General features: G+C 34.7%; 1 protein-coding gene across 1 annotated transcript; it reads left to right on the plus strand.

The window, feature by feature from the left end:
• Positions 1-12,409: 12,409 nt before the first annotated feature.
• Positions 12,410-213,328, plus strand: LOC129494575 (chorion-specific transcription factor GCMa-like). Its single transcript, XM_055301501.1, is given in 3 exon segments — positions 12,410-12,647; positions 212,080-213,098; positions 213,101-213,328. Coding segments are annotated over 3 exon segments (1,485 nt in total).
• The last annotated feature ends 75,030 nt before the right edge of the window (positions 213,329-288,358 follow it).

The raw sequence follows: 288,358 nt of genomic DNA on the forward strand, positions 1-288,358 counted from the left end.
ATATTGAATTTTTATCCTTACATTTCATGTTGACTGACTTAAAAGTGATCTGTGTATAATAGTCTTATACTTGAATAAAAAGGCTATGATTTGGAATTTTTTTGTGTTTCCTGTGGTGGATTGTTAAGAATTATTTTTCATTTATTCAACTTGTCTAATAATCATTGACTTCAGCTTACTAATAGATGTGTTTAGATATCTATTATTTATAATATTTATAACTACTAGGAGATAGAATCATTGCACTTGTAGTGTACATGATGTTTTGGGGAGTAATACATCTGATGGGAGGTGAATGAGAGAGAAAAGTAAAAATATAAAGTGAATTAGTGAACTAATACACAATTTATTATTGATTTCCATTTATGGTTGATTTCAACATCAATGTTTATTTTGATCTCATAATCTATGATGAATAGACATAGCACCTATATGAATATCTTTTGCTAATTTAAACTATAATTAATTGTAGAGTACTGTTCCCTTGAAAAATGTAGTATGAATTTGACAACATCATATATATATATATATATGTATATATGCATATCTGTATCTATATCTTTATATACACAGTAGTGCAAGTCTGAGGCAGCTTGCTTATATATGTCTGTCTGTCTCTCTCTCTCTATATATATATATATGTGTGTGTGTGTGGAGAGAGAGAGAGAGAGAGAGAGAGGAAGGGAGAGACAGACAGAAAAGAGAGACAGAGACAAGCATAGATATATAGTGATAGACAGATTCAGATCTATGTGGATGTATATGTAAATCTCCATACTACTACATAAGCTTTAATCTTAATTATATTTTATCTTGTGATTATATAGACTCCCAAATAGACTAACTTTTAAATATATCAAACATATTTAATTTGCTCACTTCTGCATCTATATACTTAGTGTGTTGCCTCAAACTAGGCAGGCAATCAATGAACACTTGATAACTGAGCAAATAAATGAATGAATGAACATGTTTGATACTAAATGAAACAGCTTAAAAAAAACAGAGAACATTTTCAGCTACATCTTTCAGTGCCTCTAAATGAAAACTCTCATTTAAAAAACGTATTTTAGGGGTACCTGAGCGGCTCAGTTGGTTAAGCGTCTGCCTTTGGCTCAGGTCACTATCTAAGGGTCCTGGGATCAAGCCCTGGTCAGCGGAGGACATGCTTCTCCCTCTCCCTCTGCCTGCCATTCAGTCTACTTGTGCTCTCTCTCTCCCTCTGTCAAATAAATAAAATCTTTTTAGAAATAAAATTAAATTTAAATAAAATATCTATTTTAGAAAGTAGAAATCAATCTATAAAGTTTTTTTTCTATGAAACAATGTGTATAATATATGTGACTATGTGTATGCTAGTATGTATGTGTGTATGTGTGTATATGTATATCAACAGATACGTATGTGTGTATACCCATTGTGTAGCACTGAAGAAAAAAACACGTGTCTACAAACATATATATACATATAGTATTTTTACTTCTTCACTGCTATACAAGCAACAAAACTATGTCTTCTTTGTATTTTATATCAGAGCCAGGAAGTTCAAAGCAAATTTGAGATCCAAACATAGAAATACTATCAGCCCTTACATTCTAAATCTGTGTGAACCTCCCTCTCTCCACCCCAGTTTGGGCACTTATTCTACCTTTACGTTGCCTAAATGCTTACATTATATATATATTTTTTTATTGTGAGGTTATTTTAAGTGAATTCAAATGATTTTTAAGTTGATTCTGGCATATGTATATAATGATTAAATAAGCACAACAAATAAATGCTCTTTTGTTCCAGTTACTTTTTACCTATAGCAATATTAGAAATCAAGATAATTATGAAATATAGGCTGTTAGATTATCTCTTCTACTTGGAATCTGTTTAACTCTTATTGCCAAAAATGCATAACATAAAATAATTCGAAGTATTCCCATATCAATAATTTATGTATTTTTAAAATTTGAGTATAGTTGACCCAGAATGTTACATTAATTTTACAAATATATTTGTACAATATATTGTTTTAACTTTTAAATATCCTGGAATTCCTGTCTTTGATCAAAACATAAACCTACCTCTCTCCTCTTTTAATATCATTGAAGGGCATTATCTAGAAAATGTGAAAAGAAAACATTTTATAGCTAGAGTTTGCACATAAACTCTTGGTTTATACCTGTTTTTCTTGTCATTGGCTAGGAAGTACTTCCTTTCATTGTCAAACGTGTTTTGGATTATATAATAAATATATGATTACCTTATTTATAAAGGTACTAATTATTTGGTATCCTGATATATTCCCCCTTCCATTTTTCTTGCTATTACATTCAAATTTTATTTAATTCTCCATTTTTTAAGGAAAGGTGGTTATATCACCAATATACTGGTACATCTTGAATAGTCAAGATCCACAGTATTGGAAGTATATCATTTTAAAATAAAATCCCCATGTGGTTCAAACCCCCAGCACAGATATCTAGTGTGCTAAACAATAATTAGCAAAATGAGGTGAAATCGTTCTCTCAAGGTTACCTATTCTTAAAGACACATAAGAACATTCATACTTGACTATGCAGGTAAACTTTTCTCCCTGCAGTATAAGTCTATGACTACACTTCTAGGATTCTGAAGCTCGAATGTAGCCATTGTTAGCTCTGATTTCTACCAGGTCTTAGGGAATTTCCTTATCAGAAAATAATGTTATTTAATTCAAACTAAAATTATTTAAAACAAACATATGGGATTCAAACTTATATCCAACAGTATGACTGTTTTTTTTTAAGATTTCATTTATTTATTCATGAGACACACACACACACACACACACACAGAGAGAGAGAGAGAGAGAGAGAGAGAGAGAGACGTAGAGACACAGGCAGAGGGAGAAGCAGGCTCCATGCAGGGAGCCCAATGTGGGATTGAATCCCAGGACTCCAGGATCACACACTGAGCCAAAGGCAGATGCTCAACCACTGGGCCACCCAGGCATCCCAGCAGTATGACTGTTTTAACATTTATAAACTTAACAACATTTTTGGTCAGAAAGAAAGTACCACAGGTTTTTTGTTTGTTTTTGCATTAAAACTTTAAAAAATTTGAGAAGTACAGATATTTAATGGATTATAGAGTACCAATTACCCAAAATTTTATTTTTTCAAATGTTATTTAAATAAAGTAAATATTACATACAGAGTTTAAGTAACTTTGTTTACCTTCCTGAGCTCACTCCCCTTCTATCTTCAGAACGAAGTACCTATAAGTACATCTTTGTACTTTTAATATAGAAAGGTAGACACATATATAATAATGGTTACTGTTTACATTCCTTGCTACCCTTATTTAACATTTATTTGTTATTAAATAAACATTCAATATTTCCACTATTCTGTTGTGTGAATAGATTCCCCTTTCTTCTTTCATTTCTTATACTGGCTGAGAAATCATTTTAATATGCATATTTTAATCATATTGCTCTCTCTTACTATATACATACAAGGACCTTGGAATATAAATCTGATCACACTATTCCATGTCATTTTATTAGCAGGACCTTAATTTTATTTATTCTTATTTATTTTTTAAGATATTACTTATTCATTCATTAGAGACAGAGAGAAGCAGAGACATAGGCAAAGGGAGAAGCAGGCTCCCTGCAAGGAGCCCCATGTGGGACTCAATCCCAGGACTTTGGGATCATGCCCTGAGCCAAGGCAGATAGATGCTCAACCACTGAGCATCCCAGGACCTTAGTTTAAAACCCAAGATGCTAATTATCCATTTTTACAGTCAGTATTAATTTAGATTCCACAATATTTGGCATTTAATTTTTAATATTTTTTATGTTTGCCGCTTTATCATCCACCATTGGTTCTCAGATCTCACTTCTTTTTTCTCACTTGTTTCCCTCTGGAAAAATTTGTTATTAGCTCCTTTAGTAAGGATCTCTAAGTGGAAAACAGTTTTTGTTAGTCTGAAAATATTTCTATTGTTTCTTCTAGCTTGAATGACAATTTAATTAGTATATAATTCTAAGTCTATAACTATTTCCTTTCAATATTTAGAAAATATTATTCCAAGTTCTAGACACATGGAGTTTCTATGGAGTTCTACTATGTGTTTGCAATAAGAGAGAGATTATTTTAGTCAGTTCAATCTGCCATATGGCCTGAAATTGCTTATCATCTCTTTAGTTTTCAAAGTGGCACCTGGTGCACTTAATATTTTTTGACCAAATGATTAACTCAGTCATTTGAGGAGGTTGAATGAATAGATGAACACTGATAGAAGACAATCATAGGACAAATACATCTATTGTGAGGAGTGACAGAAAATAATGATTACCTACAACTAGTCAACATGAAAGTTGAATTTCTAAATAACATTAGAATAGCATTTAATAGAATAGCATTTGTTTACTATCTAAATAGCAAAAGGAGAATGATATGCAATATCAAAACAAGAACCTGACAATTTTTATTTGTCCTAGTCACTTGCATGCATGCAGAGCATGGTAAGAAACAAGAAGGCAGTGGGTAGAAGAAAAACTAGTCTTAAAGGAAGCATAGATAATCTAGCTCTTTGGTGGCCCTAAAGTACATGAAATCTACCCAATTACAACATCTACAATTATTAAAAGGACTAAAATCAGAGTTCTAAAAATCTTTGACTATAAGGAAATCAGATGGGATTAAGAAGCTTTTTTTACCCACAAGGTCACATGTTCTTTTTTATTTTTTCATCATAAGTGTACTCTTTAATCCCCATTACTTATTTTTTTAAAGATTTTATTTTTTTATTCATAAGAGACACACACATACAGAGAGGCAGAGACACAGGCAGAGGGAGAAGCAGGCTCCATGCAGGGAGCCTGATATGGGACCAATCCCCAGTCTCCAGGATCAGGCCCTGGGCTGAAGGTGGTGCTAAACCACTGAGCCACCCAGGCTTCCCATCCCATTACCTATTTCATCTATCCTCCTACCCATCCACCTTCTGGTGACCATCAGTTTGTTCTTTATAGTTAGGAGTCTATTTCTTGGTTTCTCTCTCTCTCTCTTTTGTCTTTGATAATTTATTTCTTAAATTCCACGTATGAGTGAGATCAGATAGTATTTGTCTTTCTCTGACTTATTTTGCTCAGCTTTATACTTTCTAGCTCTATCCATGTTGATGCAAATGGCAAGATTTTGTTCTTTTTTATGCCTGAATAATATTCCATTGTATATGTCTACCACCTCTTCTTTATTCATTCATCTATGGATGGACACTTGGGTGCATGTATCCATTCAAATTAGTGTTTTCATGTTTTGAGGGGTAAATATCCAGTAGTCCAATCACTGGATCATAGGATAGGTTTTAATTTTTTGAGGAACATCCATATAGTTTTTCACAATGGCTACACGAAGTTGCATTCCCACTAATACTGGATAATGTTTCCTTTTTCTCCATGTCTTTACCTACACGTGTTGTTTTTGTGTTTTTGATTTTAGCCATTCTGATTGGTATGAAATGATTTCTCATTGTAGTTTTGGTTTGCATTTCCCTAATGCCAAGTGATGTTGAGCATCTTTTCATGGGTCTGTTGGCCATCTGTATGTCCTCTTTAGAGAAATGTCTATTCATGTCTTCTGCCTGTTTTTTTAACAGATTATTTGTGTTTTTGAAGGTATTGAGTTGTGTTTGTTCTTTATTATATTTTGTATACTAAACCTTTATCGAATATATCATTTGCAAACATCCTCTCTCATTCAATAGGTTGCCTTTTAGCTTTATTGATTGTTTCTTTGGATGTGCAGAAGACTTTTATTTTCATGTAATTCCAATAGTTTATTTTTGGTTTTATTTCCTTGCTGTTTGTTGAAGAGACTTTTGCCCACTGCATATTCTTGCCTCTTCTTTCAGAAATTAATTGACATGTAGTTGTGGGTTTATTACTGGGTTTCTTAGTCTATTCCATTGATCTATATGTCTCCTTTTTGCCAATAGTATATTGTTTTAATTACTACTGCTTTGTAATATAACTTTAAATCTGGAATTGTGATACCTCCAGTTTTGTTTTTCAAAATTGCTTTGGCTATTTGAAGTCTTCTGTGGTTCCACACAAATTTTAGGATTGTTTGTTGCATTTCTGTGAAAAATGCTGTTGGTATTTTGATAGGGATATATTAAATTTGTAGACTGTTTTGGGTATTATAGAAATTTTAACAATATTTAAGTCACATGTTCTTGGTTTGTTAATCAACTATCCCAGGTCCAGTTGTCAGCCTTATGCCCATGAGCCGTGATGGTGATTGATGGAAGTTATCCAAACATTGTCTATGGTAACATTAAGGAACATAATAAAATTAGTAGTAACTGTTCACTTCACATCCAATAACAATTTCTACTCAACTTCCTAATTTATTTATTATTAAACTGTAAAATCCTATATCAAAATATAAGTTCTCTGAAGGAAAAAATGTATCCAATTAATCTTTGTATCCTCAGTATATCTACTACTGTGCCTAAGACAAGGTGCATAATTAATCTATGTCTGTTTAATTGAACCCAGCTTCCCTATCTTCCAACCACAGAACCTCAGTTGTTTTCTGTAAAGGATGGGAAACTGATTACACAAATAATACTAAATAATTAGGTACATGGTGGAAGGGTGTTTTAATGGTTATTAGGAACAAACGGATTAGTAAGTGCTGTATTACTTTTATTTAATGAATAAAAATAAAATAAACATTAGATTTAGTATCTGAAGACATGGAAAGAATTCTAGTCAAATGATTTTATTTACTTATTTGTTTGTTTGTTTGTTTATTATTTATTTATTAAGATTTTATTTACTTGTGAGAGACACACAGAGAGAGGCAGAGACATAGGCAGAGGGAACAGCAGACTTCGTGGGGAGCCCGATGTGGGACTTGATCCTGGGACCCCAGGATCACACCCTGAGCCTAAGGCAGACATGTAACCACTGAGCCACCCAGGTGTCTCTTATTTATTTATTTTTTTAATATTTATTTATTTTGAGAAAGAGAGAGGGAGGGGAAGTGACAGGAGGAGAGAATCTCAAGCAGACTCCCCAATAAGTTCAGTGCCTGACACGGGGGCTCAGTCTCCCCACCCATGAGATCATGACCTGAGATGAAATCATGAGTTGGCTACTTAATCAGCTGAATCTCCTGGGCACCGCTAGTCAAATCATTTTAAATTTCTAACTCTGATTTTCTCATTTTAAAATAAAAGTAATAATAATGCTTCCTCTGTGCAAATTTTAAAGTTATTCAGAGGAATGAGTTTGTAAATTATACTATTCTTGTTAAATGTTAAGTTGAATTTGTCTTATAGCTTGCTTAACAATGTTATTAACTCCAGGACCATTTGTATTATAAAAAGAAAACATCTGCAGCAAGCACTGCTTAACTCAAAGCAACAAATTACTAGACATTTAGTGAGACACATACATCTTGTGAGTATTTACATGTAGCCAATATTGTGGCCATAATATGACATAATTTGTCTTGCCACACTCTTGTTTAAAACCTACTTTAAAAATAACCCCACTTTTCATGAATATAAGCATTGCTATGACTTTAACGTGCTTAATGCAGTGGCTCTCAAACTGTTGGTTTACTGATCACAAGAAGGCAAGATTAAAACTCAAATTGCATGCTCTCTTCCACTCTCAGGTTTCTGGTTCCATAAGATCTGGTATAGGGATCGAGTATTCTGGAACAGTTCCAAGGGGAATGCTGTTCCTCCTGAAAATAGGAAATGCGCATTTTAAGAATCACTGCTCTCAGGGGCACCGAGTGGTTAAGGGGTGAGCATCCTGCCCTTCACCTCCTGCACGCAGGAGACTGCTTCTCCTCTGCCTGTGTCTCTGCTTTCTCTCTGGTGTCCTCGTGAATAAATACATAAAATCTTAAAAAAAAGAATCACTATCTTTCATCCATCAATAGGTCACTTTTCGTAAATTAATAGGTAGTTAACAAGTTGTACTGCCCAACAATATTTTAGATATTTTAGTATCTTAGTCTGAACTGATTCATAATCTTATATGAAATAGTTATGCAATTTTTTACATTAAAATAATTTACCTAATGTAAATTGCCAATGCTAAGATTTGAACTAGGGATTTTGACTCTGGAATCTATTCAAGGCTCCGAATCCAGGTGCTATATCATGACAGATAAACTGCTTTTAAAGCATCGAGAATTTGTAGAGGTAAAACCTCTCTCTGAACTTTTGCCATGTGCTAGTCTCTTCCCTCTGGATATTTCTCACCCACCTTTGATTGGGTTTCACATTACCTGACTGTGGATTTTTTTTTCTAAATGTGTATTGATCCTTCTTACCTGTAGGGAACAATGGGTTTGAAGTCCTATACTTAAACCTGACTGTCGGGTGGATCCCTGGGCACATCGGTTTGGTGCCTGCTTTGGCCCAGGGCGCGATCCTGGAGGACCCGGGGATCGAATCCCCACATCGGGTCCTGCTGGAGCCTGCTTCTCCCTTCTGCCTGTGTCTCTGGGCTCTTCTCTCTCCTCTCTCTCTCTCTCTCTCTGTGGACTATCATAAAAAAATAAAATAAAAAATAAACTGACTGGATAGAAAATTTATATATTATGTAATATAATATATAAATGTGGGGCTCAAAATCATAACCCCTCATCAAGAGTTGCATCCTCTTCCAAACAGCCATCAGACACCTTTGATCATAAAATTATTAATTCCAGGATTTCTCTAGTCTTCATTTTTTATCATATTGAATTTCTTAGTAATTTCAATAATATTTTGACCTCATTTTCTGTCATTCTATTCTATGTCATTTTTTGCTAGTGATTCATTGCTCTTCCAAGATACCTGCTGGACTCATGCTTTTATGCTTCTGCTTTTTCTAACTTCTGAACTACTCTTTATCTCCATACTTAAATCCTATGTCCTTCCTACTATAATTCCTGAACGTTTCTCTTCAGGCAGTTATTTGTTGCTGATTTTTAGTTACAATATAGTTCCTACAAGTTCAAGAGCTAAGGTCAATTAGTGTGGGGAGAAGTATCTAGAAAAGAGATTTGGGTACAAAGCTGCCAAATGTTTAAAATAGGCTTTCCACTTTCCCTTGCCATTAAAATTTTGACATCTTTCTTTTTTTTTCATTTCTCTCCCAAGCACTTTTTTTTTTTTTTAAGCCCACTCACTGACTTGAACAGGATAAACCATAAGATAGCTTGAAAACAAATTAAAAAAAGTTCTTCAAAGGACAGTTTTGTCAATTCTTCAGGATAGATTTGTGTCATAGCTACCAAGTAAGAAAATGATAATATACACTATCCTAACTTCCAATAAAGTTTCCAGCAGTTAAAGATGAAAACTGCTGACTGGAGCCATGTCATCAGAAACAGTTCCTCTCTCAGCTCGTCATCTTATAGGAAACTTCGACCCTTTTGACTCAGAGCACACTACTATGCAGGTTTCCTCTGAGGTTTCAGCTGAAAAGTCTTTGACAGCTTTTTGGAAGTCACTACATTTTTTGACGAAGAGAGAACTCTAGTTTAATCCCAAGATAACTCCTGTAATAGCTGACTACGTCGGGGAAAATAAATTCACACATGCAAGTTTTTGTCATTTTCTATAAAATGTAAATTAGAAAACTACATGAGACACTATGTGTAAAAAACTTGGTATTTGAGTCCCCTTACCTTTATTTCTCTAATTATTCCGTGTATTATACTTATTAAAACATAAGTTTTTTCTATTACTGGATCAGAGTTTATTAACTGAGTGATGAGGATAACATATTATCTTTTTGTTGTTGTTGTTTAATAAAAGCCTTACCTTCATGCCTGGTATTATGTATATATTTTCTGGAAATATAAATGTTTATGGGTCATTAGTCTCAGCCTCTTTTCTAAAGATTTGTTTAATTTAAATTATTCATGATAGACATAGAGAGAGAGGGCGAGAGGCAGAGGACACTGGGGGAGGGAGAAGCAGGCTCCATGCTGGGAGCCCGATGCGGGACTTGATCACGAGACTCCAGGATCGCGCTCTGGGCCAAAGGCAGGTGCCAAACCGCCGAGCCACCCAGGCATCCCCCCCTTTTTCAGATATACTCACAACACATATACACATATCCATTTAATAAAAGAAAATACTGAAACTCCTAATTAGATGTATATTCCTAAAATTGTATAAAATTTCATGGAAAGAAATAGAATGTCTTAACTTTCACCTTTTCTGTCTCTTTTTGTAGAGAAGACACCTTTCCAATAATCAGCACTGATCCTTCCATTCCTGCCCCCAAATGCACAGACTCTTCTTTATTTTCCTGTTGAGAAGTGAACTTGTGCTTATTTCTTCTAACCCCGTCACTGTGCAAACACATAGCCATGAGGCAGAGGATGGGAGTATCAAACACACCTGGGAAGGAGGCAGGATTAAAGCCAGGAGGAGGGGTCATAGGGATGCTCACCTGCGGTTCACACTTTCCCCAGACAATCTTATCTACCCCAGTGTCTTCAGTGACTGTATATATGCATGGGTCAATGATTCTCAAAATCTATTTTGCTGGTACTCACAATCATTATAGATCACAGACCTCAATTTTTGAGATCTTAATTAGACAGTGAAACCAGGGGCAATGAGTCAGCAAATATCAAACTAAGTATGTCCAAAACAGAACTCACATCTCTCCTTCAAATGTATTCTTCCTTAGAATTTATTCCTTGTTTTTCAGGGGATCCCTGGGTGGTGCAGCGGTTTGGTGCCTGCCTTTGGCACAGGGCGCCATCCTGGAGACCCGGGATCGAGTCCCACGTCGGGCTTCTGGTGCATGGAGCCTGCTTCTCCCTCTGCCTGTGTCTCTGCCTCTCTGCCTCTCTCTCTCTGTGACTATCATAAATTAAAAAAAAAAAAAGAATTTATACCTTGTTTTTTGTATGTGTTTTTTTAATATTTATTTTTATTTGAGAGAGAGAGAGAGAAAATGAGCATGAGCAGGAGGGGCAGAGGGAGAGGGAGAGAGAATCTCAAGCAGACTCCCTTGCTAAGCACAGAGTGCAATGCAGGGCTTGACCTCACAATCCTGAGATTATGATCTGATCTGAAAAAACCAAGAGTTGTTGGCTTACCCGACTGCACCACCCAGGCACCCCTGAGTTTATGCTTTGTTAAGGAAATTGTTCTAGGGATCCAGCTAAAATTTGGGGGTCATCATGACTCCCTCTTCTTTGTCCCAAGCCATCAGTGAGTCATACCATCATCATTTCTACTTTATCAATATACCTACATACTATCTTTCACACATCTCTACTACCTTGCTTCAGACCTTCACTATTTCTTACCTGGCAGTTTGTAGTAATCCCGTAACCAGTTTCTCTGCTTACATTTAAATTTAAATATAATTTTATCCTGCTTCTCATTTACTGCAATGTAATGTCCATTCCTCCTCCCCATTTCCTTTTTGGACAGAGACTATGTTCTGGTCATATTTATCTACTTAGGATTCCCTGAATGCCTTGTGCCCTTTGACAAAGTATGCCTTTTATGCACTGTTCCCACTGCTTGGCCTACTTTGCATTCACAGTCTCTGCTGGCAAGATTTCTAATTACCCTTCGGGGCTCAGCATTAATGTCACTTTTCTCTGATATCTTTCCTAATACCCATGACAAGATTAGTTTTTCCTCCCTCTGTAATCTCAGAATAATCTATACATATATCTACTATGGAACCTATCAACACACATCACTGTGACTTCTTTATGTGTCCTTCCCTCTCTCCAGTTTGACAGCACTGCTAATCTTTGAGGTTCTGCCTTGCATGGACTCTGTACCATTGTTTTTCTCCTCAGGGAAAAGCAGATAGCTTCAGATATAGTAAGCTCTAAATTAATGTTTGAAATATTTTTTGAGTGCATGAACACATACCTACTTTCCTATCTCAGACATATTCTAGTGCAACCAAACAGTGAAACTCTTGAAAATCTGTACAATTTTTAAATAAAAAAACAACTTACATACACTGTGTTATTGGCAAATATTACTTCTCTAAAGGAATATCCCTCTTTATATGCATAATAGATGGACATCTTTCAGGCAGAATTATATCCCTATCAGCTGTACCAACATTGATTTGTTGGTTGCTCAGACTTCTGTACTTATCCATTGCCTATATCAATGTGCCAGATATATTTTATAACTTTTTTATTATACTCAGAATTTCTATCTTAAGTCATATTATTGATATTACATTGTAGGAAATAAAATTTCACTGGAGGAAAAAAAAACAGTTCTTTAGAGTTTGACATATAAAATTACAATCCTTTCTATTGAGTTAGACTCCATTCCACTGACAGAGAGCCCAAAGTAGTTCAGAGCACAAACAGGAGGCAATTTATATCCCACAACAAATTAAACTCTGCAGATGCTTGGACAAGACCCACTTTGCTGGGCACCAGTTCCGGACTATGCTTGCAGCATCTGCTGTGGACCATTGCCGCTGCTCCTGAAGGCTGCTGGTTTTGACAGGCAGCACCCCCTCCTACAGTCATCAGCTCTGCAGCTCGAGAGCATTACATCCACCACTATCACTGACGTCAATCAGGAAGCGTCACCATTTTGCTGCTTCCAGGGAAGACTTCCCACTACTTTGCAGAGAACTGGTATTTATCACTAGGCACTGTGTTTTACTAGGCACCATCACAACTGCTTACTACCATTGCTGCTTCTCTCTTTAATGCACCAGACCTCCTGCTGAGGACCAAGAGGTGTGCCAGGAGTCACTGTATCTGGGCCCACCTATATGGTCTTGGGCATCCAAGCATTTGGTTGGCAGAGACACTAATGCTGTTGTATGATGGCAGCTTCTTTCATTAGGCAATTCACTGCTGTGCTGCAGTTTCCTAGGTACTGAGGAGAGCATGTGCTCTGGACCCTTCATTGTCCTGAAGTGGAGCTGCATTCCACAAGGAAGCCACTAAAAACTCAACAATATGGATCCAACTAATGTTAGTGACATTCTTCATGCTGCAATGTCACATAGCTCTACGAACAATTCATTATTTTCTGTTTTTCTTCCCTCATGGCTTCTTCTTCATGTGATTTGTACTAAGACAGAAGTTCTTACAAGACTGAGTCAAGAGACGTGTTTCATTCTTAAACTTCATGCCATAAATCAGACTTACTCCATCCTTCATTTATTACTTCAGCATTTGCTAAAAGTTGTTCTATGATATATTCTTGATCAGAAAATTAGGGGGAATGTGGCATACTAATAGCTTCATCCTGGACATTTATCACACACACACACACACACGTATAAAAACCTTTAAGAAATGTTGTAGAAAGGGAATCAGAATGTCTTTGTTTAACCCATCACATTTCATAACTTATTATAGGATGCTCTGTGTGTGTGTGTGTACACCTAAGCATGCTGATGGAATCTGTGTCTGTGGAAACACTGGAGTAGGCCTGGCCTTTTATATGGGGCCTAGTTGTCTTCTTGACACTTTGCTTTACTAAGACTAATCTCTCATAGGAGCATAATTAGTCTCTCATAAAAGAATTTTGAGTTCTGTCCCACATAATCATTCACTGGTTATTGCTCAGACATGGTGAAAACTTAAGAACTTAAATAAACTGGGTTTTTCTCTGAAATTTTGAGAACATATACTCTTTCTCTACACATGCACACATACATAAATGTATAAGTATATATGTAGGTATGTACATACATGTTTGTGTATTCAATATTATATATATCCATGCATATATTCATTTATATACCCAAACACATGTACCTGTACCAACATATACAATGTATGTAAATACTTATATATAACATTTGTTCTTTGGGAAACTACATAAAACAATTTTTTTTTCTGCAGTTCATTATTACTTTGAGTCTATAGATGAAAGAAAGGCAAAAAAAAATCACTATTCTAGTAGGATTTTTTTTTCCTGTGAAAGTTATGGGGTTGAGAGATTGCAATTTTGATCCATTTAATATCTCAGTACCTTTCCTCTGCCAACTGGATATCACATCTTTTGTTAGGTTGTACTTCCCATCATCAAGGAAGAAGAATGGTCGCTTTGATCCCATGCCAGCCTGGAAAGCCTGGAGTGCAGCCTTTCCACAGATGTCCATTTATAAGATGCATCTGTCCCCACATCCTAGCCTGCCAGCTGGCCCCATGTAAGCTAGCTGGCAATGTGCACAATCTCAGGCTTCTGGCCAGTAGGCTACAGCACCAGTGCACTGGCTTCTAAGCCTTATGGCTCATATCCCTTAGGGAACTAGAGAAACTTGGGAAAATTATAGAAATATTGGCTCCAGGGGAGTCAGTTCTCATTATAGGAATATCAAGAAATATTGCAAGTCCAACATGAATGTCAGCATATTCATCACGGACTATTTCAAAACAGTAATCCAGACTAATTGTTATAAGGTAATTGTACATCTATCACCTTAGTACAGACTGCATCCTGCCATGACTTTGAGGAAAACATCAAATGCATGTGATAAACAAGGAAGGCAGAGATATTACAAGCTTCCAGTGCCAGTCAGGCATGAACAGGTGGTGTTTCTCCAGAGAGATTTCAGGGTAAGCCTCATAGAATGGTTGCCTCAGCATTCTTAAGTTTGAACACTGCCTCATCTTCTGTTTTGCTAAAGAGCCAGAGACTACTGAACTGGAAAAAAGTCCAAGGTTACCTTGACCATTCCATCGGCAGAGGTGTTCTATAAGCTATCCCAGGCAGATGGATATTTATGTTACTCCCTAGGTTTCCAGGTGGAATATATCCTTCTTCTTTACTCTCTTATCTTCCAAGGTTGCCTAAAGAGAGTGTTCAAGAAACCTCACCTGTCTCTGTATTTCATAGTCCTATGTAGGTGATGATTCAATAAAGTCTGGTTCAATTTGATTCTCTAACTTGTTTGGGCTTTAAAAAGACTGCTGCATGCCAGCTGGTGGCAGGAGTGGCTGCATGCAGAAGCTAAATAGCATGTTTCAAGATCTAAGCCCTGTTTACACTCTAAATTTTCTGTACCATTTTCAAATACTATACTGGTCTCATCTTAGTTTAGGATTAGCAACTGGGCTTTTTGCTTTGAAGCATTAATAAGCACAATATGCAAATAACAAAACTTTTCAGCAAAACTGTAGCTTTGGCACAGCAATATCTCTTTTTGACACAGACATAGATGTCCTTTAATCCTCTATCTTCTGTCATCTGGCTCACATAGCCCTTATTTCTTGGGTTTAGTTATGGCCAAGGTGGTTTTCTGTTTGTTTGTTTTCTTTCACATTATCAGGAACTCTTAATCTCCACGGGCACAGTTCTAGTGCTGTTTATTCAGTTGCAGGTTAGTTTTTCCTTGTCACTGGATTGAGAGAAGACAGATGGACCACTATTATTAGACATTGACAATAGCTAATCATATCTTTGGCTGATCTCCAGAGATAGACCTGGGAACATCTGAAGGCTTGGATTTCAGAAAAATTGCATCAGAAAGAATTTTAAATATTGGTTTAACTTTGAATAAAAGTGTGTTTGCATTTCTTTCGGTGACAACAACTTTGACTCCAATATTCGGCCACCTCTCTGGGCTTCTCTGAGGATGACATGTAGAAAAATTTTGTAAAGCATTTTTATATGGCATAAACTACTGCATAAAACTGAAAGCTATCTTTTATTTTACATAGGAGTCTCCCATATTTAGTGTTTTCAGGGTAATGAATAAGATTATCTTTTTCAAGGCAAGGAAAACCTTTCTTTGTTCCAAAAAATGATATTCTCTTTCATTGAACGTTAGTGGAGTCCTCTCAGTCTGATTAGGGTGGTGCAGAATGGTTTCTCCCTGCTCCTTCCCATTCCTATCTGATCCCTGACATAAGAACAAAAGGCAGCTCAGATAGACTCATCCCTTCACTAGATGGAATAGGAATCCCTCTGACTTCGGTGAGCTGAGACCACCTGAAAAGAGGATCAATAGAGCTCATGAAAAGAAATGGCCGAAGGAGCACTCCTTTCCTCACCAGGCCTGAGGATTCCCTTTTGTGCTGAGAGACAGGCATAGGTGGATGCAACAGGCAAGAGGTACTCAGCCACAGAACTTGGCTTGGCCCAGAAAGCATCTTAGTTCCTGTGAGCCTGGGACTTCCCTCGCACATCCAGAAAGAGTTCGATGGGTGGGAGGTATCAGCAAGATGGAACCTCAAAAATAGGCACCCAAGCCCCGGAAGTCTCTTAGGCCCCAAGGCCTGAGATTACCCTTTACCATCAAGGGGCATATAATTACTCAGCCTATGGAAGCCGCTTTGACCCCTGTGGGCAGCACCTGCAGACATCAGTGAAAACACCAGTAGTATCAGATACCAAAGAGAAAATAACACTGCAAAGGCTCTGAAAATTAAAATGTCATTAGAACCATAGCATACAAATGTAGGTTAGGACCTGCTTGCTAAACTTAAGTAGGGTGACATCCTCTTAAAATAAAAGATTTAAATGGGACCCAGAGTCTCCCAACATCTTAGAAAATATGTCCAGTAAAAATTAAAAAAAAATCACCCATCATGTCAAGAACCAAGAAAATAGCAACTTGTGAGACAAGATGATCAGTTGATGCAAACACTGAGATGAAATTATCTGACTAGGATTTTAAAGAAGCCTGAGTAGAATTTTTTCAACAATCAATTGAAAATTGTCTTGAAAAAGGTGAAAAAAAAAAGAAAAGAACCTCTTAGCATTATAGAAAAGCTACAAAAGAAAAGCCACAAATGAAACTTATGGAACAAAAAAAATACAATAACATAGTTATTAAAAAAAATCTTACTGGACAAGGTCTATAGGAAAGTGAAGATGACAAAAGACAAAATAGTGAATTGGAGGATAGATCACTAAAAGATACCCAATCTGAAAAACAAATAAAAGATAAAGTAAAATGAGGAAAAAAAAAAAGAAAGAAAGAAGAAAAAAAAAAGATAGGGCTTCAGGGACCTGTGTATCAACAAAAGATCCAACATTCATATCATGAGTCCCAGAGGAGAGGAGAAAGAATGAAACTGAAAGAGTGTTCAAAGAAATAATGGCTGAAAACTTCCCAAATTTGGCAAAGGACAGAAATCTAAAGATTTAAGAAGCTGAGTGAACCCTTAGCAGGGAAAACCCATAGAAATCCATGACAAGACACATTGTAATTGAACTTCTGAAAAATAAAGACAAAATCCTGAAAGTAGCTAAGGAGAAACAATATATTGCCTGTAGGAGACACAGATTCAAATGACTTTGTATTTGTCATCCAAAACCAAAGAGGCCAGAGGGAAGTTACACAGTGTTTTTCAAGCTCTGCAAAAAAAAAAAAAAAAAAAAAAAGAAAAAAGAAAAGAAAAGAAAAGAAACTGTCAACTCTGACTTGTATATCCACTAAAACTATTATTCAAAAATGAAGAAGAAATAAAGACATTCTCAGGCAAGGAAAATAAAAAGAATCTGTCACTAGAACTATCTTTAAGGACTGGCTATGGAGAGTTTTTAAACAAAAATGAAATTATAAAAGAGAGCAATTGTAGTATCAGGACAGAAGAATAAACAATGGAAAGAACAGAGATATTTATATATGGTAGTCTATTATTTTTCCTCATGCATTTTATAAATTATATTCTATAATAAAAACATCATCTGATACTCAAAATGATATTGTTTTAAAGTGAGGAAGTTAAATGGACCTCATTTCCACACTTCACTTGAAGTATAAACTGTAGACATCAGTAGAGTGCAATAAGTCATGCCCTGAAATACCCAGAGAAGCTATACAAAATGTCACAGAAAAATATGTCAAAATATTTCATTATTAAATCAAGCTCAAACAGATGGGGGAGGAAGAAGTTCAAGTAACCACAGGAAGGAAAAGAGAGAGAGAGAGATAGGAGAAAGACAACCAAAGGAAACAGAAGAAAAATTTTGAAAATGGGTAGACTTAAGCACTAGCATATTAATAATAATTACCTTAAATGCAAATGGTTTAAATGTACTAATCAAAAGACAGAGATTGGGAAAGTGGATAAACCCACTTGAGTTCTAACTTAACCTTGACAAAGTTTAGGATTCAACTTTTTGTGGAAATCTGCTACTTCAATCTTTAGATGTTTCAATCTTCCTTCTAGAGGAAGATAACTGTCTCTTTACATGGTACCAAAGAAGTCTCCTGGTTTTCACACTTCACCCTCAGATGGCAATTAATCACTTTCAGGTTTTCTTTGCCAGTCTTTGATGCATTAATTCTACCCAGCTAACTTTCACTATATTTTGAATTACTACTTTAATTTTGCCCTTATAAAGCCCATTATTGCATTCTTTGCAGTGGAATCCTTTCAGTCTACTATTGTTAATTTTTTTTTGAAAATACATTGTTACAGGATGCCAGAAGTTTTTAGGGCTCCACCTTTCACTCATAATGTGCTCCTCATTATTATCCAGCCAATAAGTGATCTAACTCCCAAATTCCATTTTAGAGTTGGCTTCCCTAAACCATGTCTGACCCTACTTGTTGTAGATCTCAGTGGCCTGGTAGGAAAAGAGGTAAACTGGGGAGTGCCTCAGGGTTCAAGACTTGTGAGGAAGTGAAGGAAGAAATCATTGTTGGGCAAAGGTAGGCACTGAACTCTGGATGCAGTTTTACAAAGATCTCACCTGATCCTGTTCATAATCTGCCTTTGAGGTAAGGTGTTTATCACATTATGGCTACTCATTTGATATAGACTGCTCTGGGCGCGGTGTGGGGAGGTGTCCTTTGAGAGGAGACTTCCACATGGAAAGTTTCAAAATAATTAGAAGCAACATTTGTAACATATTGGCATTTCAATACTGAAGAGGAAATTCTAGCAATGCACTGCATCCCCCATTATATGCCATCTGAGCCTTTGTGTGTGTGTGTGTGTGTGTGTGTGTGTGTGTGTGTGTTTAAGGATGAGGAAATTGTGCAAAAGTAAACAGTAAAAGATGGATAGGAAAACGATAAATCTCCAGAGGGAAATTATCATTATCTCTGAGCAGAAATAGGAACATTGTAGAAATAATAGTATCATTTTTGTCTGATCCATTCTACAGGTAGCTGGCAGGACCTGTACATGGTAGTGCCCTTTAAGCAGGAATGATGAATCTGTAAAAACTACTCATATTTAGCACAACCAATTAAGAGGGCTAGGCTCTCCATATTGCCCACCATTTAGAGACAAAATTTCTGATCTCAATCTGTCTATATCTGAAAAATTGTGGAAGACATTGACTTTCTGTAGTGCAAGATCACTGTGGGAGGTCAAGAGAAATAAGAGTATCATATTTCCATTATTATGCATTCTTGTTGTATTGTGAATTATTACTTAATACTAAGTAGTTATCTTCTAAAATTAAGAAAGTCCCCATTATGGTCTTGTTGTTGTTATTTTTGTTTTGGGTTTTTTGTTTGTTTGTTTTATAATAATGACAGGATCTGGGAAAGTGGAATGAGTCTTTGTAGAGCCTTTCTCTTAATATACCATGAGGCAATACCTTTTCCTTTCTTTTATATTTTAAGATTTCATTTACTTATCTTAAGATAAATTATATCTTATAATCTTATAAATCTTATCTTAGAGAGAGAGAGAGAGGGAGAACGTGAGCAAGGGGTAGGAGGAGAGGGAGAGGGAGAAGCAGACTCTCAGCAAGCCTTGCATGGTGGTGGTGGTGGGGAGGTGTTGGAGGGAGGCCTCCATCCCAGAACCCTGGAATCATGACCTGAGCCCAAGGCAGATGCTTAACCGACTGAGCCACCCAGGTGCTCTCATGAGGCAATATCAAGATACTGAAATTTGATATTACATTTGTTTCTTTTCTACTTAGATCATTCAAATTATTTCACAGAGTTCACAATTTAAAATTTTCAGTTTGAAAAAGTGTTCTCAAGTAGCGTATACTTATTTGGAATTCTGTATCCAGGAGTAAAATGGATGAGTATTTTATTACAATATTATTAATACAATTCAATTTAATTGAAAGTCTAAAATGGTACATATTTATATTTAAGTGTTTATTAAATTCTTTATTCAGTCTTGTGAAATTACAAAAACACTGTTAGTAACAGAAAATGTTCTGTTGCATTAGAGAAGTTGTGCATAGCTTTTCATTAACTTTCAATTGTTTTATTACCTTACCATCACTTTTATCACTGAATGGAATAATATATTGAAAGCTCTTTTTGGAGAAAGGAAGCAAAACTACTCAAATTGGATTCTAAAATAAGATAGTTTCAATTTACTCCAGATTTCTATTGGAAAGTGCATTGAGTTTCATAAATGTGAACTTTTAAGGAAATTTTTCAAAGTGGACAATTATTGCTTTTCCTGCCAGAGGCAATACGAATTAGCAAGCTGTAGCCTTATTTCACACCACATCCAGCCAAGGACTCACTGCATCTTTAACAGCACCCTTAACAAATCCAGATATCGATTCTACAGAAAAGATTTTGTTGTAATTCTAATTCTTAGCTTTGAACATGAGGTACATTCTTATCTCCACAGCACACAAGGTTACTAATGGTTCAACGGCCAATAAAAATGAGGTAAAATTATAGCATCTGGATATAATATTTCAGTTTATCTTGTGAGGCCAGTTCATCTCAAGTGCTTTCAACCTAGATTTATTTTGTATGTAGATTATTTAAGTAAAAAAAATGAGTAATTTTCTTGAATGAGGGTGAATTCTTGTATTGTTTTATTTAGAAACATAAATAAAAAAAACAGAAAAATATTAATATTGAGCAGTAAGATCTATATTCCTATGTTTTTATGTAAGTAATCCCAAGGATACTTTATCACCCCAGTTTCTTGCCAAGTGAGGCATGTGACCATATCACATTTCCTTAAATGTTTGAAGGAAAGGTGACAATAGTAAGCTTCTAGTTAAGATTTCTTGAGATCAGCGTGAACCTTACTTTTCTACTGCAAATTTTAACTTAAGAAAATTTGACTATTTGTCAACCATAGAAAACAGAAATAAACATTTTTGGCACCGAGTTTAGTCATTCCCTCTGTTAACATTATTTATTGTGACTGAATATCATTGCTAAAACATTTAAGTTTATAGCTCACTGAAAGGCTATTTAATAATAGAAATTATTTGAAAAAAATAATTGTTTCATCTTATTTCAAGAAGTCAACAGAAGATTCATTTCTAAAGCAGCATTTTTGTGAACCCATATACTGAAAAAAGTAGTATATGGGGAGAACAACATTTTTTGTTAATGGAAGAAAGGACTGATTGGGGTACCTGGGTGGCTCGGTCAGTTAAGCTTCTGCCTTGGGCTCAGGTCATGATCCCAGGGTCCTGGGATTAAGCCCTGCGTATCTGGCTGCTGCTCAGCGGGCAGTCTGCTTCTCCCTCTGCAACTCCCCCCCCCCATGCTCTCATTCTCTCTCTCTCTCTCTCAAATAAGTAAATAAAAATCTTTAAAAAAAAGACAAAAGCAAAGAAAGGACTTGGTAAGATTCAAGAAGCAGTGGTCTATCCATGGAGATTTTGGAGTCCTTGCCACATGAAGTCCTTAACTATTTAAGCAAGTTGAGGATTCATGTGTACTACAAGGGAACTTGGACACCTGTGAAACAAATTCCTTCAAGTACTTAAATCACCATTCTTAATATTAATATTGTACCTAATCTGAAGGAACTTGTAAATCAGAGCTGGAGTAAGACAAAGATAAAACAAGTTTATTATATGCTTTGCTGGTTTTAAATGCACAATGAAATTGCTTACATTAACAGGCCTGTTGATTTGATTTCTCTAACAGAAATTCTTGTGCTCTTTATTGATTAAGTTTTATATATTGATCTGAATGTTGGGTAATAGTGTTCTTGTTCATTAAAGAAGGTTTAATTTAATTACTCCAGGAAGGTCTAAATTCTGTGTTCCAATTTTATTACTATTCTCAATTACACGCTCTGCACAGCTGCCAGAGTGACCTTTATAGAACACAAAACTAATCATGTCTCTTCCCAGCTAAAAATCCTTCAAGAGCTCCCCATAGTCTTCCAAATAAAGTTCAAACTCCCTAGCTTGGCCACAAGATCATTCATGATCTGACTCTCCATGGCTTCCCAGCAAGTAGGGACAAGTTAGGAAATCTGTTGTGCCCTTTGTACTAATAAGCATCCCTTGGTTTTTCCTAGAATGGTTTAATACCTACACCAGTTTTGTTTCTCCTCTGAAGTCTTGTCCTGACTTCAACCCGTTTCTGATTCTGCCTTTAAATCTTTAGAATTTCCACATTCTCTCCTGCACTTTGCACTATTCTCTATTTTCCTTCTATCCGCCCCACCCCCCGTTTCTGTTTTCCTCCTGACTTTTTCCATTCCTGACTCTACAGGATAGCCCCTCACTCTGGTTCTTCCCTGCAGACCCCACACCCCATATTCATTTAAAAAGGGGTATTTAGATGTTCCCTTCAGCATCATATTTCTGACTCCACTTCAAATTCCAAATTTACAATAGAGTTTGATATTTATGAATTTCAAAAACATCTTTTCACCTTTATTTTTTAGTATTTGTTCATCTCAGTGTTCTGAAGACTTTTTCTCCCTCATTTGTATAGGGCAACCTATTTAATGTCAACAATCATAACTTTTTTAAACAGTTACTTTGATCATTCTTTCAAGAAATATTTATTACATATATGCTATATGTTCTTCATTGGAGATACTGCAAAGAACAAATTAATGAAATGTCCATCTAACAAAGCTTATATTCTGACACTGCCACACTTGACATGCCTCTAAATTAATTGTATATGTTCATTGATGGCTTTAGGAAAATATATCCCGGTAACGGATTGCAGAATCTGATTGCCTTTATATTATCCCGTTAATATTCCTATAAGTAAAAATAAATCTCTAATGTAGTACGGTGATGTATGTTATATTTCTCTATATCAACATGTATTATACATTTGTGAGTGACATTTGGAATGAAGTTAAATATGGTTAGAACTCATGTGAAGCTTTTACTATGATGTAACTATAGGCATTAAAGAAACCCTGAAATTCTAGGTCATAATTTACAAGTAAAAATGACAAAATAAGTGCTATTTATTCTTGTAAAAACCTGTAAATTGGGATCATAAAAAGAAGGTTAGAGACAGGGTTTAAAAATCAGAGGTTTCACACAAAATATTGGTACTCTGAGTTCAATCCTTTAGGGTTGTCATCTTTTCTCATATTAGACATGCTAAGGGAAGGGACATTATACAAATGAAACAAAATAAGGTATGTACTTTTCCTTGTAGTATGCTTTCAGGATAATTGACTATTATTACTTTCACAAACCAGGTAGTCCGTGTGTGTCTGATATTTTCCTTCAAAATTCATTTATTTGGATTAAAAGTATTTTTTTATAATAAATTTATTTTTATTGGTGTTCAATTTGCCAACATACAGAATAACACCCAGTGCTTATCCCGTCAAGTGCCCCCCTCAGTGCCCATCACCCAGTCACCCCCACCCCCCGCCCTCCTCCCCTTCCACCACCCCTAGTTCGTTTCCCAGAGTTAGGAGTCTTTTTGTTCTGTCTCCCTTTCTGATATTACCCACACATTTCTTCTCCCTTCCCTTATATTCCCTTTCACTATTATTTATATTCCCCAAATGAATGAGAACATATAATGTTTGTCCTTCTCCGATTGATAAAAGTATTTTTCTATCAAGAAGTGTATCATTATTTATGGTCTTTATGCCACCTTAGGTTACTGACTCATGAAATGAATATATTTATAAAATTTTTCCAGCATGAAACCTAGAAAAGAGCATATTCGTTTAAAAGAATGGAAGTGTGAGAAGATGCTGAGAGAGCTTGTTCTGAGTCATCCAATATGTACAGTCTCTGTGAGATTCCGACTGTGATGGGCATTACACAGCAAAAATATGAAACCATGTTTCTTATGTCAATATATAATCCTCAAGAGAAGATGGCCTCAAAAGCAGAACAACATGCAAAGATGATTGATTCAGAGAGACCTAGTTTCAGACCTGTTGCATACCATGTAAAAACCTCAATGTATATGGTTAATTAATTGCATTCACAATCCACTGATGCATGAAACAAATAGTAATTGAACACTTAGTATTGTCAAGATCTGTCTAATTGAAGTTCATATGCTGGCAGGAAAAATAACCCATAAGATGTAAATGACTTAGTATAATTGTGATGGATATTATGACAGAGGAATATAAAATATTATGATTGAGGATAAAAGGTATGCTAGCAGGCAGTGTCCTGATGTCTAACATATGTTTAATAGATGCAGTATACCTACTTCATAGGATTGTGTGAGGATTCAATAAAGTAATATGTGTGTGTGTGTGTGTGTGTGTATTTACAGTATTTTACTACTTTTCACTTGGTAGATTTCCAAATATAGAAGAGATAAATTATCAGGGATGTGAGAATCAGGTTTGGGTAGCAAATATAAAAATGATCAGTTAGTGACTAACACTTAGAATATGAGGGGGTGAGAAATTACTTGGTAGAGATTTCTACTGTTCATTGGAGACTTATGGCACCATCATCATTAGCAGAGTTCCAACAGTCTTAACAATGTAAGTTTCCAGTTATGGCCTCTAATACTAGGCACATCTCAAAGTTATTATTCATGGATAAATGACCTAAGTGGGGAATATGAGAATGCTAGACCTATGAGGGATAATTTGAGTGGATGAACTATATAAACATGACTGTGATTCTAAGAAGCATAGGTTTTGCATAATAATTTCAAAAAATCTTCAAAATCTCAGTGACTTAAAACAAAAGTTTAATCAAACTATATATCTATTAAGATATGGACATGGCTGTGCTTCATATCTTCAACCTGGGACTGAAAGTAAAGGGAAAAAAATAAGAGCTCTTGAAAGTTATGCCCAGGGGTGACACATCATTTTCCTTTATCTTTCATATGTAAAGCAATTCATATGGCCAAATGTTTTGTCCTTCTCGATGGCATAGAAAATTGTCTCTGAGAGAGAAGAGAATAGGTATAAACCATAATACTGTCTACTATGAAATTATAAAATAGAATTTTCAGGATACAAACAAACCAAATTCAACTCTTCATAAACTATAGAATGCACTATATTTTTCTTCATAATTTTGGTAGTTAAATATTTCTTTATGATTTTAAAGAACTTCAGAGAAAAAAATAAGTAAAATATATCTTCTCAGGCTGTTCTGCACCCACAGAGTGCAAACATTCCATATGGCACCAGGATTATTTCTTAATGTTTGGTGCATTGACATTAGGCATAATGTATGCACATGACCTTGGGAAAATATTGTGAGTTTATTTGCAGAAGTCATAAGAAGATTATTTTTCCCACAGAATTCCTATTAATTTTTCAAAATAAAAAAAGATGATTATAATCATTTTTTATAAATGAACAGAGGTTTCAGCACTGAATTTAAGAACACTTCCATAATGAATTCATTTGTGACTATCCACTGTCAGGATATGGGATTAACATACCTAACTGAAATTAAAATTATTTGAGAAAAATAATTATAAAAATAAGTGTAATAAAGATAAAATAGAATAAATATTAACTAGAAAAGATGTCTTTTAAGGGATCTTGATAAAAATATCACTTCTTATTAAAATTAAAGATGTGATTTTCAATACATTTAGTAATACTGTTTTTTTTAAAGATTCAGAAAGCTAAAGTTAATTAGTAAAAGCTAAGCATAAACTATCCATAATTCTATAATTAATATAATTACCTAAGATATGAACTTGTGCATATTACTTGGTTTCTCTATTTTTTTTTCACTTCCCATGTCTACTTCAGGTGTTCAGAGTCAAGAGCTGAACATTATTCACTACTCTAGGACATAAATTTTGCCTGAACTTAATTTTGTCTAAGATATATTTAAATGTTTGAACATTTACTCAATTATGTGCACCTGAGTTCAGTGTTTCAATTCCCGTTCTTTCCTTGAATGAATCTCTAAAAATCCCTAAACCTTAATTTACTCATTTAAAAATGATTAAGATAATTAAAGCAATGGCGATTTTATAGGGGTGTTTTGAGAATTAATCTAAAATATGATCCAGTAAATAACTAAAATAAAATATGATCCAGTAAGTGTCTGATATGTAATAGATATTTGTAAAGGAAAAAAATTGGCAGCTGACCTTCAAGTCATTCTTTTCTTTTATTGGGAGAGTCTCTAGGAATAAAGGAAAAAGACATGGTCAAATGTCTTAAAAATTTGCAATAACAGGTTCCTGGCAAACTATCCTCATCTATAGAATGCCTTAGCAGGATGCACCTAATTTTTCTGGATTACTGAAGGTAAACAAATCTGAATCTATAGATTTGTGATACATGACATTCTGTAAAATGTCAAGCAAGGTGTACCAGTCTGAAGATAAAATGGAGGTTTTCTTTTACTTATTCATGAGAGACACAGAGAGAGAGAGAGAGGCAGAGACACAGGCAGAGGGAGAAGCAGGCTAGGCTCCGTGTAGGGAGCCCCATGCGGGACTCAATCCCGGGACTCCGAGATCACGCTCTGGGCCGAAGGCAGGTGCTAAACTGCTGAGCCACCCAGGGACCCCCTAAAATGGAGATCAAAATAATAATCTTTTGATAAGCAATGATGACATATGTCACTTAGAAATCTCATGAGCCAGAGCACATCCAAAGACGCAAGGCAGTATGGAGGAGATGTCCTAGCGGTCCTAGGCTACTCTCTGTTTTGTCTGTGCCTGTAAGATACTTGTCCTTAAATTTATTAGTAAGGCTTGATCTTAACTTTATATCTCATTCTCATGAGGCTAATTTCACATCCTAATCCTTTATGCTATGTCAATATTTATAAAATATTGATTATTTTACTCCAAATTACTGTAAACACGTGATAGATTTTGTGTTGTAACATATAGAAATTATGTCGTCTCCATTTATTTTTCAATTCAATTTTATACATAATTTTATAATAAAAACTGCTTAAAAAAACTATAAATGGGAACATCATCAGGGGACCATAGATCAGCCTCTATATAGCAGGAGGGTTTTTATTATCTTCAACCAACACAGACATTAATAAAGAAAATCATTGATCAGAAATGTCCAGATTGTCAGACAGAAGATATACAAGATTTTTGTCATTTTAACTGTTTCCATTTGTTAAGTATATTTATAAATTAAAGAAGGAATAAATAGGCTAAATTAAAATTAACTGCTTTATAAATGTTGGATGCTTTTGCACAACCACAGTTATATAATAATAAGCATCTTTATTCATATTTATTAACGGGCTTTTATAAATTGATAATAAAGTATGCTGTTGATATATAAAACGTTACCTGAGAAGAACAATATTTAAATATCTACATTGCCAATATGAAAAATTACTATTCACATAGTTTCAGGGGACTTGTTGCCATTATTTAAAATCACATTCCTATTAATGTTATTATTTTCAATTTACCTAAAATAACATTAGCTGAACTGTGGGACAATATTTACCCAATTACATGAAGTTACTTTTTTCTTATATCAAACCAAAATCTAATTAACCAAAAAAAGGGCAGCGCCGGTGGCTCAGCGGTTTAGCGCCGCCTTCAGTCCAGGTCGTGATCCTGGAGACCCGGGATCAAGTCCCACATCGGGCTCCCTGCATGGAGCCTGCTTCTCCCTTTGCCTGTGTCTCTGCCTCTCCCTCCCTCTCTCTCTCTCTCTCTCTCTCTGTGTGTGTGTGTGTGTGTGTGTGTGTCTCATGAATAAAGTAAAATCGAAAGAAAGAAAGAAAGAAAGAAAGAAAGAAAGAAAGAAAGAAAGAAAGAAAGAGAAAGAAAGAAAGAAGAAAGGAAGGAAGGAAAGAAGGAAAGAAAGAAAGAGAGAAAGAAAGAAAGAAAGAGAGAAAGAAATAAGAAAGAAAAAGAAAGATTAAAACTATCTACTTTGAATATATGCTAGCACAAAGAGTTAAGAATACACACACTAATACATAACAGTTATGAAGTAAGAAAGGTCTTCATGTGGGTGGTTTTAGAGTTCCCAGGTTTTGTTATCTGGCATGACATTAGCAGCTTCTGGTGTGTTCTGCTGACCATTCATTACTCATTTTATTAAAAATTTCTCAAGTGCATTTGTTTCACATCCAGAATATTCTCCTCTCTCCCTCCATATTATCCTGCTAAAGGCTCTGGTTTGCTGTACTTACCAGGATACAGGATATGTTTTCACAATGTAGATATGTGTGTGAAACTATTTAGAGTCAGGTTAGGGAAAGCTGGGGATGAGGATCCTTATAATTAGAGTGTCTGGGTGTCAGAGTTGGTTAATTCTGCATTTGGCTTAGGTCATGATCTTAGGGTCCTGACATCTCGTACTGCATTGGCCTCCCTGTTCAGCAGGGAATCTGCTTCTCTCACCCTCTGCTCCTTCCCTCCAGTTGTGCTCTCTCTCTTGATCACTCTCTCTCTCGAATAAAATAAAATAAAATAATAAAATGAAATGAAATAAAATAAATAAAATAAAATAAAACAAAATAAAATAAAAAAATCCTTATAATGTAATCGTTTTATGCTTAGGAAAAATCAAGGAAGATAATTTCCCAATCTAAGTCATACTGACTTTATCTTGCTTTTTCTAATTGATTATACTTTTTCATTTTAGTTTTTAGGAGCCTCAGAGCTGAATTGGACACTAATCATTTTAACATGACATTTGTTGTTATTGTTGTTTCTTTAACCCCTTTTTATCATTGCGATGAATTCATATTCATTTTTAGTCTTTTACAAATAGTTTCAAAACTAGTTTACATTAATTTGGAATAAAGATAAACCAAACTAATAAAATCAAAAAAGATAAAAAGATAATAAATTCAGGAGTCCTTAAATACATGGAATAAAGTAATATCTGATCTTAAAATGTGCACTATATGTGTTCCAAATGATTTATGACTTAAATATGTTAAAATCATAAACCTTTAGGGGTGCCAGGGTAGCTCAGGTGGGCAAGTGTCTGCTTCACCTCAGGTCATGATTCCAGAGTCCTGAGATCCAGCCCAGCATCAGCATCTAGGGACTCCCTGCTCAGCAGGGGAGCCTGCTTCTCTCTCACCCTCTGCTGTTCCCCTGCTCTCTCACTCACTCTGTCAAATGAATAAATAAAAATTTAAAAAAATGAAATAAAATTAAGACCTCTAAAGAATCTAACAGAAACTCTAATATATTCTCCCTAGAGAATGCATAATCAAAACTTTGCACATAATTTTGTAAAAGTCCACAAGTATATAGCCATAGTTTCAATTTTGGCTCATAGATTAGCAAATAAGATCCTCAAAAGTGAAAAGAATATATGAGCAAATATCCAATATTATGATAACAAGGAATAATAATGTTGAAAAACGTCTTTTTCAAGAATACAGTTTTCTGCATTTAACACTGTGTATTATCTATGTGCATAGTGAGATTAGAATAGTGAGAAGAATCAGCTTAATTAATTAATTAAATCATAGGCAAGCCTACCGCCACCACTATAGGCATTGCGAATTTACCAGACACAATGTTTTAGGTCATTTTTATTTTACTATTTCAGAAATTCCAGGTATTTTACTACTCATCTTAAATAGGCTCTAAATGACACTTTTTATTAAATGTCTAATATTAAGAAAAGCAAATATTGATCTATAGCATATAGTATCAATATAACCTGTGTGTTATGTTATTTGAAATTTTCTCTGTTCTCCAAGGAACAAAGCATTAATCCTAAGTGTATTCTCTATTTGACAAAACAAGGAGGAACTATTTAGTTTACCAATTTTTGAATAAGGAGATTAAATTGATTTTTAATTCTGTTCCTCTTATTATTCTTTAAATTACATGAGAAGGCAAATTTTTCTATGTACTCATTTAATTAATAAATAGAAAATAAAGCATATTACACCCAGGCCTACCACTTTATATTCAGTTTCTTTAATATATTCTACTATAGCTAGAAAATAAAAATGCATAAACATAAGCAAAATTTTTTTCAAATATCTTTTCTTCAAAGATATTTTCTTCTATTTATTTTATTGCTAAAACCCAATGATATAATATGGGCTTCATCTACCTTTGAGAATACACTTAACAAATACAGAGGCAATTTAGCATTTTCCCAATTCACATCTAGTACAATATTTAAGAAGATTTCATCTAATTGAACACATGTTGGAACAAATTTAATAGAAGTGTTCTTGTAAATGCTTCAGTGGCTAGATGGAGACAAGCTAGGCAGGCAGTGAAGTGAACATCATTCTGGTTGGGCTCTCCAGGCTAAGAAGTCATTTGCAAGATGTTTTGACTGCTGAGAATGTCAGCCATAATCAATCTTAAAGATAGAAGGAGGCTGAAAATGGGTGAGGTAATGTTCAAATTCATGGAAAGATGACTAGTCATAATAAAAAGAAATGGATATGGCTGTACTGCCCTGAAAGACTTTGAGAACATTTAGGTTCACAAATGGTAAATTTCTATCTTATTTGAGAAATGTAGGTAATAGTTATGTAATACGGTTATCACCTTCCAGATCTGTGTGTCTCTACCCGACATCCCTTAGGTTTGGGGAAGAACATATTGTATAGAAGCACACTTTAATACAAACTGTCTTGATTCCTAATATAAATCCAAAAATGATAGACATATGTAGGCGGACTCCCTGTATATCTTTTTTAAAACAATAAAGTTGTGTTTTTCCTTTAATGTTTAATTCAAGTTTCTTATTTAGCCTGATCTTTTCCTGGAAGGTACAGAATTAGTAAGTCCACCTTTTGAAGGAATATCAGAGAAAATAGAGTAGAATCTGGCTGCTTCATTTATATGGGTAGGGCAAAAGCAGTTCAGAATATACATAAGTATGTGAAACGTTTAATTTTATTAAATGCAAAGATTTTAAATCCCTACATCTGGACTTGAGTAAAGATGTGTCATAGAACAGACAGCAATGATTTTAGAATATTGCAAAGTTTTGTTTTGTGGAGAAATATTTTGTTTTACTTTGAAAATGCATTTTCTCATCCATTTTGAAGACTATCTGCAAACATTTTAACCTACCCTGCAGAGAAAAAAAATTTACCTAACATTCAACATTAATTTAATCCACACACATTGCATAAGTACTCAGAAAAGATGCTGTATTGGGAATTGGGGGTACAAAGCAACACCTAATCCTGGTCAGTAATAGATCTGAACACGACCATGGAGGAACATTTCAGCTCTCATTTGCAGAATGAGAAGTGGTGAATTATAAATTAATGATGTACTGCTACAGAAAGCTGTTCACAGTTAGTTCACTGGAATCCTCGGTAGTTTCCTTAAGGCTAGATGGGGTGGTATATGGTGGTATAGAGGAGAAATAAGGTAAGTAGTGCATTATATTTTTTTATTTCCTTTCCCTTTTAATAATCAAAGACTTAAGTCACCTATTATACCCCTGTCTAAAGTGGACAGAGAGTACTATTGTAAGGAAAAGATAACATTACACCACACATTAATAAAAGCTATTTTGATAATTAATGTAGGTCTTCATTATTCTATCTTGTCCTAAGATACATGTTAGTCAATAGTAAACATTTAAGTTTGAAAAATTAAATGTTAATGCTTACGTTTTAGAAAGACAAAACTAACTCAATAATGGCCTTTATGTTTTACAAATGAAAGTTGCTTAAAATTCTACTCTCTACAAATTAGAAGGTAATTAGTACATTATCTCTACTCCTTAACAGCCATGACAAGTCCTTAGACTTCTTTCTTAGAAGCAAATTTAAGAATTGGCTTACAGTGATTTTCTTTAATTTGATCCCATTGATTGTAGACATAAAATTTGTGGCACAGCTTGTTAAATGAATGCAATTTTTTGTCTATACATATTTTTCTCTGGTCATTTCAGGGTTTTATTTATTAGTATTGTTAATTTTATTAATTTTATTTTTTTTGTGAGAGAAATGTGGCAGAAGTAGGAATAAGAAAAGAAGGTTTCTTTGGTCTTACTTAGATTTTTTTGTTATTGTTAGGGAGACAGTGTGTCTCTAAGCACCCGTTATATAGAATTCACTAGTTGTGAAACTTGAAGCAATTCAGCTAAAATTCCAACGCAAGCAGACTCTCCGTAAAATGGGCTAGAAAATGAAAACTCACAAAGTTAATTGATAATAAGCATATGAGAGATCTTCACAAACTATGCTTGGTGACTTCATTGATGTGAAAGAGAAAGTACTATGAGTTTGAAATCTAATCAAGTATATTCCTTTGTACAACAAATACAGAAAATGGTTTCTGGTACAGCAAGGTACACCATAAAGAGCCTGAATTCTGGTATCACAAAGACTTGGTTTCAAGTTGTGCTTTCACTATTAAATGGTTGTGTAATTTTGACAATTTAATAAACTTTAAATCCCAGTTCATTGATTTGTAAAGCTATAATAAAAATAAACTCCATTAAGTTTTTAGGATTAAGTAGATAATGTAGAAATACACAGACTGTGGTATATTTTTATTTCATGAGCATAATTTACTCAACTGTTTGGGTTAATAGGATGAACATATTTTTAACAAAGTGTATAAGAACATCAGTGTGGTTATGTGGATAATTTTAATGTATCAATGGTGTAAGAACCACTTTTGTTTTTAATCTTGCCTTCAAAATTAAACAAAAAATAGCATCAGCCATATTAAATTGTAGACACATCAAAGAAAACACTCAATATTTGAATTCATATTTCCTAGAAAAAATTTTATGTATTTAATAAGAAATTATATTCCTTTAAGTTTATGCTTTAACTTTCTTTTTTCCATTTTAAGGTTTAGCAACATATCAATTAAGGTTGAATATGAATGTTGACAACTGCATTTTTACAAATAGAATATTTCTACCCAAGGAGAAAAGAGAAAAATTAGTTTTAGAATTTCATTATTGCTGTGGGACACAGAAATACATTTTTATGGCTATGGGATTTCATGATGAATCATTGCAAGAGTTGATTGAAAAATAATATGTGAATATACTAAGCAGGATGAGTGGTTTTAGGAAAGAAAATATTAAAGCGATACCCTATATGACCTGAATATTTCACTTTAGCGTTATTTTTTCATCACTTCTAAGATATTAGCATACAAAAAGTAATGAAATACACTATGAGGAAAATCAAGGCAAAGAATTCTTTTTTAACTTTAACATTTTTATGCTGTGCTTACTATGAAAAATGAACATTAATGTAAAAATTCAATCCTTAAGATCAGTTTTTTTGGTCTGAGCTTTCTGCTATTCCAATTAAACAAAAGCTTTATTTCTTTCCTCTTTCCTCAAACTATAAAGTAAGTGTACGTTTTCAACAATATTAGCATTGTTTATGGAAAAAATATGCATGAATAACTAATAAAATGGATTTTTAAATGCATCTTGTGGAAACTAATAATTTGCATTTTCCTTGAGGAATGTTTACTAATTCATTTTTTTTTTAATTTCTTGAAACCTTATTTTGTTACTGCTCACTCACTCTATACTACTTGCCAACGTAGAACATCTAGTTTTCTTGAAATTTCATTCTCCTTTCTACATATTGTGGCTCCTTTCTCATTCTTCCCCTACATCTGTGATTATGTATCACAATTTTCCTCACTAGCAGATCTTCCACTATCATGTTTCTGAAGTATACATACATCCAGCAACAGTATATCATCATTCTCTTCTCATCTGTTTTATAGTTTTGGGGTTTTTTAAACAATATTTTATTTATTTATTTGAGAGAGAGAGAGAGCATGAGCAGGGAGGGGGTAAAGGGAGAGGAAGAGGGGGAAGCAGACTCCCTGCTGAGCCAGGAGTTTGATGAGGGACTCCATTCCAGGACCCTGGGATCATGACATGAGCCAAAGGCTTAACCAACTGAGCCACCCAGGCACCCCATAGTTTGGTTTGCTATTTTAAATAAATATCAATTATATATCCATTACTTTGCCTTATATTCGGTAAACCCTTTAGTCCATAAAATCAATGCTTTGGTAATCTTGGTATTTTGGTTAATTTTCATAGTCGTGTAATTGATTTTCTAGAAAAAGAATTACACTTAAAAAGATTTAAGTTCTGTTGCTCCTTAGTCATCTGGTTTGTTTATTTATTTATTTATTTATTTATTTATTTATTTATTTATTTTCATCACAAGCTCTTTCCTACTATCTTTTTAAACTGTGGTCTGTCCTCTAATATTATAATTAGATTACTAATTGTAAGATTTCTTTTTTCATTTGAACATAATTCTATAAATGTCCTAAACTCCTCATCTCTCAAATTTTGGTATGAAATTAGTATAACATGACTCAGACATTCTATTCAGTCTCACTGACCTGCAGGCAAATCTGCATAGAAAATCTGTGTACATGGGATATTTGGCGTGCTTAAACACTCACAGGCTATTCTGACAGATGGTGAAGGTTAAGACATTATGCTAAAAACAACAGAAACTAGATAAAAGTGTAACATTGATCAATAATTAACATTTTGACCATTCCTTAAGTTATTTAACATTGTTGAAATTCAGTACTTTTATCTGCAGAATGAAGTCTTTGGGTTAGTTAATCTCAATGTCATGAACTTAAATCACGGATTTAAGTCACTGTCCCAACGTCAAAAAGAATTTTAGAAGTGTCAGTATAAGAAGTGTCAATATAATTTTTTTTTATGATAGTCACAGAGAGAGAGGCAGAGACACAGGCAGAGGGAGAAGCAGGCTCCATGCACCGGGAGCCCGATGTGGGATTCAATCCCGGGTCTCCAGGATCCCGCGCTGGGCCAAGGCAGGCGCCAAACCGCTGCGCCACCCAGGGATCCCGAGAAGTGTCAATATAATTTATAATATAAAAATTTTAGAAGTGTTAATATAACATAAGGAGTGTTTATTATTTTAAGCCATTTGTGAAGATGCAAGTTTTGGGAAATGATAAGTTGGTAGCAGTTGATCTGTTACCTCATCTGGGCTTAAAGGGGAACAAATAATCAGTCACTCTGCACTGAGCAATGGTATATGGTCACTCTAGGTGCTTTGCAGCAAGGAAGGTAAAATAATAAGAAAACCAGAGGTCATTTTCTTTGGTATAACCCAAATATGAAAACTTTGGGGATAAAAAGAAGCTGAAGAACTGAGAATGCATCTTAGGAATTCTGTGGATCTCCTGTGGATCTGATCTATATACTAATATTTTTTTTCATGTTAATATTGAACTCTGTGTCTCTAGTTATCCCTTCTAGTCTATCTTTAACTTGGCATTAAGTCCAAAATGTCTTAAAAAGATTTCTTAAAGTCTGTTATGTGGATGGCTCATTTTCAGAAGTAACATTGATTTTTGTGGCAATTGTATTTGTTGTTCCTATATAATTTCTCTCCTTTTCTGAAACACTATCTCTATGAAAATAGTAAATTAGTCAATAAAAGAGTTGGTATTAATAGATAATAACATTTACATCTAAGTAAAAGACAATTGAAATTGTGAACCTAGTTTTCTAGTGGAAACAATTCTGTATTCTAGAAACAAAATTAAAATTATTTTAGGTCAAAGTTTGTCATTATATTCACCATCAATTTTAAACCACTAAAGGTTCCAGAAGATTAAATATGCATTATGTATGCTCATCTTAGTGGTGTCAAGGTACTGAAAAGAAAATCGTTATTAGTACTTAAAATTGTCTAAAGTTATATTTTTGTGTCTAAAATTAGGAAATGGAAATCCAAGAAAAAATGATTTAAAGAGTATAATCAGTAGAGTCAAAAAGAAAAAAAAACTCTCAAGAATTAAGTTATCATTTCTTGGTTCAAACATAAAATGTTAAGTATTTTATATTTGAAATTGAAATATAGATTACTAATAAAAATGCACTTTATTTTCTGAAAACACATCTAGAATACTCTGAATCCAATAAAGAAAACATAGGGATCTAAATGTAAGAACATAATGGGCTTTTTCCAGAGAGCCATAAGTTATCAAAAGCCTGGGTCCTTTTAATAGAAAAAAAAAAAGAAAGAAAAGGAGAAAGAGAAAGAAAGAAAAAGAGAAAAGGCTAGAGAAAGGCAGGAGAGATGAAGAGAAAGACAGCATAAGATCTCTTTTGTGGGTGAAGTATTACTTTATATAAAAATTGTAAGATGTGGAACTTTTCCTCTGAATTGTTTTCTCTTCTAAAACACATTTTTCTTAAGAAAGTCACAAATCTTTTTTTTTCTTAATCTTCATAAATGAGATTTGTAGTAGAACTGAAAACCATTTGCCTTTATATGTTTGTGTAAATCAGGCAAAGCTTATTTGGTATGCAGTATTTCGAAAAATGATATTAGGTAATTTCTGATATATGTATATTTTGCTTATACTGTCCAATGATGTTATTTCAACTAAAAAATCATAATTCGGGCAGCCCCCGTGGCTCAGCGGTTTAGCACCGCCTACAGCCCGCGGTGTGATCCTGGAGACCCCAGATCCTGTCCCACGTCGGGCTCCCTGCACGGAGCCTGCTTCTCCCTCTGCCTGTGTCTTTGCCTCTCTCTCTCTGTCTCTATGAATAAATAAATAAAATCTTAAAAAAAATCATAATTCTGTGTTCCTAGGACCTATTCTTATTTGGCAAAAAAAAAAAAAAAGAAAGTGAGTGGTAATCAGAAACTAACAGGACAGTAAGTAATATTCAGCTGTTTACTCACCATAATAAAACATATCGTGGGAAATCTGAGAAATTGAAAATTAAAACTTTTCTATAATAGAATTTGAATTTGGAACTTTTAATTTACTTATTTTTAATGACCCCAAATGGTAGACAATGGTAAATATGTAGTTTAGGAAAAGGCTATGTGTCAAGTAATTTGATAATATATGATGACATTGATAGACATTTTTAGAAAATCATACAAAGACAAATAAATGAATCATATTTACAACAGAAATAAGCAATAGTGTGTTTCTTCCTCTGTACACATGTAAAATTTGCTTATAGTTTTAGAGAGTATTTACTGTATTACACTGCAGATCATTAGATAACATGTCTTCTCTGCTAGGTTGTCTATAACTCTATCATCTATGCCAGGGATTTATATTTTATTTTAATTGCATATTTTTGTTGAAAACATTTATATATTAAATGTTAATATGTGATACATACATAATTTTGGTAAACTTTTATATTTCTACTTTTTTTCTTCTTCTTCTTCTTCCTTTTTTTTTTTTTTTTTTTTTTTTTTAGGTATCCTAACCTAAGAGGACTTTCTAATATCCACTTCTGGTTACATGTTTAGACATTTAACATTTTTAATTATTATGGCAATTATTTACATTTCTGCATGCAAATAAGGCAGCTTATGAGTAAAAAATGTCAGTATTCTCTAATATTGGCTATTAAGATGCATTAGCTGAACTGAATTGTATAAAATGCACGTCATTTATTGTCATCTAAGTTTAATTATTTAACTCTTTTATTAAGTCTTTCACAAAGTTGCTTTGTCTGTTTCACACAGATTTGACAGTTGTATTTTGTTTGCGCACTGTCGAAAAGAGTGCAATACTCCTTGTACCAACTTCTATCAGGAACTACGTGTGTGTGTGCATGCACCTGCTGTGTTTACCTCCTGCTGTTAAATTGATTTGAAAGATATTGGAATTTTTATTAGAAATAAAGATGCTTCTATTAATCTTATAGTGATCTTATCTCTGCATATTTTTGTAGAATTCTTCCTTAATCCTTAAGAAAAAAGAAGAGTAAAGACTAAGTCCCTGATTCAAGGTGAGATGGTTAAGATGGTTAGAGTCAAGGCAGAGCAGTAGGTGTCTTCTGCCTCTCTCCTTTATCCCTGGCTTTTTAATACCTCCGCTACTAGGAATGAGTAGAGACCTAACTTGTATTCAGATACTGGGATATGCACATAGAAGAGCATTTTCCATTCATCCTCTGTTTGCTAGATCATAAGGACCACGGTTCTTTGGAACCTTGGGTTAAGTACTGTGTGTCCTTGGGACCAATAAGTGAGCAAAGAATTGGCAGACTAATGTCCCAAATGCGTTTTCTTCATCACTGCCCTGCCACAAAGAAAAATAGCTTAGATATGAAGATCAGGGGTGTTAAGGATGTTTTAATTTGAATGGTCACATAAATGAAAGGTTAGGAGGTATAAAAAAATGTTTACTTCTAGAACAATTATGGACGAAGCTGGAATCTGAAATGAGATACCCCCAAAGAGATCAGAGTCTCAGTCTGTATAAAAGTCAGTGATCCAAAGTGGGGCAGAAGGGAGGAGTGTTCTAGGGTCCCTAGAAGTACTTAAATTTGTATATAGAAAAAGGAAGATTTTTTTTAAGCGCATGTTATTTCCTTTTTTTTTTTTTTTTTGCGCATGTTATTTCCTATCTGTGATTTTTCTTCAGATGTCCTATGGCCTTCTGCTATTCTGCTTTATGTCACTAGTGGAAGGGAGACCACTTCACCCTTATCCTGTTTTTTGACCAAACACTAAAAACGAAACCTCATTTATTTAATGAATATGTCAAACAATCAATCTTGGGATCATTTAAGTAGATTTTATTTTTAGAAGAAAACTTTTTATGTATTTTAAGTTATATTTTCTATTATTCTCTTTTCCAAAATAATAGTCAAACATGATAGCGTTAACCCAGATAATCCTGTTAAAATGCATGTTTCGCGGGATCCCTGGGTGGCGCAGCGGTTTGGCGCCTGCCTTTGGCCCAGGGCGCGATCCTGGAGACCCGGGATCGAATCCCACGTTGGGCTCCCGGTGCATGGAGCCTGCTTCTCTCTCTGCCTGTGTCTCTGCCTCTCTCTCTCTCTCTCTCTCTCTCTATCATAAATAAATTAAAAAAAAATAGAAAAAGAAAAAAAATGCATGTTTCACTTTCAGCTGATACAGAGGCCAGTTTACTGTATCTCACGCTTGCCAGGCACTCCCTCTGACCTCAGCCTTTGCACTTCTGCTCACTCTGTCTGGAATGTTTTTTCCCAAGATATCTGCTTAGTTTATTCCCTCATATTCTTTAGATTTTTTTTACCCCAGTGTGTCTTCAGTGAAATCTTTTCTAACTACCCTATTTAAATTTGCTAACCTCTTTATTCCCTGTACCCATCACTATTTTCTTCTTCTCCAATAACAATCTACATATGTCATTTTGTTTGTTTCTATTTCCTGCTAATAGAACATACGCTTCAGGAATTCAGGGATGTTTGTCTTTTAAGTTCAAGAGTTTGTTTAGAACAAGGCTTAGCACAAAGTAGCAAATGATAAATAATAGTCAATGAACATAATTTGTGAAAGGATACTATATATGAAAACTTGATATCCCAATCTTTTTTAAAAAAAGATTTGTTTATTAATTTCAGAGAGAGAGAGAGAGAGAAAACAGGGGGAGGGGCAGAGGGAAAGAATCTTTAAGCAAACTCTCTGCTGAGCATGGAGCCAGACACAGTGCTCCCTCCCACTACCCAAAAGCCAGACACACAACGTACTGAGCCACCCAAGCCCCCATCAATCTCCCAGTCTTTGATCACTTTGTTATTCCTTTACTCTTTTCACTCTCACTGCTCTCCGATTTCTTAGTGACATCAGAAACCTAAGAACTTCAAATTTTTACTCAGATTGTGACATGTCTTGCTCTCCTTAAAACTATCTGCTTGATCATTTGATCCATTTGCTCATTACCATCCTCAATTCTTTCCGAACAGTGCCCATTTGCTCTGTCTGTCCTACAGATCACAAACCCTAGATCCAACCCCCAATGTGCCATGAATAATTTTGCAATTAGATTGTAAGCTGATGGACAAAAAAATAAAATAAAATAATCATACAAGTAGGAAAATTATGACTGAAGAACAAACAAAAGGATAAGCAGTTATTTGACAGAGACACATACATAGCCACGTGTTGTTCAGCTAAAGGGTGAGACTTGGAAGTGGAAATGGTGTCTGTTACAAAGATGATAGAATGTTTAAGTACATTAAATTACCTGTATTCCCTACCCCATCCATTTTCATGTGCTCTCAGGAGTGGATAGTGGTGATCCAGTGAGCCCCTCACTTTCCACTGCCCAGGGTTCCATTCCTGGTCTGTTGTTGAATAATTTACCAGAACAAATATTGCGATTTGAGGTTTAATAATAAGAGCATGGCAGTGGTTAAATTTTCCTGATGCAGAAGAGATTTCTGAACACAGTCTGAGGGAGGGTTGATAGAAAAATGATGCATCTTCTCTGCTGTGAATGGCTTACGCCCTTATAGTTAAAATTAATTTTAGGAAAAACATGACAGAATTTTAGCATCCCTCCACCAAAAAAATCATAAATTGTGCATTTCTATTTAAAAAGACATGGATTGTATAAATGTTAACGTGTTTCTTACTATTTTCCCTCACCACATTTCTACCCATTCTGTAGTACTAAGTCACAAATTATTGAATTATTTATGATTCTTTATGAGTGCCATTTTCATGTCATGTATTTGACTTAAATAACATAATGATGTATTTTTATTTTGCATACATTCCTAAAATGCTTACAATACATAAGGCACAATTCCAAATGTTCTACAGATATCATATCCTTAAATATATACAAAAGGAAGGTATTACTATTACTCACATTTTTAGAAAGGAACCTAATATGGAGAGATTTATGAATTTCCTGAGAATGTATGACTACTCATCATAAACACTAGAATTTGAACCCAGGAAGTAAGGTTCTGGAGTATAATTTTAAAGCTACTGTTTTTCTGAAGGATGATATCTTAAATGGCTGTTAACTAAGCCATTACTAAGTTATCTTATGCACTCTTTTTTTTTTTTAAACTCCATTCCCTTATTTCTTCCCAGGAATAACCATTATGCAGAATTTGATGTTTATTATTGAACTTCTTTTTTAAACAGATGTATATTCACATTTTAATCTCAGACCTCTGGCCTCCAGAACTATTAGGCAATATCTTTCCTTCGGTAAGCCACTTAGGTTAAGGAAATCTAGCAAACTAATATAGAGATATAGTAATAATATCTGCTGCTTTTGTCTTTGTATCTTTATCTATTTATTCCATCTATCCATCATGTATCTATTTTATTTATATATCAAATAACATCCTGCTTACTCTGTTTCTAATTTTATATATATGCTATGTTTTACTATGAATTTGACAGCCTTGTACCTTATGGCCTATTAATCTTTTTTCTAAAACAAATGATTTCTTTTGGGACTTTAAAGTTTGGGAAGTCATAATCTTCTGTTACTTTTAATATTCATTCTCTACTCTTAGATATGCTCCTTTTTATTTCTATTTTCAGAAATCAAAGCTGCTTTTACTGTTTGGAAGCGTTTTCCTTCATATGACCAATAATTTAAAAAAATCAGTTACTATAATTTGAACTGGTTGATATGTAGTAACCTGCCATCTGATGATTATAGCATTTACAAATGAAGATCTTATCATTTGGGAACACTGAAATTGTATGTAAAGGACTTAAGTTTAATGATTAGTAATACCTGAGAGAAGGAATTACAGTAATCCAGAATTACTGATGCTAACTCCTCCACCAAGCCATAGTTCTTTCTTCCTAATTCCTACCTACCATATTTTCATTCTCTTCGTTAGTCAATAAATATAGTTAGTTATACAGAAGGGGGAAAAGGAGGCTATGAACATATAGAAGCATAATTTCTGGATCAAAGGGCTAGGGTCATGTCCAAAGGAAATCCTTTGAGGCCTAGAGTAAGTAAAATAGGAGATGATGATAAAAACTACTACCTACTACCTACCTCCTATAGTAGTTATGACAAATTTACATTATAGTAAGTGTTTAGCATTTGGAAGAGTGCCTGGAATATGATAATCACTGTGTAAGTATCCTAGAGTATCAGAAATAATCTAGAATTGGGAACGTAAAATTGGTTTCTATTTTTTTTTTCTTATGATTCCACTGTTTCCCCTCCAAAACACCTTCAGGACGATGATACATTTCTGGAAGTTCAACTTCTTTGCTGCACCCTTCCTTTCTGGAACTACAGAGTTGGACTAAATCTTTGTCAAGGTGGTTTCTCTGGCATGCTTATTAAAATAATTATCTCTGTTTGATGCCTCTGTTTGATGCACTAAAACTTATTTTCCATACTCATTATTCTTCTAATATTAATCTCCCCAAACTAACAAAGTTCTCTCTTAAGTGCTTGCTATTGTTGGTCATTAACCTTTGAAACACATTCCTCTACTGGCTTCTAGAACTGTTTTATTGTGGGTTGTGTTCTACTAGCTGGAGATTAGTGTGTTGTTTTAAATATTGGTCTTTTCCAGGATTATATCTTAGTTCAATTTTAGGATTAATCCATATACTCTCTTTGGGTTATTTAATGGACTCACCTGTTATGACTTTGTATTTATTTCCTAATTCATATTTCTCCCGTGAGTACTACCCTAGAATCCAGTTGTTTAATGAATATATTTATGATCCACTTACTCCTTAAATTAAACCTGTTCAAAACTGATCTCAGAATTTTCTCATAGACTTGAATTTTTAATGCAATCATATTTCAGCAAATGGAGATACAATAATATTAATCTAGCTGTATGTGGCCGAATCTGAGAAACGAACCTTGATTCTTCACATTATATTCATCTTTGCTGCACACCTAATTGTTCATGTTGGAAGACAATAATTTTCAGTTCTGTTTACTCAATTAATCTATAAATGTTCTTTTATTTTTTCCATGCACAAATAACAGTGAAGTGGAAATCTTATGTATTTCTCTAACTGCTGAGATTTATAGCTAATTTAAAGTTTGACAAACACCAACAAAAAAAAAAAAACAAAGAAAACCCACTTGTGTCTAAATTTGTGATAGTTTAATGTAATTAATCAGCTTATTTCTGGATACTAATACATAATAATTCAGATTTTTTTTCATCATGTCTGTTATGAAATTTTTCAATTAACCAATATTTGAGGACAAAAGAAAGGAAGTGGGTACATCAAAACAAGGATTTATTGCTAAAAATATTTAATTTCTTTTTAATTTGAAAAATGATTTCAATGAAACTGTTAAACATTTTCAGAACCACATGCTATAGCACATGATCATACATATTGTGGTTGCTATTATTTAAAATGTAATGTCTCCACAGTATTAAAGATTATATTGAATATTCCTTTAATATTTAAATTTATATCATTGTGCCGTAAGGAGTTTTCAGTGACCATATCTCACTAGTTCACTCTTAAAATATCCAAACAATACACATTTCTATTATTCATGAAAATATTAGACGGATCATAAATATTTCAATAAGCAAGTTAAAGGATGTTTAATCTGTTAGGAATAAAAAACTCCATTGTTATTCTCTTTGTACGTTACAACTATAGTGCTATGCTGTGGCATTCTTTTTGAAGGAGAAATACTTAGAAATTTTCACATAAAGAATAATTAACAATTTGGTTTAAAATTGTATGTATTTTCTTTTTCTGGGGTTAGTTATGTTTATTGCTGGTCACAGAAAAACAAAGTCATAAAAAATCAGGAACCTTAAATAACAGAATAATTATTCAGAACACCAAGACTTGTGCTTTAATTCCATCTAATCAGAAGTTTGTATGATGACTGTTTTTCCCACTTTGTGCATTTTGACGAGCTCTAAATTGTTATTCAGACTTGAATACCTGATTTACAGGATACACATTTACCATTATCCTGGGGTTATGCTTTTGTCTCTTTCCTGTGTTGGATTTGGGTTTGTATGTTTCATGTATCTGTTGATCTTTATTTGCTTTCTCATTTTGATGGAGGCTAATTTGTAGTCAGTTTTCCAGAGAGGCTGTATGTGGGCAGTCACTTTTTCAGATCTTGAATATTTGACGTCTTTAATTTACCCTGACACTTGATTAAATGTTTGGCTATAGAATTCTAGGCTAGAAAAAAATAAGCTTTTGCAGAACTTTGAAGGCATTATTCTAATGACTCCAACATCCAATGCTGTTAATGAAAATTCCAGTTAAAATCATTCACACCTCCTTATACATGCTTTTCCCCTGGATGCTCTGAAATAATAATCATGAGATTCTATGTAATTAGTTTTCCGGGCATCAGGTGGGTCCTTTCTGTCTGATAACTTTTTACTTTTAATTTTGGAGAGCTGTCTTGAATTATTTTGTTGACAACTTTTTCTCTTCTTTTATCCCCTGTTTTTACTTCTGGAACTACTAAAGTTTTAGGGAATGATTTCATGTAAGTAGAATTGAATATATTTCCTCTGTGCTGCTTAGGTTTCTGCTTAATTGTTTTTGCTAAATCAGTTAAGAGTTCCATTCACTCTGCAGTTTCCAAAGAACTATTTTTGTATTATCCTCTTCTTTTGTCTTAGTGCTCTCGGTTCAATGGGCTTATGTCTTTTTTTTTTTTTTGAGACATTTTGTCATTCTCTTTTTTTTTTTAAGATTTATTTATTTGAGAGAAAAAGTACACACTAACAGGGGGATGGGCAGAGGGAGAGGGAGAGAATCTCAAGCAGGGTCCTCACTGAATGTGGAGTCCAATGTCGGAGGGGGGAACTCCATCTCACAACCCTGAAATCATGACCTGAGATGAAATCAAGAGTTGGACACTTAACTGATGAGCCACCCAGGTGCCCCTCATCAATCTACTTTCAGTCCTTTTAGTTTTGTCAATTGTTTGCTTTGCTGTGCAAAACCTTTTTATCCTGATGAAGTCCCAGTAGTTCATTTTTTGTTTTTGTTTTCCTTGCGTCTAGAGATGTGTCTCTCAAGAAGTTGCTGTGACCGAGATCAAAAAGGTTGCTGCTTGTGCTGTCCTCTGGGATTTTGATGGATTCTTGTCTCAAATTTAGGTCTTTCCATCCATTTTGACTTCCTTTTCATGTCTGGTGTAAGAAAGTGGTCCAGTTTCATTTTTTTACATGAGGCTGTCCAACATTCCCAACACCATTTGTTGAAGAGACTGCCTTTTTTCCATTGGATATTCTTTCTTGCTTTGTCAAAGATTAGTTGAGTTCCCATTTCTGGGTTCTCTTCCTCTAATATTTCTTAATGTTGCGTTACATCTCATTAGCTTAATTTTTTCCTGAAACTCACATCATCATATTTATAGCAACCATATGATATTGTTAGTTATGAAAACAAAATCTTTTATCTTTCTGGAAAAGCTATCAAACATGTGAATAAAATGAACACAAATATCTTGACAGAAAAATATCTTTCAGGAGAGAAAGGTACAGATTTAACCACATAGGAAAAAAAGATCCAGGGAGATGTGACTTGTCAAAATTCACTCTGTTAGTTGTTTGCAAAGCTCCTATAATAAAAACCTGTATAGCCCCAGAACCACATCTCCACAGTTATATTTATTTTCTTCTAGCTCTATACCCATTTCATTTAAGAAGAATTAGGTATATAGTAAATTTTGTGGTCATATTATGGACACTTTTACTTTGGCTTGATAATTCTTAGTCCATTATGGCTGACTAATCAAAACTGGAAAAGTGATTTAGGATTAATTAAATAAGTGCATCAATGTTTAATAATTCTGCATTATGGCTTAACTTAAAAGCAATAATCATAACACATCTTGAGGGAGGGGCAAGAAAAATATAATGGGTATTTTTTATTGAGACCAAGGAGTTAGTGGTAGATGGAATACATATCCAAATGCTTAAAGGTTTTCTTATTTCAGTGAAGAGACTCAATATTTCTATAGTATAATGTGGATTGTGGATCAAAGGATTATACTTCATTAAACAATTCAGACTGTTCATATTAAATATGAAAAGGATATCTTATTTTTACTGTGCTAACCATTTTTGACAACACATTTTAAAATATTTTTCTCATACTAATATAAAATAATTCTATATGTAAAGTCTATTAGTATAGCTATTCCTATATGAGAGGAGTATAAGACTTTAAGAGAGCTAGGTAATTTGACCATTTGTGTAAGTACGAATCATTAGGGCCTAGACTAAAAGTACAGTGTGATTTAAGCTCCCTACTCTTTATAAAAGTCACTTTGTGAGTTGTGTTTTTAGGAATTATAGAAAAAATTAAAATGTCATTTGTCTGATGATATAAAGACATTATCTTAACTATAAATTAAGTGAGGATACACTTCCTTCTTCATATGTTAATTTTATATGTAATTAACATGAGTAGACATTGTTCACACTTTATTTTTTTTTTTGTTCACACTTTAAAAAGCAATACCTTGTTAAAGAGGTTGCAGTTTATTTCCCTCAGTAGGCATTCCAAACATGAATATTGAATTAGTTCATTCTAATTATCCTTCTATTTTCTGCTTTACGCATATTTATGAACATTTCTCCTAAAGCTGAAGTTTCAAACTAAACCTTACTTTTGAGGCCTTGCTATCATTTATCTCTTTTGGGCCTCAAAGGACAATTTTCTAGGGTTGCAATATATTTTTAAAAAGGAAATTAGAGTATATTTTTTCATTTAAAACAATACAAAGATGCAAGTATATAAAAAGTCCTTGCTGAAAAATTTGTTTCATTGAATCAAATAGGTAAATAGGCAAACCTTTTACATTTCTGAAGTATGTTTTAGGAAGTTACCATTTAATGGTGACTTAGAAAACTGTTATTATAAACTATGTTTCCCTGTGGACCTGGATAGTTGTTTACTGGTGAGAGTCTAACCTGGCCATCCACAGTGATTTCCAATTTTATCTCGAACTGACGGAGAAGTGAATGAAAGACTTCATTTCAAAGTTGTAATTCGGCTGCCTGGATGATATCTCATACGTATTGATTTTGCCTCACAGAGTACTGTTCCTTCTTCCAAGTGTTCCTCCATATTTGTAGATCTAAGAAAACTTAGAAAATTAAAGATCTTGGTTTAAAACTGGCTTTTCCCATAACCTATCTGATCCATGAGTTGCTCTGCCTATAAATGAAATTAAAAGTATTTACTTACTATATTTTAAAATCATTGTGAGAGCCAAATGTTTTATACAAATAGACTTTATAAGCCTTAAAGTACTCTAAAACACAAATCAGTAATTGCAATAATGATGCAGTTTTAAAAATGTGCTGATGATTTTTTTAGGAATTTAATATCCTACAGGCCTAAAGAACACTAGACTTTAAAATAAGTATAATGATAGTCTTTCATATGTAACAGAGACAGAAGCCCCAGAGTTTGGCCTAAAGTAAATTGCTGCTGATTATAGAGTAAGAGGGGAAGCATCCTCATCAAATCCTATGCAATTTGCAACTTTCTCTAAATCTAGTTACCTAAAGTGCCTTCAGGGGCTTTTCATAAATATTCTCTTAAGATTATGTTGTTTGAAGTTTGGAGGTACATTTAACATTATGCCTTGTATACTGAAGGTGAAGGAAAAAATAAGAGACAACAGCAATAGAAAAGTCACAAAAATATACCAAATAGGCCATCTGACCAAGGTTGCATACTGTGTATCTCATTGTAGTTAAGAGAACTTTGCTGAGGCTCTTCCACAGTAGCCAACTTTTTGTCTGATAAGAGGTATTGCCTCCATCCTGATTTCAAAACTTTGTGTTCAAGACTCTAGAGTCAGTGTTTTTCCCTTTTTTTAATGAGGCAGTTGAGTAATAGTACTGCTGGATTAAAATAATAGTACTGCTGGATTAAAATACTAGCTTTAATTGTCTTCAAAGAACAGTCGATTTCTGGACATTGCACTAAATCTATTGTAATTAAAGATTTAAAATATGTGATATTTTAATGAGGGAGATAATTTTTTGTAACCATATATAATGTAATCAGTTAAACTGCAGATAAAGAAGTTATAGCATCTTAGATATAATTCAATACTTGATGAATATTACATTATTTTGGTAATCTTTTTGTATTGCATGTATTGGTCTAGGTTGCAGCCCAAATAATTTATGAAATCATATTTAAACATCATATGAGCCTTGATGTCTCCCCTCTGCCACCACCACTAGAGCAGAGACAAGATATGTGCTTGTATTCGGGTAGTTTGTCAAGGAAGGATCCTAAGAAACAGGCATGGGGATCTAAGAATAGAGAAATAGAAGAAAAAAAGCCACGGTTCTAGAATTCACCATTGTGGGAGAATGCAGCTTGATCATTTCAGAAACCTGAGAGGAGCAATGTTGAATGCACCTTAGAAGTTTCTCCCTAAATGATGGAACCGGAGATCTTCTCTTCAAGGGCAATAATTGGCCTATAGCAGAGCTAACTGCCTTGTACCTTCAGGATCTGCTTAAGTGCCTAATGGATTGTTTCTTGCATTGTTAAGCTTTTAAACCAGAAAAGCTCTAAGACTGTTCAGCTGTGATGATATGTGAGGTGCTATTATGCTGTACCAGGGAATTATTGCAAGAGTGACAAAAACAAAAAGGGGAAGGGGATATGGGGCAGATCACACGGCATTATGACACAAAGGATACATGGTGAAAAAAATCAGATACCCTCACGTGATAGGTTTCGAAAGGATACGAGGTCAGTCTTAATCAGCTTTGTAACCTAGTGAAGAGTGTGCCACATACATGCAGATTGTTATTTCCTAGGTTCTTCTCTCTATGCTTTTTTTAGATTAAGATTTTTTTTTTAAGATTTTATTTATTTATTCATGAGAGAAACACAGAAAGAGAGGCAGAGACACAAGCAGAGGGAGAAACAGGCTCCATGCAGGGATCCTGATGTAGGACTCCATCCTGGGACTGTAGGATCACGCCCTGGGCTGAAGGCGGCGCTAAACCGCTGAGCCACCCGGGGATCCATTCCCTGGCCAGTGTTTAGAAAGTTATAATTCCATTAGACTAGTTTGATCGCAGTTGACTGCTGATGGAACTTCCTATGATAGAGGAGGAAGAGAAAGATGAATAATAGGCCCAGGAAACATATTTTTTTTAATTTTATTTATTTTATTCATTAGAGACACACAGAGAGAGGCAGAGACACAGGCAAAGGGAGAAGCAGGCTCCCTGCAGGGAGCCCGACGTGGGACTCAATCCCAGGTTTCCAGGATCACACCCTGGGCTGCAGGCGGCGCTAAACCGCTGAGCCACCTGGGCTGCCCTAGATTAAGATTTCTGTAACAGCATTTTGATCATCTGCTAAGAGACCTTACATGCTTTAAAAAACAAAAACAAAAACAAAAAAACAAACAAAAAACAAAACAAAACAAAAAAAAAACAAAAACAAAAAACCTACACTCCTTAGCCTCCAACTTCCCTAAAAAAGTGATTCTCATATACATTCCCAACCTATTTCCAACTCCTTCGTCACTGACCTCCCTTTTCCTTTACTTTTCCTGTGCAGTCCAAAAAACTTAATTCAAATATCGCATTCTCCACCAAACTGACATAATACCTTATATGTGTTGGGAAAGTAGAAAGCATTATCATGAGTGCATCTTGAGAAAAAAATTCAATTTCAGTATTTTACTCATGGTAAGTAAATGATATTTTCTGAAATTTTAATAAATTCAGTAAAACAATAGGGAAAGTGCTATTTCTCTTCTTCTGATTCATTATTTTGTCTTTCTAATAGACGTATTATTATCACTGTCTTTGTCCAGGTACTTATAATTTAGGTAATGGTTGGGGTCTTTATTGATATTTCTCTTTCAAAAAAATTCCAAAAAATCTCTTGCCAAGCTATTTAAAAATTTAAAAATGCGCTAATATTATGTAAACTGTGCAGAACAGGGTTCAATAGTGTTCCTAATACCTTTGACTTAAAAACATAGATTTTCAATGAAATAATGAGATTTGCTTGTGTAATTTGGAGAGCTAACCGTTTTCATTGACTGTTTAAATGTCACTCATGATATGTTTCAATCTTATAAATAAATGATAAGGAAAAAATACTTTAGTCTGCACTGGTATATGAGGACTTCAGAGTGCTTGGTCCACTGACTTCATATTTCACATAACATTGCCTTGGATCAAGAGATCAGCATTCAGCCAAGTAAATGAAGAATGGATGAAGGATTAAAGGATACACTGGTCCTAGCTTATAGCATACCACCCAGAAGCCAACATCCTGGTGGAAGAGTCCTTTTAAGATGCAGTTGAGGTGTCAGTTTGTGAGATTATATCTTGTGAGAATTGGGCATCATCCTCTAGGAGACTGTATACAATCTAAAGCCATAGATTTATATTGTTCTTTGCCCCAGTGAGTAGAATGCATGGATCCAAGAACCAAGAAAAGAAAGTAACAGTAATCTTGCTTACTCTCATTCTCATTCATGCTTGGAAATTTGTCCTCCTCCCCACAAACCAAACATAAATCTAGAAACTGCTAACTATAGGTCTTGGTTCCAGAGAAGGAACACTTTCACAAAGGGGCTCTCAAGGGTTCCATTTAATTTTAATCACAGTGATTTTAGATTCCTTGCAGCAAAAGAAAAGTGGTCACAGAAAGGAGTCACCATCTCCTGGCTACATTAAATGGTAAATAAGCAGTGTGGTAACTGATCATTAGGAAGAGGTAGGGATACTGTTAGACAATAGTATCTTTAGTGACAAGGTGATTCATGGGGAGTAGATGGGTCTTCTCATTTACCTATCCACTTTGAACATTAAGTGGACAAGTGCAGCAGTTACAATCTTGCAAGGGCAAGGTAACAGTTATGAGGATCTGTGTTTGAGTCATAACATTGATAGAGTCATCTGGCCTTATGTGATCTAACACAGGTACTGACTAAGGGTGAGAGGAACTTCTAGTGAAGAAGATCTAGAATAATGGAGGAAGATGACTGGTATCAACTAAGGCACCGAGACCAGATGCAGGGGCAGAGACACTGATTTATCCTCCCATCCTTCCTTTTTTGAGTTTACTCAGAGAAATAGAGCAACATGAACTCTGGAAGAGTTGTTCCCAGGTGGTGGACTGTATTATATGCAGTAAGTGGGTCCTAAATGAGCGATAGGTAGAATCTTGTACATGCTGTATTTTTCTGTAAAGATCTCACCTAAGGACTGAGGCTCTTCCCCCAACTGTCAAAAAGGGTATGTGTTTATAGTACAAACCTGAGTCCTTTCCCTGGAATTACCCTGCACAACCTTACCCCCAGCTATATCCTCTCCCCAAGGATAACCCACATGCACTAACAGGTCCACTGGCTCATTCCCTCCTAGATGTTGTTGCCCACAGCACTTTAAGTAAACATCCTTTAGGCAAATCATTGTCTCAGTGACTGATTCCCAGGAACATAGACTAAGACAAGCTGCTTTCTAAAAAAATTATTGCAGTACGTATTCATACTTGGCGTATATTCATCTTAAGGTTAGAAATAATTTTTTCCTCTGCACACACACTTAAAATAATCTGTATCATCTTCGTGATTAGAGCCCAGTGATCTCTAAACAATCCAGGTCTCTCTTAATAGTAATAGTCTCATTCTATAATTAAAGGCTTGAGTATTGAATACTATTCCCTTTATCTACATCCTTACATATACTTTTTAAAAGATTTTATTTATTTATTTGACAGAAAGCACAAGTAGGGGGAGCAGCAGGCAGAGGGAGAAGCAGACTCCCCACTGAGCAGGGGGCTGACACAGGGAGCCCAATGGGGGTTCGATACTAGCACCCTGGGATCATGACCTGAGCCGAAGGCAGGCGCTTAACTGACTGAACCACCCAGGCGCCCCTCTAAATCCTTACATATGCTTTTATCTGTCTTCTACCTACCCTTTACTTGTTTAACTAATTTATACTTGTCTGTTAGGTATCAGCTGCAGTGTCACTGCCTTTAAATGTCTTTCCCTGACTTATTCTGGTTTAAATATATCATATGTATTGAAAAATATTGTGAATACTTCTTACAGTATTTTAAATATTCCTAACATACAGTTGTTACGCTGGTGTGATATGCACTCCTTAAGGCCAGTGACCAAATCAGAAAGAGAAAGTAATTATCTGCTTGTGGGCTCTGGAATTGAACTGCCTTTAATTTGTTGTAAGGAATAAGTGACTTAACAGTGTAATTTTAAATTCACATAAACCAAATCCGTACTTCCAGGACCTTGCTTAATGCCTCTCAAGCAAATGACTATTTGTTGAATAGATAAATAAATGAGTAAATACATACATAATTGGCTGAAGAAAGAGTAGACTAAAGACAAAACAGTGAAGGAATGTTTCCAATTATGGTTATATTTCCTTAAGACTAGTGTGTTTATAAAAATGTTTTATTTAATCTTTATATTAGCTTTTGGGGTTAGATATTATTATTGCCATTTGCTAGCTAAAAAAAATAATTTCAAGGGTTTAAATAGTTTTCTAAAAGGTACAGCATACAAAAGGCCCTAATGGGATTATCTTTAATTCTAATTATTTTATAGATTAATAGAGAAATAGATGTGTGTGCATGTGTGTCTGTGTGTGTGTTGAAGGACAGTGAGTTTAAGGAGCTATGCAGAGTGAGAGGTAAAAGTGGCATGAACATTGGTTGTGGCAAAGGGAATAGAAAGAAAGAGATGACCCCAAGTGGTATGTTGAAGGCAGACTCAGTCAGCAAGCTCCATTGGCTAGTTAGCTCTTACGAGACAAGGCTGTGGACTAATCAATGACAATATCACATTTTTAGCCTGAGAGAATTGGAGAATGGTGGTTCAATTAACAGAACTATAAGAATCAAGGTTTGGAGTTGGTAAAAAAAGAAAATAAAAAATTACTTATACGATGGTGATTTTAAGGTCATTTCAGGACCTCTCAATGGAGATTCAGGGCAAAAATTATGGGGAAATGAGAAATAACATTGATATTCAACATTAATACACCACATATTCCTGTCAAAAATTTTTAAATGTGTATTTTGGAAATTTTGACCATACAGTTTATAAGGCATTGTGTTGGCTTCAAGTCCAAGATGGTCAGTGCACTGAAAGGAAAGCAGGGATCCAGGGCTGTCACTGTGGACTTTTTTGTTTGAAATAATAATGGATAATACACATGCAGTGTATCTATACTGACTGCAAACATTGATAATGTATAAGTGAGTTTGAGTGTAAATATTTTTTAACCTAACAAAAAGTAAAATAAGTTGTTTTTTAAATAATCTATTGCCTTTTGGCATTTTCTAGAATCATGCTTCATCTGACTAGGATCAAATAATTACTATGTTGGGATTGCAACATATAAAGCATAACCAACCTCTCAAAGAAGAAAAATATACAGGCCACGAAATAAATTAGGAAAACTTGAATTTTTCTTTTTCCCTCTTGGCTTCCTCATAAATCTGTATTTTAATACTAATAAAACATAGAATCAAGATATTCTGTGCTCCTTTTTGAAAAAATGACCTTGTTAAAAGTTCACTTCAGCCTTGTGATTCACTTTAATATCATATGGAGCGATGTTATTTATATAGTTAATTTCATTCACATGACACATGCATCCTCTACACACAAACTATACATAGGAATAAAATAAGATATGCCAGTTACTCAATGTGTACAGCCACACGGCAGGTTTTTAGAGAGAAAAACAAAAATCTTTCTTTCTCCCAAAAATAACCTAACTGTCCAAAAGAAAAGACTTAAAACTCAGCGTGGGAGCTATTTTTTAGTAACATCAGTTCCCTTCTCCCACACAGTGATCTGAAATTATGTTTCTCAGTAAGGTCAGTTCTACCTAGTCCTGCAGAATTCCAAAGATGATCAATAGCGGAATCCAGTGATGACAAGGTACTGGGCATGGGCACTTACGACCTGCACAGGGCAACCTTCTCCACTCCAACCAAACTTGACCAATATTGCTAGGGTGCATAGTAAGAATTATAACTAACTCTTCTGATTACATTGTTAGTTACATTTTTAGGCAGTGCAGCACTGTTCTGTCTCCATTTTTACAGATAGATAGATTTTATTTTAAGATAGCATTGTGAATAGATGGCAAACACAGTTGGTGGTTTCAAATAGACCTGAGTCTTCTACTTACCAGCTCCAAAACCTTGGACTTCTACTAACCATTACAAGCCACAATTTCCTAAGTAATATAATAGCGATTATAAATAAAATGGTCTGCCTGATAGAAATAGTTATGATGATTATAAGTAATTGCTTTTATAAAACATCTAGTTCATGACTTGCTCATAGCAGAAGACTAGCAAATTTTCTTTTTCATGAATGCCATTATAATCATATTAGAATAAATATTTATTCCAGGAATAAAATATCTTTCTTAAAACTTAAATTTATGATAGAGTACAAATAAAAATTAAACCCTCTTATTATTTCTTGATTTTTAAATTTTATCTTTTTTTTTTAGTATTTCTTGATCTTTGAAAATTAAGCCATCCACAGATTTTTAGATAATATTGACATAATTGCCAGAAGTTGAAAGAAATTCGGTGGCTAGCAGATTACATTAAAATAATGAAACATAGGGGCCCCTGGGTGGTAGTGCAGTCAGTTAAGCAATTGACTTTTAGTTTTGACTTAGGTCATGATTTCAGGGTTCTGGTCATGCTGATCTGTGCTCAGCACAGTCTGCTTGAGATTCTCTTTCCCTCTCCCTGTGCCCCTCCTGCTTATGTGTGCTCTCTCTCTCTAAAATAAATAAATAAATCTTTAAAAAATAATAATGAAAGCATAATTTCCCAGGAATATAAATCATATTTAAACACTCAAAAATAATTTATTTCTCTAAGCTTTTAAAAACTATTTTTCAGTTACACTGCTTCATTGCTTTGTCTTATTCATTATAATAATATTACTGCACAAATGAGCATTAATTGAAAATTACTATTGAAAATATTCAACATGTCCCTAGAATAAAGACTTATTAGGGTAAATTTTATGTCTATAGCTTCATATTACTGTTACATTTACTACATTGTCAGAAAATATAATTATCTTGCCTAATGCCATTTCAGATCCAAAACTTTTATTTTTTTTAAAATCTGAATAACTGGCTCTTTTTTTTTTATGCTGTTTCTGCTAAGTAAAATAGTTTTGCCTCTTTGGGCACCTGGGTGGCTCAGTGGTTGAACATCTGCCTTCAGCTCAGGCTGTGATCCCAGGTTTCTGGGATTGTGCCCTGTATCAGGCTCCCCACAGAGAGCCTGCTTCTCCCTCTGCCTATGTCTCTGCCTCTCTCTTTGTGTCTCTCATGAATAAATAAATTAAATCTTTAAAATAATAATAATAATTTTGCATCTAAAAAATGGATGTATTTGACATAGGATTCTAAAGGGCAAAAATAATTTTGAGGGCTATTCATGACATATCAACATACAAGTATGTTCTCATTTTTAACTAACCACATTAGGAAAAATAGAGAATAATTGTAATGATGTTAAAGACATTGACCATACACAAATATCAGGTTGTACATTTAAGAAACAATAGGACATTAAGATTCTGATAATGGGCATTCCAGCATATTTTCCAGTTATTACTCAGCTCTGGACTTTGTGTGGCAGAGAATGGCTAAGAAAGCCCACAGACAAAGGCCTGAGATTAGGATCAGCTATAAACCCAAGGGAGGAGTCAACTGTGGTAGCAGAATGACTCAACAAAGATATCCATATTAATGGCTCACCAAAGATGTTCCTGGAAGCTGTGAATATGTTATGTTACATCTCAAAAGAGGTTCTGCAGATTTACTTAAGGTTACAAGCCTTAAGCTAGAGTAATCATCTCTAGTAAATTTGAAATAAAACAAATTCAGCATCTCCTTGAATTATATAATAAATGCACTTATGAAAGTCCACTCATAACTAGAAAAATATAAAAGAGTTTTTTATGTTTCACTTCCAAAAATTACAGTGTTGTTTCACCCAAATGATTTTCTGGAGGGATTCTGGAAGTTGGAGAGGACAATTCTTGATTACATATAAGTGATCCATGTATCAAATTATATCTAGCAAAATTATCTTCACCTAGTTAAAGCCACTATGTATCTCCAATGCTTGTGATAATTAAAAAGATTCCTCCCCCTTTTTCCAAAACATTTCTTGGGAATCGCAACTAAGGAAAAATAAAACATGAGTAAGTAATGAAAGAAATATATAGAGACAAGAGTGTGACCTTGGTTCTTGAGTATCTTACAGTTTAGATCATGAAATAAAGTCAACAAATAAATATCCATAATAAGGTGAAATAAATATATTTCAAATTTTTGAGAAACATTCTCAGATCAAATTAGTCTTCCCTCTTATATAATAGCCCTCACTATGATTTATAGGAATAAATTAATCGATTTAAGAATTGTTTTAATGTTGATGACAACTACCTTAGAATGTTATAAAGTGGTCCATATTGTCACCAATTTGAGGAGGAATTGAAAATTATCTGTCTAAAGGAATAAAACTGACTGAAGCTTAGATATATATTTTATTTTTCCAGAAGTGTTACAACACATGAATTTGAATGTGTCAACTTCAATTAGCTATTCACCTCAACCCCTTTATCTTCACAAACTCAGTTCTTAATGTGTGCATTTTGTGGCCTCTGAAGACATTTGAGTAGCAATCTTTGAAATCCCAGATCATGTAACACATTTATATCATTATTTTGTTCCTTATTTTTTTCTTTTGAAGTTATTGTAAAGATTCAAAGAGATAATTCATGTAAAGAACTTTCACGAGGCCTGAAGACAAAGTAAGTGAGCATTAACTCTTTGTATAGTATTAGATATTAAAATTAATGTCTCAGCATATATGCCTACTGATAGTCTTAAAGTGAACTTTTTATCGATCATCTTTGGTTACATGACTAATAGAAATTTGGTGTTATTTTTAGGGTAGTTATAAATTGCTGGGATAACCCCATTTTTATTGGATAATTTTAATTTAATGACAGAATTTTTTTAATGACATGATTTTGGATGTTTTTGAGGTAACTTTAAGACATAATTCTATTGTCATCAAATTTCTATGGTGTTCCTTTATGTGCATTAGCTTTCCTATGTCCTTTTAAATACACTGTCATGATGGTGACTTGGTTTAGTGTATTTTGCCTTGTGCTGTCATTATGTCCTTTTGATGGTATACATTATTTAGCAAGTCTAGTGAGCACTGTTTACAGAGTTTTCACTAGACAAGAAAGTCAGTTTTGGTATATTACATAGAGCCATGTTATATTATTAGTAGGATTTACCAGAATCCTTTTTGGTGACCCCATAATTGTTAATATAAAATTTACCAATTTTCAGGCATTACTATTATCTTTGGCCTTCTTGCCTTTGTTGTCTTTATTATACACTTACATACTCTCAGAAAGTGGACAATATATACATCTTTTGGAATTCAGCCATCTTATTGACCCAACCAATCTGACTCAGAAAAATCTTTTTTGTTGTTTTGTGTTTTGTTTTTAAAGATTTTATTTATATATTCATGAGAGATACAGAGAGAGAGAGAGAGAGAGAGAGAGGCAGAGACACAGGCAGAGGGAGAAGCAGGCTCCATGCAGGGAGCCCAACGTGGTACTGGATCCTGGGCCTCCAGGATCACGCCCTGGGCTGAAGGCATCGCTAAACCGCTGAGCTATCCAGGCTCCCCAACTCAGAAAAATCTTGTTGCTTTTTCTGATAATGACTTTCATCCAAATTTTCTGTTTGTTCTTCAAAACTTTATGATAATCTTTGCAGATACCCAATTCTCATAGATGTTCTTTCGTCTTCTATAAGAATACTATGTAAAGAGAAGGATTTATTTACCAGGGGTATGTGGTGATTTTCATTTTGTATTTCCCCATAAGTCATGATGCTTTGATAGACATAAGAAGCCATGCTCTGATTTCATCTGTGCTCTGATGACATCTCTCCTGGTTCTGTCCGCCCCCCCCCGCCCCTGCCAAAAGTTTTCAGTTGTTCTACTAGTTCTAGAGATTATCCACATTGTTTTTTTTTTTTTTAAAGATTTATTTATTTATGATAGACATAGAGAGAGAGAGGCAGAGACACAGGAGGAGGGAGAAGCAGGCTTCCATGCCGGGAGCCTGATGTGGGACTCGATCCTGGGACTCCAGGACTGCGCCCTGGGCCAAAGGCAGGCACTAAACCACTGAGCCACCCAGGGATCCCTCCACATTGGTTTTTAAGCATCAGTTGTTTCAGTTACATTTAGATTTAATTATAATGCCTTGTCATCAGCAAACCTTTGGATGTTTCTCTCCATTTCCTTTGCTATGATATCTAATTGCTCATAACTCTTTGCATGTTATTACTGGTTCCTCAGAAGCTCCACTAGCTTTGTCAGATATTCAAATTCCAGTAACTGTTCCTGACCAATTGTGTACATCTGCTGAGAACACGCTTCTTACACTCAATAGCAAGCTAGAAGTCTTGTTGGAGCCCTGGAGGTCATACAATGGGTTTGTCCTCCTTCATCTCAAATTTCACTGAGTTCTTGGTCACCTCATAATAAATTACTCCTAGAACTGACAGCTCAGCTGCTGCCTCAAATGAACTCAACCCCTCACTCTCCACAGTAACTGCACCTGGGCTGGAGTTGCATGATGGGCTTCCGGGCTTGCTCTGTGCCGCCCACAGTTCCTTAGTTCCTCCCGCCTGTCCCTCACAACACAGGTGAGCCCAGTGGCCCTAGCTGGCTGTTTTGTGATTAAATGAGACCACAGATAAGCTCTTTGGTTCTAAGGAGCCAACGAAAGCAGTGTTTTGGGTTTTTTGTCACTTTGGGGAGGAAACAGAATTAGCTTGAGTTGGAATAGTGGATAGGGGACTTGAACTGGGAGTCCTGAGATCTGGATTCCGGCTCACTAGCTCAGGTAAGGTGCCCTTTAAAGATTTTATCTTTTTAATGTTTGTATTCATTAATGAGAGACAGAGAGAGACAGAGACATAGGCAGAGGGAGAAACAGGCTCCTTGCAGGGTGCTGATGTGGCACTTAATCCCAGGACCCTGGGATCACCACCTGAGCCAAAGGCCAGGTTTTATTGCTCAACCACTAAGCCACCGAGGTGCCCTGGTAAGGTGCCCTTTAAAAGAGAAATGAAAACAATAAAATAAATAAAATAAAATAAATAAAATAAAATAGAAATGAATTATTGATTCATTATTATTGGATATTTTCAACATGTTTGTAAGCTTATATAACAAGAATTTCATGTTTTAAAAATTCCCGATTTAACTTGGCCAAAATCACAGGTTTCTGAAAACAGTGATATATTAGAGAGTACAGCAGACAGCAATTCTTGTGTTAAATTAAAAATTGGTTGTTTTTCATGGCTTGTGAGGGTGAGCCAGATTCCAAGTAAAAAATTCCAAAGACATCACATATCCAGAATGAAGATAATGCCAAATGACAGTTTGATTAGTCTTTCTCACACAGGAATAGAGGAAAAGGTGTATTATTTTGGGCACAGGTAATTAAATCTCACTTAGTGTTCCTGTTCAAGGTCTGTGAAAGGGTATTAGTGGTATTAGGAGGACAAATGGAAAAGGATACCAGGTAGAGACTAATGCCACCTCCAATTTTGTGATTGTTGGGGATGGAAAAGCATACAGCTTGAGCAGCCAGATCCGGAGACTATTCATGTATGTATTGAACTTACTATAATGAAGTACAGCTCTGTAACCCAAATATGGGAAGTTCATAGCATACACTTTGATGCTGGGACAGGCTTAAGGCTGGTCCACTTCAAAATGCCAGTGTTCTCATTCTGTACATTTTCAAAATCAACTCACTTTCTCTACTTACATTTCTCTAACACGCCTATAGTGCTTTAGTAACAAATGTGTTTTCTTGTTGCATAATAGGTGATACATGCTACCTGTCAGATAATAAATTTCTCTGTGGGAAGATCTGTATGATTTGTCCTTTCTGTAATCAGTATATACAGACTTTAAGATAGCTTCATGTTTTTAAAAAAGAAAGAAATGATATTCAAGTTTATCTGAAGTATTAAGTAATAAGATATGTATTATTATTCTAGGTGGCAACTTAATGAATACATTTTATCCATATCACAAAATCAGTATTTGTAACTTCTGTACATCCTACATGATTATGTAGCTTTGTCTTTTTTTGCATGGTGTTAGTTCTCCATTACAGACAATAGAGTGAACCTACAATTTATTGCTCAAACAAGGAACCAAATTTTAAGACTAAACAAGGGGGAAATTAATCTTTCAGAAACCCAGGGAAAGCATGATCTCATATATTAAAAAATACGGCACATATCTGTGATTAAGTACAGTATGACATCATTATCCTAAGGATTTTTCCATAGCCAGCCTATTTAAAATAGTATTTCTCCAAGCTTCACACCATTCACTTCTATGCTTTTTATTTCCTTTATCTATAATTATAGCTAACACATATTGCAATATAAGTAACCCATATAGCACTGTTCTGAGTGTTTTATAAATATTAATTTATTGCATACCCACAACAACCTTGGAATATTTTCTGTGACTCACAAACTAGGAAATAGGCATGCAATGCAGAGAGACTTATTAATGTGTCCATTTTCATCAACTAAGTTAGTAAGTGAAGGGAGAGGGACCAAGATTTAAAACCTGGCAATCTGTTTCCAGAATTTGTTTACTAAGTAACCACACAAAATTGTCTGTACTTTCATACAACTTATTGCCATTTTGCATATTTGTGTGTGCATGTTTATCTATTTATGTTTTCTCTCTGCCCAATAGGTTGCAATCTCCATAGGATTACAGATTTTGCTTTTTTTTTTTTTCTTCTTTTCTTTTTACTGTTGACCCTCATTGATTACAATATTGTCTGGCTCAAAACAGGCCCTCAAATACTCATAGAATCAGAGAATGAATAAAACATCATCAACTTTACATCTACATTATTGTCATACACATATGTTTTGATAATGTCATGTTTATGATTTCAGAGCCTGGAGCCCTTTCTAGTATGTCCATATAAAGCAAAACATAATCTAAAATAATTATTTAAATAACATGAAACTGAAGGTAAAGCCAAGTGGACAATCCCAAGTGACTCTAAAAAGACTACATTTAGGATAAAGCAGGAGGAAATAAGCAATATCAGAAAGGAAATGAATCAAGAGAGATTAAAATGAGCTTATGAGAAAAAGTCAGACCCTTTGAGACTTCTGGAGTGGTAGTCTTCAAAGAGTATTGTGTGTTCATTTTGACATAAAGGAGTGCATATGGATTCTGAAATAAAATATAATTTTTTATCTCATCCTTCTTAAATTCCATTTGATTGTAAGATTTGAATGAACTTAAGAGGCAACTATAGATGCAAAATTTATAAATAAATTGATAGAGATTATCAAGGGGCAGTGTGCCTAAAATCTCGTATTAGGTGACCAGATAAAATAGTTTTCAAACCACCTGGAAATGTCACCTGAAAAAGAGTCCACTTTAAGTCTTGGCTCTGTCCTGGCATTTCATTGCCTCAGTGACCTTTCATACAGTTCCTCCCACAGATCTACATCAGTGAGGTGATAGCTTTGGGCAACAATTGTTTTATATCCTGGATCTTAGAAGGCTTCAGGCAGCAGAAATTCTAGGATCTGTTTGTATGAACCCTTCTTATAACACAGCAGCCTGATCATCATCTGCCATTATCTCTAAGTTTGAAGTTTGAGGAGAGAGACAGAGGCTGCAGAGCAGAAGCAGAGATAAAGGCAGCTGTGCTCTCAGAAGTGCCATCATGTGCAGCTAAGAAACAGCCTACCTCTTATATCCTCTCTCCTAATAAATTACCCATATATTGCTGGTGGTCATACATAACTTCAAAAATAGGCCACTGTCATAAGATAATTATAGGAAAAGCACTAACACTACCCATTCTCTGAGAAATACACTGGAATGAGTGAGTTTTAATGAAAGGAAGAATGTCTCTCAAATCCCTTTATTTGATAGTGTTGGTTGGCACCTGGTATCACATGGAGACTGACAGAAAGAACATGGGATAGATGCTAATGAGGGAGTAGGAAGGGAAGGAAGGATCAGAGAATAAATGTTTCTTGGATTCCTTGTTTAGCAGCACTTTGCATAATCTCAGCTGAACTTTGTGAGAACTGATAGAGCAGGTGAAGCCTTTTACACCTGGTTATGAATCATAGGTAAATTAATCTTAATATCTCTGGGCCTCAGTTGCCCTAATTGAAAAATAGGCATAATAACAGTACCTACCTCATAAGGTTGTTTTGTACACTAAAAAAGAAAGCATATTTGGGGCAGCCCGGGTGGTTCAGCGTTTTAGCATCGCCTTCAGCCCAGGGCCTGATCCTGGAGACCTGGGATTGAGTCCCACGTTGGGCTCCCCACATGGAGCCTGCTTCTCCCTCTGCCTGTCTCTGTGCCTCTCTCTCTGTGTCTTTCAATGAATAAATAAATAAAATCTTAAAAAAAAAGAAAGCATATTTAAAATGCCTGTAATAATACCTGACAAACATTATAATATTATAATTATATATAACATGATAATTATAAATAAAAACATTATAATATTATAATTATATATATATAACATTATAATATTATAAATATTATATTCATTGTCATTTTATTGTCTCAACATGAGAGCCAGTTTAGATACTAAAGTATAGAAGCATTACTATTTTTACATTTGAATTAACACTTGATATCATAAAAAATTAGAAAATTCTTAAAATAGTTTTTAAAACCTATTTCTTTTAAGCTGTCAGTGACAGAAGCTACATCTATTAATTTGCCTGAATTTATCTAATTTCTTATTCCTGATGACTTGGTAAAGAAGACATTGTTCTGAGCAGCTGTCCTTTTAAGATTTGCTTTATGATATTTCTAAAAAATAAGTTTTATATTATTTATATTAAAAATTCAAAATATAGTGAATTAATTAATTACAACATGTTAGCTTTTCTTTTTCTTTTCTATGAGGTCAAGTTCCCAGATGTTTGAAGTTCATGAACATATGTATGTTACTAAAAAACTGCAAGTGTATATTTCCTTTTAAAAATCTCATTGTGGATATGTTTAAAAACTATGTCTGTAGTTATACAGGTTCCTAACCCTTTTTATGTCAACTTTACTTTTTGTGTCTTGAGGCACAAATAACAATAGTCCATCTACAAACTTAGTCCACAGCACAATGGATATAGTGTTAGGTATTTGTTGTCTTAACAAAGTAACACATCCTCAACTCTCCTTAAGTCTCTTATAGCAAATGTGGAAGAACATGCTGAAACATTCATATTCTCAGTCCTCTCCTTCTTGGGATACAATTGAAAAACCTCATCATTATTACAATAATTCCATCTTATTATGCTCCTCTGGGGTACATTCTGTTAACATGAAGAACTTGGGTATGTCCTAGTAGTTGACTGGCTTTTCCCTTAACAATTCCTGCAAGGGACCAACGTAATCCAGGATTCTGTATCAGTCCAGCAAGTCACAGAATATCCACAAAATGGATCTCTGGTTCAAATATTACACAGCATTGTAGAATCACAGACATATTTTTTTCTAAAATTACAATTTAAAATGTATCTTCAGGTACAAACTGGATAAGATGTAGGAACCACTGTACAACTGGTAAAAAAATATGCACCTGCTTATTGCCAAGTCAAGACTAAATCTCTAAATTCAGCTTTATTGTCTCACAAAAATATTTGCTAAATGTCAGAACCATCTTTGTACTATGTCCCCACACTATCCTCTCTACCAAGTGATCTCCCAGTCTGCCTGCTAAGGCTCTACTGATGAAAATGAATTGGAGACCACGTCTGCTAATATTTACTTTAATTGGATATTACTGTTCAACCATTAGAACAGTTTTTTCATTTGTAGATGTAATGCACTGCAGAAAGTACTTCTGTATCCAAATAATGTGTGCATTGTCAATCTTAAGTAAATATTATAATAGTTTCTCATATGTGTAAATGGGAAATGTCTTATTCATGAAATATCGTCACTCTCAAAGCATCTCCCAGAAGAGTTTTAAATGTTGTAACTAATTTTTAAAGTTTTTTAATGTAAATTTGATTTGAATCAATATGGATCACTATATTAACTACAGTAAATTAGAATAAAGAATTTTTCTAGGTAACATAAAGTAAAACAGAAGAACATAATTACATGGAATATATTAAATGCTTAAGGTGGTTTTTCTGTTTTAAAAATGGGCTTAAGGGCAGCCCTGGTGGCGCAGCGGTTTAGCGCCGCCTGCAGCCCGGGGCATGATCCTGGAGACCCTGGATCGAGTCCCATGTCGGGGTCTCTTTACGGAGACTGCTTCTCCCTCTGCCTGTGTCTCTGCCTCTCTCTTTCTCTGCATTTCTATGAATAAATAAACAAAATCTTTAAAAATAAAATAAAATAAAATAAAAATGGGCTTAAATTGTATTCTATACTGAGACTCAAGTTTATATTGTGCATTTCTACATTTAGTGATTTTCTATTGTTATGTAACAAATACTACAAGCTTAGTAGCTCAAAACAACACACACTGTTGTCTTATATTTCCTGTGTCAGCAGTCCAATCACAGCCTAGCTAAGTTGTCTGATCAATGTTGTAAAGGTTGTAGTCAACATCTGCGGTGCAGGACCTCTTCCAAGCTTACTGGTGTGATTTAAAAATAAATCCTAACCTGGGTAAAGAGAAGCTTTGTTCAAAAACAGGATTGCCATAGGGAGTATGCTTCCATGTCAGGATCTACAAAGTGTCTCAAAATCAAACAGGAAAAGACTTTTCTTTTATAGAGAAGGGAAAAGTAGGCCTTGCAGAAACTTTGTGGGGGAAAGGATAGATGGTGGAGTGAGCAGGTGGAAAAAGCAGGATACTTCCACAGGAAATGTTTTTCTTAGAAGTTGGTTGATTCTTGGAATGAGCTGTTAAGGGGAGATGTTTTATACCTTAATGCTTACTTAGTCTTGGTGGTGAGCCAAAGTTCAGGGGAGGGAAAAAGCCTGAATAAAGTTTGACCAAGTCGGGTCAATGGATAAGTTTTAGGTAATTGTGAACAGCCTTCTAACTCTTACTGTTTAAAACAAAACCTGTCCCTAAACACTGTAATGGTTAGAATCCAAGTCATTTTGAAATTAAGATTTGCAAAACAGTTCTTAGCAGTGGGCTGACCTTCACGTTCTTATTGGCCTTGAAGGACTAGTTAATTATTAAAGGTTAAATAAAGGAAAAAAACAAGTTTTGAGATTTGAAGGGAGATAGTTGAAAATATTTTGGGAGTTTGGACCTGAAATGTCTTTAGATTATAGAATGAAGACAACAGTGGAGATCCAGTAAATTTCCTGGTTTACAGCCTGGATATTTTTGGTGATGGCATAGATATCAGAGAAGTTTCAGGGAATATATGTATAGCAGTCACTTTTGACCACTACCTGTATCACCATGAGAAGCCACAACCATATCCAATGCCACACCATTTTAGAGAACTACTCACTGGAGTTCCTACAGCTCTCTAGCAATGATGTTGGTTTCAGTAAGATTGTCCATAGCCCTGGTTATTTTCCAGAGCTGCGGACACAAAAGTTGCTCATACATGAATTGCTTCAGTAGTTAACTCTTATAGGTTTACTTTCAATCTGCTAGACTCTTCTAAAATTTCTTGAGAACCTAGTAAAAACAGGAAAGCCACATCCTCCTTATGGAACTAGTATATTGCACATAAGCTTGTGGGTATAACGCATTTTTTGACCTATGGGATCATCTAGTACGTGAAAAACTTAAATGAGAGGCAACAAAGTAGTTGCCATAAGAAAAGAAGTCAGTTTTTATAAAGATTAGATAAGAACTGATTAAATTAACTTGCTAGCAGGTTCTAGGCCAGTTAGTAGACAGATACCTATAGGTATAGTTGCCACAAATAAAATATGTTTTATCAGGGTCTATGCAATGCTCATGAGTATAATTGCCCATGGATTTGTATTTTACACTTAATATGAGTTCTTTTGATAGAGACATTGTCCCATACATTTGTGAAGAGAAGAATTCTTAGGTTTTTGTTTGCAGGATGGATGATTCTAGATGTGCCGGGTAAAATTATGCTCAGGAACATCAGTATCTATTATTAGCTGCATAGAACAAGGTAAGGAATGTATACCCTTGCCTCCTATAATAACAGAGTAGGTACTGGCAGAAAATTAGTTGTAAGTACAAACTTAATATCATTAAAGGGACCATTGAAAGTTATGTTAGGTAGAATTATATATTATTCTTTTGAAAAGTATTGAAGTTGAAGAATATTCCTTTTGAAATCTACAGAGAAGAGCTAAGTCCCCTAGTGTTAACACAAAGAATGCCTTTAAATTGGAGACAGGTTTGGCAATTTCAGGAAAGCTGAGATTTCCAAAGGAAAAGCAATGTATAAGCAGCAATCAGAAATAGTATTTTAAGATTGTGAGGTAAGTGAAGTGAAAGAATGCCATAGACTTTAGGGTCCTTGGTGGGATGAGGGATGGCTATTATTAAAAGAATACTTGGGTGAGGAGGAGGAGATGAAGAAAGAGGAGGAGGAAGAGATAATAAATGTAAGGTTCATCATAAAAGATTGCAGTTACAATGAGAATAGAGAAAAAGAACGTACAAAGGACAGTAAAAATGATGACAATAGAAAATAGGAAAGGGAATGCTATGATGTCTTATTCTGACATCTTGGATGGAAAATTATGACCTCATGATTTTTTCTGCTTGGTCTAAGCTTCTGGAAAAGATTTCTACCTCATAGCACTACATGCTTCGGGGGTGGGGGGCTCTTGAGAGAGACCCTTAGTTTAATGTTACCAATTGGAGTGACCTTCTATTCATAGTAGCTTTTCTATCTTTTTTAGTTGAGAGACATGAATTCAACTTTGGAACAAAGAAAGAATTCCTTGAATCTCTTATGTGACTTTACTGGTGAAATGGGTCCCTCTATTTTTGTCTGATTAATTTACATGCTGAAAGTGTAACTAAAATTGAGGTGGGACATCCAGTGGTTTGGCTTTCCAGGATTGCAATAAATAATAAAAAATAGAAAGATAAGAACTGGGGAAGGTAGATAAAGGATAAAACAATTTGTAATCAAAGTAGTTTGTGGAGGCTAGTAATATTTATGAGCTTTTAAAAATTTCTTGTGAAATAGTGTTTCTGAGCTAAGGTAATTATTTGGGAATCTGGGGCCAAATCTAAACATGTAGGTATGAAACACATAAGCACAAGAATAAAGTGCTGTGACTGATATATTTTGCCTAAAGAATGGAAACTATAGGGATGCCTGGGTGGCTCAGTAGTTGAGCGTCTGCCTTTGACTCAGGGCATGATCCCGGGGTCTGGGATTGAATCCCACATCGGGCTCCTGCAGAGAACCTGCTTCTCCCTCTGCCTGTGTCTCTGCCTCTTTCTCTCCCTGTTTCCCATGAATAAATAAACAAAATCTTAAAAAAAAGAATGGAAACTATAGATATTAAGAAAATAAATGAAAAGCTTTGAGAGGCCAGACATTAACTAACTTTGAATTGTTGACAGCAGCATTTGAGCTTTACAACTCACTAATCATTATAATGATTCAGACTCTAAATTAATCTTCTGTAAGAGTAAAATGATCTATTTAAAAATTGTTCACTTTAAAAATTGTACAGTAATAAAAGTCACTGATAATGTAAGTCCTCCATGTTACAATCCAAGTTGCTTCATCTCTTTCCCACATACATTTGGGTATGGACTGAGCTTAGAAAAAAATTATAAAGTGGTAGATTATTTCTGGACCTTTCACGATTTGGTTATCTTTCTTCCTTTTTCAGCAAAACTTGGTAAAGGTAATTGATTTTTAAAAAGTCAAGATGGTATGTAATCTATATTCTCAATGCATATATAAAACTGGTATCATTTTCTTGTATTATTTTGCAATATGACATTGAATGAATGTGTACTGTCTATTTTTTCATGCATTTAAATTGACAACACACTCTTTTAGATAACTTCAGTGTACTGGTTTTCAAGACAGGGAAACGAAAATAATTCTCATCTTGATATCTTAAACCAATACAGAAAATTATGTTTCCAGAATTTTAGAAGCTTTTCTCAGAGCAAGGGAAAATTAGGATTTCTTTAGTATTGTTGATGAAAAGATTTCAAAAGGCAGAACTCATTGAAATTGTAGGCAACCATCTGAATCATGTATTTTCATATGCATTTGAATTGTAAAGTTTAATGCACCTCCTAACACCAGAGGTATTGTGTTGATAAGTGGTACAATCTGATAGAATGTACTTCTGAACCAAATAGTGGTAGTTTGGGAAGGAGATAATCTTATTCCAATTGGCTTCATATAGTTATTTTCCTTAGGCTACCATGTTGAATTCTGGAAAGATAAGAAACATTTCTCAGCATGCATAAACAACAAAGATATTGTACAAGTTCATTTGGAATATTATTTAAAATTGCAGGCTTTTAGAATGAAGAAAATGAATATAACTTTCTGTTGTTAAAACTAGAGACATGAGACTTGAGACACCTCACAAACAGGAAGAGTACATACTTTGTCATTACCTGATCATATTGGACTCTGATTCTGTCTAAAACTAGTGTAGCCAGGTGCCTGGGTGGTGCAGTCTGTTAAAGCAGCTGACTCTTGATTTTGGCTCAAATGGTGACCTCAGGGTCTTGAGATCAAGCCCCACATCAGACTCTCACGCTCAGCGTGGAGTTTGTTTACGACTTTCTCTGTCCCTCCCAAACGTATTCTCTCTCTCTCAAATAAAATAAATAAATGAATAAAAAAAAACAAAAACCAAACAAACAAAATAATGTAGCAATCCTCATGAAAATAGTCTTTCTCTTGACATCCCTGTGATTTAGGGGTCATTATCTGACCTACTTCTGGCCAGTGAAACATAAGGAGAAGCCTAATAGGAAAGTTCAAGGAGATAGCCTTTGCCAAATTTTAACACAGAGATGCTAGAAAATTCTTCATTAGCACCATTCTTATTCCTTTAATTCTTCCTTTTACCTGAAAAGTGTCTGAAGCTACATCAGCTACCTTGTGATCATGAGTAGAAAAATCTAATGATTAAAAAAATCAATGGCTGTGAATGGTCCACTTAGAATCTGAAAAGAGCCTTGTTTCTTGGCAATAGTATTAAGTGATAAACTCACCTTGACACAATCAACCTTCAGATCCCTTATTGCATAAATACAAAAAAAAACACCCAAATCTATATTAGTTATGCTGCTGTTCTTAGGCCTCTATTGCTTACAGCTGAATGTATCTTAGTGATGCAAAAGTACAAGGAAAAGTGGGACAAAATTTAAATACTGGTTGACAAAGAGACAAAGGGTTTCACCTATGGAAATATTAATACTTATAGCAATGAAATGTTGGGAAAGAATGTGGGAGCCTGGATCCAGAAATGAGTTAAAATGAGATTTGCATTTTGGAGACTGAGTGTGTCAGACAGATACAAGAGATCAAACTTGGAGTCAAACTTAAGTTTGTAAGAAATTATTCAATCATTTAAATAAACATGACTGTTGTTTCATAGTAGCTAAAAGAATTATAAAAACATAAATCTTATGTTTAAACATATGTAATCCTGATTTCTTATAATTGAAACTAACCTGGCTCCTGGAATAATATTCCTAATTTTGTCATCGCTAGTCTATACTCACTCTCTTTATTATTAGTCGAGTCAGTATTTTTCTCTCTACAGTTCATGTTCATCCCTTAAGGTGATATGTGGGTTTCCAGGAGGCTTACAGTGTGGCATTGGGTCAGGGATGGTTGTACTCTTTCCTCACTAGACTCCACTCAACTCTAAATCATCTTGAAGTGTGTGGGCAGGTCTTCTTTTGTCCCTGTGGCATTAGCGACTTATAATCTCTGCTCCTAGATAATATCTAGTTGTGGAGAAAACTGAATTGTTCTTTCATAAATTTTGAAAGCCTCTTTTTCCCCCCTTCCAATCCTTTCAGCTATGTACCTATTCCTTTGGGAATTTCATCATTTCCCCTAGACTTCTTAAGGAATTGCTTCTGGCAAATGACATATTATGTGGCTTTCAATATTTTTTTCTACTAACAATTTTCAGAAAGTTCAAAAAGGTTCAAAAGCAAAGAGTTCTACTTTTTTGTCATCCTTTTCTTAAAGCTACTGTTTATATACTTACTACTGCTTTCATTTTGTTGACAAGAAAATAAAAATTTGTTGACAAGAAAGGGAGGTAACATAAACTAAAGGAACACGTAGCATGATAACAGATAATTAGCTTGTTCCATGTACCATGTACGAGGCACTTCATTAAACTTATAAGTAAATAAGATACAGTACTGGACCCTAAGGTGTTTATAATTTAGGGAGACACTCAGACATATAAAGAGTATAAACCAATGAGTGGGAAGACAGAGATTTGTGATTTTGCTCTAAATACTCTTAAAGTATTTTTAATAAAGTGTATTATTAATTTGAGAAACTATTGTCTTGGCATATACCATCCACGCTGATGGTTATCGGTGATGGACATCATCATAGAAATTGAGAAAACACAGTCCACTGCCTCTGTCTCCAGACTGGGAATCAAAGTTAGAAAGAAGACATTTCTATTAAGGAGAAAAAGCAGAATCAGATTAAAGTTAAACAAATCTGAATGGAAAGTAAAGTAAAACTAAGAAAAAAAATCCACTACAGAAATAAGAATGACTAAAAAAGAAAAACTTTTGAACATTCAATTATTCAAATATTTCAAAACCATAGTCTAATAGAGAAGGTAGGTTATGGCTGAAAGATTAATTGCCAACAAGACTGAAATATGGGTCCTGACCAGTTTCAGGTTTATAGAATAGAGATGTCTTCCCCCAAATTTACTCATGTTTCAAAACCAAGCCCACACACCTGCCTCTCTGCAGTGTTCTTCCCACACCTTTTCATCCAGTTAAGTGTGCCTCCTTTAGAGTCCCATAGTATCAACATTGACTGTGGACAAGTAGGGAGGGTCCTAGTGTAGCTCCCAGAGGGCCCCCCTCTGGCTTTCCTCCACAACAAAGAAGTTTGAGGTCAGAGGAATTTGCCTTGCCTTTTATACCAGTCTCTGGGTAAGCCATTTGAAAATCTCTGCCCCCAAATCCCCCAGCCTGGTTTTATGCCCTGTGTAGCCCACTTTCCCTCATGCCATCCTATGAGAGAAATAGCTGGGGTAGAGTCAGTTAGTAAGTGTAATATCTATGCCTAAAGGATAGGTAAGGGATTTCAAGGGAAGCCCTTGAAATCAGTGGAATGAACCCCATATAGGAAAAGAAGGTACACTGGGGTCTGCTCTACATATAACTACTGTGTTCCTCTGCAAAATTGCAGTAACTCTAAATTTGAGCTTGATCTTCAAGGTCAAATTCCTTTAAAGGCGATTCACAGGATAATGCAAGCAGGAACTGAGAGGGGTCTAGAATACCTTGTAGGCAGAAATCATCTATCTTGGACTGGGTGGAGCCAGTAAGAAAGCATGGAGACCCCAGAGTGTGGTTGTGGGAGAGACACAAAGGTCACACAGAAGCCACACTTTATACTGAACATAAAGCAGTCTCTGTAGCCCCTCATCTCAGAGGCAAAGAGAGAGTGGGTATTTGTTTTGGGAGTTCTTCTGGTGATTAAGGGAGTAGTGTGGAGCAATAAGGACAGACTAGTTAGCAAGCAAGAAGAAATACTTTCCTCTCTTCTCTTCCAACTGCAACCCAACAAGTGTAACTTCTCTGAAAAGTGGATCCATTTTTGGAAGGGAAAAAAAAGAAAGATTCATTTGAAGTTGTGCTACCATTATTTTGGTAGGAACTGTTGCTTTAAACAAATTTCAAAAATAATTTACTTCCTGTCCTGCATTTTTCTTTTCTTCTATTGGAGTGGCAATTGCAAAAACTGGAGCAGTGTCTTGGATGCAAGGACAGAAGCACATGTTGAGAATGGCAAAATTAAGTTGCAAACCATGGAATCCCTTCCTAACTTTAGACTATTATGTAAGAAATAAAAGATTCTCTTTTTTTCCATTGCTTTCTATGATTTTTTTTTGTTTTTTTGTTTTTTGTTTTTTGTTTTTGGTTCCAGTAGCTTATTCTATAGGCCGACTAATTACCTTCCAGCTGTCACAACATACCTCTCCCTAGGGCATAACTAAACCTATTGAGGTCTGAGGAAAGGCCAGGCTACATGCATATTATGCAAAGTGGAGTTTTGTGATACACAGTGAATTTAGCACAAGTTTAAGGAACTACATAATCCTTATCTGGCCTACAGCAATCACTTGTCCCTTCTCAGTTCAGGAATCCTTGCATTGTGACCTAGCAATTCTGTGGAAAAATTATTATAATCTAATAGATACATGCATCATAGTTTATTTTTTATTATATATACATATATATATATTTTTTATTGGAGTTCAATTTTCCAACATATAGTATAACACCCAGTGCTCATTCTGTAAAGTGACATGCAAATAAAAAGATATATTTTATATGATTAGCTAGTAGGAAAATAGCCCCTACACCACATACTGCATTGTTGTTTGGGAGTTTTGCTCTTTTTTGATCACGAGTATCTTCAGTAGGGAGAGATTATTGATTAAATAAAAGAAAAAAACAAGATTCTTTTTTTGTCACCCCTCAGAAATCCTTATCATCTTTTTCCTCTTCTCATTTAATGATAACTCTTATTTCCTAAGATGAAAGTTTACAAAATAAAATAGATGTTACAGTGGAAAGAATTACCTGGAGAACTCAAAATATTATATAACATTCATCAACATATTAAAACAACAACAACAATAAAAGGCCATAACAGCTAAGCCACTTTAGATGAATCTTCTTTTCCCTTTGGGAAATTGCTGTGATTGTTTATTTGATTGGGAGTGATGCAATTATTCTTATAGTTGTTTTATACAAAAATTACACTACTTGGAAACTTAAATAAGGAGCTTCTTTTTGGTAGAACTGTTATGTGTTTCCTTCTACTCTACTGAGTAAAAAGAAATAACTTTTCATGCAGTCAATATTTTATCCACAGTAAATGAACATATTGTTGATAGAATCAAAATAACCAAAATTCCAATGTAATTATACTTTAAATTAGTTACATATATTTATCTTATATATGAACAGATTAAAGAAAATTCCGTCCATAATTTAGATTGCTTTCAGTGATTACTGTCATCAAATTGCTTTCTTTGCAAAGAGAATATTTTATTACATTAACACCTACATATTTTATACATTTGAGTTAGAAAAAAAAAAGATTCATTTCGTCATTTAAGAAAATTTTCAAACTGAATGCCTTATCTTTTTCCTAGAAAAATGGAACTCATTTGAACTATTTCTCATTCATTTAGGAATTACCTGTAACTAACAAGAAAATACTTACAATAAAATAATTTTTGAAGGACCAAAAACACTTAAAAATACATTAATCTTCACTTGAACTGATTTATATAATTTTAATATTTATTAATATTTGTCGACATTCAGAATATTTTTCTATTTGTGGGCTCCTTATTTCATCTTCTGTAATGAGGTTTTCCTCTGTCAATAGCAAATATGCAGCAGTGATAACAAGAGTAACTGGTTCTCAAGGAAGAAATATATCAGAGGTAGCAATGATATAATCTCTTGTTTATCTGCCCATTGGCTGCTCCTTGGATTATCCCTTAATGATTATTAGTTGTAGATAGTTGATTATTAAATTAAAGCACTTGTGCTGGTAGCTCATTCTGAACATCTCCTCTTTTTTGGAGTCTTGGTCTTAAGACTACTGTCATATGGTTTGCTTATCATTCTGTTTAAATGTTTACTAAATTGAGTGGTAAGCTTTCTAATGTTGTATGGAATGAATCTCTTGTTCTTTGCCCTCTTGGGCAATTTACCATTTCTACCTTCTTAAAGTCTTGTATTCTGATTCTCTTTACATATATCTAAACATTTCTTCTTCTCCTTATGCTGCTTCTCCTCCTTCAGCTACTCCCTTTTTCTCTATCCACTTACTTCTCTTCTTTCTTCTCACGCATTGGGCTCTCTTTATGCACTATTACATGCCCTTATATATAATTACTCTTCAGTATTTTATATTTGGCTCTGTTCTGCTCTTCTGACTTCATGTTAGAGTATCAATTACCATGTTTTTGCATTTACTTCCTTAGAATTTTATTTCCAGAACAGTATTCATAGATTTATTAAGATCTTTAGAACTATATGTTTAACTCTCAACCATACATTTGTACTTTGGGAGGCATTTTAAGCTAAACATATCTCAAATGGAAGGTGTCATCTTGATTCATCCTTTTCCAAACCAATATTTTCTTCTTTAGTGAGTCAACCTTGACCTTGTCACCCAAGCTTGAAACATCAGTGTTTCTTCTTTATCTCATCCATCCAAGCCAATTAATCATAAAGCTCAGTTGATATTACATTCTACATGTCTGAAGAAATATTTCCTCTTCTCCATCTCTCTTTTTAAAGTCATGATTGAAGTCCCCATCATTCATTGTCTGAAGTTCTGTGTCACCTAGGTATATTATTTTTGTGTTGTCAGTAATGTCTTTCTCAAATTTATCCTCCAAAAATCACTCAAGTGAATTTTTTTTTTCTGCAGATGCTACCATACATCCCTGTTTTAGAAAACTGTAGTAATTTCTATCAACCACAGTACAAAGGGAAATATCCATTCTTTATTTGGCTTCTGTTGATCTTTTTTTTTTTCTGTTGATCCTTCTAATCATTATTTCCTTATATTGTTTTGGCAACATTGAGGAGCTTGAGATTTCTCACACATACCATGTTCTCAGTTTTCTCTCTCTCTCTCTTTAGATGATTTCTCTTCCAAAAACCTCTTAAACTAAAAGTATTACTCATGGTTTAATATTAAGCTCAGGTGCCATTTCCTCTAGTGAAATATTTATGGTTGGAAGCCCTGCCCTTACCATCATAGAATGGATTAGAGTGGATTAAATAGCTATTTTTGGTACTCTTCTACAAAATCATATGATCTGGGGATAAAATCTGTGTTTATTTCTTTCCAATTCCAGTTACACTTATTTATTTTCCTTACTTGCCTTATTTTCTTTATTTTCCTAGGTCCCTCAAGACTATGCTGAATAAAAAAGATGGGAGTAGATATTCTTGCCTTTATCCTGACTTTAGGAATAAGATATTCAATCTCTCACCACTAAATATGATGTTAGCTCTAGTTTTTTTTTTTTTCAATTTCCACATATCATATCTTAATACTTCCATTCCCAGTTTATTGGGAACTTTTATTATAAATAAGTATTGGATTGTGTCAAATATTTTTTCATCCAGTAATATGATTTTGGAGTTTTTGTTCTATATTCTTTTGATGTAGAATGTAATATTAATTCATTTTTTTATGTTAACCCAACCTTACATTCCATTTGGAATTTATCCCACTTGGTCATGATTTAGGAAGTTAACAATTCTGTTCCACTTTTAGTCAAGAACCAGTAGCTTATACATTTCTGCTGTCATCATTCCTGATAGTGTGTGGCTTTGCACAGGTGCACACATTCTGCACCACTGGGGGTGTATGGTCAAAAAATGGTAGTTTTTGTTTTTGCACAATGCCTCTTTAGCAAGGGTGATTTAAATGGTTATTCTTGACAATTTTATAAAACTACACTGTTGTTTTTAGGAGAATATTTGTCAAGTTTTTTACACAGTCTTTGAAATATCTAGTTCTCATAAGATAGTTTGTGTTTTCTTATAAAATATTATCTTGAGGAGATTGAGATGTTTGTAACAAATTTGCCTATAGTATAATAGTTCCAGATACTATATTTTCTAGATTGTTTTCCTAATTAAGGTGTTGTGAATAATGTTGCAATGAATATGGGAACACAGATGGCTCTTTGAGGTATGATTTCATTTCTTTTGGTTTGAAATGCAATATCATATAGTAGTTCTGATTTTAGTTTTTTTGAGGAATCTCCATACTGTTTTCATAAGAGCTGTACCAATTTACATTCCAGTGTGATTTGTTCATTTGTATTCTTATTATTTATGGAACTGGAATCATTTTTTTAAAAGATTTATTTATTTATTTGAGAGAGAAAGAGGGTGCACAAATGAGTTGGGGGAGGGGCAGAGGAGAGAATCTTTCAAGCAACATGGCGGGGCTCAGTTGCAGGGCCCTGAAATAATGACCTGAACCAAAACCAAAAATTGGAGGCCCAACAGACTGAGCCACTCTGGCACCCCCAAACTGGAATCATCTTAATGTCTAAAAGTTATATACTTACGTGGCACAACAAATGATTATTGCTTCGGAATTTTCAAAATTTTAGGATGTGATAAACTATTATTCTGGCTATCTTTATGTAATGGTATTATTTTATATAATCTTTTTCCTGTGTCCTTTTTATTCCTCTAAGCATTCTACATACATACAGGCCATTGCTTCATATTTCCTCAATTTTCTATTATTTATTATAGCAACTGTACATAAAATAGATAGAAGATCACTCATTATGTACAGATGGTATTTAATATATCTTAACATTTTTATATGTTTCAGATTTAGAAAATCTTTTTAAATCAATGAAGTGAAATACACACAACTAAGGTCCACCTTTTGTACTCTTTGACAGCCTATTATCCTCCCTTCTCTTTGTAAATTATCCTCTAGTTTGCATTTTTTGATATACATCTATGACTTTTCACACTCACATATATGTATGTATATACACACACACATACACCTTTATTTTGTTTCCTCAAGCTCATTGTGTGCTACATTCCCTTCATGGTTATATCGTTTCTGATCAGCTCCAAATCTTTCCATATTACTACAGCATGTGATTTAATTGGGACCAATAAGATAGGAGAGTTTCCTGGGTGACCTTTCAGAAAATATTTTTTTTCTCCTAAAACAAGCATGAAGACATTCTATCTTGTCACCTAATTCTGTCAAATCTGTCATTATGTCCAGAATTTTCATATTCAATCTGTTACTAGCCTAACAGTGAAGCCATCTTTCAAAACTAACAAAGGAGAGAGTTGGAAGGAATTGGGACCCACCAATATCATTGAATTACTGGCTTATTAAAAAATTTTGAACAAGTTCTAAAGTTCTTTAAAAATTAAATGACAAATTTTATTATTATTGAGATGATTTAGTAAGTTTTTTTGCTTGGAAACAAACTGAAACAAACTGAAACTGATATGAGATTATTATGAAATTTTATTCATTCAGTATTTCCATGGTATTTATATGATAATATACATAACTTATAACTTATGTTGTTCACTCTGACTATTGTATAATAATACTTTAATTTATATGTCATAATACCTTCTGGTTTTCATTAGTGTAAACTTTATGAAATAAGTTACCTATTCCTTTTGTGTAGCACTACTTCTTGATATTTTTACTATATATAATCTATCACATGTTAATTTAGAAGATAAGAATTTAGCTCTTTTTTAGCCTACCACCACCGTTTGTATTTCTCTTCTCTTCATTCTCTCAATATATTTATATCTTTAGATTAATATCACATAATGACTACCACATTATGTTGACCATTTTGGTCTTTTATAATTTTTTCCATTTAAATGGTAGAACCACTCTTTTTTGTATATTGACCTTCCTGGACTGATTATACCTTTAAGAAATATTTTTCCTTACTTTTTTATAGATTTTTTTCTTTTCCATTTTTCTGTGAGTTTCTGGCAACACTATTTATAACATGTCTGTAAAAATTGTTGTGTCATTATATTCTTACTATGTTCTTTGTCATTATATTTGGAATTATATATAATTTCCAAGGCCTCTTTTCATTCTCTGTTCCCTTATTATTTCATTATATTCTTTCTTTTTTTTATATTCTTTCTTAATATATGAAAACAGTTTCTCTGAATTCTTAATTATTGTTTTAAAATGTATTCCGTTACTTTCCTTTTATCTAAAGTTTCTTCTATCCTTTTGTTTCTGATACATAGTCTCTGCTTTTCATGTCATACTTAAGTATTTGGCATTTTTAAACAATTGCTTAGCTTTAAGACTGAAGATAAACGCAAAGTTTGTTATGTGGGTGTGCTTTCTTTAGGGATACGCTGAATGGTACATGGTAAGCCTCACTGTGAGTGAATTAGGTTTTTTATTTAGTCAACCCCCAATGGCAGATGTTTTCATTTAGGCAGATCAGTATGCATAGAGAGGAATCTTTTAATACTATATGTTGAATGATAGTATATCTTCAGTAGGTTTGCACTGAGATTTAGGTGATAATAAGTTTCCAAACAGTATTTTCAGAGTCAAGAGTGGGAGTATGACTATTGCTCTAACGTTAAATGCAGAACCTCACGCCTAATTTCACGCTAGACCTGATGCCCATAACTGCAATTTATCCAGTTAATACTCTCAGGAGACTAAAGTTTTGTCTGCTGTTTTGAGGAATGGAAGCAGATAGGGGAAAATAAACTTTTCTCATAAAAATGTACAACTGCTATTATTTTCATCTACAATGGGCCCTCATTTTTTAGTATATACAGTGCTTCCAAATCCTAAATATTTCTCGGGTTATAGGGCATGCAAAGTCCTCGCTAATTGATGCCACTATTTGCCATTGGCTTTTTTCTTTTTCAGATTAGCACTAGAAATTTACATTTTTAAAATCTGCTTTCCAGAGTCGAAAATACTGGTGTCATCTTTTCTTTCTCTTTTTTTTCATTTACTTTATTCCTATGAATTCATGTCCTTTAATTTCTTTACTGACATTTTTTGGGTGATTTTGTGAAAACAGCAGTAGTAACTATATATATATATCCAAGGTGCCATGTTTAATTTGAAAACTGCTGCCTTAAAATGTTAAACATATCTAAGTCAAGACTTTTATAACTGTGACAGGGTATTAAATCTCAGTCTTTTTCAGGAACAATATAAATAAAATGCTTTAATTGTGATGTGAATGTTTTACTGGAGTCCATTTTCCACTTTTTAACACAAATCATCAGTTTGGGTTTTATAAATTTTACAGTCACTTGTTGATGCAGTTTGTCTATGTATTTATCAGCTTCTTTCCTTGACATTCTAACATTCCTCTAAATTTGTTCTTTTTAACTAAGAATATTCTTTATTAACTTGATTTTTCAGTGAAGATATGTGAGTGGTGACTTCTTGTAACAATTTTATATCTGAAATGTTTTCTTGACATAGAATTGTAGTTTAACAGATTTCTACTTTTGTTTTGATGTGCATTTTGAGTATCTTTTCTGGCATCTGAGTCCTCTTATGAGAATTCTGCTGTTAAAATTAGTGTTTCCTTTTAGATAATTTGTCACTTTTTACTTAGCTTTTAAGAATTTTTTTCTTTATACTGAATGATCTTCAGATTCAGCTCTACATGTCAAAGTGTGAGGTTATTTACTCAGTAATAGTAGTGAAGTTTTAACATAGAGTTTCAACACTTTATGGAATAACAATCTCTATACTCTTGATATTTTGAACCAGATAATTTTTGCTGTGAGGAATTATTTTTGCCTCTTAGATGTTTAGGGGCATCCCTGGCCTCTGCCCACCAGATGCTAGTAGCAGTTCTGTAGTCAAGACAAAATATCTCTAAGACATGGCCAAATGTCTCCTTGGTGAGAAGGGTGGGGGACAAAATTGAGAACCCTCATTGAGAATCACTGATTTTAAAGCATTAATAATGACTAAAAGAAAAAGAATTGTAAGTTTTAACATACCTATTTAGAGTGTGAAATTTCTCAGAAAACAATTGTTGATTACCCACAGTATTTCTTTAAACATGACCCTTTCCTAGAACCTGATGGCTTTAGTAAAAAAATGTGAATATTTCTCAGTTTTCTGACATAACTTTTGGAGTTATTTGGTAATTAGTGTATTAAATAATTTGCATTTAATTTGAGGAGCATCATTGAATGCCTTCTTTGACATGCTCTGAATCCATAAAGATTCTTTCTTTGTTTATTTAATTACTGCTAATGGACTTTACCTAAAGTCACATTAGAAAAATAGGTTGTAGATCTTCTGTAGTTAAACCCAAAACTCATCAAGAGGAATTGATTAGTAAATTCATTATTTAGCAGCCTGGAAACCTATAAAATTTATATAAAATCTCTTTTCCTATAAGATATTGGAAATGAAGGCCTTTGATTTAATAAGATGTTCCTATTTCAAGAAATATTTTTATATTTTATATTTTTGAGTTGTCTGCAGATCTCCTACCTTAATATTTTTATAATATATATGAAGTATAAACACAATTTATGTGTAATATAAATACATATAAGAGGTATAAACATCAATATATATGATACCAATAAGGCCACGATAGTATGGAGTATCATACTATTGTTTTTTTAAAAGATTTATTTATTTGAGGGAGGAAGTGTCGAGAGAGAGAGTCCCAAGCAGACTCCACACAGGGTACAGAACCTTATGTGGGGCTCAGCCTCGACCCTGAGATCGCAACCTGAGCCCAAACCAAGAGTTGAACACTTAATTGACTGTGTCATGCAGACGCCTCTATTATGTCCATCTTTAAAGGAGTATCATGTTTATAAAAATTGAAACATTACTATTGGTCTAGGAATTCAGAGCTGATAAATTGTATTTTTATTCTGTATTTATACTGTATTCTAGGAAAACAGATTCTCAGTCACTAGAAGTTCCAGCACATGTAGCAATTTACCTAATGAAACTAAAATTTGGGTAAAATTTTAAATGATGTAATCACATTATTGTGTTATAGCACTTCCAGAGCTTGGTATTCTTTGTTTAAAGTCCTGTTTTACCAATATGTGTGTGTGTGTGTGTGTGTGTGTGTGTGTGTGTGTGTAGGAGAGAAGGTTTATTTGAGAGGAAAAACAAATACATAGATAATTTCATTCCTTCAATCACTCAGTCACTCACTCAAAATATTTATTGCACATCTACTATGAGTGCTGGATACCCTATAGTTAAGAGAGAGGAGCCTGAGCCTTTGCAGCACCTTGCATGACCTTGTCATATTTCTAGACTGCCTTACCAGCTGTTTAGCCTCTGGTGAAGTAAGCAAACCAATATCCTAATTAATACAGGCATATGAGTAGGATCCTACATTTTATACAAGCCATTTCCTTGTATAGGATTCCATGAGGAAGAAGAATACTGACTAGGGAGTGTGTGGAACACATATCTCAATCTATAATTTATAATTTGTTTATTCATGTACTCTTATAATAAGTTCAATCTAATCATAAAAAGATGAAGTGGCAGTATAGTCCATGAAAAAGATTACAAATTATTTACTACTGTTCATCACAATGTTTCTTGCTTAGCAAAGGTTATTTAGTCATTTATATTCATTATACATGTTAATAAACACCTGAGTGTGCAGGGTGGTTGAAAAAGTATAATGTGGCCATAGATATTGATTTATCATGCCAAGGTTGGAAATTCACCTGGCACAAGGTTCTACCCGAACATTGTATTTTAAAATTTTTCAATAAAGTACATAATCTCTAACTGATCCCTGTCCGTCCATTTGTAAAATAAAATGGATGGTTTAGAAAATCATGAATATTGCATTTCACTTCAACATACTTTGACAGAAGTTTAAAAATTGAGAAAAACAATTTATCCAGCAGATACAGAGAGATTCCAGTTCTTAGGGATTATTCATTTTATGTACAAAACTACAAAATTTCTTCAAAACTGGCTCTATATTATTTCACATTGACTATTCTGTTTCCTCAATTATAAGTTCCTCAAAATAATGAAACTGACATTATACCATTTTCTTGTATTTTAAAACAATCCATTTTTGGAGGGTCTTTTTCATACATCATTGGATCCTACTAGCTTTTATTAATAACTAGTGATAAAAGTGATATAGTTATTTAAGTCTATATTCAATAGATATTAACCTTGAGAATAAATATTTTGGTTAATTATTTAAATAATACATAGTTACCAACTTTAAAGAAACAGGAAACTTTTCTTGAAACTATCATCTATATAATTTTAACCTCATAGTATATATTCCATTATGCTTGAAATCTCTAAAGTTTCTGTGCATTCAGAATTAATTGAAAGCATACTTTTATTATTCAGTTTGATGTAGGCTTTAGGCATGCTAGGGCCCCAATGAGAAGACATGGGGAGGAAAAGAAAGAGAATACTGGGTAGGATTGGTTGGGCTAAGATGTCATTTTCTCAGACCCTGGAGGAATGTAGTTAGCTACCCAATGATTCTAAAAAATTAGTCCATTCAAAGCATGGAGAAGGTCATTTAATCTGGAGAACAGGGAGAAAAATATAGCTTCTTAGAGAAAGAGTTTAGCTTGGTAGGTAACATCTTACTCACCAAGAACACTGTTCTACAGGTCTGAGATTCTGACAGGAAATTTTACATACAGAAAGACTGTATATGGGAAAAGATAGCAGAAGCCTAGTTTTTTGGTTTGGGACAATATGGTAAAGAATGGGAGCTGGCTAATGCCTGAGCAGCATGGGGACTCATAGGGGTCTACACAAATATCCCCCATTCCAAATCCGAAGTAAACCTACCATTAGGCTAAGAATTCTGACACATTTCATACCTTGGCCAGGATTTGTGCTAGAATCTTTAAGGCTTAGCATTTGTGTGGAAGTCATCAGTTATATGCAGATAATTGTGTAACAGGCCAGGGTCTGTCAGAAACAATCCTAGAAATACATTACAATTTTGTGAATGCAGTGTGAATTAAAAAATAGAAGCATATAATCACTGTCAAAAGTGAGTGGGGAAAATGTAAATTTTTCTAAAAATACATGATGTAATCCCCAAGAACACTTCGATGTTGAAAATAGTCTATTAATCAAAGAAAAATATATTTCTCTTCTCCTCCTCTACCCACTCTTCCTTTTCTCCTTCCCATCCTGCACCTCTTCCCCCTCCTTCCCTCTTTCCCTTCCCTTGCTCCTCCTCCATCCCTCCCTTTCTGTCTCTTTTTGAGAAAAGAAACCAAGAGGATTCTGGATAATAGTATGCTGTAAGAAACAGTTAAAAAAATTCTATGTTTCTAATATACATGATTTTAGAGCATAGTAATGTTTTTGCTGTATTTCATTTGGAAGGTTTACTTCATGACATCTAAGTGCAAACATAGTGCAGTGTGTTAAATTATTATTACCAGATACTACATCTAGCAGCCTAAATACTACAAGATTTAAAATTGAGAAAAATTATGTTTACTTTATGTTGTTTGTTTTCGTGCTTAATGTGAATATAAGGTTGTCATTTGTTATCTGATTTCACATTTACATTTTTTATGTAAACATCACATGGAATCAATTAAAGCATTATATATTAAAAGTCTATATCCTGAGTATTTAGTGGTATTTAGTGCTATTATCAGAACATTAATTTTACATTTTTTTCACTTTGTACTGAAGCTGACAACATTAACATTTATTATACTACCTATTTTATTGTTTGTTTATTTTATTCTTTGTAACTTATTCTGTGTGTATCAGGGTTCTCCAGAAAGGGGGAAAAATACACACGCGCACACACACATACAGTTGACACTTGAATAGTATAGAAGAGGGGTTAGGGGTCCTGAACTGTTTCCTCACACGGTCAAAAGTCACAGAACTTTTGACTGCCCAAAAACTTAACTACTAATAACCTACTTTTTTTTAATAACCTACTCTTGATCAGAAGCCTTACCAATAGCATAAAGCTTATTCACACATATTTTGTATGTATTATATCCTATATTCTTAAAATAAAATAAGCCAGAAAAAGTAAATGTTATTAAGAAAAGCAGGAAGAGAAAATGTTTGCATTACAGTGCTATATTTATTGAAAATCTTTGTGTAAGAGGACCCACCCAGTTTAAACACCTGTTGTTCAAGAGTCAACTCTGTGTGTGTGTGTGTGTGTGTGTGTGTGTATTTTTTTCAGTAAATTAGCTCATATGATTGTGGGGGCAAGTGAGTTTAAAATCTGTGGAGGGAAGGCATGCAGACTAGAACCTCATGATTTGAAAGCAAGACAGGATTTGAGCCTGTAGTGTTGAGGTAGAATTTCTTCTTTGAAAAACCTTAATTTTACTCTAAAAATCTTTCAACTGATTGGATAAAGTCCACCCACATTATGAAGGGTAGACTCCTTAAAATCAACTGATTATAGATATTAAGTACAGCTACCAAATTCTTTCACAGCAGCACCTAGATTAGCGTTTGATTAAATAGCTGGATACTGTAGCCTAGTTATGTTGACATATAAAACTAAACAATCACACTTTGCAAACTCTTTTCTGTGATAAAACCTATGAGGTGGGAAGGGTTTAGGACTTAGAGTGTTATATTAACAATTTCAGAATGTACTCACTCACCCTTGGAATCATGGAGTACTGTAATTACTTTGAAATACATCTTCTATCACAGTGCAGGAATATAGGATCCCAAACCTCCCTAGATATAACTAAATTATCCCCCTTTCTGAGCCCAATCTAGTGGCTAAAATAAATTATATAAAAAAGGCTGTTTTAAAGCTGAAAGTATCCAGGGTCACACAGAAACATTAAGTTTGCATAATAAGTGCCAAGTGTCTTCACAGAAAGAATACAAAGATAAAGACAGTAGTTTCTTCTAGCTATCAGGTAATTATAATAAAATATGACTAATTATACAACTATTCTGAGGATATGAATAAAACACAAAGGAAAAAGTGTACAACTCAGCCTAGAGCATCAATTCAAGCTGCATCTAGAAAGATACTTTCTTAGGAAGATCGCATTCTAGTTACGGAGAAATACTTATGCATGTTTTGGAGGAATGAGAAAATACAATGCCCTAGCAGAAAGGCAGGGAGTTTAGTCCTGTTGCTGGAATTGGTGATGTTCTGAAACATTGATGAGGTGACTTCCCTGAGGTTAATACTGGCCCAGCATGCCAAGCTGCATACTTTTTTTAAGAATTAGAACTTATGTTTTTATTTTATTTATTTATTTTTTGGTAGGCAGTACAACTAATTGGCTATGCAAAAAAAATTTCACATCCTTTTACATTCAAGACACTTTTTTGAAATATAGATGAATAGCAATAATAGCTATGGATGATATTTTTAAAATATATATTTCTAAAAAAAAAGGTTACCTAATATCATATGGCTTCCTATTTACTTCTATCTCTACAAAAGCATTATATCTTACTCAATTTATTGTACCTTATACCTAATTCAGGTAATTATACCTTATTCTACGTATGTCCATACCATAGGAAGGGGGCCAAATCAACTATTATGTGACATCAATGATGCTATGTTTTTTTAAGATGATGAGCTTTTCTATTTCTTTAAAAACTCTAATTTTCCTTCATTTCCATGATTTTCAGGGTTTTTTTTTCTCTCCACCAACTGTTTTTTTTTTAAAGTTGAATATATACAAAAGAATTAAGAAACTTCTGCACCCTAGGGCTGTAATAAAGAAAGCACTGCTCATTCAAATTTTCATAGCATGCCACAAACCCACCTTGTGAAGTCATGTTGCACATCTGCAGTGATAGAATTTTATGGAATACAGCGTGAGAATCCCTGAACTCCATGGTGCTGCTTTAAGTCCTGTTATACAACTGACATAAATATGCACATGTTTAGGGGCACCTGAATGGCTCAATGGTTGGGCATCTCCCTTCGGCTCAGGTTGTGATCCCGGGGTCCTGGGACTGAGTCCCACATCGGGTTCCCCTCAGGGAGCCTGCTTCTTCCTCTGCCTATGTCTCTGCCTCTCTCTGTGTGTCTCTCAGAAGTAAATAAATAAAATCTTTTTTTTTTAAAGCCATATGTATAAAAGAATCTTTGTAAGAAATAGAATTTTGTTAATGAAATATTAATTGAATATTAATTAATTGAAGATGTAAAGCTCTTTCATACACAAAATTATTACTGCCTTTTTTATTATTATTTCTTCCCCTTCCCTTCCCCACATGCTATCTTCTCTTCCCTCCTTCCTCGAAACCCATTTTCTTTACCGTCTCTTCCTTCTTCCCTTCTTCCTTGACTTCTCTTTCTTTGACCAACAACACTGACTTGGACTTGGTTATCCTGCCACCCACACTAACTGTAGACCTTAAACTATTTCTGGCCAAGCAATATATACAATTAAAACCTGTAACAGGTTTTTTCTAGTGAAGAAGGAATCCAGTGAACTTATAAGAACAGAACAGGAGCAGCGAAGTCCAAGGTGAATTTCATATCCAAACGTCTTGAGCTTTCAGAAGAGCAATCCTAGAATTAATTTCCAGCATTTATTTTATTTTATTTTATTTTATTTTATTTTATTTTATTTTATATTTTATTTTTATTTTATTATTTATTTTGCTTAGCCCCACTTGCTGGTATATTTTAACTTATTCTAACTCATTTCCAAAGACTTCATCTAAATAAAATAGTTATTATACAGGAATAATTTTGTTTGTTTATGAGATTTTTTCCCTACTTTGGAACAGAATTCATCATCATTATCATCTGTGCTATCATCCCCATCTTCAGTATGATAGCTACAACATCTAAGTTTCACACATATTGCCTCATAGATTAGCACATATTGCCACATTTACCTTCTCCATTTTTCCAATAAGAATTATGTCTTAAATATTAAACCATCTTAAATTCTGGTTAGATGATTCACCTAATATAACAACAGTCAGTAAGTATAAGAGCTGACCAGATCCAAAGGTCATGCTCAACACCATGTATAGAGAATCAAATCTGCAAAAATTTCAAAAACACCTCGAATTTGTTAATGATGTTGTCTGTGATAGTATCGTTATGAGTCTTATTATGGTTATTTTGAGTGAGTGTTAAACATTCCAGGATTTTATGAAGTTCCTAAATTGAGAATGTTTATATATATATATATATATATATATATATATATATATATATATATATACAATTAATGTAGGTGTATGTATGTGTGTATAGATATGTGTATGTATTGTGTATATATACAAAATATATATGTGTATATATATAATTAATTCAGGTGTATTGAAGGCATAATTCCCACCATATCAATATAAAAGGTAATATATTTTAAATATCTATTTCTGAGAAAATTATTACTTAAATTATTATTTAACTTAAATATTTTTCTTTTTGATTTACACAGAACTAACAATAGATCATTTATCTTTAGATTCATGTTCCATTACATATGTAACATATATGACAGTGTATAACATATTAATCTTTGTAGTCTAAAGTCACCCAGATTTGTTCTGCTTCCTTCTTTTATTGCAATGTTCTTACAAAGGAAGTAAATGAACAAAGGGAAGGCAGGAATTCACAGATAATAATTGATCAACACTTTGTATATGTATATATCTGGCAACCTGCAAGATACCATGTCAATATCTTAGAATACACAGATAAAATAATATATAAAAATATATTTATATATTTATATATAATTGGCTGATAAAATAATATATATAACATATTTATATATTTATATATAAATGGCTGAAAAATTGATTTTTAATCAGAAAGAGTCAAGCATTAAATGAATTGTTAGGGTCGTATAATACAGAAAATATAAGACCTATACTTGTTAGATATAGTGGAGCGGTGTAAGTACTAGTTCTACCTCTTTCACAGAGACTTCAGTAATTTACTGTTGTATAGTGACCAGTCAGAGCTATCAAGATATGTCCTATGGAGAACAATGGAGACACCGAGTTAAATGGTTAATTGAAGTGAAACGTAGTCTTTAGTGCCCCTGCAGATCAATTTAATGAAGACATGCATTTCACTAACAACTCACACACACACAAAAATTCCTCCCATAATATTGAAATAACAAACTAGAGAAAAATGTTGTGAAATATGAATGTGAGCAAGAATGAGATTAACTCTGACCACTAGGCCTAGGGAGATGCAATGGAGTGTTCAGCTTTTGCATAGTTTGTGAAAAATAACTAATATCCCTCTATTTAATTGCATCTTTAAAATCAGAACAGTAATAAAATCTTCCACTGAAAGAATTAATCCCTCTCTTTCAGATAAGACCAACACAATGGCCAAAAGGTCTGATGATAGATGATATATAGAAGAATAAAGGGAGGATGTGGCGGATTACAGATGTACAACACACAGCTAATTCACATCACCACTATGAATGTTATTAGACTCATAAAACTTTGCAGTTCAAAAAAGGATACACGTTATAATGCATAACTCTATTTTGATGGGTTTTGGAGAATCATTAAATACATAAAATTGAATTTCACTGATAAGCTAATAAATAAAATCATGCAGATTTATTAACCCTAGGCATATTGTTACATATTACGACTAACCAAGATGAATTGTTTTATCTATAGAATTCTAAGATCCTGACATGGGTATCTTGCAGTCTGCTGTACAAGCAACAATTGAACGCTTGAGTGCAGCTCTCAAATGAGCAGTTCCCTTTACTGCTTCATTAATATAATTGGAACTAGGACTTATTTAGCTATAGCCAAATGATTTCAAAGGGGCTGATTATTTTGTGAGCCCCTTGGAACAGCATTTCAAAGCAGAAGAGGCATGTGCATGAAGAACCCATCTACTGATGCAGTTGAAACTCCTTGCAAATGAGAAAATTAAAATTTGACACTAACAAGGTGGTTGCCATGGTCCTGCTTTTTCTGATTAGTAGTCTATTTTTTCTTCTTTTTTCCTTCTTTTAATTCAATGCCAAAAGATTCGGGAAGTAGGATCTAGTGGGTGAAGCATGCCATAATATGTAAAGTGGAAAAAGGGTATTTTGTTAAAAGTTTGTACTTCAAAATGACGTTCTATACTACAAATATATGAACTTGAAATATATTAAACTTGAGTTCTGGGTTTGTTTTGAAGAAATGTAGAATAGATTAATACTTCACATTCAATAGAAGTTCTGAAAAGTGCTTACAAAATAGCATGCTAATTTCAATCTTGCTTCTATTTAGACATTATTTTTGACTTTTAGAAACATTTATGAATGCATACTATATACCAGCATGACAGAAGCTTTGATCGCTGTTTCTTCTTCACGTTTTTCTACTTTGTGTTGCTCTACAATATATGTAATGTGTGTACGTATAATATGTATATATAAGAATATATGTTAATGAACTTTTAGAATTCACATAATTATAAGTAAGGCAGATAATAAGGAATTAGATGCAATGCATCTGCTGTTAATGGATTTTTCTTATTTCAGCAGTATTCTCTGTTAATAAGAAGATAAATATAAGTGTCCTTTTATATATATTATACACACCTTTAGTTTTCTGGCCAAAGGGACAGAAAAAAATCACTTGAAAAAACATCAAAATAAAAATACATAACCACATTTATAAGAAGAAGAAAACATTTTACTAAAGCTGCCAACCTAAGGGTGTATATCCCCAAACAATAATCCTATGCTTCTATCAGTCATGCTTTGAACTAAATTGTGTTGCCCCAAAATTCATATGTGGAAATTCTAACCCCCACTGTAATAGTATTTAAGGATGGGGCTTTGGAAGGCAATATGGTTTAGATGGGATCATGAGGGTGGGGCCCTCACTCATGGTGGAATTAGTATCCTTATAAGATGAGACACCAGAGGTCAACCCCCTTTTCTCTTCTTCTCCTTTCTTCCTTCCTTTTATTTCTCTCTCTCCCTCCCCTTCCCTCTCTCGAGTCATGTAAGAGCACAGTAAGAAGGTGACTATCTGTAAGCTAGAAAAACACGAAACAAAAAAACTCCCACCAGAAACGTACCATATGCCATCCTGTTCTCCAGCTGAAAGAATATGAGAAAATAAATTTGTTTTTTAAGCCACCTAGCTTATGATGTTTTGTTATGGCAGTACAAGCTAATAGGTTACCTCCTTCCTTGTCTAATAAATCTTATCCACTTTTGTCCATTCAGTGACTCAGTTCTTCTCCCAGAATATTTCTATTCTCTTCCTGCACCAACAATTTTCCCTCTCTACTGGGTCATTCTAACCAGATTACAAATTTGGAAAAGCATTTATCAACATCAAATCACTCTTTGGCCCTTCGGCCATTTCTCTGCTATTGTTTGCTATTACTGAAAGCTCAACTCATTGAAGACTAATCTATATTTGCTAATTCTAACTTTTCAGCTCTCATTTTCTCAATCAGGGATTTATCTTTATTACTAGACTGAAACAGCTTATGGCAAGTCAACAATAACCTTCACATTGTGAAATACCAATGGTCTGATCTTGGTCAACTCTTCAATAGTATTTAGAGACAGTTGATCACTCCCTATGTTAAAACAAAGAGACAAATAAATTTAAAAAATGAACCCCCCCCTTTTTTTTTACTTTTTAAAATCTCAGGTACCAGGGCACCTGGGTGGCTCAGTGGTTGAGCATCTGCCTTTGGCTCAGGGCGTAATCCCAGGGTCCTGGGATTGAGTCCTCCATTGGGCTCCCCAGAGGGAACCTGCTTCTCCCTCTGTCTGTGTCTCTGCCTCTCCCTGTGTATCTCTCATGAATAAATAAGTAAGCAAATAATAAATAAATAAATAAATAAATAAATAAATAAATAAATAAATAACAATCTCAGCTACCAGGATGTCATATTCTCATGTGTTTTTCTCAAATTTTGGCCACTCCTTTTCAGTCTCTTTTGTTGACTTCTATTATTTTACTTCTTTACCTTCTAGTTGTCAGAGTGTCCCAGCCTTTTGCCAATGAAATGTTTCTCCTCTCAGGCGTACATCTTCATTAGATGTTCCCATCTAGCTCTGCCACTCCCCTGAATTAACCACTCATATATGAAGCCATGTATTATATATCACCATTTGAACCTATAATAACCATGCATAAGTTACCATGCATAAGACTGAACTCTTGTTTCCCCCTAAAAGCCTACTCAGTAAGTAGAACTACAAGCTCTTCTAGAAAAGTTATGGATAATATTTTAAACTCTTCTCTTAAATTTCATAAACCATATCCAATCTATCACTGTATCAAGTCTGTAGTACATTTATAATATATTCACAATTCAACCACATTTCACCTCTTCTACTGGTAACATTCCATCCTACACCAAAATATTTGTTTACTTAGAATAATGCAATAACCTTCTAACCCATCTTCTTGCATCCATTCTGGGATTCCTTTAATAGTCTCTCCACAAGCTAGAGAGATTCACTTAAAATCACTATCTCACTCAAAATCCTCCATAAAGTATTTGTCATATCAAAAATGTAATCCTTTCCAGGTTCTATTAGTCCCAACATGGCCTAATCCACAAATAATATGTCTAATATCCCCTACACTTTTATGTCTTGATTTATGGCGTCCAACACACTAAACCTTTTGTCAATTCCTCCTTTCGATTCTTGAATAAGTTAACTTCATTCAATCCTTATTAAATTCTATTCCTATCAACCTAGAAACTAATTCCTCACTTCATTTATATCACTACTTTAAAGTCTTCTCCTCAGAAAAGACTTATTTCACCATTTGTTCTCAAGCAGCAGCCCCATTGCCCAGAATTCTTAGTCTCTTATCTTGCTTTTTAATTCTTCATGTAACTGTATATGTTATAGTTATATGAAAATATATATGAGTATTTATAATACGTATTTTATATATGCAACTTTTCTCTCTTAGCTGCATCTCCATTTTTAAGTAAGAGGTTTGAATGTGTGAATTTTAACTGTTCTTTGGGAAATGAAGAGCATATGCATTTTCTATTTCAATAAATATTGCCAACCTCCCCCACTTAGTGGTTGAGGCAGTTTTACTCATACTATAAATGCAAAAGTGAGCATCATAGTCTCTCTTAAGTGATATTACAGATCATTTGTTCTTTGCTAAACTTACGAGTAAAAAAAGGTTGAATGTATTTTTATAGGTTTAAACATTTTTCTCTTTTATTACTTTGTACAATTTTCCATTTTATTACTGGTTTTTCCTACTTTGAATAAAGTCTTTAACTTTTTAAAATGCCATAAATATTTTATCCTTGGCTTTGAAAATTCTTACATCAACTACTAAATAATATCTCAAATTAAATAAATATTTAAACTATATTGGTTGATGAATTTTGACAAATGTAAGCATCTAGGAGCACCTGGGTGGCTCAGCTGGTTAAGAGTCTGACTCTTGATTATGGCTTAGGTCATGATCTCAGGGTCATGAGATTGAGCCCGACATTGGGCTGTGTGCTGCGCCTGCTTGAGATTCTCTCTCTAGTCTCCCCTCTGTGGATGTGCAGAAGACAGCATGAATATATGGAAGGCTTATCAATTAGGGATAGGACTTTTATTTTTTTTTAATTTGGGGGGGGGATAGGACTTTTAATAAACAAGTATATCTCCTCCATTTTCTCATTTTCCTTTCCGGTGACTTGATATAGATTTAAACGGGCATTAGGTCCTACACATAAAGTGGCATAGTTCCATAAATCACAACATAGAAAAGTGCCAGTCAGTAACCAAGATTTGGCACATGACCGAGAGAAAATACGTTTGTTTACTCTCCTATGTATTTTGCTTTGTTTGTGCCATGCCCTACCCTTTCCTAATACACTTGCAACATATGATTTTAGCAATTTTTTAGTATTTCCAAACTGAAAGAAGAAGAAAGAACATTTTTCATTCTTTTAAATTTGATGTAGCATACTTAAGTATCATGTATTATGTTATATTTGGAGAGACTTCTTACATATACATTTTTAATTTTAGGGAAAAGTATAACTAGGAAAAATTAAAACTGACAATATTCTGACATACTGTGAAAAACTATAATTAAATGTAGTTCTCTACTTTGTATAAGTATATAAAATTTTGTTGGCTACAGAAGCATCTTTTACTTTATTCAAATAAATTATCTAGGGGTGAGTGATTCAGTTTAACTATTTTCAAACAATTTATGTCTCATTCATAGACATCCTTAACATTAATGTTGCAGTCAATAAAATATGTTAAGAAAAATATAGGAAATTTGAAGTAACTTTAAATCAGCATCTTTTATTTCTCTGTTAAAATATTAACCAAGTTGTGTTAAAAAATTATACATCTTCAATATTTATATACTTACTAGAGAGGAATCTTTGGAAGGTATTTAAAACTATTTTTTATGTTTTTTTTATTTAACCTAAATATAAACACAAAAAGTATGCTAAATCCATAGCTAATGACACTTTCAACTAATATTGAATATTGTATATTAGTCTTCTGTTACAAAAATGTTTTCCTTTCCAATCTTTGCTAATGCCTGTGTGTAACCACACATTTTGCATTTGTGACAACATAATATATTCTGAAATATAATTGTTATTTATATTTCAATGTGTCCTCTTGCACACATAAATAGTATCCATTGATATTACTAATTCTGATAAAAGTAAAAGGATCGTGTTGAAACATTTCAACTCTCTTTTTTTGGCATTCATTTCAATAGAATAAAAACTCACCAAGATTTCTTTAAATAGGCTATAAATTGGGGATCCCTGGGTGGTGCCATGGTTTGGAGCCTGCCTTTGCCCCAGGGTGTGATCCTGGAGACCCGGGATCGAGTCCCAAGTTGGGCTCCCGGTGCATGGAGCCTGCTTCTCCCTCTGCCTGTGTCCCTGCCTCTCTCTCTCTCTCTCTCTCTCTCTCTCTCTGACTATCATAAATAAATAAAATCAAAAAAAATAAATAAATAGGCTATAAACTGTGTTACCCTTATAATCAGTAAAATATCAGGCTCATCCCTGTGAATTTTGTAACTATAATGTGTGCCTTTATATGTCTGTCCTTTTTTCCCTAAATCACAATAGACGTGGAGGATTACATCTTGTATCCTCCTGTATTTTATCATTTTTTTTGGGGGGGAGCAGTTGCCTGATGGTCAAGTCTATAATTTCATTGAAATCAGAGATAATATTATCTGTGTTATGTATCCCACATCCAGTGAAATTAAGTAAATAGGCAGCTTTATTTTACATTTCACTTTAATGACTCATTTTCAATTAGTTGCTCATTTTCTCTCTTCTTGATCTCAAAGTATTAATTGAGAATGGGAACTGTTTAAGGTTATGATGCAAGTTTTTCCTGAATACTTACATGATCCTTATTTTTCAGGATTTTGTAGGTGCTTTATTATATTGCCAGATATACTGTTGGATGTCACTCTTTTCTTCTCCCTTTATCTTTTTAAAACTAGACACCCTAAAAGAAAAAAAAATAGAGGAATACAGCAGTTTTTATCAGATCTAGAACTCTTGTACAAATCCTCTCCAGCTTCTATCCAGTATCCAAAACCATATTTCAATGAAGAATTTTGTTTCAAGGAAAGTTTCACAGCAAATTTTTTTTTAAATTTTTTTGTATTGGAGTTCAATTTGCCAACATATAGCATAACACCCAGTGCTCATCCTGCCAAGTGCCCCCTCAGTGCCCATCACCCAGTCACCCCAACCCCCCACCCACCTCCCCTTACACTACCCCGTGTTCATTTCCCAGTTAGGTGTCTCTCATGTTTTGTCACCCTCACTGATATTTTCACTCATTTTCTCTCCTTTCTCTTTATTCCCTTTCAATAATTTTTATATTCCCCAAATGAATGAGACCATATAATGTTTGTCCTTTCCTGATTGACTTATTTCACTCAGCATAATACCCTCCAGTTCCATCCACATCGAAGCAAATGGTGGGTATTTGTCGTTTCTAAAGGCTGAGTAATATTCCATTGTATACATAGACCACATCTTCTTTATCCATTCATCTTTCGATGGACACCGAGGCTCCTTCCACAGTTTGGCTATTGTGGACATTGCTGCTAGAAACATCGGGGTGCAGGTGTCCCGACGTTTCATTGCATCTGTATCTTTGGGGTAAATCCCAACAGTGCAATTGCTGGGTCGTAGGGTAGCTCTATTTTTAACTCTTTGAGGAACCTCCACACAGTTTTCCAGAGTGGCTGCACCAGTTCACATTCCCACCAACAGTCCAGGAAGGTTCCCCTTTCTCCACATCCTCTCCAACATTTGTGGTTTCCTGCCTTGTTAATTTTCCCCATTCTCACTGGTGTGAGGTGGTATCTCATTGTGGTTTTGATTTGTATTTCCCTGATGGCCAGTGATGCGGAACATTTTCTTATGTGCTTGTTGGCCATGTCTATGTCTTCCTCTGTGAGATTTCTGTTCATGTCTTTTGCCCATTTCATGATTGGATTGTTTGTTTCTTTGCTGTTGAGTTTAATAAGTTCTTTATAGATTTTGGATACCAGCCCTTTATCTGATAGGTCATTTGCAAATATCTTCTCCCATTCTGTAGGTTGTCTTTTACGTTTTGTTGACTGATTCTTTTGCTGTGCAGAAGCTTCTAATCTTGATGAACTCCCAATAATTCATATTTGCTTTTGTTTCTCTTGCCTTCATAGATGTACCTCGCAAGAAGTTACTGTGGCCAAGTTCAAAAAGGGTGTTGCCTGTGTTCTCCTCTAGAATTTTGATAGAATCTTGTCTCACACTTAGATTTTTCATCCATTTTTTTATCTTTGTGTATAGTGTAAGAGAATGGTCTAGTTTCATTCTTCTCCATGTGGATGTCCAATTTTCCCAGGACCATTTATTGAAGAGACTGTCTTTTTTCCAGTGGATAGTCTTTCCTGTTTTGTCGAATATTAGTTGAACATAAAGTTGAGAGTGCATTCCCATTTACAATTGCACCCAAAAGCCTAAGATACCTAGGAATAAACCTTATCAAAGAGGTAAAGGATCTATACCCTAAAAACTACAGAACACTTCTGAAAGAAATAGAGGAAGACACAAAGAAATGGAAAAATATACCATGCTCATGGATTAGAAGAATTAATATTGTGAAAATGTCAATGTTACCCAGGGCAATTTACACATTTAATGCAATTCCTATCAAAATACAATGGACTTTCTTCAGGGAGTTGGAACAAATCATCTTAAGGTTTGTGTGGAGACAGAAAAGACCCCGAATAGCCAGGGGAATATTAAAAAAGAAAACCATAGCTGCGGGCATCACAATGCCAGATTTCAGGTTGTACTACAAAGCTGTGGTCATCAAGACAGTGTGGTACTGGCACAAAAACAGACACATAGATCAATGGAACAGAATATAGAATCACAACAAAAATTTTGACAGCATTAATCCAATAGAAAAATAAAGGTCCCATTTTTTAACATGGAAACTCTTCATTGATAATCTTTAAATTTTTGTAGAGAAAAATCCCAGTATTTCCTCTGAGCACATACTTTTACACTAAAGAATATTCTGCTTTTTAGATGATAACTCTCTGGTACATATCTATGTCCTTCAATGTGAGTCACCCCTAAACACAGATCTTGATGGTAATTATTCTACTATGACTGGCATGTCTTACTAGATCACAAGTTTCTGCCATTTTTTCATCTTTTGGTGTATTTTGTAGAAAAACCTGTAGTTATCCCTCATCTAAAAAAACTTTTCCTAAATGTGTTTTATAAAATCTTACTAAACCCTCTATAGCTGTACTTTTGAAGTATACATGAACTAGTAGTAGACAAGAACTTCCAGGCATTACATTTGGAAAATATTAAAAATATACTTTACTCTATGACCCAGCAATTTCAATACAAGATATTATCCAAAAGATACAAAAATACAGGTTTGAAGGGGGACATGCACTCCAATGTTTATAGCAGTATTATCAACAATAGACAAACTATGAAAAGAACCCAAGTCTCCATCAACTGATGATTGGATAAAGAAGATGTCACACACACACACACACACACACACACACACACACACACACGGAATATTACTCAGCCATCAAAAAGAATGAAATTTTGCCATCTGCAACAACATGGATAGAACTAGAGTGCATTATGCTAAGCAAAATAGGTCAGGGAAAGATTTAACTCATATGTGGAATTTAAGAAACAAAACAGGTGAACATAGGAGAAGGGAATGAAAAAGGAAAAACAGAGAGAGGCAAGCCATGAGACCCTTAAATATAGAAAACAAAAACGAAAAAAAAAAAAAGAAAATAAACTGAGGGTTGCTGGTGAGGGGTGGATGGGGAATGTTTTAAATGGGTGATAGGCATTAAGGAGGACTCTTGTTATGAGCACTGGGTGTTATATGTAAGTGATGGATCACTAAATTCTACTCTTGAAACCAGTACTACACTATGTGCTAACTTTTTAAAAAAGATTTTATTTATTTATTCATGAGAGACACAGAGAGAGGCAAAGACATAGGCAGAGGGATAAGCAGGCCCCTTACAGAAAGCTTGAAGCAGGACTCAGCCCAGGACTCTGGGATCATGACCTGAGATAAAGGCAGACACTCAGCCACTGAGCCATTCCAGGTACCCTATGCTAACTAACTTGAATTTAAATAGAAACTTGGAAGAAAAAGAATTAAAAACATTAGCTTCCAATCTACTATATTTTTATAATATATAAGTATATATTTACATATAAATATATTATGTAAATATATACATATAAATATATATGTGTTTTAATATATAATATGTATTTTTATAGTCCATGAGTTAAAGTTTAAATAAAACATGAAAGATATTAGGAAGTCTTTGGAATCAAATATGAATATAGAACATACCAAATTGTGTAGGGTACTGAAAAAACTGTATGCAAAAATAAATAAATAGATCATGACACAGACCTTACATCCTTCACATAGCTCAAAATAGATTACAAACCAAAAAATCAAGATTTTTTAAAAAATATATTACATACCTCAGGGTAAAAACATGAAACTATAATACTCATAGAAAATTGCGTAATAGAAAACCTAGATGACCTTGGGTATGATGATGACTTTTTAGGTATAACACCGAAGGCAAAATCAATGAAATAATTGATAAGATTGTCTTCATTAAAATTCAGATTTTCTGCTCTGCAAAAGACAATGTCAAAAGAATTAGAAGACAAGCACAGGCTAGGAGAAAATTTTTCTTTCCTTTTTTATAAATTTTATTTATTTATTCATGAGAGACACAGAGCGAGCGAGAGAGAGAGAGAGAGAGAAAGAGAGAGAGAGACGGAGACACAGGCAAAGGGAGAAGCAGGCTCCATGCCCGGAGCCCGACGTGGGACTCGATCCCGAGTCTCTAGGATCAGGCCCTGGGCTGAAGGCAGCGCTACACCCCTGAGCCACCTGGGCTGCCCTAGGAGAAAATATTTCTAAAAGACACATCCAGTAAAACACTGTCATTTAATATACACAAAGAATTCTTAACTCAACAATAAGAAAACAATTGGATTAAACAATGAGCCAAAGACTTGAGCAGACCTCTCACCCAAGATAATATACAAATGGCAAATAAGCATATAAAAAGTCATTCCACAACATATGTCCTCAAGAAATGCAAATTAAAACAACAAGATACCACTGTACACCTATTAGAATGGCCAAAATCTAACATGCTGATAGCACCAAGTGCTTCATAAGACCTTTCATTCATTGCTCATGGAAATGTAAAATGATGTTGCCACTTTGGAAGAGAGTTTGGCAGTTTCTTACAAAACCATATACTCTTACCATACAATCCAGCAATCATGCTTTTTGCTATTACTTAAAGGAGTTAAAAACTTATGCCTACACAAAAAATTGCACACCCATATTTATAGATGCTTTACTCATTATTGCTAGACTTGGAAGCCACCACAATGTCTACTATAAAGAGAATGGATAAATAAACTGTGGTATATCCAGAAAATGGAAATTATGTAGCACTAAAAAGCTACCAAGCCATGAAAAGTCATGGAGGAAACTTAGATAAGTATTATTAAGTAAAAGAAACCAATCTGAAAAAGTTATATACTGCATGATTCTAACTATAAGACATTCAGGAAAAGGCAAAAAATTGGAGAGAGAAAAAAAAAAGATCAGCAATTGGAAAGGAGGGGGATTAATAGGCAGAGCACAGAGGATTTTTGGAGCAGTGGGATAATCTGTATGGTATTATAATGATCATACATGTTATTATATGTTTATGCAAACCCACAGAATGTAGAGCATCAAGATTGATCCATAATGTAAACTGTGGACTTTAGTGATTATGATGTTCATCAGTTATAACAAATGTACCACAGTGGTCAGCGATGTTGGTAAGTGGGGAGTCTATGCACATGTGGAGGGCAGGGAGTATATGGAAAATATTTGTATTTTCCCCTCAGTTTTGAGGTGAACCTAAAACTGCTCTAAAAATATATCCCTAAAAAAAGTGTGGGATACAGCTAAATTAATGACTTGAGAGAAATTCATAATTTTAATTGTGTATATTAGAAAAAATATATAAATACCGTTTTTAAGCTGTTGTGTCAATAAGGTAGAATATCTATAGCTATTAAAACCAAAGGAAGCAGAAACAAATTTTAAAAATATAAGTTAAAATAAAATAGGGAACAAACACAAGATTGATAAAATCAGCAACTGGAAGTTTTTTTTAAAAAGAACAACACATTGATAAATCTTCAGTCATGTTGATTTAAAAATGTGAAAATATAAATTCCAAAACGAAGAATAAGACAGTTTCAAGCCCTTCCCACACTAAAAAAAAATGAGAGAATTAAATTAGATAAATTTATGTCAACACATACAAAAATCCAGTCAAAATAGGTATATATTTTTGAAGAAACAACTTACCGAAACTGATAGAAGAAGAAATAAAAAGTATAGGTAATTCATAATCATTAAAGTTTTAATTTAAAAAAAATTCCCTATGAAGAAAAACTTAAACATTGAAAGAAGATATACTAATCTTAAGGAGCATCTGGGTGGCTCAGTCATTTAAGTGTTCCAACTCTTGATTTCAGCTCAGGTCATGATCTGAGGGTTGTGAGCTCAAGCCCCATGTCAGGCTCTGCATTCAGCCCAGAATCTGCTTCTCTCCACTTCCCCCCTCCCCCTGCTCTGCTTCTCCTCTTTTTCATGCATACACATATTATTTCAAGAATTTTTTAAAAGGGCTGATTGTCTCCCTGAAAAAAAGTCTTGAGATTCCTTATAATTTTTAGGAATACAGAAGAAAAGAGTTTACAATATCCTGGAGGGTTAAACATAATCACATGCAATGGAACAGAATTACAACCATGTCTATTCTCTAAGTAGCAGTTTTTGATGGTTGATGATTTGGATTATGCCTTTTAAGTTCTAAGGAAAATTATCTTTACTCTAGAATTCCTACTCCAATCTCCAAACTTTATCCAATTTCAGGGTAAAATAAGGATAGTTTCTGACACATGAGTTCAAAAATGTCCTTCTACTCAACCATTTCTTAGAGATTTAATTTAGTAAAGTAAGGGGAATATAAGAAAGTAAGTAGTCATCAGGTCTGTGACAAACTAGATCCAACACAGAAAAAGGTGAAGGTAGTCCTAAATTTACTAATGTCCAGATTATAATAGTAAAGGTTTTCAAGAGAAAAATATCCAGATTAAAAATGGTATATAACACACATGCTTGTGTTTTGGGAAATACATATGTGTATCTAATATATATATTATGTACATATATAGAGAGAGTATACATATTCAATACTTACACTGAATTATACAATTCATATACTGAATAAGTATATAGGTATATATCCCACTTGACTCAGCAGTAAACTATTTAAATAGGCATAATTAGCATAACAGTGATTTAACTGGATTTAAGACTATAATATTGTGCACCCCAGATTTCTTACCAATAATTTCACCCTCTCTCATCCATTGAAAGCTTCATATCATCAGTATTTTAAAAGGATGACATTTCAACCATGTTAAAAAAGACTTTGCTTAGTCCTTCATCGGTACCCCACTGGTGCTCTTGAGTTTGTCTATCAGCTTCTTTTTCTTTTTTTTTAAATGTATTTATTTATTTACGATAGTCATACAGAGAGAGAGAGAAGCAGAGACGCAGGCAGAGGGAGAAGCAGGCTCCATGCACCGGGAGCCTGACGTGGGATTCGATCCCGGGTCTCCAGGATCGCGCCCTGGGCCAAAGGCAGGCGCCAAACCGCTGCGCCACCCAGGGATCCCCTGTCTATCAGCTTCTTTGTCTCTCCTCTCATTTTCAGGAAGATTGACTGAAATCAAAATGTCTTCCTTCACATAATTAATTGCTATCTATATGTGATATAAATTTACCCAGCTTATTTATGTGGCCTTGTTGCCACTTACATAGAAATATTTCAATCTTGTATCTTTCTGTAATATTTTAAACTCTAAATCGTTCCTTTCCTCAAATGATTCATTTCCTTGGCTTCCATAACAAAAAAAAAGGCCTGATTTCCCTAAGTGTTCAGAATACCTGGGTAGGCTATTAGGAAAATATTTGACGGAAGGCTCTGGAGCCACTTGAAGAAGGTTGGGTCCTGACTCCATCATTTCCAAGCAGGAACTGTAAGATTTTAGGAAATTTACTTGATTTCTTTGTTCTTCAATTGCCTCAGCTACATAATGAGATAATATTTGTTCTAATCTGATAGATGAAGGATCAGTTAGTATATGCAAAGCTGTTTGATCTTTTGAACTAAATACATGTTCTGGTTCCACTCTTCTATATCGATGACCTTTAGAGTTGCTGGGGAGTGCAAGCTGGCATAGATACTATTTAGGTTTACTGTTCAGTCTATGGGAGGCAGGATAAATTACCTCACAATTAGTAACTTTTGGATTTTTGTGTGTGTTTTGATACTCCAAATAGACCACGATCTGATTCCAGTTCACTAAAGAGAGACTCTCTCTATATACATATATACCTCTCTCTCTCTCTCTTAGAGACAGATTCTCTAAGAGAGAGAGAGAGAGAGGCAGATATAGAGATAGAGATCACATTCTTTCCGCATCTTTTAATTCTAAGAACTTCTTTGTGGCAGGGCTGTAAATGCCTACACATTTATAATTATATTTGCTTAATATTTATATCAATTTTCTGGGACAGAAGGAAACAAGGAAGCCACTATGCAGAGTAAGGTAACTGAAATTCATCTGGGCTTACTTTGAAAATTTCTGAGTTACCTTCTCATTTTATTCTAATATTAGAACTATGATTGATTATTGGTGTTCAGCCTCAATAATCTAATTAGTGTGACTGCAGTTTCTTGATTATGTCTCTGAGATTTTCTTTCTTGCAAATCTGCTTTTATCTTTAATATCAGTTTTCTTTCTCCCTAGAGTCTCATTTCTCTTTTTAGTTTATTTACTTTTTTTGTGAATAATCATGTTCTTTTCTGAAGGAACCTTAATTATCTGTGGCTTTCACTGTTAATTGTCTCCCAAATTTGCTGTCCCAGATAAGACTCAGTTCTTTAAACTTATTGAAATATTCTCAGGTTCTGCAATTAGTTAGGAAAACTGGATAAGCAGAGTGATAATATGTATATTTCATGTAACATTCTTAAAAGAAGGGCCATATGCTGACTGCTACCTCCTGCTCTTTGAAACTTGGTGTGATGAAGCTCTAGCTACTATCTTTCAGCTTGAGAACAATTTATTGAGCCACAAATATAGAGATGATCATGTGATTTTTATCCTTTATTCTAGTCATATAGTATATTATATGAACTAATATTTAGAGGTTAAGTTAGCCTTTTATTCCTGATAAATGCCACTCGATTGTGGTATATATTGTGTTTTTTTATATGTCATTGGGTTTGGTTTGCTGGAATCATACTGAGGATTTTTGTGAAGCATTAATATGGGAACTTTGTACTTTTCTTGAGATATATTTCTCTGGCTTATTACCTGGCTAACACTGGCCTCACAGAATGAGTTGGAAAGTGTTGTTGTTCCTCTTCTAATTTTTATGGAACAATGTATGGAAAACTATTGATTATTCTTCAAATATTTGGTAGAGTTTGCCATTGAGCTGACTGGACATGGGCTTTTCATGTGTGAATAATTTTACTACTCCTCCAGTCTCTGTACCTGATAGAGGTCTATTCACATTTTTTATTTCTTGTTGAGTTAATTTTTGTAGTTTGTGTTTTCTAGGAACTTATCCAATTCATCCAAGTTATTAACATACAGTTGTTCAAAGTAGTCTTATATAGTCATTTGTATATCTAAAATCAACAATGTCTTGATTATAGTAATTTGAATATTTTTTAAAAGATATTTATTTTTTCACAAAAGATACAGAGAAAGAGGCAGGGACACAGGCAGAGGAAGAAGCAGGCTCCATGCAGGGAGCCCAATGTGGGATTTGATTACAGGACTCCAGAATCACACCCTGGGCTGAAGGGACGTGCTCAACCGCTGAGCCACCCAGGCATCCCAAGTAATTTGAATATTGTCTCTCTTTTTCCTTGATTAATTTAGCTAAAGTTTTGTTAATTTTGTTGATATTATAAATAATTAACTTTTAGTTTTCTTGATCTTCTGTATTGTTTTCCTAATCTCCATTTCCTTAATTTCGATGTTAATATTTATGATTAACTTCATCTGCTTGTTTTAGATATAATTTACTTTTCTCTTTTTAATTTCTTAATTTGGAAACTTAAGTTATTGACCTGAGATATTTCTTTTTTTTAGCATAAACATTTATATCTATAAAGCACTGCATTCTTCCTTAGTTGCATCCTATGTTTTTATTTTTTTATTTTTTCTATGTTTTTATTTTTGTTTATCTCAACATAATTTATTTTATGATTAGAGTGTATTATTTAATTTCTAAATATTTGTGAATTCCAAAATTTCTTTGTTATTGTTTTCTAAATTTAATTAATGTTCACAGAAAATAATTGCAGATTTTAATAATTTCAAATTAATTGAAGACTATTTTATGGCCTTGCTAGGTATATATGGTATATACTGTAGAAGTTCCCTTATGCACATGAAAAAAGAATACTGTGTCAGGGCAGCCCATGTGGTGCAGCGGTTTAGCGCCGCCTGCAGTCTGGGGTGTGATCCTGGAGGCCTGGGACCGAGTCCCACCTTGGGCTCCCTGCATGGAGCCTGCTTCTCCCTCTGCCTCTCTCTCTTTCTCTCTCTGTGTGTGTCTCTATGAATAAATAAATAAAAATCTTTAAAAATAAAAGAGAATACTGTGTCAGGCAGATTGCTGTGTGATGTTTTTTAGGTCTTCTTGTCTGGCGAAGTGTTTTAAGTCCTCTGTTTCCTTTTTGATATAAAGACTAGTTGTTCTATCCATTATTTAAAGAAGATTATCGGAATCTTCAGCCATTGTGATTGAATTGCGTATTTCTCCTTTTAGTGCTTTCAGTTTGTGCCTTGTGCATTTTGAAATTCAGTTGTTGGGAAATATATGTTTATAATGTTGTATCTTTCTTATAGATTGACTATTTTACCATTTGAAAACAACTCTATATCGCTATTAGCATTTTTGGTCTTAAAGTCTGTTCTGTCTGATATCAGAACTATTTGATCTTTTCTTGTGTTTGCTGTTTGCATGTTATCTTTTGCCATTCTTTATAATTTATAATACTGCATTTAATATGTGTCTCCTACAAAGTAGAGTTGAGTCTTGTTTTTAATCCTCTCTAACAGACTTTGCATTTTGATTGGATTGTTTAAACCATGCACATTTGGGCAGCCTGGTGGCTCAGTAGTTTGGTGCCGCCTTCAGCCCAGGGTGTGATCCTGGAGACCTGGGATGGAGTCCCACGTTGGGCTCCCTGCATGGAGCCTGCTTCTCCTTCTAATTGTGTCTCTGCTTCTCTCTGTGTGTGTCTCTCATGAATAAATAAATAAAATCTTTTAAAAAAATAAAATAAAAAATAAAAATAAACCATGCACATTCAATAATCCTACAGATATTAGATTGATGTCTGCCATTTTGTTTTCCACATGTCTTTCTGTTCCTCCTTTACTTCTTCCTTTTCCATTAATGAAATATTTTCTAGTGTAACATTTAACTTTGTTAAGGATTTTTTTCAGTCTATTTGTTTTAAAGATTTATTTATTTATTTGAGAGAGAGAGAGAGAGAGAGAGAGCGCACATGCACACATGAGTAAGAGGGGCAGAAACAGAGGGAGAGAATCCCAAGCAGACTCTGTACTTAGCATGGAGCCCAATGCAGGGCTTGATCTCATGACCCTGAGATGACTACCTGAGCTGAAACTAAGAGTCAGACGCTTAACCACCTATGCTAACCATGTGCCCCTCAACCATTATTTTTGCAAATTTTTCTTTTGTATCCTACTCTCCTCCCTTTTTGGTATTTCCATTACATATTTATGTAGGTATATTTAACAGTGTCACACATTTCTCTGGGAGCACTGTTCATTTTTATTCATTCTTTTTCTGTTTTTTTTTTTTTTCTTTTCTTTACATTGGATAATCTCTATTGTTCTGGCTTCAGGTTTGCTGATTGCTCATTTGCCAGTTTAAATTTACCTTTTATCTCCTTCTAATTTCCATTTTAAAAATCATGTCTGTCTCTATATTTACTCTTTTATGAGATATTGTCATTGTATCTTTATTTACTCCTTTAAGCATGGTTTTCCATAATTTTTAACATATTTATAATAGTTGCCCTGAGTATTTTTCTATTAAATATAGCATTAGTGTCTTTTAATTTCTTTATTTATTTATGATAGTCACACAGACAGAGAGAGAGGCAGAAACATAGGCAGAGGGAGAAGCAGGCTCCATGCCCCGGGAGCCCGACGTGGGATTCGATCCCGGGTCTCCAGGATCGTGCCCTGGGTCAAAGGCAGGCGCCAAGCCGCTGCGCCACCCAGGGATCCCGCATTCGTGTCTTTTTTGCAGGCAGTTTCTGCTTCCGCTTTGTTTTGTTTCTTCCTATGTATAGATCATACTTTCCTGCTCCTTTACACATGTCATATTTTTCTTTTCTGAAAATTGAATATTTAAGTGTATATATTGTAGCAACTGTGGATACTGAAACTCACACCCCGGTGTTTTGTTGTTGTTGTTCTTTTGCTGTTGTTTATTTGCCTGGTGACTTGGCGGATATTTTTATGTTAAATCCACATCTCTGGTATTTTGAAGCTTTTGATGTCTGTCTTTAGAGGATCCAGCCTGGCCTACATATAGTCACCTGGGATTCCAGTGGTTTTATCAATTTTGATGTATGTTTTCTTTATCTTTCTGTTAAAAACTGCCTCTGTTAGCATGGTACTTAGCTATTTGATTCTGCTGATTTTCAGCTGATCACTCTATTTTTTTAACAGTCTTATCCAATTAATTCAGACGGTTTTGCAGATTTTGAGTCCAGTGTTTGATTTCAAGATGGCTCTTTTTTCTCTCTCATTTTTATGAGATATTATTAATGTAATGTATGTAAGCTTAAGGTGTACATTGTGCTGATTTTATACACATATATACTGTGACATGATTATCACAATAAGGTTAGTCACCTCACATAATTACCATTTGTGTATGTGTGTGTGTGTGTGTGTGTAGTTTTAAGATCTACTCTTAACAACTTTCAAATATATAATACAGTACTATTAATTAAAGTCACTATGCTATACATTAGATGACCAGAATCTATTCATCTTGTAGTTAGAATTTTGTACCATTTAACCAGCATCTCCTTATTTCCCTAATCCCCAGCCTCTGGCAACCATCTTCTATTCTTTATTTCTAAGAATTAAAATACTATATGTATACATATATACATATATACAAACATGCACATATGTATGTGTGTGTACTCATATATATATTTTATTTCTGTATCTCTTTTTGGCTATTTGGCCAGTTTCTCTGGTAAGCTAATAGCCTAGTTTAGCTCCTTGCTTTCACCAAGCTAACAGCATCCTAATAATTACTTAGCATCAACAAATCCATTGTTTCTGAGGCACTCTTAGGCTTCAATTTCCTGCACTCTGTTGTACTTATTCTCTCCCTGGGCCAAATCTCTTAGTCACTGCTCTGGATTGGGTATGTCAATGGTAGTTTCCTTCTCTCATACTAACATCTCTACTTGATAATCAGGATGCTGGTGAAAGTAGTAGCCTTTGATTTTCCCAGAACAAAGGATAATGAGAAATGCTGATAGCTTGTCCGTCCCAGGAAGCTACCCATAGCCATGGATTGGATGTGGGGAGACTGTAGGCCTATCTTCTTGGCAACCTTTGCTGGGAATGGAGCTTCTGTTCCACTGGCTGGTAGGGGAGGGTGAAGGGGGGCAACTCATAGCCCTAGTGCCACAGACCTCACAGTTCTTAATAAGATTTACTAGATTATCTTTAATAAATGTTATTCATTTGTTTTGTGCTTCTAAGATAATTTCCAGAGACTTCATTTTTTTCAATTAATTTTTGCCAGTTATATCTATTTCACTAGAATTTGAATACATGGATCCTCCATTACCTGATATTTTAATTGTTGGTGCTGTTATAAGATTTTTAATTCTGTGATAGGTTATGCATTCCTTGGGGAGATTGTTATTAGTATTCCTTGAAAGACAAGAAATCTCTCATATATAATCTATAAATATCTTTGGAGAGAATTAATTATAAGAATTCACTAATTTCTTTGCTAATTAATACTGTTTTGCAATTTATGCTTAATGGAATTCTTTAATGGAATTTTTATGTGAGTATCTATGTGTACAAAACAAGAGAGCCAAGTATTACTTCAGCCACTTCACAGGTCAGGTTTGCATAGATACAAGAATTGGCCACTCCATTATTACATGGATACAGTCACTTGTTCTTTCTCTCTAAGACGGAAAGAATTTTAAAAATTTTTAAAATTCATTTTTAAATGAATTTTCTTCTTATTTTAGATCACCTTATTCATGAATCAAATTTAGGATATTTAAAAAATTGAATATTCATAGAATGTTCTTCATCTCTCTTAAAAGTAATTTCAGTTTCCCCTAGGTTTTGCTATTAATTTGAGAATCTAGATTTCAGCATCATTATAAGCTGTTTTTCTAGTGAGAAGTTATGAGTTACTGACTGGGAGCTACTAGGTATATTCTATTTTGAAAATCTCCCTTTTTATAATTACCACATAGTAAAATTATCTATTAATTTACAAAAAAATGTATGAGTCTGAGAAAATAACCTTATTAATTATAGCTGGGAATACAGAGAAAACAAAAATAAGTTGGATAAAACCATTAAAACATCATACTTAAACTGAAGTTGCAAGGTATGCCAGCGAAATTATCAGCAAATCTAAATGTTCAATAATGACAAAATTAATAAATCACGATGTGTTTGTACAATGGAATACTACAAGTAAAGAGACTGGATGAAATAACAGCTACCTACAAGAACATTAAACGAATTTCATGAACATAAATTTGAGTAAAAGAGTCAAAAGTAAAAAGAATATGAATGATATGATTTGGCTCATAAAATGTTCAGAACAAAGCAAATTACACAAAGTGATGTAGAGAAACATTCACAAACCATTTAAGTAAAAAGAAAACTAAGGAGGAAATTATCAAATGACCTGCAATAGTAGTCACACCTAGGGAGTAGGGAAGTTACTTGGAGTATTAAAGGAATGTTTTTATTACTGAATTTTCACTTTTAGTATATTGTTTAAAACTCTTCATTGGCTTTATACAACCTTCATATATATAATGTATTTTTTTCCTAAAATATGTAAAATGTTTTAAAAGGAGGAGTTTTATCTAATCTTTGGAGTCATTTGCAAGAATGCAACCCCGTGAAACTTCATGTCTAATGACATTTTGATGCAATGGCAGGCATTTTTAGAAGCAAACAAGGGGAGTGCCAATTCATACTGTGCTCCTACTTAATCCCCACTGTGTTAAAACCTCATTTTATAGCCCCAAGTGTATTTACAATACAATTTTGGTTTTGCAAGTACAATATTGTCTCCATAGTTTTACGCCTTTCAGTTAGAAGGTCTGTCCTTAATTGTGTTTTCTTTCCTCAGAAAGACATCTGCTTTTATGAAATGGTACCACATAAGTAAAGCATACATACAGTGAGGGCTTAATTAGGCTGATTATTTTGTAACCATGCTCCCAACTGTTCTTGAGAGAACAGACCAGCCTCTTAAAAAGTCTGAGCTTTAAAAACAAAAGCATATTTGTGAGCTATCAGATTTTCTTTTAGTTACTAGTTTTTAAAGAGTATTTCATTGTCAGGAGACAGAAGTTTTAGTTCTTTTTAAATGTGTCTGTGTGTCTGTGTTTCATTCTGTACCTCTTTTTGCAAGATTACAAAGTTCTTCAGTGTGGGGATGTGTATTTTTTCATTTGTCTTTTTTTGCTTTTGGGTTTCTTTCCACTTTTATAACGCAATACTTTGATAACTGCAGGGGCTTAGAATGATGTTTGAATTTAAAATGAAGTTAAATATCTTTAGGGACAAAATTGAATAAAAATGCAAAGGGACATTCAGGAGCCTCTCTTGGTCTTCTGCTCACAATAATTCTTTACTTTTCAAGCACAGAGAATTGAAATTTCTTTGCGGATCACAATTGCCTAGAGCAGTATTGCCCAGTACAAAAACAAGCTACATATATAATTTTAAGTTTGCTAGTAGACATATTAAAATGTTAAAAATAACAGGTCCAGTTATTTTTAATAGTAGATTTTATTTACTCTAATATATCCAAATATTTTAATTTCAACATATAATCCATATAAAAGCAACTGAATTATTTTACATTATATTTCATACTAAATCTATGACATGTGTATTGTATACTTACAACACATTTTAATTTAAACATTAAACACTCAATAGAAATAGTGTATCTGTATTTGGATTTCATAAAATTTACATTTGAAAAAATAGTAGAGGGCCTACATGGTTCAGTTGGTTAAATATGAGACTTTTGGTTTGCCTCAAGTCTTGATATCAGGGTTGTGGGACTGAATCCCATGCATCTGACTCTGTGCTCAGTGTCTTTCCCTCTGTCCCTCTCTCCTTCTCCACTTGCTCTCTCTGTCTCTCTCAAACAAATAAATAAAATATTTTTTAAAAAATTTACATTTGAAAAACCAGTTACATTCCCAAGTTGTTTCAGAAAGATACATATTTCCTAATAACTGGATTGAGTATATAAGATTATTCTTTAATATTTGCTCCACTTTCATAAAAGTAGCCTATCATTTTTAGAAGAGTAGATTGAACTTTGAAGCAAAATCATACTACTTTCAAAACTATACCTTTGAAGCAAAATCATACCACTTTCAAAACTATACCTTTATATGTAAATTCACTAACTCTTGTTTCAATTCAAAATATTATTAACATTAAACCTAGACAACTTTCATGAATTGAAAAACTTAAGTTTATTACTATCAACAAAACATTCTTAATTATTTTTCCTTTAGGCATGTAGTCAATTTTTTAAAATTCCATTTAGTACAATGAAATTGTCTGTAGTTTGATCTTCTGAATAACCTATAAGAACTTTATTGTTGATTTATATTATAAAAAAATTAATGTCAACATAAATCTCTGTTCTTTCTTTCTTTCTTTTTTTTCTTTTTTTTCTGAATCTACCCATTGTATTTTATTTTATTTTTCTTTATTTTTTTTATTGGAGTTCAATTTGCCAACATATAGCATAACACCCAGTTCTCATCCTGCCAAGTGCCCCCCCTCAGTGCCCATCACCCAGTCATTCCAACCCCCCACCCACTTCCCCTTCCACTACCCCTTGTTCATTTCCTAGAGTTAGGTGTCTCTCATGTTTTGTCACCCTCACTAATATTTTCACTCATTTTTTCTCCTTTCCTTTTATTCCCTTTCTGTAATTTTTATATTCCAGAAATGAATGAGACCATTTAATGTTTGTCCTTTTCTGATGGACTTATTTCACTCAGCACAATACCCTCCAAGTCCCTCCACGTCGAAGCAAATAGTGGGAATTTCTAATTTTTAATGGCTGAGTTATATTCCATTGTATACATAAACCACATCTTCTTTATCCATTCATCTGATGGACACTGAGGCTCCTTCCACAGTTTGGCTATTGTGGACATTTCTGCTATCTCTGTACTTTTCTAACTTAGAATCACAAACAAGCCATTCCTTTCCTTGGAAATTCAGATTTAGCTTATTCATAAGCAGTGTGATAGTAGTGAAAAATACAAGCTACATTACCATTAACCTCTTTCATTTGATTAATATTTCGCATGCATTTTTTTATTTCAAGATAATCTTAAATTGGAGTAAACAGTGCAGTAACAGTTTTACAAAACTCACAGCTTATCAAGATATTTTAAGCTTTTCTTTATTTCTACAGTTTTATTAACTGGACATTATTTCTTGCATTTGCATGTACATATTGAACAATTTATTTATTTTTTTGTTTTACTTTTAAATATTTATTTATTTATTTATTTATTTATTTATTTATTTATTTATTTATTATGAACAATTTAAACAACTGTATCCATGTCACTTTTCACAGTCTAATTCAAAAAATAAGTACAAATATGTTTGTTTTTCAAAATATACCAAATGGTATAACATAGCAATAATGGAAGCATTAGTCTCTTGCTTAAAAATTTATTCAGATTTTCTACCTACTGTATCTAAAACACTGGCCATTGTGATAGATTTTTTTCACAAGGTTACAATTATTTTTGACAGTTGTAAAAAATTAAAACATATCTCTGACATCCATTCAATTATTTAGGTTATAAATCCATGACATTTTTTCATAAATTTGTAAGTTCCTTAAGACCATGTATATCCAAAGGATTAATGGAGCAATGTCTGTCATATCCTAACTCATTTAAATTCGAAGTGAAAAAACAATTACTCTTTTTCATATTGGGAATTTGTTGGATTTTGAAACTATTAGAAAACTCATATTCTGTGAAAAATAGTTTGGTGGCTTATTGAAGATATTCTACTTTTAAAAAGCCTGCAGAATTTTCTAACAAAATTTTTGTAACTGAAATAGCATTTTTCTTTTACCATCTCTATATTTGTAAAGATGATGGTCTTTTTATATGTGACAGGTTAGGTCAGCTAAGTCCCCAGCTATTCAAACAAACATTAATCTGGTAGCTGCTGTGGAGGTATTTTGCAGATGTCATATAATTAATGTCACTGATCAGTTGACTTTAAAGGAAGTTAACCTGGTTAATCTTGCTGAGCCTGAGTCAATCAGTTAGAAAACCTTAAAATCTGTCTGAAGTTTCCCTAAGAGAGACAGAGAAGAACAGAAAAAGAGACAAAGAAATTCTACCTGTAGACAGCAGTTTTTACCTGTACTGGTAGTTGTTAAGTTCCAGTCTGCTGATGTTTCCCTCTTGACTGGCCTACCTTTGGATTTGGATTTGTTTAGCCAGCTCTCAAAATTACATAAGGAAATTATTTTGCCTTTTTTAATCTCTCAGTCAGTCTCCTATTCCTATTCTCTTTCTCTGTAATGACATATGTATCTGTCTACACACACACACACCCACACCCACGCACACACATCGTCTAATCTTTACCTAGTTGAACAATGACTGATACACCATCGAGTAATGTTTTCATTTTTATGCAAGAATTCAAACTATGTTATAGCTGTCAAAAGTTACAGGAGTAGATCAGATTAACCATTATTTTTAAATTGTTTGTTGAGGGCAGCCCCAGTGGCGCAGCGGTTTAGCGCTGCCTTCAGCCCCCGGCATCATCCTGGAGACCTAGGATAGAGTCCCACATTGGGCTCCCTGTCATGGAGCCTGCTTCTCCCTCTCCTTGTGCCTGTGCCTATCTGTGTGTGTGTGTGTGTGTGTGTGTGTGTGTGTGTGTGTGTGTGTCAGAATAAATAAAGTCTTAAAAAAAAAGAAACAAAAAAATAAAATAAATTTTTGTTGAATATTTAATTTTGATTTTAGATAAGTTTGTCAATGCTTTTTGTTTGCTGAAAGGAATCTTTTATCATATTTGCTGTATATTTGGTAAGATCTCAATATTTTCCCTCTGTTAGGCATTTATCTCTTTCTGTGTCTCTCATGAATAAATAAATAAAATCTTAAAATTACATTTCTTCAGTTTTTAAATTTATTTTAAGTAAGCTAAAGTTAATAATTCTGTTCCTCCATCACAGTGTCTATACTTTAATTGCTCAAAAGACAAATATAGTTACTGGTTACTGTACCTGATGATTCAGTCCTACAGGATAAAATTCACTTCTTGTAACAACATGTGGTAATTTAAGAACTGATTCGTTTTGCCCTCCCAACATTGTATACAACAACCGTATTGTTAAAAGCATGGATCCAAAATCAAATCCAAAATCAAACTATTCAGCAAAATTATGAAAATTATAACCAGGGTGTATAACTGCTACTATTAAAATATGCAGGGATCCCTGGGTGGCGCAGCGGTTTGGCGCCTGCCTTTGGCCCAGGGCGCGATCCTGGAGACCCCGGATCGAATCCCACATCGGGCTCCCGGTGCATGGAGCCTGCTTCTCCCTCTGCCTGTGTCTCTGCCTCTCTCTCTCTCTGTGACTATCATAAATAAATAAAAATTAAAAAAAAGTTTTAAAATATGCACTGATGTATTCCTAGTAAGTATATTATGCCCAGTCAATACAAAGCAATATAAACTGTAATAGAATATGAAAGAGAACTCACTGCCCCTAATACAGAAAAACTAGCTATGCCTTAAACATATCCTAATGGTTTATTTTTTTAATTTATTTATTTTTAAGATTTTATTTATTTATTCATGAAAGACGCACAGAGAGAGAGGCAGAGACACAGGCAGAGGGAGAAGCAGGCTCTTCACAGGGAGCCCGGTGTAAAACACAATCCCGGATCCCAGGATCACGCCCCAAGCCAAAGGCAGACACTCAGCTGCTGAGCTACCCAGACATCCCTCCAAGTGGTTTAAATGGAAAAATCATTTGGGGCTCCTTGGTGGCTCAGTCAGTTAAGCATTCAGCTTAGGTCATGATCTCAGGGTGCTGGGATTGAGCCTCAATGGGCTCCCTGCTCAGCGGGGAGCCTGCTCCTCCCTCTCCCCCATGCTTGTGCTCTCTCTCACTGTCTCTCTCTCTCTCAAATAAATAAGTACAATCTTTAAAAAATATGAAAAATAAACTAAAATAATAAAACATTGAATTAATATCAATAATTCTCAACTAATCTGTTTTATCAGTTCAAACCTAGTTAGAATCATAAGAGGAATTTTTCCCATGTGTAAAATCGACAATCTAATTCTAAAAATAATTTAGGAAGCAAAAAAAAAAAAAAAGATTAAAAAAATGCCAAGACAATTTGAAAAAATAAAAAAGGAAGGATGATCTATAAGAAAAATATATTCAGATATAATGAACAAATTCATGTGATAATGAAATACAATGGGTTATTATGTCAATGCACTAGCTTCATATATCTTGAAACAGACACTTGCATGTGTACAAATATGGTATATGATGAGTAAGCTACTCAAATCAATGAAGAGAAGATAAAGTCTGAAAAAATATATTATGTTTCTTTTTTTAAACAAAAATTATTTATTCATGAGAGACACACAGAGAGAGAAAAAGAGAGGCAGAGACACCAGCAGAGGAAGAAGCCGGCTCCATGCAGGGAGCCCGACGTGGGACTCAATCCTGGGTCTCCAGGATAATGCCCTGAGCTGAAGTTGGCACTAAACCGCTGAGCTACCCGTGTTGCCCATATATGATACCGTGTTTCCTAGCAATTAGCTATCTATTTTATTAGGGATGGTGGAGGAATAACTGTAAATCATTGCACTTACAGAAATAAATTTCAAATCATTTCAATACCAGAACAGTAACAAAAATTAATTAACAAACTGATGAAAACATAAGAAGATTATGAAAAGCTATATTTAAAATCTTGGAGCTGTTTATAATCTATTAATTTATTAAATAAAGAAGAGTTTCCATTATCAAGAAATAAATATGACTTACAGCTATTGATCCTAGATATATTAAAAAACAAAATAATATTATGAATGGCTTTATACCAATAAATTTGATAAATGGGAAAATCCCTAGAAAGACTCTACCCCTCTCATTGAAGAAAAAAAAACTGATAACCCCTTTATTTACTACTATCTATTTACTTTAATTTAAAAACATAACTTAAGACATTCTCATAAAGAAAATCACTGCCCAGATTGTTTCAGTGTTGAATCTACCAAACATTTGAGAAAAAAAATTCTACACAGAAATTTCTAGAAAATCAAAAAGAACACCTCCTTGAATCATTGCATAAGTTTCCTTTATCTTGATACTAAAACTAGACAAAAATATAATCAAAGAAAACAGTAGACTGATATCCCTTAAGAACATTAAATATAAATATCATTAATGAAGTAATAGTAAATCAATTCGAGAAATTTATAAGAAGGATCACATATTATGATAAAGTCAGGATTACTCTAGGAATGCCAGATGCATTCAACATTCATAAATGAATTGTTTTTCATTATAGGAAGAGATTCAAATAATTTATGGACATTTCAATAGACGTAGACAAAAACATCTGACAAAATTCAAGAACAATTTAGTCAATTTGGGAATATTAACCCAGCCACATAAACTTATGTACTTTTCTGAATATTTGCCATTAGTTTTAGGAATTCAAAAATAGGGCAGCCTGGTTAGCTCAGTGGTTTAGAGCCGCTTTCAGCCCAGGGTGTGTTCCTGGGTCCCACATCAGGCTCCCTATAAAGAGCCCTCTTCTCCCTCTGCCTATGTCTCTGCCTCTCTCTCTCTCTCTCCATCTCTCATGAATAAATAATAAAAATAAAATCTTAAAAAAAAGAAATTCAAACATATATAGGAATTATGGATAAATGATACCAATGGGTGGATGTCTAATGAGATACAAGAAAATACCATATATGAGGCTTTGTTTTTATCCTTGGTTTCTCACTTGTGAAATTATGTTCACAGATGTACTACTCACTCAGAATATACGAGGAAGACCAATAAATCTTTCTTCTTTAGACAAATACTGAGTTTGTTGAGTCATATTAAACCTGAAGTATCTGTGGAGAAGTATGTAGTAAACATATTAGAGAAATAAGACTCAGAGAAGCTTGAAATGGGGATATAAATTTGGTCTGTGTGATTATATAAATGATTCGCCTAAAAAATGGATGTGGTTTAAACCGTTTAACAAAAGTGCTCAGAATAAGAGAAAGGAGGACCTTGATCTGAATTATTAAGATGGCAAAAAGTAAGAGAAATATTACTTGATAAAAACACTAAAAAGAAAGCTATTAAAATAGAAAAAAATAACCTATAAATTTTAATCTCTTGAAATCTAATAAGGATAACATTTCAAGAGAAAGGAAAAATCAAACATTTTTTAATGTTGCTAAATTGTCAGGTGAAATTATGTATATATATATATAATTATATATTATATATATAACTATGGTAATCTATATGTTATAATTATGTAGAAAACAGTCAAAATTAAGGAGATCTATTTCAGTGGGATGATGATATTGAATGTGGGGTGTTATGAAGAGTGAGAAGATGAGAAGTATCAGAAGTAGAAGTCTTAATAGAAGTCTTAATAAAAGGCTAAAAATGAGTTTGGTAAAGATAACTGATGTATGAAAAGTTATTTTTTTCCTTTTCTTTAATATTTTTCATTGTTATTAAAGAAAACTTCTTGATAAAGGTAAGTTGAAGATAATTTGATATTGATATCATTGCCTTAAGCCTCTTTTTTTGGAATTTACTTGTGGCAACAAATAAATGAAGAAATAAAGAGAGAAGGAAGGAAAGAGGGAAACAATAAAAGAGGAAGAAAGGGAAGGAGTAACAATTTTCATGTTTTAATAAACAGGAAAAGAGCTGTCATCCATAATCACAAAGTGTTACTTGTGTGTGCCATATACTGGAATAGATGGGTCAAAATGAAGGAAATATTGAGATAGAACAATACTTTCTCAGATATTAAACAGTAAAGCCAATTATTTTTTTAGTATTCATTTGAGAGAAAGAGAGAGTGTGCATGAACAAAGGGGAGGAGCAAAGGAAGAAGGAGAAGCAGGCTCTATTGAGCAGAGGGTCCAATGCAGAGCTCTCCTAGGACCCTAGGATCATGACCTGAGCCGAAGGCAGATTCTTAACTGACTGAACTACCTAAGCACCCCTAAAGCCAATCATTATACAATTAAATGTCACCAAACAGAAATATATATCAAGGAGCATTTGAATAGCTCATTTGGTTAAGCATCCAACTCTGATTTTCAGCTTAGATCATGATCTCAGGATTGTGAGATAGAGCCCCATGTTGAGTGTGCTGGACAGGAAGTCTGCTTAAGATTCTCTCTCTCTCCCTCTGCTCCTCCCCCACCCTCTAAAAAAAAAAGAAAGAAAAGAAAAAAACAGAAATATTTATCCAAAAATTATTGTTTAAAACAGTGAGATCAAGGGGCATGGACAAACCCCAATTCAGAGACCTAGATTTACATGAATATGTGATTGTGGATGGGAGATAATGCCATGTTTAATAGTCTGTGGGTCAGACTTCCAGACTTTCTCAAAGTGAAAAAAGAAGAGATGAGGTAGCAAAGGCCAGATAACATCAAGTGCTTGAGGTTATAAGAAGCTTTTCCAAAACAGCAGTGAATATAAAATGCTAAAACTGAATGAAGGTGAACTCAGAGAGCAAAGGAAATTATATTTCGTGAGATGTAGTTGGGTACAACAGTGTGAATTGAAACATTTTATCTTTCAGTCTTCATCATAATAGTTTTCAGGAAAACAAACCCCATTCAAAAGATGAGTAATAATGATAAAACAATTTCTAGAAACTTATATATTGGTATTGGACAAAAGGCAGGAACAAAACAATTGCAAATGGCAGATAAAAATATTTTTCCCAAGATTATTTTCAGTGAAACAAGAGTAGAGTTCAGGAGAAATATTTCTAAAATTTCAAAGAAATTCCAGGTTAATTTTTTTTTTGAAGAGTATATGACCTCAAAAACAGATTCTGAGAAAAGAGGGATTAAAAAAGTGGAGGTGAAAATATAAACATTTATTTAAAATTTAAATGCTAAGAAGAGTTAAATGGGAAATTAGAAATAAAAAACCAAACTGACCACAAATACAGTCAGAAAATTATAAGACTTTAAATGGGAAAGAAGAGACATAATAATTATAGTATAGATAATAGATGTGGAGAACTACAATATAAAATAAGTATAAAACTTATGTTCCTGAACTAAAAACAAAAAACAAAAAATGTAAACTAACACTTATATATTACATGTAAAGATATAAAAGATGGAGATACAGGCATTAGTGGAAATGGTAGAGCAAGTATCTCCAAACTCTTCTCAAAAAAAGCAGTTCATTGGCAAAAATTGTCATAACCAACATTTTCAGAACTTACGAAGTCAATCAAAACTTGCAGCAATCCTGGGAGCATTTAGGTTAAATCTCAGTAAGAACAGTGAGCTTTGTGGCACTGTAACTTTTTCTACTTTAATCCTTTTTTAATTCAGCTCTGGGATAGCTTTAAAAACCAACAGCCAGAAATTATTCTGTAAACCAGCAGCCTAGAAGCCTAGGCGATAATAAACAGATTTAATCTCCTCTGATGCCTCATCCAGAGAGTGATCATTAGTAGACCTGTATAGACCTTCCTTGGAAAACTTTACTTACTGGACTTGTCTTTATTTGATCTCTCTCAGAGACATTCCTGAGCTAACAAATAGCTTTTACCCTAAGTGCTGTCTCAGCAACAATCAGCAGCAATTGGTTAACATTGCAGCTGCTTCAGACAGTAATAAAAGTTGGGGAAAATGTCACTGACACTTATTTAAAAAGTAAAAAAAAAAAACAACAAAAAACAAAAAAACACAGGTAAGATGGATGTCCATAGGAGACTTTGAAAAGTTCCAACATATTCCTGGGAATCTAGAAAACTACATGCATGTGTAAGATTGTGCCTGTCCAGAGATGTGTGTATCCTAAGGAAAGCTAAGAAGGCCCTTGTGACTATAACTGACTTTGAGTCTCTGTGGAGTCAAAAATGAAATCTAACCAAAGCCATAAACTGCATTCCTAAGCAATGCAGATATGCCTTAAAGTGCTAACAGAGTCCCTTGGTAAATGCTAGAAGGCTTATTTATTTGAGGCATTTAAGGTAATCTCTATCCACTCATAATCTGACCACTAGACTAGTTGAACTACAACTTCAGTAGCTACTGCTAACAAAGGATATAGACTGTACAGAATTAGTTCGGGAAAGGAAGTAATTAAATAAACAACAACAAACCATATAGAGAAGAGAGATCTAACTTCCAGAGTTGTCACATTATATTATTTAAAATTGCAAATTTTCAATAAAAAAGATATTACATATATGAAGAAACAAATTATGGCCCATACACAGAGAATAGAAGCAGTCAACAGAAACTATTCTAAAATCAGTCCAAATATTGGACTTAATTTAAACAAAACAAAAACAAGATTAAGTTGCCTGTTTTAAATATTTTTAAGAACATGGAAACCATTTCTAAAGAGCTATTGGAAAATATGAGAATGATATCTCAACAAATAAAATGTTATAAAGATACAGAAATTATAAAAAAAGAACTAAATAGAAATTATCAACTTGGAAAGTACAGTAACTAAAATGAAAAGATTAATTGATTACTCAACAGATTTGAGCTAACAGAAGAAAGAATTGGTGACCTTGAATATATTTCAGTATATATCTTTCAGTCTCAGAAACTGAGATAGAAAAATGAGAAAAGAAAAAAGAAAAAAAAAAAAGACAACACTTCAGAGACCTAACTGGCACTAGCTAGCATACAAACAAAGGCATGAAGGAGTCTCAGAAGAATGAGAGAGAAAGTAACTGAAAAAAAATTAAAGAAATAATGGCTTAAAAAGTCCCAAATTTGATGAAAATCATTAATCTACATAACCAAGAAACTTGATAAAACCCAAGTAGAATAAATTCAAAGAATCATACCATAGAGATGCCATAATCAAACTCTCAAAACCAAAGACAGATGAACTTACCCAGGAACTGAAAGACCTGTACTCTGAAAGCTATAAAACATTGATGAAAGAATTGGAAGACAACACAAACAAATGGAAAGATATTTCATTGTCATTGATTGGAAGAACAAATATTGGTAAAATATCTATACCACCCAAAGCAATATACATATTTTATGCAACTTACATCAAAATACCAACAGAATTTTCACAGAATTAGAACAAACAATCCTAAAATTTGTATGGAACCACAAAAGACCCTGAATATACAAAGCAATCTTGAAAAAGAAAGCAAAACTGGAGACATCACAATCTCAGATTTCAAGTTATATTATAAAGAGTAATATAGTAATATAGAGTAACATAGTTATCAAAACATATGCTACTGGTACAAAAATAGACACATAGATCAAGGTAACAGAATAGACAGCCCAGAAATAAATCCACAATCATATACTCAATTAATCTTTAATAAAGGAGACAAGAATATGCAATGGAAAAAAAAACAGTCTCTCCAACAAATGGTGTTGGGAAAACTAGACAGCTACATGCAAAAGAATGAAACTGGACCACTTTCCTACACCATACACAAAAATATTCTCAAAATGGATTAAGGACTTAAATGTGAGACCTGAAAGCATAAAAATCCTAGAAGAGAGTACAGGCAGTAGCAGTAATTTCTCTGATTGGGCATTGAAACATTTTTTCTGAGATGTCTCCTGAGGAAAGGGACACAAAAGCAAAATTAAACTATTGGGACTACATCAAAATAAACACTTCTGCACAGCAAACAACAACAACAACAACAAAACTATCAACAAAGCTGAAGGCAACCTACTGAATGGGAGATTTTGCAAATGACATATCCATTAAAAGGTTAGTATGCCAAATATATATTCAACACAAATAATCCAATTTAAAAATGAGCAGAAGACATGAACAGGCATTTCTTTAAAGAAGATATACAGATAGCTTACACATGAAAGGATACTCAACATTACTCATCATAGGGAAATGAAAATCAAAACTACAGTGAGATATCACCTTACGCCTGTCAATATGGCCAAAATCAAAAACACAGGAAACAACAATCATTGGCAAGGATGTGGAGAAAAAGGAACCCTTGTGCACTGTTGGTGCAAACTGGTACAGCCACTGTGGAAAACAGTATGAAAGTTCCTCAAAAAATTAAAAATAGAACTACTCTGTGATCCAGTAATCACTAGGTAAATACTGGCTATTTACCCCAAAAATATAAAAACAGTAATTCAAAGAAATGCATGCAACCCTATGTTTATTGCAGCATTTTTTACAATAGCCAAGATATGGAAGCAGCCCAAATGTCTATAGATTGAATACATAAAGATATGAGATATGTATATACACATACACACACACACATACAATGGAATCTTATTCAGTCATAAAAAAGAATGAAATCTTGCTATTTGCAGCAACATGGATAGAGCTAGATAGTATACTGCTGAGGAAAGTGAATCAGAGAACAATAAATACCATATGATCTCACTCATATTTTTTAATTATTTATTCATGAGAGACACACAGAGAGAGAAAGAGAGAGGCAGAGACACCAGCAGAGGAAGAAGCCGGCTCCATGCAGGGTGCCTGACGTGGGACTCGATCCCAACTCCAGGATCACACCCTGGGCTGAAGGTGGCCATAAACCACTGAGCCACCCGGGCTGCCCAGAAACAAACTCTTAACTATAGAAAACAAATAGATGATTACCAGAGGGAGGAAGGTAGGAGATGGGTGAAATAAGAGAAAATGATTAAAAGTACACTTATCTTGGGATGCCTGGGTGGCTCAGCGGTTAAGTGTGGCTGCCTTTTGCTCAGGGTGATCCTCGAGTCCCGGGATCAAGTCCCACATTTGGCTCCCTGCATGGAGCCTGCTTCTCCCTCTGCCTGTGTCTCTGCCTCTCTTTTTCTGTGTCTCTCATGAATAAATATTTTTTTTAAAGTACACTTACTTGATGAGCACTGTGTAACATATAGAATTGGTATGTCACTATAGTATATACCTCAAAAAATATAACACAGCATGTTAGCTACACTGGAATCAAAATTTAAAAAAATAAAATTAAAGAAATACATAAATATGTATAACTTCAAACACTAAGAAGAAAAGGAAGAGAATATTGAAATCAGCAAGAGGGTAGCAACTCATCATGTAAATGGAATCTTTGAGATTAACAGTGAATTTCTCATCAGAAACCATAGAGACCAGAAGGCAATGGGATGGTATATTCAAAGTGCTATGATAAAAAACCATCAACCAAGAATTATATATCCACCAAAACAAACTTCCAAAATTGCAAGATAAGTTGAGACATTCCAAGAAAAACAAGAAGTGGGCAGCCCGGGTGGCTCAGCGGTTTAGCGCTGCCTTCAGCTCATGGCATGATCCTGGAGACCCAGGATCGAGTCTCACGTTGGACTCCTTGCATGGAAACCTGTTTCTCCCTCTGCCTGTGTCTCTGCCTCTCTCTCTCTCTCTCTCTCTTTCTCTCTCTGTGTGTGTCTCTCATGAATAAATAAAATCTTTTTAAAAAAAGGAAAAGACTGCAGGGCGGGAGCGCGAATCCAACAGCGCAGGCCCCGGAGCACAGGGCGCCGGGACACAGCCCAGGATCCGGCCTCCCCCGGGACAGGCAGAGGCCGGGAGGGCCCGAGACAGCGAGGACGCTCCTGCCCCGAGCTGAGCAGATCAGCGGCCCCGCCCCGGAGCCTCCAGGCCCTGCGGACGGAGAGCCGAGAGCCCCGAGCCCCATAGTTCCTGCGGAGGCTGAATCCAGGCTTCCAGAGTTGCCATAGCAACTGCTGCTGTTCCTCCTGGGGCCGGCGGGGTAAACAACCCCCGCAGAGCCCTGCAGCAGGCAGGGGCAGAGCAGCTCCCCCAAGTGCTAACACCTGAAAATCAACGCAACAGGCCCCTCCCCCAGAAGACCAGCTAGAGGGACCAGTGATACTCCCCCGTGTTCCAATACAACTTGTTTCTGGCCACTCTGCACTGAGCAAAATGACTAGAAGGAAAACCTCAACTCAAAAGAAAGAATCAGAAACAGCCCTCTCTCCCACAGAGTTACAAAATCTGGATTACACTTCAATGTCAGAAAGCCAATTCAGAAGCACTATTCTACAGCTACTGGTGGCTCTAGAAAAAAGCATTAAGGCCTCACGAGACTTCATGACTGCAGAATTTAGATCCAATCAGGCAGAAATTAAAAATCAATTGAATGAGATGCAATCCAAACTAGAAGTCCTAACGACGAGGGTTAACGAGGTGGAAGAACGAGTGAGTGACATAGAAGACAAGTTAATGGCAAAGAGGGAAACTGAGGAAAAAAGAGATAAACAATTGAAGGACCATGAAGACAGATTAAGGCAAATAAACGACAGCCTGAGGAAGAAAAACCTACGTTTAATTGGGGTTCCCGAGGGCGCCGAAAGGGACAGAGGGCCAGAATATGTATTTGAACAAATCCTAGCTGAAAACTTTCCCAATCTGGGAAGGGAAACAGGCATTCAGATCCAGGAAATAGAGAGATCCCCCCCTAAAATCAATAAAAACCGTTCAACACCTCGACATCTAATAGTGAAGCTTGCAAATTCCAAAGATAAAGAGAAGATCCTTAAAGCAGCAAGAGACAAGAAGTCCCTGACTTTCATGGGGAGGAATATTAGGGTAACAGCAGACCTCTCCACAGAGACGTGGCAGGCCAGAAAGGGCTGGCAGGATATATTCAGGGTCCTAAATGAGAAGAACATGCAACCAAGAATACTTTATCCAGCAAGGCTCTCATTCAAAATGGAAGGAGAGATAAAGAGCTTCCAAGACAGGCAGGAACTGAAAGAATATGTGACCTCCAAACCAGCTCTGCAAGAAATTTTAAGGGGGACTCTTAAAACTCCCCTTTAAGAAGAAGTTCAAGTAACTCTGAACGTGAATGGGCTTAATGACCCCATCAAAAGGCGCAGAGTTTCAGACTGGATAAAAAAACAGGACCCATCTATTTGCTGTCTACAAGAGACTCATTTTAGACAGAAGGACACCTACAACCTGAAAATAAAAGGTTGGAGAACCATTTACCATTCAAATGGTTCTCAAAATATACCCTAAAAACTACAGAACACTTCTGAAAGAAATTGAGGAAGACACAAAGAGATGGAAAAATATTCCATGCTCATGGATTGGCAGAATTAATATTGTGAAAATGTCAATGTTACCCAGGGCAATTTACACGTATAATGCAATCCCTATCAAAATACCATGGACTTTCTTCAGAGACTTAGAACAAATTATTTTAAGATTTGTGTGGAATCAGAAAAGACCCCAAACAGCCAGGGGAATTTTAAAAAAAGAAAACCATATCTGGGGGCATCGCAATGCCAGATTTCAGGTTGTACTACAAAGCTGTGTTCATCAAGGCAGTGTGGTACTGGCACAAAAACAGACATATAGATCAATGGAACAGAACAGAGAACCCAGAAGTGGACCCTGAACTTTATGCTCAACTAATATGCGATAAAGGAGGAAAGACGATCCACTAGAAGAAAGACAGTCTCTTCAATAAATGGTAAAACAAAAAGTGTAACTATTAGTAGCAAATCTATTTTACAGGAAATACTAATGGGAGTTTTTCAGACTGAAACAAACTCAAAACTGGGCCATAACTCAAAATTATGTAAAGAAATACAGGGCACAGTTAAAGGCAACTATATAGGTAAATATAAAAGACAACATAGATATATTTTTGTATATATTCCCCTGTTTTATTCCCTCCTATGTATGTGAAAGGAGAAGTGCATAAAGCAGTGATTATAAGTATGTGTTACTATACATACATAGTGTAAAGATATAATTTACTTCACTGTAACTACATAGGAGAGAATAGGGAAAGGAACTTATACATGGGCAAAATGTTTGTATATCATTGAAATTAAGCTGGTATATAACTGAATTATATTGTTATAAGTTAAAAGATTAAGTCCAAGTATATTGCTAAGACAATAACTGAAAACTATTGTAAAAAAGGAATTAAATGGGTACATTGTAGAATATATCTTTAATGATAAAGAAGACAGTGTGGAATAATGTAAAAAGAAGAGGAAATAGGAAGAAAATGAATAGCATAGTGTCATAACACTACCTTATCTGTAATCCACCTTAAATTCAAACATATTGAATGCTAGTAAAGCAGAGGTTGAAAGAATAGATTTAAGAAATGATGCAAGTATATGTTGTCTATAAGAGACAAACTTAGATTCAAGGATGAATAGTTTGAAAATTAAAGTGATAAAAGACATACCCTGCAAACAGTAATTAGGCAAAACAAAGAGCAGGAGTAATGATGCTAATATTAGGTAAATAGACTTAAAAGTTGTTACTATATACTCAGAGGATGTTTTTAAAGACTTACTTGTTTATTTTAGAAAGAGAGAGCACACAGCAGGGGGACGGGCACAGGAAGAGGGAGAGAATCTTAAGCAGATGGCCTGCTGAGTACATAGCCTGATGTGGGGCTTGATCTCACAACCCTCAGTCAAAATCAAGAAACGGCTACTTAACCAACTGAGCCATTCAGGTGCCCTGAGAGGATGTTTTAAATGAGAAAGATGTCAACCAAGAAGATATACCAACTGTAAACTATATAAATACAGTTAACACCAGCTGTCCTAAAATATATGGAGCAGAACTTCAGAATTGAAAATAGACAATATAAGAGAATTCAACACATCACATTTGAAAACTAATAGAATAAATAGATAAAAACAAAGTAGAAGACTGGAATAACACAATATTATAACACAATTAGAGAGAACAGACACATATAGAATACCCTCACAACATCTGCAGGATATATATTCTTGTCAAATGTACACAGAACTTCTTTCAGGATAGACTATATATGATGACATAAAAACATTTCAAGTCTAAAAAGTTTGAAGTCATGCAAAGTATGGTTTTAGGCATCAGTGCAAGAGAATTAAAAAATAACAGAAAGAAATTTGAGAAAATCACAGTTTTGTGGATGTTGAAGACAACAATCATAAAACAAAACAAAATCAACAGTTTAAAGAGAGAACCAGAACAGAAATTAGGAAATAACTTACTTGTGATTAATGAAAACAAAACACAGCATACTGAAACTTTATGGAATGCAGCTAAAGCAATCCTAATAGGGATACTTATCTAAACTAGCTATATTAAAGAAAAGAGAAATTTCAAATTGCTAATTGAATGGGTTCAGACACTATGGAATACATTAAGGAAATTCCTCAGAAAAATTAAAAATAGAACTACTATATAATCCAGTAATTCCATGTCTGAGTATTTACCTCAAAAAAAAAAAAAACTAAACAAAACACCAAAACGCAGAGACACCCCTATGTTCATGCAGCATTATAATACAATAGCCAAGGTATGGAAGCAATCTAATGTCTATTGATAGAGGAATAGATAAAGAAGATGTGGTATATATAAACAATGGAATGTTACTCCATTATTAAAATAATGAAATCTTGTCACTTATGACATAGATATATCTAGAAGGTATTATGGTAAGTGAAATAAATCAGAGAAAGACAAATACCATATGATTTCATTTATATGTGGAAGCTAAAACAAAACAAAACAGAAACAGAAACAGACTTAGAAAGACAGAATACAAACTTTTGGTTACCAGAGGGGGGCGGGGTTGGGAGGGTAGGCAAAATGTATGAAGGGGGTTAAGAACTATGAACTTTCAGTTATGAAATAAATAAATGATGGTGATATAATGCATGGAGGAATATAGTTAATAATATTGTAATAACTGATGACAGATGGCAACTAGAATTATCAAGGGGATCATTTCATAATGTGTAATAATATTCAATCACCATAATGTACACCTGAAACTAATAGGATATTATATGTTAATTACCTTTCAGCTTAAAAAAAAAGAAACAAAAAACCTAAAAGACCATGTTAAGAAACTCGAAAAATAAAAGCAAACAACCACAATAAATCAAAAGAAGGAAATAATAAAATGAAAACAAAACATAATGAAATAGAAAATAGGAACACAGTACATATATTAACAAGACAAAGTTACTAAGAAAAATACTAGTAAAATTTACAAACCTATATTCAACTGATGAGCATTCATGTGTTTAAACAAATAGGGTAATTTGAGTATGGATATCACTATACTTCTATGTCTGATGGTTGAGAGGATTTGCATCAAACAGCTTTCTATAGAAAGATTTCTATAGAAAGTACAATGTTAGACAATCCTGTGCCAATATGAAAGACATAGGGTGGAGATCGAGATGCATACATGGGGATTTGAAGAAAGGCAGCTAAGAGTGTAATAGTCATTGCAGTTTTTAATTCATAAGCCAAAAATAGCATAGTAGAATTTATAGGCAAGCTAGGTTAATGATCATGAATATTATGATATGCAATTTCACCCATTAGTTCAAAACTGTCCTAGTGTAAATAAGCACAGAGAGATTAGATATTTGTAATTTCTCAATTTTTGTTATTAATTTAGTTATATGTGTATGTATTTTTTTGGTCAGACAACATGAGATGAAAGGAGTGATAGAGTACTTTTATTGAAAACCAGATACTCAAGGATATTGATTAACTTACAGAAGGACAGTTAATAAGTAATGAAGCTGAAATGTGCATGAAGAGACAGTCTGACAAAAAGAAAAATGGCATAAGCACGTCACCACTATTCCTCCCATAGGAAAATTGACAGGGATTAACATGGCAGCTGCTGCTCAGATTCCATCATCATGTTTCTTTCTCTCTTTCAGAACACAGGTAGGTAATTGTTTTGATAGGATCTTTCACTCTGAGGGTAGAAAACACTTATCTTTATGATGGTGCCAGTGCAGTGATTTACCCAGGCTTGTCCAAGGCCACTTGAGAGTCATGATGCAAAACTCTAAAGTATAAAAGTAATTTTTTGAGCAGCAAAGCAAAAACATGTGAGTAAATGCACTGCTTATGAATGTCAAAATATCAGGGACAGCAGATGTGCACAATAGACTATTAAAACCATCTTTGGAGTTCTAAACTGTAATGTAGCAGATAACAGGTAAAATAATGTGTATTATTTTAATTGAATAACATGAGGGAAGTAAACCCTACACCAAAAAAAAAAAGGATTCATCTTTCAATATAGCATTAGAAATACATTTGTATTTTACATTATTTTATATAATAAAATTACAACAGTAAAGAAGTAGATGATATTAGAAGTTTTAGTTCTTCAATAGGCACTTTTAAGGCATATATAAAATACATATCAGCCTTTTCAGTGTTGTATTAAAATAACCAGTTAATAATGGAGATTCCTGGTAAACTGTCTTGACATAGTGATAGGTACAATGCGAGTATAAATCATTTCTTTAAAGCCCTGCTTAAAAAAAAAAGACTGAAGAATAAAGTTTTATAGCTTGCCTGCACAATTATTTATGAGCAGATTGTTTATGTTTCAACAGAGGAAAATAACAAATCTTTCAGCAGGAATCTGGACCTATCACTATTTTTATCCTCCCGTTTGAAACACAGCCTAGGGCATCTTTTGGTACTGACATTTTGTTACTTTTTTTTTTTTTTAAATCTGACTTGACCATTTTAAAGAGATAATTAGATGTACACATGGTCAGTTTGTGCAAAATTCCTTGTGTATACATGCCCTCTCTATGTGTTATATTTCATTCTTCCTAGAATTTGAAGTGAATATAAGATTGTGGCAAATTGGGATGGAAGAATAAGATCCCAATAACGCATTAGTTACAGAGTGCATTTCGATTACTCTAGTGCCCTCAGTGTGGTAATGTGCAAATTTTACATTAAAAATATCATAGGACCTCAATATATCATATCTGGAGGGATGTTACTCTGATTAAATTGTCTCTAGTCATCAGATGTTATTTGCATTATTAATATTTCAATGTATCATTAATGTTTTTGAGATTTATTGAGATCTAATTCACATATAATATTGTGTTAAAGTTGTATAACATTTTGATTTGATATTCTGAAATGATTACCAGAGTAATATTTGCTAATATTTCCATGACCTCATATCATTACCATTTCTTGGGGCACCTGGGTGGCTCAGTAGTTAAGCATCTGCCTCAGGTGGTGATCCCAGGGTCCTGGGATCGAGTCCTGCATCAGACCCCATGCAGAGAGCCTGCTTCTCCCTTAGCCTGTGTCTCTGCCTCTCTCTTTGTGTCTCTCATGAATGAAAAAATAAAATCTTTAAAAATAATAATAATAACAATTACCATTTCTGTTTTATGGTTATAACATTTAAGATCTCTTAGCAAGTTTCAAGAATATAATATTGTAAAGTATAATCCCCATGCTGTATATTAGCTCCCAGAACCTATTTGTCTCATAACTTGAAGTGTACACCCTTTGACCAACATTTTCCCCACTCCTAACCCCAGCAAGCCCCATTCCACTTTCTCATTCTGAGTTCTGCTTTTTAAAATTCCACATATATGTGAGATCATACCATATTAGTCCTTTGTCTGATTTATTTAGCATAATGTGCTCAAAGTCTATCCACGTTGCAAATGGTAAGATTTTCTTCTTCTTATGGGTGAGTGATATCTATATCTATCTATATCTATATCATCTATATCTATATCTATATCTATATCATCTATATCTATATATCTATATATCTATATCTCTATCTATATGATCTATATATATCACTTTTCTTTATCCTTTCATCTGTATAATACTAAAGTTGTTTCCACAGCTTGGCTATTGTGAATAATGCTGCAATAAACATGGGAATATGATATCTCTTTGAGATAGTGATTGTATTTCCTTTGGATAAATGCCCAAAAGTAGGACTGCTAGATCATATGGTAGTTCTGTTTTTATTTTGAGGAATCTCCATACTGTTTTCCATAGTTGCTACACCAATTCACATTCCCACCAACACTGCACAAGACTTCTCTTTTCTCCATGCACAGCCAAAACTTGTCCCTTATCATTTTTTTTTCTTTTTTGATGGCCATTCTACCTGGTGTAAAATGATAACTCATTGCGGTTTTGATTTGCATTTCCCTGACGATTAGCGATCTTGAATATCACTTCACATAAATGCTGGCCATTTGTATACCTTCTTTGAAAAAAAAAATCTATTTACTTCCTCTGCCCAGGTTTTAAATCATTGTCTTTACAATGAGTCTTTTGTTCCATACAAATTTTAAGACTGTATGTTCTATTTTTGTAAAAAATGCTATGGGGATTTTTTATAAGGATTGCATTGAATCTATAGATGAGTTTGGGTAGCTTGGACATTTTAAAAAGGTTAGTTCTTCCAATCCATGGAATATCTTTCCATGTATTTGTTTCTCCAGTTTCTTTAAGCCAGGTATTATAGTTTTCAGTGTACAGAACTTTTACCTCCTAGCCTAAATTTATCTCTAGGCTTTTTTTTGTGTGTGTGTGTGTGTGTGTGCTATTGTAAATGGGATTGTTTTTCTTTATTTCTTTTTCATATATTTAATTTTTATGTGTTGGAATGCAATTGATTTCTGTATGTTGATTTTGTAACCCACAACTTTCCTGAAATTGTTTATTAGTTCTAGCAGTTTGTGGAAGGTTTATTAGGATTTTATATACTTATCATATCATTTCCAAACAAAGACAGTTTTACTCCTTTTTTTTTCTTGTTTTGAATGCCTTTTATTTATTTATTTTATGTTACCTGATTGCTCTGGCTAAGACTTACATACTGTGTTGAGTGGGCACCCTTATCCTGATTTGGAGGAAAAGCTTTTAACTTTTCACCACTTTGTATGATATTAGCTGTGGGCTTATCACAAATGGTCTTTATTATGTTGAGATACATTTCTTTTATGTTCAAGTTGTTGAAAAAATGGTGACTTTTCTCAAATGTTTCTTTTTTTTTCTGAATCAGTTGAATCATATGGTTTTTATCTTTCATTCTTTTATTATGATATTTGACATTTCTCAGTTTTGTGCTGAATTATCTTTGTATCTCAGGGATAAATCCCACTTAATCATGGCGTATGATCCTTTAAATGTACTGTTGAATTTGGTTTGCTAATATTTGCATCTATATTTATCAGAAATATTGACCTATACCCTTCTTCTTTCTCATAGTGTCCTTACCTGGTTTTGATATCAGGGCAATTAGTGGCCTAAAATGAATTTGAAGTGTTCACTCCTCCTCATTTCTCTGGGAAAGTTTGAGAAGGATTGGTGTTAATTCTTTAAGTCTTTGGTTGGATTCACCAGAGAAAAAATCTAGTCCTTGATTTTACTTTGTTGGGAGATTTCGGATTATTGAGTTATTGAGTAATCTCCTTACTCATTATTGGTCTGTTCAGATCTTCTATTTCTTGAATAGCCTTAGTAGGTTGTATGCTTATAGCAATTTAATAATTTCTTCTAAGGTTATCCAGTTTGTTAACCTATTATTGTTTATAGTAATCATTTATGATTCTTTATATTTTTGTGTTGTAATATCTCCTCTTTCATTTCTAATGATACTCATTTGAGTCTTCTTTTTTTTTTCTTAGTCTAGTTAAAAGTTTGTCAATTTTATCTTTAAAAAAAACAGCTCTTAGTTTTATTGGTCTTTTCTATTGTTTCTCTGGTCTCAACTACATTCATTTATGCTTTTATTTTGTTATTCCCTTCCTTCTGTTAAATTTGGGATTAGATTGTTCTTTTTCTAGTTTGTGGAAACATAATGTTAGTTTATTTGAGATATTTCTTTTTTTCTTAAAATAGGCAATTATCACTGTAAATTTCCCTCTTAGAACTGCTTTTATTACATTTCATAGAATTTGGTATATTATGTTTCAATTTTTGTTTCAAGATATTTTTTCTTTTGATTGATTTTTAATACATTGCTGATTCAGGAGTACTTTGTTCAATTTTCACATTTGAAATTTTTCAGCTTTTCTTCTATATTATATTTAGTTTAATATCATTGTGGTGAGAAGAGATACTTGATATTATTTCAATCTTCTTAAATTTGCTAAGACTTCGTTTGTGACATATTATATAACCTGTCCTGGGGGATGTTCCATAAGCACTTGAGAAGAATGTGTTCCATTGCTGTTGGATAGAATGGTCTGTATATATCTGTTAGGTCTATTTGGTTTGACATATGGTTTGAGTCCAACATTTCCTTATTGATTTTCTGTCTAGATGATCTATCTCTTTTTGAAAGTGCACTATTGATGTCCCCAATATTATTGTATTGTTGTGTATCTCTCCATTCAGATCTCTTAGTATTGCTTAATATAATTGAGTGCTTTGATGTTACTTATATATTTAGATTGTTATATATTCTTAAATGGATTGATCTCTTTATCTTTAATAAAAAATGTCTTAGTATCTTGCTACAGTTTTTGGCTTAAAGACTATTTTTCCTGAGGAGCACCTGAGTACATTAGTCAGTTGAGCATCTGACTCTTGATTTTTGTTCAGGTCATGATTTCAGGGTGGTGAGATCAGGCCTCAGGGTAGGCTCTGTGCTCAGCACAGAATCTGCTTGAGATCCCCTCTCTCTTTCTCCTTTGGCCTTCCCTGTATGTGCTTTCTCTCAAATAAATAAATAAATGAACAAATAAATAAATAAAATATTTAAAATAAAGACTATTTTTTTCTGATATAAGTTTATCTACTCCTGCACTTTTTTTTTGTTTTCCACTTGCTTAGGATATCTTTTTCCATATCTTAGCTTTGAGCCTATGTGTGTCCTTAAAGCTGATATGAGTCTGTTTTAGGCAGTAGATAGTTGGGTATTATTTATTGTGGTGGTGGTTGTTCTGTTTTTAATACATCCAGCTACTCTATGCCATTTGAATAGAGAATTCAATCTATTTATATTTAGAGTAAATATTGATAGGTATAGACTTAACTAATGCTTCTTGATAGAATCTATGACATAGTTCATAGGTTCTGTGTCCCTTTCATACTTTTTTTTTTCCTTTCATACCTTTTGAGAATCTTATCTGACAGTCAATATTACTGCCCTTCAGTCTTGGAAGCCAGTGATTCAGTAATTTTGATGGAGTGAGAAAGAAATGAGCCCCTTTGGCAGCATTTCACATAGTTGAGTAAGTCTGATGCTCACTCACACATTCTCTTTCCTCCAAAGGGAGATTCACTGGCCAAGAAGGTCCTTAGCCCTGAGTTTTGCTACCTTTGGGTAGCGGTGATGTGAGTAAAGTCAAACTATTCCTCTTGGCCCTCTCCAGTGGAAACAAAGTCAGTTCGTGGACCACTGCACAGTCCAGTGCCGGGACTGAGATATGTATGCTTACTACCTGACACACAGCTAGGCAAGACTTCTCCTGATATTTTGGCATATGATGCTGGATCCCACAGATCTCACATGGGCACTTTTTTCCATGGATGTTTGTCACTTTTTTGTAGCTAAGATGAGGGTCATGTCCAAGGGATGCCTTATTTAGCTATGATGCTGATGTCATTACTCATCATTATTTTTTTAAGTATTAGTTATTTAATCTGTGGTTGTCTGTGTTCCCCCAAAATTTATATGCTGAAGCCTTAATTCCCAGTATGATGATATTTAGAAGTGGGGACTTAGAGATAATAAGGTTTAGAGGAGATTGTGAGGATGAGGCTTATGATGGGATTTATGTCCCTATAAGAAAACCAAGACACCAGAGCTCATTCTGTGTTCCATGTGAGAGGCAGTAAGACAGTGTCCATCTACGAATCAGAAAGAGGGCCCTCACAAGTGGTGAAATCTTTACTTTGTACTTCCCATGCTCCAGAGTTGTGAACAACAAATGCCTGTTGTTTAAGTAACACAATATAAGGTATTTTCTTAAAGTAGCAGAGCAGACTAAGACAATAGTTATTTCCATAAATAAGTTATGAAATATTATAGCCTTCCTCAGTTGCAAGTCATTTGAATGAAGATAATCTAGTTTATACAGGAACAGGAAGCTATAATTGTGTGACAATTTATACCTGATATTTTAGGCCTTTAAGGATATTAGATACAATCCCTATACAGTAGGTAAGATTCAGAATTTAAAAGGAAGAGGACTTATCAACATTTTCAGCATCATGCATCTACCTGTCTTATTCACTGAAGAGGGATAAAGAAGTTCTTCTGTATAACAGATGTATAGGAATCTCTATAGGGAAACAATAGTATGATTTTGATTTTGTATTTCATAGTCTGTGCCTCCAAATTTCACTTGCATATTTTCTGTTCTGGGTATTCAATTTTTGTATTTAATACTTTTTCCTATTATTATTTTATGTTGGAAAGGACATAGTGTGGGATTTATCCTCTTAATTTTTTAAAATGTAAAATGCATTATAGTTGACCATTGGTACAGTGTTGTACAGCCTATCTCTAGAGCTATTGATCTCACTCAACTGAAACTTTATGCTCATTGATTAATAACTTGTCATTTCTCACTCCCCCCTACTACCTAGAAATGACCATTCCACCCCCGATTACATGAATGTGACCATTTTAATACCTCACATAAGTGGAATCATGTAGTATTTTTCTTTCCTTGATGTGCTTATTTCACTTAATAATGTCCTCAAGATTCATCTATGTTGTGACATATAGCAGAATTTTCTTCTTTTCTGAGGCTGTACACTATTCCATTGTATGTACATACCACATTTTCCTTATTTATTCCTCTGCCAATGAACATTTGTTTCCACACCTTAGCTATTGTGAATGCTTCTACCATGAACATTTTTATGGTAATATTTCTTCAAGATTCTAATTTGAAATTATTTTGGATTGGAATGCCTGGGTGACTCAGTGGTTGAGCATCTGCCTTCAACTAAGGGCATGATCCTGGAGTCCCGGGATCGAGTCCCACATCGGGCTCCCTGCATGGAGCCTGCTTCTTCCTCTGCCTATGTCTCTGCCTTTCTCCCTCTCTGTTTCTCTCATGAATATAAAAATTAATAATCTTAAAAAAATATTCTTTTGTACTAATATATAGAGGTGGGATTGCTGGATCATATGGTAGTTGTATTTTTAATTTTTTGAGAGATCTCCTCATACTGTTTTCTGTAGGAGATGCACTGTTTTTTTTTTTTAATTTCTGTCAACAGTGTGCAAGGTTTCCAACTTCTTCACATCCTCACCGATGCTTACTTTTTTTTTTTTTTTTTTTTTGGATAGTAGACATTCAGTCAGATAGGAGGTGATATCTTATTGTAGTTTGATTTGCATTTCCCTGATGATTACTGGTGCTATTTTTTCATATATCTGTTGGCCATTAGTATGTCTTCTTTGAAGATATGTCCTTCAGCCCGTTTTTAATTGTGTAACTAGTTTTTGTGTGTTTTTTTTACTTTTTGTTTTGTAACCTGTTATCAGATAACATGGTTTGCAAATGTTATTTTTTCCTATGACATAGGTTGTCTTTTTCCTTTGCTGTGAGAAGGCTGTTAACTTTCGTTTTACTAAACTTGAAAAATGTTTCTATTTTAGCAACCCAATCTATTTTTAGTGCATTTGCTTTTTTCCTTTTTCTTTTCTCACTCACAAATATTTTTAGAATGAATTCTCTGCCAAATTAGTTGTGCTACTGTTGAAAGGAATAAGATCAAGAATAGATTTTTTAATTTCTTTAAAATTATTCTTCAATCCTTCATAGTATTTATTACTTGTAAGTAATAATATAGTATATTGTTATTACTTCCCATCATATTCACTAGGCTATAATTAGTGATCACTTGGGGCAAAACCTAGCTTTTAATGTGTTGGATCTAATAGCAGAAGAAAGGAACTAGACTCAAAGGGAGCATAAAAGCCTGGGCATCATAATTTGAAGAAGTAGGAGGGTGCATGTGTAGCAAAACCTAAAATTGCTTAATGAAGGAAGCCCAAATATAAAATAGGGGAGATAATTCTCTGAAGAGACAGGATTGAAAGAATATATCAGTATTTAAGAGATAATATGAACTCACTGCTTGGATAGATCCTAGAAGATGAAAAAAAGTGATGGCACATTGTCAGAAAAGTTGAAATAACAGGATCACAATGGAAGATGGTAGAGGAAGAAACTTAAAATGTCCAAGAAGTGGCCATTATAAAACAGATAAACTATAAGTCTAGAAGACACACCAGACTGCACAGAGGATTCCTTATTTACAAAGTATATAATGTGTTTGTTGGTAAAAAAAAATAATTAGTGGTGGCTCTTTTCTCTGTGGCAGGATTATAGGTAGAAGAGACTATTACAAAACAAGAGTCACTGAAAGCAATGACAATGATAAAACCCTAACATTACAGAGGCCATGTTGTTAACTTAAGAAGTCAGATGGATATAATTGTTATAAATGACATAGTTGGAGTGATAGCCAAATAATCAAGAACTGCAAAACAGGGCAGCCCGAGTGGCTCAGTGGTTTAGCGCCGCCTTCAATCCAGGCCCTTATCCTGAAGACCCAAGATCGAGTCCCATGTCAGGCTCCCTGCATGGGGCCTTCTTCTCCCTCTGCCTGTGTCTCTGCCTCTCTCTCTCTCTCTCTCTCTCTCTCAATCTCTATCTGTCTCTATGAATAAATAAATTTTTAAAAATTAAAAACAAAGAACTGCAAAGCATAAGGAGGACATGGTTAAGAGAACATAAAATCCCTAGGACCAAATATTATAGTGATCTCCAAAGAGTTATAACTCAGCTTTGTCATCAGAAGATACAAGGATGAATAACCAAGAGCCTTGGAACAGTCACCAAAATAAGAAGTGCCGCTCCATTGCCCAATTTCTAGTTCTGAGTCAGTTTTCAATTCCAAAACCCATTTGACTAAAAAGAAACTGAGTCCTAGGAAGAAGGACCTTATAGCATCATAAAAGGTATATGCTAGAATTATCTCCCAGTCTTTCCTAAAGAGATGTTAAGACATTAACTCAGGTAACTGTACAAGGGCAATATAAAGTACCCAAAGGTTTTGAGGATTATGAAATATAAGTCTGATTTGATGTTGATACTACTGATGGCCCTTCTCAAAGTTGGGACAAATTAGAGCAGGATAATATCTGGAGTTCTAGACAGGGTCTGGTTCACATATGATTACATACCCATTTCCAGAATGCACATACTTGGTAGTTGACACAATTCACCCATTGGGTTCATGGCCTTCAAAGTAAGGGTTTGAAGAGAGCATGTGAAAGCCTCTGAAACTGCTATCTCTGGTCATTATAGTAAGTAAAAATTAATAACGTACCTTCAGGAGATTCCGGAAATGAGGGTCACCTTTAAAGATCTAATGATGTATGGTGGTTATCCTCATTATATCCTCATTTTATTAACAACTCTGGTCCTTCAAAATCAGATGAATACTGGAGTATGACAGCAGCCTACAAACTCAATGAAATAAGCCCTTACTACATCTCCTCCACAGTTGAAGCCACTCTGCTAGATTTAAAATGCCTCAAGCACATAACATGTGGCCACTGATTTGAAAAATGCATTATTTTTTTTATTTAGGTCAGAAAAAGAGATGAGAAATTTTGCAATAACATTGAGTTGTTTTATCCCAGAAGTATGTTAATTATCCAGCTATATGTCATAATATAGTCTGAAGAGTTCCGAACTTTCTGAATATTCTGTAGAACATTATATTGCTCAGCCTCCTTCATGGTATTATGCTCTTAGGTTAGATGAACAAGAAGTGGAGAACTAGATAAGACATATATATTTCAGAAATGAAAGATAATCCTTATGAAGAATCAGTAGCCTGCAGCATCGATAAAATTTTTAAGGGTCCAATGATCAGATATGAACTGGAACATCCCTTTCAAAGTATGAGTTAATTTATTATACCTTGAATTTCCTACCATGAAGACAGAAGTATAGTAAATATAATACCCAATAAGGCTTTTAATATTCTGGAGGCAGCATATCCCATATATTGAAATACTATTTCAACACATATACTGGGTCACATGAAAGACTATTGCTTGGGTGGGGCTCATAAAATGAAAGGGCTTTACAACACATCCAGGCTGAGGTGCAAGCATCACTATTGCTTGGGCTAGACAACTAAGCAGACCCTACATTATATCTGAGGTATCAGTGGCTAGAAAAGATGCCATGTGAGGCTCATGGCAAGCCAGAGTCATAGAATCACAGGATTGACCCCTAAGATTCTAGAACAATACTATGCTGTTTGCAGCTAAAAACTATATTCATTTTATTTATTTAAATAATTAATCAAGTATTTATTTTTAAAACTTTTTTACTTCCTTAAAAATATTGAATACCATTTACTTTTTGATGTAATCTAATTTCAATTTTTTAATTTAATTTTTTAAGTTTTTATTTAAATTCCAGTTAGTTAACATACATTGTAATATTAGTTTCAAGGGTACAATATAGTGATTTAGCACTTCCATACAACACTGGTGCAAGAGGGTTCCTCTAGCACCACATCCTCACCACACCTGTTTCTTGTGTTGTTAATTTTAGCCATTCTGACAGGTATGAGGTGATTTCTCATTGTAGTTTTGTTTGTATTTCCCTCACAATCACTGATGTTGAGCATTTTATCATGTGTCTATTGACCAACTGTATGTCTTCTTTGGAAAAATGTCTTTTCATGTGTTCTGCCCATTTTTAAATTGTATTATTCATTTTTTCGCCAGACTCTCACTTTCAGTCTGCAGGTGTCTTCAGATCTAAGGTGAGTCTCTTTAAGGGGTGCCTGGGTGGCTCAGTCAGTTGAGCATACAACTCTTGGTTTTGGCTCAGGTCAGGATCTCAGGATTGTGGGATCAGTCCCCACATCTGGCTCCATGCCCAGTGGGGAATCCACTTGAGATTCTCTCTCTCCCTTGCTCTCTGCCCCTCCATCACTTGTTCTCTCTCTCTCCCTCCCTCTCTCTAAAATAAACAAATAAATCCTTAAAAATAAATAAATAAAATAAGTGTCTTTCAGGCAGCATATAAATGGGTGTTTTGTTTTGTTTTGTTTTAATTCATTCTGACGCTATCTTTTGACTGGAGCTTTCAGTCCATTTACATCCAAAGTAATTATTGACAGATTATGTATTTAGTTCCATTTTATTTGTTTTGTCATTTTTTCTGGAGAGTTCTCTGATTCTTTCCTGTCTGTGCCACTTTTGGTATCTCTTTTATATTAAATATAAAAGAGTCCCCTTTTATATTTCCTACAGGGCTGGTTTTGTGGTCACAAACTCCTTTAGTTTGCTTTTGTTTTTGTTTTGTTATTTATTTATATTTATTTTATGTCTAGGAAACTCTTTATATCTCCCATTTGGCACTTTGAATATATCATGTCACTCTTTTCTGACTTGCTATTGAGAAACTTTGATGGAAGTTCTCTGTGGCTTCTGAATCTGGATATCTGCTTCCTTCCCCAGATTAAGGAAGCTTTCTGTTATTATTTCTTAAAATAAATTCTCTGCCCTATTTTCTCTCTTCTCTTTTCCTAGCACTTCTATAATATAATGTTATTACAGGTGATGGAGTCACTGAATTCTCTAAGTCTGTTCTCATGTTGCATAATTCTTCTTTCTTTTGTTCAGCTTCATTATTTTCCATTATTTTGTCTTCTAGGTCACTAATTTGTTCCTCTGCTTCTTCCAGCCTATTGTTCATTGTCTAGCCTATTGTTCATTGCATCAAGCTTGTTTCCAATCTTTATCTTTCATTGATTCTTTTTTTTGTACTCTAATTTCTGTGGCAAGAGTCTCACTGATGTCTTGTATGCCTTTCCCAAGTTCAGTGAGTATTTTAATGATTGTTGCTTTAAATTCTCCATCAGGTGTGTTACTTTTGTCTGTTTCACTTAGCTCTCTGGCTGTTACCTTATCTTGTTCTTTCATCTGAGATTTCTCTTTCTTGGTGTTTTATAGAAGTCTCTGCTCTCTTCTCTGTGTTACAAAAGCCAGTTTTATCTCCTGGTCCCAAAATAAATAGCCATATGAAGAAGACATCATGTAGTACCCAGGGCCTGGTGCTTCAGGGAATGTCTCCAGTGTGTGCTGTGGGAGCTTTGTTGTTGTGTTTTGGCTGCTTTATCATTCAGACTAGTCATCTCTAGAGGCTCTCCTTGCCTACTGTGAACAGTGTTCCATCTCTTGCTTGACTGTGGCAAGTTTTAAGTAGGAGTGCTCTCATCTGTCTGTTTGTGCTCTCTTCTGAGACCAACTCCACCAGAACTGAGGCCCTGCAGAACTTTCTGCTCAGGAGACAGGGTATGGGCAAAGATTTATGCTAATCTTCTGGGGAGAAGGGGCTCCACACTGAGATTGAAGCAATATTGACTGAGTAAGGCAGTCCCACCAGAGCATGGGTTGGGGGGTGGGGGAGTTGAAAGCAAGTTAGACAGCCAGTGTTTGTGCTCAGCTGCTTCCCTCAATTGGCTCTGTGTTTACACTGAGGGGTGTGGGAGGAAAATGGCACTGGCCAGCTCCTTTGTCCCTAGAGAGGTATCTCCTGGCTTCTTTGCCTGCCTTCTCTCCAGGAGCAGTTGCAGTGCCCTCTGGACTCTATCCCAGCTAATCCCACTGACCTTTAAAACTCCAGGCTTTAAACCCTGCTGGTTGCAAGAACTCATGAAATTCAGCCCCTCTCATTTTCTAAGCCAATGACTTTAGGGAAGTGTTCTCCTTATGAGTTTCCTTGTGTGCTCCTCTCTCTTATCCTTTTCCATGATCACAGCTCCCTCCCCACCACAGCAAAAGCAATCCACTTTTCCCCTAAACTACATCTCTATACTTCCTATCTTCCTTGATGTGGCCTCTTCTCTCCCTTTAGTTGTTGAGTTTGTTCTGTCAGCCTTCAGATCAATTTCTGGGATGTTTAGGATGATTTCAAAACTATATTCATTTTTAAAAGTACCCTTGCTTGCTTTTGAGCCCGTTAGAAGACCACAGTCCACCAAATGACAGTGCAGCCAAACCGGTGTCACAAGAATATGCGTGATATTCAAGTGATCATTGCCCAGCTTTCAGTATGAATGAACAAGTGCAGCAGCCCTGGTGTTAAATAGGCATGATGACTAGGAGCACAGACTGTCTGGCTTGGAGGGTCTAGGTTGTGCCACTGATTGGGTCACAATATCAATAAAAATGTTAGCTGATAATGAAAGGGATCTAGAATGAAGGGAAAATAATATAAGTTGACACCTCAAGACTAGTGTCAGTGATGGGGTTGTGGTTTTTCTCACCAGCTTTCTTAGTTTCCCGCAGGGAGCAAGGAAACTAGAATGTTGTAGATCCTTTTCCTTGAATGTGTATGAAAAAGTGCATCTGAATAAATAGAAAGAGAAATGGTCTCTCCAGAACTCCTCGGTGGTTTGGCTTAGGACTTACTTCTCAAGCAGGCATCACATGCTGGCTACTCTATCTACCTAAACCTTATTCCCCCTTCCCTCTGCAGATATTAATTCCCAATGAATATCCAGCATGCCAAACTTCTCAGTGTCTGCTTACAGAGAACTGACTTATAACACAATAATGTAGAGATATGTCTAGCATAAGGACTATTCATATCACATCTAGAATTTTGTGATTGGTTTTAGGAAGAACCCTTTATCTAAGCTCTCCAGTGCAGGAGAAATAAGACACATATAACTATTTAAATATAGTTATTAAATTAAGTAAAATTTAGAAAATTCAGTTCTTCAGTCACATTTGCCACATCTCAAGTGCTCCACAACCACATGCCACTAGTGACTGTCATAATGGAAAGAGTATATCTTGAACATTTCCATTTTCATAGACCTGGACTGTTCCATATTGGATAGTACTCATATAGCTGATATAAAACATCTGACACAGATTGTGATAGGTACCAACTCAAATAAAAATGGCTGAAAGAATAGATTGTATTTAACCAAAACAAGATAAGCTTCAGGAGAAGCCATGTTAAGTCACCATAGGACATGAGTTTTCAGGGACTTAATTATTATCACAGATTTTCTTACTGATTTCAAGTGTCTATCATGTGTTTATTATCACTAGTGGTGAATATGCTTATCCTTCTGGACGTAGGTACAAATTAGAGGAAACATGATTTCTGTGAATTACAACTTATATTGCCTTGGATATCTCCAATATAAAAGTGGTAATCGTCTATATAGTTAATAATTTTGGTAAGTACAATATCCTATCAAAAGAAGTACCATCACAGATATCACTATCTGCAAGTTTCTGTTTTATTAAATAAGAAATGTGATTTTTGAGGGATTCATTAAACTGTTAAATGATCTATTAATCGCAAGGGCCAAAAATACAATAGAAATAAACCTATGAATTATGTAAAAGAATCTCTTAAGTAATTATTAATTTTCATAAAATATAAATTCTTACAATTTACTTAAGTGTGTATCAAAACGAATTTCCATTTAATGTGTCTGACTGGAAATTTCTTTTATAAAGAGTCTGCAAATACTGTAAGAAATATCTTTGACATTTCATTACTACAGATGTATGAATAGTCTATCTTTCATAGATGAGGAAATTAAATGGTGAAGACAAGTGTGACATACACAAGTAAGCATATTACATGTCTGTATTTGTTTATTTTTCTAAGAATCATCACTGCAGGGGCACCTGGGAGGCTCAGTAAGTTAAGCATCTGCCTTTGGCTTGGATCACGATCCCAAGGTCCTGGGATAGAACCCTTCATTGGGCTCTCTGCTCAGCAGAGGATTCTGCTTCTCCCTTTCCCTCTGCCCCTCCCCCAGCTTGTGCTCACACCCTTCCTCTCTCTCAAAAAATAAATCTTAAAAAAAAAAAAAAAAGAATCATCTTTGCAAAGGGAATTTGGGGTTTGAGTACCACATTTTTCGCTTACAGCAGAATAAAATTTACTTAAACAAGAAAAAAATCCACCAAATGAGAAGTTTAAACACATGGCATTGTTAAACATTATTGCTCTACAATTTTACAACATATTGAAGTTTATTGATATACCTGAAAATATTTACAACATGATACAGTTGTCAAAGCTCTTAGTGACACTGTATAAAAATGAGCCTTACATCATTGATAAATGTTTACTAACTGTTTTCTATTGAATTAGGGCTCAAATTGGGCCCTAAATAATCCAAGTATTTCACAATAGCATTAATATCTATGAATATCACAAGAATCGGCAAGTATATTTTTGTTTTTTAATTGTGTCTTATTTTTTATTTTTGATCTTCTATTGAAGCCTGTAAATAATTACTTAAAATTAGGATCAGGAATCTTCTAAAAATAGTTGTACTTTTGTGCAAGGCAAAACAATATTGCATTTGATATTTTAAAATGACTGTAACAGCAACAACAAAAAAGACTGCAACAGGTACTTTGAAAGTTGGTTTATCCTCTGCTATTTGATATAATTGTGGGTTAGTTAAGAAACAAGAAAGCAATATATGGACAAATTAGTTGAAGGTAAATAATAATAGTCTTGAAACTTGCAAATGACCTTTGAGTTGTACATGAAAATGTAGATTAAATAATAAAAGTTATTTATTATCCTGAATAAGTTATAAAGTGATCAGTGAATTAAAGCCTTGAAGATCATATTTACAGTTATGTTAATGTTTCCTTTGATTTCAACTTTGGTGGTTATAAAATATGCTATGATGATAAGTAATCTATGGTTGTTTGGGGGGATAAAATTATTTAAAAGATGCCCATCAGAGATTATGGGGAAAATAAGCATTTTTTTCTATCTGGTTTACCATAAGCTATGGAAACTAATGTAGGAAAAAAGTCCTTTGACGAAGGGTGATGGCATTTGAAATCTTCAAAAGATGTTTTCAACTGCCTAAAGAACATAAATATACATGGTAATCTGGGGGAGGGGGAAGAATCAAAATTTGATACATGAAATAGAAGTTTGAGAAAGGGCTTCATGTTTGTAAAGGTATAAAAATATATATCATAGGAAATCGCTCTGTGTCTTACATTGTTGGAAATGCCTTATTTATTATATTATTATTATTTGAAGTAATACTGTGTTGTTGGTATTTTATTTTCATTTGGAAGGTGATGAACTATCATATAGAAGGTATCAGAGCTAGGACTCTAACTCCAAAACTGTGCTTATTCTCTCCTATCATTTTTAATTTGTATTAAGGAACATACCTTTAGGTTAGATTTACATGTTAGTTTAATATGCTTAGCATATCACATATTTAGGATACATAAAATTAACTTAGGATAATGCTGACAATTGTACTAGAAAGTTAATAATAAAACTACAGTTGTCATGATGATGACAGTTGAGTTACAGTCATAATCTCTGTGAAGAATATGCCCTTAAAAGTCTAAGGTAGAAACAAATTTTTGCAACGGAGCATGTTAAAGGGTTAACTCTGTGACTGCACAGACTATTTAAAAATGACTTGCATTGATTTGGCTTCTCAGACAGAAAAGTAATCCTCTCCTAAAATTTTTACCATTAATATACCCTAACTCCCACCAAGAATTACAGTGCCTTAAAAAATTAAATCTACTTTAAATATAATAGATTCTATTTCATTCTAGCAGTGAATAGTCCAGTGGTTACAGGGAATTCAAGGTTTGCATGTTCTTCGCTTATCATAAACAGACATAGTACAGAGATTACCTGTGAATGGAATAGGGAGGAAAGGGGGGGGAAGCAATTGCTGTTCTCCAGTATTTGAACAGACAGTTGCAATTAGCTTTCTAATGAGTTTGGACAGAGCCTAAGAGGAGATAGGAGCTGTGTATTCTATATGTGAGTACAGGATTCTCATAGACGGTCATTCTTTGCTCGGGTTCATTGCTTCTTTCACTACTACAGAAAGTCTTTCTCTTTCCATTTGCATCAAAATGCTCACTCCACTGCAATGACCTGTCCTTGTTTAGCTTGGATTTAATTTTAATACTTATTTTCCATGACGTTAAAGAGCTGTGCAATTGGACATGGATTGCTTGCCTTGCTTCCCAATAGTTTAACATTAAAAGTAATTTTAAAACTGGAAGAAAAATGCATTTTAACTCAATTGTATTTTCACATAATGTGCTTAGTTACTCAGGACTCCATCATTCATATCTTCTGTATGTATTAAGAAATAGATGTAGTGAGCATGTAGTATAGAAAGACAAGTCTCTGAGATAAATTCTGTTCTATAATCTCTTATGAAAACTACTTAGAACAAAGTAATAATCTGTATTGTTCTTCTGTTAAAACAGCAACTGAATTATGCAATTATCAATCTGTTTATTTAATAAAAGCTGTGTAGTTCTCACCAGTCCCTGAAAAATCTTTTTCTCATTCATTTTATTATATTCCAGTTTGGGATTTAAGAAAATTAAAAAAAAAAACAACTTAATCTCTCTAACACGAAATCACAAAATGAGGGTGCTTTTCATGTCATTATGTACTGGGAGGTTTCAAATAAAGATTCTGTTTTTACAATTTCCTGCTATTAGAAACAGTTTCTAAAATCTAAGAAAAGAGGCACTAAAACTGAAATAAAAGAAAATCAAACAAGAAAACCCACTAACATTATGTGTCTCACACAGTGCCCTATTCTTGTATACTTAATGTATTTTTTGTTACTTCCTATTATGTATTTTGCTGTTAGAATGATTCATACTATTTACATTAAGCTTTCAGGAAATAAAAATGAATAGATTTTCTTATAATGAACTGCATCATATTTGAGTGATAAAAGAAGGCTGATATATTGATTCCCATACCCAGCATTTCTTATGACTTCCAAACTTTGACTCTGCAAAACATACTATTTATTTAATTTAGTCTACAATTAGAAATATATCGAACATCAGTAAAACATTTTCATTAATATTTGGACTCAGGTTTCACTGCAGAATTCTGATACATCATAACACATGCTTAGTCAAGTAATGAATTTCACTAATCTATGAGGTGAAAACATTGAATCTTATAATTGCAGAAGTAGATATCCTTAAATCTTATCCTTAAAAATGTAGATAGCTTTAAATCTGAATATCATAAAAGATTATCTTAGAAATTTCAGCATAGATGAAGGCAAAGATTATTAACAGAATAATTTATAAACAAATATAGTTTAAAAGTATGCTCTAAATCCAATTAAAGGAGTCAGTTAACTAACCTATGGTTCATGCATGTAATAAGTTATAATACAGGCATTTAAATATAATAATCACAGAATTTTAAAATACTTTAAATTTTCACATTTAGCTTTATGTTTATATTATTTTTTATTTTTACTTTTTTTAAAATTTATTTTTATTTATTTATGATAGACATAGAGAGAGAGAGAGACAGAGACAGAGAGAGGCAGAGACACAGGCAGAGGGAGAAGCAGGCTCCATGCCGGGAGCCCGATGCGGGACTCGATCCCGGGACACTAGGATCGCGCCCTGGGCCAAAGGCAGGCGCGAAACTGCTGAGCCACCCAGGGATCCCTTATTTTTACTTTTAAATAAAGACTTGATAATAAGACACAGTGAACAGACTAAAATCTTTATCTTCCATATGGTTCACATTATACCAGCACTTTTTGTGAATACACATAAACAGACATATACCTATTCACAAATGTTTGAATTGAAATACACCAATATTTTTTCTTACACTGGAATGTATATCCCTATGTTTGTAGGAGTACAGTTGATTTTTAAAATTGGTTCTTTACTCTTTTCTATATTGTGTACATTTCTTATCAGTGGGTATATATTACTTTTACTTTAAAAAAGAGTACAAAAATGAGATGGTGAATCGAGTCAGTTATTTTCATTTAAAGAAAATAAACTCTTTGCTTTCATAATACAAGCACTTAGAGGTCATTTATTTTCTATATTAATTTTTATTGGTGTTCAATTTACCAACATTACAGAATAACACCCCGTGCTCATCCGTCAAGTGGCCCTCCGTGCATCACAATCACCCACCCCCGCCCTCCTCCCCTCCCCACCCCTTGTTCATTTCCCAGAGTTAGAAGTTTATTGTTTTGTCTCCCTTTCTGATATTTCTCACACATTTCTTCTCCCTTCCCTTTTATTCCTTTCACTTTATTCATATTCCCTAATGAATGAGTACATACACTGTTTGTCCTTTCTCCGGTTACTGTGGCCAAGTTTCAAAAAGGGTGTTGCTGAGTTTCCTCTGGATTTTGTTGGAATTTGTTCAACATTAGATCTTATCTATTTTGAGTTATCTTTGTGTATGGTGCAAGAGAGTGGTGCCAGTTAATCATTCTTTTGCATGTGGATGTCAATTTTCCCAGCACATTTATTTGAAGAGACTGTCTTTCTTCAGTGTTCGTCTTTCCTCCTTTATGTATATTAGTTGACATAAAGTTCAGGGTCCACTTCTGGGTTTCTCTGTTTGTTCCATTTGATCTATGTGTCTGTTTTTGTGCCAGTACACACTGTCTTGATGAACACAGCTTTGTAGTAGTAACAACTGAAATCTGGCATTGTGATGCCCAGATATGGTTTTCTTTTTAAAATTCCCCTGGCTGTTTGGGGTCTTTTCTGATTCCACACAAATCTTAAAATAATTTGTTTCTAAGTCTCTGAAGAAAGTCATGGTTTTTTGATAGGGGTTTGAATTATACGAGTAAATTTGCCCTGGGTAACATGACATTTTCCACAATATTAATTCTGCCAATCCATGAGCATGGATATTTTTTCCATCTCTTTGAGTCTTCCTCAATTTCCTTTCAGAGTGTTCTTTAATTTTTAGTGATATATTTTGAGACCCATTTGAATGGTAAATGGTTCTCCCACCTTTTATTTTCAGGTTGTTGTGTCTTTATGTCTAAAAATGAAGTCTCTTGTAGACAGCAATCGATGGGTCCGCTTTTTTATCAGTCTGAAATTCCTGCGCTTTTGATGGGGTATTAGCCGTTAACGTTTTCAGGCGTTACTATTGACAGATATGGAGTTTAGTGTCCTCATGATATCTATTTAGTCCTTGTTTTTGTGGAATTTTTCCACATGAACTTCTTTTAAAGGGGAGTTTTAAGAGTCCCCTTAATTTTCTTGCAGAGTGGGTTTGGAGGTCCACTATTCTTCAGTTCCTGCTGTCTTGAAGCTCTTTATCGCTCCTTCCATTTTGAAGAGAGCCTTGCTGGATAAAGTATTCTTGGTTGCATGTTTTCTCATTTAGGACCCGAATATTATCCTGCAGCCCTTTTGGCTGCACGTCTCTGTGGAGTGGTCTGCTGTTACCCTTAATATTCCTCACCTTGAAAAGTCAGGGACTTTTGTCTCTTCGCTGCTTTAAGGATCTTCTCTTTATCTTTTGGCATTAGCAGCTTCACTATTAGATGTGAGGTGTTGACCGGTTTTTATTGATTTTAGGGGGGATCTCCTTATTTCCTGGATCTGAAGCTGTTTCCACTTCCAGATTGGGAAAGTTTTTCAGCTAGGATTGTTCAAATATATATTCTGGCCTCCGTCCTTTCGCGCCTCGGAAACCCAATTAAATGTAGGTTTTTCTCCTTAGGTGTCATTTATTTACCTTAATCTGTTTTCATGCGTTCTTTAATTGGTTTATCTCTTTTTCCTCAGTTTCACTCTTTGCCATTAACTTGTCTTCTATGTCACTCACTCGTTCTTCCACCTCGTTAACCTCGTCGTTAGGACTTCTAGTTTGGATTGCATTCATTCAATGATTTTTAATTTCTGCCTGATTGGATCTAAACTTCTGCAGTCATGAAGTCTCGTGAGGCCTTAATGCTATTTTCTAGAGCCACCAGTAGCATGCAGGAATAGTGCTCTGAATTGGCTTTTCTGACATTGAAGTTTAATCAGATTTTTGTTAACCCTGTGGGAGAGAGGGCGTTTCTGATTCTTTCTTTTGAGGTGAGGTCTTTCCTTTAGTCATTTTGCTCAGTGCAGAGTGGCCAAAAAAAGTTGTATTGGAACAGGGGGAGTATCACTGGTCCGTCCAGCTGGTTTCTGGGGGGGGCCTGTTGCGCTGATTTTCAGGTGTTAGCACTTGGGGAGCTGTCTGCCCTGCTGCTGGGGCTCAGCGGGGTGTTGGCTTACCCCGTCAGGGCACCAGGAGGAACAGTCGCAGTTTGCTATGGCAACTCTGGAAGCCTGGATTCAGCCTCCGCAGGAACTAAGGGGCTGGGGCTCTCGGTCTCCGTCTGCAGGGCCTGGAGGCTCGGGGCGGGGCCGCTGATCTGCTCAGCTCGGGGCAGGAAGGTACGAGCGTCTCGCTGTCCTGGGCCCTCCTGCCTCTGCCAGTCCGGGGAGGCCGGATCTGGGGACGGTGTTCCGGCGCCTGTGCTCCGGGGCCTGCGCTGTTGGGATTCGCGCTCCCGCCCCGCAAGCCCCCTCAGCGGAGCCGCCGCCGAGCCCTCCGAGCTGCTGCCGGTCGGTCCCGCGGTGCGCCGGCTGCAGCCCTTAGGGTGCCTCGGAGCACTCTCCCGGGGCGGCAGGTGTCGGTTAGTGTCCCGGGAGACCGAGGGGCATCCCGTCTCCTGGGTCGCACTAACTCCCGCGGCCCTTTTTCCCGCCCGCCCGGGAAGGTTGGTGCAGCTTCTGCTCCTCGGGACGGGGCTTCCTGTCTGGGGACCACTCGCCCCGGCCTCAGCCGGTCTCGCGGGGCCTCCCCTCGGAGGGCTTTGTTCCTTTATTCTTTTTCCCGTCTTTCCTACATTGATAGAAGCGCGGACTCTTTCTCCTGTAGAGTTCCGCTGGTCTCTCTTTTACATCTCAGGGCCGAATTCGTAAATGTTTCAGGATGGTTTGAAGGTTATATAGGTAATTTGGTGGGGACAGGCGATTTGGGGACCCTGTCTTCGCCATCTTTGCCATCCTCCTGCCATGCCATAGTGTCTTACCTTATAAATTAATTTTCAGATGAGTAAATTCTCCTGTTGTGCTATTTTGACCTTTCCCAGTACTGATAGGATCAGTGATAACAGAGTGGAAGCCCCCATTTTGCATATTTGATTAAATTTGTATATGTACTTAGGAAATGTAGCATGTGTGCCTTGGGTTTGTATTACTCTAATGTGTATGTATTTATACTATACCATAATTTTGATAAAATAAAGTGATATGAATTTGATTTTTGATAGAATTGACTTTTGAAAGTTATTTAACTATTTTATTTAGAGTGAATCTGTATTTAGTCAATAAACACATACTAAACAGGTATGCCAAGCTTTGTCCTTAGAGCTAGGAATATAAATAAGAAAGAGATTTATCACCTCCTAGTAGTGCTTCCAATATCAAGGGTGCATCTTATACATGAATTCCACTTGATATGTCATTATTGTATTTCTGCACAATCATAGAAGTGTGTGTGAGGTACAGTAGCAAAGCAGAAAATAGATGATTATTCTGAGAAAATGAGAGGTAGGAGTTACTTCTGTGAGGAAAATTTGTAGTTGTCAAAGGTCATTTGGATAAGTATGGTAAACCAATGTACAAAGAGATGTGAAAAAAATTAAGGTAGAATATTAGATATATTTTCTATTATTAAACAATTTACTTTATGCTTTTGTTTGCGTGTGTATGTGTGTGTTTGAAGTTATGTTTATGGACAATCTCTGTACCCAGAACTGTCAAAAGAAACATTTTATTCACGTATAATAGAACATTTAATGCATAAATTTATCCGTATAATTTGGATTAAATTGTTCTAAGTGATTGTAACTTCCAAAGTGAACTCATTCCTGCATTTTTACAATTTCCTTTCATTGGAAAGAAATGATGTAATTATCCTGTATATGTGTAAAACTATGACAAGTTGTAGAAAGCAATTTTCACAGGTAAAATTATACTCTCAATTATATGTTAGTAGTTATGCAAAGAAACCTGTGTTAATAACATTCATTTCACAAGTGATAGTCTCTAGGTTTGCATTATCTTTGTTTTGTGCCAGAGTGAACATTTAAAATTAGTAACACTGATGTATTTATCATTGAAATAACATAAGCAGAGGACTAGAACTAGAATTGTATTTATTTCTCATTTACTTATAAGATGATGAAATGTACAAGAAAATTGATAATTAGATTGTTTCTAAAAAGGGAGTAAACAGGAACAAATTGATTTATTCTAGTACTAATTATAAAGAGCACAAGAACAGTAAAATATGTCAAGAGTTTTAAAAACTGATAGCTTAGTAACTATCCAACTTTCCTTTCTGCCTAGCCTCTGGGAACCACCACAGCACTCTTAATTCTATGAATTTGACTATTTTAGGTACCCCTTTCTTTTTAAGTGGGCTCCCAACATGGGGCTTAAAGTCATTACCTTGAGCTCAAGATCTGAGTTGAGATCAACACTGACTGAGGCACATAGATGCCCCTTTAGATACCTCTTGTAAGTGGAATTGTGTAGTACTTGTCTTTCTTAGACTAGCATATTTCACTTAGTGTAACATCTTCAAGGTTCATCCATGTTGTGGCATAAAGTAAAATATTTGTCTTTCCTTTTTTCTAAGGCTGCAAAGTTTTCCACTGTGAGTAAATATCACATTTGCTCTATCCATTATCTGTCGATGGACATTTAGGCTCCTTTCACATCTTGGATACTACGATTAGTGCTACAATGAACATGACAGCATTTATATCTCTTTGAGATCCTGATTTCAGTTCTTTTGGATAAATAACCAGAAGTGGGATTTCTGGGTCATATGGTGCAGTTATGTTTTTAATTCTTTGAGGTACTTCAGTATTGTTTTTCACAGTGACTGCAATGTTTTGCTTAAGATGGATAAGCTCTTGAGATCTGCTGCACAACATTGTACCCATAGTCAACAATAATGTATTGTACATTTAAAAAATAGTTAAGAGGGTAGATCTTTGGTGAAAGATTATGTGTTCTTACCAATATAAAATAAAAATTTAAAACAAAAACAAAAGTTTTGGGACACCTGGGTGGCTCAGTGGTTTTAGCGCCTACCTTTGGGTCAAGGCGTGATCCTGGAGTCCGGGGATTGAGTCCCACATCAGACTCCCTGCATGGAGCCTGCTTCTCCCTTTGCCTATGTCTCTGCCTGTGTGTGTGTCTGTGTGTGTGTGTGTGTGTGTGTTTCATGAATAAATGAATAAAATCTTTAAAAAAAAGAAACCCAAAAGCTTTTGTCAATAAACTAAAATTATTTTAAAATATTGATTGTAGATTAAAAAGCAGGTAGTATAAGTGAGCATTTGAGAAATGAAATTGCATCATTTTTAAAAAGCTGTCAGCAATAAGCTGAGTAGCCATCAGTTTGAGGAAGAAAATTTTTCTGGTAGAAATTGGAATTGTAGTTATTATTCCCAATTGGTTAATTTACTAATGTTTATTCTCTGTATAACAGCATTTGCTCTATGTCTAAGCAACATTATGAGAACATTTTTTAAAAAATCAACGTCTAATGACTTGTATTTTTTAAAGACATAAGGCCACACTTTTTTGTTATAATTTTTATTAAACTATATTTACAGAAAAACCCCAAATTAATAAGTATATCCTACATGATGATTTATTTTACAAAGTGAACATTTGCGTATAACCAGCATCCAAAGTATTAGCAGCATCCCAGACCATGCCTTTATATGTCATCCAATTCATGCTACTCTTTTCCTCCAACTTCCCATAACCACTATATTGAGTGCCAATAGACTGAGTTACTTTTGTGTATATAAAAAAGAAATAGAATTTTAAGTTAAAAAAAAAACAGATGAGCAAGAATACATTTGGTAGAATTAAAAGATACAAAATCAGTGTAGCGTTCCTGGAATGCTATATATTTGGATAAATATGACATTATATCTGGTACACTTTCATATAGTGTACCAAAAAGATAATTCTTTAAATTTCCTATGACAATTTTAGTTCAATTTAATATACATAAAAATACTACGCAAACCCATAGGCAGAGGACAGATATTGATTCCCATTCATGCATTCTTTCATTCATTAATCAAAACTTAGCAGAAGACTATGCAAGATTGTGTGAGTTAAGAAAACCCAACTAACATTCATTTTCCTGCTCTCAAGAGGCTCAGAGAGAAGAAGTCCAGAATGACAGGTAAATAAATATTTGTAATTTAAAGAATTGAATGCCATTATAGTCCAGGGATATGTTGCAGATGGCAGAACAAAAGAGATAGGTTAGCAACAAAATGAAACATTAAAAACTTTTTCTTTAAAGATACCTCTAGACTAACTTTTTAGATGAAATTAAATTATAAGAGATATTAAGTATTAAAACATATAGTAGATTCTTAGCTTATATGAGTTTTAAGTATTATATTTAAATAAATGTTAATGCATATGTGTTAAGATAGAAAATACTGCATAGATAAATATGCATAATAACCTTTGTTTTTCCAATTTAAGAAGATTTATAAAGCTCCTGAACTTTTTTGTCAGCTACACCAAAACAAAATTGTATAATATAAAATATCAGAAAGATTAGTCAATACACAGAGGAATAAAATAATGGGCCATTTTTCCATAAACATTATTTTTATATTAATTGTTAAGGACAAATAAAATTTTCTGGTGAGTGGTTTTCCACTTGAGTAACTGCTGAATTATTAAATGAAGTATAGCATGTAAGATGCTCTTTATGAACTTAAAAGACATTGTGTATTTTTATTCCTTTTAAAATTTTTAATTCTTAATAATTCTATAAATATAAGATCATCTTAAAAAAAAACAGAAGGAACAGGATGGTAGGTAAAACAAAGACAAACCTAAGAAAGTATTCCATATGTTAAAGATATCTGGACCCCCATGTTTATTGCAGCATTATTTACAGTACCCAAGACACGGAAGCAACCTAAATGTTCATCACTGGAGGAATGGGTAGAGAGAGTGTGGTATATATCTACAGTGGAATATTATTCAGCCATAAAATGAAGGAAATCTTGCCAGGTGACAGCATGGATATACCTTGAAGATAAGCTAAGTGAAATAAGTCAGAGAGAGAAAGGCAAATGTTGTTTGATCTCACCTATATGTGATTTATTTTACAAAGTGAACATTTGCATATAACCAGCACATGGGAACATGTGGGTTCCCTCCTGAGAACCTTAAGACACTGAAATTTAGGTATAAGACATCGTGCCCCAAATATCATATTCTTATTTGTACTGGATGTTCACCCTTACAGTATTATCTACACCCCTAACAAAACTCTGCAATAGGTCGCTCTTGTGAACTTGGATGTTCCATATACTTTGAATGGTCATTAACAGTGTCACTAAAAATATATATTTTCTTAGTTCACCTAAACAGACAGAAACAAAAAAGGAACTCATAGATAACCTGAACAAATTGGTGGTTGCCAGAGGAGAGGATGAGTGGTAGGTGCAATGGGTGAAGGGGGTCAAAAGGTAAAAACTTCCAGTTATGAGATAAATAAGTTCCAGGATATAATGAACAACATGGTGACTATAGTTACTAATACTACATTATATGTATGAAAATTTCTAAGAGAAATCTTAAAAGTTCTTATCAGAAGGAAAAACAAAATCGAATCTGTCTGTGGTGATGAATGTTGACTAGACTTACTGTGGTGATCATTTGGAATACACACAAATATCAAATCATTCTGTTGTACACCTGAAACTAATACAATGGTAGATGTCAATTATATTTCAATTTTTAAAATCATATTCCAAAGAACTTTTGAAAAATATATGAAAGGAAAAGCTGAAAAAAAAAGAAAGAATTTTGGTGAGTCTAAAGTCATGTCTCGACTTGAAAACAGACCAAAAAGAATATTACTATGGAGTTATATTTTAAAAGATTAAAGTATTCTTCCTGAACTAGGGGTGGTGGAAGGGGAGGAGGGTGGGAGGTGGGGGTGAATGGGTGACGGGCACTGAGGGGGGCACTTGACGGGAGGAGCACTGGGTGTTATTCTGTATGTTGGCAAATTGAACACCAATAAAAAATAAATTTATTATTTAAAAAAAGTATTCCTCCCTGAAATAAATAAAACTATGGAATTTGAAATGGATGACATCAGCTGGAAAAGATATTAACATTAAATAGTTGATGAATTGTATTTTGTATTATTTGTGAACTCACATGAATTATCTCCCAGGTTAGCCTTAGTTAAATGTAGATTTTAATAGCGCATAGTGAAGGCCTCTGCACACAGTACTTCCTAAATAAACATGGTTATTTGAGGGACTTTTGCATAATATGAAAGCAGTTAGTCTTCGGAGTGTAGGCACAAAGGTACAGTAAGATTTTCAGTTGACAGTTGTGTGCACTGGTATCCACCAATATGTACTCACGGAGTGGAATAAGAAGAATCAAATCATCATACATTAAAATGCCAAAGAAGCAGAAAGTAGAAAATGTTGAAAAATGGAGAATATTAGAGAACATACACAGATACTGAGTTGCATGTAATATTTAATCCTTTTTATCCATTGGATGAATTTTCTCTTCAAAAATGTTTGTGTGTGTGTGTGTAACTTTCAATACACATATTTCAAAATAGTTCATATACTGACAGTCTCAAATTTAGGTTAAGGGGAAAAGTAATGCATGTGTTTTTACTCATAAATATTCAATATTCTACCATCCAAAATCAAGTACCACTAATTCAATAACACAGGTACAAGGTGGAAACTAGAAAGACAATAATGACTTCTTTGATATGTAGAAATTAGATTCAAGCTTTTTATTCTTAGAAAATATATGTCAGGGGCACCTGGGTGGTTCAGTCAGTTGAGCATCTGCCTTTGGCTCAGGTAATGATCCAGGGGTCCTTGAATCAAGTCCCTGTGGAGCCCTGCATCGAGCCCCTAGTTGGACTTCCTATTCAGGGAGGAATCCTGCTTGTCCCTCTCCCTCAGCCCCACCACCTGCTCATGCTCCCTCTCTCTTACTCTCTCTCTCAGATAAATAAATAAAAATCTTAAAAAAATATATATCTTCAGCAATGCACATGAATAAGTAATTACCTTAAGATTATTAATAATCTTACTTTATATTAAAGTCTTACTGATGACATAAGAATAAGTAATGGCCTTAAACTATTAATAATTTCATGTATTAATAATTACCAATTTTATTAATAGCTAATTATTAACAATTTATAATCTGTCTACTTTTTTTCTGTATTTACCTATCTACAATTCTCTCTCACTATAAATCTATTTATTTCCAGTGATTACCTTGTCCACTCTATTTTTAAATCAGTGTCAGTTTGAATTCTTTGACTACTTAAGACAGGTTGGTGAGAGGTAGAACAAGAGAATCATCCACCATGTGTTACAGAAAAATTATTTCTCTCTTTCATCAGTATTAGTTGTTTATATTTTAGTAGATGGGTCCTCTGTTGTTTATTCTATTGCAAATATACTTATCATACATATTGAGACTCATTTTCACTCTCTTCATGGTATCTTTTATTGAAAGTTTTAAATTTTAATGGAATGTTATCTTTCACTTTGTGGTTATTGTCTTGTTTCACTTGTGTAAGAAAATTAAGAGTAGGATGGTAATCTTCTAATGTTTTCTTTTAGCAAACTTATTGATTATGTTTTCATTTGGATCTAATATCAGTTCGGAATTGGTGATGCATGAAGTAAGGTTCATGGTCAAAATTCATGTTTTCGGGCAGCCTGGGTGCCTCAGCAGTTTAGCACCACCTTTGGCCCAGGGTGTGATCCTGGAGACCTGGGATGAGTCCCATGTCGGGCTCCCTGCATGGAGCCTGCTTCTCCCTCTGCCTGTGTCTCTGCCTCTCTCTCTCTCTCTCTCTCTGTCTCTCATGAATAAATAAGTCTTTAAAAAAAAAACAAAATTCATGTTTTCCATTTGAAAAAGACACTAGCACTACAGTGCTATTTTTTATCATAAATGAAGTAAAATAAAAAATAAAAATTTTCCTAATTTGGTCCATCTTGATTATCTTTATATCACATTATCTTAATTATGTTAACTTTACAATAAATCTTGATATATGGTAATCTAAAGTTTTCAGATTAGGTCTCCATTTTAAATATTGGTTTAGCTCTTTTTAGACCATTTTGTTTCCATATAAATTTTGAAATCACCTTCACAGAAAATATGCACTGGTACTTTGACAAGGATTGCATTAAAACTATACATTATTGAGGGAAGGGTATTTAACTACTAATATTTTGTTACCCACACCATTATGCAAAAGACTTTTTTTTTACATAAGATAAATAAAGAGATAGACAAATATTAGCAATAATGATTCTGGAAGAGCAAAATGTAAATCAAAAGCTATGAGTGTTAAATAGGGCATAGAAGTTTGAAATAAGGATAAATTTGATAAGGATACGTGGAGGAACAAGATACAGTTGAGGCTATGGGGTAGAAAATAAATCTGTGTGGGTATTTAGAAAAATAAGAAAAGCACAAGGCCAGGATAGTGAAAGAAACATTTTTAAGTGTCAGGCAGTAGAACAGGGTCCATAAAAAAAGTCAGAAAAAAAGTAAAATGAAACTTGTCCAGAAATACCCATAAACTTGAAATTGTCCTTAAAGAAACACTAGCATTAGGATGGAAATGAAGAATGGGGACATGTTTTACCCTGGAAATTGAATGAATAAATAAACAGAGGGGGAGTACAAACCATAAAACAAGTTGTTCTAACTTTTTTGAATTAGCATTCATTACATGGAGCACGAGGTGCTGGATGAGAAAATGCAGTTCAACAACAGACGGCAAGAGAAAGTGAAATGGACAAGTTTATTAGGCACAGGTCCTGGAGGAAGTACACAGCACCTTTTGAGGAACCATTCCAGGAGGTCAAGGCAGGTTGCAGGCAGAGAGAGAGATAGGATCTGAGGCACATACCTTTACTGAGGTCTGTGGTTGGGTGGAGTGCTTTTGGGTTCCTGGGCTAAGACTGGATTGGTCAACTCAAACCAAAGATAGCAGAGTTTTGGTAAACTCTAAAAGGTGCAAAAGAGGAAGACACTGGGAGGCAGGAGAGACTTGATCACAAGGGCTGTTGGGGAAGTCATATCATGATCTTACATTTGCTTGTGACTTTGCAGTCTCCTCTGTAGGGCATGCTCTTGAGTAAGAGGGCTGGTGTCAGTGTAAGGTCCCTGCAGGCCTTTTGGCCAAACAAAATGAATACTGAGACAGTAATACTATGGAGTTTAGCCAAACTCTCAACACAAGCCATAAGTTTGGGGCCTGGCTATGCAATTTGCAGTCCTCAGTCCAAAATAAAAATTTGGGCCCCTTATTTTAAAATCCAAGAAAAATATTGTTAACAATACTACAAAATAAAGCTTCTTTCCCTTTCTTCAGTGATCTCTATCTTTCAAATTGTTGTGCTGCTTTTTACTTGCTGTTTAAAATCATTCAAAGTAATGGAAAATTAAAATTGTAAATAATTAGCATGAATTTTACTGTTCATCCTTATATTGTGGAATTCCAATTTTAAATGCAAATATAAAAGCATTTTGCTTATAATGTGGAATAACCAAATTACACAATTTGTGTTTGGTAGCTCATGCATACAAGTATATTGGAAATGCTGCACAAAACTAACTCAACAGTTTATATTTCACTATGTGATTCATGTAAATTCTACCAACACTCTCTACCTTCAGCACACTGATGAATAAAGAAGGACAGAATAGAAAAGGAAGTAACTACAAGTTATGTTTACTGTGGCAGACACAGTTACTGTACATATCTCCTCTGCTCATGCTCTTGTTTCACTGTCCCAATAGACTTCACTGACAAACACACAGTTCAAAGATAAAGTTGTTAAGAATTTAAAGATAGTGAAAGCAGAGCAAGAAACACAGTGTGAGACATTTCTGAGCCAAGAGCCTGCGTAGGTCATGAAGCTGGCCTGGATACGGTTAGAGTAGCTCCATAAATCTGGATGATAGGAGATTGTGAAATGTAGCTGGCTGCCTGACCTACTTTTCATGTACTCAACATTTTATTTACTATACGTGGTCATAGTTCATTCTATAGCTTCAGTACATTTTTTTTTTTTATTTTTCCCAACCCGTTTGCTCTATTCATCTAGATTTCACTTGTTTGTTACTGTTTTTGTTTTTTAGTTTGGGCTAACTATAATTAGAGACAACATTTAAATACAATATAAGTGATATATCTTGCTTTCATATTACTTTGAATTTCCAATTGCTTTCAATTTGGCTGAAGCCAAAGGAACAAATGTTGACTCTAAGGTGAGTATGCAATCCCACGTATTTAAGAAGAATCCAGTTTTACCAGTAAATGAGTAAAGAGTTATGCAATTATTATTGTCAGTTACTTTCTCAACAAATGTGGCGATGAAGATTTTGTGAGGCAGGTTTTTATAATCAATTCATTGATGGTAACAGCACTTTAAAACTTAGGTGCCTATTTTACAGCTTTTTGAAAGCTGTGCACTAATTTAAGATTTATGAACTTTGCAAGATGCACTTTGCAAGAACATATTTGTCTATTTTTATACTTCTAGTAAAACTTTATTTGTGCTGAATATAGAAAATAGGTGAAAAATGAGACTGTCTATTTAAAATTGATGCATTTTACTTATCTGCCTTGTAGTTAGACAAAATTATGATCTAGAAACATTGGTTAAAACAACTCATGTATTTACAACAAAAAATAACTTTGATGGAAATTCTTTGTAATGATACACAATGTAAAAGACATTTTTCTTTATTTCTTCTTTTATCTCTTTAAAGTGTTTGGAAACCTGCATGTGAATGTTAGAGTGGAGAATTTATCCTATAATTTTCTCCTAAACTGCTCTTGGTATTCAAAATATTCATAAGATTTTTTAGAACTGGGCCTTCTTGAGAACTCAAACAGTAATCATAAGACAGAAATACTAAGTAGGCTTTCTCAAGATGAATATTTCTTTCAATTCAGCATCAGTGAAAAACAGATAGTTTTGTGACAGAAAACACTTCTAAAGATCTGTTCTTACCACTATATTTTGTTAGGCTTGTTAATTAATAGTGCTTAATAATGATAATCCTTTAATCCACAAACTTTCTGTAATTAAAATAGAATTTATGTTTTCTGGGAAAGTGTATCCCAGTTGGAGTCTCTGGTTGTATATTCATTTTTTTTTCTCTCCTCGTTTTCATTTTTAGTCAGTATATACTACACACCAACTTTAAAAATTTCTTTGTGGATAGAATGGAAGTAACAACATAGTTTATGATTTAAATAATGAGTTGCCTGTTTGGTTGAACTAATCACTATTGATTTTTTTTCACTGCTGATTATTTTGGGTCATATAAATGGAAAGCATTTGAATTTTGAAACTATTTAAGTTTTATAAAGAAGTATTACCTACCTTTTTACTTTTACTTATTATTAGATGAATTCATGAAAAAATATTTAGAAAGTCAAACGTTCATTAACATAAAATAAGTTGAATTTACCTTTACATTAATGAATAATGGTAAATACACAAAATACATGCTTAAAATATTGTGAACTTGTGATTGAGAAAAACTGACCATGTATCAAATTTATAAAGTCTTTTTTAAAATTTTTTATAAAGCCTTTTAAAATGGAAGACAGGAAAAATTAGAAATAAGAAAAAAATCATCTAAACATTTCTGAAAAATAGGTACAAATATAATGCTTAAATAGTTGAACAAATGCTTAACATATTGCTCTCAACTTTTTGATAATAAGGTAGAAGAGTGGAAAAATAGGTTATATTTTCTATTATGTTTCAGTTAAATTGTTCTTTAAAACATCTCATTTTCCTCAAATTGCTTTTCTCCATTTTTTTTACACATATTGGCTATGGACAAGAAGATAATATGCTATTAGCTACTACAATTAATGTCTTCTAACAGTCAAATGAGTTCAATAAAAATATAAATAACCAAGTTAAGTCCATTTCTATTTTAGGTTAAATTGGGCCTTGATTAGGACGATGACCACAATTATGTCAACCCCATGGTCTGAACCATCCAGTGGGTTGTAGAATAGGATTCCTTAGTATTAGCCTTGAATTCGCATTAGAATTATATCTATAACTTTGAATGAACAAAATTTGTGTGTAAACTAACATGAGTTTCTATTATAGAAGTAAAAAAAATGTAGATTCTATATGATCTGCCATTCAATTTATCTGTAATATTCAGAAAAGTACCCAATTGCAGTCAAGTTCATTATTATGATTTATCACTTTGAGTCACTGCATCATGATTTAAAATATATTTCCAAATGTCTCCACTTCCCAAGGCTTGCTTCTCTTTTTTTAGTCATCTCAAAGCTTTGACAAAAACTAAATTTTCTAAACTATCTTTTTTTTTTTTTTTTTACAAATTCTATATTAAGAGTGAAGTATATTCTCAGAATCCTTGGATCCCAATTATCCTTACTTGTGAACTGGTGGATATTTTAATACCTATGCTGAAGATATACAAGTTATTCTTATTAAAAATACAACCAAAATGAAAAGAGATGCATATTTATTGAAAGGTATAATTAGAAAACAAGTTTTCCATTGCTTTCAAACATTTAAATGATTTAGACTTCTACTTTAATTAGGAATGTATAATGTTGCAAGAGACTTTACCTCTTACCATATAAAGAATCTGGACAAGCTACAGTATTGTAGTTCTTTTTTTTTTTTTTAACTTACTAAGGCAACAAATCACAGAGCAAACCTGCACCTATCTGCTAACTCTTCCCCCATTCATTGATTTAGTATATTCTGAAAGTTTCTGCACAGAAGAGCTAAAAACAAACAAACAAACAAAAAACAAAAAACATTGGAAACTTGTAGGAACTTGCTTAAGTGCAGAACAGTGGCCTAATAATGGCTGTATGCAAAGCAGTAAAGGTCTCAGAAATCCCATCAATGCAACTTTGTCCCTAACCAAGCATAAATTAACAGTTTCTGATAGCTGGGGACAAAACAGCAAGAGATGATAAGATATTCTGTCAAAAATCTGGAATAAGATTAGTTAGTGAAGAAAATTCATCTGTGATCCAAAGAGCTGAAAACTGGGTTTTAAAAAATGCAAAAAGCAGAGACTGAAAGACACTGATTTCTAGAGTCTTGTTGATATTCAGATCCCAAACACATCTGGAAGGATAGTGATGTATAATATTGCTACATGTCTAAAGCCAATATAAAAATAAGTCCATCTGGGGATCCCCGGTGGCGCAGCAGTTTGGCGCCTGCCTTTGGCCCAGGGCGCGATCCTGGAGACCCAGGATCGAATCCCACGTCGGGCTCCCGGTGCATGGAGCCTGCTTCTCCCTCTGCCTGTGTCTCTGCCTCTCTCTCTCTGTGACTATCATAAATAAATAAAAATTTAAAAAAAAGTCCATCTGAAGATGAAGAAAAGCACAAAGTAAGAAAAATACTAATGAAAGTAATTGTTCACCCATACTAGAAGGCTGACAAAAGACAGAATGTCACTTTATGGAGATAAATATTACTTACTTTGATCTCAGCTGTTCACTTACTTACTTTATTAGCATAAATAAAAATAATGAGACATGTGAAGAAGCAAGAATATCTAGCACATGGTTAACAAAGGAAACAAACAGTAAGAACAGATACAGAGATAGCCGAGATATTAATATTAGCAGATAGGGACTTTAAAATAATTATTATAAATCTATCATAGGATTATTTGGAAAAGGAGAATATCATGCATGAATATATGGGGGGGAGGGGAATTGGCACAAATATAAAGAGAATACAAATGAAAATTCCAGAAAATGAAATCCGTAATAAAAGGAATAAACCCCATGCCAAGGAATTCAATGGGAAAGGATAGTTGTTTTTCTTTTTATTCTATTTATACAAATGGTGTTGGAACAACTGGATAAGCAGATGTAAAAGAATGAGGTTGGAACCTCCACACCATATAATAATAAATAATAATAATAAAAGACAAAAATGGAACAGTTATAAAGTTATTAAAGTTTATCATGTTTATAAAGTTATAAAACACTTAAACAAAAGCCAATGAGTACATTTTTATGACTTGAGATTAAGCAAAGCATTTCTAAATACAACACAAAAAGATAAGCAACAAAGGAAAAAAAAGATAAAGTGGACTTCATCAAAATTAAAATATTTTGTGCTGCAAAGATACTAACAGTAAAATCATAACAACTCACAGAATTGGGGAAAAAATTCATGAATCTGATATCTGATAAAAGACTTGTATCCAAAACATAAAAAGTACTCTTAAAATTCAGTTATAAAAAGAAAACATGCTAAGTGAAATAAGTCAGTCAGAGAAAGGCCATATGATTTCACTCATAGGTGGAATTTAAGAAACAAAACAGATAAACATAGGGGAAAGGAAGGAAAAATAAAATAGGATGAAAACAGAGAGGGAGTCAAACCATGTAAGACTCTTTTTTAAAAAGATTTTTTATTTATTAATTTGAGAGAGAGGAGAGAGAGAGAGAGAGAGAGAGAGAGAGAGCATGAGTGGGGGAGAGACAGAAGGAGAAGCAGACTCCCCACTGAGCAGGGAGCAGGACAAGGGGCTCAATTCCAGGATCATGACCTGAGCCAAACGTAGAAGCAGAGCCATCTGTGCCCCAAGAGACTCTTAACTATAGGAAACAAACTAAGGGTTCCTGGACAGGAGGTGAGCAGGGACATGGGGTAATTGGGTGATGGGCATTACGGAGGACACTTAATGTAATGAGCACTGACGGATTACTAAATTCTACCCCTGAAAATAATAATACACTGTATGTTAAGTAAATTGCATTTAAATAAAAAAATTAAATTAAACAAAATTAAAACATTTGCAAAATGTTAGACATTTCTTCAAAGAAGATATACAGGTTTTTAGTAACCACATAAAAAGATGCTTAATATCTTTAGCTATTGGGAAAATAAAAATCAAAACCATAATGACATGCAACTTTACAACTTCTATGATGGCTGTACTAAGAAAGACTCATAGACTTAAGAAAAAATAGAAATAGTTAAGAAAAGTTAAGACAAATAGAGTTAAGAAAAAATAGAAATCCTATACACTGCTGCTAGGAATTAAATGGTGCATCCGTTTTAGAAAAATCTTTGGCAGTTACTCAAAAGGTTAAACATTGAATTTCATGCAGCCAGCATATCAACACTTAATTATCCTCCCAAGAAAAATGAAAACATGTCCATATAAAAACTCATCTATGAAAGTTCTTAGGAGCATTATTTATAATAGAAAGTGGAACAATGCAATATAGATACAAAATAAAGAGGTATTGCTACAATGGATTATCAGAACCCGACTCAGGGCTCAGTTTTACAACCCTGAGATCATGACCCGACCCAAAATCAAGGGTCAGACACTTAACTGACTGAGGCACCCAGGCCCCCCTAGTCATGAAACGTTTTTAAAAACTTTTGAAGAATGAAGTACTAATGAATGCTACAACATGGATGAACCTTGAAAACATCAAGCTAATTGAAAGAAGCCAGCCACAAAAGACCACATATCTTATGAATCCATTTATATAAAATGTTCAGAATAAACATATATACAGAGAAAGAATAAGAGTAGTGGATGCCTATGGTTGTGAGGTAGAAGGGTAATGGGGGGTAGCTGACAGTGAGTACATTGTTTCTTAGGAGGTCGATTTAAAAATTTTGATTATTATGGTTTTACAACTCTGAATATACTAAAAAAAAACATTAAAATGTACATGTTTATCCAATCAATTCTATGGTTTGTAGATTATATCTAATCAAGCTTTTAAAAAGGAAAAGGAAGGAACGAAAGAAGGAAAAGATCAGATCTGGCCCAGAGAAGAAAGTCTTAGTAAATGCGTTATCAGTAGGAATTATACCACACTATATAATTCATGCCCCAGAGGAGAGAAAAGAGAATAGACCTAAAAATTTTTAACAGATATTTGAAAGTAATTATATTAGTTTTCTGGGTTGCTTTAACAAAGTACTACAGATGGGGTTGCTTACACAATATACATTTATTTTATCATAATTCTGGATGCTAGAAGTACAAAATCAAAGTGTTAGCAGGGTTGGTTTCTTCTGAGGCTTCTCTCTTTGTTTTTAATTTTATTTATTTATTGAAAGAGAGAGAGAGAGAGAGAGATAATGGCTGCGACACAGGCAGAGGGAGAAGCAGGCTCCATGCAGGGAACCTGACATGGGACTCGATCCCGGATCTTCAGGATCACACCCCAGGCTGTAGGCAGCACTAAACCGCTGCACCACCAGGGCTGCCCCTCTCTTTGGTTTTTATATGGCCATCTTTTCCCTGTGTCTCTGCACGCCTTTTCCTCTGCGTCTGTGTCCTGATGTCTTTTTCTTATAGGGGCACCAGTCATCTTGTATTAGGGCACACTCTAATGACTGTCTCCAAATATAGTAACCTCTGAGGTACTAGGAATTAGACCATAAAATATGCCTTTTGTGGGCATACAATTTAGCCCATGACAGTAATTTTTCAAATTTATTAAGGCTACCAACTCAAGAAGCTGGATTCTTAGTGACAGAAATCTTTTTCAAATGTACCTAAACGTATCATAGTCAAAATTCTTAAACTAATAAAGAAAATGTTATTAAAAGCAGAGTGGGGAAAATATGATATACCAAGACACCATATTGAGTATCATTATCTTCTTATTAAAAAACAAGGGAGGTCAGAAGACAATGGTATCATATTTTTCAAATGATGACAGAAAAGTAAATGTCAGTCCAGAATTCCAGATTATTGAAATAGTTAACAACGAAAGTAAGGGAAGTCAGGTTATGAATGCATTAACTTTCCTTCACATACTAGTTATAACACTGGACAAAATATACACAAAACAAAAACCAGGAAAAGAACGCCCAACTATTTGAAGTTAGTGAAGTATGAAAAAAAAAATCTTTGGTATGGGATACCTGAAACTCAAATGAAAGCTTCAGTCTACCTAGGGAGTCAGAAAACAGAGTACAAAACTGTAAGTATCTGGAAAGTAAGGGTGGGTAGGGAGGAGGTACTTTAGGGAGGGATATTACAGAGGAAATATCCCCAGAATATTTATATGAACTAAGTACAGAACTTTGGCTGACCCTTATACTGTTCATGAGGGAAGAAAACTATAAGAAGTATCACAGAAAGCTATAGTCCAAAGGTGGAAAATACTGAGCAGAAGACCCAGAATTAGGAATTTAGATCCAGCCAAGGTAACCACCCATTAAAATGGAAATAAAAGATTTACAGAGGATAATAGCAGTATCTGGACTGTCTACAGCCCACCATACGTTGGGTATATGAAAAATTACTAGACGAGTGAAGAAATAGGAACAATGTGATTCCAGGTCCAAAAAAACAAAACAAAAAACGAAAAATAGTCAATGGAAACTGTAACAGGCAAGATAAGAAGCAGAATAGTTAGGACTTCATTTCTTTTTGTTACATAGTTTATCAACCTGAGTTTCATTTTGATATATAATTTATTAGCATGATAAAATATTAAATAATGATTTTACTATTTTGCAAACTCTCAAACTTGGTACAAACTTTACACTAAATTTACGTAAACATTTTAGATGTCTAAGGTCAGAAAGTGTGCTTGTTTGTGTTCATTTCTCTATTGAATGCTTCTTTACTTCCAGGATGTTGAGGGCTCATCTTCTGAAACATATACTTTAACTGTAACTTCTAAATCTACATTATTTAGAACACACAAAGTCATTTTCACAGACTTAACCACTTACAACTTCTTATTTACTTTGAAGCAGTTGGAAATGTCCAGTCTTGGAAATGCTTTCAACAGTTAAATTTTGACCTCTTATTACAGGTATTATGAAAGATTAGCTTTTTCCTCGTGTTTTCATATTCCCCATTTACCAGCTTTAGAGGCATCATTTTGTTCTCTAAATACAAGAGCATAGTCTGCTGTAAGAACATATTCATGACAATGGATATCAAGTAAGTCCTTAGATGAATCTTTTAGTCTATTCTGAATTATACCATCAATGTAAATGATGGACATTTACTCCCAGCTAAACTGATATTAGTAAAAGAGGCAGTTTCAGAACTATAAGGCTATGTTATTACAGCATTTCTAAAATTTGATCCCAAATAAATCCATCACAAAATAATTCTGTCAAGACAATCATGGCACATAGATATTGGATAGTATACATTTGTAAATCAGAAGTTTCCAAGAATGGGAATTGCATGAGAGAAATAGAGCTGTAGTAAGATAGGCTGAAAAAACAGAAACCTAGAGTCCAACCTCACTGTTATTAATTAAATCTGCTTGTGTATGGACCTCCAGTTTTGGAATATGCTCATGAGCCTGCAACATATCTGAATACTCCTTAATCAAGTCCATTCTTTGAGTTTTAGAAAACTTTTGTTTTTCCCTGTAAATCAATGAAAGTAGACAACCATAAAATCATAAAATCACAAAGGAACAAAATGAGCTTAATCACCTAATTTTACAAAATAGGAAACCAAAGTAATGGAATAGATTTTTTAAAGATAAAATTATATGGATATATACATCCACAAAACAAGTATATTTTGAAAACTGAGTTCTTGTTTCATTCTTCTGCACGTGGCTGTCCAATTTTCCCAGCACCATTTATTGAAGGGACTGTTCACTTACACCACACACAAAGAGAAACTCAAAATGGATGGAAGATCTAAACGTGAGACAAGAATCCATCAAAGTCCTAGAGGAGACCACAGGCAACACCCTTTTTGAACTTGGCCACAGCAACTTCTTATTTTTTATTTTTTTTAAGATTTATTTATTTATTTATTTATTTATTTATTTATTTATTTATTTATGGTAGACATAAATGGAGAGAGAGAGAGAGAGGCAGAGACACAGGCAGAGGGAGAAGCAGGCTCCATGCCAGGAGCCGGATGTGGGACTCAATCCCGGGACTCCAGGATCCCACCCTGGGCCAAAGGCAGGCGCTAAACTGCTGAGCCACCCAGGGATCCCGGCCACAGGAACTTCTTCCAAGATACATCCATAAAGGCAAGGGAAACAAAAGCAAAAATGAACTATTGGGACTTAAGATAAAAAGCTTCTGCACAGCAAAAGAAACAGTCAACAAAACTCAAAGACAACCTACAGAATGGGAGAAGATATTTGCAAATGATGTATCAGATAAAGGGCTAGTATCCAAGATCTATAAATAACTTATTAAACTCAACAGCAAAGAAACAAACAATCCAATCATGAAATGGGCAAAAAACATGAACAGACATTTCACAGAGGAAGACATAGACATGGCCAACAAGCACATGAGAAAATGCTCCACATCACTGGCCATCAAGGAAATACAAATCAAAACCACAATGAGATACCACCTCACACCAGTGAGAATGGGGAAAATTAACAAGACAGGAAGCAACAAATGTTGGAGAGGATGTGGAGAAAGGGGAACCTTCTTGCACTGCTTGTAGGAATGTGAACTGGTGCAGCCACTCTAGAAAACGGTATGGAGGTTCCTCAAAGAGTTAAAAATAGAGCTACCCTACAACCCAGCAATTAGACTGCTGGGGATTTACCCCAAAGATACAGATGCAGTGAAACACTGGAACACCTGCACCCCAATGTTTATAGCAGCAATGTCCACAATAACCAAACTGTGGAAGGAGCCTCAGTGTCCATCGAAAGGTGAATGGATAAAGATGTGGTCTATGTATACAATGGAATATTACTCAGCCATTAAACAGGACAAATACCCACCATTTGCTTCAACATGGATGGAACTGGAGGGTATGATGCTGAGTGAAGTAAGTTAATTGAAGAAGGACAAACATTATATGGTCTCATACATTTGGGGAATATAAAAAATAATGAAAGGGAATAACGGGGAAAGGAGAGAAAATGAGTGGGAAATATCAGTGAGGATAGCAGAACATGAGAGACACCTAACTGAGAAATGAACAAGGGGTAGTGGAAGGGGAGATGGGAGGGGGTTTGGGGTGACTGTGTGACGGGCACTGAGGGAGCACTTGACGGGATGAGCACTGGGTGATATGCTATATGTTGGCAAATTGAACTCCAGTAAAAAAAAAATAATTAAAACTAAAAAAAAAAAAAAAAAGAAAACTGAGTTCTTGAAACTTATTTTTAGTCATACCCATACTGAGATCTGCATTAAACAAACAAACAAAACAGAATTCTTGGGGCACCTGGGTGGCTCAGTCAGTTAAGCATCTGCCTTCAGCTCAGGTCCTGACCTCAGGATCCTGGCTGGCATCAAGCCCCATATGGACCTCCCTTCTCAGTGGGGAGTCTGCTTCTCCTCCCCACCCCCCCAGCTTGTGCTCTCTCTCTCTCTCAAATAAATAAAATCTTAAAAAAAACCAGAATTCTTGCTTTCAGTAATAGAAGACATTGCAATGACCCAATTCTATATAATTTCTTTAACTTTATAACATGATATAATCATAGATGTGTGTAGATGGAGACAGTATCAATACATAAAAGCACTCCAATATGGTTTAGAGCTCTTTATAGTCATTGTGCAATGACATGGAAATCCACATTAAAAGAAAAACGTAGCTTTTCAACTTAATATAATATAATATTTAAAGTTTTTTTCACCTTAGCACAGTTCTTAACATACAATCTACAGTATGATTTTAAGTTTGATTTGCAGCATCAACTTTTATTTTATTTCTTGTTTTGATCAGATCATAGAATTGCTGGATTCTAATCAAATGGCAACCTCTATCACTATGAAATGCTCTTTAATTTTGCATAAACATAAAAAACGTTTCAGAGCTTTAATGTTATCTTTGAACTAAGCAATTTTTAACATGCCAATAAAGACCTATAAGAAGAATGATCTTGAAAATGGTGTGCTAAATCGAATAAGCATTATATATATTATTGCATTTATAAAATACTGGGTTATATGGAACAGTTTTATGTCTGTTTATTTTGACTCATATAAGATAAAACAAGTGTATAAAATACTTGCATAAAAGTATTTTAAGGTGTAAGACAACATAGCACCCATTCTAGATTACAAAGTATCATCTATGTAAAATGAAAATGAATCATATATTGGAAAAAAACAGTTTAACTGAAATCAATACAAAATGTATAAAATTAAATACATTATGAATCTCGTTCTAATTTTTTTTAATGACCAATGATTAAATTATCACTCCACTAGATTTGGAAAAGAAATACTGATTTAAAAAGCAACTTCTTAATAAACTATGATGTAATAAAAGAAATTATTGCTTAGAGTTAGATAAGCTGAAATTCCATAAAGCATTTTATATTTGAATCAAATGCTTAAGCACTTTGTGCTTTATATCCAACAAATTATCAAATTAGAAGAAGCAAAATAGATCTGTCATTTCCAAATTCAGTTTCCTGTGTGTGTGTGTGTGTGTGCGTGTGCCGTGTGCTGGCTTTGCAATTTAAAAACACGTTTTGTATGGATGTCTAATCTATTTGCTAAGAGTTAAAAGAAGTAAATGGTTTAGGGTAGGAGAGTCTGAATTCCTATGAAATGTATTTCTGTCACACCTAGAGGGAGAGAGTTTTAATAGAAACATCAAGCTTTCAAAAATAGATATTTTTTTAAGATTTTATTTATTTGAGAGAGATAAGAGAGGGGGAGAGTATAAGCATAAGCAGGGGGAGGGGCAGAGAGAGAGGGAAAAGCAGACTCCCTGCTGAGCAGGGAGCCTGATTCAGGTGGATCTCATGGCTCAGGGATCATGACCTGAGGCAAAGGCAAATGCTCAACTGGCTGAGCCACCCAGGCACCTCCAAATTAGATAGATTTTAATTAGAACATTAACATAGAACAAAAGAGTATATAATATAACAGCTTATAGGTTTAAAAGAATGGAATTAGTTACCAAGTCTTATTATTATGTTTTATTAGCTAGTTGAATTGAAGGAAGAGCATGATATTTGTAGCTAAAGGACCTGAAGTAAGAGCTTCATGCCAGCTACTATCTCATATATGAAGTGTAATTTTATAAATGAAAGAAACAATAGAAAATTTCGTGGGAATGTTGGTTATGATTTGCAATGTGAGGGCACAATGGTTAAGTAATGATACTTATGTGGTACCAAGCAGAGGAACAGATACAAAGAACAGAGGAAGTCTATTTTGTGTGATAAGATAATGCTAAGTGATAGAATGAGAGGAGATGGGATGGCTTGGATATAATATAGTTATCAAGGAGAGGAGGAACTCTGTACTTACATTTGAGTAGAATGACAGGAGAGGAGTAGCATTTTAAGTTTAGTGTGCTGCTTGTATGACTATTTTAGGGTATAGCACAAGGGCAGTATTCAATGAGGATAATTAGTATTTTTCTTTTTTCAGTGCAAACACAAAGTAATAAAACCAAGAACTGAGCTTTAAGGAGAAATGGAGTAAAAGAAGGGAAGCTTTAATGAATAAATCTAATTAGGAAATCTTTCAAAGGAAGAAATGGCTAATTTAATGGATTAGATGATAAAGAAAAGGGAGAGGTGCCTGGGTGTCTCAGTCAGTTGAGCCTCTGCCTCTTGGTTTCAGCTCAGGTCATGATTTCAGGGTTGTGAGATCAAGCCCCGTGTTGGGCTCTGCACCCGCTGGGGAGTTTGCTTGGGATTCTCTCTCTCCCTCTGTCTCCTCAACCTGTGTACTCTTTGTATTTTCGTTTATATTTAGTTCTGTGTGTCTCTTTTTCTTTTAAGATTTTATTTATTTATTTCAGTGAGAGAGAGAACACAAGCCAGGGTGGGAGGAGCAGAGGGAGAAACACACTCCCAACTAAGCAGGAAGTCTGAAGTGGAGCTTGGTCCCAGGATCCTGGGATCCTGACCTGAACAAGAAACAGATGCTTAACTGACTGAGTCACCCAGGTGTCCCTAGTTCTATATATCTTTTAAATTATCTTTGAGAATTCCTCTTAATCCATGGATTGTTTAGAGATGTGTTGTTTAATTTCCAATTGCTTAAAAAATTTCCTGTTTCTCTGATTGATTTTATTATGCTTAGGTAACATGCCTTATATGATTCCATTTTTAAAAAAATACGCATTGGAACATGTTTTGTTGCGACGCCTGGGTGGCTCAGTAGTTAAGCATCTGCCTTAGGCTCGGGGCATGATCCTGGGGTCCTGGGATCGAGTCCCACATTGGGCTCACCACAGGAAGCCTGCTTCTCCCTCTGCTTATGTCTCTGCCTCTCTCTGTGTGTCTCTCATGAATAAATAAATAAAATCTTTTTTTTAAAGGAATTTGTTTCATGAACCAGAATATAATCTCTTGTGGTGTCAGAATTGTAAATTATTTGCCTAGTAGTTCCATCAGTTACTTTGAGTGGAGTATTGAATATACTGTTTCAATTTCTTTTCTTTTAGTTGGTGTATTTAAAACATTCACATTTAAAGTAATTATTGATATGTTAGATTTAGGTCTCACGTTTTTATCTGTTTGGCTTGTTTCATTATTTCTCATGTCTTTGTTTTCCTTTTCCTGCTTTCATGTGGGTTATTTGGGAATTTTTGTAGAATTCCATCTTTTTACATTTATGGTGCTTCTAAATATAGCACTGTGTTTAGTTTCCTTAGTGGTTGCTCTAGGGATATAATACATAACTTATCACAGTCTATTCTTCTTGACATTTTCCAACTTTTAGTAAATGTTGAGATCTTATGTCCACTTAGGTTCCTTTCCTGTCCCCATTTCTTAAATGTAGTTGTCTCAATATATTTTCTTAAATACGTTGAACACCACAATATATGTCATGATTTTCTCTAACCATCAAATATGACCTAAGAAATTCATGAAGAGAATATTCTATTATATTTATCCTTCTAGTCCCTAATCTTCTGCTTGCTTTTTTTGTTGTTTTGGTTTGGTTTGACTTTAGTTTGGGGTTTTGTTTGTTTGTTGTTTTTTGTTTTTTGCCATTCCAACTCTCTGACTAGGCAGCTTCTTTTAGACATTTTTAAGGGAAGATCTGCTAGTGACAAATTATTTTAATTTCCCTTCTGAGATTGTCTCTATTTCTCTTTTACTTCTAAACGCATATTTTTGTCAAAGAAATAATTTTTGTTTGGCTGTTGTTTTTGTTCAGCAGTTGAAAAATATTGTCTCACTTCCTACTGGTCAGCTTGATTTCAGATGAGAAATCTGATGTCATTTAAGTTAGCATGTTCCCTCAGGTAATATGTTATTTCTTTCTGGTTCCTTTTAACATTTCTTTCTTTGTCTTTAGTCCACAAGTTTAATTGAGTATATAGGCATAGATATTTTTGGATTTATCCTGTTTGCAGTTCTCCCAGCTTTCTGAGCCTCTGTCTTTATGTCTTCAATTTGTCTTCATCAAGATTTTAGCCATGTTTCTTCATCCTTTTTGTCAGTCTCATGTCTCTCCTGTCCTTTGGGACACCAAAGTATAAATGTAAGTTCTTATATTCAGTAAGACCCTGAACCTTTGTTAATTTTCTTTTTAATTTACCTTCTTTCTCTCCTTAAAATTAAGTAAGTATATTGATCATTATAAATTTTCTTGAGTCTTCTGTCATTTCCATTCTAGAATTTAAACCATCCAAATTTTTTTTATTTTGGCAATTTAATTAGTATTTTTTTAATCCTGCAGTATTCATTTATTTCTCTTTTAAAAACTTCTGTTTATTTTTTTGAGAGGTTTTTTCCCCCCTTCATTTGTTTCAGAAGAACACGTAATTTGTTGTTGAAGCACTTTTTTTGATAGTCTTAGTTAGATAATTCCAGTATCAGATTCATTTTAGTATTGGCATTTGTTGATTGTAGTTTCTCATTCATGCTGTGATTTTCTTGATTCTCGGTTTGATGAGTGATTTTCAAATACTTTAGACATTTTATATATTATATTAGGAGATTCTTAGTTCAATTTTAATCTTTAATTTTAGCAGGCATTTGCCTATTTAATATGTTGGTTTTGACTTAATTTGTGGGCTATAGTTCTGATGGCAATTTAGTTTATTGGGCCCTTACAATGCTATTATCATCTGGTTTCACTGGAGCTCAGATGAGATTCTGCTGGTGCATCCTGTGGGAAAGAAGGTATTTTCCTGACCCACAGCATCCTTAGGCTATAGGAAGGTGCTGATAGATTGCAGAAATTCATGACTGAGAGTGTTTCCTCTGACCTTTCCCTGGCCATCCAGAGCTGATGGTCTTTCTACTCTATCTTTACCAGTAGTACTAGGGAAGAAAGCATGCACCTGAAAAGCCTTCTGACACCAGATGGAGGACCAGGAGCTGTGGAGTTGGGTGGTTCTCTGTTACCGGGTGGAAGTTCAGGAGATTCTGGAAGGAATTGCTTCTGCCATTGAGTGGAGTGTTGGTGGTGCTTGACCTGAATCATCATTTGCTTCTGCTAGAATGCAGAAGTTACCGTGTCTGACTACTACTCTAACATAGAGGATTGGGAGACATCAGTTTAAGGTTGCTTTTGGCAAGTGGATAGAGGTTCAGAAGGTATTGGGCCTGTTGTCATCTCCAGTTCTATAAGAAGAGCTTGTCTTCTGTCTATCAATATGAGGCATGGGTTGAATCAGCCTGCCCAATTCCACTGTTGTACTACTGTGGGAACATCTTGGGACAAATATTAGCCCTTGTTCTTCTGGCAAATTCAGAGTACTGCTGACACTAGCTATAGATCTTCCCATTAGGCACCTCCTCAATTCCTCTATCCTATTATTTTGGCTAGAGAGTAAAGGCTTTTTCTTCTCATTTTTTCCTCTCTTTCCCCTCCTTCCATCTTTCCTCCCTCCTTTCCTTTACTCTTCCTTTTTCTTTTTCTCTCTCTCCCCTTCACACTCTTTCCTGCTCCCTCTCTATCTCTCTCCCTCTTTTTTTTTTCTCCTATGCCTGCTGGCCATTCATGGTTGCAGATCTCTCTGATGCTCAGTCTGTACTATATGGAAGATTTTAAAACCCTATGGAACTCACCGCAGTATTATTCTTTAAGTGTCAGTGTTCCTAATCAGTCCACTGTCTTCTTTCCAGCTTTTAGATTACTTCTTCCTTTCTATTTTCTGTGATTGTTGGATTAGTCCTAGAGTATTAATTTGTATTTAAAGTGGAAGAACTGTGAGTCTATATCATTTTGTTCCAGAACCAAAAGCATACCCTATCATTTATATTTTAATAAGTCAATGTGTATCAAGAATAAACTTGCAAACAACCATTCTGCAACCATCCCAAATAAATGTTATCATTGTATTGTAATTGATGCAGATACTATTTATTAAAAAATAAAACATTGGGTATAAATGTTAGGTTTTTTCTTCACAGAGCTCTCTTTTTCTCCCTAGAGGCAATCACTATGATGAATTATGTATAGAGCTGGCAATTTCATACTTCTATTATAAAAATATGCATTCACATGTAATATTATTGTTTGAACTTTTAGAAAAATTAATCAGTGGATAGCTTACTATGTATACTATCAGCAGTTAACTGACCAGTCTTACATATGCTCCCACATTCTTCTAAGACACTACATGTGGAATTACAAGAACTACCAAAGAAATCCATATTTTCTGAAATAGCATTAGAGCCTAATAATGAGGCAGATTGGAACAGCCATGGACCTAGGCCATCTATGCTATGCATGATGCTTGCTTTACTGTCAGGTACTCTTCTTGGCGGTCTTTCATTTTCATAAATCTTTACACAAGAAGAAGGTGTCAGTCTCTGTGCTCATATATGTCCCCCAAATTCCAAAAGACACATGTTCTATCCCCAAAACTATTTCATCCTACTCTGATCTTTCCTCTGAGTGCAAAATGTTAGGCCTGGAGATTCCACTTAAAAAAGGGGTTCAGGGATGCCGGAGTGACTCAGAGGCTGAGTATCTGCCTTCCACTCCGGGCGTGATCTCGCAGTCCGGGGATCAAGGCCATATCGCGCTCCCTGCATTGAGCCTCCTTCTCCTGTCTCTGCCTGTCTCTCTGCCTCTTTGTGTGTCTCTCATGAATAAGTAAATAAAATCTTTAAAAAAGGGGGAGGGGTTCAATATTAATCTCTTCACCTTTGATTCTTCCACCTTTCCACAATTTTCTTTTATAAACTGTAATGGAGTGATTTTCTAAAAGCTGATGGTAATATAGTTTGTTCCATTGTAATAAAGAGAGAGAGAGAGAGAGAAATCCTGCCTTAATATTTGGATCCTATATATATAATATGAACTGCATATATTTGGGGGTAACATTTGGAGTATCCATTTTATAGCTCTAAAGATTTAAATTTAAAAAATCTATCTGTAAGTACTTTTCTGGTTAATAGGTGATAAGAAGCACAAAGTTCACATTTTGAAACTCCAAAGTTCTAATGAATAATGAAGACTTTAACTTTAAAATGACTTGCTTTAAAATTAGAGCCATCACGTCTTAGAATCCCACTGGGAGATCTTGTCGCATTTTGAATGTCGTGATGACTACAATTCCTCACCCACCTCACTGTTACCCATCCTCCATGAAGTCTTTGAAATGAAATTTCCTGTGAATTCTTCAACTATTCTGACTTGTAATGGGGGAGATATATTTAGTCATCACCTTACAATTAGAGTGAAATAGCAAATTCACTCCAACTGCAGAATACATCTTTTGTTCTTTTGGCAAAATGTCCGATATAGATGTCTACTGGCACTAAAAATGGTACCATGCTCAGAGCCATGTTTGCCCCCCAGAAAGGAAAAGGAGTTGCATTGCAAGCTATAGTCTCAATCTCTATACAGAAATCAATGCCTATTTCCTAAGGTTAGGATTTAACAATTTTCTTAGCTATCATACTCCTGTTTAAGATTATTTCTGGTATATGCTCTGAAAAGCTGTTCTTTAGGAAAAGGAGATGTTTTCAAATGTGTTGTTCTCATTTCCTTTCATTGTCTTACATCTGGAAGACTTGTGTGAATGCTTTTATTAGTTAATTTTGCAAATGTGTCAGAAAATTGTCCCCACTCTGCCACTGGGAGGAGGGTATGTAGCAGCACGTTTGTGCACAATTTATAACACTGTGCATTTCCAAGTCTGGCAAGCTCATCAAAGGAAGTACGAGTGTTAATGTGACATTTTGACTTTGTGAGTTAGAAGGTCACTTAAGTAATTAGTGCTAGATAAACCCAGAGGACATGCTGTGCTAGTGTGATCATTCTAGGAATACCCACTGTGACTAACAAGCACAAAGTTGAAGAAACTCATTTATGAATTATGAAAATATTCTTAGCAATATTTTAAATACTTTGGACTTGCTTAAACTTCATACTCTTTGAGAGAAGGGGCTTTGTCTAATTTGATAAATAGCACAAAGAGTTTCAAAGAGTGTTATGTACATCAGATACAATTTGAAGGTAGCTAAAGATTTTATTAATGTTGTGGTTGACCCTTTTGCTCTTCAAAATAGAGCTTTTAATAATAATTTCTCATAAATTCTGTTTTTTTTTTAAATTCTTAGGACTCCACAAGGAGTGTGAACAGATTTGGGGGATTACTTTATTCCAGGTAATCAGCAAATATTTACCACTCTCAATTGAGCTTAATGATATATCTGACCTGTTCTTTTGTATTAATTTTTATCTTAGATATATTTATAAGGATTGTTACATTACTTTCTAGGAACATGAAATAATGAGATAACATAAAATAATTAGAATAGAAAACTAGTAATAATAAGAAGAACACATATATACCAATATAGGACATTTACTTTAAGGAGATTCAGTTAATTTACTTTAAAAAGATTCAGTTAATTCTGAGATTCTTAAAATGGAGGGAAGTATATATATATATAGTGTATATATATATATATATATATATATATATATATATTCACCAATGTTATTTTCCCCGAATCACAGGGCCAGGTATACAATGTATTATTCTAAAGAATACGTTATAATCAAACATATATACTTGATGGTAGCAGCAAAATAGCAGAATAGGGAGCTCAATGTAGGCTAGATCTTATTCTTCAGATGGGGGAACAGAAAAGATGAGCCCATATTTTTGTAATAAAATTTCTTTATACCTCTGTTTTATCTTTGTGGTTCTAATTTTATAAAATATACTATAATTAGAGAATGAATATATGAATACACTTTTGTTTTATAAATATAATGTACATATGGCTGTGTATGCATATATGTATATTTGTTGATGTGTGTGTATATGTATGTATGCATGTGTATGTATACACATTCACATGTCATAGCTAAACCAAAAGTTCTCCTTGTCACTATATTTTATCCATGGGATAGAACATTACAAAGCAAGGAACATGGTACTGGTGAATATGAAAGCATTTAGGACAGTTTTTTTTCTCAAATTAGGATGCATATATCACCTCTCTGATTTGTGAGGTCTGTATCAATTACACATTTCATTTGGAAAAGTTATATTTAAGAATGATGAAATTGATTTCCGGGTGCTGTCAACATGAGTTTGTTTCTGTTTACAATAAATCAGTAACTCTTTCTGACATGACTCATAATAATAAGAATCCTTGCAGTAATCCACTTTCTTAGTGGCAGACAGATAGGTATACTTCGGATTCTTTGAAACTGCTGCTCAGACTAATTGTTGTTCTAGTGAGCATTATTTCCTTGGCCCAAAGGTCGGTGTTCACTTACATGATGAAGAAAAACAGTTGTTATTTTGGAAGAAACAAAAGGAAGTAGTAAGGGCAGTAGTCATGCATGCCGAGGTAAACTAGAAAAGAAACTGATGGATTCAACTGTAATTGATAGAGAAAATTCAGATGGCAGCTCAGAATATGAATAATTTTATTGACATGTGAGAGTGAGCAACTGAGAGAACATTATATACTGGTCTCTCAACCTTTTGGAAGTGGTTTATATTTTGAATACCTATTCTCGGAGGTAGATATTATGACCTTAGATAATAGATGAGGAAATTAAGTTAGTTAAGATCTCACACCCTGAAAATGGCAGAATGAGGAATTAAATTTCAGGTAAAATACTGATAAATTCCATAGTTGAGGTAAATTGCTAATACAGTACAACAAAGTAATGATTTATTCTTCCCAGTTAATAATCTGTGGTGCATGTAAAGACATTCTGCAAGGTATGACAAATGCTAAGTAAATACATGTTAGTACATGTTTGAATTTTTTTAAAGATTTTATTTATTTATTCAGGAGACACACACACAGAAAGAGAAAGAGAGAGAGAATGAGAGAGAGAGAGAGAGAGAGAGAGAGAGAGAGAGAGGCACAGACACAGGCAGAGGGAGAAGCAGGCTCCATGCAGGGAGCCCGACATGGAATTTGATCCCAGGTCTCCAGGATCACACCCTAGGCGGAAGGCGGCACTAAACCACTGAGTCACCTGGGCTGTCCACATGTTTGAATTTTAAGTTATTAATGCTTTAGCAGAAATAATTTTATTTATTTTAGTGGGGCAGTGAAGCTTTATTTGTTTTTGATTATCAAATTTCACACAAAAAGATAAATCCTTGTTAACTCTACTTTGTGTCACATTCTGTTCTGCATACTGTAAATATTTTCTAACAAATCCCATGTCCATGACTGTGCTTCATTCCCCCTCTCTCTTAGCTTCTGGCTTTTCAACTCTAATAAATCTACAATATTTATCTAGAAATTTTGCATAGTTAGAGGATAGGGTGTCTTATGGAAATACCTGAGAAGTAGTGGAAGCTTACCTGGGGACTGAGAGTCATAGAGGTGACTTTCGTTTATTCATATCTCCAGAGTTTAGTTTGTCAATAAATATCCTGAATAGGTTTTGATGGTTTTGCCTTTCAAGATGTTGTCCTAGTTTAAAGGTTGTAGCATTCAGTAGTGGCCAGATTAATTTGGAAAATCGGTTGTATTGACTTTGACCACACATATAGCATAGCTATTTGTAACAAATCAACCAAAGACAGCTAAAAGTATTAGTAGCAAACTTTTGCAGAAATTTGTGTATCGGGGATCCCTGGGTGGCGCAGCGATTTGGCGCCTGCCTTTGGCCCAGGGCGCGATCCTGGAGACCCGGGATCAAATCCCACATCGGGCTCCCGGTGCATGGAGCCTGCTTCTCCCTCTGCCTGTGTCTCTGCCTCTCTCTCTCTCTCTCTCTCTCTCTCTCTCTCTCTCTCTCTCTGTGACTATCATAAATAACTAAAAATTAAAAAAAATTATAAAAAAAAATAAAATATTAGAAATTTGTGTATCTAAGCCTTTCCAACATTAAAATCCATTCTTATTATCTTTCATCACATAGCAACCTACACTCTGTAATGACCAGATCTAGTAATTAAAATGGCTCATTGCATGACTTCACACATGCTCAGTCATTTCATATTATTTTGGAGTGAGAGATGAATTTCCGGGGGTGCTGGAGTCTGCATTTTAATTATGTATCTGTCATTATTATCCTAACTTATCATTGGGTATAATTTTCTGCGCCCTTTTGTTAATGTTAATATTAGTCTTCTGCTGGCTTTCTGAACAATCCAAATACCTTCTTATTTAGAAGTAGACATCTCTTTCATTAATTTCTTTCTTCTTATCTTGCATAATGGAAAATGCTGACCACTAAAGCCAAATATAAACAGAACAGATGTGTGGCAAAAATTATCCTGGCTCTAATATTCTGCACTCAAGCAATATCAGCTATTCCCAATATGAGTGGGACTCATGGGTCCCCAAGGAGATATTACTTATCTCTTGATGAATACAAAAGGGAGCTTAATGAGCATTATGTGCAAGTGTGTCTGTGGTACCATAGACATTCAGGGTACATATCTTTATGACACTTATTCTCAAACTTTAGTGGGCATGCAAATTACCCAGGGCTCTTATTAAAATGCAAATTCTGATTCAGTAGATCTGGGATGGAACCCAAGATTGTGCATTTCCACCAAACCTCCAGGTGATATTAATACTGTTTGTCCAAGGACCAATATTATGCTAATTTCTGTAGACATCTTATGGACCTTAAACTACTTGAATATAGTGACTTTGTCTTTATTCTTGGTGTTTTCCTATCTTGTCACAATGCCTAAGAGCTAGTCAAGAAATTTTGATTGGATAATAGGTGAAAGAAGAAACAGGTTAATGATACGTGAAAATATATTTTCTTTGTTCTGATCTTATTTAATAATTGTACCTAAAAATTAGTTCCTTTTTTTTTTCAATGCCTTTGTGAAAAATAGTAAGACAAAGTGAGGAAAATCCAGTATAGAACAAGAATACAGTATGATGCAACAGAAAGGCAGTATGGCAGGCAGTTGATTGAGAGCACAGATTCTGGAGTCAGATTATTTTGGTTTCAATCCTGACTTCTAAAATTACTGGAAGTGTGATATTATATAAGTAATATAATCTGTTAGTGTCTCAGATTTTTCATTTATAAATTGAGGGTGGAAAAGAAATTCCACTTATAGGTTAGATTTAAATAATTCATGTAAAATGCCTAAGAGAATGCCTGGCCAATAGCACACAATACATAATAGCTATTTTTACAACTGATATATTAATGCTTACTCTTCAAAAACTTCAGTTATGTTCAAAGTTAAGATAACGAGGTTCACAGGTTATGAGTTAACTTGCATACCTATCCTATAGAATCCTATTGAATCAACATTTCTGTTTATACAACTAAGGAATATTTCTAGAGGCTTTTCCATTGGCAAAATTATGCTAGCCTATTCACCAATCCAACAGAATAAATATATCTCTTTATACAACTAAAGACTATTCTTGGAGGCCTTTACCATTGGCAAAACTATGCTAGGACTTTATTGATTTACATATTTTTTTCTAGTACCTTATTATTTAAAACATGTAATATAGATAGGGTCAAACCACAAAATGAGTGTGAAGATTTTTATTTTATTTTATTTTATTTTATTTTTTTGAGTGTGAAGATTGAGAAGTTAAAGGCAGATACTTTTCAAAGCATTGCAAATTCCAATTATATCTTAAACCTTCACTTTTGCATATGCATTTAATTGATTCAATTATAATTAGTAGGTGCCTTTGAATTTACATTGATCTATGGATATGTTCTTTATTAACTAATTGGCAAGGTTCACTGTGCTGTATGTTTAAGACAGTTACCTGGTGCAGTATAAAATTTCTCTTTCTTGCTGAGTCATTATAACAGTGACATCACATTTAATAAGTTATATCTGGTTGAGTGTCTTATTTTCAGTTTAATTTTTGCAAAAATGCTCATTGTATGAGTTATGAAAGGATTATCTAACACTTGAAAACTTTTAAAGAAACTAGAGTCTAGCTTGCAGCTCATTTTAAAAGTGATGAGGAAAGGGAATGCTATATATAGATAAGCTTGAGGTGGAAATATCTTATTTTCATGCATAAATAAAAATGCTCAGAAATAATAGAGTGAAGCAAAGTATAATGATGACTGAAGGGCCTGACTATTATGAAGATCATCAAATTTTGAGCAGTGATAATGCTAACTTTGTACCTTTGGGCAATTTTTATAATCTCTCTGGGCCACTTTGTTTATTTGTTTGATTAACGTGGCAATGAATTAATTAATCTAGGAGCCCTCTCAGGTCTTTTCCCATAAAATAATGTTCATCAGTTAGCTTCCCCCTCTCCCTAATTTCCCCAGTCAGTTATGTCAGGAAGTCATTCTCCTTCTATCTCTTAAAAAGTTCTCAATGTATCTCTTTCTTTCCTTTTTCACTGCTATAGCTTTAATTCAATTCTCATCTTCATTAAGTTATTCTAATAGATTCTCAATTAGTCTTCCTTCACCTGCTCTTACCCTAGAACATTTATTATTCCACAAAGTAGCCAAAGCCACTTTTTAAAAGATGAGCCAGACTATGTCATTCCCCTGCATAAAACTTCCAGTAACTTTCCAATATATTTAGAGGAGAATCTATTTTGTATCATGACCTAGAGTAACCTATCTCTTTTTGCCCCCTTCTACATCATTAACTTATTTTTCTGATACTCTCCCACTCACTTGTTATGTATAAGGCACACTGACTTGGAACTTGCTAAGCTCTTCCTTATAGGCATTGGGTATAATGTTTGCTTTGCATAGAACACTCCTCCCCTTTATTGTCACTAGACTAGAATTGCTTTGTCATAAAGGTTTGAAATTAAATAGAAGCTACTTAGCGAGGCCTTTCCTAACATCAAAAGCAAATTAGACTTTTAATGAGCTTTAAAACATAGAGTTTGAAAGTTGTCATTCTCATCCTTAAAACAAGAAGAAGGAGGACAAACCAAAAATTTGGTAATTTGGAGGGCCTACCAAAGAACTGAGTTTGCAACGCAAAAATGTATCCCAAAATCTGGAGAAACAGGCAAATCTAGAGAGAGCAAAGATCCATTTGCCTACAGTAAATACTGCTAGAGAAATAAATTAGTGGAAAAATTAAATAAATTTGAAAAAATTGCTAGAGGCTTAGTGCGAACTAGTGAGAGAGTGGGAAACTCCTGGAGGCTGCAGTCATAGGTGGGGGAGGTCACGCTTTATCTCCTTGAATGCCACCATGTTCTTAAAGGGAAAATTTGGAAAAGACCCCTGCTATGACAGTGAGAGGGAAAAAAGTAACCCACATTTTTACTAGTGAAGTATACCCACATTTTTCTCCAATAGAAAGCCTACAACTCTAGGAGAAAGACTTGATCAGAATCTTGTCCCAGCGTGGTAGGGGAAGAGCACTCTTTTCCCTACAGTCCTCTTGCATCTTCCTGACTGAACTGAATGAAGGAGAAGAGAAAGCTCTATGGAAAAAAACACTTGTAAAGTTCACAGACCAGAGCCAGGGCCCCTCACTCTCACTTGACAACCACATCAAGGTTCTAATATATTAAAAGTGTGTTACATCTAAAATTGCTACAGGGCAGACACTGGGGCGGGGGGGGGGGCAAGAGTATTTGGTGAAACCCACACAAAGGAGAGGAGACCAAAACAAAGACACTAAAGGAATTTTAAGCCTCTATCATCTACAGCTACAGCAAATATTAAACACAGCCTAAATTCCAATGAGATCAACATAAATTTCCCCATTAGAGGCCTATTTACCTCAGTTCCTATTATCCAATATAAGTCTAGCTTTCAACAAATCATTATAAGGCATGCTGAAAACAAGCAAAACACAATCTAAAGAGATACAGCAAGCATCAAGACCAGTCTTAGTTATGACATACATGTTGGAGTCATCAAACATGGAATTTAAAATAAATATGATTAATATGTTAAGAGCTATAATTGGAAAAATATAGATGACATGCAAGAATAAATGGATATATAATCAGAGAATGAAATTCTAGGAAATAATCAAAGGAAGCACTAGAAATCAAAAACACTGAAACAGAAATGTAGACTGCCTTTGATGAGCTCATCAGAACATGAAATATGACTGAAGAAATAAGCAGTGAGCTTGAAGATAGAAACTTCCAAAAATGATGAGAACATCTAAGAATTGTAGATCAGTTTCAAAATATGTGATGTATATCACTGGAATACCCAAAGGAGGAGAAAGAAAAAATGGAACAGAAAAATATTTGAACTCTCTAGGCCGAGAACTATCAAAATTAATGACAGACACCACACCACATATCTGGGAAGCTCAGAGAACACAAAACAAAATAAATACAAAACTAACTACACCAAGTCATATCATAGTCAAAGTGCAGGAAATATAAAAATGAAACCTTGATAAAAGCTGGGATTGGTAGGTAGATGGGGAAACCTTATCTATAGGGGAACAAGAAGAGGAATTACATCAGACTTTTCATCAAAATTACATCAAAAACTTTGAGAGCAAGAGAGAATAGTGAAATACTGATAGTGATAAAAGAAGAAAAAGTATACCAGCCCAGAATATGTGTGAAATTCTCCTTAAAAATTGAAGGAGAAAATAAAACTTAGATAGTAACCAAGGTAGTTCATTGCTAGAACACTTGCCTTGTAAGGAGTGTTACAAGTTTCTTTGGATAGAAAGAAATGTGATTCTGCATAAAGAAAGAAAGAGTACTTCAGGAGGAATAAATGAAGGTGAAATAGAATACTTGAGTCTTCTTATTCTTTTTTTTTAAAGATTTTATTTATTCATGAGAGACAGAGAGAGAGAGAGAGAGAGAGAGAGAGAGAGAGAGGCAGAGATACAGGCAGAGGGAGAAGCAGGCTCCACACAGGGAGCCCAATGTGGGACTCGATCCTGGGTCTCCAGGATCACACCCCGGCTGAAGGTGGCACTAAACCACTGGGCCACCAGGGCTGCCCAAGTCTTCTTATTCTTAATTGATTTAAAACACAATTGATTTTTTAAACTAATAAGAGTAGCAATTTATTGAATGATTATAGTGTATGAATACCTGAAGTAAATGGTATCAACATCATAAAAGACAGGACAGATGAATTTGGGAATATTTTGTTATTTGGTATCTGGACTACACATGAAGCAAAATAGTGTTAATTGAAGACAGACTTAAATTAGTTAAAACTGTATACTGTAAACTCTAGGGCAGCCACTATTTTTTTTAAAGGAAGTATCACTAATTCACTTAGAGAAGAGATAAAAGTGAATCATAAAATACTCAATGAAAACAAAAGAAGGCAGAAAACCTCTGGAAATGAATAAGAAACAGGTAAAAATATGGTATATGATGTATATTAAATCTTACTTTAAATATGAGTTACTTAAATATACTAATTGAAAGAGATTATTAGAATGGATATATATTAGAATGGATATATGTGTGCATATATATATGTATATATGTAAAATATCTCCAAGTATATGCTGCCTAAGACAAAACTCACTTTAAATACTATTCTGAAAAACTAAAAATCAAAGGATGAAGGAAGACACACCATCCAAAAACTTTCTAAACAAAATAAAATAGCTATAATAATTCATACAATACAGTCTTTATAACACGGACATTTATTGAAAATAAAGAGAAGAAATATATAATGATCAAGGGGTCAATTCTCTCCAAAGACATAACTATCTTAAATGGGAACACACTAATCAACAGAACATCAAAATATGTAAGGCAACACAGTTTAATAAGAAGAAATAGATAAATCTCCAATCATGGTTGAGGACCTCAGAACTGTCCCCCATCAGTAACTGGTATATCCAGCAGACAGAAAATCAGTAAGTATACAGTTGACCTGAACAGCAATATCAATCAATGTGATCTAATTGACATTTATAGAATGTACCGTTTAACAACAAAAGAATATACGTTCTTCTTAAGCTCTCACAAAAAAACAGTCATTCACCAGGAGAGACCATTTACCAGGCCATAGAATACACCTTAATAAATTTAAAAGAATAGAAATCATACAGTATATGTTCTCAGACAGCAATGAAATTAAACTAGGAATCAATACCTGAAAGATAGCTGGAAAATTCCAAAACATTTGGAAATTATGCAACACGCTGTCACATGACACATGGAACAATGAAGTCTCAAGTGAAGTTAAAAACCATTTCAAACTAAATGAAAATAGTTGGGATGCAGCCAACAAACAAAACAATTCTTAAAAACTTAGTGCATCAAACACATATGTTGGAAAATATTTGAATTACTAAGCTGAGTTTCTAATTCCCTCTATAGTTCCAAAACCCAGAACAGTCTGTCACACGTGCTTCTTCCTGATATCATCACATTGGCGGCAAAATATTGTTTTAATTACCTGTAATAATAACCTGAACACAGACAACAGGTCTTGAAGAGGTTATATAATGATAACCTTAACAAGACAACAGATCTTGAAGAAAACAGACTTTCTGAGAAAGTACTTTTGCTTGGCCCCCAAACTTAAATGCAGTGCATTATACTTCCAGAATCTAAAATTAAAGCTATCCACTGAAGAATATAATTTTGTTTGATAACTTTTAGTATCAACTATTTTAATAATATTGAGTCGATATTGTAAGCTACATGTTTGGCCTATTTAACGATATTTTAATTATTTGACTTTTATTTGTAAATAAATTTCTTTTCTTTCACCATAATTTTATTTTATTATTATTTGTTCTCCCTTTCCAGCCTCAATTTGCATTTAGAATGCTTGTTATAGAAGTACATAGATAGAGTGAAGTTTTGCAAGAGGCCTGAAATGCTGCAGAGGCTGTAGAAATGAAGCCTTTGGGGAGCAAGCAGAAGCTTCTTCTGAAATAAAGCTCGGTTGTAATCTTATTGTGAAATCCAGCTGTTGTCTATGAAGAGTACAAAAAGTTCCTTACTACTCAATAAAGGCAGGTCCTCTTGATTATTCTTGATTTTTAATTTTGGTGCATGATCCAGTGATCTATAGGATTGATGCAATTTAAGATCACAGGCGTAGAGTACTTGGGTGACTCAGTGGTTGAGCATCTGCCTTTGGCTCAGGTGTGATCCCAGTGTCCTGGGATCAAGTCCTATATTGGGCTCCCCGCAGGGAGCCTGCTTCTGTCTTTGCTTCTGTCTTTGCTTCTGTCTCTCCCTCCCTTTTTGTGTCTCTTGAATAAACAAATAAAAACCAAAAAATAAAATAAAATAAGATCACAGGCTCTCATCCTTGGCTGACTAAGCATATAATAAACAAAGAGACAAAGTGAAAAAATGGCATGAACTGCCCTGGGTTATATTTTTTTCATCTTCCATAAGCTTCCTCAAATAAGTTCTATAGATCAAATAAAGAAGTTATCTAATTCTTTATATTTGTTGTCATAAAATATGTCATCTTATGTTTTAAACTGTCATAGCTTCTTATCCACAGCATTAGTTTGGAAGAAGCTAAAAAAATAGTTCCACAAATAGCTGCACAAGAAGAACGACATTATCTGTCTCTTTTCAGAAAATCTGTTTTTAAAAAATTTTCAAGAGCAATATGTGTTGTTTAAAAGATTCCAGCCATGTGAATTTAAAAGTTAAATTTCTCTTCACGTGGCTCTGGGCAACTTTACTGCCCTCTTCAGAGACAACCTAACACCTACCAGTTTCGTTTGTATAATTGATGACTTTTTACTATGCGTCTTTTTTTTATATTTATATATACACGTATAATATTGTACATATTTTATATTCAGTTATTTAAATAGCTGTAAGTTATTCAATGCTGTGGCAATGATATGAGTTTGACTGTTTCTGTAATAAACCACTGTGATAAATATATAAACTGCCACAGGATACACACAGACACACACACACACAAGCACACACATCACATACCACACATAAATGTTCTTTATAAGAATCTCTATAATATAGGTTCCTGGAAACATAGTAGCAGCACCAAATTATATGTGAAGTTTATACTACTATTGGCTGAGATTATATTGAATACATACAATTTGGAAGAAAAAAAAACAAAAACCTGGTGCCTTTAAAATTAAATTGTCTCATCCAGATAATCATTTGTTTCTTCAAATATTCTCCATGTCCTACAGAAATCTTTATTAGTTTTCTTATAAGTATCTTTTTGGCTTATTATAAATTACTTTAAAATTGCATTGCTGTGTTTTTTATGATATGCTGAACTCTGCTATGGGTATTTCATATGATCATAAATGCAGTTACAACTGGTATACTTTAAATATTATTGCCCATGTAATTTTAGACAGAAGGAGTTTTTTCAATTTTTAATTTATCTTTTGATGATATAAAATTGCTAAGTATATATATAGTTTAGGGGTTTTGGAGGGAAGAGAAGTGAGAATACAGTTACTTGAAATCTCAGTGTATTTTAAAAAGGGGTTTGGGAGAAAGTGCCTCAAATATTATTTGTTCAAATAATCAAATTGCTAAGGTGCCTGGAACATAATGGGTCGAAGATAATGTTTGTTAATACAATTAAATGAATGAGTGAATAATGATTAAGTTAATGACTAGATATCTGAATATTTCTACCAAACTACACTCTCAGGTTACTATGTCTTAAGATTATCTGTTAACCACAATCTTTCCTCCCTTATTTCTAAGGCAACATGATTAGGCTTTTTTTTTTTTTTTTGTATTTTTCTTGTAGTTACAAAGAGCTAAATAAGTAATTTAGCTCCAGTGGAAGTAGAATATAGGCCCCAAAGCTATTGGTATGGCATGTTCATTCTTTCTCCCGTTTCCATTGGCTACAACCTAAACATAATGGAATGCCCTTATGAACCATGCAGTGCCCTGGGTGATGACAGGGCTGCTTGCAAACTTAGGATACTCATACGCAGAGTTGGACATAAGAGCAGGAAAAAAAACCAAACAAGCAACAAGAACAACAAAACAATCTTTCATTGGGTCTTTTTGTGCTAGTCCCCTGCCTTAGTATAATACTGTAATACCACCTATTTTAGCCTCTCAATGTTATGACCCAGTTGAATATCCTCTACCTGAAATACCTCTAATTTGATTTCATGACACTATACTTTCCAATTTCCCCTTGTGTCAGGATCCATTGTTTCTTAACCTTCTTTTCTACCTCCACTTTTCTACCTAAATTTTAAGCCCAGAGCTTAGAGGTTGGCTTCCTTATACTTTCTACAAACACTCTGGCCTGACAATATCTCATTCATACTTATGGACCAAAATACCACAGTTTATGGAAGTGGTTCAAAGTATCTTTCCAGTCTTATCTGTGGAATGCAAGATTCATATAGCCAACACATTACTTAAAAAGTATGATGTAGTTTATAGGAGCATGGATTCTGCATCCAACCCAGCTCATACTTAATATTAAGTGTGAGTTGGGGCAAATCAGTTAACCACTTACTGCCATAGGTTTTCCTCATTGTAATATTGTAATAGTAAAAGGTCTCATTTCATGCACTTTATTAGGAATGAAATGAGTTTATGTAATCCATCTGTATATAAAATACTCATAAAACTTATAAAACATTGATGAGTTCCTTGATCAGAAGCAGTGCTATGTGGAATAACATAATGGTGAATAAGGCATTTTGTAAGTCTATGACTGATGGTTTTGGCAGAGACATTCGTGCAAGGAAGACAAATGTGTATCCAGAGTAAACATCTATTCCAGTAAGAGCAAAGCAAAACATTGTCCCCTTCCATGATAGAAGTGGCCTGATGTAATCAACTTGCCATCAGGTAGCTAGCTGATCACACTGGGGAATGGTGTCATTGTGTAGGGTACTATGCTGGCCAGTTGGGCACCCACTAGTGTTTATAATTAGATTTGCCTTGGTGAGTAGATTTCCAGGTTACTGAGTGCATGCCTAATCTCCATATCTGCCAACATGGCCACTTCATGAACCCACTAGGCAATGACAGAGGTAGCTGGGGACCGAGGCTGACTGGTAGCCACAGAGTGGGTCATCTTGTTCATCTGATTATTAAAATCTTCCTCTGCTGAGGTCACTCTTTGATAAGCATCTACATGGGGTACTGTTATGACTTTGGTAAATTAAGAAACTCAAGCAGTTCTTTTGGAGTATAGTGTACCTCCTTATGTGTCATACTTTGTATCCACTTTTAGGAGCCTGCTGGGACTTCAGTTTAGTAAGAGGTAGAAGCAAAGAGATGAGGTATGGCTAGGTTTCAGAATTTATCCCCTCAATGGAGCAGAGAGACCACTTCTACTGTGGGTGGAGAGGGTACCTCACTGGATGGGAGTAGAGAGGCCTCTTTCACTGGCAAACACTTATCAGAATTTAGGAGCTCAGTGCCCCAACTTCACCAGGGTCTTCCCCACACATCATCCCAACTTTCAGGATCCCCATTCTTTTTTCTAAGGTAGTTAGGGAGAATTCATTCAACTAAATAGTAATGGATTTTTACTTTTTTCATTTTTATGGTTACATTTGATAGCCTTAACATGTTTATGGCAGTATGCTACCATTTTCTTGCATGTATGGTAGAGCTGGCTTACTGAAGGATTTAACTTAAAATTAGTTCTTTTTGGGATGTCTGGGTGGCTCAGTGGTGGAGCATCTGCCTTTGGTTCAGGGCATGATCCTCAGGTCCTGGGATCGAGTCTCCCTTCAAACTCCCCACAGGGAGCCTGCTTCTCCCTCTGCCTATGTCTCTGCTCTCTCTCTGTGTGTCTTTCATGAATAAATAAATAAAATCTTTAAAATAAAATAAAGTTAGTTCTTAAGCATCGGCTTTACCTGTCTCTGCATGCCTGTGCCTTCTGTAGGTCTCTCTCCATGTCTCGTGGTAAGCCACTCACCACTGCTTGGTAACCTGGTGCTAGGTTCCAGCTGCAGCAATGGAAGTGGGCTATGTGTTGCCAGCAGAGCCTCAGCCTTAAGTAGGTTCTTTGTGCTTGGATCTCAGGATGGGACTTTGTTAATATTCCTGACTATCTCCCAGTAGCAGCCAAACCATTCCTGTGTCTGTGTTTGTTTCTGGCATGGGCCTTCCTACTATTCTCCCAGTGTTATTAGATTTCAGACTGGCCCAGGAGACTTTTCTGCCCCTCTTCCCAGGATTAAGTTTTTCTTCCCCTCCCTTTTTAAGCCACAATGATTCTAACGATGTTGTAGCAACTACAGGGTTCCCTTCTACTTCTCTACTAACTGAGGCTTGTGTTTCACATGACAGAGAAGTTAAGGTGATGGTTTGGGTTTACAGGCTTTTTATAAAGTGGTAGCCATTCATTTTCATACCTGAACCACAGAAAGGCACTCTCTAATTCTTCCTTGTAGATTTTTCTTATGATCACCTAATGACAGCCCGTGGAAAAGAGACTGTGAATTCATGCAAAGTCCTCTTGTATTTGGATACCTGCTTACCTCAAGTGACACATCAGTCCACACGTGACCCCAAAGGGTTCATTAATATTTTACCTTATTATATACTACCTTATTATAGTGCAGTTTCCCTTGCTTTCTAAAATCTACAAAAGTTCTGTTGGTTCATACATCCATTCAGTTATAGTCATATAGTTTGATATATATTTTTTGATATGTCATTCAATATATAGGGAATTGCTTCATGAATTATAAAGGCTGAGACATCTCATGATCTGCCATCTGAAAGCTGGAGGTCCAGGAAACCTGCTGGGTAGTTTGAGTTCAATCCCAAAGGCCTGCGAGCCAAGAGAGATGATGGCGTAAATGTCAGTCTAAATGCAGAAGACCAATGCCCTAGCTCATCCAGTCAGAGAACCCACTTAGGAAGGACAATCTGCTATTACTCAGCCTGCAGATTCAAATGCTAATCTCATCCAGGAAGATACTCTCAGACACACCCAAAAATAATGTTTGGACAAAGATTGGGATGCTTTGTGTCCTGGTCAAATGGACACATAAAATTAACCATCACATTGCCCTTGGGCTTCAGACTAATTGAGTAGCCAGTGTTCTAAACTCTGTGATGAGCTCTAGAAAATTCTAATTTGTAAATCATCTTTTTGTTTTGTTTTGTTTTTTCAGGAGCAATGCACTGCCTAGCTTTCTACATAATAGGTGTAAGAGGAAATCCCAGATTTGTGTCTTAAAAGCATAAATGATATCATGGCATGTCCATTTACAATCAACCAGTGAATTCCCATTGTGCTTAGCACAAAATTCAATCTTGTTACCATGTTTCTGAGAGATTTTTCTCATGCTTTTCTCTCCTAGCTCTCCCCCTGGCCCTTTTAACCTTTTCTTCTTCTCACTCATTCAGCTCTAATATATTGTCCTACCTGTGGTCTTCAAATATGCCATTGTACATGTTCTCTCAAAAATTCATTCTTCAGATTTAAAACTCCTTTATTGATTACAACATTTAATCTTAATTCTTAGTTTAAATATCATCCTAAAAGCTGTAAGACACTTTAAGTCCATAGCAGTTTGTTTTCTTTAGAGAATAATTTCTAATAATTGTAATAATTGTACTTCTTTTTATGTGAGCACTTACTTGTTCTCCCAAAGCAAGCATCTTGAGAATTGGGATCAATTACATCTTGCTCAACGTTAAGTCTACAGAGTCTTGGGGATCCCTGGGTGGTTCAGCATTTTAGCACTTGAGTTTAGTCCAGAGCATGATCCTGGAGTCCCAGGATTGAGTCCCATATCGGGCTCCTTGCATGGAGTCTGCTTCTCCCTCTGTCTGTGTCTCTGCCTCTCTCTCTGTCTCTCTCTCTCTCTCTCTCTGTGTGTGTGTGTGTCTCTCATGAATAAATAAATAAAATCTTAAAAAAAAAGACTACAGAGCCTTGAATAGTTTTCCATGCATAGCAGACCACTGACAAATATCTATTACCTGTTTCGGTAAAATGAACCCCGTAATTTTTGGAATTCTAATTGTCTATCCTCTTGTTTCATCAGAGCCAGGGATGATCTTGAAGAAAATAACTTTCCTATAGAATGGTTCATCATAAAGATTAATTTAAAAGACCAAGTAACATGTGGTATAGCTTTTGTTCCTGTTACCCTTGACATAGCTTTTTGTAATCCCATATGCTTAGAGCTGTTAAGTATTCCCTATCGTACTTTATTGTATCTGTTGTGTCTATTTATACTGCGCATTCTCAGAGGAAAACACAAATAGGCCAGATGTGAGAAATAAGTACACACACCATATGAGAAATAGTTGGGTATTTTGCAATACAGATTGCATTGAAAGTTATTCATATGCCAATGTCATATGTTCATCAAACTTATCTTTTAAGACAAGCCTGCTGACTTATTTTTTTACAGATACCTAAGCCATACTTTCCAGTTGTGTATTGATTTTTAATAATATTTAAACTAGACAGAAGTTCTTTCATAATGATATCTGTTGTTTTATTTGACAGTGCTAACTTTGCACTAAGTGATTCCTGAAAATTTAGGAGCAATGTAGATTTGGGAAGTATTTCTAAAATCTTTTGCTCTTATTTAAACTTCTCTATCATAATTTAAAATTTTCTCACCAGTGGTTAAAAGAGTACATGCCTCTTATACAGACAACATCCAAAATTATGTTTCAAGTCTTGAGATCTATCATAAGTTCTATGTCCTGCAAGTTGAACCAAAATTAAACACTTAAAAACTCAAAGACTTGAACTAAAATTTTATTTTACTTTTGAAATACTTTTTTCTTGTTGTTATTCATTGCCCATTATACTACTTCATTTTTCCTACCCCACTCCACTCCCCAAAAGCAAGAATCTGGAAATTCATTAGGTATTTTTTGTCCCTTGTGAATTATACTTTTATTTTTCTAGTAAGTTTTATTGGTTCTAATCCCTCTACATTACTGATATGCATCTCCATATCTCTATTTCCAGTACCACATAATATAAGGTGATCAGTCAGGATTGCTTATCTAGACTCATAATTGTCTCTTCAAATTTGTCTCTTCTCTTCCTCAAAATTATTTTATCTTCAATGTATTTAAAAATTCTGCTTGATTATTTATGATTTTTTTTAAATTTCTATTTATGATAGTCACACACAGAGAGAGAGGAGAAGCAGGCTCCATGCACCGGGAGCCCGACGTGGGACTCGATCCCGGGTCTCCAGGATCGGCCCTGGGCCAAAGACAGGCGCTAAACCGCTGCGCCACCCAGGGATCCCTATTTATGATTTTTAAAAAGCCACTCAAGTTTTTTTAGTCTGCTAAGTAAATATTAATACGCTCAGCCTTCCTTTCAAAGCCTATTATATCTATATTACGAGATGTTATCTCTATATTATGAGATATAATAGGCTTTGTCCTAGTGGTGTATTTTAGACAACTTCTCTTAAAAATTACTTGTTATAATCCAACCATCTTAATGGTAAAGGGGGAATTATGATCCAAAAAGGTTGACTAGTATCAGTGAGTTGAGAATCCATTCTTTAAAAAAGCTCCGCTGGAATAAGTGCTATCCACTTAATTTTTTCCTATAAAATAATAACTGAACTATTTTGTACTTTCTGCATTTTAATGAGAGGTAAAGTTATAACAACTGTTAAGATTCATTTAGCGCTTGATGCACATACTCTCTTCTATTGTGCTAAGTGCTTTCTATCACTATAGTATTCATTTCTTACAGGAATTTGGTTGAATTAGGAACTACTGCTACTTCCAATTTACAGATGAAACCATGGCTAATGTAGTTTATATCAACTTTTATTGAGCTAATATGTAATAGCAAAAATTTGGACTCAGGTCTTTCTGATCCCAAAGCAAATAAAATACTGTCATGCATACCTGCTGTGTGTTAGAGAACTACATGTTTTAAAAATGTTATATTATCTAATCTTGATATTAGACAATAATTTTATTTTGTATTTTTATGATTTGTTTATTCATTTTTGAGAGAGAGAGAGAGAAAGAGAGGGAAAGTTGGGGGATAGGAGGAGGGAAGGGAAAGAGGAAACCTCAAGCAGACTCCTCATTGAGTGTGGAGCCTGAAGTAGAGCTTGACACAGGGCTCAATCTCAGGACCCTGAGATCATGACCTAAGCCAAAATCAAGACACAGAAGCTTAATCAGGTGAGTCACCCATGTGTCCCTAAACTCTTGTCAGTTTAGGTTGGGAATGGTAAGGGATTATTGAAGGCTATATGGGACTAAAGTGTCAGAGGTGGAACTCAAGAGCAGATCTTCTGTGTGCCAAAATCATATGCTATATCCATTACTCAGCTCTATAGTTATGACTCCATAAAGATAGGCACAGGCTTTTTTTCTCTATTTTTCTTCACTAGCTTGGAAGAATTCACAGCCATACAGCTTCTTTAGTTAGTCCACTACATTTAGTTCAAAGGGCTTTAATTATGAAAGGTTAGGGGGAAATTATATGGGAATAAAACATTAATTTCCTTTTCCCCATATCATTGTGTCTAACACTGGAATTATAAACCTAAATTGTTCCTGATTTTTAAAACTTTACTATTATAATTTACATACAATTTTTTCATGTTTCCCCAGTGATATTTATACTTTCTTAAGAAAATAGTAAGTCCACACAAATAAAGGAGTTGAAGAACATTCAAGGAGAAGACTGATCAGATTTGGGGAGAGAATTGTACTTTCACTAAAATTTGTATATCAAGTCCTCTAAGTTGAATAAGATTTATTTTTCAGTTCCTACATTTATAGATTTACTCAATATTTTGTTTTCTCAAGAGACAGATCTCAGTTGTTTGGCATCCTGTTGGCACTGTAAAGAGGATTATAGAGATAAGATAGTTTTGGAAGAATTGCAACTTAAGAGTGTAGCAAATGAGTTTAAATGGTTAATTCTCAGATAACTTGCTTTTGTTTTGTTTTGTTTTTATGATTCCATTTTTTAAAGGTTTTACTTCATTTATTTGAGAGAGAGAGAAAAGAAGGTGAGTGAGAGGGAAGGAGAATCTAAAGCAGACTCCGTACTGAGCACAGAGCCTGATGTGGAGCTCAATCCCAAAACCACAAGGCCATGACCTGAGCTGAAACCAACAGTCAGACACTTAACCATCTGAGCCACCCAGGCACCCCAATAACCTGCTTTTGGATATATGATACAAGTATAACTGTAGAAGATGGAGAGTCAGAATTATGTAAGATAGGAGACTAACTGAAAAAAAAGGAATTAATAGAAAGTAGAAAAAATCATATATATAGTTTTATTGAAAAGCAATCATGTGACATTTTGAGGTGGATAGAAGAGAAAAATATGTAAAAGGTCTGCAAAGATAAGATCATGTTAATGTCATGCATATTTTTTATATCTTAATACATAGGTATTTTAAAGACATATTTATATAGCAATATTGCTCTCAAAAGTCTGCTAACAAATCAATGGATTTATGGATTTTGCAAAATACAGTCTATTTAGGAATATGGCAATGGTCACAAATAATTTTGAAGTGAAAATATGAGTTAAATAACCAAGGAAGCCATCATTACTCAAAAAATAATGCGACCTACATGGATGACTATTTTACTCATATCCTCTTCATTTTAAAAATAACACGACCATTATGATAGGTTAATTTTTATTTTACTTTAAACTTCTAATACTCTGTATAAACCATATGTGAAAAAAAATCAGTATCATTAGTAATCAAGAAAATTCTAAAACTAAAAAAATATAGAGTTGTACTGGTACAGTTGTGGCAAAATTAGCATACAGAAAATGTATAGGGATGCCTGGCTCAGTTGTTTAAGTGGCTGCCTTGGGCTCAGGTCAGGATCTCTGGGGCCTGGGATCCAGCCCTGCATCAGGCTCCCTGCTGAGTGGGGAACCTGCTTTTCTCTCTCCCTCTGCCTCTCCCCTTACTGTGCACACGCTCTCTTTCTCTCTCTCTCAAATAAATAAATAAAATCTTTAAAAAAAGGAATATGCACATTTATTATGGATCTGAAGCTTCAAAATAGCTATGTATTTCTCCTGAGTAGAACATAAGTAGATGATTTTTTAAATAAATAAACCACGGTTCGTGACCACATCATAGAAAAATTAACCAGCCAATTCTATCTCTCCCTATGATATTAAATAGACCTTCTTGGGATCCCTGGGTGGCTCAGTGGTTTAGCGCCTGCCTTCTGCCCAGGGCATGATCCTGGAGACCGGGGGTAGAGTCCCATGTCGGGCTCCCTGCATGGAGCCTGTTTCTCCCTCTGTGTCTGTCTCTGCTTCTCTCTCTTTCTCTCTCTCCCTCTCTCTGTCTTTCATGAATAAATAAATTAAAATCTTTAAAAATAATAATAATGAAAAATAAATAGACCTTTTTTTTTAAGATTTTATTTATTTATTCATGACAGACACAGACAGAGAGGCAGACACATAGGCAGAGGAAGAAACAGGCTCCTTGCAAGAGCCCAATCTAGGACTCAATCCCAGGATCCCAGGATCATGCCCTGAGCTGAAGGCAGATGCTCAACCACTGAGTCACCCAGATGTCCCTAGACCTTATTTTTCTCAAATTTAAAAAAAAGCTACAAAAAATTACCCTTTTGACTCTGTATAGATTGTATGCAAAAAGTTATGAGGTAGTTTTGGCTTAAAATAAACATTTTGATATTTCAAATTATGTAAGTATTACGGATTCATTACACAAAAAATTTACTCTTTTGAAGAGTAATATTGAATAATAGATGAACAAGTGCACTGAGAAGACTTGGGTAGATTCTAGTCTTTGCTTTTATAACCTATGTTTACTAGGGAAGTCCCTTAGCTTCTCTGAGCCTAAGTAATGACTATAAAATGGTTCTGATCCATGTTTGTCTGACTCACAAGCCTTTGTGAGAAGTAAATGATATAAAAGGGATAAAAAGAATTTATAACCATGAAACTATGAAAATGTATGCATTCATATTTTTTCAGCAAACCGAGTTTTCCAGACTTATGTTTCATAAGAGTGGAATTTAAGGGTAGGGCTTTTTAAATTCTTACTAGGATAAAAACACTGGGAATATTGTTTAATATTTTAGTTGGGGATAGGGCTAACAGAAATCAGAGTCTTGTAGATTGAATGGTTTAGAAAAAGTAACTATTCATTTTTTATACATAAAAATCAGATGTCATTTGCCTATTTTAAACTTCCAATAATATTAATACTACAACTCTTTCAGTGTGCCATGTGGAACTCATTTTGCTTTAGAGCTATTTTGAGCTAAAGATTGGCTGTGAGGAAAGCCTGGGCACATACCTCTATCTTGAGTAAGCATTAGAAGTGAAAAATATATATTGGTACTTTTCTCTAAAGATAAAGGTTTAAGTCTCATAATGGTGGATAAAAAAAAAAGTCAGAACTTTATTTCTTAGTTTGTTTTGGATTTGTGTGGTGTAAAGCCCAAAAGATCTTGCTAGAGAATGAATGTACTTTTTTTTCCTGCTGGATACTATGACTCAAATCTTATAAGGCAGACATAATAACATGACATGCTTCTCAATACCTTTGATCTGATTTGATAAAAAACAAATCTTAAATTTCCCATATTTCTAATGAAACTACAGCTGACTCCGCACCAGAGATTCTGAAATCCTAAAGAACAGATAGCTAGGGAAAAGCTCTCTAGCACTCACTGGTATATCAGTGCTCTGAAGAGAAGTGTGGATCTGAAAGCAAGCCAAGCTTACCTGGGTGATTTCAGTTGAGTAACTCAGAAACATAATGGAATAAGTAAGAACTAAAACTTTAGCTGAGACTACATTTTCAAAAGGTATATTTCTTCTTCAACAACCTCTTTTATGTATTCTTTCTGCCTACATTCTCAACTATGTAAGTAGTATGTACAACTGGTTAAAAGTTCAGGTTCTGGCAACCCGGGTGGCTCAGCAGTTTAGCACAGTCTTCACCCCAGGGCCTGATACTGTAGACCTGGGATCGAGTCCCACGTGGGGCTCCCTGCATGGAGCCTGCTTCTCCTTCTACCTGTGTCTCTGCCTCTCTCGCTCTCTCTGTCTTTCATGAATAAATAAATAAAAATCTAAAATAAATAAATAGAAGTTCAGGTTCTGGTATCAACACACATGGCCCATAAAGAGGTTCTGCCCTTATTAGGTTAGGTATCTTAAATGAAGACTCAATTTCTGTATGTATAAAATGACAAAAAATAACAATCGCTACCTCATAGAGTTAATAAAATTGAGACCACGTTTGTAGTGCTTATTAATATAGTTTAATGCATGGCATGGCATGAAGTACATCATTGGTAAATGTTATTAATAAGGGCACCTGAGTGTCTCAGTGAGTTAAGTGTCTGCCTTTGGCTTGGGTCATGATCCTGGAATCCCTAGATGGAGCCCCACTTCGGGCTCCCTGCTTGGTGGGGAGTCTGCTTCTCCCTCTCCCTCTGCTCTCCTTTACTCATGCTTGCTCTCTCTTGCTCACTCTCTCTTAAATAAATGAATCTTTTTAAAATAATAATTATATATATTTGATAATATTAATTATAAAAAAGACATATGTACCCACTTTTGGGTGGCTCTAATAAACACATTTTACTTATTTTGTGGTTGATGAAGGATTATAATGAATCTTTACGGAACTAATGATTGGCTAGGATGTGGGATGCAAAAGCTTTTTGCCATTTTAGGTCTAATTGGAGAGACTCTGAATGTTGCACTATTAAAAAGTGGACAAGGAATCACCTTAGTTGTCATGTGATCCACATATTCTCTAAAACGTGAAGAAAATTAGCTGATCATCTCAGCATTTAAAAAGCCAAACTACCAGTTTCAAATAAACGGTTTTGATTTAAAATGTTGTAGGTGGATGATACTCTTACTGTTCAAATCAATCTTGTCTTTTACCTCTCTGTTAAATTTCCTCAAATGATACCTACTATTTTCAGAGCAAACTAAATGGATCTCTATATGATTGAACCCTATAGTTAGGTTAAATTCTAAGGGGGACAAAAAGGTAGCCATACTCTAATACCAATATTTTCATTCTCTGCCTCTTGGTTGAAACATTTCTTTTAGAGCATGAAAAAAGAAATGAGAGACTGAGAAAATTATAAGAAGTTTACCTCATATGAACATTAGATGGTGTTTACTCAAACACATTAAGAATGGCACTGAGGGAAATGTCAATTGTCAAAGTACTTACAGGAAAAAAATACCGATTCTAAAATTAAACTCATGAGTTTAAATTCTACATCTGTTAAATGCTAGCTGGATGATCTTAGGCTAAGTAATTTTATTTAAATAGATCTGTGCCAAATTTCCTTATCTTAAAAGATGCAAGCACCTACTATCTTACAGGTATGCTGAATGAAATAACTAAAGTAGCATTAATGTTGACTAAATGCAAATTAAAATAGATCTTTTAGAAGTTTTTATTATGTTCTTGGCACTATGCTTATTAATTGAGCATATCACTTTATTTATCTATAAATGCCTTATACAGTGCCTGAAAATAAGGCTTCTTAATACATTTTTGTCACTCTCTGTATAAAGTCATAGATTACCTCATCTATGTGTGGCTCTGTGACAAGGGAATACAATGTAATATAATTATCTGTTTTTTTATATCTCCACTACTTGACTAGGAGCTCTCGGAAAGTAGGAAAAAGGTGGTTTTATGTGTGAATTTTCAGGGGACTTTTGGCAGACTTTTAGAATATATTATGTCCTCAATAATGTTTGTTTAGTGAATAAATACAAAGAAGTAAACTCTGGATTGGTAAAATCCAGGATATAGATTTAGTGAAAAATAGTGCTTTAAAATTCAAGAAATACTGTAAAGAAACAATTACATAGAGCAAGGCAAAGCCTATTTAAATGCTGCACAGCTGGCATAGAGAGAAGTATAATGGATTCAAAGAAGGAAGTCATTGTTATGAGTCAGAATTAGATTTGAAGAAAAGCTCAGCAAGTAGGACCCCAAGATCTGAAAGAGTATTACAAGACAGGGAGGAAGTGTATATCAAAACTTCTCAGGAAGACTAACTATGACACATTCATAGTGTAAGGAGTAGACTGCTGTGGCTTCCTAACTATCTATTTGGGCACGAATGGGGAGATGAGGTTGAAATGGAAACTGATCAAGTTTGACCATGTTACTAATAGTTATCTATTGGTGTCTTTTGAGCAAGAGTTTGCCATGAAGATTGTGTGTGTGTGTGTGTGTGTGTGTGTAACTATTTCAGCTTTGGTTAAGACAGATGGAGAAAGAAATAATTTGGGGACCTAGGACCATTTAAGCTCCTACTAAAATTCTGTATTTGTGGAAATACAAGTCTAGGCTTAGATGATAATACTGAGAACACAAAGGGAAGCATAGACACAGGAGGTAATGAAGTGAAGACACAGAAAGAGTTGATGAAATAAGTCCAAAAAGCTAGAAATATACTTCTATCCAAATGGAAATCCATTAGCAAATTTCATCGTGAATTCAATGTTTCTGAATGTGGCGGCCTAATGTTTCTCATATGTCTGCCAAATACAATTTTAGGGTGGTAATACCAGTTGTTATATGAACAAAAGAGAGATCCGTGGTCAAATAAGCTTAGAAATTCACAATTTAAAAAAAATAAAGCTGATTTCTTAACTCAGTGATCACTATCACTGATAATCTAGGAAATTAGTACAGTTATTCTTCTTACTATTAAAACTATTTGGTTACATTAAACTAACCCCTTACTGCTCTTTTTTGTCAGAGCATTTCATATGGGTTAAATCTAGATTTAGGAAATGCTGATCTCCATTACAAAGAATAATGCATTTTTTCTTACAGTCTATTCTCAACCTGACACTTTTATTTTTCAGTTGCAGTTGATGTTATTGCCCTCCTGTCTCTTGCTCACTCTCTCTTAAATAAGGATTTTTTCCAGCTTTTAAATTATTGGAGAAGAACGAGTCAAATTTTCTTATGGAAAAGAACCTTAAACTTTAAGGAAGCTGATTTTCATGTTGTTTCTAACAGAAAACCAATTAGTGAATCATTCACTGCCATGAAAAATTTTTTGTACACCTAGTTTTTGAACATGTGTGTCTGAATTCATATTTTCAATACAACAAGGAAAAGGACATAGGAACCTTTTAAGGTGTTTCCATTGAAATTTAATAAGTTTTCGTTGTGTCATAAAATGAAGTGCTTAAACTGAAAATGTATTATCATCATCCTTACTTATTTTTTTTCTTGAAGGTTTATATCATTTATTTGGGAGTGCTCTAACATAACTGAACTTCACTTCAATAAATCACATTTTTCACTATTCCAGGTATTATATCAAGTGATTAGTGAGGGTATACTTCAGAACTTCCTATGTACTTCTGCAAATGATCCAAAATATTTGCTTGAAATTTCGTCTCTAGGTCCAATTCCAATCAGTCTAAAATGCTGGGTTCATTACAGATCAGATATAATATCTGTTAAAGAAGGCATGACTTAAAATTAAATGATATCTGTATTGTCAACATTGGCTTTTCATCTTCTGTGGCATTCAAAGGATGAGTGACAGGACATTCCTGTACCCTTAGAACCCTGAGTCCCAGGAAACTCTTTAAAAACACTACCTACTGAAGGCATTGGTTGGTCCCTTTAAATGTTCAACTATTCTCAAGGTATAGAACCAGTTAGTCACAAATTAAGCTATTACACATCAGCTTTGGTCCCAATGATAGTGTTAATATTAATTAGTTAATAATGTTAACCTCTCAAATAATTCAAGGCAGTTTAGCAAGTTGGGCTTTCACTTCTGTAATGGACTACAGATACTGTCCAGATAATACATATTTCTACTTTTATTTCAAATAATTACTTGAAAATATTTTTGTCATCTTTAATAAAAGTATTTTTCTTTTTTTCAACTTGAATTTAGAAACCTTAAAACCATATTTGTAACAATTGCTAGGAATGACAATGGATTTTTTATTTTTTTATTTTTTGGCAAAAGTTGTTCATAAGCAGTGAGGATTACATTTGAACACACAGAAGTAAAAGAATATATTTCTTCTCAAGATGATCTTTATTTTTTTATTTTTTAAACCTCGCAAAGCTAGAGCTTCCTGTGCATTTTATAGTACTAGTAATTGTTAACCTCTTTTAAATTAATCCTTTGCCAAAAAAAACACCCCACACATGATTGTATATATATTGTATATATCCTGTCATCCCCATCCCTAATTGTACAATAATACAGTAAAATTCATTGGTAACATTTTACAAACTGTGGCTTCTTCAAGAGAGGCTATATGCAGATGCCCAATATTATACACATTTTCCCAGGGCCAAAATATCTTTGAGTTCAATGGCACTTGGAAAATACATGGTAAAAATCAACTATCACAGAGAAAGAACTTTGGAGCCATAAGAGCTATGCCTACACAAAGGCAAAAGATGACTATGTAGTGCTGCGGTTGGCATGTGGAAAATTTTCAAGTGTTTGTGAAATTACATTGAGAAAGGAGACAGGGCTCCTGCATAGTAGATGGAGAGAAGTGGCTCTCCCATATCCTGCCTGTATTCCAGGATCCTTTGTTCTTTGAGACTTAAAATCATAAAGTTGGGCACAAAGGAGCAGTAGTGTGCATTCATAGGCAGCATCTGTCTTGATCTCTATCTCTTGCCCATTCTGAACACTGCTTGTACTTGCCTTTTGGAGTGAATGATCACCATGGCAGCAGATATCTCAAAAGGGACCTCTCACTCATTCTGTTGTTCCTAATACTTCTCCCATGTCTACTGTTAACTTCGTTCTTATTTTAAAAATATTTTGGATAATCACATCCATTTCAAATGCTTCAGATACGTTTCCCTTTTACTATATCTCTTAGTTCCAGGAAACTGTAGCCAAGTCCAGATTGTCTATCTTTAATAGGATGCTTCATAGACACTTGGAACACAATAGTTCTAAAATAGTATCCTCCCTGAAACTCTAGCCCTTAAATATGCTTCTTTTCTTGAAATTCTGTAAGACTCAGTATTAATGCTATTAATTTAGTCATTCAAGGCAAACAAATCATTGATATTAATACTCCCTTCTCCGTATCAATAGGTGATTAAATTCTAACCATTATATTTGCACATTTTTAATATGTTCCATGTGTGTTATCCTCACTTGTCCTATTCCAGTTATTCTTCAAGGATAATCTCATACTCACATTACAACTTATTTTGCAGTTGTCAGAAAGATGTTAACTTTGGCATGTTCAGAGAACAGAGAGAGAATAGGATGTCTTGAAGATAATGGAATGTCTTCAAGATAGGTGAGTAAAAGTTGGGAAGAGTAAGTCAGGGAGTGGTAGAAGCTGCATGTTTTAACTCTTGAAGGACCTAGTAGATTTTTTTAATAAATGTAACAGTAAACCATAGCAAATTTTTGAGCAAGATAAAAATATAAATTTAATTTGACTTAGGCTTTATAAGGATCATCTAGTCATATGTATGGAAAAGGGACTGAATAGGGTGTTGGAGAACACATGAGAAGATGGTTAAGAAGTATGTGGGACAGACAAATTAACATGATTCTATAAAAGTTTTATAATCGTTTACTAAATTAATTCAGCAAATATTTAGAGATATTTTACCATGTAATAAAGAGATAAACCTTTAGCACCTCTACCCTCAGGATAATTACATGCTGATGAAGGAGCCTGCAATAGATAGCTGCATAGGTCTCAATGTGGACACAATCAGGGAATAAAGAAAACCTCTTTGGAAGAGAAGGCACTTGAGCCCAATTATGAAGTTTTTATATTTGTAGAATTAAGTAAATACTTATCAAGAAGAGCATATGAAATTTATATGGATGTGGAAATAAGAACATTCAAAGGACCTCAAATCAGTGTATTTACTGTGATATACAGCTAAGGATACACTTTGGTTTCATCAATGGAATTAGAATAAATATATTCTCTAACCTAAAACTCCTTTTAAGGATGAAAAATTGGTAAAATATTTAGTAGAGTGCTTGACATAGAGAAAACAATAAATGGTAGAATAATTTATTATTATGGCTGGTACAGTGAGGAATATTTGTAGCAGATGGTTTAAAGAAGTGGTTGAAAGGAGGAGGCAAAGTGACACGAGGCAACTTTTGGAGATGATGGATATGTTTATTATTTTGATGAGGGTGGTGATGGTTACCACAAGTGTATGCATATGTCCAAATTCACTAAATTGTATATTTTATATATATGCCGTGTTTTATTTATTAATTATGCCTTCAAAAATAAAAGACTAACGTATAATTAATAAGGCAGATATACAAATATAAAGTAAACTAAACCATAATAACTATTAAATCTTTTAAAAAGAGAGAAAAAGTAAAACTAGGATCAAGTAGGAATGGTTGTGTTTGCTGTTAGTATTGACTTAATCATGAAAAAAAAAAAAAAACAACCTAGTAGTCATTCATAGTTTCTATGCAAAATTTATATAATTATATTTCTCAGAAAAATCATGTGAAAGACGTGGTGGAGAATGTTACATGGCAGAAGGAGGGCTTTTATCAAACTGCCTGGTTAGAAATCTGTGCTAACTCAGATGTGAGGTGCTGACAGTCTGCCCTAAGTTATAGGTCATGTAGACAAAAAGATTATATGCAGAGAAATTTTAGGACACATACTTTATAGTTCTTGGAATTACATTGAATTTCTGTTTTAAGTTGCTGCCAGAACATAAAAACGAAGAAATGGAGTATTTTGTTAGAAGTCTGAGTTGACTGAAATTCCATGAGGTTAAATAATAGGTCAAAAGTCATTCAGAAAATAGAAGAGCAGTAATTTAATTTTGATCTGACTCTGGGTCCATATTCATTGCCTTGTTCTTTGCCTTACCGGTCAGTTTGGTCATTAATCTCCCTAGAAGAAATGCTTTCTTCACCCCTTGGTCCAACCACATAATTACTTTCTGTATTCTCTCAGTAATTTGTATAAACTGCTACTAAAGCCTTAATCTCATTATGTGTCAACTGTTCGTTTAGTGTTTTTTTTTCTAAATAGTTTAGAAATGTCTAGGGATCCCTGGGTGGCACAGCGGTTTAGCGCCTGCCTTTGGCCCAGGGCGCGATCCTGGAGACCTGGGATCGAATCCCATGTCGGGCTCCCGGTGCATGGAGCCTGCTTCTCCCTCTACCTATGTCTCTGCCTCTCTCTCTCACTGTGTGCCTATCATAAATAAATAAAATAAAAAAATTAAAAAAAAAGAAATGTCTAGAATTTTGCAGTAATAATATTTATTTTATATAAACACTGTGGGTTCTCAGGTTCATAAAAAATTGATTGATGAAAGAGTTAAAAATATGGTGGCCAGTAACCAGGAAAGTGGGATATTTTATAGAATCCATTTTTAAATGGCACCATTATGTCCTACTGTTCAAAAGACAGGTCGAACTATCTGAATTCACAGCTCTGCCCTCTTGTATGTAAGCTTTGCCCTGTGGAGAGAAAATATCTTATGTCTTTAGAAGGCTGTGCTGAAGTTCAGCCTTTGCCATTCAGTATCACAGCAGGAATATCACAGCCCATCACTTCTAAAAGTTAATGTACCATCCTTCACAAGATCCTCTCTAGACTAATATTGCCAAAGGTTAAATGACATTAATACTGAAGTTCATGAGTGCATAATGCAGTTTATAATCCTGAGGACATACTTTAACAGCAACAGCCATTCTTCTCATATTCCCCTCATCTTTTGGACATAAAAATTGCTCTTGTGGAAAATTGTCATTTCCCAGAGGTATAGTTCTTGGTGATGGGGCTACATGGGGCACAGAATAGCTAAAACCTGAGTAAGGAAGAAAACAGTAGATAAAGAAAGCAACTGCAATCTCAGGATAGTTAAAGTCTAATAATTGGTTTTCTTATGTTCTGTCTTCTCTGAAAAACAGAGAATGTGAAGCTGTGTTTTATTTTTTTCCCTAATATTCCTGTGAGTGCATCCTGTGTTTGTGTGTGTTTATGTTTGTGTGATACATCTTGCTGTTTTTCTAGTTATTATCCTCTGATGATAGCAGATATTAAAAATCTCCTAATGATCCTGGATCTCAAGTGACTATGACTTTGTCAATATGTACATTGTAGAGAGAGAGAGATATGAGGAACTCAAGCTGCTTGAAACTCATTATTCAAGACAGGGACATTTATTTAAGTTCCTAAGCACTTCCCCACCAGGAAGTAGACATATAAAGTCTTCAAGGAAACTCTTCAGGCTATACATTCTAGGTAACAGAGAGGAGTAAGGGATCTTTAGGATTCTGTTAATCTGGGTATTCCTTGGCCTTGCAGTAAGGAGTGTATTTTATTAACAAATATCACATTTTACTAATATAATAGCTGATGAGAACACAAAATCACTCTGCTATAATAACTATTTATTTCCTCCTCCTATAATGCCATCACATTCCAGAATAATGGCCCTAGTCAGTGTTCTTAATAATACCATTTAAAACTTAAAAATATTAACAATATATGCCAAATTGTAGTTAGAAAGTGACCCCCAAAATGTGTCTTTTTATGCCCATTTGAATAGTTCAAAATCATGATGGATAATTCAGATCATGATCAATGGTTACAAATTAGTAGAAGCAAGTGAAGTACAAACATAATTGCAAGAAGTATTTAAAAACAAATAATCAAACTGCTTAAATAACTTAGAAATATTCAATCTCTTTATTTTCTCATGATCAATTTCCTCATTTATTTCTTTTAATTAAACCAAATAGAAGAGAGGGGGAGGGAGCAAGATGGCGGAAGAGTAGGGTCCCCAAGTCACCTGTCCCCACCAAATTACCTAGATAACCTTCAAATCATCCTGAAAACCTACGAATTCGGCCTGAGATTTAAAGAGAGACCAACTGGAAGGCTACAGTGAGAAGAGTTCCCGCTTCTATCAAGGTAGGAAGACGGGGAAAAAGAGATAAAGAAACAAAAGGCCTCCGAGGGGGAGGGGCCCCGCGAGGAGCCGGGCTGAGGCCGGGGCGAGTGTCCCCAGGACAGGAGAGCCCTGTCCTGGAGAAGCAGGAGCTGCACCAACCTTCCCGGGCGGAAAGGCCTCGCAGGGAGTTAGAGCAGGACCCAGGAGGGCGGGGATGCCCTCGGGCTCCCTGGGACACTAACAGACACCTGCGCCCCGGGGAGAGCGCCCCACAACCCGCGGCCGAGCTCCCTAAAGGGCTGCAGCGCAGACGGCTGGACCCGGGAGCAGCTGGGAGCGGCTCGAGCGGAGGCTCCGCGGAGGGGGCTGCGTGGCCTGGGAGCATGATTCCAGCAGCGCAGACCCGGGAGCACAGGGTGCCGGGACACAGCCCAGGATCCGGTGCTCCCCCCAGGACAGGCAGAGGCTGGGAGGGCCCAGGACAGCAAGGACACTCCTGCCGCTGGGCAGCCCCAAGCTGTGCAGATCCCCCCACCGCCGGAGCATCCAGGCCCCTGCGAGCTGCGGTAGTTACTGCGGGAGCTGACTCCAGGGCTGGAGAACTGGCCGCCCACTTTTGCTGTTCCTCCTGGGGCCTCACAGGATAAATTAACCCCACTGAGCCTCACAGTGGCCTCACAGGGTAAACAGGATAAACAACTCCCACTGAGCCCTGCACCAGGCAGGGGGCTGAGCAGCTCCCCCAAGTGCTCACAACTGAGAATCAGCACAGCAGGCCCCTCCCCAGAAGACCAGTTAGAAGGACAGGGGAAAAACAAGTTATTGACCAAGCAGCACTGGAAAGTTCCAGGGGAAGTCGAGGGATTTACAGTATATAGAATCAGACAATTCTCCCCCTTGTTTTTTGTTTTTTATTTGCTCTCCCCGCTCTTTTTTTTTCTTTTCTCTTTTCTTTTTTTTAAATTTTATTTATTTATGATAGGCACACAGTGAGAGAGAGAGAGAGAGAGACAGAGACATAGGCAGAGGGAGAAGCAGGCTCCATGCACCGGGAGCCTGACGTGGGATTCGATCCCGGGTCTCCAGGATCGCGCCCTGGGCCAAAGGCAGGCGCTAAACCGCTGTGCCACCCAGGGATCCCTCTTTTTTTTTTTCTTTTATATTTTCTCTTCTTTTTCTCCTTTTCCCAATACAACTTGTTTTTGGCCACTCTGCACTGAGCAAAATGACTAGAAGGAAAAGTTCACCTCAAAAGAAAGAATCAGAAACAGTCCTCTCTCCCACAGAGTTACAAAATTTGGATTACAATTCAATGTCAGAAAGCCAATTCAGAAGCACTATTATACAGCTACTGGTGGCTCTAGAAAAAAGCATAAAGGATTCAAGAGACTTCAAGACTGCAGAATTTAGATCTAATCAGGCTGAAATTAAAAATCAATGAAATGAGATGTAATCCAAACTAGAAGTCCTAACGACGAGGGTTAAACAGGTGGAAGAACGAGTGAGTGACATAGAAAACAAGTTGATGGCAAGGAGGGAAACAAGAAAAAAGAGAAAAACAATTAAAAGATCATGAGGATAGTTTAAGGGAAATAAATGACAGCCTCAGAAGGAAAAATCTACGTTTAATTGGGGTTCCCAAGGGCGCCGAAAGGGATAGAGGTCCAGAATATGTATTTGAAAAAATTATAGCTGAGAACTTCCCTAATTTAGGGAGGGAAACAGGCATTCAGATCCAGGAAATAGAGAGATCCCCCCCTAAAATCAATAAAAACTGCTCAACACCTCGACATTTAATAGTGACACTTGCAAATTCCAAAGATGATGAGATCCTTAAAGCAGCAAGAGACAAGAAATCTCTAACTTTTATGGGGAGAAATATTAGATTATCAGCAGACCTCTCCACAGAGACCTGGCAGGCCAGAAAGGGCTGGCAGGATATATTCAGGGTCTAAATGAGAAGAACATGCAACCAAGAATACTTTATCCAGCAAGGCTCTCATTCAGAATAGAAGGAGAGACAAAGAGCTTCCAAGATAGGCAGAAACTGAAAGAATATGTGACCACCAAACCAGCTCTGCAAGAAATACTAAGGGGAATTCTGTAATAGAAAGAGGAAGTCCAAGGGAACAATCCACAAAAACAGGGACTGAATAGGTATCATGATGACACTATATTCATATCTTTCAGTAGTAACTCTGAACATGAATAGGCTTAATGACTCCATCAAAAGGCACAGGGTTTCAGACTGGATAAAAAAGCAAAACCCATCTATTTCCGGTCTACAAGAGACTCATCTTAGACATAAGGACACCTACAGCCTGAAAATAAAAGGTTGGAGAACCATTTACCATTCAAATGGTCCTCAAAAGAAAGCAGGGGTAGCCATCGTTATATCAGATAAACTAAAGTTTCTCCCGAGGACTGTAGTAAGAGATGAAGAGGGACACTATATAATACTTAAAGGATCTATCCAACAAAAGGACCTAAAAATCATCAATATTTATGCCCCAAATGTGGGAGCTGCCAAGTATATCAATTAATAACCAAAATTAAGACATACTTAGATAATAATACACTTATACTTGGTGACTTGAATGTAGCGCTTTCCACAGTCGACAGGTCTTCTAAGCACAACATTTCCAAAGAAACAAGAGCTTTAAATGATACACTGGACCAGATAGATTTCACAGATATTTACAGAACTTTACATCCAAACGCAACTGAGTACACATTCTTCTCAAGTGCACATGGAACTTTCTCCAGAATAGACCACCTACTGGGTCAAAAATCAGGTCTTAACCTATACCAAAAGATTGGGATTGTCCCCTGCAAATTTTAAGACCAGATGCTTTGAAATTACAACCAAATCACAAGAAGAAGTTTGGAAAGATTTCAAACACGTGGAGGTTAAGGACCATCCTGCTAAAAGATGAAAGGGTCAACCAGGAAATTAGGGAAGAATTAAAAAGATTCATGGAAACTGATGAGAATGAAGATACAACCATTCAAAATCTTTGGGATACAACAAAAGCAGTCCTGAGGGGGAAATACATCGCAATACAAGCATCCATCCAAAAACTGGAAAGAACTCAAATACAAATCTAACCTTGCACCTAAAGCAGCTGGAGAAAAAACAGCAAATAGATCCTTCACCCAGCAGAAGAAGAGAGTTAATAAAGATTCGAGCAGAACTCAATGAAATTGAGACCAGAAGAACTGTGGAACAGATCAATAGAACCAGGAGTTGGTTCTTTGAAAGAATTAATAAGATAGATAAACCATTAGCCAGCCTTATTAAAAAGAAGAGAGAAAAGACTCAAATTGATAAAATCATGAATGAGAAAGGAGAGATCACCACCAACACAAGGAAATACAAACAATTCAAAAACTTATTATGAGCAGATATATGTCAATAAATTAGGCAATCTAGAAGAAATGGATGCATTTCTGGAAAACCATAAACTACCAGAACTGGAACAGGAAGAAATAGAAAACCTGAATGTGCCAAACATCTGGGAGGAAATTGAAGCAGTCATCATAAACCTCCCAAGACAGGCCTTCCAGGTAAGATAACTTGATCTAGACTACAGCCTTTGGTTCTCCTGAAGGCAAGAGACAGCACATGCTCTAAATAATTTTTCTAAAACAAAGAAAGGTTTGCTGAGATCATCAGCCTCTTGTGGTCTAGGCAATGTGAGCTGACCAAATTATTTAAGTAACACTTTTTTTCTCTATTTTTTCCATCTCCCTTCCTCCCTATTTTTCTTTTTTTATTCTCCAGCACTTTGCTTTGCCCCAAATTTCCAAGCAAGCCTCATCAAGTTCACCTCAAGTCTCTTCAATGACAACTTCATCAAGGAAACCTTGAAGCCTGACAAAAATTTTATTTATTTATTCATGAGAGACACACAAAGAAGGCCGAGGGAGAAGCAGGCTCCATGCCGGGGAACCTGATGTGGGACTCAATCCCAGGACCCCAGGATCACGCCTTGAGCCAAAGGCAGACTGAACCACTGAGCCACCCAAGCGTCCCTAAAATGAAAGTAATTTAGAAAATACTTGAAGAACTCCCATCCTGCAACAATGTCAGAAAACAGTCTCCAGATCTAAGCTGCTCGACTCAAGAGTAGATTGATCCCACTGTATGAAACACCTTAGAAAGGAAAATTCTCCACCACTTCTGCCAGAGGTTGAATAGGTGGAAACCTGTGGAATGTCAAAAAGACCGACTGGTTCCAGGAATGGCCAGATTCTTATGAGAAGCACGTCTACAGCTCTGAGGACAGGAATGCGCAACGGCATCTGAGCAGCTGGGCCATGTGCAACACCAACAACCACAACTCCCGCATCCTCAAGAAGTCCTGCCCGGGTGTGGTGGTGTGCAGCCGCGACTGCTCCGCCCAGGAGGGCCGCAAGATTTACCTGAGACCTGCCATCTGTGACAAAGCCCGGCAGAAGCAGCAGAGGAAGCGCTGTCCTAATTGTGATGGGCCTCTGAAGTTGATTCCTTGCCGAGGCCATGGGGACTTCCCAGTCACCAACTTCTGGAGGCACGATGGACGCTTCATATTCTTCCAGTCAAAAGGAGAGCACGATCATCCAAAACCAAAAACTAAATTGGAAGCCGAGGCAAGAAGAACAATGAAGAAAGCACACACAGCATCTTCCTCTGTCTCCTTAAAGCTGAAGGGAAGCCCAGAGACAAAGTCTCTTTCAGGTGAAACTCAAAGTTGGGGAAGTTTACCTTTAACTTGGTCTTTCCAGGAAGGCGTCCAATTGCCTGGTAGTTACAGTGGACGTTTAATAGCTAAGCCTCCCCAGCAGAAGTCACTGAATGATTGCTTATTCTTCTCCAAGACTTATTGTTTAGGGGGAACCACTGATTTGGCAGACCCCACTTCCACCTTGGGCCCCACTAAGCTCTATGAGAAATGCAAACTGTCCAGTAGTTGGATCTATAATAGTAGGGACCTGCTTCATCCTGTTTCTGGAGTCTTCTCTGACTACAATGATCGGCAAACGGGGAATAAAAACACTGCTTTGGGGAGAAATTCTCTTAATGACAACTGTTGTCCCAATTATCCTTTTCCTCTGACCAGCTGGCTTTATGACTTCCCCCCTTCCCAGAACTCTTCAGAACCCTTTACCCAGCAGATTCCAGTGGAACCACCTGCAGCTGAAAGTAGCTATCGTCCATTATGGCCAAATCCAGGGGGGTGGATATTTATGAAGAGAAGGTGCATGTGGATTTTAGCAGCTGCTATCCTTCCACCACATGCCATTCACCTCAGGAAGACCCCTTTCTCTTTACCTATACCTCCCATCCCCACCATCAATATTAATTGACAGGCAAGAGCAGCAAGTGGGATTTTGATGAAGAAATAAGGGGCATTGGTTTGGATCACTACAACAATGAAATGCTTCTAAACCTCTGTCCTTTAAGATGATCCAAATCTAAATCCTTGTACACTATTAGCAAAAATGTAATTTAGTGCAGACACTATGGAAAGTAGTATAGAGGTTCCTTAGAAAATTAAAAATAGGACTACCTGCTCTCCCATGTTCATTGCAGCATCATTCACAATAGCCAAAGTATGGAAACTACCTAAGTGTCCATCAACAGATGAATGGATAAAGAAAATATGGTGTGTGTGTGTGTGTGTATATATACATATATACATATACAATGGATTATTATTCAGCCACACAAAAGCGAGGAAATCCTACCATTTGCGACAACATGGATGGACCTTGAGGGCATTATGCTAAGTGAGATGAGTCAGAAAGAAAAAGACAAATACTGTGTGATCTCACATATGGAATCTTAAGAAACCCAAATTCATAGAAACAGATCAGATTGGTGGTTGCCAGATGTGGGGGGTGGGGTGGGGAGAGAATTTGGTGAAGGAGACAAAAGCTACAAACTTCCAGTTTTAAGATAACTTAAGTCCTGGAGATGTAATGTACAACATGATGACTCTGGTTAACAATATTGTATTGTATATTTGATAGTTGCTAAGAGAGTAGGTCTTAAATGTTCTTATGACAAGGGGAAAAATTGTAACTAGGTGAAGCGATGGATATTAACTTAATGTGGTAAAAATTTGGTAGTATATACATATATCGGGTCATTATGTTGTACATCTTAAACTTCTACAATGTTATATGTTAATTATATCAATAAAACTGGAAAAAAAAAAAACCTCCCAAGACACAAAAGTCCAGGGTCATATGGCTTCCCAGGGGAATTCTATCAAACGTTTAAAAAAGAAACCATACCTATTCTACTAAAGCTGTTCAGAAAGATAGAAACAGATGGAATACTTCCAAATTCATTCTACGAGGCCAGCATCACCTTAATTCCAAAACCAGACAAAGACCCCACCAAAAAGGAGAATTTTAGACCAATATCCATGATGAACATGGATACAAAAATTCTCAACAAGATACTAGCCAATAGGATCCAACAATACATTAAGAAGATTATTCACCATGACCAAGAGGGATTTATCCCTGGGATGCAAGGCTGGTTCAACACTTGTAAAGCAATCAATGTGATTGATCATATCAGCAAGAGAAAAAACAAGAACCAAATGATCCTCTCAATAGGTGCAAAGGAAGCATTTGACAAAATACAGCATCCATTCCTGATCAAAACTCTTCAGAGTGTAAGGATAGAGGGAACATTCCTCAGCATCTTAAAAGCCATCTACAAAAAGTCCAAAGCAAATATCATTCTCAATGGGGAAACACTGGGAGCCTTTCCCCTAAGATCAGGAACACGACAGGGATGTCCACTTTCACCACTGCTATTCAACATAGTACTAGACGTCCTAGCTTCAACAATCAGGCAATAAAAAGAAATAAAAGGCATTCAAATTGGCAAAGAAGTCAAACTCTCCCTCTTTGCAGATGACATGATATTCTACATAGAAAACCCAAAAGACTCCACCCTAAGATTGCTAGAACTCATACAGCAATTCAATAGTGTGGCAGGATACAAAATCAATGCCAGAAATAGGTGGCATTTTTATACACTAACAATGAGACTGAAGAAAGAGAAATTAAGTAGTCAATCCCATTTACAATTGCACCCAAAAGCATAAGGGACCTAAGAATAAACCTAACCAAAGAGGTAAAGGATCTATACCCTAAAAACTACAAAACACTTCTGAAAGAAATTGAGGAAGACACAAAGAGATGGAAAAATATTCCATGCTCATGGATTGGAAGAATTAATATTGTGAAATGTCTATGCTACCCAGGCCAATTTACACTTTCAATGCAATCCCTATCAAAATACCATGGACTTTCTTCAGAGAGTTGGAACAAATTATTTTAAGATTTGTGTGGAATTAGAAAAGACCGCAAATAGCCAGGGGAATATTAAAAAAGAAAACCATAGCTGGGGGCATCACAATGCCGGATTTCAGCTTATACTAAAAAGCTGTGATCATCAAGGCAGTGTGGTACTGGCACAAAAGCAGATACATAGATCAATAGAACAATGGAGAATCAATTCTCTGGTCAATTCATATTGGACAAAGCAGGAGACTATCCACTGGAAAAAGGACAGTCTCTTCAATAAATGGTGCTGGGAAAATTGGACAGCCACGTGCAGAAGAATGAAACTAGACCATACTCTTACACCACACACAAAGGATAAACTCAAAATGGATGAAAGATCTAAATGTGAGACAAGAATCCATCAAAATCCTAGAGGAGAACACAGGCAACACCCTTTTTGAACTCAGCCATAGTAACTTCTTGCAAGATACATCCATGAAGGCAAAAGAAACAAAAACAAAAATGAATTATTGGGACTTCATCAAGATAAAAAGCTTCTGCACAGCAAAAGAAACAGTCAACAAAACTAAAAGACAACCTACAGAATGGGAGAAGATATTTGCAAATGACCTATCAGATAAAGGGCTAGTTTCCAAGATCTATAAAGAACTTATTAAACTCAACAGCAAAGAAACAAACAACCCAATCATGAAATGAGCAAATGGCATGAAGAGAAATCTCACAGAGGAAGACATAGACATGGCCAACAAGCACATGAGAAAATGCTCCACATCACTGGCCATCAGGGAAATGCAAATCAAAACCACAATGAGATACCACCTCACACCAGTGAGAATGGGGAAAATTAACAAGGCAGGAAACCACAAATGTTGGAGAGGATGTGGACAAAGGGGAAACCTCTTGCACTGTTGGTGGGAATGTGAACTGGTGCAGCCACTCTGGAAAACTGTGTGGAGGTTCCTCAAAGAGTTAAAAATAGATCTGCCCTACGACCCAGCAATTGCACTGCTGGGGATTTATCCCAAAGATACAGATGCAGTGAAATGCCGGGACACCTGCACCCCAATGTTTATAGCAGCAATGTCCACAATAGCCAAACTGTGGAAGGAGCCTCGGTGTCCACTGAAAGATGAATGGATAAAGAAGATGTGGTCTATTTATGAAATGGAATATTACTCAGCCTTTAGAAACGACAAATACCCACCATTTGCTTCGACGTGGATGGAACTGGCGGGTATTATGCTGAGTGAAATTGAAGTGAAATTGAAGTCTGATTGACTTCAATCAGAGAAGGGCAAACATTATATGGTCCAATTCATTTGGGGAATATAGAAAATAGTTCACGGGAATAAAGGGGAAAGGAAAGAAAAATGAGCGGGAAATATCAGAAAGGGAGACAGAACATGAGAGACTCCTAACTCTGGGAAACGAACAAGGGGTGGTGGAAAGGGAGGTGGGCGGGAGGTGGGAGTGACTGGGTGTGATGGGGGCACTTGATAGGATGATCACTGGGTGTTATGCTATATGTTGGCAAATTGAACTCCAATAATAAATAAATAAATAAATAAGTAAATGAATGAATAAATAAATAAATAAATAAATGTAAAACACAATTTAAAAGTGAAAAAAAAATAGAATTATGTTAGGTCAATAGTACCTAGAGGGAATTCTTAGAACCATGTCGTTTTAAAATAGAGTTCTAGAGGTGCCTGGGTGGCTCAGTTGTTTAAGCATCTGACTCTCGATTTTGACTCAGGTTATGATCTATTGGTCATGAAATGGAGCCCTAGAGGTGACTCCATGCTGGAAGTGGAGCCTGCTAAGATTCTCTAGCCCTCTGCCCCTCCCTCCACTAATGTGTTTTCCCTCTCAGTAAACAAATCTATCTATCTATCTATCTATCTATCTATCTATCTATCTAGTTATATCTATATCTATATATATAGTTATATATATATAGTTATATATATATATATATATATATATATATATATATATATATATATAAAATCTCCATAATCCTTTTCTATTCTTCCCTTTAAGAGGTGGGGTTAAAACTCGCTTTCATCAAAATGGATTGTACTGAGTTCACTGGCTTCTAATGAATAGCATATGACAAAAATGTGTAAATTCCCAGATTAGTTTATAAAAGACATTGTAGCTCCCTCCTTGCTTTACTCTATAGATTGCTTGCTTTCAAAGAATTTAACTATAATGTTGTTAAAACTTAAGCAACTCTCTGGAGAGATCCATGTAACAACTGAGTCCTTATGCCAATGATCTGCACTGATTTGCCAGATGAGTGAATGAACGATCTTGAAATCAGATCCTCCAGCTTCAGTCAAGCCTTCAGTTGACAATCTCACCAGGGACTGATCCAGAACCAGTTAACCAAACTGTTCCCAGATTTCTGATCCAGAGAAACTGTGGGAGATATTACGTTTATTGTTTTTCAGTGATAAGTTTTGAAGTAACAAAAATATGCAGCAATAGATAATAAATAAAGATACTGATACTCTGAAACTTCTCAGAGACTTTAATATTGGTGTGTTGTTGTTTAAAGGAGGTTCCACACCCAGTGTGGAGCCCAATGGGAAACTTGAACTCAGGACTTTGAGATCAAGACCTTGAGATCAAGGCCTGAGCAGAGATCAAGAGCTAGACACTTAACCAACTGAGCTACCCAGGTTCTCCTAACATGTTGATTTTTAATTCTAAAGGAAAGACCTACAATGCATTGTCTAGTGCAAATATATTTAACTGTAGTACCCATTCCTCAAGCCCATTTCTTGGAATTATAATTTTGTAGAACATTCTTTGCATAAAAAAAGAGTATATATAAAAAATAGTATTTATTGGCAGCTAATATGTGCCAGTAATTTTATATGTGTAATATCATTTAATCTCATCAAATAATATATTATTTTTTTATTTATTTATGATAGGCACACAGTGAGAGAGAGAGAGGCAGAGACATAGGCAGAGGGAGAAGCAGGCTCCATGCACCAGGAGCCCGACGTGGGATTCGATCCCGGGTCTCCAGGATCGCGCCCTGGGCCAAAGGCAGGCGCTAAACTGCTGCGCCACCCAGGGATCCCCAAATAATATATTATTTATCCCACTTAGAACTTAATAATGATATGGCTAAAAGATAAAAGTATTTTTTACCTGATAAACCATAGTTATTTTTTTCAAGCACTGTGGTCTAAACCCAAGTTTTACTTAGTGACATAGGGACAAAAGAAGTGGCTTTTCAACTAACTAGATTTGGGTATAAGTTTTTTTTTTTTTTTAGTTAAATAGAGGTGCCTGGGGTTGTTCATATGTATGTTCTTTGTAAGCACCAAAATTCATCAATTGTAGTATATGAACTGAAAATCCGAAAAAAAACTATTTTAATCAATATGCCATTTCAATATATACGTAGATGTTAAATGTCAAAATAAGCTAACATTTTGCAAAGTCAATAACCCACTAATTTGAATCACAAGTCATTATTTTAAGTTATTTTTCCAACGTTTAGTATCTACGTTAGGTGCTTCTACTGGCAAGTAAAAGAAATTCTGATGATATCAATTAGATGATTCTGTAATCTCAAATAATCAGTTGTCCAGAGATAATCTGTTATAGGATAAGTTAATACAATTAATATAAAGTAAGTTAATGATACAAGAGTCTGATCAACTTCTATGTAATTCTCTTGACATGTGTTGTATGGTTGCTCCTTGGATACACCAGCTCTCAGCATCATATCTGAACAAAAATATGTGCAAAGCCTGAAAGATAGCCTTTATCTTGTGTTGCTTATAAAAGCAAAGAAAATATTCCTAAAACCCTCCCTTCTATCTCATTAGTTTAGGCTATGTCATCTCTATGATCAGAGGAATAGAATTACCAAGACTGGTTTCCAGTAACATTTAACCCCTTGGTCTGGGGAAGGACCAGGAAACATACATATTCCAATAACTCATCAAAATTAGAGTTGTATTTTTTAAAAAAGGAATTTGGTGACATGAACCTACAGATTAAGCAACCAATGTCTGTTGAAATATTGATGTTGAATATTACACAATTTAAATATTCCCTTTCTTCATTTTAAATGAGAATAATGTCTGCCTGAAAGGGCCATTGTGATTATTACATAGGTTAGTATGCTTTTTACTATGCCTCAGGACAATCTATATGTGTAGATGAATTCATACATACATAATGCATGTATATGTGGATAAATGAATGCGTGAATTTCTGCTTTCTTTTATTAATGGAGACTGGCTTTCTCTTCCATTGTCCTAAATTGGAAAAATTTGATTTTATTGGAGATATTTGGGCATAACAAACTATATGGTAGTTTTCTGAATTCATTTTCTCAATTTGCATTTTCTTTTATTTGCATAATCCCTCCCTAGGATCTTAAGTATAACTAAAAGGCAAATTTATCTACATGTGAAATCCTGTTCACATCCTTTACTTTCCCCTTTAACACCTGTGACTTGAAAACACAGATTGCTGCCTTGCTGCAAAAGTTCACTTGAGCATAGTTTTATTATTATCTATGAGAACAGGTAGTCTGATACTTATGTACACCCAGGAGAATGCATAGTAAATGCTCCATCATATACTGAGTGGGAGATGAACCAAGAGATCAGTGCCAACATCAGAAAGTGACTAGTGTTGCTATTAGAAACACAATTATGAGTTCCTGCCTTGAATAATAGAATTTCCATTTTAAAACTAGTACATCTGATGAGAAGTGATACATTGTGTATATTTAATTCAAGATGGAAAAAAATCTATGACCTTGAGAGCATGAAACTTAAGGGATTTTGTGAAGAACTGATGGAATTACGAGATCATTGGAATGTCATTATGTCAGGCATTTGATTAGTTATCCTCCCACCTGAGGAACCAGGTTGTTGCTGTTTTGCTTATATACCGTTACTTAGCAATACCTAGAGGTATTATTTAAATTCAGAAATTTACAGACATAAGTATAATTGATTAGGTAAATTAAACCTACACCATGGTATGAACGAAAGACTTGGCAAGTAATTTAAAAACACATAATTTATATAGTCAATTGAACATAATTAGAAAACTGTAAGTATTTAAACTGGCTTGGCTTTGCCAATCATTCATTTAATATGATTCTCTTAAAATCCAAAGACATGGGCGACTACAAGAGTATGATTTCAAAATGTATTGAACACTATTTCTACATATGTTTTGGAATCCAAAAAAACTTTGCCAGTAAGTAAGTGTCACCAAAACTGTTTACTAGAAGCTCCAGGGAAATTCACAACATTCATATATTGGAAAGTCTGTTTAGCATTATTCAAAAAAGATGTGCTCAATATTATTTAACACAGCATTGCTCAAACTCACTTGACAAATTAATATTTTTCCATTTGTATCCTATCATCTTTAACTCCTTGAAGGAACCATTTGTATGCCCATTCTCTCTAATGAGACCATCAAATCTTTTTTTTTTTGTCAAAATTATCAATGACCTTCAAGTTATTAGATTTAGTGAATATTTCTCAAGTATACCCTTCTATGACATCTAATCCTTATACAGTCACTCACTTAAAAAAAAAAAGTCCCTCACTTGGCTTCTTGAACCCACTCACTCTCTGGTTTTCTTCTTTCCCTGGTTGCCTCTCAGTCTCCTTAGTAGTTCCAGATGTCACAGACCTCTTGGGGTCAGAGTTACTTAGGGCTCATTTGGTCTTTTACTATTGTCTATTATTATCACTAAAAATTCTATTTATCTGTTGATTGTCCATACATTTTATGTTATCTCCAGCCTGCAATTAACACAGGTTTGTCAACTAACATCTCCTTTTGTGTGCCTAATTGATACCTCTAACTCAGCATATCTAGCTGGCCTCCTAATCTTGTCACCATAAGCCTGATCCACCTGTACATTCCTTCTCTTCACATGTTAGTAACTCCATCAAAACACAAACCCCAAGCCATCTTTGACCTCTCTCTGTCTCTCTGGACAGTTTCCCCATCACACCCTACACCCAACCCATGTATAAACCTTATTGACCATTCTGATCCATACTACAATGATCTCTTCTCTTTCAACTAGTTTAATAACTTCCTAATAGTTTTGAGCATATCAGATCACTCTTTAGCTCAGAGCCCTATACCCTGCACTCATTTACCATTTTACCCAGATTAAAAACCTGCATATAGGACTGGCACTACAGGCCTCATTTCACCATTTCCAACTCACGTCTTATTTTCTCCCCCTTGTATACTCTCCCCAGCCATACTGGTTTCCTCTGTCTGGCTCAATGACATGTTTCAAGTGCTTATAACAGTCCCTAGTACACGAGATATAGTCAATATGTATTTGTTGAATACATAAGTTAAAATTTATGCATTAATTTAGTACTTAATAAAATCTGCTAAGAGAAAAATACAGATTTTTTTTCAAAATAATGAAAATATATATAACAAATGATATACTTCTTACTGGAATTACAAACAAAATGTGATTCAACTTTTTTTTTCAACTTTCATTGTTATTAATATTGTGATGTTTTCCTCAATACAATGAGATTTAACAGAGATACAATGCAAAATTATTATCAATTTTAATTTTAGATAATATGAATGAAGATTTGAAAATCACAATAAACGTACTTAAAATATGTGAGTAAATAGAGGAAGTAAATAAATATTCTAGGATGTATTCCATTTTTCCATTTTTTTCCAGTTTTATTGAGATATAATTAACATATAACATTGTATGCGTTTAAGGGGTATACCATATGATTTGATAGATGTATATTTTGTGAAATGATCACCACAATAATTTTAGTTAACCTCTATCACCTCACATAGTTAGAAAGTTGTTTCTTGTGATGAGAACTTTTAAGATATACTCCCTTAGCAATTTAAAATATGCAATGCAGTGTTGTTGATTGCAGTCACTTAGTATACATTACATCTTCAGAACTTACTTATCAGTGGAAATTGGTACTTCTTGACCACTTTCACTCATTTTCCTCACACATCAGGCCTTGCCTCTGGAAACCATCAATCTGTTGTTTCTATGGGTTCATTTTTTTCTAGATTCCACATAAAAGTGAGATCATACAATATTTGTCTTTCTCTCTCTAACTTATTTTACTTAGCATAATGCCGTCAGCATTCATCTATGTTGTCACAAATGGCAGGTAGTATTTCCTTCTTTTTTATGGTTGAACAGTATTCCATTATATGTAATAATATATATGTAATATGTAGGATAATAATATATATTAGCCAATGTGTTCATTTCTTTTGGCTATATTCCCAGAAGTGGAATTGCTGGATCATATGGTAGTTCTATTTTTAACTTTTTGAGGAAATACCATACTATTTTCCGCAGTGGCTGTGCCAATTTACATACTCACTGACAGTGCAAAAGAATCTCCTTTCCTCTACATCCTTGCCAACAATTCTCTCTTGTCTTTTTGATGACAGCCATTCTAATACCTCATGATGGTTCATATTTTCATTTCTCTGATGATTAGTGATGTTAAGCACCTTTTCATGTATCTTTTTTACCATTCATATATCTTCTTTGATAAAGCCTCTCTTTGGTCCTTTGTCAATTTTTAAATTGTCTTTTTGGTTTTTTTGCGATTGAGTTGTTAAGTTCTCTACATATTTTGGATATTAACATCTTGTCAGATACGTACTTTGCAAAATTTTTCTTCCATTTCCTAAGTTGTCTTTTCATTTTGTTGATTATTTCTTTTTCATTGTAGAAGATTTTTGGTTCAATATAGTCTTTCTCTTATTTTTTATTTTGTTGTATCTGCTTTAGGTGTCATGTCCACAAAGGTCAAGGCCAATGTTGAATCAGAAGAGCCACATTCTTTTCTCACAGAGTTAAAGAATGAATCTCACGGACTAAGGAAAGTGAATAAAGCAGTAGATGTTTATTAAGTGAATAGAGAGAAACCTCTCAGAAGTGAGTGGGGTCCTGACAAGGTTGCTACTTAAGGTTTTTTAGGCTGGTCTTTTATTGAAAACTTGACCAGGAAGCTTGTGGCCTTGAGATTCTTGTGTCATCTTAGTTTGAGCAAGGACTATTGATAACACCCATGATGACTTACTTCTTTGTAGTCTGGTTATTTTCTGCGATTACACTGTAGCCACCAAAGGAAAATACTCCCTAACATATGGGGCCAGGTGGTGTAGTCTATTCCTTTCTCTGGTTTCCTTACATCTCTCTATTTTTGGATTTCTGCAAGCCTGATCAATAACCACCTGTCTAGCTCTCCCTATCTAGCGCCATCTGGCCCTTATTCAATGTCAAGGAGCTTTCCCCCATATGTTTTCTTATAAGAGGTTTACAGTTTCAGGTCTTACCTTTTACTCTATAATCTATTTTGAATTAATTTTTAAGAGTGGTGTAAAGTAAGAGTCTAGTTTTATTTTCTATTATGTAAACATTTCCCAACACTATTTATTTAACTATCTTTTCTCAGCACTATATTTTTAACTATCTCTTATCCATTGAGTATTCTTGACTCCCTTGTCAGATTTTAGTTGATCATATATGTCTATGTTTATTTCCGTGATCTTCATTCTATTCTATTGATCTATCTTCATGCAACTACCATACTGTTTTGATTATTATGGTTTTTAAAATATGGTTTCAAAGGATAACATTAAGCAAAATATACCTAACATCATATACATCAATGAATCCATATGAATAAAAATGATCACATATTTTAGAAAGGCATCATCAAAAGAGTTGCCTGAAATGGATATTCTATCAGGCACAAGAGAGAAAGATTTTTATTTGTATGTAATTAATGTGGTTGTGAGGAAGTCACTGGGGCCTGAAATTCTATATCTGTAAATTGAGGAGACAGAAACCTATCAAGGGTTAAAACTCTATTCAGCAAAGTCTCTTAGAGCCCACAGAGGTGGAATACATAACAGAACATATGGGAGAGGGTTAGCTTCCTCTTCCATAGTTCTCCCAGAGACATTATGCCTTCTAAGTTACAAGTTACTTTGGTATGAAATTTTCTTCTAAGAAAACTTTTGCTAAAATCCAAAATTTGGACACCACTGGATTATATGATACCTAAGATACCTTGAGACTCAAACATTTTTCAACAAGTTGAACTACCTACAGCCCACAATGTACGATAAGTTATGCCAAACGATATAGGAAGAAATCTAGGTATAGGAGTGGATATCTTCAATCAAGGAACCCATAACCTCTTCTTACAGAGTATGACATTGAAAGTAGAGAATATTTAGTTACAATTTAATTGAAGAATACAGAAGGGAAGAGACTCATTGCCTGAAAGAAAAGCTGTATTATTTTGTTTCCTTTCTTAGAAAGAAAAGGAAAACCCAAGAGGTAATCTTACATAGACTTCAAGAAAGTGAGGCTCTCAAAGACTGGCAGACTTTGAGAAGTGGGAATGTTTAGGGATTGGTCGAACCCTAGCTATGAAAGTATATTATCAAGTGGAGTGTCTTTCTAATTGGCTGACGCTTTAAAGGGCTGGACTGTGGAAAAAGGCTATTGCTGCTTGGCTGATTACTAAGAAATGTACTACTGAAGGAAGTTGTCATTGATCAAATATGATGGGCTTAAAACTGACTCGGGTTGTTACTTATTGCTATGGCCAAAAGCAATCAGTCTTTTCTTAGGAAGACAGAAATGTGTTATTCTCAAAAGAAATAGAAAACATGTTTCCTTCCACATCCAGTAGTGTGTTAGAATCATGTTTTCTCATCACTTTCTCTTTTCATTAAAAACTAAAACATTGGTAGAATTCTGGTAAAAAGTAAAGATGGATGTAATGTATGAATTGAGAAGAAGGGCTAGTTTGCTGCTATTTGGCAGGTTATTTTGTTTCTTCACATATGGTGGATATGAAGGAGCAGTCTGAGTAAGAACATAGTTCATGGCAATAAGAATGGTTATATTTTCAAAAGAATAAGCCATTTGCAAACATTACATAGCTTTGGTGCTTGTCATAATATAAAGTTTTAATGTGATAAGAAATGTTCAAGGAAAGGAAAACAATAGAAATGATAAGACTGAGATCTTGTTCTGGATGTTATGCTCAGATTTTTAACAATGGACAAACATTAAGTTGAGGAAAGATAATGAGTCACATTGCATCAGTGTAACCCCAAAATGGCTTTAGGGCATACATAAAACATATAAACATGAATAGCATCTATAATTCACTAGAGATTGGAGATATCTTCAGAGAACATATTCTTATTTGGTTCCGACATAGAGGATCTATAGTCTTGATTCATTTACCAAAAAATTACTATTGTGATTTGTTTCTCTAGCAGAGTAGATCATTGCTTTCAAGCCTAGTCCACAAGAAATCCTTTCAGGCTAAGGTAATTTTATGTATTCATTCATTCATTCGTTTGTTTGTTTCTAGTGTTTCTAGAAACATACTCTATTTGTATGATAGTGTTTCTATCATACAAATAGAGTATGATTACAAGATTATAGTTCAAAAGATTTGCCAAAATACATATAAATATACATATATGCATGCATACATCAAATATATGTGTGTGAATATATACACAAGTACAACATTTTCTAAATATATATAAAGAAAATTGGTTTAGAAAACATTGGTATTTAGCAGTTATGTATTTGTTTTATACATTTTACTAGTTTGGCACTCCAAAAATATTAAATATTCTAATATTAAAATATTAGACCAAATTTATCTATTATTGTATTTATTTATATGTTCCTTTAGTTTTTTAATTACTTTGAACTTTTTTATATTATATAATTGTTATCCATTAATCATATACCTAAGGTTCTATAATAATAATTCAATTTTATTGTCTCCATTATAATTATAAAACAAAATTATCTGTATTATGTGTTCTTATTTTTAAAATATGATCATTATAAATCAATAAAATGAAAAAATAACCCATCAGTACAAAGAATAAATAAAGTTATTTTATATTAAATGAACCACTGAAGCTTAGTACCTAAACTATGTAGTCAGGTTACCTGGGTTGAAATCCTAGTTCCCCACTCATTTGCTAGTATACTGGGCAAAACACTTCAAATTTCCAAACATTTGTTTTCTCAGTTGTAGAACAGAGATGATGTTAGATTATGCTGCATCAAAAGATTTTAATGAATGTTAAATGGGAAGATTAATGTAAAATATTTCACTGACTCCTTACACATAATACACAATAAATAAATGGTAACTTTTTATAAAATATATAAATGCAATTGAGTTAACTCACATTTCAATTTTTAATTGGATAAAAATTAACACAATAATGTAGTCTTCCACCTATTCATTGGGCAAAAGTCTAAATGTCCAATAATGGAGTATTGGGAAGTAGTCATATATTATTAGTGAGTATACAAGTTAGTTGAATGCAATAAAATTCATTCTGCACAAATAGCAGAAAGTAATTTATTGAGAGTTTACTGGATATCACACCAAATTGCTGGAAATTTGTACTACTAGTACAAATTTAGTACTAATTTAGTAGTAATTTTACTACTAGTAAATTTAGTAGTTTGGAGGCTACTCATCATCAGAACCACAAGCAAAATGTGTCATAGAATCAGCCTATTGAGCACATCACTGCTCAGAACTCTGAGCACTAGATTCAGATGACCCAATATTAGAGGCACTAGACACTCATCATCTCTGCTGGAATTATGACAGTGCTGCCAAAATTGATGGATATAATCTTGTCCTATAGTTTGGTTGTTGCTATAACTCTCACTCTTTCAGTATTCACTGCTGTTTTATATTACTTGTTCCTGATTCAGCGCCAGATAGGACACAAACCCTCATGCTCATCTCATGAAGAGCTCAAAAGTGAATATTTATTTTCTTTAGTGGGAGGTTCATTAAGATACACCAGACATTTGCTGTCAATCCCCGCCACCCCACCCCCCGGCAAATTTGCTTAACGATAAACAACAGAGAGCTGGCAGACCAAGAAGAAATAGAAGCCTAGTGCTTTTTGTACCATCATAGGGGTACAAACATTGAATGCCAGGGCATCAAAAATAGGTAGAAACTTAAAGACCAAGGTTCTGAAGAAAAGAGAACAGAAAGGACAGTTCAATACTCAATTCCATTTATCCTTTTGTGGCATTTTCATATTTTGTATCTGCATGGAATAAAAGGCCAAGATGACAGACAAAGTGAAAGCTAAGATCCTTGGGAATTAAGCAGAATCTTTGGTTGTCTTATAGAATTTGGGGTTAAAAGGTACTGAAGATGCTCAGTATGAGTACTTCTAATCTGTATTCTGGGCCTCTAGTTGAGCCCCCTAAAAACTTTGTACTACTAGTAAAGAAACATAAATCGACCAGCCTCATGAAGTCTGAATTTCAGGTTCTAGCTAAATATTACAATTGTCAGATAAAAATTAAACACTTTCTAGAGGAAGACAACAGTCAGAAACTATAAAATTGTTTATATACAGTGACCATCACTACATGAAAAACTACTAGACATCTAAATGCAGTACTAAGTTATCTAAAACCAACAAAAGTACTTTCAACAGAAACAGACCCACATATGATCAAGACTTGGGAGTTATTAAAAATGTTAAAATAGCTGTAACTCACTGTACAGAACAAGATGAAAACTTTTCTTTAGAGAAGCAGAACATGGAAAATAATAAATTGAATAATCTAGAAATAGGAAAATACAGTGATTAATAACTCAATAAATGGTTTTAACAGCAAATTGGAAACACAAAAAGAGAGAATTAATATACTATAAGATAGGTTAACACAGCCAGGAAGAAAAATGATGGAAAATGGAGAAAAGAGCATAAGAAACATTTGGGACAAAAATGAAAGTGCCAACTATCCTGATTAAAGTACTAGGAGAAAACGCCAAGTGGAGTGAAGCAGGAAAAAACAATAAAAACAAAAACAAAAAATCAAAGATTCAGAGGAAGCTACAATACTCAAACATGATGAGTGCAAAGAAAACACCTAGGAAAATTCTTGTAAATTGCTAAAAAAAAAAAAAAAAAAAACACAGAAAATTTGAAAAGCAGAGAAATCTCAATCCTATCTTCAAATAGGTGATCATAAGGTTGACAGATGAATTTTCAAAAGAAATATCTGAAAAAAAAATCTGTATGTGGACTTTATATATTTAATTTAGAAATAGTTTTTATTAAGTGTTATTTACATTACCATGTTATTTTGAGCAATAAATACTTCTTTTAGCAGTGTGATAATCTTGAGCTGTAATGCCTTTATTCCTTCCTCTCCAGAAATAAAGTTTTTACTAGCCCAGCTGCTATGAGTGCTGCTGGCATCCAGCATCAGCTGTCAGCCCTTATCAGGGATTACTTTCTTGATGTGTGATTGCCTCAGTTGCAAATCATCACCAAAGCTCATGACACCTCATCCTTGATTGATTCACATCCAGTGATTGCTCAACAATAGGTAAAGATATCCTGCTTTCTTGTTTTCATCTCATTTCTGGATGTCTCTGATGAATCTTCCTATCTTCAGCATTCCTTGAAAAGATGGCTGAGCCATTTCATTGAAGCTGTTTTGCAGCTTGACTTCTTCCTCTGGTTCAACTTCCTTTCCCCTCATCCAAGGCTGTTGACCCCAGGAAAATCCATTAATAAATCTCCTGCTCCTCTGCCCCAGTGTCTAGTTCTCAAGAAAACCAACCTGTGACAAGTAAGTTTCATATTTTTTCTCCACTATTTGGGGCATAACTATTTATGGCTAAATTGAAATAAATTTCATATTATGTTTCTGCTGTTGAACTATTTATGATATTTTGCAGTAGATACTCATATAGAAACTAGAATAGAAATTTTATAGCCAAGTGATAATATTAAATAGAAGTAATAGACTGTTAGAGGAACAAAGATAAAAGAACTGCAAATTGGAATCTCTCTAGTCAGCTAAGTGTATCAGCCTGGTACAGGTGTATTACATTTGGAAAAACAGAAAAGGGAATTGATTTCCAAGCATCTGCACAAGAGCTTTTAAAGAGCTATTAACTATCACTAAGAAATGCTTTATTTGAACTGTCAAAAGTTCAGAAATAATAGAAGTAAAACCAGTGAATCACCGAAGTAGTAATTAGTAAAAGTTTATTGTGCACACACCAAAAAGACAGCTGGGAGAACAGGGAATACTTGAACATGGAGTGAGGCTCCCGGGTATGTTGTTCTCAGGCAGTTTATACATTGAGGAGGCAGTGGCTGTTTGTTCTTCATAGCAATTGGTTATAATGTTAAGTTTTCTTTAAATGATAGGGAATTAGTTAGAGGTTACTCATATTATTTTGGGGCAACAGTTTCAGTTTTGCTTATGATTTCCAGAGGCATAAACAAGAAATGACCCAGGTGAAGTTAGTCTTGCAAAATAGTTATAAGTTTTGCTCATGTAATTTAACTGATTTTGCTCAGGGAACTTTCATGGTTGGTCTCTGTTTATTTTTACTTTAAGGATGAGAAAGATAGGTGTTAGAATTAAGCAAACATACTAAAAAATGGTGGACAAAGAGATATCAATGTTGATACCAAGGGTTTTTCCTTGGGCATTGGTGGGACGTAGAATTATCAAATGCTGTCTTAAGACAGAATAAGCAAGTCTGGGAGAATAGCAGTTAATTTCAATGAGAGATGTACTACGTGATATAATATTTCCAAGGTGATGTAAGTATTTCCAAGGTGATATTCCAAGTTAGAGAAATGGGTCTGAATAACAAAAAGTGAAAGTTCACTTAATCAAATTGTATTGTTTTTCTTTATTGTATATGGCTTTGGAGTCCAGAAAATAGGATATAAACCATGCCTCAACATTAACAAGTCAAGGTCTTTACTTTGAAACTGTTCCCCTATTTTTAAATAGATATGACAATTTCCAATTTGATGTTTGTGTTGAGAACAAAATAGGGTAAAGTATGTATGATGCCTAGCAAAATGACCAATTTATGAAACTAGTGACTGATTTAGTGGCACTTTGTCCCGATCTCTGAACGATGGCTTTTATTTATTTTTGTATTTTTTTAATTGAACTATAGTTGACACATGATGTTACATTAGTTTTGGGTGTACAGCTTACTGATTCAAGTCTCTGCATTATGCTATGCTCAGTACAAATGTGGCTTTCATCTGTTACCATACAATGCTGATATGATACCATCTTGACTATAGTCTCTATGATGTCCCTTTTATCCCAATGACTTATTATTCCATAAATTGAAGCCAGTATCTCCATGCTCCCCTTATTTTGCTCATCTTCTCCACCTCTTCCTCTGGCAACCATAAGTTTATTCTCTGTATTTATGAGTTTATTTCTGCTTTTTGTTTGTTTTATTCATTTGTACTTTTTAAAATCATATGCTATTTGTCTTTCTTAGTCTGAGTTATTTCACTTAGTATAATACCCTCTAGATCTATCCATATTGTCACGAATGGCAAGATCTCATTATTTTATATGGCTGAGTAATATTCCATCAAATATGATTTTCTTGCTCTTAAATAGATAATGAAATGGCAAAGTCCTACATATAAAATATGACTTAACCTATTCAATCCAATCAATTTTATGGAACCATGAGCAATGATTCAAACCTTGTCTATTGTTCCAAGAAATAAATTAGTATTTTATGTTGGTTTTGACACAGGACATGTGTCCAAATTTGTACATTGCTTGAGATTAGCCAGAGTTGTATAAAATTTGTTAACATTATCAAGTAATTGATTGAGGAACCAAAGAAATAAAACCTAGCACAGCAAGATTCCTTTTCCACTCTTTATTGTTTGTGCCTGTGATATGTGATTGTTAAATCTAATTGATCACAGCTTCCCTAAAGGTGTGAGAGGTTATAAACCATAAATACTACCTTTTATCTTCCTCAAACATTGCATTTTCAGTGTTCTATCTCTTCCACATAAATTTTTTTCAATTACTATAGCCCAGGCATCTAATAACTCTCCATTCCCTATGTCACTATTATAATTTTTGTTAGATGGAAGTTTAGAATTTAATTATTATGTAGCCTTATTTTTTCAAATAAATTGTAAGATCTTTAACTGTAGCAGTTAAGCATTATCATTATGTAGTATCTTTTGCAGTTGTAAGCACAAGGGTGGACACATGAAGGATATGTTCTGATTACGATGTAAGCACAAACTCATGTATTTTTTTTAAATCTAAGCAGTTATATGGGAATATTGGCCAATAATTTCTCATTTGTTTTACTCAGTTTTCTAATAGTTATATGAAATAGAGATTATAATAGGAGTTAAAATAACTAAGACTGGTTGACATAAAAACTAGGAAAAAAGAAAAAAACAAACTTTTGTTAAGAGCTGTAGAATAATTGCATCAATAATCCAAACAAATCTACAAGAAATAATGACTTCTGTGGAATTAAAATCTAAAGTGAGTATATGTACTTGGGAGTATGTACATACTCATACATATATTATCTATCTTATTTGACTTCCAAATGAAGATAGAGTAAAGAGAATTGAAACTTTGATCAGAATTTATATAAATATAGTTTTTCTCACACTGGTTGCTATATAAGTTGACAATTACAACCCATTCTCATAATTCCCATAGGATCTTTCAAACTACTGCATATCTCATTAGTTCTAGAGTTGTTAGTTAAGAGATAACTTCAATGAGACATTTTAAAAAATGTCCTTATAATAGATGCAGTAGTATCTGAATAGTGCTTCCACGATTTTAGAATAAATGTATATTGTATTGGTCAGCTCATGCTGCCATAACAAAATATCATAGGCTGGATAGCTGAAGAAACAGAAATCTATTTCTCACAGTTCTGGAGACTGAAAGGCCAAGATCAAGATGGCATCAGCATCATTGTCTGTTGAGGGCTCTTTCCTTGGGTTGAAGTCATTTGTGTTCTCACATGACCTTTTCTTAGTGCATGCAGGTGGAGACAGAGAGCGAAAATAAGCTTTCTGATGCCCCTTCCTGGAAGGGCACTAATCCCATCAGGAAGGTCTCATGACCTCATCTATACCCCATGATCTCAAAAGACCCATCTCTGACCACCACATTGGGAGTTAGGGTGTCAAAATATGAATATGGGAAGAATGATTCAACTTATAGGACATATATTTCAAAAGCTGTTAAAGCATTCAGGCCTTGAGAAAATTTTTTTCAAGTAAGAGAAACAGAGTAGTAAAAAACAAGGTAAGTGTAGCTTCATGATCACAAAATTCATTTTGTCATAGTTTTAGGATATTGATTAGAAAGTGACAGTTCATGTCACTAAGCAACAGTTTGACAACAAACACTAAATAATTTTCAGGATTCTGTCTGGTAGGTTTATTCAGTGATCTAGTGGTGGTTGTAAGTCAAATATTTGCCCAACTATTTTTTAGTGTGATAAATTATTACTTTTTTTTTACCCATGATTAATTTCAATTAATTTTTAAAATAAAAATCTCATATAAAAACATGAAATCAGTAAGGGAGCAAATTGACCAAGTCTTGACTAATTCACAGAGAGAATATATTTTATATGACTTGAAAAAAAGTCAAAAGAAAAGTAAAAATGAGAATTTTCAATAATATTAAAATTACCATCCTAAAATTATAGAACATGTCCCAAAATAAAGTATGAGTACTTGTATGTAAAATACTCTATAGATATGCAAAGTAAATGAACAATTCATAAAAGAAATTAATATGTAAACATGTATCGAAAACATACTAAAATACCAATAATTGCTTAAAACCAAAATATCTGTCAGGAGAATTACGAAATATATCCTCAATTTTTCTTAATATGTAGAAACTAACAGGTTAGCATTTTTTTTAAGATTTTATTTATTTATTCATGAGAGAGAGAGAGAGAGAGAGAGAGAGAGAGGCAGAGATATAGGCAGAGAGAGAAGCAGGTTCCATGCAGGGAGCCCGATGTGGGACTCGATCCCGGGTCTCCAGGATCATGCCCTGGGCCGAAGGCGGCACTAAACCACTGAGCCACCCAGGCTGCCCAGGTTAGCATCAGTATACCTTAGCCTGGCTCTATTAGTAATAACTGTTACATTGAACATTTTTTTTAAATAATAGGAATTTAGAAGAGGTATTATATATTCGATTTAATGATTAAAATTGCTGTTTTTCATAAGACGGGTCTTGTCATTTCATATTAGAGTGAAGACATTTTAATATTTGTTTTCATGTTTGCAATTTGATGTGTCAGGTATTAGAACATAATATTAAATCACACTTTTCCCATCCACATTGTTCTTCTTTCTCCTTCTATTTTACTGTCATTTATTATCCTGCATCTTCTTTTAACATGCTAATTTTGGTTTATATGTATTTGTTCTTCCTCGAGATGGAAGAAAGTTGTCATTAGCAGGTAGGAAGCATTATTTTCGTCATTTTTGTCATTTTGCGAGTGTACCAGAAAAATTGCTCATATAATGAGGATTGACAGCAAATATAGAGAATGCAGTCTCAAAAATCAATTTAGAGGATCACTTTTCATTTATTATCTGATTGTAAAGCAGTATAATGATATTGCACACCATGTCAAAATTGCAGTAAACAATTTCAATAACTCAGTACTATTCTAAAGCATTTTTTACTAGTTAGTATGACACTAAAAAGCAATTATCAGCCGCTGTGAAAATAGTGTCCAATGTTCAAACTTAATAGGTACTTTAGTAAACTAACATGTGTATGATATTTCTTATGCCAGAGGTATCTGGAAATTTGCACATTTCTAACATTGTCACTTCTTAAAATCCATTATTGGATGGATTTGAATTCACCATACTCTAGAGTTAATCAGGGGGTTGGGTGTTAGGAAGGGTGTGTCTTTGAGTGAAAATACTTACATTCAGAGCTAATTTTAATCCAAGCCAATGATAAGATATTTTTTGACTGCTTTCTCTAAAACTTGAAAACTACACAAGCATAATAAAAATCCCATAAACCTTCCTCTGGTTAATTTTTTCATGTTGTGAAATATAGTCATCTACACGCCTGTTCTGATTCTCCAAACTGTTAACCTTAATAGCATTCTTTTATCATAGACAATATTCTTTTAAAGATCAGTCTTATTTTCATGGTTTTTAAAAGCCAATGATATTTGTGAGAAGTATTAGTATTTCAGAGTCCAGGATTAAATAGTGATGTTTTAGGTAGGGGGGCTTCCAAATGTGTCATCATCATCATTAAATTATATTAGACAATTTGAATAAATCTTTTATAACCTAGGTTTGAATATTATGCCACCAGAAGGAGTTTTGCATTTTGTATTGGAGTATTCGATATATGCTATAGAATTTCCAAAAAAAAAACAAATTATGTGCTTACTGAAATACCAGGAAGCATTCACCAACATAGATTAGATTTCTCTGAGCATTATTAGGATCTGTAATAAAATTTAATTTTAACTTCTACTTTTAGTAAGTATCATATAAGTGATTAGAAGAACACTCACAGGGCAGCCCCAGTGGCTCCGCAGTTTAGCGCCGCCTTCAGCCCAGGGTATGATCCCAGAGACCTGGGATTGAGTCCCATGTCAGGCTCCATGCATGGAGCCTACTTCTCCCTCTGCCTGTGTCTCTGCCTCTCTCTCTCTCTCTGGCTCTATGAATAAATAAATAAATAAATCTTTAAGAAGAACACTCACAAAGAAGTGCATAGCATTAATCTTGAAAAGGTGACATTAAATTAATCAGTGTGGGAACCTGTTTAGTTTAATGGTAGTCTGGAGCTAATACTCTGGAATCATACTTGCTTTTGCTTCAGGGTTGTTTTAGTGACCACTGACCTGAAGACTAAAAAAAAAAAAGAAAAAAAGAAACTGTTTCACCTGGTTAGTCACTGTTATCAGCAGCTAGCACATGGGTCATATGTGTGCTGGTGATGGGCACCAGTAACTCACACCATTTCTTTTCTTCACCAGAAATTGATTTAACCAACTGGATCTGTTGGAATTTTAGGAAAGTAGCTGTAAATAGTACTCTGAGCACAATATCTAGGATTCTTACTAGATGGTATACACCTATGCCATCATGAAAAAAACAAAAAAATTAAGCCGAAGTAACAGGCAAGAAAACCTCCGTGTATTAACAAACTGTGCTTAGATAGCACAGCATAACAAGAAAGTGTAAATAAGGTTGTAAGGTTAAAAAAAATTGGCTTTATAAATTAAGCCAGGCTTGAAAATTTCAATATCTCTAAATCTCTGTAGTTGAATTTGGACACTAATTTAAAGAGGCTTCTTAAATAATTTCCTAAAGTAAATGGAAATAGCTCATTCCTGGAGCATATATAGGTGAGGCACCTGGAATCTATAGAAATGGAAATTTATTTAGAAGTCAACGTCTAAGTGAAATGAGAAACATAAATTCATACATTTTATGCATAATAATAAATTTATTTTTACACATTTTATATAGCAAATGCTTAAGTAGTTATTCTAGGATTGTTAGTGGGATAGTTTAGAGACTGAACTTATGACTGTTCAGGTACCTTTCGCGTTTTCTTCAAAGTTAGAAAACATCTGAAAAGAAGAGGAAAAAAATAAAATTGGCTAATTGGTTTCCTATCAGAGTAGGAACTGAAGGAATTATAACCACCTGGAGTAAATGCACATCAGTTCATCCCTGCTTGAAATGACCTCCTCTACAAGTTTGCTGCATTCCTCTCGCTCAGAAAGGAAGTTACTGAAAACATAAAGATGTTTGAGTTTATACCATGCGAAGAGTTCTGTCCTAGACTGAAATTAACATACCCATTTATCTGTTGTAAAGGAAGTGAAAAGCATATCAATTCTGGGCTGACATTTATCTGCCCATTCCTCGTCTGTCAGTCTTTAATTGTTCTATGCTTTATAATTTGAGGTATAGACTCAATTCAGTCTATTATATCTTTGGCCAAGATTCTTTAACTAATAATAAGCCAAAATGACATCATATTAAACACTCAACTTTTAAGGGAATAAAAGAGAGAAAAATTACAAATATGCATAGTTTAAAATTGTACAAATCTTTCTAAAACTTGTATTATCGTGGTGTTATTTTTACATCTTGTTTTGGGATAGATATTCAAAAATTTTATTGAACAAAATAGAAAAAAATGCTGATTTATCTATACAGATATATGTGTAACCCAGAACTATTATATTCAATCCTGAATTTCTAGGATTTCTCTTTTGTAGTTTCAAAAATAGCATTGATTCCTGCAATTTATTTCCTTTCTAAAAATTTTCTCCTTGAGATACAAGTAAATGTATGAGTGTAACTTCCTTTTGAGGAGGATGACTTTAAAATGTTCTAGGTAGAATGCAAATCAAGATTTATTTAGAATAAATATGAGAAGAATATACATACTGAAAGTCCACAAAATTCAATGACTTTGACTTTAAAATTCACATGAAAATAAGCATTAAAGCTAATATTGATACTTTAGATGGAAATAATTATAGTTGAATAATCTCATTTAATGTATATCTAAATAGCATGCTTAAGAATTAAGACTTGGATTTATGACTAGAAAGCATGAGAAAGGCAACCAATGCTACTATGATTGTATCCATAATATTTTAATAAGAATATTAATAAATCTCCCTTTCTAACTTTTTAAAAAATGCTCTGGATAACAGCCTTTAAAAAAGTTTTCTTCAATTTCTAACCAAAATACCTTTGAAAACAGAAAATGAAAAAATCATTGACAGAATTAGAAACTTTCATTAATTATAAAACTCAGTGGGATCCCTGGGTGGCGCAGCGGTTTGGCGCCTGCCTTTGGCCCAGGGCGCGATCCTGGCGACCGGGGATCGAGTCCCACGTCGGGCTCCCGATGCATGGGGCCTGCTTCTCCCTCTGCCTGTGTCTCTGCCTCTCTCTCTCTCGCTGTGACTGTCATAAATAATACAATTTAAAAAAAAGAGAAAATTAAAAAAAAATTATAAAACTCAGTGACCAAATAGTAAAATAAAAATAGCACACCAAGTTATTCCATTTATAAAAATGCACATCTGAAATAAGTAGAAATAAGCTTCTGGTTTACAGACAGTTAGTAAATTATTTGCTAAGTTCTATTTAAACTTTTTGAGGATCTAAATGAATGATTTCCTAAGAAATTATAAATTATATAAACTGACTTAATATTAATTAGATAATGGACAGGAGAAATAATTTTTAAAGGCTAAAAATATAACAAGGCAATGATAGTAATATTATGTCCATCATATTTTTGTAACAGCATTCATAAACTTACATTTCAGAATTTTGGTTTAAAATGCCCTGGATAACAGCTCAACAGTCACCAAATGCAGACAGTTTAATAAGAGAAATTCTACAAAACTTTTAAGAATCTTTAATTCCAATATTTTCAGAGTTTTCTAAGGAAAATTATAATTAAAAGCCTCAAAATTAATTTTTGAAACCAGAAAACATTAATAATACATTCATAAACTTCCTACAGTGATGAAATACCAAACCAAATCTTACCACTAATATTGGTGAAAAAATTATTATGAAAAACTCAACAAACCGCTTTATCTCAGAAATCCAAACATGGTTCAATATAAGAAAATATATTAAGAGTTTAACATAGTAAACTGTGAGTTTGCACAAAATTCATTAAATCATTTATTTGAAAATTTATTTTATAAAGTTCAAAAAGGAAAAGTATTCTTGATTTAAAAGCCTTTAATTAAATAAAAATAATGGATTTATAAATATATATTAATATATAACCCAGAATCATGTATAGTAACATAGGAATTACCACAAAAGGCAGGAGGATTAACTAGGATGTTCATTGTTAATACTGAATATTCTAGGGACTCCCTGGTGGCTCAGCGGTTTGGCGCCTGCCTTTGGCCCAGGGCCTGATCCTGGAGTCCCGGGATCGAGTCCCACGTCGGGCTCCCTGCATGGAGCCTGCTTCTCCCTCTGCCTGTGTCTCTGCCTCTCTCTGTGTGTGTGTGTGTCTCTCTCATGAATAAATAAATAAAAATCTTTAAAAAAATAATAAAATAAAAGTTTAAAAAAATACTGAATATTCTACTGGAAAGCATAGCAAATGCAATTAGAACAAAGAAGGAAGCAATGTAGAGACTTTAAATTTAAATACAAAAATTAGCTTCAAATGTACAGACAGTGAGTTTGAATAAAGAAGGAAAGCATAGATCCCATTTATATCAGAATATAAGATCTAAATGGAGAGCACTTTTAAAAGTTTACAATAAGCATGTATAACCCATTTAAAAATCAAACACATTTTTTAAAAAAAGACAATGATTTTGGACATAAATAATGCCATATTTTTTTTTAAATTTTTTTTTTTATTTATTTATGATAGTCACAGAGAGAGAGAGAGAGGCAGAGACACAGGCAGAGGGAGAAGCAGGCTCCATGCACCGGGAGCCCGACGTGGGATTCGATCCCGGGTCTCCAGGATCGCGCCCTGGGCCAAAGGCAGGCGCCAAACCGCTGCGCCACCCAGGGATCCCTAATGCCATATTTTAATAGCAACAAAATATAAATATACACTGAATATTTTAACCAAGAATTTGACTTTTGTGATTAAAATCTGTAAATCTGTAAAAGCTTTTAAAGAGGATTTTAAAAATGGAATGACATACTGAGTGGGAAAGAACACTCATTGTAAAGATACCTGTCCTTTCTAAATCAACTTGTAAACACAATTGAAAGACTTTTGAAAATGGAACCTAGAAATTTGATTCTAGAATTTATCTTTCCCTATCAAATACATACATGTACTATAAAAGTAACTCACTACAAAGAAAGTTACGAGTCAAAGTAATTGACAAAAAGAACAATAGGGACAAAAACATTTTCTGTAAGGAGACTCAAGTGTACTAATAATTTCAAATATTGGAGCAAATGATGAGGAGGGCTTTATTCAATTTAATTTCACCAGTAAAAACAAATTTTAAATACAGACTCAAAGTTAAGTATACAGGTAAGAGAATGTGACATACATCTAATCCTTGTGGTTTACTTTATGATCTATTGTGGTGCCCCTGAGGACAGCTTTTTCTTAACTCTGTCCAGAGGTCCCATATTACAATCCAGGTTCTGAAAGGGTCCAAAGTGGGATGAGCTGGGAAGCACCTGCCAGAGGAATAGGTGAGCTGTGCTCACAGCCTTTCTCAATACAGGGTCTCTAGGATGTATTTGGATCTGTGGGGCTTTGCCCAGGGATGGTAAAGACCTAGCCAAAAGTGCTGTCAAAACACTCTATTGGGGTGACTAACGTTGCACATTCTGTACCTTTTCAGAGCCCAGTTCAAGACCTGGAATTCATAGACAGATCCAGTTTAGCTGTGGTATTGCCATTGGATCCAGCAGATACCATAGGCTTTCTTCACAGAAGGCTATAAAACTCCATATCTCTTCTACTGCTATTTTTTTTAACTTCCAGGCAGGTTCTTAATTGTTCCTGAATGCCAGGCCCAGAAACCTTGAGCAGGTCTGACTTAAAAAGAAATACTAATATGGGAACTCCCTTGAACCAGGTGGCATGGGAGGTTTACCCAGGAGAGCCTGGGGACAGGTGAGAGTTTTAGTCCCACCAATCTCACTTCTAGCTGGCTGCTCTCTCTACTTCTAAATGGTTTCTTTTAGGACTCCTTTTGGAGTGTCAGGTTTGGTCTAGTTTGAAATGCAATAATACTGAAAAAAATTCCTGAATCCGTGAGGCACTCTTGAAGAAGACTCCACAGAATCTGTACACAGATCACTTACTCCAAACTATCAAGACTTCATGGGTCCTCATCCGTATTGTTTTTAGGACCGGATGTAGCTAAGAATAACTCTGGAAATGACACTGGTGTTGGTCTCAGTCTGGCTCTGGGATTAAAGACCTCTCATTGCTGATACTAATTGCAATCAATAGCAGATAGCTACTATGGAAGGTAAAGCAGGTAGCTAACTAGGTGGTAGTGACATTGGGATTGGTGTTAGATAATTGGCTCTTGGAATCTATATTCTGTATAATGAATCTGAGTGTAATTATTGGTGAACAGCAAGGACATGCCAAGGTTCATAATAGTTCTGAGACTTGATATTTAGTTAATGGGAAGGGAATCATCATAAGACATTATTGAATCTAATTTATTTAAGATATTATTATATATCTACCAGATAAATAATGATAAAATAAAACTTGCTATTAAAATCAAACTTATTTGGAATATAAGGCAATCTATATGCTTATTATAGGGAAGTTAAAATACAAGGAAATGATAGTGAAAGCAGCTACCATTTCTAGTCCTTGTAGAGAATTTTCATTTCAATTTTCTTATCTTAGTGTTGCAGTTAGTTATTTTGATTAGTAAAACAAATTTCTGCTTAGTAGTCTAAGACTTTTTTAAAAATAGCAAATATTTTTAAAATAAAAATACAGAAGAACAATCATCATCATCATCATCATCATCATCATCATCATGCACAGTACCCATTACTACTTAGGGATCTTTTCTTCCTCCTATATCTTTACTTAGGTAAAATGATTCTATATGTCATGACCTCTTTTTTTTTAAGATTTATTGTTTATGTTTAGAGCATACACATATGCTTGAAAGAGAGAGAGAGCAAGCAGTGAGGAGGGACAGAGGAAAAGACAAAATCTTTAGGAGATGCCAAGTTGAGCATAGAGACCTATGAGGGGCTTGATCCTAGGATTCTGAGATCATGACCTGAGCCAAAACCAAGTCAGAGGCTCAACTAACTGAGCCACCCAGGTGCCTTTATATGTCCTGATTTTAAACACAAATATATTTTCAGATGCTCACTGGAAGAAAATACGGAGATGTTTATAATAATGATCAGTGTGTGTTTGGTGGTTTACTTACCAGTCTTTGTTAATTAAAATAAGGAAGCCCCCCCCCTTCCAAAAGTACATAGTTTACATCTAAAATCTTGACAATGAAAATGACTCTTGAAGTTTAATTTTGTTCCCTACAGCAATGATGTTTTTGTAAAGGAATGTAAGTAATAAGAGGTTAGACATTAAATAGTGGGGTCTAGGAGAAAAGGCATATCCACTCTCATTTTAGTAGTCATCAAGTATGTACAGAGATTCTATCTATACAATAAAGATATGCTTATTGGATCATATGTCTTGATAAGAGGAGGGAAACAGGAACAGATGAAGAAGAGCAAGCGGGGCAAACTTTCTTCTTGAAAATCTTCTTTAGGGATCCCTGGGTGGCGCAGCGGTTTGGCGCCTGCCTTTGTCCCAGGGCGCGATCCTGGAGACCCGGGATCGAGTCCCACGCCGGGCTCCCGGTGCATGGAGCCTGCTTCTCCCTCTGCCTGTGTCTCTGCCTCTCTCTCTCTCTCTCTGTATGACTATCGTAAATAAATAAAAAAAATTTAAAAAAAGAAAATCTTCTTTAGTTACAAAAGGAATAATAACACATGCTAGATCCAGAATCTTTAGTCATAGGGAATCGACAATTTCTCCTGTCTTCAGTAGCATTTCTTCTTGTGTAATTGGCATCCCTTTGCATGTATTTCAATAAACAGAATACACCTTTATTTCTAGATATTTTTCCTATCTTCTCTAGTTTCATAAAATATGTCCTAGCTTTGTAAGAAATATGGAATTGGAGTTATTCCTCTAATAATCTTTGTTTTACCAAGATCAATGCCTAAAAATTTGGAATTCCCCTGTATTTTAATTCCTTAAGGGTCCATTTTGAGTCTATAAATTAAAAAATGGGGATATGTGTAAGCCATATACAGGAAAACTTAAATATTTCTTACTGGTTCTGCAGTATAATTAATCTGTAATCCAGTTGTACGTCAGAGGACAGTGACTCTTAAATTCAACCAAAATTTTCTTTTTATTTATCAATTCAAGACCATTTGTGAGCCCTATTTCTTATATCTATAACTGTTAACAGGAAGTGAAATATACATTGACACTAACTATGCCATCCTGTCAGAAACTGTCTTTCATTGCTATTCTTTTTATTTTATACTTACTATATACTTAAGATGGTGAAAGAATACAGAAGAACAGATTTAATGTGACTGAAGTCTCCCCACACAGAATCTTAAATAGCACACAGACTTCTTTGGAAAAGCAGATACAAGATTGCTACCATTAAGAGGCCATGAAAAAAAGGACAAAGAACTTAACAAACATTTAGATTCCCCCACAAAGCATTTCATCTTTGTCAGAATTTAATTTAAAACATTTCTGACATTCAATTATTCACTGTAGACAGACTCTGAATCAGATCATCTGCTGCCAAAGCTAAATTATCAAATAGAGAGACATAAACCTGAGTGTTTTCTGCATAATGATAGCCCATAATGATAAAAAATTCTTCCTAAAGGCATCATGTACTGTAGATATTAAGACAGGATCTCAGAAAGAAATGAAGACCTAAAAAAAAATCTGTTTGCATACTCCTGAATATAGAAATACCTTGAAAAGCAAAGTTGAAAGTCTTAGAAAGATTTTAATTGGATCTAAGCTTAATTTAATAAATTTCATGTTATTTTACCAGTGTCATCCATTTATTAACACCCTTTCAAATTGTCTTATCTATTTGCATTTTATCTTGTTGACATGTTTTAATGAATATTCAAATTCGATGTATTAAAATAGATTAACGACTAAATATAGCAATACTGCCACATACTCAGGGCAATATTATGAGGCATTAAATGGAATCTCTATTAACCACATGTGGCTTATATATATCACAGAGGGCTCAAATGTCACACAAGAGTGTTTCCCAAATCACAGTCAAATATTCTACTAATCCAGAACCTAAACTTTCCTTTAATATGAGTTTCATTTCCATAGTCTAGCTGCCTATGACATTTAGTTATAAAATGGCAGAGTCCTAATCTCAGAACACTTGAAATTTCTTGAGCATTTGGTTTAATTTTAAGTGTTTTGGCCAGAGTTATTTGTCTGCTGATAAAATGATAATTAGAGTAAGCAATATTTATCCTCTTCATCAGCAAACCAGGTGTTTTATTATCAGAACCAATCATTCTTTTAAGGTTAAGCAATGTCTCAACTAAATAGGGTGCACATCCCATTTAACATAATAGAGTGTTTCTAATCCTTCAGTTCCATATTTGATGTCAATGAAAGTGACTGTCATATAACCAGAAACCCTGTTTGCTTAAAAAAAGATCTCAATTTAAACTAAGATAAACAAAAAGAAGAATTTAATATAAAGATACAGTAGTGTTGAATATCACCACCTAGGCTTCATGAGGTATCAGGAGAGCCTCCTTCAGGAACTTCCTGACTTTGTCTCCTCCTACTGATGCACCAAATACAGCTATAAAGAAAGCAACTCCCTCTGAAAGAAATTCAGAAACTAGCTGAATGAATTCTACACATCAAGCAAATAAGAAAATACCCACATTGAAATTGATAGAAAAGGCTAATACATCCCCTTGCCATAAGCCACACCCCTGGTACAGTGCCAGACGATTAGGTGGGAGCCCCCAGATCCCAGGATTACTGACAGTGATTCTCCCCAGAGCCTGAAAGAGTTGGTGACCACTTTATCTGCATTCTTCCTTGAGCCCATTCTAACAATAAAACTATATTGCCAGCATCTCCCTGGAAGTAGCTTGTCCAAATATCTAGTGCCCCAACTCTTATAGCTGCTACTAAAGGACTGGGCCCCCAAATTACCTAGCTCTGATAGCTTAGGGACCTTACCTTTTCAGATCCCATAGGAGTAGAACAAAAAAGTGATTATTAATGGGCATGAGAGTCCTAGCTTTAGCCTGCCAGGGCTCAATGCAAAGGACGCAGGCAAAAATGTGCATCTCCTAGTTTTCACTGAAAGGGATGGCACACTTTACAAGCTGCTATCAGAGGATCTGGCTTCTAATTAGCATGCATATGGGGCTTATTGCAATCCTCTCAGAAGCCTGAAAGAGCCAGGAAGCATTTCTCCCACCTTCTCCCTCTGGCTCACTCCAACAATAAGACCAAGTTGCTAATATTTCTATAGAGGGAGCTTTCCATACATTGATAAGTCTTACAGTTAACATCCAAGTGAAGATGGCCTGTCAAATCACCTAGCTCTGGTTGATAGTCGAAGGGTCTCACATTCACGAGTCCCACAACACTATATAAACAAAGACACAATTTTTAAACTTCAAACCCCACACCTCCCTTCCAGCTATACACCAGGGCTCAGCTTAAAGGGAAAAGGTAAAAATTTGCCATCTCCAGTTTCTACCTGCCAGAGACTTAATCATATACTTAACCAAGTGCTATCGGAGAGTCCAGCTTCTAATCAGCTTGCTTCTAGATGTCCACTGAAATTCTCAACTTTGGGACACTGACAGGTTTTGGCACATTCTCAACTCTCAGGAAGCCAGTAAGAACAAAGATGATGGTTTAGACAATTAAAAAAAATTAAACAACTAGGAGCTCAGGCTGGGCTGATTGACAACATTCATCTCCTGCACAAGACCAGTCTGTCAAGACTAAGAGAGGTAGCTTTGTTATCCAATGTGTAGAAACCAACACAAGGAATCAAGGAAAATGAAAAATAGCAGACTCCGTTTGAAACAAAAGAACAAGATAATTCTCTAGGAAATGATCTTAATAAGAGGAAGATAAGTGATTTATTCTATAGAGAGTTCAAAATTACAGTCATAATGATGCTTACTGAGGTCAGGATACTAATGCATAAGCAAAGTGATAATTTCACTAAAGACATAAAAAATATAAAGTATTGAATGAAAGTCCTAGAAGTAAAGAGTACAATAATTGAACTGAAAAATTCAGTGCAGAGGTTCAACATTAGACTAGATGAGATGAAAGGGCCAGTGAGTTCAAAGGTTGGATGCTGGGAGTCATCCAATTAGAGGAGCAAAAAAATTTTAAAAAGAATAAATAGAGCTTAAAGTACTAATTGAATGCCAAAAGATAGACCACTGTGCACACCATAAGCATCCCAGAAGAGAGAGAGAGAAAGCAGAAAGCTTTTTCAAAGAAATAATGGCTATAAATTTCCCTACCTGGGAGATCCAGAACTAGCAAGCCCCAAAGTTACCAAATAAGATGAATCCTACAGAATGAGAGAAGATATTTGCAAATGACGTATCAGATAAAGGGCTAGTTTCCGAATCTATAAAGAACTTATTAAACTCAACACCAAAGAAACAATCCAATCATGAAATGGGCAAAAGACATGAACAGAAATCTCACAGAGGAAGACATAGACATGGCCAACACGCACATGAGAAAATGCTCTGCATCACTTGCCATCAGGGAAATACAAATCAAAACCACAATGAGATACCACCTCACACCAGTGAGAATGGGGAAAATTAACAAGGCAGGAAACCACAAATGTTGGAGAGGATGCAGAGAAAAGGGAACCCTCTTACACTGTTGGTGGGAATGTGAACTGGTGCAGCCACTCTGGAAAACTGTGTGGAGGCTCCTCAAAGAGTTAAAAATAGGGATCCCTGGGTGGCGCAGTGGTTTAGTGCCTGCCTTTGGCCCAGGGCGCGATCCTGGAGACCCAGGATCGAATCCCATGTCAGGCTCACGGTGCATGGAGCCTGTATGTCCCTCTGCCTATGTCTCTGCCTCTCTCTCTCTCTGTGTGACTATCATAAATAAATAAAAAATTTTAAAAAAAAGAGTTAAAAATAGACCTGCCCTACGACCCAGCAATTGCACTGCTGAGGATTTACCCCAAAGATGCAGATGCAATGAAACGCCGGGACACCTGCACCCCGATGTTTATAGCAGCAATGTCCACAATAGCCAAACTGTGGAAGGAGCCTCGGTGTCCATCCAAAGATGAATGGATAAAGAAGCTGTGGTCTATGTATACAATGGAATATTACTCAGCCATTAGAAACGACAAATACCCACCATTTGCTTCGATGTGGATGGAACTGGAGGGTATTATGCTGAGTGAAATAAGTCAATCAGAGGACAAACATTATATGGTCTCATTCATTTGGGGAATGTAAATAATAGTGAAAGGGAATAGAAGGGAAGGGAGAAGAAATGGGTAGGAAATATCAGAAAGGGAGACAGAACATGAAGACTCCTAACTCTGGGAAATGAACTAGGGATGGTGGAAGGGGAGGAGGGTGGGGGGTGGGAGTGAATGGGTGATGGGCACTGAGGGGGGCACTTGACGGGATGAGCATTGGGTGTTATTCTGTATGTTGGCAAATTGAACACCAATAAAAAATGAATTTATTATTAAAAAATAAATAAAGATGAATCCATACACACCAATACATATTATAATTAAGTTGTAAACAGTTAAAGATGATTTTAAAAGCAACAGAGCAAAGCAACTTGTTACATTCAAGGGAACACCTCTAAGACTGTCAATAAATGTTTCAACAGAAACTTTGCAGGCCAGAGGAGAGCTTCTGTTATAAATTACTACACGTTTGTGTCTCAGACAACACAAATACATTGTCTTACAGTTCTCTATTTCAGTGGTCCCACTGTCTAAAATCAAAGGATTAGCAAATTATGTTCCATTCTGGATGCTCTAAGGAAGGGGCCCTCTCCTTGTTCATTCAGAGGATTGGCAGAAATTTGTTCATTTTGGTCTAAGGATTGAAAACATACTAAAAACCACTGGGTCATATACTTTAAGTGAGTTCACTATATGATATATGAATTACACTTCAATAGAGATGTATTTTAAAACATGCTGACCCACCTCTGTGTGTGTGTGTGTGTGTGTGTGTGTGTGTGTGTTATATATATATATATATATAGTAATCATTGTTAACAAATGTGTATAATGGTTCAAGGGATCTTTGATAATTTTCACTCCTGGCAGTTGCCCTCTATATTGGCATCATCATTATTTGTATATTCTGTTATGGAATCCCTTAAAAGTGTGTCATAATCTTCACTTACAACTAAAGTATTACTTGGCCTAGTTCATAGCAAAAGTCATATGAAAATGAGTGAGCATAGGAGCTCAAAAGATGGTAATTCCTTTTTGTTCAGATGGTCAATGAAAGCTACTTAAAGGATGCAATGGCTTCCATCCAGAGTCAATAAAACTCTGTCATTGAAAAGTGTCAACTTTTCAAACTGTCAAGGAACTGAAAATTGTATGGTACTGTGATTGTAAGAATGACAATAGTAGGAATAATGAAAATGTTTGTTGGAAGAAGAATAAACTGAACACATAACACCTTGATTCCTGCACTAATCTCTGCATGAGGCTAAAAATATAGTTAGGTTGGTAGCTTAAAAATGGAAAGTGAGACATACCTTTTGGAGATGCCATGAAGAAGTTATTAGACACTTGTTCTACTTTCAACCATCTTTTTTTCTTCCCCCATTAAAAGTTTAAGAAATAAATTCTACATTTGGCATAAAATCTTGCATCATATTTGATGAAGTACACATTATGATACATGCAATATTTTTTGAAAGATTTATTTTAGAGAGAAAGAGCACATGCCTGAGCCAGGGGAGGGGCAGAGGGAAAGAGAATTTCCAAAAGACTCCCCATGAGCACAGAGCCTGATGTGGGGCTCCATCTCATGACTCTGAGTTCATGAGCTGAAATCAAGAGTCAGACAATTGACTGAGCCGTTCAGGCACCCCATTCATGTACCATTATAAATCACACAGAAAAAAAAAAGTTCAATAATTTGAATGTTATGACCTACTTATATGACTTAAATTTTCTTCAAGCAAAATAGGGGTTTTAAAATATTACAGAATGACTTTCAGAAGGTTAAGGGGGAAAAAAAAGTCAAAAGCGTGAGGAAACAATTATACCTGTTTGTCCTTAACTGCGCAAAAGTAGTCCTCCCTGAACTCTTCACACAATAATATGCATTATTTTACCTCATAACTCATAAATCATTTGCAAAGCTTAAAACTACTTCTTAGTTTACAGTTTAGGCACAAATCTTTGATATGCCACTTGAATGGATGGTTGGAACAAAAAGGGACTGGATTTAGAAGAAATGAGTAAAAGACTATGAAGAGCTATGGCATGCAGTAAATACTATGTAATGAAAATGTGTGTGGTTACCTTAAAGTAAACTTACTATTGCATTGAGGATTGTGATAGAATCACTATTCCTTGAAGAGCATTAAAAAAAAAAAGGACAAACTTGTCTTTTAGTTTAAAACTCATATTTGAAATGGTGTTTAAAAATGAAAGAGAAGTTTAATACTTCTGAAAGTCCAGTTCCCACTGGCTAAGAATAGTCAAAACAGGTCAGTTTGACATAGACTTTCCACGCTTTCCAGGGATCAGTGAAAGGAATAGATGAATATATAACTGGTAATAATTGAGCCTGTAGTAGCAATTGATTATAAACATGGATTCTAAACTACATTAAGGAAAAAAAAAACTTGGAATGGTATCAATTTCAAAATATATCAAAACGACTATATTCTTGTTTTTCCTAAATTTTTGTTCATAATAATCTTTTTTTAATCCTCCATTTAAAGCATTACTTTAAGCAAACTGGAATGCTTAGCATGTTAATATTTTTAAAACCTCTGTGTAGTTAGTAATCTGTATTTTTAGTTTACAATACAATTCATTTTAAAAGCCATTTTGGAAACATGAATCTCATGACACTTTAATTTTTGTGCTGTGGCCTCAGAGCTTGATTTGTCTTATGATCTGTCAGTCTTATAAAATTTAAACAAGTCACTTAACTTCCATGTACCTCAGTTTCCCCAGGGAGAGATTATATTTAATAGGACAGCAAAAATAATCCATATTGGGGATCCCTGGGTGGCTCAGCAGTTTAGCGCCTATCTTTGGCCCAGGGCGCGATCCTGGAGTCCCAGGATCGAGTCCCACATCGGGCTCCCGGCATAGAGCCTGCTTCTCCCTCCTCCAGTGTCTCTGCCTCTCTCTCTCTCTCTCTCTCTCTCTCTCTCTCTCTATCTCTATATCTCTATATATCTCATATCTCTATATATATATATATATATATGTCTATCATAAATATATAAATACATAAATCTAAAAAATAATAATCCATATCATCTCATGATTGTAAGACATATTACCTACTCGGTATTTGAATCTCCTCAAAACCGGGTGTCATTTTGGTAACACTCTATACAAAACCTCTGACAAATGTACAGTGCATTCGATATTTAGACAGCCCTGAACAATGAAGATTTTCATAAGCAGGAGAAATTATCTTAACCTCTTGAGGTTTTTTCCCCCCATAGGAAACTTACTATCGGTAAGCAAGCTCCAGAAAGTCATTGATGAAGAAAAACAAGAAAAAAAAAAGGCATTTTTTAGTTCTATTGAGAAACAGCTGACATATATAACTGTATAAGTTTAAGGCATACAGCAGGATAATTTGATTTACATATTTTGTGAAATAATTACTATAGCTTTATTAACATCCATCTCACATCTCACATATTGACACAATAAAAAGAAAAGAGGAAATATTTTCCCTTGTGATGAGAACTCAGGATTTACTCTTAACAAATTACTTACATACAGCAGAGTTAACTGTAGTCATCATGGTGTACATTACATCCCCAGTACTTACTTATTTTAAAAGTGAAAGTTAGTAGCTTTTGACCACCTTCCCCCAATTGCTCTTCTTCCCACATACTACTTCTGGTAACCACAAATCTGGATCTCTTCTTCTGTGAGTTTGGTGGGTTTTGTTTTGTTTTGTTTGATTTGTTCCTTTTGTTGTCTTTTAGATACCACATATAAGTGAGAGCATATAGTATTTGTCTTTGTCTAATTTATATTTCACTTAGCACAATACATTCAAGGCCAATCCATGTTATCACAAATGGTAGGATTTCCTTGTGTGTGTGTGTGCTTGTGTGTGTGTGTGTGTGTATGTGTGTGTTTTATGGCTGAATCATATCCCATTGCACAAAAATTCCACACCTTCTTTATCCATTTGTCCAGTTGGTGGACACTTAGTTATTTCTATGTCTTGCTATAGATATATAGCAAGCAAATAATGTTGCTATGAACATGGAGGTGCATTAGTCTTTTCATTTCCTTTGGATAAATTCCCAGAAATGGAATTCCTGGATCATATGGTATAATTATCTATAGTGGCTGCACCAATTTATATTCCCACCAACAATGTGCAAGGCTTTCCTTTACTCCACATCCTCACTAATACTTGCTATTTCTTGTTTTTGATGATGGCCATTCTAAATATATATATATATTATATTCATATAATATATAATAATTATATATAATGTTTAAATAATATAATAATTATATATAATATATAATACTATCTTTGTGATTTGATAACAATTATCATTGAGTGGATATATTAAATTTTCTCTTTCTTTTCTGCTTATAAAAGATATAGATCTTTACCTGTCTTCTATGGGGCCCATGCCTAGCTATTCTTTGGTAGTTAGCAGTGACATGTCTCAAAAATAAAATAGGAAAAAAAAGATGAGAACTTTCAGTTCACTTGTAATACTCCAGCAATGTTTTACACATCCAATTACATTCCTAAGTTATTGTTAAAGTATGTAACCAGATTGAAGCCATGACTCAAGTTGTCTAATCTGTTAGAGCTTCTTCCACAATTAAAACAATAGCAATGTGACATAGTATCCAAAATAATTTCAAAATTTCAAAATTACAGAAACTCTTCATTTGCATGTTTCTAACACCAATAATTTTATATCACATGGCAATAGTTCTAAGAATTTTCTTTTATCACTTATTAGTTTTTATTATACTCCACATCCATCATAGTACCTCTTTTATCAAACTCTTTTACCCACAACTTAATTATGTTTGTTTTGGTCATTTTTTAGTAAATATCTGCTTTTAACGACATAAATCTACTTTGAATGTTTTGCGGATATACATCATGTCATTTTCATTATTTGATATCTGCTATTGGTGCAATTATGTCTATGCATAATATATTGAAACAGCTTTCAAATACTAAGAAAAATAAATGTTAGATAAATGGAAAAATGGTATGGATTTAGTGAATTTGGCTAAGTACTACACATTCCTCTTAAGCAGTAATAGTGTGTTAACACCTAAGACAAAACTCATGTCCCCAAAGAGCATATAAATCTGGAGCAGATGGGATCCCTGGGTGGCCAGCGGTTTAGCGCCTGCCTTTGGCCCAGGGCTCGATCCTGAAGACCTAGGATCAAATCCTACGTCGGGCTCCTGGTGCATGGAGCCTGCTTCTCCCTCTGCCTGTGTCTCTGCCTCTCTCTCTCTCTCTGTGTGTGACTATCATAAATAAATTTAAATAAATAATAAATAAATAAATAAATAGATAAATAAATAAATAAATAAATAAATAAATAAATAAATCTGGAGCAGAGAGGCGGGGCAAGCTGGCAGAGGAGTAGGGTCCCCAGGTCACCCGGCCCCACCAACCTCCCTAGATAACTTTCAAATCATCCTGAACACCTATGAATTCGACCTGAGATTTAAAGAGAGAATAGCCTGACGCTACAGAGAGAAGGGTTTTGGCTTCTAACAAGGTAGGAAGGTGGAAAAAAAATAAATAAAAAAGCATCCAAGGGGGAGGGGCCCCACGAGGAGCAGGCTAAGGCCCCCGGCAGAGCCCCCAGTACAGGAAAGCTCCCTCCCGGAGAAGCAGGAACTTTAAAAATCTGCACAGATTCTTCCCGGAGGGAAAGGGGCTCAGCAGGGAATTCGGGCAGGATCCCAGGAGGGGCAGTGGAGCCTCCAGCCTCCCGGGGTCACTAACAGAGGAAGTGCACGGGGCGGGGGGAACAGTGCCCCACACACCAGTGGACCGCGGTAAAGGGCTGGAGCGCACCCAGTGGGGCCTGGGTGGGGGGAAGCCAGGAAGTCCAGGGGCAGCTCTGGGCGGAGGGGGCTGTGCCCTGCTGCCTTCAGGAGCCCCCGCCCCGGGAGAGCAATTCCAGCAGCTGCAGGCCCCGGATCCCAGGGCGCCAGGGACGCAGCCCAGGATCCTGCGCTCCCCCCCCCCCACAGGCAGAGGCCTGGAGGGCCCAGGACAGCGAGGACAAGGATGCTCCTGCCTCCGGGAGGCCCCGAGTTGTGCAGGTCAGCGCCCTCTGCCCTGAAGCATCAGACCCCTGCGGACCGGCAGATGCGTAGTCACTACGGGAGCTGACTCCAGGGCTGGAGAGCTGGCCGCCGCCACTGTGGTTGTTCCTCCTGGTGTCACCACCCTGTGCCTGGGATGGAGCAGGGCCACCAGGGAACAGGGGCTTCAGGGGGGTAAACAGCTCCCACTAAGCCTGGCACTGGCAGCCGCTCTGGAAAGACTGTGTGAAGGTTCCTCAGAGTTAAAAATAGATCTGTCCTAGACCCAGCAATTGCACTGCTGGGGATTTACCCCAAAGATACAGATGCAGTGAAATGCTGGGACACCTGCACCCCGATGTTTATAGCAGCAATGTCCACAATAGCCAAACTGTGGAAGGAGCCTCGGTGTCCATCAAAAGATGAATGGATGAAGAAGATGTGGTTTATGTGTACAATGGAATATTACTCTGCCATTAGACAAGACAAATACCTACTATTTGCTTCCATGTGGATGGAACTGGAGGGTATTATGCTGAGTGAAGTTAGTCAATCAGAGAAGGACAAACATATATGGTCTCATTCATTCAGGGAATATAAAAAATAGTGAAAGGGAATAAAGGAGAAAGGAGAGAAAATGAGTGGGGAATATCAGCGAGGGAGACAGAACATGAGAGACTCCTAACTCTGGGAAACAAACTAGGGGCAGTGGAAAGGGGGGAGGTGGGCGGGGGGGGGGGATGGGGTGCCTGGGTGACGGGCACTGAGGGGGGCACTTGATGGGATGAGCACTGGGTGTTATGCTATATGTTGGCAAATTGAACTCCAATATACAAATATACAAAGAAATCTGGAACTGAAAGAGTAGAAATAAAAAAGGAAGAAAGCAAGCAAACAATATAGCAGAAGTTTTTAACAAAAGTATGTAACAAGATCCCTGTAATTTGGGAGACCTTAACTAAACAACATATTTATCGTATTAAGGAATGAGATAAAAATATGACTTTGTGAAGGAGATAGCATGTGCCGGAGATATCTGGGAGCTATCTAAGACCAAGAGGACTATAATATCAGAGGTTGAGGTGAGCACAGATTGGGCCTGACTTTTACTTCAAATACCAACTGTGACAAATTGATGGTGTTTACTTTGTGGGTATACTATCTGGCATGCATCAGTCAAAGACGCATTATTAATTATCTCACCATAATGAAGTAATGAATCATGGTAATCTTCTTGCTGTACCAATTATAAGGAATACACAGGATATACCAGTTGTCCCACTCAGCTAGTTTAGAATGAAAGAGATAAGGTTGGTGGTAGTCAAAATGCAAAGTTTGGGCATGTTTAATAGAAAGCAGAATTACTGACAATTTCAAAGTTAATTTGCTCTTCCAACTCTGGCTATACTCCCAAAGGCATGCTCTATATCTTATATAACTTTGAATTCCAAGTAACTGACACAGCGTCTAGTTTGCAGAATTGCTTCTTCTTGGAATACACCCTCTCTTTTCAAATCTTCCCCATAGGGTAATGCAAAGTAAGTTTCCTATGAAATTATATGTGCAGAAGCAATTCAAGAAGTATAAAACATTGTGTAGGGACTATATTGATAACAGAGTAACTACATTATTAAGCTGTTCATTTTATGACTCTTTTGAGATTATTAATGCCCAGAGAAGAGGTATCATCATTTTGTGGTCTCATTATGACTCCTGATTGAGCCATATACAGTCTTTAATACACTGAGGATTTCCACAAAAACAGAAGGAATGTAAAGCACACCCTGAGTCTTTGGTGGGAACTCAACATCGTATCTCTGCTTAACTTAAAGTATTCATCTAGCAATGAGATCAGGATCATAGCTATCATAGGAAAGGATTCCTTTGGGAAATAAGCCCCATATTCTCTATTTCTCCTCATCCTTAAATGTCTCTTCAAAGCAGAAATGAAGTACAGTGTTAGGAAATGCAAACAAAATAGAGTCCTGTTAAAAGTAATAGCAAAATACCAGTGCTTCTTTTGAATAAGCAATTTCAAACATTTACTTCAGTTAAAATGAGTAAAATGTCCCTCTATCTAATTACAGTTTTTGTAAACACATTGTCTTGCCAAAGAATTGTATATAATTGAGGACAAATAATTTTAGAAACAAATAGAATTTTTAAGGCTTATTACAGATATCTAAGCCAAAGATTTGCAATTAAGAAAATGAGAGTTCCTGTTTGGGTGACTCTGGTTTCTATAGGAATCAGCTATAGAATCTAAGTGTCTGATAGAGATGATCTGGATTATAATGTGGGGCTGAGAATGTGGGTATACCGTATGAAATGATAAAGCATTGGTTCTTCAGGTCATGTCAGCACAACCTCAGAGACTGTGCACCTGCTTTCTCACCCTTCACTTCACAGAGGGATTATTAAAGCACATCATATTTTTGAAGGAAATACATAGTTAGCTGAACAGTTCTTGCTCATAACACATTTATTTAAAAGTAACAGGAATGGGAGGCTCTTCAAAATGATTTTTAGTATTAGTACAATATTCCAAAGAAAAGTTATTTGAACTCTTTTGTTTTTTAAACACCTGAATGTCAGTAAGCTGGTTTAGCTTTTGTTAAAGTACTTATTAACGATGTTCTAATTATTGCCTCACCATCATAACACATTAACTATCATTATAGCCAAACAGCCAACTGTGCAAGGAGGAGACTGATGTCAAACCAGAATCCTTGTAAAACTCCCCATTGTACACTATTGTCCCTTTAATATTTCATAGGCCTATATGTAGCTGCTAAATTATTCAAGCCACCTCCGTTTCTTGAACATTGTATCTTTTTTTATATGGGTTTTGTCAAAGGGCCTGAAATGTGGTCATCTACAGGAAACCTGATGATGCATTACGATGCATGAGCAGAATTCAGGAAGAACTGACAATCTTTTCCAGAGCATTAAACCAGCACTCTCTTTGTGTACCTTTGCTAGGGAAGGGGATACCTGCCCCGGGAAAAATATCATTCCAATAAAGTATTGATTTTCCCAAAGCAAATTAGTAAAGTCTTCCTTGATTAAAAAAAAGAAGAAGAAGAAGAAGAAGAATAGAGATACTTGTGTCTTAAGCATTTTCTCTAAAATCTTCTCATTTATTTTACTCTAAATTATTAAATAGAGATGTCTCCTGTGGCTGTCTCTTTGTGTCTCCTGCAGTTATGGAGGGTTGCTTAAGGCTCATAAACAAGCAACATTGAACTATTTTGCCTTTTGTAATAATGTATTTTCAAACTAGAAGTAAACTAAAACCAACTGGAAATTTAAATCCTAGGGTTGTTAATGCATTAAAGAAAGTAGGATCTGAACCCAAATTTAATAAATGCCTAATAAGAGGTCAACAAGTATGCTGCACACTCTATCAAATATTATGGCAATTGATTTGTCTAAACAGTCTTCAGAAAGAGGGCTATCTAAAATTATTACCTTACAAATAAAGAAAATGAGACTCAGTGGCAAATTTTTTGCTTAAATTCACACAGCAAGTAGTGGCAGAGCAGGAAATAAAAATTATCTTTTCCTCCAAAACTAACTATGCACATGTTTGCCACTCTGTGCTCTCTCATTATTACCATCATTACTGCAAATCAGCTACATTGAAAGCTAATTAAAACAATCTTAAGCAGGTTATTCACTTATTGTGGGCATGGTCTATTCAAACTCTGTTATAAATGGTGAAATCCTAATTCTAAATGAAGTGATAATTTGCAATGAATGTCCATTTTTTTCAACTTATGTTTAAATACTGTTTATACTAGTCAGTATTCTGATTCAATCACAGTAAATAGTATTTCCAACTCATATTTTACCTTAATCCTTGACATTTCTTTAGTTACATAATTTATTTATTTATTTTTTAGTTACATAATTTAGATACAAGTATCTTAGTTGCTTATTTCAATTTTTCAGTTTTTAGTAAATGCTTATAATTAAAAATATTTATTATATTTTAGAAATATAAAGTATTATTCTGAAACCTACCATCGACAGCTTGCTAGAGTGTATCCAAACTGCATTGTTTTTGCAGTAAACCCAGAATCATGTGAAAGGAGAAAATATGTTAAGAACCACAAGCAGCATGGTTTTCATTTCAATATTTTATTACCACAATGGCCATTCTGAAGCACTCCCTTTAACTATTAAAGATGGTTTATGAGAGGAGAGATTATAATTTGTTAACAAATTCATTGATTAATAAGTATTTTTAAAATATCATATATATATACCTTGCTAAATTCCAAAAGCTTCACACCTGAAACATTCATACTTTGATGAATCTCAAAATCATCACTATGTGTGTATATATACATATATATGTATACATATACATATATATGTACTTATACATATGTTACTGTGTATATTCTGTTGGTGCATAATAATAGTCAGATGGATTCTTTCTGTTCCTAAATGTAAATTAAGGTATTAATATTGTCAAGATGTCAGTTCTCCTCAACTTGATCTATGAATTCATATACCAGTAATAACCCAGCAACTTATTTTGTGGCTATGACCAAACTGATTCTAAAGTTGATATAGAGAGGCAAAAGACCCAGAAGAGCCAACACAATATTGAAGGAAAAAACAAATTTGGAGGACTGACACTACCTAACTTCTGTATTAAGCTACAGTAATCAAGACAATATGATACTGGAGAAAGAATAGCCAAAAGATCAATGGAACCAAATGAAAACTAAAAATAGACCTGTACAATTGTGGTCAACCGATCTTTGACAGAAGGTCAAAAGCAATACTATGAAGCAAAGATATTCATTTCAACAAATAGTGCTGGAAAAGCTTGACATCCACGTGCAAAGAAATAAAACATTTAAAAAATAAATTATCCACAGACCTTATACCCTTTGCCGAAATTAACTCGAAATGGATCACAGACCCAAATGTAAAATGCAAAGCTATACAACTTCTAGAAGATACCAGGAGAAAACTTACATGACCTTGAGTCAATGACTCGATGACTTTTTTAGATACAAACACCAAAGGCATGATCCATGAAAGAAATAATTCATAAACTGGACTTCATTAAAATTAAAAAAATCTCTGCTCTGAGAAGGACAGTGTCAAAAGAATGAGAAGATAAGCCACAGATTTGGGGAAAGCATTTGCAAAAGCCAGAGTTGACAAAGGATCGTTATGCAAAATGTACAAAGGAATCTTAAAACTCAACAATAAGAAAACAACCCAATGAAAAAAGTAGGCCAGGGGATCCCTGGGTGGCGCAGCGGTTTGGCGCCTGCCTTTGGCCCAGGGCGCGATCCTGGAGACCCGGGATCAAATCCCACGTCGGGCTCCCGGTGCATGGAGTCTGCTTCTCCCTCTGCCTGTGTCTCTGCCTCTCTCTCTCTCTCTCTCTCTCTCTCTGTGACTATCATAAATGAATGAAAAAAATTTAAAAAAAAAGAAAAAAGTAGGCCAAAGACCTTGACAGACACCTCACCATAGAAGATCATATGTCATTGGGGAAATACAGATTAAAACATCAGTGAGATAACATTATATGCCTGTTGTAATGGCCAAGATCCAAATAACTGACAATACTCAATGCTGGTGAGAATGTGAAACAAACTCTCATTCTCTAGGGTAGGGGTGTAAAGTGATGTACTCACTTTGGAAGACACTGGTTCCTTACAAAACTCAATGTACTCTTACCATACAATCCACCAATCACACTCCTTGATATTTATCCAATTGAGTTGTAAACTTATGTCCACACAAAAGCCTGCACACAGATGTTTATAGCTTTGTTTATAATTGTCAAAGCTTGGAAGTAAGATATTTCTGGCATGGGTACATAAACGTCCAGACAATGGAATATTATTCAATGCTAAAAGGAAAAGAGCTATCAAACCATGAAAAGACATGGAAGAAACTTAAATGTGTATTACTAAATGAAAGAAACCAATATGAAAACACTACATTCTGTATGAGTCCAACTATATAATGCTCTAGAAAAAGCAAAACTGTGGAGACCATGAAAAAGATCATGGTTTGCTAGGGGTTGGAAGCATAGGACAGAGGGATGAATGGACAGAGTATACACAATTTTTAGGGCAGTGAAAACACTTTGTACACTGTTACACTGATGGATACATATAATTATACATTTGTCCAAACCCAGAAAATTTACACTACCAAGAGTGAACACTGATGTAAACTTGGACTGTAATTATGATGTGTCATTGTAGGTTCATCCGTTGCAACAAATTTTCCACCCTGACAGGGGGGTTGTTGACAATATGGAAGGCTAGAAATGCATGAGGGCAAGAGGAGTAGTGTATGTACATCATTGTACCTGCCCCCAATTTTGCTGTAAACCTACAACTGCACTAAAAATTTTATTTTATAAAAAGTCTTTAATTAAAAAAAAGGTCCTTTCTATTTATCCTTGAAGAAAGAACAAAAGGCTTGAGATCAGAAGTCCTTGATTTAAGTTCAGACATTGTGTCTTATTTATATAAGGTACTTTCTGGGCTATTAATGCAAGTATCTTGAGGATTCATTCACTCATTTATTCATTCATTCATAATGACTCTCATTTATTATCTAACTAGCTATTATGCTATTTTCTGGGACCAGAAAAATCAATTAGACATGTTTCTTATTTCCAAGGAATTAGAGATCACAATCTGAGAAGAAAACAGATTCATACGCCCAAAGGTATTCAGTGTCATCACCAAAAAAATTGGGAAAATAAGTCCCATTGTAGGGATCAAGTGAAACACTAATTATAAAAGCACTTTCTAAACTATAAAGAGTCTATGCATCTGATGTATATGAGTTATTAAATAATAAATTTATACAATTTTAATTTTGTATGCACCACTACTAATAAAAAATGTAAATAAAAATATCAGCAAGTTCCTAGTACAGAAAGAATATGTTTAAAGTATATAATCAGTGATGATTTCTTGAAAGAATTAACATACATAATTATACTAATAACATGAGCAAAAATTTTCAAATATTTCTTAATGTTAATAAGCATGTGTTAGTGTAAACACTTTTTTACACAGCAAAAATGTGGTTTTTACACATAACAGTTTTTATGAAAAACAAAATTATTTTATGAAGAAAGCAGTTCTTCAATGTGACATTTACAATAGCTAACTTATTTAATGCATGTCTAGTAATATAGATAATACCTTATTAAAGGAACATTTAAAGAAAGCATGTTTACATGAAGAGATTGAGAGATAAGAGACAAAAATTACACGTGTTTAATTAAAGCACTAATTTTTAAGAACATAAATACTTTTAACTTTTTATAGGAAAATAAGAAATTTATATTTGTAAATACTATTTACAGTGATGTTTCCATAACAGTTATTTATTAATGTATATTTTGAGTCTCACTTGTGTGCTGGCTTTTAGACCTTGCAGATGGAAATATGAACAGACTTGTTAAAGTACCTGCTCTTTTGGAGATTGCATTGTATTGGTAGTAAATAGGCAGTAATTAAATGGCAAGTCAATAAGGAATACTGCGGACAGTGATATCTGCTATGGAATGAAACAAGTCTATATATTGTTTGGGAAGACAATTACTGGACATAGGTACCCAGAGAAGTTATTCCATATAGTATGGTCAGGGAAAGCTTCACTGATTAATGCATTTTTAGGCATAATTAAAAGAAATGAAGGAACAAGATATGGCCATCTGGGAAAATCGTATTCCAGGCAGAGGAAATAGCCAAGTGCTAAAGTCATGCTTCTGGAGCCTACTTGTCCTAGGAAAGCAACAAGAATAGTGTGGGTGAGGCTGAATGAGGAAAAAGGAGACCTTATTAAACTTGCAGCTTTCCATGTGAAACTTTGTCAGTGTAGACCACCCCATTTTCCCAGAGGACATTAGAACAGTAGTGCAAGTAAATATTTGGCAGACAGCTCCTGGAGGGGATGGAGGGCTAATATCATTTACCGGTTCCCATATTATAAATGTGTCGACTATAATGATTTTAACCTATCAATATGATACTGAACATGGAGTTCAGAAAAGGTATACCCAATCAATTCTTGAGAGCCAGTATGAGGCAGCTACAACACACCATTGCACTCATGTCTCTATATCTATAATAAACTCCCATGAATACAGAGAAGAATATTGTATAATTTTGTGTATATAATTGAGCAATTATTGACACTTTGAATAAATGAAACAAGGATAAGTCCTATAATTGTTGGCGACTAACAACTAAGATTGTAAATATTTTCTAAGTGTGGAGCACTGTATCTGGAAGACAAATGCAGTATTCAAGATGCATCTTTAATCTTGTCACTTTTGTGGTAATTGACTTGGAAAGAACTTTAGGACTCTAAAGTCATTACCTTCACCGAATGACATCAAGTGTACTTCACTTTAATGGTCATGATACGATGTGGATCAAATTTAATGAGTAAATTGTATAGCAAAAAGTAGCTGGATGTGCTAATAGTAATTCAATTGATAGAAATTATTGAGACAAAAGTGGTCATTTTTCTAGCCTCAGTCATTCATTTTACTTTATCAAATGTGTTCAGTTGTAAAGAAAAATAACAAAAATAGAAAATACTGAAAATGTTCCATCATAGAACATAAATAAAGAGTCATACTATCTGAAGGAAGAAAAGGAGATTTTATGTTTTAATTTAGCCTAAGAATCTGTATCAAAAAGGAAAACAAAAAGGGTTTAGGGAAGATTTTAAGATAATGTCAGTGGAAATAGCATATTCTTGAGCTTTTTATTTAAAATATTTTTAGGCTTAGATAATTCCATTTATAGATACTTTTAATTCCCATAGCCATATATACATGTGTATTCATAACCAAAAAAATCTGTGTGCATATATATACAAGTATACATATATATTTATAAATCTATACATTTATATGTAGATAGACCTGTTTATGTGATTTTACATGTATATACAAACACATCTATATAAAATTCTGTGGATAGATAGATATTAAACTATAATAAAGTCAGTTATACTTCTAATTCCAGTTGAATATCAGGTCTATTTTAGCCTTTCCCCTTTCATATTTATAATTCCCTACTCCAATGGTAAGAATCTTGGATCTTATTGTCCACAATATACTTATTTTCTCAGTTCCAGAATACACATAGAATATTTCTGAAATCATTTCATAAGCATGAAAATATAGGTAAAACATTATATTCAAAATTTACCTTTCCCCTCCCTGTAATTAGTTTCATTTGTTTTGCTTGTATTGCATTCAATTCCATCCATCCTATTTTTGTTGATTTTCATTCTTTTCTGGGCATGTGAAAGATTACTATCATTCTAAAAATGAAAAGTATATAAAAAGCTGTATTCCTAAGATTATCCTTCATTCTCTCCTTGTTTCTGTCACCCTATCCTTTTAATGCCATTCCTTTCTACCTCTTGCATGTAACCAACTTCATTATTTTTTTATTCACATATATATATATTTTATATATTCACATATATTTCACACAATTAAGTGAATACTGAATATTTTTCTAAATTCGCTTTTGTACATAGAAAAAATAAAGCATACTGTAAATACACTTTGACTCTTATTTACTAAAAAGACCATTATAATGATAATGTCAGCATTAAAACATGAATTTGGGGTACCTGGGTGACTCAGGGTCCAACTTGTGATTTCAGCTCAGGTCATGCATGATCTTAGGGTTGTGAGATCCAGCCCCATATTGTACTCTGCACTTATTAAAATTCTCTCCCTCCCTCTCCTTTTGCCCCTCCCCCTACTGGTGCTCCTCTCTTTCTCCCTCTTTCTTTAAAATAAATAGATGAAACCTTTAAAAAATAAATGTCAATTAAACATCAAGCTCAAAAATGTAACAGAATAATATTAAATTAAACCAAAAGAAGAGAAGCAAGGAGTTACTGAAGATAATAATGTAGAAAACATAGTTAAAAATAAAAAAGCAATAAGGCAAAGAAATATGATTGCTAGAACTAACAAATTAAATATAGAATGCACAATTAAATTTGAATTTCAGATAAAAAGTAATTCTTTTTTTTTTTTTTTAGTTTTTATTTCAATTCCAGTTAGCATACAGTGTTATGTTAGTTTCTGGTTTATGATATAGTGACTCAGCACTTCCAGACATCACCTCATGCTCATCATGACAAGCTCACTTCTTAATCCCCATCACCTATTTCACCCATTTCCCCCACCCACCTCCCCTCTGGTAACCATCGATTTGTTCCCTATAGTTAAGAGTCTGTTTCTCTCTCTCTCTCTCTCTCTCTCTCTCTCCTCTTTTATACCTTCACTTTCTTTTGTTTCATAAATTCTACATATGAGTGAGATCATATGGTATTTGTCTTTCCGTGTCCGTGACTGACTTATTTTGCATAGCTTAATAGTAGCTCTATCCATATTATTGCAAATGGCAAAGTTTCATTCTTTTTATGGATGAATAATATTCTATCGTGTATATACACCACCTCTCCTTTATCCATCAGTCACTGGACACTTGGGCTTCTTCCATATCTTGGCTATTGTAAATGACGTAATAAACATAAGGGTGCATTTATCTTTTTAAATCAGTGTTTTTGTTTTCATTGGGTAAATATACATTAGGTATGGTAATCTACTTTTTGGAATAGTTTGAGAAGAATAAGTATAAACTCCTCTCTAAATGTTGGTAGAATTCACCTGTGAAGCCATCTGGTAGTTTTTTGACTACTGATTCAATTTCCTTGCTGGTAATTAATCTATTCAAATTATCTATTTCTTCCTTTTTCAGTTTTGATGGTTTAAATGTTTTTAAGAATTTATCTATTTCTTCTACATTGTCCTATTCACTGGCATGTAGTTTTTCATAATATTCTCTTATAATTGTATCACTATTGTGTTGGTTGTTACTTCTCTCCCATTTGTGATTTTTATTTGAGTAGTCTCTATTTTTTCTTGATAAGTCTAGCTAGAGGTTTTTCAATTTTATTGATTTTTTTTCAAAGAACCAGCTCCTATTTCATTTATCTATTATATTGTTTGTTTGTTTGTTTTTCGTTTTCTATGTCACTTATTTCTGCTCTACTCTTCATTATTTCCTTCCTTCTGCTAGTTTCAGGTTTTGTTTGTTGTTCTTTGTCTAACTCCTTTAGGTGCAAGGTAAGGTTGTTTAATTGACATTTTTCTTGCTTCTCCAAGTAGGGTATCTTGCTATAAACTTTTTTCTTAGAACAGCTTTTGCTGCCTCTCAAGTTTTTGACAATTGTGCTTGAATTTTCATTTGATTCTATGCAATTTTATATTTCATCTTTTATTTCTTGGTTGACTCATTCATTGTAGAGTAGCACATTATTTAACCACTATGAATCTGTAGTCTTTCCAGATTTCTTCTTGTATTAACTTCTAGTTTCATAGCATTGTGATCAGAAAAGATGCATAGTCTTCCATCTTTTTGAGTTTCTTTATATTTGTTCTGTGGCCTAATGTGTGATCTACTTTGGAGAATGTTCCATGTGCATTTGAAAAGAATCTATATTCTACTGTTTTAGGGTGGAATGTTCTGAATGTATCTGTTAAATGCATTTGGTTCATTGTGTCATTCAAAGCCATTGTTTCCTTATTGATTTTCTGTTTAGATGATCTGTTGATGTAAGTGAGGTGTTAAATTCCCTTACTATTATTGTATCATTATCAATTAGTTTCTTTATATTTGTTATTAACTACTTTGTATATTTGGGTGCTCCCATGTTGGATGCATAAATATTTATAATTGTTATATCTTCTTACTGGATTGTGTCCTTTATTATTATATACTTGTCCTTCTTTGTCTCTTGTTACAGACTTTGTTTTCAAATCTCTTGTCTGATATAAGTATTATTACCCCAGCTTTCTTTTGACCTCCATTTGCACGATAAATGTTTCTCCATGCCTTCACTTTCAATCTAGAACTGTCTTTAGGTATAGAATGAATCCCTTGTAAGCAGCATAGAAGAGGGTTGTTTTGTTTTGTTTTGCTCGGTTATAACCCACTCTATTACTGTATGTCTTTTGATTGGAGCAGGTAGTCCATTTACAACCAAAATAATCATTGATAGATATGTATTTATTGCCATTTTATTGCTGGTTTTGTGCTTGTTTCTGAAGATTGTCTCTGATCCTTTATATTTCTCTGTTTCATGGTTTGCTTGTTTTCTTTAGTGATGTATTTGGATTTCTATCTCTTTATTCTATACATATTTACTAATGGTTTTTGATTTATGGTTACCATTAGGTTTGTATATAACATCTTCTGTATATAGCAGGCTATATTATGGTTGCTTAATTTTGAACCGATTCATTACTCCTCTCCTCCCCATGCTTTAGGTATATGGTGTCCTATTTTACATCCTTTTATTTTGTGAGTTCCTTGACTAATATTTCCACCTAAAGAGTCCCTTTTAATACTTCTTGCAGGTTGGTTTGGCAGTCATGAATTCCTTTAGTTTTTGTTTGTCTTGGAAACTCTTTATCTCTTCTTCCATTCTGAATGAAAAACTTACTGGATTGAGCATTCTTGGCTGCAAATTTTTCTCATTTAGTACTTTGAATATATCATGCTGCTACTCCCTTCTGGCTTGCAAAGTTTCTGCTGAAAAATCCACTGGATTGCTTTATGGAATTTCCTTTATATGCAACTGTCTTCTTTCATCTTGCTGCTTTTAAATTTTTCTTTGTCCCTATATTTTGCCAATTTAATTATAATATGTCTTCGTGTGGATCTGCTTTTATTCATTTTGGAGTTCTCTATGCCTTTTGAATCTGTATATCTGTTTCCTCCTCCACATTACAGAAGTTTTTAGCTATTATCTCTTTAAAAAAAATTCTGTTCTCTGTCCTCACTCTCCTGAGACTCCTGTAATGCAAAAATCTTAAAATTGATGGATCGCTGAGTCTCCTAAGTCTTGCATAATTCTTTTTTCTCTCTTTTATTTGTTTACTTTCCATTATTCTGTCTACTAGGTCATTAATCCATTCCTCTACTTCTAGCCTGCTCATCATTCCATCCGGCATGTTTCTCATTTTGTTTATTAAGCACTTTATCTCTTCTATGTTATTCTTTATTTCTGTGGTTAAGGTCTCACTTATGCCTTCCACTTTTTTCTCAATCCACTGAGCATGTTTATGATCATTAAATTCTCTATCAGGCATGTTACTTACATCTGTTTCATTTAGATTTCTGGTCATGGCCTTCTCCTATTCTTTCATTTGGAAAAAATTCCTGTCTTTTCATTTTGTCTAAGTCTCTGTGCCTATTTCTCTGTGTTAGGAAAGTCAGCTATATCTCCTATTCTTGATGGCCTTATGAAGAAGAGATCTTGTAGTGCTCTGTAATGTAATGTCCCCTTTTACCAGGGCCTGGTGCTTCTGGAAATGTCTCCAATGTATACTGTATATGCTCTGCTGTTGTGTCCTGGCCACTTTTTCCTTCAGGCCAGTCATTTGCAGAGGCTCTCTTTGCCTGTGGGGAGTAGTGTTTGGTCCCTGGCCTGAATTTCACACCCTGGCCTGGATATGTTCTGGTTTGCTTGTGAAATGAGACCTGGTGCTGCCATTACTGGAGCTGAGACTCTACAAACCCCTGGGTAAGGAGATGTGGTATTGGCTGGGGTTTGGACTGGTCTTCTGGGGGACAGGTCCTGATGCCCTGGGACTGAGGCAAGTTAGACTGGGAAGGGTGATTCTACCAGATTTTGGGGGCAGGAGGGGCTTGGTGTAAGAAGTTAGTTAGCTACTGTTGGAACTGTGGTGGTTCCCATAAAGTGGCTCTGTACTTATATTGAGAGGTAGAGATGGGAAATGTCACTAGCCGATTCCTTTGTTCCTGGAGGGGTCTCACTGTGAATCCTGCCACTCTGAAATGAGCAAATAATCTCCCTGCTGTGTGCCCCAGGCAGTCTTTAGATTGCTGTTTCTCTACTATATGGCCTTGGGCTGTTTGCCCTGCTTTTTTCCAAGAGCAACTCCAATGCATCCAGCTCTCCCTGAGCCAAGCCCACTGAGCTGTAGAACTCCAGGTGTTAAGCCCTACTGGTTGCAAGAACTCATGAAATTTGACCTCTGGCTTTCCAAGTGAATTGCTATGGGGATTCATCTTCCCTATATGGGCTCCCCTGTATATTAGTCTGTCTCTTGTTGTTCTCCACCTCCTTGGCTCCCTCCTCATTCCAGCAGCCAAGATCCATTTCTTTCTAAAATTGTATCTCCACACCTCTTACTTCTTTGATACAGATTCTTGTCTCCCTCTAGTTGTGGAGTTTGTTCTACCAGTCTTCTGATCAATTTCTGGGATATTTAAGGCAATTTGCTAATTACCTAGCTGTATTCATGAGATGAAGTGAGCCTTGGGTCCTCCTACACCACCACCGTCTTCCAGTCTAAACAAGTAATTCTTTATTATTATTAAAAAACAAAACAAACAAAAAGGTAATTCTTCATACAATTATGGCAGATGCAGTATTTGGGACAAACATACTAAAAAAAAGTGTTTTGTTTTTTTTTTAATTCAAATTTAACTGGGTAGCCTAAAATTTGTCCAGCAAACTTGGAAAAAAAAAGTAAAAAAATGATTTGTTATAAAAATAAATGTGCAAACTATGTGAATAACAAACAAACCCAACCAAAAGGAAAAATAAAGAAGATAGAAAAACTATAAATGCAGTAATTGAAAATGGCAACGGTGAATAATAATCAGAGGAATTTATACTGTGGGTTTACTCTGTACGATTCTAGCTGAAAAGCACATTTTTAAAGAAAAATTAAACTCTCCAAAATTTATTTCTACAGAGATAGAAAAATCTAAATCCACCAAACACTACACAAAAAAGGAGAGACTATAAATAAATAACAAAATCTAAATAAATGTAATATTGTAGTAGAAAAAAAAAATGTATATCCAACAGAAAGCACAAGGCTCAGATAAATTCCCAGAGGAATTTTAAGAATAAGATAGTCATAAATCTGCTTAAACTCTAGAACATATAAATGGAATGAAAACTTCCACACATTAGATGAAGCTGGTATGCATTTATTGTAAAATATGAAAAGATTTTATCATAAATGAAAACTACAAGCAAACTCACTTAAGAATACCAATGCAAAATCTCACATAAAATATTTGTGAGTAAACCAAGAACATACTAAAAAATATAGTGTGTCATAACTAAATGGAATTTATTCCAGGAAAGCAAATGTGGCTCAATATACAGAAATACATTAATATAATGCACCCCTTTGTTAAGGGTAAAGAAAAATATCATCTAATTTTCAGTTACCTAGAAGGTATTTAACATTGTTCAACCTCCATAAATGTTAAAATGTTTCAAAAAATAAAAATTAATAGATTATCCTATACACACACATTCACACAGAATTATAGCAGTGTATGGGACACCATATTCCATAACTATGAACCACTAGAGGTTTTCCATTGAAGTCAAACATAAATCAGAATTCCATCTCCAATTCCATACATCTTTATATCATGGGAATTGACCAATATTACTAAATAATAGAGAACATCCCATCTAGTAACTTCTAACCTTCAATATCTTCCTAATGTTTAAAGAAACATATTGTCATATTTAGCATGTGAAAAATTCCAGAGTCTGCATTTGATCTACTTATATTTCTATCCTAATTTTCAATTACTTCCTTTCATATTCATCAAGCAGTGGTATTTTAATATGCTGAACATTGTGTTCATCACTCTATCTTTGTTCATATTATTTCCTCTGTCTGAAATCACTTTTTTAGCTTTAATCTCTATTTGATAAAATCCTGCCAGGACATCAAGGTCCTTTTTCTATACCAGAGAGAAGGACTCTTTTTGTCGGTGTGAAATCCTACATTCTCCCTCTTTTCTTAATATACCTATAACTTTCTGTACTGAAATTCAGTTTGTGTTTCTGTTTCCTTTTGCTTCACTAGATTTATAACTTATTGCAAGTGTGGAAAGAGGAATTTGGGTTATTCAAAGGCAGTTTGCTTGGTTTCTTGATAAGGAAGAGTTCTTCCCCAGGAAGTTGATTACCCTGACCAACCATCTTTTACTTTGTATTTGCAGTAATTGGGAGTTCAACATGGTAGGTAAATCTCACTAAATATTAGGCCATTCCAACTAACAGATTTGTCTGTTGAGGCACATTTAATCATTTTTGCTTTAATCTGCTCTTGGTAAAATTGGTTTATCAATAACTATAATTTGTTATTTGAATATAAAAAGACAATAAGTACTATATTTATAAAATATTTTGATTATAGTACTTAAAAAGTTGTACATTTAAAACAAATTGCTAAGAAAAATATTAAGCTGAGAGAAAAAAAGACAAGCACAAAAGAATACATATTATAGGATTTAACTTTTATAAATTCTACAGAAGACATTAAATTATCGTGGCAGAAAGCAAATCAGTGGCAGGCTGGAGTTGGTTGATTATTGAGAGACAAAGAGTACATTCAGGAGTGATAATATGTCTGTAGTTTGGAGTTGTAAATAGGCAAATGCATTTCCCAAAATTTATTGTACTGTACATGTAAAAAGAGTATATTTTATTATATTTAAGTTACACCTGAAAATTTATTTAAAAACATATCAAAGCAATTTAGCTTGCTTTAATTATTGAAGACAAAAACTTTCTATAATGAAATAAATAATTAGTAATTAATAGTTACCTTTAAAGCAATCATTTTAAGAGAAAACAAATCCTATATATCTAACCTCATATTACATGAAATATGTATAAAATTTATCATTTATGTCTTAAGGCAGAGAAGGATTATGGTGATATCTAAAGTATAATAATTTAGCATGGAAAATATTCTCTTAAATTGATATAGAAAGAATTTTTATTTCAAAAATAACTTTCTTACAAAAAAAGTTATAAAATCAACACTATGGGATCCCTGGGTGGGACAGCAGTTTGGCGCCTGCCTTTGGCCGGGGGAGCAATCCTGGAGTCCCAGGATAGAATCCCACATTGGGCTCCTGGCATGGAGCCTGCTTCTCCCTCAGCCTGTGTCTCTGCCTCTCTCTCTCTCTCTCTCTCTCTCTCTCTCTCTCTCTCTATCATGAATAAATAAATCAAATCTTAAAAAAATAAATATTTAAAAAATAAAATAAACATTGTTGAGTTATTCTTTAAAAAAAAAACATTCAATTTATGCAATAGCATATCTCCTGTGGAACATTTTAAGCTTTATTTTAGTGTTAGTTTTTATATCATTCTAATAGCAAATATGTTAATTGGCTGGCAGGCAACAGAAGCTGGTTGTCCTTAGAAGAGTGCGATTACCATTAACTTTGTTACATTTATATTCTTTCAAATATTTAAGAAATTCATCTTTTTTTTTTTTTTCAGGAATAAAACCCAGTAGGTAGTAAATTTTCAGGTGATTATATCAGGCACTGGCTGGAGTCTTAATGTGGTATAATTTTACCTCTCAGGAAATCTAACAATCACCATTCATTTGTACTGCCTAGGGTGTACTAGGTTTTCAAGAATAGAGTATTTCAAATAAGAAAACAATTTGCAAGTTAGTTAAATGAGGTGTATATTATATTTACTAGCTATCAAGATAGGGTGTTATTAGTAAATGCTACAGCCATCTAAAACCATTTTCTAATTTGATACAATAATTACTGTTGAGCAAATCAGGGAAGTGAAAAATGATGAATAAAATGAAAACAAATTTCTTTTATTTCCAACTAAAAAATTAGCTAAGTTGGGATAGATCTATTTTTAGGATTAGTCAAAGAGCATCACTAATAAAAAACAGGCAACCATTTATATTTTATTCAATATGGCGACTAGGACTGGGAAGCCTAACATAGAAGACAATGTATAAAGATAAGTAAGACAAACTACCAGTCTATAAATATCTGTAATAAAAGTAGGAGTGGTGAAATTTACATAAAAATGTATTACACATAAAAATCTTTAATGTAAGATATATCATAATAGGATATCTAAAAAATAAAAAAGGATATGTAAAATATTTTTTAAATGAGTATTTCAGATACTGATTGAGAAAGAACTTGTGAAGAATTCTGGTTTTGGTTAAGAAAAAAATCTGTTTCATGGTATCAGAAAGCTGAATGGTCAAATTTTGAGAGGGAGGTGATGAAGCACAGCATTTGACACAAGGTTTCAACAATGCCAACTATGAAAGTCCTTTTGAGAGACCAATACCTTGAGCAGATATTTCTTCACTCTCATACAGATGTAGAAGCAAATAGTGAAGTGCAGGACATGTCATGTAGGTGGTAAATATGCTATATTTTTAGTAAGGACCCAGAAGAGAAATGTTCTAGGAGTAACTGAAACAGGCCATTGCTCATGAGAACTGAAAAGTTTATCATCATTTCAGTCCCTGATTGGTTAAAAGGATTTTTACCTCACCTGATTTTATTACAAATATAAAAGAATATCCTACTATGACCTAAAAGATGTGTGAAATTCTTCATGTATTACATTCAACCAACAATAAAAAATCATGAGACACACAAGAAGACTCAAACTGAACTGCAGAAAATTGCAGTAACTAGAAAGAGACTTGGGAAATAAAGCTAAAGGAGTTAAGGGATACAGATTTTAAAATAATTGTGATTAATGTGTTTAAGGAAATAAAACAGAATTTCAGAAGTAAGATGAAAAATGTAAAGATAAATCAAATGGAAAATTAAGGATGAAAAAATCACTTGGACTATGTAAAATGCATTTAATAGCTTGCTTGGCATAGCTAAAAAGAGAATTATTCTTTTGAAAGGTATTTCAGAAAAAAAATATATTGAAGCAAAGACAGATGAAAATATGGAAATAATGTAAGAGAAAATGGCATCATTTTCCTCTTCCAAGTCTTCTAGAAAAGTTCACAAAAGCCAGCCAAATCTATAGTCCTCTCAATTCCTTTTGGCTTTACATATTTAAGTGCAAGAACTTTTGCATAACAAGTGCTTCCTATTCCACTTAGTATCCATCACTGTCCACCAAAGATGAGTGTCTTAGTGTTTATACTGTGACAGCATGCCAGGCATTGTCTCACTCACATCCACAAGTAGTGCGTGGTTGTTGTTTTTAAGATTTGTTTATTTGAGAGAGAGAGAGAAAGAGAGAAAGCCTGCATGCGTGAGCAAAGGGGGGTGGGGGTTGAGGGAGAGGGAGACTAAGAGAGAGAGAGAGAACCTCCAACAGATTCGTAGTGTGGAGCCAGAAGCAGGGCTCAGTCTCAGGACTCTGAGATCATGACCTGAGCCAAAACCAAAAGCTGTACACTCAACGCACTGAGCCACCCAGAGGCCCCCAGTGTGGCTTTTGTCACCAACTGATCATCAAAATCCCAGTAGGAAATATTGAGGTACTTTTCCCAAGCAATACCTTTCTGGAGCTAGCTGCTTTAGTTTGGGTTCCCCCTCAAATTGGACTCAAAAACAAGGACTTGCATGAGGTGAACCTCATGAGAAAATGTTGAAAGTGACAGAGGAAAGAAGGAAAAATGAATATTTTGCAGCAGTGAGCAACTGGAATCCAGTCTTCTGAGAACCCTCTGGGACAGAAGTGTGTAACACAACACAGAACTGTTATACAGGAGGCAAGAAAACTGGGTGTTTACTCACTTCCATTCCCATGAGCTGAGAACCACCCTAGCAACACACTTCTGGTCTGTGCGTGCACAGAGCTGTGCAAGATCCCTCGGTGTCAGAGAAACCCTCTGCTAGAGGAGAGAGCGAGGTTTTAGAGGCCCAAGCTAAGGAAACTTAGCAAGCCAGGGACTGTTCACAGACACATGCAGCCTCAAAGGCCTGGGGTGAGAAAAAGTAGGCATATACTGCCTAACAGCCTAAATGTCCATCAATAATAGAATGAAAAATAAATTATGAAACATTCATATAATGGCAAACTCTACAGGAACAAAAGTAAACAATCTACTGTGACCTGCCAGCTATTGATGAATCTCACAAACATAATTCTGAGCAACAGAAGTCAAATATCAAATAATATATGTAGCCCTTTACAACTTCTATGAAGTTTAAAACCGGGCAACACAAATTTGTGGTGTTCAAAATCAGCAGGATGGTTAAACTTTGAGAAGAAAGACTGGCAGTTACTATTAGGAAGGCACACAAGAGTCTGTCTGGTTGTACTGGTAACAATATTTTAACAATATTTTATTTTGACTCACATGTGTTCACTTTGGGATAACTCACTGCACACTTATAATTTGTACAGTTTTCCATATTTAAGTTATGCATTAATAAAAAGTTTTCTGGAATATATATGTTCTAGCTTTTAAATATGTCCTTAGTCTCTTTCTGTCTATAACTTACTTGCCAGAATAGAGACATTACTCCTCTTGTAGGTCGTGAACAACCTAAAAATTGCTAAATTCATTGCACTTTTCTCAATCTATATCTCATCCACTTATCTCTTTCACTGCATTGTCAAATGCATTTTGCTTCTTATAATTTTCTCCTCTCATGGCTTCTATCATATTATGTTTTTACTGATTTACTTCTCATCACTTCTTTATTTCTCATAAAATATCTATTTCTTAAGCCTTCCACATGGGTAAACATACTCCTATTTTCCACAAAAACCTCCTTGATTCTCCATAGAGAGTAGAGAGTAGTCTTTATTCTCTGCTACCATTGTATAATTGATTATTTGGATAGATTTTTGACAAACAATGAAAAAAAATAGGTAACTTCTTATACAATGAAGCTTTATCTATGTCTATAACCTGCATACATAATTGTAGAAATACATAAATGTGTATTTATAATAACTGCCCTCATAACACTATAATAACTATTTTCCAGTCTTTAATAAGATATTATAGAAAACTGACCTCTGTACTTCAGAGCAAAAATCTAACATGAAGAGGAACAATAGCTTTATTGCTTTGCTGGGAAAAGGAGCCTGTAGCAGGTTATGACCTTCAAACAACCACACATTTGCCAGGAGGAAGAGGTTGGAGGGTTTTATAGGGGAATAGAGGAGCTAGCTGGTTTTGACAGGAATTGTGTACTTGATGCCAGCCTCCTTCCTCATGTCTTTAGGGTGATACTAGGTTTCTAAAACAAAAGGCAAAGAAGGAAGGAGGGGAGGTTTGTGGAAGAGAGGGAAAAAAAAGTTATTCTAAAATCAAGCTTTGCTAAGGCATTGGTGCAGTCATTTTGATTGCTGTTCAATTTTAGCTTTTCAGTGGTTTCAGTATTTCCAAGAAGAGTTGTTCAAGGTCAAATGCCACCTTGATGTTAATTAAAAGGGTTTGTTCCATTACACTGTGATGAGGAAGATATTCTTATCCTATACAATGATATAAAATAGTACTCATGAAATTACTGAATCATCAAATAAGTCTTTCATTCTATAATGAAATGTCATTGTACAGTCAAGAATTCCTATATTATTACATATTTCACTTCCCAATGCCATTTTATAATTTTGTAATGAAAATTATGCATTTTTTTAGTATTTTGAAATTATGCCTTGGTTTAGATTTTGTTAATTCTATTTATGGTGACAAAGTTCATAGAGTTTAAAGAATGTTCACTTATCTTACACATTTAAATATCAGTATTAATAATCACTTCTATAATATTTATTACATTTACAACATGTATATAACATATATAAATAATATTACATTATGCAATATGATACAAATTTAACACAACCAAGCAATAATATATAAAGATATTAATAGGCACACACACAAAAAGAAATATTGGTGTTACATATCTCTGATACTCAACAAACAAGTCAAAACTATCATAATGAGTTATCAGTCCTCATCTTTTAGACTGTGAAAATATTGATATTATCTACAGTTGTCAAGAATGTAGGCAAAAGGGGATGCCTGGGTGGCTCAGCAGTTTAGTGCCTGCCTTTGACCCAGCGCGTGATTCTGGAGTCCCGAGATTGAGTCCCGCGTAGGGCTCCTGGTGTGGAGCCTGCTTCTCCCTCTGCCTGTGTGTCTGCCTCTCTCTCTCTCTATAATGAATAAATAAATAAAATCTTTAAAAAATGTAGACAAAAAAAAAGAATGTAGACAGAAGTGCCCTCTCATATGCTATTAGCAAGAGTATAAATCATTTAAGCCATTTTGTGGAAATTGTTCTAATCTATCTGAATTTAAGGAAGTACATTTACTTTTTTTAGTAAACTGCATATCTTCTAGATGTGTATTACTAATTTCTGTGAGCCTGGTCTTTCCTGATGCTATTCATGGGGGGAAAAAAAGAAGAAGAAAATGCCAGTGATGTTCTTCTGGCTTAACAAAGAAAACATGAAACTAATAATACTTCCAATAAACACAAATGGCAAGTTAAAAAGTATTACATGGCAACACATTAGTGAGTATTATAGATTGTTAGAGTTTAAAGGTTATTTTTTTAAAACATAATTTCTTAAGACTAGGAATCTCAAAAGGCTACACTTCTATTATAATTTTTTTCTTCTAAGAACAATTTTATTCTGAAGGATAGTATCTGCTTTTCAGCATTATAAAATCGAGTTTTTTTCAACTTGTTAATATTACTTCAGCTATATACTAGAAGGACTTGCAATTTTAAGACTTAAGTATTGGAAAAGCATTACTTTGAGAAAGAAGCAGACTTATAAAGCCAAAATTTAAGTTCTGAAAATGAAGAGCAGAAAGAAAATTTGAACAAATGGAATACGGATCATGTAAATTCTCCTTTAATATGTACATAAGTACAGACATGGATTGCTATAGATACAGGTTTGATAGACTTATGCATATAGTACTTCACTGCAGCATTTGAACTTAAATGTCCACCTAAGTGTCCCATTTAAATGTCAACTGTTCAAGGACTGCTTATATAAATTATGACTTGTCGGGCAGCCCCGGTGGCCCAGCAGTTTAGCACCGCTTTCATCTCAGGGTGTGATCCTGGAGACCCGGGATCAAGTCCCATGTCAGGCTCCCTGCATGGAGCCTGCTTCTCCCTCCCTCTCTCCTCTCTGTGTATTCTCATGAATAAATAAATAAATCTTTAAATAAATAAATAAATAAATAAATAAATAAATAATGACTTGTCAATATGCAGTCAAAGAAGGCTTTATACAAACACAATACATTTCATAAAAAACTACACTGCACAACAATATGAACATTTTGCTTCATTCACTCTATTAAGACTCTATCAATAATGGCCATCTTACTTCTGTGCTATTAACTCCACATTTTAGTCACATCCCAACATAGTTATCTCTTCCTTCTTCTAGTCCAGGAATTCTCACATATGGCATAATGCAGGTTTATGGACATACATCATTGATTCTTAATTGATTGATCTTCTTGTTTCCAAATTTCCCAGTTGACTATTAGGGTCATGTCATACTAGATGTGATTTAAGACATAGAAAGAGAAAGACCATAAAACTAGACAGTTTTTATAAAACTGCCAGTTTATCTCACAATGTCCTTGCTCTAAGGAAAAAATAATGTGCTTTATATCATTATATATGTAAATATATAAATAAATATGTGTGTGTGTGTGTGTCTGTGTGTGTAAAAGGAAACCTGAAAGAAAAGAACCAGGGTCCTTAAATAAGGAGTGCTACTTGAGATAAAATGATAGTATCTTCCTGGAGCAAGCAAAACCAGTGTGCTAACTGGAAGTCACTGATTAAAAAGGCTTGAAAATGTAGGTCTATGTAGCCCAAATGCATCCATCTCATATACAGATTTTGTTTTTAAACTGATAAAATATGAATCAACTTACATGTATCAGTTTATATCTTAGCTACTACAAATGTATTTTATATATGTATAATATAATGCATGAAAATTTAATATTAAATTTGAAAGAATCGAAAGGATTTCAACTCTACTTAATGAATTAAACATTTCAACATTTTCTAGTTTTAATTTTTTCATGAGGCAAACAGTTTTAAATTATGCATTATTTTGAATAAATGATAATGACATTATTCAATATTCTACTTAAGCATTTTAATTACAAGAAATTGCAAGGACACCTCCCCAGTTCATTAACGATGATGACTCTTCTTCTTCAGCTCTTCCTTTACCAGCACAAATTGATTCCCATGAGCTTTGGGTGGGCTGCCCTCGGGAAATATGCCCACTCCTAGTTGACTTAGCTGTCATGGCAGGCTCATGTCAAACAAACAATGGCCACTAGTATAAAATACTGGAGGCTAGGCAGGTTTATTTGGAGATTATAAACAATTTACATAGTTCCAGTGCCCTACATTTATCTATATCCTTAATAGTTACAATGTTGTCAATTGGAACAAGATTTTAAGAAGTGAAGAATGAATAAACATACTTTTGACTATCTTATTCCATTATCTTCATGAAATAGAGGAGATTATAAACATTGAAGACGGAAGCTTTGCATCTCAAATGGTAAATCATACTGTGGCACATAAAACAATGCAATGTATACACTTGAGATTTCACATTTTTATTTGTAAAGACATATCTTTACATTTTCTAAAGATGCATTGTAGAAATTAAGGGAATAAAGCAAGCCAACACAATCTCATTAGAAATAAGGAACAGATACAAGTAGATTAACCCTAAATATTGTTAACTTCAGAGTGGGCCAGGAGAGGTGTTCAATTAAGGTCAACTGATTGATCTAAAGATTGTTGTAGTGTAATAGTTTCTCAACTGGTATAATAGAAAGTATTTTACCAGAGGGGGGAAAAAAAACTGGTCAAATAAAAAATGGGTTGAAAAGGTTTTTTGAACAACTGATAGCTTTAGCTATTTTAAAAGCTGATTATTAAAAAAGTATGCATTCATCACTGTTTAATTTTTTTAAAGATTTTATTTATTTATTCATGAGAGACAGAGAGAGAGAGAGAGAGAGAGAGAGAGAGAGGCAGAGACACAGGCAGAGGGAGAAGCAGGCTCCATGCAGGGAGACTGACGTGGGACTCAATCCCAGGTCTCCAGGATCACGCCCTGGGATGAAGGCAGACACTGAACTGCTGAGCCACCCAGGCTACCCTGTTTAATTTTTTTTAAAATCGGTGTTAATATGAGATGGAGTCTGTATTTCTTAGAACACGAAGAAATGTAAACTAATTTTAAATTCTGTGGAACATTAGTATAGAACAGGAATTTTAACAGGAATTCCTTCAATCCAATATGTCCACATAAAAAAAATAAAAATAAAAAAAGTTAAGAGGTTGTGCCAGAATTACTTTTTAAAACCAGAAGGTCAAAGATGTGACTGCTTATTGGTGGGGGAGTGAATTTAAGAAAAATAGTGTTTGAACATATTGAAAACAAGGGATTTAGTTGAGGAAAATCCCAAAAGGTGGAAGAGAATGTTTTCTATTTCACAGGCTTTTAATTTTATCCCACTTCTGAGCATTAGTAATCACTTCAAAGTCTAAACCTCTTCACACGTGACTGAATGCTATCCTTTCCATCCAGCTCTGTGGTAAGAAGGAAATAGTGCAGGATTGAAGTTGGGGAGGAAGACATAATGCTAAGATAATCATGATATCTTGGTTCAAATTTGGAATATATAAGAGTATATGAGCCCAAAATGTTGGCGTTGATGGTGCATGAAGAGAAATGAAAAACTAGCAACCAGACCATAGCCATGCTGAGAAAGATTAAAAATGAAGGAACTAACAGAAATACCCATTTGGAGAATAAAGAAATTTTTATCTTCAATTTTTGTTTTGTGAGAGCAAGGCTTTTCAAAATATTAACTTTATAGTTTAAGAATAAAATGACTTTTGTTAAATTAAAAGCATAAATCTGAATGACATGACATAGCCAAGTATGGATTCCTGTGATGAGTTAAATAACTCATTAACTAGGATTTGAATCAGGCCTGCCATACTCTTTGGGATCCTATGTGTTTCCCTTATTCTGTTAACAATAGAAAAGAATGAATTCCGTGTCACCCAATGGCTATCATCCAGCACTATAAACTCTAATTCCTCCTTAATTAGTCTGTACAGATCCTATTTTTTAATGTTATAACTTTGCTTTCCTTTGATTTGTCAACACTCGACTTAGTTAAATTCAGTCCTACTAATAGAGTTCCTGATCCATTAAATGATTGCTTCAGACCTGCAGACTCATCTGAATAGGTCAAGCTCCATAGGATCATTTCCCTTTTGATTAACTTAAAATTCACAGAAGGGAGACCTAAATAGATCTGAAAAATCCCTCAAGGATTTATATTTTGCCATATAACATAACCTAACAAAGGGAATGACTATTCCATCCTATTCGTATTACACCTAAAAGCCCCTATTAAGGGACACTTGGGTGGCTCAGTGGTTGAGTGTCTGCCTTCCACTCAGAGTATGATCCCAGGATCCAGGATCAAGTCCCACATGTGGCTTCCCATTGGCGCCTGCTTCTCCCTCTGCCTATGTTCTGCCTTTCTCTGTGTGTGTCTCTCATAAATAAATAAATACATCTTTAAAAAAAAAGTGCCTATTAATGCAAGGCCTATATACCAGGGAACAGAGATCTTGAAGAATGTTACGAGTTGAGTTGTATCATCTCAAAATTCTTATGTTAAGGTCCTTATCCCAGTACCTCACAATGTGACCTTATTTGGAAACAGGGTCTTTACAGAAGTCATCAGGTTAAAGTGAATTCATTAGGGTGGGTTTTAATCCAATATGACTAGTGTCCTTACCAGTTGGAGAAATGTGGGCACACAAGAGAATGCTGTGTGAAAATAAAGACAGCCATCTATAAGCCAAGGAGAGAGGCCTGGAACAGATTCTTCTTTCCCAGCCTTCAGGAAGAGCCAGCACTGCCAACACCTTGATTTTGGACTAACAGACGTCAGAACTGGGGGAGGGAGAAGGAATCAGGTTAAACCACCCAGGTTGTGATAATTTATTATAGAAACCCTACACAACTAATAAAAGGACTATCTAGGAATTCTGCCTACCAAGTTCTCTACCCTCTCTTACTTTTTTCCCTCATTATTAGCAGTATTTACTTCTTTATAATCTTCTGCCCTCTGGAGGAGATGCTCTCAATCCTATACTGCATATTTGTGACAGATTTATTTAAGAGTTTTGGCTATTTATTTAAAATATTTAAATTACGTGAAATATTCCTACCTCAGAGTAGAATGCTTTAAGAGCCACATATTTCTTCATTTCTTGGAATCAGTGTGACTAAGAATGGTGCGCACTCTTGTGGATTTCAGTTGGTTGCTCAGAAAAGGGCAAGAAGTCCCCGGAGTCAACATGATTCTGTTCCCATCCCAAGCCTTGCTGTAGCAATGACTAACATATTGAGGAGTTTCTATGTACATACAGTTCATTGTATGTATTGTTGCCCCATTTTACAGATAAGGAAACACATCCTGATCAAGTTTAATATCTTCCCAAGTCACACAGCTAAAATATTATGGAGGTTAGTTTTAGAGCACAGATATTACCAGAGCTTCATGGTTGGACAGATTCACACTAATTAAATGTACAGGACACTAACAAATCATGATACTAATACTAATATAGGTAGGAAACCTTTATTCTAGTTTTTTTATAAATTAATTTTTATTGGTGTTCAATTTACCAACATACAGAATAACACCCAGTGCTCATCCCGTCGTGTCCCCCTCAGTGCCCGTCACCCATTCACCCCACCCCCCGCCCTCCTCCCCTTCCACCACCCCTAGTTCGTTTCCCAGAGTTAGGAGTCTTTATGTTCTGTCTCCCTTTCTGATATTTCCCACACACTTCTTCTCCCTTCCCTTATATTCCCTTTCACTATTATTCATATTCCCCAAATGAATGAGAACATACACTGTTTGTCCTTCTCCGGTTACTGTGGCCAAGTTCAAAAAGGGTGTTGCCTGAGTTCTCCTCTAGGATTTTGGTGGAATCTTGTCTCACATTTAGATCTTTCATCCATTTTGAGTTTATCTTTGTGTATGGTGCAAGAGAGTGGTCCAGTTTCATTCTTCTGCATGTGGATGTCCAATTTTCCCAACACCATTTATTGAGGAGACTGTCTTTCTTCCAGTGGATCGTCTTTCCTCCTTTATCGAATATTAGTTGACCATAAAGTTCAGGGTCCACTTCTGGGTTCTCTGTTCTGTTCCATTGATCTATGTGTCTGTTTTTGTGCCAGTACCACACTGTCTTGATGACCACAGCTTTGTAGTACAACCTGAAATCTGGCATTGTGATGCCCCCAGCTATGGTTTTCTTTTTTAAAATTCCCCTGGCTATTCGGGGTCTTTTCTGATTCTACACAAATCTTAAAATAATTTGTTCTAAGTCTCTGAAGAAAGTCCATGGTATTTTGATAGGGATTGCACTATACGTGTAAATTGCCCTGGGTAACATTGACATTTTCACAATATTCTGCCAATCCATGAGCATGGAATATTTTTCCATCTCTTTGTGTCTTCCTCAATTTCTTTCAGAAGTGTTCTATAGTTTTTAGGGTATATTTTGAGAACCATTTGAATGGTAAATGGTTCTCCAACCTTTTATTTTCAGGTTGTAGGTGTCCTTCTGTCTCCCGAGGGCGCCGAAAGGGACAGAGGGCCAGAATATGTATTTGAACAAATCCTAGCTGAAAACTTTCCCAATCTGGGAAGGGAAACAGGCATTCAGATCCAGGAAATAGAGAGATCCCCCCCTAAAATCAATAAAAACCGTTCAACACCTCGACATTTAATAGTGAAGCTTGCAAATTCCAAAGATAAAGAGAAGATCCTTAAAGCAGCAAGAGACAAGAAGTCCCTGACTTTCATGGGGAGGAATATTAGGGTAACAGCAGACCTCTCCACAGAGACCTGGCAGGCCAGAAAGGGCTGGCAGGACATATTCAGGGTCCTAAATGAGAAGAACATGCAACCAAGAATACTTTATCCAGCAAGGCTCTCATTCAAAGTGGAAGGAGAGATAAAGAGCTTCCAAGACAGGCAGGAACTGAAAGAATATGTGACCTCCAAACCAGCTCTGCAAGAAATTTTAAGGGGGACTCTTAAAATTCCCCTTTAAGAAGAAGTGGAACAATCCACAAAAACAAGGACTAAATAGATATCATGATGACACTAAACTTATTCTAGTTTTAAAGTAAGAAACAAGTGGTAATCAGAAGGATTTTTTTGTCGGTTTAAGTTTTGGCTTTCCACAGGTAAACTTAAAACTAAAAGATTAAACATGGTAGAATCGTAATTATCTGTCATGTAAAACATGGTGAAAAGCTAATAATTTAAGAATAGATGGTGACAGGGCAATTGGGTGGCTCAGTCGATTAAATATCTGTGTTCAGCTCAGGTCCTGATCCCAGGGTCCTGGGATCCAGCCTCTCACATCAGGCTCTGTGCTCAGCATGGACTCTGTTTAAGATTTTCTCTCTCTACTCCTCTGCATTCTCTCTCTCTCTTTTTCTAAAATGAATAAATATTTTTTTTGCAATCACACGAAGGTTTATTTACATGAATAAATAATTTTAAAAAAGAATAGATGGTGACAATACAACTACTTCCAACTTTCCCCCAAATCTTACTAAAGTGAAACATTTTACCTTAAGGCTGTCACTACTGCCTCTTCATCCTAAGCCTCAGAGCAGAGAGAGAATAAGAACACTTTCTTTGATGTGTTCTTACTGTCTCCTCTAGTATTTGTTTTTACACATATCACATTGGCTAGCACCTGAGTTTATGTCCATGTTTACCTACAAGAAAAACAGGGAGATGTATTTCTAGTCAACACTTTGACACACTACATAAATATGCATGTAGGAAGAGGAGAAAATGGTATGTTGCTGCAGACAACTAAACATTTCTGCCACAGTGGGTGTACCAATTAAGAAACAGTTACCTACTCTAAAATCCAATTGATGCTGGATTAAATAGAAAGGGGATTTGATAGTCACATCGTTGAAGTCTAGAGAAAAAAATTACCTAAATAATAGAATCTGGAAGTCAAGTATGCCAGTGAGACTATGTATTCTTTAACATTCTCTGTGCTCTTATCTACAATTATTTTTTTTTAATTTCTAAGTTTGGGTCCCTTCATATATGTGAAGTTAGTATCAGACTTGTGTGTTTCTCCTCTTCGCATTCAGCAGAAAAGAAACAATCACCACCTAAAACTTGGAAAAATTATAATTCCAAAGGAATTATTAAGCAACTTTAGCACTCGTATCCACACAAGGTTAAAGAAATCATTTAACTTTTATGAACTGAGTAGCTTAAATAAAAAATGTAAGAGTGTTAGACAGCCAAACTTGTTTACTTCAATAAGCAAGAAGTTAGAACAAACAGAACCAAATGATCTTGATTAACATTTCCTTCAGGTCTTCAGCAAGACCTGCTGAATTGTTTTCTGACTTGAAGTAGAATAAACTTCTTAAAGAAGAAGAAACTGCTACACTTCCATATATTAGTGTCTCACTTATGAATATTGCCAGAAATAAAAACTAACAAGAGTCCTCTTATCTAAGACTTCTGCTTAAAACTGTTGTGTTGAAGTTATTTCCAAAATTTGTTGATGCAATCTATTAGATAGAAGTTTCTCTTACCTAAATCAAATTTAGGAAGTTTATCCTGTCTTAAATAAATTTTAATATGTTTCTTCCACTTTATAAAATATCCTCTCTGATTCATATGAATTTTACATTGAATTTATTAACTTGGTTCCAAAGGAATAATTTTTCTTCAAATGTAGAAGGATGTTTTTTCATTACTTCCTAATCACCCATCATATGTGATCATATTTATTATTATCATTTTGTATGACTTTCAGTATAAAAAATAAACATACTGAAAATGGCATCTTATATTCAATAAACTTAGGGATGAGAATACAGAGAACATGAGTCTAATTTTCTGTTCTGATACTGACACTTTTGAAACATTTAATTATAAAATATAACATTCCAAAGTAGAATAAGAAGATAATTACCACTTTAAAACTATTATTTTTGTTATTATAGTCTTATGAGTACATAAGTAGTAAGTTCTTAGTTAAGAAATAAAGAAACAAATAAAAGAACAACACAAAGCTTTCCAAACCTTTTTGACAACTTGGGATTGGGAGAAGTAATAATTTCTTCACAAATGAGATAGAATTACAAATAATGCCATCCAAATTTTTATAAATACAGAGCTGTATTTCTTTTTTACCTTTTGTGTCGTATTCATCTGCATTTATCTGGAAATTACATTAGCAGTTGTTTATTTACACTTTTAGCTTAAAACAGCTTATTTGTATGTTTTAAAATGTAAATGCTTATAAGTAGGACTCTCTCAGTGACTGCAATATTCCAAAATTACATTAAGCCATCTGAGAGTGAATTCTCATTTTCTTATTGCCTACTTACTACACAAATATGAGACAGGAAAAAAGAAGAAAAAAGAGTAAATTAATTCCAGGATGACATTGACAGTAAGGACATCTGCTACAATTTACCATAAACAAAATCAAAACTGCTTTCTCTCTACTTAGTCACATACAAATACCAAATGAAGTTTAGAGTAAGTATATTCTGTTAGCTGACTCTATGCACTAGAGCTTTTGTCAGCACACAAATTTACTTTTTCAAAAAGTATATTTAAATTTCAACAGTGAACATCAAGTTGTATCTCTTTTATTTGTTTGCTTTTTTAAAAAAGCATTACGCTAAGCGATAGAAGTCAGACATGAAAGGCCACATATTATTTGTTTCCATTCATATCATTCCCAGAATGTGCAAATCCATAGAGACAGGAAGCAGATGGGTGGTTTTCAAGGGCTGAGAGAAGGAATGAATGGGAGTGACTGTTAGATCGGTACAGGTTTCGTTCTCCTTGGGGTGATAAAAATGTCCTGGAACTAGATAGTAGTGATGGCTGTACAACACTGTGAATATATTAAATGTCACATAACTGTATGTGTGAAAGTGGTAAATTTAATATTATGTATATTTTAGGTAGGTAGAATTATAAGTAGATATACATTCTGTCTGTTGGTAGAAGTATAGATATACTCTTCAGTAAGTGTGCTGAAATGTTAAAGAGAATGTGAAAAGTAACAGCATTTAATATTGTCTTAATTAATGATACAGAAGGTGCTTTAAAAATATGGAGGGTTTATTTCACTTGTACAGTATTAAAAAGGACAACTAGTTGTGACTATTGAACAATTGAAATATTTTTACATGAAAAATGTGGACCATTATATTTTAAAAAGAAAAAAAAATACACCAAAGCTGGAACATTCTTAAATAACAACAATCTGCAAGAGCTATGGATTAAGATTAATATTTTTAAGTTAACTTGCAGGATTGTAATAATTATAGCACATTTTGACAGACTCAACCTCAATGTCATTCATCAGTAGCATGAAATCTACAGTATCATTTTAAACCATAATGAAAAGGTAAGGACTAACCTGTCTAAAAGTGATCACCTGCAGACTAGTCTCCAAAGAGGGAGATAACTTTTTGAAGAGCAAGATCACTTGGGAACTGAACCATACTTCATAGAAAAGAGCTACAGATAGGTACTTGAAGCAGTAATCCTCGTTGAATGGTGAACTGTCATATCAGGAATGAACATCACTAGCTTGATGGGTCATAGAGCTACAGCTGGAAAGCTTCCAGCCAGTTCCAAATACTTCAGGGAAGGAGTTGATGCTTCATTGGATATGAATACTGAAAAAGGAACAAGGCTACAGGACAAGACTAGTACCATTTTACAGTAAAAACTGGGAATAGTCTTGGAACCCAGTTTGTGATATTACGGAAGGGACTGATGTTTTCCAAGTCATGTCTCTTGTTAACCCTAGAGCACAATGTCAAAGGGTCCTCCCACAGCATGTGACATTTAGTTCTGTTCAACACTAATATGCTATACCCATGCAGATACAATACCCATGCAGAGTATAGTTAGCAATAATTCACCTTCTACTCTTTATACCTCTGCAAATTCTTCCCAGTAAACAGTGTTTTCAATCTTTATTTCCTAATTTAATTTTTTTTTCTAACAATTCAAGGCCACAAATTTCTAAACTCTATGAATATATTCTCATTTTGGCTTAGAAACTAACCATTCTTGGGTACCTGGCCTGGGTGGCTTAGTGGTTGAGTGTCCGCCTTTGGCTCAGGTCATGATCCCAAGGCCCTGGGATCAAGTCCCGCATTGGACTCCTGGTGGGGAGCCTGTTTCTCCCTCTGCCTAAGTCTCTGCGCCCCCCCCCTCTCTCTCTCTCTGTATGTGTGTGTGTGTGTCTCATGAATAAATAAATGAAATCTTAAGAAAAAAAAAAGAAACCATTCTTTTGAATGCATCTGTTACTTTTTGGACCAATCAAATGGCTAAAGAATCACCCATTCACATTGAAACTTCATTCTAATTATTTTGCCAGAAGATGCAAGAACTACAATCTTGAGATCCATCTCCTAAGTTATTACCGGCAACAATTTTTCCAAATATTTCAACTGAAAGACATGCATCACTAACTTTATAACCTGTAATCGCAGTTTCTTCTTGCCCACTGCCCAACTCCTAATCCAAAGCCAAATATTTAATTTTGACACTAAAACTCCTATGACTTGTACTAATTTCAGAATTGGTCAATATATATAATGCTAGCTGTTACAACAAATAAACCCTCAAATCTTAGTGATATAACCCAGGAAAATACCACTTTCCTGTCCCTTTACTGACTATCCAATATAAGACATTATATATGTTGTAAATATGAAGGGAAATCTTCAAACATTGATTCAGGACCCCAAGTTCTCTCAAACTTCAACCTGCAATTTCCAGATTAACCTAGAATTATAGCCAGGGAATAAGAAATGAGATAATAGAAAAAATATGTCCATGTTTTACTCCTTTACCCTAAAAGTGACCAATAATTTCCATACTTACTCTATGGCAACATTTTGTTAGATCAACATAGAAGCAAAAAAGCTAGGAGAAATAGTTTGGCTGTTGACTAAGAAAGAAAGAAAGTAGGTTTGTCAATGCATAGCAATGTGTTTCCAAGTTTATTAAACTAGTTGAGTTGCTAGTAATTAAATGTCTTACAGCACTGATTAGATCCAGAATAGAAACTAAATCAGTTCCAGATGAGTTGTTCTATTTTTGACAGGATGTAGACCTGATTCTAAGTGACAGGAGCAGTGAGTAATGTAAAAATCCACTCCTTCCTTCTCTAATACATACTCTCCAAGTAGTGCAGCCACGCGATTATCCATTATCCAAGAGGATGTAGTGACACTGAACATATAAATTACATCCATTTCAAGGGAAAGTATTCTACATAATGAGTTACTTACCTGCCCGTGTCCAAGAGTAAGAAAATAAAGTGAAAAAGGTGAATATAGTTGGAATTTCACACACACACACACACACACACACACACACACACACACACCCTACTCAACTAGTAATGGTGGTCTTGGTGTCACACTGACAACAAAGCTACACAGTGTAATACGCTTCATCCAGAACCAGTATTACTTAGTTTGAGAATGGATATAGGACTGATAAAACACAGCAACTCAGCAAGAAAGTAACGACATAGTTAAAACTCTAAAACTTCTAGACAGTTACTCAATGTCCCAGTCACTCCTTACTTGGGATACATATGGTTATGAGAAAAGAGACAGAGTGAGCAGACACTATATCAGTTCAGGAAAGTCATACGCTTCAGGGTACTGTCAGCTTCTATAACTTTCTACCTATGAAGCCTCTCAGCTATGCATGACTCGCTTCCATTCTCTGGTACACTGAACTCTTATCAATACCTCTCATTACTAAATAGATAGCTTTGGTATTGAGGTATAGGTGTTTGTTCCAGTAAAAAGTTATCTGTACTGAATTCTCATGCATATTGAATCTGGTATGCTTTTATAAGTTCTTTGAGTGTTTCAAGGAAAATTAAAAAAATAACTCCTCCAGTGTTTCTGAAACTAGAGAACAGATCAGAAACCAGATATTAAGCTTTTCCTTTAAGAGCCATTACTATGTGTATTATGCAAATACTTCTCCCTACCACACCATTATTTAAATAAGGAAAATAGTAAGTTCTCGTCTAACTCTAAAGTAAATGTGGTACTTAGTCTTCATCTGTGATCCTACCATGAATCACATCTTTCACTATTCATGCCCTTAGGTAGTCCTGCCCATATTGAGTCTTAGGCTGACCCTGTGATCATAAAGTATGTCAGAGATGATGATTCCATTCCAAACTAGCCTTTATGAGAATTATCAACTGCTTACTGAGATTCTCACTTTGGGAATACCCAGCTGAGCCTATAAGAAATCTAGTTAAACTCCTGGAAAGCCCATTAGGCAGAGACCATGTGTAAAGGTCATATGGAGAGAGAGAGAGCCCCTTTGACTATATGGAAAGAGAACAAGAGAGATTGAGACACAAACATCAGGAAATCCTATGTCAGCCTCCAGGTGATTCCAGCCCAAGAAGGCATCTGACTGCAACCAGTTAAGAGACTCTAAGCAAGCAACAGACCTACTTAGCTAGACCCAGTCAATACATAAAATCATGAGAGATAATAAGATTCCTTGTACACCACAATTCCTGTAGTGGTTTGTTATGTACCAGTATATAATCAAAACAATAGGATGCAAAAATAAAATAGTATGAAATGAGAAGTCTTGCAATTTTGATACTAATGGTATAACCAAGATGAGCCTCAAAACTAGCTGGCCAGAAATTCTGGGACCTGGATGCCAATCACAAATAAAATTACATATATGAATATTTACTCTTGCAAAGTTTATTCTTCCTAATATTGAGACATATGAAAGTGCTGGGAAATATTGAAATAGAGAGTGTGTAACCTTTCAAAGCAGAACAAGCTATTTTACTATAGTCACACAAGGCAATATTAGAACAATATCTTCTAACCCAGTATCTACCAATTCAGAATCCAGTGATTCTCCATTGTATCTTGCCATAATATAGTCCTAGTTTTTTAACATCCAAAGTCTTTTAGCACACTGTTGTATTTACCTGAGAAGAAGTGCTATAAATTTTGACCCTTAATGAATAGTGATTTAATTAAAACTTCTCATAATAATTAGTTATTTGCATG

This window comes from Nyctereutes procyonoides, unplaced genomic scaffold, assembly GCF_905146905.1.
Source record: "Nyctereutes procyonoides isolate TBG_1078 unplaced genomic scaffold, NYPRO_anot_genome, whole genome shotgun sequence".
Classification (NCBI taxonomy): Eukaryota; Metazoa; Chordata; class Mammalia; order Carnivora; family Canidae; genus Nyctereutes; species Nyctereutes procyonoides.